Source organism: Aulonocara sp. 'chitande type north' Nkhata Bay, linkage group LG6 (genome assembly GCF_057382095.1).
Source record: "Aulonocara sp. 'chitande type north' Nkhata Bay isolate Kocher_YH1m ecotype deep benthic linkage group LG6, A_spYH_male_GT1.1, whole genome shotgun sequence".
NCBI classification, from domain to species: domain Eukaryota; kingdom Metazoa; phylum Chordata; class Actinopteri; order Cichliformes; family Cichlidae; genus Aulonocara; species Aulonocara sp. 'chitande type north' Nkhata Bay.
In genome coordinates, this window is record NC_141349.1 from 33,473,709 (window position 1) to 33,750,925 (window position 277,217).

Sequence of the window (277,217 nt, forward strand, 5' to 3'; positions counted from 1 at the left end):
CTCACAGTATACTGGATCCTTCTGCAATGCAGCTGGTGCTTAAATGTAATAATCCCAAAGCACCATTTGAATGCTAATCACTGAGCACCTCTGCTGATTAAAGCAAACATTAGTGAAAAGTGAAGGAATCTACTACATGCTGTGGAAATCGGCACGTTTGTCTTGAAATTAATCAGTAAAAGGACCTAAATCAAACAGACATCTGACAGCGTATTTGTGTATTGACATTTCTTTGTGCTTTTCAGTGTTTTGGATCAATTTCAATAACATTTTAGATTTTTCAGAAGCCAGGTGTTTACTGTAAAACCTTTATTTGATTTTTAAACACATTATCTTAAAATTTCCTTGATTAAAGCCTTTGCAATTTATAAGAAAAAAAACTTGAAAACTTGACTAGATACCACGCAGGGAAACCCCCGTGAGGTATCTTTTAACCCCTCATGATGTTTGGATGAAGGAGGAAGTGATGGGGGAGAGAGTGGTGCTAAGTGGACTGACCCCAGAGGTAATGATTAGGGTCATAAAGAGGGCTGTGCTCCATGGTTATTAAAGGATCATAAAGAGCTCTAAAGGGTTATAAAGAACAAGTCTGGAGAATATTAACAAACGCTGTAATTCAAATCAACACTGGCAAGCATTCCACCCTACCAGTTTAGCAGTGTCTTGTATAGAAAGACAAGCACAGAGAGCTTTAAACTCACCTAAATGGTACATTTGCCAAGATGATAGGGAAGAAATGTACCAGTTGAGATGCTAAATCACTGAGTAATTTGCTTGTTTAGTTGCTAACGCTGTTACTGTGCAAATCAGCTTTGCACAGAAAGCAGAGCCAGTGGTAGCTAGACTCGCACGCCAGTCTCCTATCAGTCTAGCTTCAAAGACTAAAGGATTATCCACAATGCCCACAATGAAGCTTAGTTTATGGTCATTATATCAGATGTTATGAGGACGGGGATTTGTTGTTTTCTTCTCCTGAACTTCTTTTCCCAACTCAGCAAAACCTCAGCACTGGAAGAAGTGGACACAGGAAGTAATGAGATTGCCAAGTTTGTTTGTTTTTTTTCACCAAATATTATCCAGACAGTCTATTTTTTTCAAGCATATCACACGTGTATAATCAAGGACATGCAGTGAACAATAACACAGTTGCATGGGTGTTACTGCACTCCGTTGTTTGAGCTGGTGTTTCTGAGATGGTGTTCTTCTTAAATATCTTCAGATGTTTCTGATGCTTAATGTTAATACTTCCTCTATGTATTTTCTATAGTGCATTTAGTGTCTAGTTCTTAGTTCCTTGTGTGTGTGTGTGTGTGTGTGTGTGTGTGTGTGTGTGTGTGTGTGTGTGTGTGTGTGTGTGTGTGTGTGTGTGTGTGTGTGTTCTTTGTTTAGTTATCACACCATTTCCTGGTTTATTTTGATAGTTATTTGTCTTTTTTTAGTTTTTTTTTAGCTTTTAGTTTTACTTCCTGTTGTTTCTTCATTTGAATAGTTTAGCTGTTGCTTGTTTTCCCAGCTATCTCCACCCCAGAAATTGTGTTTTGTATGTGTATATAAAGTGCTGTCTTACCCTTAGCCTTTGTCAGAGTGTCAGTGTATTCTCTAGTGTTTTTCTTGCAGCTTCTGGTTTATGTTACTGCATTCATTGGTTTTTATTAGAGTTGTATGCATTAATAAATCAGTCGCCTCAAACAGGCTACGAGGAGAGAGAGAGATACTTTTCACTTTGACGTCATTTTAAATGATGTATATTTTGAGATTTTACCAGGCAAGCACTGCCTGCCTTGCTTGCCCTGATTGAGGATCCATACCAAAAAGATATTGAGTCACATGCAAATTGCTGAAAATTTTTTAATTTTTACTTTAAAAAAATCTCTTGCAAAGAATAACATTTAATTTTGTGAATAAGAATGTGCATTCGTAATTTGAAAATACAGAAAAAAACTACTGTTCATATTGTTCATGATCATATTATTCACAATACCCACAATGCTGTTATTGTTTTTCACTGACATTTTTTTTCCACATTTTGTTTTTAAAAAAAAGGATTGTAGGTTTCTATTTGTTACTAATAGTTAACATGAATATAATAATAATTATGTTAATTATCTGAAATAAAAGAACTCTTGGAAATAAAAAATGTGATTATTATGATTATCATAGATAAACAAGTTGTTATTTACAAACTTTCTAATGCGGATATTTTACCTTATAAATGAATAAAAAGCCAAATTAATAAAAAAAATCAAGTGCCATTGTTGAAGGGCCCATGCTTGGTTCGCCTTGGGCCCCTAAATCCTTAAGTCCATCTCTGCCTACGTCATCATCCAGTGCACCAGGCTGGTCCAGAGGACTGTGATAATGGGAACCAGAGCTTCCTGAGCTACCTGAGCCACCACTAAAGACAGCAGCACCGCAGATCGCTCACTGCATCACTCCATCACTCCACCACACTCTCTTTCCTTACCTTGAAGGATGAGACCTGGATCTAGTCTCAGCTGGCCTCTGCTGCCCCCTCTATTTATCCTTATTATGCATTTACAGTGTTATTATTTTGTTCTACATTTTCTTTGTGAAAGTTATGTTTAAACCTCACGCCCTCACTTTTTTGTTCTCTTTTGTCACTTTACCACTCTTGCTCAAACACAGAACATACAGGTTTGTGTTTTAGTAATTAATCAGCCACAGATCTCTGTTGCTTTTAGATGTTTTGGAGCCACGTGCTCATAATGAGAAATGGCTCCTAGGCAGTGAATAACAGACCACTATGTCTCTGTGTGCCTGTCTGTCTGTCTGTCTGTCTGTCACCGTGTGTGTATGTTTGTAAGTTTCCTCACAAGTGACCAGAGGTCTAACTTACATAAATATTTGGTTCCATAAAGGCTGTTAGCGCTGGCTTATGAATCATAAAGCTCATTAAACGGGAGTGTAAATAAACAGTAAAGCGAGTCCTGGCGCCCTGCCGAGCTGCCTTTCCTTCCATAATTCAGTCTGGGCTCCGACTGTTGTGGATGGATTAATTCAGCTCTTTACCTGGACGACAGGTCCTGCTGTTTGGCTTTCTAACCTGCTCGGCTTTCCTGAATTGGACAAAAAACAGTAAATTAGCTGAAGGTTGTACCCGGGGCATAAACTTGTCTAACAGCCCATTGGAAGCTAATGCTCTGGATTTGTTTGGGAAAATCCTTCTGACATTTGGTTTTTTAAGAGGTGATTCTGGCTTTGGTCGTTAGGACGGAGTCAAAGTTTATGATGCATGGAGAGAGAGAGAGAGAGAGAGAGAGAGAGGGCGTGCATGGTGTGTGTGAGAGAGAGAGGAGGATTTTCATTTAGTAAAAAAAAAAAATTATCTTTTACTCCATGTCTATTTTAATAAATTCAATAATGTTCCTCAAATTTTTTATGTAAAATTATTTTAAAAGAAATTATCTTACAGACGAGAAATGTCTCAAGATCACATTTTCACTCAACTTTCATTTCATTTTCACAGCCAACATAATTCAAGATAACAAAATGCATGGGGTATTGTACAGAGGTTTGTCACATTAACCTGTCATCCAGCATTCATTATTTTCTCACGATGTTTCTTCACAAGACAAACAACCTCCTAAAGGGCAAAACAAGCTTTTCTCCCACTGGCTACAAATTGTTTTTAACTAGCTTTAGCAATAACAGAACAAGTTGCCTGCTAGCTACTCAGTTTTTTTCCTTTTTACTTCTTTTTTTTTAAATGAAGTTTTTTGACAACTTGTAAAAATGTTGAGTATAGAACTCCTATCCTTGACTTGCAATCACACTAGAAAAACTGCACCGATTGGTCTTGTTGGTAAGTTGCTTAAATTGACACAAGAAATAGGTTTTGATTAGATAATAATGTGTTAAATATCCAAAACTGTGACTGTCTTGGAGCTGCTCCCCAGAGCATGGACTACAATGACTGGAACTATCTGCTCAGTATTAGATGAACAATTATCCACTGCTAATTAAATCTCACCTCTTCTTTGAAAATGGAGAATTCGTGTTTTTCTCACCAAAAGACAGCATCATTGATCAATCCAAATCCACAACATGTCTAATGGTTTACATTTTCATCCTTATTTCCACAACAGAGGAAAATGTGATCTTCCTGCAGAGTCTGAAGAGCATCTGAAGGAAAAACATCTGTGTGGAGCTACATTTATCAAACTGAACATCTGCGCAGATACAGCACAAACTCTGACTATGATAAACTGAGGGTTGAAGTAGGGATCATGATATCACCACTGAGACCAACACTGGAACCCATATTCAGCCTGAACACAAGAAATACCTACAAAGATCTTCAACACTGTGATCTTAGCTATTTGTCATTCCTTCACTGAGAAGGTGTTCTGAAAAATAAATACTGAAGTGATTTATGTTTCAGTTAGACAGAAATTTTGGAGCTTCCTGAGTCGCACTCCACTCTCCCATATCTTTCTGTCTACATGTGCTTTGTCTTAACAAAACACAACTTTGCAGTCCTCTCATCAGATCTTCTTTCTCAGCTACCTTTTCAAAGCATTTACCTTCTTTAAGTGATCACGGAGAAAGTCACAGGAATATTTTGTTACAGTTGTTGTCTGGGCAAAGAGACTTTGGCCTCTTTTTGCTTTCCTGGCTATTTAGAATGGAAGGGAACAGATTTATTTACAGTAAGTCATCCCAGTTGAATTAATACAATTAAAGGAGGAAAAATAAGTGTAGTGAGATAAATCATGATTGTTCTGTTGTTCTCATTTGTCAGTGTCAGTCACTTTCCTACTATCAATAAAAAGATGTTGCTTTATAGATCCCTCATGGAAAATTCATTTTCCTTGCTCCCGCTGAGGGAGGTCAGTCCACAGGGTCAACAGTGGAGCGCCGACTGCGGAGGATATGGGGTCGTTTGTTGTTTGCTCATCATTCTGACAAATCCACTCTAGTAATTCAGTATCATTTTATAGTCACACCTGAACTAACACTTAATTTAGAACAGCCAGTTAATGAAACACATGCAGGCAGAGGGTGAAGATGCAACACTCACAAAGAAAGGGTCCAGTTAACCCAGAGGTTTGAACCAGCTCCTGAACAGCTCCTTGCAGTTCACTGGTTTAACACTATCAACTATCAACATAATGCATGCATATTGATTTAGTAGTGATAGTGACCCTTATGAAAAGGACACCGAGGGAACAGTTTACCCTGCCCAGGATAGGGTTACCGGGGCCCCGCCCTGGAGCCATGCCCGGGGAGGGTGCCCGAGGGCGAGCATCTGGTGGCCGGGCCTTAGTCCATGGGGCCCGGCCGGGCACAGCCCGAAGAGGAGACATGGGCCCATCCTCCCGCAGGCCCACCACCCGCAGGAGGCGCCATAGGGGTCGGGTGCATTGTATGCCGGGTGGCGGCCAGGAGCGGAGGCCCTGGAGGACTGACCCCCGGCTGCCAAGACTGGCAATAGGGACATGGAATGTCACCTCTCTGGTGGGGAAGGAGCCTGAGTTAGTGCGTGAGGTTGAGAGGTACCGGCTAGATATAGTCGGGCTCACCTCTACACATGGCTTGGGCTCTGGAACCAGTCTCCTGGAGAGGGGCTGGACTCTGTCTCAGTCTGGAGTTGCCCCTGGTGAGAGGCGGCGGGCTGGGGTGGGTATCCTAATATCCCCTCGGCTTGCTGCCGGTACGTTGGGGTTTTTCCCGGTGGACGAGAGGGACTCTGTTGTCCTGCTGGGAGACTTCAATGCTCACGTGGGTAACGACAGCGAGACCTGGAGGGGCGTGATTGGGAGGAACGGCCTCCCTGATCTGAACCCGAGTGGTGCTCTGTTATTGGACTTCTGTGCTAATCACAGTTTGGCCATAACGAACACCCTGTTCGAACATAAGAGTGTCCATAAGTGCACGTGGCACCAGGACGCTCTAGGCCGTAGGTCGATGATCGATTTTGTAATCGTATCAGCAGATCTGCGACCATATGTTCTGGACACTCGGGTAAAGAGAGGGGCTGAGCTGTCAACTGATCACCACCTGGTGGTGAGTTGGATCAGGTGGCGGGGGAAGACGCTGGACAGACCTGGTGCACCTAAACGCGTAGTGAGGGTGTGCTGGGAACGTCTAGCAGAGGCCCCAGTCCGCGAGATCTTCAACGCACACCTCCGGCAGAGCTTCAACAGCATTCCAAGAGAGACTGGGGACATTGAGTCCGAATGGACCATGTTCAGCGTCTCCATTGCCGAAGCTGCTGCATTGAGCTGCGGCCGCAAGGTGGTTGGTGCCTGCCGTGGTGGTAATCCCCGAACCAAATGGTGGACACCAGAGGTGAAGGGAGCCACCAGGCTGAAGAAGGAGTCCTATCGGGCTTGGTTAGCCTGTGGGACTCCGGAGGCAGCCGACAGGTATCGACAGGCCAAGCGGAATGCGGCTCGGGCAGTGGCTGAAGCAAAAACTCGGGTGTGGGAGGAGTTCGGAGAGGCCATGGAAAAAGACTTTCGGACTGCCTCGAAGAGATTCTGGCAAACCGTCAGACGTCTCAGGAGGGGAAAGCGGTGCTCTACCTGCACTGTGTATAGTGCTGGCTAGGGATGGGTATCGAAAACCGGTTCTTGTTGAGAACCGGTTCCCACTGTTTCAATTCCTTGGAATCGTTTGCCACTTTTAAAAACGATTCCCTTATCGATTCCAGTCGCCCCGAATGACGTCATCACGTTGAGTAGCGTCTTTTACCCAGTAGGAAACACGGCGCCTGAGCGGCACAAACGCTCAAAAGTTTGGTTACACTTTATGAGAAAGGATGACAACAGGGCAACGTGCAATACTTGCAAAGTAGAGATTTCATCAAAGGGAGGAAACACTACGAATACGCAAAAGCATTTGCTCAAAAAACACGCGATTGCTTTCAACGAATGTCGTGTTTTTGATCCGCTCCGGACTAGCGAAGCTCAACCCAGCAGCAGCGGTAGCGTTTCCACGTCCTCTCCCGTTAATACTGCAGGTAACTAATCAATTAGCATTGCATATTATGTTAGCGCGATTTACCTTATTACAAAACCTGCTATTACTGTGCATTTAGATAACCATGATGAGACAGACAGAGTCTGGCTGGCTCAGATGCTGGCAGTTCTCGCTGCAGTCTACCGGTAGCGTCTCCTTTCAGGCCAGGATAGACGAATGTCACCGAGCAGTGACTGAGTTTGTGGTCAAAGGCTTGAACCCATTTGCCACAGCAGATGATTTTCAGTAAGTGAATGTGTTTAATTGTAGGCAGGACATTACTGGATATTCTTGTGTAATTGCTACAGAATAATTTATGTTAAACTTTGTTATTGCTACAGGAGAATATTTATTTTATTATTTTACATATACATTTTTTTTCCTGGGGACCCTGTGACACACCATTGAAGAGCCGTAGGCTGTGGCTCTCTTAAGATCTCACTGTTGGGTTTGTAAGGCCATGTTACTCCTAAATTTCTATCTTGTTCAAAGAGAAGATATAAAACAAAGTTCTAAGCTAATCGACTTTAGTGTTCTCCTTTAAAAAAAAAAAAAAGAATCGATAAGAGAATCGATAAGGAATCGAATCGTTAAACAGAATCGAAAATGGAATCGGAATCGTTAAAATCTTATCAATACCCATCCCTAGTGCTGGCGGAGCGCTGCTGACGTCGACTGAGAAAATTGTCAGGCGGTGGAAGGAATACTTCGAGGACCTCCTTAATCCCACTGACACGTCTTCCGAGGAGGAAGCAGAGTCTGGGGATGAGGGGAATGACCCGCCAATTTCCGGGGGCGAGGTCACTGAGGCAGTTAAACAACTCCTTGGTGGCAGAGCCCCTGGTGTTGATGAGGTCCGCCCCGAGTTCCTGAAGGCTCTGGACGTTGTAGGGCTGTCCTGGTTGACACGCCTCTGCAATGTTGCGTGGAGATCAGGGGCAGTACCTGTGGACTGGCAGACCGGGGTGGTGGTCCCCATCTTTAAGAAAGGGGACCGGAGGGTGTGTTCCAACTACAGGGGGATCACACTCCTCAGCCTCCCTGGGAAAGTCTATGCCAGGGTGCTGGAAAGGAGAGTTCATCCGTTAGTCGAACCTCGGATACAGGAGGAACAATGCGGTTTTCGTCCTGGTCGCGGAACACTGGACCAGCTCTTTATCCTCTCCAGGATACTTGAGGGTTCATGGGAGTTTGCCCAACCAGTCTACATGTGTTTTGTGGACTTGGAGAAGGCATTCGACCGTGTCCCTCGGGGTGTCCTGTGGGAGGTGTTGCGGGAATATGGGGTGTCTGGCCCATTGCTACGGGCCATTCGATCCCTATACAACCGTTGCAAGAGCTTGGTTCGCATTGCCGGCAATAAGTCGGACTCGTTCCTGGTGGGTGATGGGCTCCGCCAGGGCTGCCCTTTGTCTCCGGTTCTGTTCATAATTTTTATGGACAGGATTTCTAGGCGCAGCCAAGTGGCGGAGGGCTTTCGCTTTGGTGGCCTCAGAATCTCATCTCTGATTTTTGCAGATGATGTGGTTCTGTTGGCTTCATCGGGTGAGGGCCTCCAGCTCGCACTGGAACGGTTTGCAGCCGAGTGTGAAGCAGCGGGAATGAGGATCAGCACCTCCAAATCTGAGGCCATGGTTCTCAGCCGGAAAAGGGTGGAGTGCCCACTCCGGGTCGGGGATGAGTTCCTGCCCCAAGTGGAGGAGTTCAAGTATCTCGGGGTCTTGTTCGCGAGTGATGGGAGAAGGGAGCCGGAGATCGACAGACGGATTGGGGCTGCAGCTGCAGTAATGCGGACGCTGCACCGGTCCGTCGTGGTGAAGAGGGAGCTGAGTGTAAAAGCGAAGCTCTCAATTTACCGGTCGATCTACGTCCCTACCCTCACCTATGGCCACGAGCTGTGGGTAGTGACCGAAAGAACGAGATCGCGGATACAAGCGGCAGAAATGAGCTTCCTCCGAAGGGTGGCTGGCCTCTCCCTTAGAGATAGGGTGAGAAGTTCGGCCATCCGGGAGGGGCTCAGAGTAGAGCAGCTGCTGCTCCACATCGAAAGGAGCCAGCTGAGGTAGTTCGGGCATCTGACAAGGATGCCCCCTGGGCGCCTCCTGGGTGAGGTGTTCCAGGCATGTCCCACCGGGAGGAGGCCCCGGGGCAGACCCAGGACACGCTGGAGAGATTATATCTCTCGGTTGGCCTGGGAACGCCTTGGTATTCCCCCGGATAAGCTGGAGGAGGTGGCTGGGGAGAGGGAGGTCTGGGCCTCTTTGCTTAGGCTGCTGCCCCCGCGACCCGGCCCCGGACAAAGCGGATGAAGATGGATGGATGGATGGATGGATGGATGGATGGATGGATGGATGGATGGATGGATGGATGGATGGATGGATAGTGACCATTGTGTAATTACTAAAAGACTTAATCTTTCGTGGTTATGCTTGGGAAACTCAAAGGACTCCGTTAAACTTATGGAAAGATTATGGACTTCTGCTTTTTCCCTGTTAACAAAAGGTCATTCTGGTCATAATCCTGATTGCAGTTTCCCCAAAATTTGAAAAATGAAAAGGAAGATAAATGTGGAAGACTCCAGCTGATTCCATTACATAGCTTTTCCTGATAAGTTATTGTCTAAATCAATGGATGGTGGCTTGGGCTGATGGTATTTGATAGCTAAATGCAGAAATTCTTAGCTGTCAGTTTTAACTCGTGTAAATAAAATGGCAAGCAAATAGTGTGCACTTAGGGATGCTAAAACAACAAGAAGGAGTTTGACGCCCACTGTTCAAACGCATTTTCCTCTGGACCGTGTAATCCAGGGAGCTATTTTCCTTTTCCATTAAGCCAGCATCTGTGTAAATGGTGTCTTCAAGGCTACTGGCTCCCGTGTTAACCTCCAACATGCTCTGCTTTTGTTTGCTTCTGCATGGTTGATGCGGTGACCCCGTGAACCCTGCAGTGATTGTCTCACACGGTTAAGTGCCTCCTGATTGTGGGCAGAGGTGAGTGTTGATAATGTCTGCCAGATTCACCTCCCGCGTAACAGGCTGCGCGTACACGCAGGCGCACGTGAGCACGCACTTTAACACAAACACACAAGCAAAGCCAACGCACAAACTACTCTGTGCTCTCTGTCCTAACAGTAAACAGTTTAGATTCGTCGATGCTTGAGAATGCTTCCTGATGGCGGAGGAAGCCATGGCAGTGATGTTGAAACACATCAAGTGTTTTCTGGTGTGTTTATTTTTCAGGCTGCACAAAGGAAACTCGTTCTTCAGTGTGCTTGAATTTTATTTAAATCTTAAGTTACTGACCTGAATCTTCGCTTTGCCTTACTCTCCCCGCCCCCACACACTAATTCCAAGTTCTAAATATTGCACACCTGCATTTATGTTTATTTTTTAGATTATTCGAGTATGAGTCTTTGTGTGGCAGCAAAATAAAACCTACAGACAGATGCCTTAACACACTCACATACATCAGCTCCTTCACCCTTCTCCCTTCTCTCACCCCTGTAACCTCAGTCTCCATAGTGACTTAAGCTGTCAACAGATGGCCGATCCCACATGGTGAGTGTTGATTTAGTCAAAGATGTGAAAACAAACCCAGTTTCCCCTCTCCTCTTCTATTCTCTCACGTCTAATATCTTTTGAAGTTTATCTAAAACTACTTATGAATCTAAAACAGGGGAGACAAGGTCATGAAAGCCTACTGTGGCGCATCTTAGTCATAAAGCTCATGTGTGCTCTCTCAAATAACCCATATTTAAAATGTATTTGATTCATTTCTAGCATGTTTATCTGTGATGCTAAATGATGTTTTGTTGCTGGATGTGACTGATGAATTGTGGTCAAAAATTGGGGTGTGCAGTTGACTGAGTTTCTTGCTTTGGTCTTCTGGACAGCTTGAAAGAAAGAGGGGAAGAGAAAACAGTCTGCAAAACACCAATACAGAAACACCAAATACAGAAAGAAGCTGTTGATGTGGAAAACACTGTCAGAAACAGATATGCTGCAAATAATGGTAATAATCTACGAGGGGAAATGTTTCCACAAAGCCTTAATAGCTGACAGAGATGGTTGGGGGCATACTTGGTGTTGTTTGTGACTTTTGAGGTGAATACTAACACAATCAAATAGAAAACGAACATGTTGTTCTTTTTCCATCATCCTCATGATGATCACTCTTGGTGCTTTTTTCCTTCTCTTTACTTTCCCCTCACAATAACTGATTTTTAGATTTTCTTGTGTTTTGTTTTTTATTGTCGTGACTCTCAGTAAAAAACAGATCTGGTCAGCTGAATCCTTTTTAATGCATTTTGTATATATGATCAATGTCACTAATGCACTGATGTTATTTGAAGAGACTTGAACTGGTCTTAGATTTTGTTGGTTTTTTTTCTTTAGCAAGTTTCACAAGCAAGTTTTCAATTTCTATCAAGGTCACTGCATGTTGGAGTAGATATCAGGTTGCAGAGAGCAGCAGAAGGGGAATTGTAATGAGACAAAAAAAAAATCATCATAAACTAGATCTCAGATACCTGGAAGTCGGCTACCTCAACTCCCACAGTTCCCCTTCTTTAGATCTCACATTCATAGCCTGGTTTGGTTTCAATCTGAATGTGAGTGTTGCTTTGGACATTTGTAATGGTACTGCTGTCTTTATATGACTAAAGAAACCAAACAACACATTATTCAAGTTTGCAGCCACCCTTTTTCAGTCTTCATGCCGCTGCTATTAAGCACGTGGCAAACAGTTATGATTTGTTTACACTGACCCGCTGCAGCCATGCATTTAACTTAATTAGCTGGGAACTCAGATTTCCTCTGGGGATTGCCAAAGCCATGGAAACTGCGTACCAATAGGAGGATTCAAGGTCAGTGCTGGCCACTATTTTAGGCACAATTTATCATCTGAGGCATTGCTATGCACTCTGGGGTTTAAGGGACCCAGATCTAATGGAAACTGGTTTGGTGGATCTGTTTATAGAAGATACTGAGTACAGGAACTAAGAAGGGGCAAGGGAATGGTCCATGTGTCCTTTTTGACATGAAACATTAGTGAGTGATTCAGTGGGTTTGAAAATGCATCTCCTTTGGCCTGCTTGGATCTTTCATACGATCTGCTAATATGTTATCTGCCTATTACTGCGGAGGTTCAACACTTTTTTATCAGGCATAACGCCACAGGCCTGTCAGAGTAACAAAAAACATTTTTCTACAACACCTTTTATATTCTTATGTGTTTATTTGAACTCGTTTAAAGATTGGCTCTAGACTGCATTCAGCTTACCACAGTCTCTATTTCAGCCATCCCAAAGTCTTTAGCTGTCACTTTCAGCTGTACTTTTAACAGCTATCCATCATGCTTGGCTTCCAACTCCATTTTATTGTTAACTAATGATTTCACTGTTAGTTCCTTATCTTAGTGTCAGGCAGAAAGAGAAGGCCCAAAATGCAGGACTCAAAGAGGCGGAAGAAATTCAAAATACACAGCTTTATTGCTGGGATGAAGCAGAACAGAAAAACACTAACTAAACTGGGAGTACCGAATAACTAGACAGGTTGGCAGGCTGGCAAACAAAATACACAGAGGGAGTGAGGGCAGAAGACATTAACGACACGCCGCTGAACATGGAGGACACGCACTATAAATACTGAGGCAGGAACAAGAGGGAACGAGGAACAGGTAGGAACACAGCCGGGAGAAATTACACTTAACGAGACAAGGGGAGCAAAGCTAGACACACAGACATAAGACAGGAACATGAACCTCCAAAGTAAAGCAGGAAACAAGACACGCTTTACAAGGACACGGACTCCACAGAGTGAGACAGACAAGACACTGAACTAAACCTGCAATAACAACGAAATACAACCCGAACATTAATCCTAATACAGAAACACACCAGAATAACAGAAACACAGATTCATAATAATAAAAATCAAAGCACCAGAGAGACATAAAGAACAATCCATCATTCAAAAATAAACCAGAACATAAGGAACTCAAAATGCTGGGTCGAACCGACCCAGAACCATGACACTTAGTCTAGATAAAGACAATAGCTATCTAAAATAAACATAGTGGATAAAGTATGTTTATCTGGTGTTTTTGTTTGTTTATCTACTCTTATCTCATAATTTCAACTGTTAGTCATATTTTTAGAAAACTTTTCAACTATTACTTTACTTTTTGCTTAATTGTTAAAGATGTGCTTCTCTTCCACATCCGCCTACTGGACAGGATACTGGCAGCTCAGTTTGAGAATGACTATATAACAGGGGAAACTGATTGTTGTTTCTGTCATGAAAGTGGATAACACATTTTTGTGGCATGCTGAAGATAATCAATAAGTAATCTAGCTTTAAGTGTGGTCTGTGGGTGGACAATCCATTAAGCCTGAATCTGACAAGAAATGTTGACCGTATGTGAATGTGGAAAACTTTCACAGTTGGGGGTTCACTGACTAATGCACAATCAGATTCAGCTCAGACGTGCGTGTGTGGCCAACAGTAGTTGCTGTGGGAGTTCATGCATTCTGCATTATAGCTGTAGTATTGGATTTCATTGCAACAATTTAATTGCCTGTTTCTGGATACAACAACTCAGAGAGATATTGAGTTATACCAGTACTACTGGGTAGCCTGAGGTCCAGAAACACATAAAAGCAGAAACAGCCAAGGTAGAAAAACTTGGAATGAGACACACACACACACTTATACACACAAAGGCACACAGAGTTTATCAGTTTCCCTTGAAGACCCCCCTGGACCATCTGCTCTTCTATTCAGTAGGGTGTTCAACCATGGGCTCGGCACCGAAGGTCACAGTGTGTGCATGTGTGTGGGTAGACAATGATCCAGCTGGATAACCCCCAAACACACTTCAAACCCAGTTTGTTGTGACCTTACACCTCAAACAGACCATCAGTATCTTTCAAGATGGGTGTTAAGTGCACATAAAGGTGAGAGAAGAGGTTGGGATTTGTGCGTATATGTGAGTTAGTATATATAAGTTTGTAGCTTTTGTGGGGCTATTCAAATATCTATTGATCACATTTTTTTTTACACAGGAGGATTAAGTACTTAAACGCAGGAGAGACGAGCACCAGATCAATATAAACAGTCCTACGCTAGGGCTGTTCACAGCTGCTCATCTCCCTCGAGTAATTGTAGTCTTTATTGGCATTGATTTGTAGAAGAAAAATCACTATGGGTGGCTCAGCTTAAAACACTTAAGATTTTCTGTGTGCATGTACGTGTGCATCCGTGCGTGCGTGCATGCGTGCATTCTTTCATGGCTCAGTAATGGACAATTGTACCGTTACCAGAGATAAAGGTCTTAAAGACTAAACACAACAAAATCTTTTGACATGCGTCATCTGCGACACATCAACCGAATTGTGTCTGTATTGTCAGTACAAAGGGAGAGGCAGGAAATTCTTTTCAAAACTCATATTCATTGCACATGAAATGCTGTCGGATGTATGTTGTCAAGTTTTCTTCAGAAGCCTGAATCAAATATTTTTTTTCTTATCTCATTTGGTATCGTGTAGCACACTTAGTATGCACATCTGTGTTTCCCCCAGCATCTAGATCCATTCTTTTCATTTGACCCGAAGACTTTGGAGTTGGGTGACGCCGCACAAATAAAACCCTCCTCTTTGTGTTCTCGCAATGTTTTACAAGTTTAACGTCTTTCATGATTATTGATGATTGAAATGATTGGGTTTGCATTTGGAGGTGTCAACAGTGTTTTTATGAATGTCTTGCTTGTTTTTGGCTCTACGGAGAGCTTTTTTGATGATACACTGAGTGACCATTGTGGACAAAACAGCAGGGAATTTCCAAGGGCATACAGTACATCTAGAGATTAGACACTGGATATGATGTAACTATGAAAGATTACTCAGCACTTACTTTGACATGAAATAACTGACGTCTTTTTACCACCATCTGATCATGACTGAAAAATTGTTTAAAAAATCATTTTGATATGAAGGTTTCAATTGCAATCACTGTCAGTATGTATTTAGACGCAACATTTACCTTAGCTCATGCTACTTACTTAATGTCACCTGGATGTGCTTGTCAGATGTGCTAGACTAAGAAAAGCACATGCACTGTCCCAGCACATGCACTCAAGCATTGTAGTGGTAGCATCATCCTCTGGGGCTGGTATGTTGTACAAAGTTGATGGACTATTAAAGATGTGAGAACTACCTCCAAATTCTTCATCTTCGCCTCAGATCAACAGCTAGATGGCTGAATTTTAGACACAACTGGGTCCTCAGGAAAGAGAGTGATCCCAAACACACATCAAAACAGGTTTTGGAATGGATAAATTCGATTTTATTTTAAAATGAATTAAAGATGTATGCTGTACACTCACTCCATATATGGCAAGGATGATTCAAACCTATGACCTGAAAGACAGATGCATTGAATTCCATCACTGCAATAATGTGATGAATATTTCTCACTTTGTAAGAGATGGTCTGACTAGACTTTTATATACGATGCAACAAAGTCAGCTCTGTTACAACTTGGAATGTCAGCCACAAGCTATCAACTACACAGTGAGCACATTATATGTGGCTGCCGTTTTAGTGTATACAAATTTAATGGGTTTTTTTTGTCTCAGACAAATGTTAGGATTCTCATTATCTCCCTTTCTTTTCATGCAGCCCTGAATATACTGACATGACGGCTGGATTTCTGAATTGATTACTTGTTAAAGTGCATGTATTCATTTGTCCTGTGATGCATTAGATAAATCATCCACATAGTTTACATTATACTATTCCTGCTGAAAGCATAACAAGATTTATAACAGACTTTTATTAAAATTATCTGGCACATTAGTGTGGGAACGCTTGAATGGAGCATCAGCTTAAAGATGGATATTAAATTTTAAACCTCCACAGGATGCTCTGTGAATTTTAGCGATTAATTTGATAAAATGGTAAACTCGCACATAAGTTGTCACTTTGTGTTAAATATGTGGACATCATTTCCCTTGAATATGTCCACATCTATATAATAAAAAATATTGTAATGTGCATCATATTATAGCTCCAGAGGTTAGGATGGAATTGCTTTTATGTAGCACAGGGATCAAGATGAAACCTTTTACCAACCTGTGCCATGGTTTTAGAGAAAAGCGACGTGGGGACTTTGATCTGTCACGTCACATTTAGTGTAAGGATTTATAGCTCTCTTCCATCTGGGAACCATCTTCTTTAGACTTCAACGGCCAAGTAAAGCACTCTTCTTGTTATCCTTTTGTCCAGAAAGAAGGAGGAGGAGGAGAGTCCTGTCATGTCTTCACAGACCGGTCATAAATTGGCAATACTGAGAGGAGGGAACTCATAATACTAGTTAATGGGTCTGCAGTAAAAAGCTGAGTGGCTGAAATGATCAGAGTGTTCTTTTGGTCTCAACTGAAATTCTTCAATACTTTGAAGTTAAATTTTAAAATCTGTTATTATGTAACCAGTTATGCCAAATTCAACACATGTGGCCTCTGGTCAAAACATCAGATGATTATTTTACTGAAAAGAAATTCCATCGTATCTGTATTTTATGGCAAAAAAAACAAAAAAGAAGAAACCCATCATTGTTATGGCCTTAGCAGGGCCTCCTCCTGAAGTTGCTGTTGTGTGGGTGTGGCCTGCCAGCTCTCCTGCCTTAGGTGCCATCTTTTTGTTACAGCTGACTACTTAAAGCCAGAGAAAGCTGAGCTCTAGTGTTAGAGAGCCTTGTTGGTGTGCAGCTAGTGAGCTGTGTGGTTGGTGATTGTTTACTCCTGGAGAGGAGTGTGTTTGGTGACTTATCCTTTTTTACTATTTTTCAGTTTACTGACCAATGCCTGAGTTTTGTTGTTTACTTTCTTTACATGGTGATAGCAGCTTGTCCGTCTCTTTTAGCTCACTTGTTAATAGAACGGAATAATGGAAATCAAATGGAACATCCATGACACGCAGCTCATAGAAGAAACCCACACAATTCCTAGACTGAGCAGTGAACTGGGAAATATTTGTTTGTTCCTCAGTTCTACAAAACTGTATTCAGTCTAATTTCACTCTTACACAGCTCACATGCATTTAAAAAAGCATGCATGTAAAATGGCTCAACACATACATTTATGCTTTATGAGGTAATAAAGCAGGAAATTGGTGATTTAGGTGTTGAGATTAGGTTGATGTCCAATTAGGAGTAGACACTTCTCAAGTGCATAAAATTTATTGCATGAAATTTAGTCCGCCCTTTAAACTTAAGTTGGGAATAAAGCTACTGGAGGGGTCCGAGTTCAAGATGCTAAGATTTGTGAGTGTCAAGGATTGACAGGACTAGCAATGAGCATTTCAGAGAGACCGCTTTAGTTGGACACTTTGGCAACTTATTAAGTGGGATGAAAATTAGTTGCTTCAGATATTTGTGGTGGAGCGGTATTATCTATTCTGAAAGAAAGATGCTGAAGATGCAGAAAGAAGAAAGGAAGGACAAACAAGAAGTTTGTGGATGTGGTGAGAAAAGACATGCAAAGGGTGATCGAGAACACAATGATGTGGAAAAAGATCTTCTGGTGTGGTGACAACTTAACAGTAGCAGCAAAAAGAAGCCAAAAAGTCAGCAATATTTTTATTTCAAATTTGAAACTAATGAAAAGGCTTCTGTTCTCCACACAGCCTACATGCAACTAAAAACATGATTTTTTTTTTTCCTTCTCTCTTCGTCTCCCTCTATGGATTTCCTTCTCAATTTCCATATCAAAACTTTTTGTAAAGGATTTTTGGCTAGTTTTGTGTTAGCATGCTGTCTGTAAAGATGCTTGCAAAGAGCCAGACTCGTGTTAGCAGTATAATCTGTCCTTGATGCAGTTTGCATTTCACCATCACGCTCTTCTCCTTTTCTACTGAAAAATCTAACACTCCACTGTTATACTCCACCAAGCATATGAACTGAAATTAGTTGACTGTAGTGCAAGTGTGCATGAAGACAAAAGCAGTAGTGACATAACGTGTTATTTTTGAAACACCCAATCAGTGTGAAAAATATATTTTTTATTTTAAAACAATGACTAGTTACACCCAACCCTGTTTTTTATACCCTTGGCAGAAGTTAAAGAATTTGTACTGATAAGAGCAAAATACAACAAAAAGCAATTAGTTAGGTACAAATCATGTTCAACATACAGCTACAGAAACACTCATTAAAGTAGTTCATGGAGTTGCTAATACAGCTAAAAGCCATATCTCCAATAATTAGTTCAATGCTCTGTCTGAAGCTATTATTACGGCTAAACTGTATCCAGATTATCTTCTTGACATTTGTTGTAAAATAATGAATTATTTTAAATGCTGATAAATGATCTTCCTATTTTTGGTCACATGAATATTTTTGGTTTAGTGCTGAACCCACTGTGGGTATTTCTCTGAATCCTTCAGTGTGTAAGTGTATGTGGATAACCAGTTTGGCAGACCTGACTGTGCTGACTTTAATCTTTCTCGCTCTTGAAAATGTTGAAGGGACAGCTGCTGAGTTCTCTTAGATCCTATCAGTGTCTGGCTTTTCAATGCTGGTGTGAAGGACCAGCTCTAATGCCTTGAAAACAAGCCTGTATGGTCTGAAGACAGACAGAAAAAATGACTAGTAACATTAGAAGAGGTAAAGAAGGTGACAAAAAACACTTGAAGCTATGGAGAGGTGGAGAGTGCGGACAAGGAAAATTGCCAAAATGGGGGAAAGAGGAAAACTGAGAAGTGAAACAGCTTTGGATCAAACAGGCAACAATAAGAACAAATGACTCGGTGCCCAGAATATTTCATGTCGTATTATCTGTTTCATCTGGAAGTGTGATGTTTGAAACAAATTACAGCTAAAAGTTTTTACACACCTTACGACAGCTGATACCCCTGGCATATTAAATCAGTCACTTAAATTGCCATTAAACCTGTTTGGTACAGGCTTGAATTAAAATATAAAAGTGTATGGGTGTGCCTATTCAATTTACATATACCTTTTATACCTCGTTTAACTTTTACATTTGTACAGCTTTTATACAAATGTGTAATTCCTCCTGCATCTAAACCTAAGATCCATTTAACACCAGCATGTGTTAAATGGAATCTAACACATGCCCCAAAACCCAAGTTTTTATAACAAGCTAATACTTAAAATTGTAAATTTTTTCAGTTCAAATAATTTTATTCAGTTAGTAATGTCCTGCTTAAAAGAAACAAAAAACTAAACTGCAACAACACAAATGTCACAATAGTTAAGTTCGTCTTCTGTATACAATCCAGGATTTACAGTCTTGTTACTGTAGATGGAATTATTTCTGAAAACATGCCAGTATTTGACTGGGTGGGGAAAATGTTTGTTTAGATGTGTTATTTATGTTTTGTGTACAAGAATACTGAACCAGACCTCATAGGCCTCAGTAACACAAGCCTGGAGATTGGTTGCCAGATGGTCTCTAACCAAACATGATGGAGAATTGAGCTTTTGAGTGGTTCCTGGAGGTTGCAGGTAGTTACTGTGAAACTGATTGCTAAAGCCCCCATTCACACAGCCACAGAGACCAGTCAGTGACCGCCGGCAATAACCAGTCTGCAGTGTGCATTCCATGACCGGTTGGTCATTGGTAGCTGGAGGTTGCTGGCACATGTGCCACAAAGTGGTATACAGTCCTGCACTAACAATCTTGAGATTACTTTGATCTCTAGCACGCTGGCGAGCTCACTGGTAGATGTTCAAACAAATTGATAGCAGCATTAAGGCACAACTTTTACTTTGAAGGCAGTAAATGGCATTTTTTTATACAAATAAGTGTTTTCCATGGAAAGTCCAGACAACCACAGCAATCAGCTAGTGACCAAAGTGATCACAACACTCTTTTTGCATCCAGTTTTATCTAATGAGAGTCATCCACATCTGGTCGGGATTAAACAGAGTGACCAGAGGGTCCCAAGGAGTCGCTGACTGGTCTCCAGACCTGTTTGTTTGAGACATTAATCTTGCAGTTTAGTTGTTTTTAGTCCCATTGCCACAGGTGTATATGATCAAGAACTGAGCCATGTGGACTGCCTTTACATATGTTTGTGAAAGAACACAAAGACCTCCCTGACTTCAGCCAGGACCTTCATGCCATGGGTTTCCATGGCAAACCAGTTCCCGCAGGTGTAACTTGTAGTTGGCCCAGTACTTTTGTCCATACAGTGCATCAGGCAGAATCAGAGGTCATCTTTTAAGTGCCAGTACAAGGAATAGTCTGATGTTACACAGATGAGTGAAATACAACCACATGGACCACAGGAAAGTCAATGGGATTTAGTGTGTACAGAAGTCATGTGGGGGTTTGTTAATATTCACCCATGGCAACAGTCTTAACCTAATTTTACCCAGTCAAACAAACATAGCAATGTAACCATATCAACCATTTGTTTGGCAAGCGGTTTGGAATAAAACACCTGTCCAGAAACAAGCTCCCTCTGTTAAACACAGGATTTGTTTGGCTGTGGTAGCACAAACACTGTCAGCTATTGTAGCTTTAATGATTGTAAAAGGAAAGAGTACTGCCTGTCTCCCACCTGTGAGAGCGCGAGGTCTTGCCAAACCAGGAGCTCTGACCAATCTGCTAAGGTCATGACCTCAGCCTTGTTCCAGTCCCAACGAAGATCTCATCCCTGCCTGGACTTGGCTCTGCCCTCGTTCCACATCATTGCTCTGCTCGTATGTGTGACGAATAAAGGATGCTGAGAAGCCAGCGCTAAAAAAAGTGTCTGTGCAGTGTCTGTGTGTGGGGTATTTAAATTCAAGTGTGTGTGTGTTTGTGTGTGTGTGTGTGTGCCAAAGCCAACACATTTGTTCCTGACGTGCCAGGCACACATCCCATTAAGCCTCCGCAGCCCATATGTAATTTACATCACAAAGACAGCATCCTTTCCAATTTGACGGTGCTGGATTTGAAATGTTTCAGAGAAGAACAAACTGCAGATTGAGCAGACTCAACAAAATGCTGCTGTGTGCTGAGTTGTTACTATCAAAGCTGGGGCTGGGAGACATGTGCAAGCCAATTCAGCTTTAATTTGCCAAGTCTAAAAAGCTCAGCAGAGGAAAATGCTCTTTAAGACTCTGCCATGTCTGATGTTTTCAATTTATCCCCCTTATTTTGCCCAAGTCCTTTTGGCCTCCTTCAGCATTAGCTTGAGACAAACTGAAGGAAAATAAACTTGTCATTCTGAAACTGTCCCCTCAATCAAAAAACATCAAGGGATTGTTGAGAAAGGACGGACAAACAGCTGCTCCTATTAGTCTTTTTCGAGCAAGACTCAGAGGGGATGTCATAAAAACACCATAACTACCAGTTAAAGGTCAGTAAAAAAAAAAGAGAGAGAATGGCCAAGTCTTTGTATTTCTTATGTCCGTTCTCCTTCATGCATCTGCTCTCAACTGTAATTTTTTTATTTCCGAAAAAATACAAATGCCAGCAGCTCCTAATTCAATTTGTATTATGTTTCTTTAACTTAAATTCATATTACCTTCTTTAGTATTCCTGGAAACTGATTTTTCTTTTTTTCAGAATTTTCTGTTTTCAATCAGCATTCAAATCTTCATTTGTTGACTTTCTGACTGTTTTTCTCGTGAAGAGCTGTTTGTCAGAGGTCAATGCCTTCTCATACTACTCGCCAAAAGTTTCTTAAACTGAAACTTTTTTCTTTCTCTGTTGTTTTGTCCAAAACCAAATTGTCCTAAATGACAAATATGATCGACAAATATAATAACTTTTGTTTCTTGGCTGCTCTGGATGCTTAGCCTGGCTGTGAAGTTACAGCACAACAAACCCTTCATCACATTGTCCCAGGAATGTGCATGTATTCATTTGATGAAGCAGAAAATGCATAAAAGTTTCTGCTGGAATTGCAGCTGCTAGAACTCACACCAAAGAAACATAGCCTGGCTATGTTGAACTTCCTTTTTAGTACACCCCTTATGTTGTACAAAGTCAGCCTACCCAGGATATCTTATCCACCTTCACTTACCCTAACATCGGCACTCACGCTGAGCAGTCACATGAAGACGGCTATCATCAAATGATGATTAAAACAAGCAAAAAACACTATACATAATTGGAGGATGTTGAATACATAATATGTTCTGAAAGCTAGTAAACTAATAATGGATCTGCAGCTGTTACAGACAGATTAAAGTAAAATTTTCAAAATACAGTATAAATGTGTGTGCACTTTATACAGTATGGGAAATATTGCTGAAAAAGTATTACTATATTAATAAAGCTTATTTCTAAGAGTTATTATTGGAGAATCTGACAGGTTACAATGAAGTAATAATGGATGTGCATGATATAGTTTTAGCATAGCAGAATTCAACCATAGGCTACAAGCCTGGAAAATTGATATTAGACTTAGAAGTACATATATAGCTTTCCTCTTTTAGGATCAAGCGTTAACGTGTATAGGACAAGCAGTTTTAAATTGTTTTAAAACTGCTTTCAGCCAACAGGAAAAACATTTAAAGGGATGATTTAAAGGATGCTATTAAAATGTGCGCACCACTGTCCAAAGGATCTTCCAGGAACACTGGTACTAGTTTACTGAGAACTTATAGGTCCATAGGTGATGATTTTGCACCTGTTGATCTCTAATTTCAAATGTAACCTGCCCTGGAACAATTTAGGTCTCCAGCATAAACCACCATGGTGTTGAACCTCAGTAAGATGTGAATCACCTTAGTAAAAGCCCAACGATAACGCTGAAGGTATGTGGATAAGCCCATATCCTGCTTCGAAGCACAGGCCTCTGCTTTCGCCTTAATCCTGATCGATGGCCAAGACTCTAGGTTTCATTATTTCTTTTGGTAGCCGTTTTCACACATGAACTCTGGACAAGCTCAGGAGAGTCAGATCAGGACCAGATCAGCACTTACGTATTGCACAAAATGTAACACAGTCAAGAAATAGCCTCTCTAGCTCACTATCTTGAGCTACAAAGCAGCATTATGTGAGGGTAACTTACATGACAACAGTAGCTGGTTTGCATGCTAACTTCTCCAAAGCATGTCTTTGACATAACATGATGTACTTTACATTCTCTTTTAAGTATTAAGTACCTTTTTAACACCATTTTTAAACAATCATTTTGTGTCTTTATGAATTCACTGATATTTATTCAAAATGTGTTTTGTTCTTTTTCTATCCTGTTCTACAAGGAGACGTCTGGCCATTCAAAAGGCATACTCACTCAGAACAGAACTCCACTTATGTGGTTTGACCACACGTCTGTGGTCACCAAGCGTTCACGGCACATCCCACCCAATTAGGGTACGAGTCGTGATGGCCGTCCCTTATATGGCCTCCTGCTCTTGGCATTTCTCTGAGAAAAGGAGCAGACAATTGCATAGTGTTAAAAAAACACACAGTCTCACACACTTGAATGTGGCACCAAAGGGCACAAGCACTCCAGCCCGCCCTCTCTTTTCTCTGCATCCCATAATATATACAGTAAACACATGTCCGGCCCCATACGGGAGCTGAAACTATAGCAACAGGGTCACATACAAACCATGCTCTTGACAAATATATGAAAGAGGAGATGGATTGAATGTGTTTGTCAAGCAGGAAACGGGGAGTGAGAAGGAGGAGGACACAGGAGGGGCAGCCATTTTTTGCCTTTGTTTGGGAAAGCATCTATTGAGTGGCATTTGGTGTCATGCCAGATTCTCTCCTCCACAGATGGGCACAAAGTAAACTGGATTAGTCATTGAGAGGGCTTTCTCCCATAAATGACAACCAAGGAGAGCTGAAAACTTCAAACGCATTCAGGACGTGTCTACCTAAAAACCAGTCGTTTATTCAAATGGAAATGCCTTTATCATCACTCTCTGCAGGCATCCATAGCTTTCTGACTGTATGTGCTGTATGTTGTACATCTGAATAGATGAAGGATTAAAATGGTCAAGAGGGGAAGTGAACAGGGAGATTTCTCGACCTTTTGTTCAGCCAAGTCCTTCTTGGTCCTTAATCATTGTTTTACTTGATCTTCTAGACTTGCGCTGTCTGAGAGCGCAGAAAGTGCTGCGCTACTTTAGCATGCTGCTTTAAACTGTTGTTCAGTCTTAGCTGCAACAATCTGTCTGATTTGTAAATAAGAGTAGTGACTATTACACAATGAGAAAATCATGTTATAACCTTGAAATGCTTAAAACTCAAACTTACATTTCAAATATCTAATTTTTCTTATGTATCCCTGAGAAAATACCGTTTCGTATGATCAAAAACTTAACTGTGCTTCGTTTTCAGAGTGATTTTAGTTCTAGTCTCTGCTTTTTGCAAGTACTTAATAATAAATCCAAAATTTAAATCTCTAAATCAAAATCTGTGCTTAAGTTTTATACATATACGTCAGCCCAGAAATGTTTTCATATATTCCCCAATGGCGTAGCATGTAACAATGCATTTAACCTGTACATTACACAGTTTTTTACCCTGCGACTTCCTTTGCACAAAGTCTGTGTGGTGTCTGATTGTGCACATGTGAGAATATGTCAAGTAACTGTCCAGTTAACTCAGCACCCGTTTTCTCTTCCCAGTCTCTGGCCCACTCTAACCATACAGCTCCTTCTCTGTAACCAAATGTGGAATTTCCAGAAATGAAATTCATCTGAAGCTGACCAGCTCCTGTTCTGCACTATGTGTGGGAAAGGTTAACTTTGGACGCTGTCCCATCCTGATTCATCTGACGATGCCCAGAGTATATGTATGTAAATGGTTTCTGAGTTTCTTAGCAATACCTTGCTATCTAGATAAATGAATTTCTCTCGTCAATATACAACACTAAACATGATCATTAATAAAATATTGTACATCTGAGGCTGACAGGGATGTTATTAGTCTTTATCTTGGTTTAAATTCAAAATCAATCCTATCTGAGCCATTTAAGTGCAATAAATTTCTATTTTTATGTCGTCTAAGTGAGGGGACAACTTTACAACAACAAGGTAAATGTCTCTGAACGTCCCCAAACATTTGTATGACAGAAATTATTACAACCACTCAGAGCAATTCTATTTTGCACCAGGTAGCTGTTATCTCAGGTACACTTGTGGCCTATTAAGATACCTTCCCGTGTGTTTTTGAGCCATCTCCCTTCAACTATATCAGCCAACCTCTTTACCTTCTACCTTTTAGCAACTTTTAGCTACACCTACAATAATCCCGCCACAGTTTCTTCAGAAATTGCATAGTCTAATTGCTTTTAATCTTTTTGCTTTATGGAAAGACAAGAGCTTTGTGATAAAATGCATAAACACAGTCAGCCAGGCTTGCTATCATTATCACTATCCCTAACACTATCATTTATGCTTTTATTTCCACGTGTTTAGATTATTTTAATACAAATTATTACAAATTTTACTTTTATCTAGCAAGTGACATGCTTTAGGTTTGAGTAGTTTCCCACCCATATACATAGTTCCACTTCATTTCTGTGCTGTCATAAGTCCCATAGTTCAGCTGTCTGCAATGTTGTGCGCTAATCCGCTGTTTTATTAAAGGATTATTTCAGCCGCTTGTAAGAATATTTGTATCACTGATTAATGAAAACGTCATCTTGTTTAATCAGTCCTCAGCAAGAGGTGTGTGTGTGCCTGTGTCTGTGTGTGTATGTGCGTGTTTGTTCCTCCTAAGGAGCCAGCTGCTGAAGCTCAAGGCAGAAATGTGCTAACTGATCCAAGAACCCCCTCCCCAAAAAAATCACACCCATCCCCCCCCCTTCCCGCCTCTAGCCCCCAAACACCTTAAACCTCCATTTTATCCTGTTTACAGAGCCCACAGTTTCACGCCACCACCATAAACACGCACACGGGACACACACGTACAAATCCAGTATACATAAAAGTTTTAAAAAAATACAAATCTGATCCAAAGTCACGATCCTGTAAATCAGAATATACTGTAAGCTAACTACAAATAGTCTTTACTCAACGCTCCCTTTTTATCCAGCAGCTGATATTATATTTATGCTCTTGAGAATCTTTCCCCATGTTGATGAATGTGTGTTTACGTGGCACATTTTGAGCGCTCATAGCGCCGCAGCTGTGATTGTGATCTACTGTTTATCTAAGTCTATTGGAGGAAAACCTTTCATCTGCGCTGCCACAATAAAATCAAACTCAGCACTAGACTCAAACTGCTGGACAAACACAATAAACTCTCGACCACAAAGGAATCTCCTAACATAGATCCTAACAGGAAAGTCGGGATCTGCCGTCACACTGGAGATTAGTGCAAAGATTAGTCTGTGTTTATTTAGCTTCATTTTTACATGGAAAGGCATGAAAGACATTAATAACATATTTGCATGAGTCTGCTTTAAGTGCTATGACACACCTGGTGATGATAGATGATTAATTTTTCCCTCTGAACCACTTTAAAGTCTGGTGCTAAAATAGGACGATATATGTATATTATTCTCTGTGGTTCTACTTTTATTCCTAATAAGATTTTAATTACTGTTTATTTTTTTCTTCTAAGACTGTGTTATCCTGCAAATCCACTACAAACCACAAATGGAAGTATGGCAGGAAACCAGTAAGCTTTGACAGAGAGCAAAAAGATATTTTGATGTTTTTCTGCTCTTGCTAAAAACCCCATTGGCTCTTAAATAACCACATCCTCCCATCCTGGCAGAGTTTTACAATCGCATTTACAGTGCAAAAGGAAAAGTTTATTGCACCTAATAATCTTTATTTGGACCTGTTCAAATAGGACGGGCTCGCATGTATGGCATGTGTGGGCCTGATGGAGACCATCCACCAAGACCAAATACTCATCTGCTCCCCGTCACATCCCTCATCGTGGCAGCCATTCAGGCAAGCTCGTCTATCAGAACAAAGACCTTGCAGCTCTACCTCTTGTAACCCTATACAGGGACATGAAACGTTGACCTTTGATCCCACGTGTGATACAAGTGACAGTGTTGTCCCACAGGTCAGCAGTAAACGTGCCAATCACATTCCCAGTCTCCTCTGCAGCAGCACTCCTGTGGCATGTTAGCACTCGAGCGGCTAAAACACTTCTGTCATTTGTTTTTGTGACTCACTAAATACAAGTCTCTGTGTTGTGATGAAAGTATTAACAGGATTTAGTTTGTGGGGGGGCGGGGTGTAACTAAGCTAACTTGTAAATGTTAATGATAGCCAGAAACATAATATATTTATTATTCTTAATACTATGCTACAAAAAAAAATGCTACTGCATCCTCAAATCGGCAGTTTTAGAAATTTAAGATAGTTAAAGAGGTGGAGCACATAACAACACTGAGCTTCAAAGATTGATCAAATCAAACGATTTGGGTTGAGACAGAACAAATAAATAAACAAATTCAGCAAATAATGTATTACTCATAAGTTTTTGTAAACATATAATTTTTTTTTCACACTGTGCAAGTTTTTACACATGTAATGTAAAAGTATTAGTGGCCACTAATTTCTTCTTTGTCTATATTTTCCTATATTTGTTCATGTTTTATTCTCACAAAAATCATACATTCTCTAAATGCATTAAAAAATCTATCAACATTGCTCTTGGTCAGTTGTTTTTCCCCAGACGTTACAACTTTGCAGCCTTTTTGCAAAATGTGATAATAAAAGCAAGTCTCATTTTTCTCCTTAATATATAACAGCCCACGTATCCACTGCTGCTTTATCCCTGAATAGAAACTATTTATTAGCAAGAAGGCACAAAAACCAAACAGACATAGTTAGAGCTAACTCTCCTATGTTAACTCCAACCAGGCAACTCAACGCTCTGTTTTGTTCCATATCAAGATTAACAGGTGGAAGATTCGTATGCATTATATTATACTTGTTAATATTATGTGGTTTGTAAATGAGTTAAAATAAGCGACCGTGTCACTGTTTCTGAAGGATTTTTGCTAATGATCAGGATGTTTTTAATGCTGTTGGAACAAAAATAAAAAACTATTCATCTTAGAAAAACTTTTATAGCCTAATTATAAAATAGCTTTAGTAATTGTGTGATTAAGGCAGAGCATCCATATAAATAATAAAACAGGCATCTCTCTCTCTATGACTGAAAGCTTGTAACTGAATTTTGTGTCACTTGGGTCATAAAACAATAAAAGAAATGTGTTGTTTGTGCTTTCAAAGATAAGTAAATTCCTCTGAGGTAATTATATGTTTGTCTCTTCACAGCTCGGTTTCATCTCCCTGCTGGTAACGGCAGTTGTATAGAGTGACTCTGTAAACACTCTCTCAGGTTTATAGCTTCCAGCAGGCCGCAGTCCTGCGAGCACTTTCTCAGCCGGCCGCAGTGGTAAAGGCCTGTAAACTGCGGGGGAGAGATTTCAGGGTATGAATTGACAGGCAGTCTGTAGCTGTGCATGGTTTTATTACCGCAAATGGTGGTCGAAGACTGCACATGAGGGCGGGTGGGAGTTTTTGAACCATGTCCAACTCGTCTGACAGAAAAGGTGTTACGTTCTGGCATGAAGGCCAGTTTCAGTTTACCTGCTCCTGGATTCAATACAGGAAAGGAGACAAAAACATGTATAATCACATGGATGTTTACCAACATAGAGACACACGTAACGCACAGACTAACTTCATAGCATCTTCACCCCTATTACATGCTACATACATGCTACACTCGTAGCCGATTTCCTCCAGATGAAGCTGGAAACCCTCCATCAGATCATCAAAGTTTTTCAGAAACATGTGTCTGAGCTTTATTTGCTCACTTTGTTGCAGGATTCCTGCCACTAGGGTTGTTAATGTGTTTCACCTATGAGTATGTAATTAAAAAAGTAAGCTATTCTGAAAAAAATGATATGGATTATATTTTTACCCCAAAAGTTTAAAAATAAATAAATGAAGAGGAGAAAAATTCACATGAAGAAAGAAACTGGCACGGTTAACTTTGATCATCAAAAAATGAAAAATATTCAAATCTACTGAAAGCTTCTTATCTATGATATTGATCTAGTGCTTTGTATTATTGTAAGATGAAACTCATTCCAGTTACTGATGACTGTGTTGGTTTAGCATTTCCATAAACAACATGCTGATTGCAGTTCGTTCCCAGAATCAAACCCAAATCTTTGATCAACATCTGTAAATTCTGAGAAAGCGTTCAAGAAACTCCTCGGTGAGAAGGAGCAGATCTTGACCCACTCGTGCACACTGCAGTCATAATTTATCACCCAATGATTTAGTGAATAAAACAACCAAAAGAACATTTGTTTCTTGGCGATATATGTGGTCGTTTTTTTGTAGTTGATGATGATAATCTACTTACAATAGAATTTCCTATCCTTGACTACATTTTAATTAAAAACAGCAAAAGACTCACAGAAGTTCATCACTTAATGGATCTACAATTTTTCTTAAACCAGGTTTTCCTCTGTCCTAACAACTGTACAAACATGAAGTCAGCTAATGGTTTCTTCATGGAGAAAACAATGAAAGTCCCAATAAAGACATGAAGCAGACGTCATGGACAGGAGCCCAGCCAGATGACAGGGAGTCAGCAAGAGGGAAAAGGAGAAAGAACGACAGCCAAAGTGATGCATGGAGAAAAAAAAGGCGGAGAGGGTGCAGCCTGTATACCAGCAAACAAATACACAACAGGCAGCTGACATATAAAACAATATTAGTCCAAATACAGAGAGAGCTGCTTCCAACAATAATATGCAGTGACTGGTGAGAAATGCTTGAACTCTGTATGCATGTGTGTGGCAGATGGCAAGTAAAGGTGAAGAGAATACACTGAAAAATGGAAGAGGGGGAAGGAAAAGTACAACAAAGAAGATTAAATAGACACAATGAAGCAATGAAAGCGAGAAAGGCGGAAAAAAATAGGCAAAATTAGTGAAGAGGCGAAGAGAATAGCCCTCAGACTTTCTCCTTGACTCGCAGCCAAACGCATTTACAATCGAGGAAGTTTCTACTGACTGGCTGCCTCTCCCTCCTTCTCCTGCCCTGGCTTCCCATCCCTCTCCTCTCACGCTGGGACCCCCCTCCCCCCTCCCTCTATAGAAAGTGGGACTCCGTCTCCCTGCTCACTTTCTCTCGCCCGTCTGAAGATTTAACACAGCGCAGAGCGAAGCTGGCGGCCACAGTCGTGCCCTGGATTGTAACAGAGAAAGAGCGCAAGCCCTCCTGCAGCCTGCAAGCCCACCACCATGGACGTCAAACTGATGGCACTGCTGGCTCTGCTGGCCGTGGCCACACATGTTCCGACCTCCAACGGTGAGTCCAGAGGGACAGCAGCCCCTTTAATTTAAACGCTTCAGGAACATTACTGACAACATCATTTAGACAGGTTTTGGCTAATTTAAACGTTTAAGATTCTGGAGCTTCCGACATTTATATTTTTCTTATTGGCTATTTAGAACAGCATTTTTCTGGATTAAGTTTATGTTTGTTAGGTTATGTCAGCATTAATTTTAATTGTTTATGATTGATCGGTTGCCGTCGTGGTAAATCCCTTATTACAAGACTGTGAAATTCCAGTTCTTCGATCACCTGCTTTCCTTCTACATCGATAAATTTCTAGACAGAAAATTGGGTAACAGATTGAAATGTTATTAGAATTTTTTTTTAATACATTAATTAAATAGCTACAGTATAACTTAAACTCATGGAGAGTAAATGAAGTACAAAATAGAAGCTTCTCGGTTATTGTTTTTTCGGACAGGTGCCGAATTATTGCGTTTTGCTTTGCTAGTTTTTTAAAATTATTATTATTTTGCAGTTTGTATTTGGGTTTGTGGAAACAAACATATATTTTTATACATAATTAGAAAATTAAACTTGAATGAAAATATTTCCCCACTGCAAGTTCTTATGTGGGGCGCTAGAAGAGAATAAGTAGAGAATATACTGATATTAATCAAAATCTAAAAAACAGAAAAAGCCTTTTTAAACAAAATGTTTATAAGCATTTGTTTCAGATTTTGGGCAAATATCTTATCTTATATAGGTGGATTCCTGCCACCGCATTGACCCCACATTTACCTCCCACGTTTAACCTTGGTAGGAACAAGACGGGGTGTTGAGTTTCCTAGCAGGATTTATCCTAAGCGTATTGTTTCTGCTCCACTAAGAGCTCAGATTGAATATTCAAGAGTTAGACCTAGACATGTGTATTTGCCTTTTCTCACTGCATCCTTATAATTAGTTTCTAATTAGGGATAAATCAGTGGTGGACACATGCTTCTGGCTCCAGTGCTGCATGCTGCATAATGATCCCTTAATTTGCATGAGAAAAGACCCTGAATGGGTGCGAATCATTAGAGCGATATTACTGAGGATTTGGGCATTTGTGACAGGACATTTGCTGTTTCTTTATGAAAAAAAAGAATACATTGAACCTTGTAAAAAAAAAAAGAGCTTTATTATTGATGCACCTGATTTTAAGATTTCAATTACATTTAATTATATGTTGCCAAATCACAACAGCATTTGCTTTATATTGTATGGTTTGAGTAATCTGGACATTTACATTTGTACAGGCAGGGCATGGCTGATGTACAGAATCAGCTCTGTGAAATTTTGTAATTTCTTAAAGCACACTTTAAGCTTCAGTTTTCAATGCATTTTATTCCCATTCAAAGCCCTCTATAATGATGCAATTAAAGGCTATTCGGCTGGTTTCTTTTTAACTTTTATTGCCAGCCAGGTTTTCCTTCATCCTTTCCCTCATTTTTTTAACAACCCTCATCGTTTCTTTCATTTGAAAACTTTTAAGGAAGCATTTAGTCTTATTACTGTGCATCTGTAGTCCTCGGGGGCACCGACAAGCCTACACAAACTCACATTGTAATCATTTTAAGAATGTACCTCATAGAGGCTGCTGAGGCCGTCTGAGCTGCAGAGTGCTTTCATAAAAGAGGTGAATATTGGAAATTGAATGTTGAGGACCCTTCTCCTTTAGAGTGGCTTGGCTGAATGCTCCAGGAGTGAAAAGCTAAACTTCTGCATGCGTGTGTGTGTGAGAGTGTGAACGAGCGGGTGGTCTGAAAGGGCTAATCTCTTTTTAATGAGGATGTTGTTCACAGACATAGCAGGTAAACTTATACATTCCCATGCTTTGTTAAGATTTGTTACAGTAGATTAAACATGCCTTTAATTTGTCCAACGAGGTGAAAGGTACGTTTAATCGCAATCCAAATGAATCAGAAACTGCTGTGCTTGGATTTGATTTGAGTTGATGTAGGTATTTAAATCCTCACTTGAACCAAAATGACCCTTTCTTTTGTTAACGGGCAATGAAACGAAATATTAGACACCGCTGCTCATTTCATCCACTGTGATCTGAATAAGTTTTCTTTGGCAAGTTAACGGAATCATTTATCTTAAAGTCCAACGTCTGCCACATTTTACTGCCCTGCAGAGCTCCACATAAGTAATGCTGAATGTGTCTCTGTGTTGGCTGATTTCTCCTTTGTTCACAAAAAGCTTGTTAGGCTTTTCTTGCTCTTACATATTGAAATAAGGCAGGTGCAGCTTTGTCTGTGGATTTATCTTTGGATCCCAAAGCAAATTTTTCAGTTTTCAAATTCCTCTTCCTAACTCCTTCCTAAATATATAGCTGTGTGAATGCCAGAGCTTAAGAGTGCAGTGTTGCAGAATTGGAACAGTCAGTACTTGTTAAGCTTTTTAACAGCCTGGTCTCTTGAGATTTTGTTGCATTTTCTAAGCTTCATGCTAATTTGTAATCTTCCTTGTCCACTGTTTGTAGCAAAGCCCATCAGTCTGGTTGAGCGCTGCTGGTGTCGATCCACTCTCAACACGGTTCCCCAGCGCTCCATCAAAGAGCTCAAGTTTCTCCACACGCCCAACTGCCCCTTCCAAGTCATGTAAGTAGATGAGTCTCATGTTGCAGGGGGTGATTAACTTCAAGAAATGTGTTTCCTGGTGTAATTATCTGATGACTGTTTGAATGAGTCTGTCACTCGTGTGGCCTGTTTAAGTGGATTCTTTTCAGTGTGTCAAGGTTCATTTTTTAGGTTTTAAAAAAGCAGAATCGTGTAAAGTAACCATTTTGTGATAGATTAGATTGTACTTGATATCTGTGCTGAGCTTTTGCAAGTGAACTGTTCTCCTCAAACTCCCAGACATACAGTCACAATAACCAGATGTGGGAAAACAAAAAAACAATATAGGAACACAATAAAAATGTAAAATGACACTGGCATGCATTACCTTCTCTGTTTAATGAACACTACAGATTCATTTATGACTGTATTAGTGTAATGCCAGTAATAACAGCGCACACATATCATTCAAGACCAGTTCATATCAGTGAGTACAAACTACAAAAGGGCTGTGTTTGAAGCGTAGGCTATTTTTGGGGGTCTATCTAAGCCAATAGTCTTCTTTAACAAGAGGAAACAGAAATAAATGTAATACACTGCTGATGTGTGAGGTATGTGTGAGGTATGGTGTTAATATCCTTCTAGGCTTTCCTGAGTGAGCGGGCTGACTTTAAAACAACACAATCCACTCAGAGAGAGGAAAGCGCTAACGCTCAGAGCTCGAGGGGGCCATTTGTGTTTGGCAAAGGAAGCAATAATTAAGGGTCAAAGTGATTACCTTTGTATTTCTGCTGACCCCTTGTGTCCCTCATCTACTTTTTCTTTTTTCATTTCCCGCCTGAATCTGGTCAGCAACGTTGAGAATAATTTCACTGGTCTGGAACACATTAACAAAAAAGAACCTTCCTTAATTTGTTAGCTATTGAAAATCTGGACGGCAGAAGCCTCAAGGCCACAAGGCTAAAGGACTGGAGGCTTCTTCCACAAAGAAAGGAGGGGGCTGGTGATGGTTGGAAGGGGTAACCGAATGGCAAAAGGTCAGGAAGGACTACCAGTCCTGTGGCTAGGCTACAAACTCCCTCTAACCTCCCTCCAGAAAACTGCCAGAGGAGTCAAGAAGTCATTCAGACAAGGAGCCCACAGAGCGGCGCTCCGATATCTCTATTGAGGAGCATGAAAGAAAGTCAGTAACATAACACCCTCTTTCACCCCACAAGAAACTCCCCCCCCCCCCCCCCTCTCCCACTGTGTGCCCTCATCCCTTCACCCTAGCTTGACGACAACCCCTCCAAACCAGGCCGCCACGCTGTTGGTATTAACTTGCTGTGAAGTAATTACTACCTGCTGCTTGTGGAACTCCGGCCCCCAAATTCCTGCCAAGTCAATTAGGGTTTAGGTTCTCAGTTGGTCATCCAGACAGGCAGACAGATAAACAGGATGAAGTGAGAAACATCAAAATAACAGAGAGCTTCCGAGCTGATGAGCTGGCAACCTCTAATAAAACAAAAAGTGTGTGTGTGTCTGTGTGTGTGCATAGGAAGGGGGGCGACCCCATGAGAAAAAGCAAACACAGATCCAGTTACGGAGCTGTTTGGCCTCCTGACATTTGAAGGATTCGGGATCAGGCTGGTGCTCCCGAATTGCTCTTTTAAGTTTGAGGGGCCATTTGCTCATCTGCCTCTAAATGCAGTGAGGAATAAGGGAGGTGGTATATCAGAGGGGCAAGCAAGAGAGGGGGCACGAATTGAATATGAAAGCAGTGTTTAACTTACAGAGATGTGTGACATGAGATGGAGGGAGGAGAACGGGGAGCAGCGAGACGCTACACCTCTGAGCTGTTAACTCTCATACATGACCTTTTGCCACTGAGGTGTGATATCCACATGTTTGGAGCAGGGTAAGACCCTGTTGCGTGCCCCTGCAATCACCCCATTGGGTCTGAAACTCACCCAGAGTCAGTGACTGACAACAGAACAAATCCTCTCCTAAATGTCTGGCTTAGCTCTCTAATAACAGACCAGACATCAGCACACTCTCTGTGACCGCCCTGCAGCACCCCTGAATCCTGAGGGGGAAGGAAAATTCAATATTTTGGAGTATGAAAGAAGAAAAATGTCTGTTTTTCTGAGTATTACAGTTGTATATTTTACCTAACATAAAGTGTTGAGGGTGAAGCAATGTTTCAGTTTCTGTTCAGGCTAATTTTTAGTGACTTCTAGTTTATTTAAATCTAAACTCATTTTAAAAATATGTTTAAAAACCCTCCAGACGTGTTAACATGTGCACCCAACAAAGTACCAGGAATAAAAATTTAAAGCAACATTTTTCTTTTTTAAGTTACACACATTGACATCTGCCTTGCCAAAAAAGACTAATATTTAAAAACTCTGTTTTCAAGAGGAGTGTAATCAGTGAATTACAGACAAAAAACAGAAACACAAATCAAATAAATAACCAAATCAGACTTAAACAGTAGTGGGATTTAAAAATATAGACTTATACTGTAAATTTCACCCTATACTACCAAAAAGGATTTAAGAGTGGTAGCGAACGTGACTGATTACTTAAACAAGCCTCTGATGTTGCACCTTTTAAAAGTTTTACATGAAACCAGCCTGATCAAAAGGACTTCCCACGTGTAAAGTTTGTGTCAGACTATGTGTGAAGATGTTTAGCATGCCGTGCAGAGACAGCTTTACAAGTCATACAGTGCGGTGTGATCTGCGATATCAGCCTCCCCCCTTCAGCCGTCCTTGAGCAGAAACAGCGAGCTGTGATTTTTCACCGCTGAGCAGACGCTGACAGCCTGTTATGCGTAGTAATCCTCCAGTTTGGAGCTTGGATGTGTTTTTAGATGTGCAGAGATTTTTAGAGCTTATCTGAGGTGTATCTGAGCTCAACCCCCGTAGACCTTTTAATCCTGGCATGTTTTGCTCATTTCACTTCTGATTTATTTAACAGCCGATAAACCATAAACAGCGAGGGGCTGTTTTTGTTCCCATTATGGTTAAAAAAGTGCTGTTTAGCTTTTAAAAATGCTTTAAGAGTTTTGTAGCTTTAGTAAAAAACTTACATTTACTGATTTATTTCCAAGAGACAAACTAAAGGTATATACATTGCTCTTAATCTATATTAGTCATAAATCACTAATATTAAGTAGTACAGCCAAGGAGCACCTATTTAAATGCTATGGTAAATGGTAAAAATGGCCTGTATTTATATAGCGCTTTACTAGTCCCTAAGGACCCCAAAGCGCTTTACACATCCAGTCATCCACCCATTCACACACTGGTGATGGCAAGCTACATTGTAGCCACAGCCACCCTGGGGCGCACTGACAGAGGCGAGGCTGCCGGACACTGGCGCCACCAGGCCCTCTGACCACCACCAGTAGGCAGCGGGTGAAGTGTCTTGCCCAAGGACACAACGACCGAGACTGTTGGAGCCGGGGCTTGAACCGGCAACCTTCCGATTACAAGGCGAACTCCCAACTCTTGAGCCACGATCAGAATAAATGCTATAAGCAAGGATGTTAGGTTGTGCATCCCACTGAATAATAATGCTTGATTTGTTGTCATTGCGCAAGGACCGTACCCTGAACACAAGAGAAGCAGAAAAGGAGGCTGGATGAGCTTCTTCAGGCATCCATTAAAATGCCGGTCACACTTTGTTGAGGTTACTGAGAGGTCTTGTTACAGTTTGGTTAACCGCACAGCCGAAGAAGAAGATAAAGCCTCTGTACTGTACAACACTGCAGGATGTCAAGCTACACAAGAGGGCCAAATTTAAAACTGCAACCCTTACATGTCCTTGAAAGTGATTTATTGCCTCTGAGTTTGCTTTGGGCTTAAACACTTTGATTCCTCATTATCTCTGTTACTCCTCTTTTATGTGGAAACCAGGATGAGTGTGGAAAAAAATGTACTGCAGAAGCAAATGTAAACATGCGGGAGAATGTGGCAATAAAAACCCATCGCACTCGTCTGCACCCCACTTTGAAAAACTAAAGTTGGGACAAGACAGTTTGGGGGATTTTGGGTTGTTTTTTTTTCATTTTAAATTCTGGCAATGAGTAGTTTTTTTTTACTTGCTAAAGTAGTAGAGTTAATGCCAAATTATTGTTGTTTTTAAGCTGTTCTTTAGCTTAAATAGTTTCTATGGCTCTCCTTTTTTTGCCTTTTTCACTTCCTCGGGCAGCTAGCTACCAGCATGTGCATAGGTAGACACATTAAGGGGTGTTTGGTTCCTCTCTCAGGAAATCTTGAGTATCAGAAACCTTATTTCCTGGATTCTGGTGAATTTTGTGGCACTAATTTGTACACATTTTTGCATCAGTTTCTGGTGGAGGTGTTTCTGGTAGTTGTTCAACATATAATGCAACAAAACGCAACAAGACTCAGATGCATTCTGTGCTGCTTTCAAATAACGTAACTTTTATCATTTAATATTATCCTTCCTGACATTACACACATCTATCCTCTGTCTTTAATCTGATTAAAGGTGGCACAAGTGATAAATTCCTTTGTTTTAGTTTATAAACCCCTGTTTATAATAGCTCACACAGATATCTTCCCCCCCATATTCCAACCTTTGTGCACATTCAAACAACGTCAGACATATCTGTGATGCTTTTAAGGAATCAGCAGTGTTATTGAGTTTGTCTGAAAACAAGAAGGTCACGCAACATTTCCTTAAGATTAGAATCAGATTTGGCTTTATTGGACGTGTACACATACAAAGAGCTGGGCTCAGTTCTTTCTTCGCTCTCAGTATATACAGAATAGACAAACAGACAGTACATACAACAGCAACATGACACAGACAATAACACCGTGTTGGTGATACAATGGTGCAGAGTGCAACACTGCTGGAATAAATTACAGAATAAATAAAGGATGGAGAACTGGTTATTAAATGTACAGTATAAACACAGGAACTTGACAGTATATAGTATTTAGATATATACAGCAAAGTGTATACAGAGTTTGCTTTATGTAGTTAGCAAACTAGCAGCAACAGTCTTAGTTATCAACATGCCTAAAGAGGCTGTGTTGCTGCTGAATGAGATCAGCACTGTTGCCTCACTGAGTAAAATTACTGTGTTTCTAGGTCATTCCTGTGCTTCCTTCCTTCTTGTTTTCATTGGTGGAAATCTTCCCACATCCCACCTAAAATCTACACATTGAGCTTCTTGGTGAACAAATCTGCTCTGCATTTTTCCAACTGGTGCAGTCAGAAAACGAGGCTTAAAGTCAGCTTGTCAAAACAGCTTTGTTTTCAAGATTGCTTCATTTTGGTAGAATGTGTCATGTAACCAAATCAATTCATGCTTTTTTTCTTCCACAGTGCAAAGCTGAAGAGCAACAGGGAAGTTTGCATCAACCCTGAGACCAAATGGCTGCAGCAGTACTTAAAGAATGCCATTAACAAGTAAGAAACCCCCTCTATCTATCTACGAATGGCACGAGCATCACTGACAAAGGCAGAAATGAAATATGGTTCCCTTCTCCTCTAAGTTTAGAGCTTGCAAATAAACCAATGTTAAAAAAAAAGTCAATTTCTCAGTTTCCTACTGACAATTAGTCTCTGAAATTGGTGACATGGTTGATGTAAGCCAGTGAGTTATTATCTGTGAAATAATGAGCTTCAAGTAAGACCAGAGATAAATCCACCACTGGTATGTCTGCTTCCTATTTTCTCATAAGCACATCTGAGATAGTCAGCCAAATCAGAGCACTTACATTAACATTAAAACTTTACACATTATCATCACAAATTGCACATCTGTAAAAAAACGCTCCAGTTGGGGAGTAAAAACTATTCATAAAAACTGCAGTAGCTGTTTCACTTTTTAATGGGCTATGCAGTAAATATGTGCCTTTCACATAAAAGGAAAAAAACTGTTCCCAACATGTCTGGTGGTGATTATTGCCAGGCTGCATGCCTGCGTCTTTAAACAGTATAAACACTTAAAGTGCACAATGTGAAAACAAACAATAAAGGAATATCTGAGGGGTTACAAGACATTGTTTATTATTGTAGCGAAGGACTTCTGTGACTGCAGATTTAGGCATTGTCGTAGTTCACTGAAGCTGGCATGTGGCGCAGCAGCAAATAATCTGTCATACACAACAAATATCACCAAATATCAGCCTTTCATATTTAGACTAGTGTCGCTCATGGGCTTCTGCATGTTAACCTCTTAACACGCACCAGATCTTCTCTTAGGCTTGGCGTTAATGCCAGCGACATCCTTATTTTTAATAACCTATAAAAACAAAATGTAGCTATGCTTCTTTAACATGTAGCTAAATGCATCCTAATCCAGCTGGTGGAAGTACGAGAGGTTAAGAGTTGAATATGCATCACACATCATAACTGTCAAACGAAACTTTCCACTTGTTGGCTTAAAAACCTATGATATTATAGCTTTTTTCCACCAGCTGACAATTGACATTTTACATCCACCACTGTTATGGGTTCTGTTTTACTTTTATAGGCATTTTTATACTATATTCAGGAACTTAAAGCACATCAGTAGCCAAGTATATTTCTTAATCAGAAGAACAGCGTTCAGCTCAGCTTACATAATTAAAACCACATATTTCTAATGATCAATTAGTCTTTTAACAAATTTTGCAGTGGGGAGCAAAATGTGCCATTAGATCACCGTGTTTGATGCTAAAAATGAGCCTCTGAACTCCAATCTAAGCATTTCATTAAACAAAAAAACATAAATGATTTATGAATGATTCATTTAATGATTAACCGGTCAATCCAGTAAAGCCAAAAGTTTTGTAAATGGTCTCCCATTGTTCCAACTTCACCTTTAGCCAATGCAAACTGCCTCTGGATTTGCAAGTGATGCTTCCCAGACACCGTAATTTAAGCATGGCAAACACAAGCTTATAAAAGACAAGTGAAAGATCTATGATTATAGTTAGGCATATATAATACTGCACCAGAAGGTTTTACAAACTTCCTGATCTGTCTTCTCTCATCGGACATAATTACATTTCCCTCATATGCACTTTTATATGAAAATGACCAGAAGTGCACACGAGGCATGAGAGTCGTGTTAAGTGTTATTTTATTCTAGAGGTTCTCAAAATAGGCAATAATGAATGGAAAAATCCTTTTTTATACTAATGTGTTCTTACAAACACCAGAAACAGCCAAAAGATTTAAGCTGAAAGAACATAAAGTGAGTTAGATATAAGAAATTCTGTGCTTATACGAATGTGCCTTGTATGAGCGCATTTGTTCATATATCCCCATAAAATGAAACCAAAAATTGATCTCCTTTCAAGAGCCTATATTAAACAAATTGAAGATATAATGTTTAGTTACAAAACTTACATTCATATATCATGCTCTCTGAAAAAGGTCAAAAACAACTCGCTCATCCTTTATACCAGTGATGCACAGCTCATTCCAAGAGAAGATGAATTTCAAATGACTAAAGTCACATAAAACTAGATAACATGTTTTTAACCTGTGGCTCAACAATAACCCGTTATTTGTTCTCATGGATTTTTAAATGTAAATATGTAAATATAACTGTGACAGCTAAAACGAAGTTGTTTTCAGTTACATAAACTCATCTTAATAACTTCTGAATCTTTCTCCAGGGTGAAGAAATCTAGAAGACGCGCTAATAAGATCAACTAAAACACAAAGGGAGTCCTGTATGTCATCCAGCCTGGTATTCCCAGGCTGAACCTCTGTACCTCCCTGTCACTGCTATGGATGTATGCACACACGCTGTATGTACCCGTCCAACTCTCTGGACAGCTTGCAGAAGCTGCACTCCATCCCCAGCACCATCCACCGATCCCTCGGGACGTCCAGTTGTTTCACATTCACCTTATCCGGCAACAAATCTTAGCACCAAGTGCAATCTCACCTTGACGGACACATGTTGATGTCAAAAATATGTGCTGAGTACTGAGTGAATGGCATGGGAGAGTGTGTGTGTGTTTGAATGTTGCATACATGAACTCTGATTGTGTGCCTGTATATAATATTTTCTTGCTTCACACAGCTATAGAGGAACAATTCTACCTTTCTGTCTCGTGCAAGGCTTTGTGAGTAATGCCACCATCATTTCAAGTCAGATTAATTTTTAATAAAAGCTGCTGACTGAGGAAAAAACATTCACATCAGCTTCCTTGGAAAAAATGCTGTTGGGACTTTGTTGCCAGTTCCTGCCCTTTTATATCAAAAAATGTGGTTTGGAAAAATGCAGACGTGTCAAATTTGAAAACATCAAAAGAAATGTTTCCACATCAAATTGATATCATATCCTTCTGCTCAGAATGATATGATTTATTATTCTAGTTTTAATATATACATTACTCAAAGAAGAATTTTGGATGTAGGCTTTCCACACATAAATGTAGAAGGCTTGTTGTGATTTGAAGTGAAAGTGGCATTACTCTGAGAGTGAAGGCTCATGGGATATATTCAGGGGCTGGCAATTGGGGGAAACCATCCACAAGCTTTTGTTAACTGTAACACGCAGAGCTCGCTAGCACAGGTCTAGTTGGTTTTGAGCTTGGTGCAGGAATAGAGAGGAAGCTCACAGAAACTACTAAAAAGCACGCACTGATCCAATGGTGCTATATGTTCAGTTTAAGGAGTCAGAGCCATTGACATAACTGTGTTTTTAGTGATGATTTTATGCAAGATGGGATGTCGAGACTCTCGGTGTCTTAAATGGAATGCAATATGTTTTGAAATAAAGGCTCAAAGGACTGTTGTTGGAAGTGAAAAATGAAAATGAAGTCGATTCTAAGCTGACGTTAAGGCCACACTGTACTGATAAAGACTGTAAAGAAATAAAACACTAATCAGTGCATCCCAAAAAGTTGGTCCTGTTCATCTGGACGTCTGAAGAAGTCACTTGGGTGAGTGACGAAACGTTTCCCCCACTGAAAACAGATGAACAGACTCAACTTTTTGGGATTTCCTTATCTGGATGACCGAGCATGGATGAAAACACCAATCAGTGCAGCTTTTTGTTTTTTAGCCAACTGATCTTATTGGTTAAGAGAGACCAAATATTTATGCACCACCAAGAAGCAGATGAATTCAATTTCATGGATTTTAGGTAAAATAGGTAGGACGTCGTTACAATTCAGGATAGTTTTACACTTTGTAAAAAGGACCAACAGAAGAAGTTAGATGCAGTGTTTTCATACCAGCACCTGTCCTTAGTAGGAATGAAAAGCTACTACATTGTCCAAATAGCTGAAAGATAAATGCCTGAAAAGGAATGCTCACGGTGGCAAAAGAACATTTTTAATTATCAGTTATTTTATATATATGTGAACCACTTTATGTTTTTTTTAATGTAATTGTTTTATTTTTATATTGAAGATAATCTTACAAAATGTTTTTTTAATGAAATGTACAACAGGCAGAAGCTACTAAATGAAGGCCGTTCATTAAAGTGCTAGAAACAGTATCTGACTTCATTTTTGAGGATTCATTCAATATTTCACATATATGTAAAAGTCTGTAAGTATGTTATGCACAGTATGCGACACATATATTAATATTGCTTGCATTTTTTTTAGAATACAGAAATGCTGAGCAACTTAAATGTTGCTGTCTTGAGTTTATTGATATTGTTTGCTTATCAGCTGCAGAGCGCGTGAGCGGAATAAAACCCAATCCAGCCTGCAGTGATAGAAAACAAAAGCCACAAGTCAGGAAACTATTCAGCTCAGCCCACCATTTGTCCCCATCAGCCTCATGATTTAGTTTTTTATAGTTTTACTTAAGTTGATATATGATGTGTCAAAAGAACTGCTGAGCCAAAACAGAATAAAGACTAAGAGTTTAGATCAGCCAGCATGTGCTTTCAATCTGGACACTCCCAGCACCCCACAGGCTTTCTTTTCAGGTTCACTCGACTGCTCCCATGCCGCAAAATTGCTTTGTTTTGTTTTGGGTCCCCCCCCCCACAAATTGCTATGGAAGTCCAAGTGCTTGTGGTCATTGTTATCGTCTATCATCTTTTGTGTTTTATGGTCTATTTACTGACTGACAGGTTACTGGTGGTAATCTTATCAATTTGGAGCTAATGGTGCAACAATCCTGTAAGTGTAATTCATTTCTCATTACTCTAATGGCCAAGAATCTTATATAATTATACTAATTTGCGTAAACACCATTGCTCAATAAAACTGTGCTGTTTTCCAAACACACTGATATGAAAAGATAAAGGTTAGTGTGTTAAACCACAACCCAGTCCATAATTAGTAGATTAAATATTTCTGTAAAAAAAAAAGTCCAGATTTTTCATTTATAATGTGATTATTATCTAAATAGCAGGACTAACTTTGTTAAACTAATAAGAAATATGTTAAACAAACTTTCAACAGCATATGCTCTACGTCACTCACGATTTACCTTATTAAGATTCATGTAATGTAATAAGTATTTAGTTATATTAAATAGACTTTAAGTGCTGTTAAGTTAGTCCCGTGGCCCCTGTGGAAACTTGACACCTGTGCAGTGTCAGAGCCACTCTCGCTAACCCATCAACAGAGCGTAATTTGTGGGATCAAATATATATCAGGCAAAGCTGTGTTCCAACACAGTCATCACTGTGCAATTATATTTTTCAAAGAAGGTTTTTGTTTCTTTGTATTTAGACCAAATATATATTCAGGGTCACATTTACTTGCCATTAGTGTGTTACTAAAATAACTGAAGTGTGTTTCAATTAGGTCCCCAAGACAATGTGAAATGACTTCATTTCTTTTGAGGCAGCTTCTGACACATGTTCTTCTATACACAAGACGTATTAGAGTATTACTCTGTATTTTCACTGATTGTAAACCAAGAGGCAGTATTTTAGCTTTTATATCAACCCTTTTTTTCAATAAACCTATATAAACTAAAGTGCTGTTATACGTGTATTTCTCATCAACAGTGATTCTTTGTATTTATTGTTCATTTAAAGCTGCATTATGTCATTTCTGAACAATGGTGAGGTGGAGCTGGAGCCATATTAGAGCTGAGATTGTGTCCCCACAGATAAAGCTTGGCATTCACTCGTCTTTTAGGCTGTTTCACCTCTATTAGGCAGCTTGTTCAATGCGGGACTGATGCACTGCTCTTCTGCCTCACCCAACAATCCACCTCTGTTAAAAGTACTGAGATGGATTGCGGGGCATTGTTGTTGCAGCTTTAAGCCTGCAGAGCTGAACTGATGTCTGTATGAAAGGGACAGCTGGTGTGACAGGTCTCACCACACTAGTCACCAGCAAGACCTCTGATGGATCTGAAAACAATTCAGCCAGAACCAGCGCTGTGATGTTTTTGTCTGGTGCAAAATGAACGAGCAAAGTGAAATATGAAAGTTATTTCAACAAAAAATATTATTACATGGTTGCTTCAGGATGGAGGTTTACAAAAGAACAAAGAGCTTGGAGTTGTAGAGTAAATAAATGAATGTCACTTCAATACAGTTAGGGTTTAAAAACCGAATGATAATCAGAAACTCCAGTGTAAAATGGGAAAACACAATGATGTGAAAAAACAGATATCATAACCAAAAAGATCAAATGTTTGCAGTTAAATTATGTATGATGATTATCCATGAGTCTACTGAAAAGTTGTTTAACCTCTGAACACATGACTAATTTTGTAGATGTTGCCTACAAACTATGAAGCATTTCTGTTTCTCTGTTTTAAATAGACAATATAAGTAATCATAGCAACATAAAACATTATGAAAACATATACTGTGCAAAAACCCCAACAACAGTGTGACATTATTGCAGTGCAAACAAATACAGTCTGAGTTTAGTCCTGTAAAATCTCATTTTAATCTAATGGTGTCAATTTCCAGCGGGCAGGAGATAAAGAAGTTGTTGGGTTAATTTTTAATTTTGCTGACTGGTTGAATGTGTGCATTAGATACATTAACTTAATCGGTAGAAGGTCAGAACCAGTTATACTCCACTTTTCTCTTATGCCCGATTTAGACTTCTGCAGGGAGCCTTTGAAGAGTTTGTGACATAACCCAGATAAGTAGCCAATGTCATTACCCAGAGTTATACTTCCATGTGGTTGTTAAATAGTGTGGTCATGTACCGAGGTTTCATAAGCAGATAAACTGAAATGCTGGGACATCTCTTTTTCCCTCCTGACGCCCTCACTCTTTGCTATGGTCAGTTTTTGTTTGTTTTTGTTGTTTTTTTGTAGGCAAACATATTTGTCCCTCAGGTTTTTCCACTTCTTCATACATTCCCTCACATCCAGTTTGGTAGTTGCTACAATGTGCCTCCGGGAAGCTGCTGACATTTGTGAATTCTTACATTTACGCAGTGATTATTAATCTTTATGATGAGGCGAGGATCGTTATTCTTTCACAGATAAATTAAAAAGTAAGTGAAAGTAAGTGAAAAAGTAGCTGCAAATGCACAGGAGTGATCGACAGCACTGAGCAGGCCAATCAAAATAGCTGGCTGCGGTAACCCAACGTGTAGTTACATTTCTTCTGAGGTGCATCTCAGGTTAAGTGGAAGTTTACGGCGTAAGGTCCAAATGGATTTCTAGTTACCCTGTTACTTAAGAGGTAGACTTCCTGCAGAAGTCTAAATCAGGCATTAGCGTGGCTGTCTGATGGCTGACGATGCTCCATTTTCAGTTGCTTTAAATGTCTAAAGTATCTGAAGTATGTCAGGAAAATAGGTTCTGACTGAGATGTAATTGCAGGCGTTCACATTTGCCCTTCTCCATATGTCTAAACCTAGTTGACTAACAAATTAAAAATACATATTACTTGTTGTTCTTAGAGTATTTAAAAGTAGAAAGGGAGGCAGAGACTTCGGCTTTTAGGACCCCTCTTGTGTTGTGTGTATTAACTGTATTGTTAACTGGTAATTATGAGACAGTGCATTTCAAGTCATTTTATGGAGTAATGGAACGAGTAGAGTAACAAATTGCTTTCTCCGGCGAGTATTTAAGTAATATACCACATTATTTTAAAGATTTTAAGTCCTGCCTTTCCCTCTTCATCCCAACAGGGCGTGGCAGATGGCCGCCCCTCTCTGAGTCTGGTTCGCCTGAGGTTTCATGCTGTTAAACAGGAGTTTTTCCTTCCCACTGTCACCAAGTGCTTTCTCACAGGGGGTTGTCTGATTGTTGGGGTTTGCTCTGTGCTATTGTAGGATCTTTACCTTTTAACATAAAGCACCTTAAGGTGGCTGTTGCTGTGATTAGGTATTATATAAATACAATAAATTGAACTGAATAAAATTTACCGAGTCCTGCATCTGGCAACCTGTCCTGCCTCTTCTCAACAACTGTCATAAGTAGTTACTTACCCTGTTTGATGCTAATATTAAACGGCAGCACCACACCTGAGACAGGTGGAATAAGATGAACCACAGACCACGTAAATCATCTCTCAGTGGAAAAAAATGAACTCTAGAGACCAGGCTTCCTGTTGCAGGTCCACAATTTAACCCGCTCAAATGGAAAAGCAAAACCAGAACGGCACACAAACAGCCTTGCATTGCCTAGAACAACCACTTTTAGTCTCAATGAATAATGCAAAGGGACTATCATTTAGCATTTTCCACCTTACAACTGAAAAATGCTCTGCAAATTTGGATAGCGATAAAGAGGAACACGGCGCATGTAATGCCCATTAGCATCCCGGTCTGATATTTTAATACCTGAGGTTTCAGAAGTATTCTTTTGTGCTGGTTCATAACTCGTTTGCAGCACCAGGGAGCCCATGTAACTTTAAAAAGCTGTCAGCTCTAATAAAGTGGAACCATGTAGAGCGGATTAATTTCACGGTGCAGCTCTCGCCTCTGACCTCTGCGTAGATACACATGAGGAACATGAGACATGGTTTGGACATGGACCAAGCAGTTTAGAGGGTCATAGTTACATGTTTGGGCCTTTTGGGCACATTCAGAAATGATTATGGGATTTTTATACTGTGCTTACTCAGCTGAGACCCTGGCACAATGGAGGTGGTTGACATATAAACAGAGTTTTTTATAAAGATGTATTGGTCTCATTCAACCCAGCTAAAGAATTTGACAGGGTTTTTACACCAAGAAAAAAAATCTAACTAAACGTTAAGCGGCCTCAGGTCAGCGTGTGAGATATTTTTAATAAAGTTAGATAAAACATTAGTAGCCAGTTGTGACTCATAAAATGTGTCCAGCGGGATAATTAAATTCTGAATCAGACATGCGTTGTCCAACCAAGAACAATAAAAGCACAGATTGATGGAGAGACATAGCAACAGATGAAGCAGTAGAGTAAATGTTGACTCAAATGGTTCAGGGAAAAGTGGACCTCACATACAGTTCAAGGAGGCACTGTAGGATTTTTTGACATAGTGAACAAGACACGACGAACCAATTAAACCAATTAAAACTGTATATAACATCTGTAGGAACTGTTTTGACTCGAGTTCATGAACATTTTGAAAGTGAGGACAAAAGATTTTTGCACTTATTTGTACCTGCTTCTCTACCATTCTCTTGTTTCACTGCACCTTGTGGAGGGATATTAATCCGACACTGCTGTTTGTTTTTGATAATGCTGACGTATGCTTGTATTCCTTTACTGCATTTGCAGTAAATATGATGTTCAGTGAAACACCTAAAATGTAAAATATTGTCTTCTGTAAATATCACGACCCTCGCACAGCAGCAAGCACATTAAAAACAGCACCCAGCATACAACAGCCTTCAACTCAAATCACCTCAGACAGAAAACATAACCAGGCTCGACAACAAATTGCTCGGCTGATTTGGTTTCGGAGGTTGCAGGTAATCCAGCGTGATTTGAGGTTCTCATCTATTCATCTTTGAACAACTTAATACCCAACCAGCCAAGCTGGAGTTAATAGGAAACACGTTGGCTATAAATCCACTAGAGTGTGTGTGTGTGTGTGTGTGTGTGTGTGTGTGTGTGTGTGTGTGTGTGTGTGTGTGCGTGCATGTGCTGCTGTATGAAAATGAGACGTCATGGACGTCGTGCTGAAAGATCCAGTAAACATGCAGCACTGACTAATTAGCACATTTAGAGGCTAAATGCAATATACATCCAAATAAACACAAACATGAATGTGTGCGCTTTGATGTGCAAATGTAACTAAATATAGTGACCATAGAAATACATAAATGTGCTTTTCACTTTCTTCTCAGTAGTTAAACTTAAAAGTATATAAATAAAAAATGCTTCTCTGGTATCTGTGTGATAAATGGAAAACTGAGGGGGACAGTTAGCGTAATTGGGCTTAGTGTGAAGTTAGCAATCGGAGGAAACTTGGCTGCATTCACATTCAAAAGTTTATTTTATTTTATTGGAAGCTATGTGCTGGACAGGTGCAGTGACTAATATTAGTCTTGTTATCATCTTTGACTTGAAAGGAAACCAGTGGAGCCCCGTTAGCGTCATAGATGTTTTTTATAGATGTTTTTTAGATGGTTCTTTCCTCCTTCCACCCTGTTACTATGCATCCCAACTGTCGTCTCGGAAAATCACATTAGCTGTAGCATTTTGCAAAACATCAACAGCTTTCAACCACAACTAATCAACATCAAAACCTGATGTTAAAGTGCTGAATGATGTGATTTGTAGATGCGACGGTTCCTTAGAGTGATGAGGAAGGCTTACAGTTAAGCAGTCAGGTTTTCTCATGACTGTATCTAAATCAGTCTTCATCAGAAAATGTTTTTTATTTAAAAAAAAAAAAGTTTAGCATTAAATATACATCATTCCATGCAAAGCAACAGTACACCGCACACTCCTGTGATTCCTTGGTAACCTGTGCTTGACTGCCTCGAGTAACTGATTGTGTCGCGACCCCCTCGACGTCGCGCAAGCCTTAGTTACCCCCTACAGACAATCAGCTCCAGGCCTAAAATGCACAAGAACCAACAAGCACTGCCTCCAAAAGACGGACGATGTTTGAGTGTTTGAGCAACTGACAGTGCCATTGTGTAGGGAGAGCAATAAGGATGAAAGAGTCCACCATTCCTCCTGCCACAGAAACCACATATCCCACAAGGCATTTCTTCACTATCAATTCGAAAGGCATTAGTGTAAACAGCTCGAGGGGATTCTGGAATGTCCTCAAATCCATCATGGCTGAGTTCTCAGTGTTTCTTTAACCTTACAGGGAAGAAAAAGGTCACCGGCATCACTTGCAGAAACAGGTTGATCACTCTTTCCATACAGGGACATCCCTTATGAGAGACAAAGGAAAGCAGAGGAAGAAGAGGAGAAACGAGAAGAATATAATCATTATTTGTCAGCAATGACTTCCAATTGTTCCACAGCAAAGAAAGGGATGTGATACATCTTTGTTTATTAGCATACTCTGGAAAAAAACAGCCCCAAAAGAGAAAAAAAGGATGTCATCATTCATGGCTCATTTTGGAAGACATCACGTACAAAAGGCTCACAATGACCCCTGTTAAATGAGTCGTTTCACTGTGATGCAGGACTATGCAGACTGTGTCTTTGTTGCCTGGTTATCAGACTCCTCTTCTGGCATTCAGCAGACAAGCATCATTAACGGAGTGAAGAGCTGACTTCTCAGCTATTTCCTTTTGGAAGGCAGAAATGCCCTGCAGGCAATTACTACTGAACCACCACTGATTTCACTGCAAAAGGATGCAAACAGTTCCACGATTTAGTCGACGTCTGAGACATAAACTTGCTTAGCGTTTACATGCATTTGAAAGTGTCATTCATAGTTTAAGAATATAAAGCGTTCTTTTTGGCCCATTTTTGAGCTCATTGTTTGTTCTAACCCTGCAAATAATGAGCAAACACATTCACATTTTCATCAGATGGCAACAGTAACAAATGTTATTTATAGTGTATGTTATAATAACAAGATATGTCAATACTTTACATTCCAATATGATTTAAGTGGAAGTAGTACACTGTTCATTTTACTTTACAGATCACCAAAATTGGACAATAGGAAATTGGAAAAACCTGGTCTGGTAAGTCTTGATTTCGTTATGTTTTTAGATTCAGATGTTAGAGAGCTGAATTTGGCATTAACAGCTGGAAACCTTGGCTCCGTCCTGCCTAGTATCAATGGATCAGGTACAAAAGCACAGATGTGTGTAGTGGTTTGTGGGGTATTTTTTGGCACGCTTTAGACTCCTCAGCACTAGTTGAGCATCATTTCAACACCACAGCTGACCTGAATTGTGTTGCTGGCCATAACCATCCTTTATGACCTTGTTCTGATGGCTACTTCCAGCAGAAATATGCAGTATGTCACAAAGCTTAGGTTATCGCAAACTGGTTTCTTGATCATGACAGTGACTCATGTAATTCTCAGTGTAAAAAGTGTAATTGATTGGCCTCCACAGTCATCAGATCCCAGTCCTTTGGATGTGGTGGAACGGGAATCATCATGGAATCTGACAAATCTGGTTTTAAATTGCTATTATTATTTTAAATGAAAACTCACCCGTGTGAATAAAATATGATTTCTTTGCTCATTATTTGTGTTTGCAGAAAAGAAAAGAAAAGAAAAGAAAAGAAAAGAAAAGAAAAGAAAAGAAAATGGTCACTTTATTTTCACTTTATTCGTAGTTGAAACTCTTAATCTTTTCCAATCCTAAATCCCGAGAATGTGATAAAAGATGAACATCACATTTTTTTGACTAAAAAAAGCAATTTCTTGCAGTGTAAATGCACAAGAACATTTCAGATCCAAGCTTTTGGGAGCAAACTTTCTCTGAAGTCTGATGAACCACTGAGAACAGAGTTCAAGCAAGACTGCCAACATTTCTCAGAAGCACATCATAATTTGCTCCAGGTCTTAAACAACACAGCCGCTGCTTTTTCTGAGACTCCTTGTTTATCATCACTCTTTTTGTATTATTTAACTCACAATCTGTTGTGCTATCGAGTTTCTAACAGGATTGCAACTTTCTGACAGCGTCAGATATGATGTCAATTTTGTCTGTGGTGCTTTAAGAAGCTCTGCAGCTCCTCATCAGATGCTGTGGACACTGCAGTTGGCTGAAAGACAGATTTTCTTTATTCTTTTTCCTTTTCTTGAGGCTGAAATGTTTAAAATGCATGGAAAGAAATGTTTTACAAGACTTAATGTAATTCCCCTTCTTAAGTAATCGGTAACTGCTATTTTGAAATGTGTTGTAAAGGTAAACCTTTAAGTGGCTTGGACTTGAGTTAGATCTGGTTTAAAGCCAAGTTAAATGAATGTTAATGTTACTGAATGTGCCAATTCCTGTAAAACCAGAAATCGGAGCAGTGTAACGACAAGCTTGATTTTTCCTGCAGTTTTCTAAGGCTTTGGAACATAAACAAGGCCCCAGCATCTTATTCTCAGTGTGGTTGTTGGAGTGCGACATCAGATTATATTGGACTGGACTTCTTTGGCTGACCCTTGAGAGGTTAGGCTTTTCTCATACCCGGTATGGAGCTCTGACTGTGAACTTGCTATACTTGGGAAAAGGGCAAAGTGAAATCCTGACATGTGTTCCATAAGTTTAGGTCTCACATGGCCTCATTTTGTAGGTGTGATGTTAAATACAGTGTATGGACTCCTGGGCAGGTCGCAGATACCAAAGGAAGTGACCAGATGTAAACACATATAACAAAGCTGCCACTGGAGACCTACCAGTTATTTAATCAAATCAAAGTTCAACACATGGAATTCCACACTGATTAAATTGTTATAATCGCTTTTTACATGACGACTTCGAATTGTATCATGTTGCAGAAACTGCAAAACAAAACCAGGCTCGCAAAGTGTTTTCTAAAAAACTTGAACCTTTAGTTTGCAAACGCACAAATACTTTGTCTTTTCATCTCATATTACTGCTCTGGTTTGAGCTGATCTAATCAGAGCTGTAGCAGGAGCATCATATTTAGAGATGCAGGTTTGTTAACTGGAAGGTCACCAGTTCAAATTCCCCAGAGAAATGTGGGTGGAAAACACACAGACACTTCTCCATTACCTCATCAACAATACTTTTAACCCCCATCTATTACAGCACAGCTGGTCGGGAGCCAGTGTGTGTGTCGTAAAGGAAGGCAGCCAGGTGTGCATGTGCTGAAAAAATAATGACGAAGGCATCAAAAACAATTTCCTAAAATGTAAGAAACCTTTACATTGTTGACTATTCATGATGGTGGTGTTGTGTTGCACTGAATAAAATATTTCCAAACTCAGAGAAACAGACCACAAATAACCAGGCAACGTATGCAAATAGTAAGGGTGGGTCTTCCTGTACTGTCTAAGCTTGTGATTTGCAAATGTCTTGAATGTACTGTTGGTGTTTCCAATAGAGACTGACTGAAGCTGTAGGGATCACACTGTAAAAAACACCCACGTCTGAGGCAAAAATCCAGCATGACAAAGACGCCATTATAACATATCTCATATGAAAGTACTATTGGGTATGTACACACAGGCACAGCTGTAGTGTGTTTTATATTACACCAAAAATATCACAAAAATTAGTAACCTGATTTTCAAAAAAGTTGGGACACTTTCTAAAAATACGATAAAAACACAAAACTGTCATTTTTAACAGTTGCTTAAAAGTGTTTTTAGTAAATACCCCTGATTTGGTAAATCACTTTGACTTTCATTTAACAGGCAAATGAACAAAGAATTATCAGTGTTTTCAATAAACTCTATTTATTAATTGTTTGTTCTATTTTATAAACAAACACATTTAGAAATTGATACTATATTTATATTGTCACTCGTTCCATCTCAGGTGAGCTTGGAACAAAAAAAAAAACCTCGCTGATTCTAACGTTTCTGCACAAAATTGATACATGGTTTCCTCTTTGCATGGTACAGCTTTAGGATGCATTTCTTGATATTTACGCACACTCAGCAGTGGTTTCCTTTAGGCACAGTGATTTCTTCTGTCTGTCTTCCCGAATCTCCTCACAATTTTATATATCGTAGATGACGATGATGATGGGCCTAAACTCTTTGTTGTCTCCAGTGTTGGTCAAGTTACTTGAAAAAAGTAATCAGTAACTAATTACTGATTACTCCCCAAAAAAGTAATCCCATTACTTTACTGATTACTTATTTTCAAAAGTAATTAATTACTTAGTTACTTAGTTACTTTTTAAAAACACGATTTACAACCTGAAGAGGTGATAAAGCGATAGATCTTTCAGCCCAATTCTACTTTTTCTACATAATCCATCATACAGAATGTAATCAAATGGAAAAGTCTCTTTTTTTAACTTGTTTTATCAGTTTTAATCTTTTAACTTTATGCATCAAGCAAAAATTTTTATTATATGCAACATTCTCTGACTTGAATAAATTAGTTTAACATTTAAACCTATTTTCTGCACATTCCAGCACATAAAATAAAATATTTTTTGTGTTTACACTCACTCTTTCAAATAGATGCAAGTAAAACACAGCAGAAAATAAATAAAGTCAAAGACTCAGCGGTCCTGTTGCTCTATTTTACCTGTAAAGCAGGACTGCGGTAGGCGGAGGTTTACCGTGGTGCAGGTGTGCCGCGGTCAGTTGAAGAATCCGCGAGTTTCTCTGCGTTTCCCATTACGTCGTTGCGCACTCGGTGCTTGCTTTGAAGTTTAGGGGTTTTTTTCGCTGTAAAAAGAAGTTTTCTTCCCACGCACAACGGACTCTAATGTTTTTGTCACTTTTTATGGAATCAAACTCAAAGTAAGGTCAGTACTTCCAGTACTTACAGTAACGCGTTACAAGTAACGCGTTACTGCCCATCTCTGGTTGTCTCACATTGAGAAAAACTGCTTTTTATACTGGTTGTTGATTTTGTCACATAGTTCAGCACACAGCTGAGCTATGAACCATCTTTGCTTCCAAAGACTGAACCCTTGATGGACGCTCCAACTTCTTTGGAGTGTGTTGCAGGAATCAATTTCTAAATGTGTTTATGTTTAACAAATAAAACAAACACTTAAAATCTTTAGTTTCTCCTTTTATCTGTTAAATAATTATTCAAGTTCATTTCTAAATTGCAGATTTTTGTTTTTATTGCAGTTTTGAACTTTTCTGGAAACAAAGTTTCAAAGATAAATAGGAACTTTTGATGAAATAAAGAAATAAAGATAAAAAGGGGCAAACTGAACTGAAAACCACTCAAAACACAGCTTATCAATACAAGAAGTTAGTCTAATGTAAACATCCGTTTTCTTCCACGTATCCGATTCCAGGTCACGGTAAGGCCGGAGACTATTCAAGCTGCCATAGGGTCAAAGGCGGCCTACACCCTGGACAGGTCATTAGTGTGTCATGGGGAAACATAGAGAGACAGACAGTCATTCACACTCATATCCACACCTGTGGGAAATTTTAGAATCATCATTAACCTAACCCCACTAACAGCATGTCCTTGGACCATGGGAGGAAGCTGGAGCGCTCTGAGAGAATATCCAACATGCAAATTCAAACCCTGGACCTTGCAGTGAGGAAACAGTACTAGACACCACGTCACCTGCTTTGCCACCATGCTGACCTAACCAAAAAGGAGAGAATGTAGCCTATATGTTAGCAAAGCAAACCATTATAAATGCAAAACAACAGGACAATTACTAAATGTATTACAAATAAACTTCTTCCCACCCTTCCTTTCCCTTCTCCCATAACTTGTTTTTTTTTTTTAGCTAGCTCCACCCTCAGCCTACACACTTAATAAACCAAGGACTTTAGCTGCAGGCAGGTAACTCAAAAGACATAGAAACAGTCATATGAGCAGCTCTTGTTTCACATGATATTTTTTGAAATGCTGCATTTGGGATTACCGCCCAGAGACGTCTTTTTCAGTTACTAAAGTCATCAAATCTAATCTTGGGAACTTGGATACTTCTACTTAACACCTGGAAACTGTCAGTACAATAACTTTTCAAACACATGTTTGTAAAGCCAATGCATGTCTAATTTCTCCTAGCTATTTGGAACTAATTGGATCTGATAATTAGAGAAAAGAAGCATCATCTTTGAACAGAAAATAATTTCCCTATGAGCAGGTTCTCCAGAGGTTATCGGACCATTTATTTTAACCAGAACATAAACTAAACCCTTAAACTTAACCATACCAGACCATAAACCTTCATTTTTTTTAAACCGTCATTTTAAACTCTCTAAAGTCAAACATCTCAACTTCAGTTCAGTATACATAAAAGATGATGATTCCCATTGTGTAGGGTCTATTTACAACCTACAGCTTCAGAGGGTTAAATCTCTTTCTAAATAATCTCAGGCAAAGATGTTGACTTTGGGCTTTGCAGCAACAATGGTGGGGCACCTCCTTACAAGGCATCCATGAAACGTTGACTATAAATACGAAGGGAGCTCTTCCCCCTCTTCAGCCATCAGTCATGAGAAAATTTCTCATGACTGATGGCTTGACAGTTTTACATTAGCGACATTAAGCTGACATGAAGTGAAATACAGACCTCTGGGTCTGATGGTCAAAGTTGATTCATAACATATAAATCCCTCTTCTCATGAGAAACACTGATTATAACACAGAGATGACCACACACTGTATATGCACGTGAAATGTATCAACATAAATACTGTGTTACTACTATTTTATGGTGCAGAGTTTAGCAACCTGCAGCCAGTAGGTAAATAACTTGATTTGCTCTATGAAAATAGGCTTAGATGTGACTACCTACTCTGGTTAGATTAGACACAGAATTTGACAAAAAGAGAGGGATGTCATATAGGTCAGGGGTTGTGGAACAGCCTTGGGTGGCATATTTTTTTTTTGCTTTTCTCTGCAAAATCATCCCGCGGGAAGCCATAAGGAGACCTAGAATAGATAGATAAACGCACACTGACCTCTCAGTACACCACTGCGACCTCAAATCTACACACTATTCCCCTGCTGAACATCAGTGTGCACTGGGAAAAAGCTGGTGAGAGATTTTTATGATGAATTTGTAGTTGCAGAGGTAGGGGCAGATGGTGGTTTAGGCAACCATAGCCATGGGAGAAATTCAAGGAATGTTCTTGCCGGTGTGAATCTAGTTAAAAACTCATTTTATATGTCTGACATTTTTATTACTCGTTTTCCACTTATTTTACTCACTATCCATCCCTACATCCATCCATCCATCCATTTCCTTGACCAAATATCCAAATTAGGGTTGTTGGGGAGCTGGAGGACGTGCCAGATACTACATGGGGGGGGGGGGGGGGGGGGGGGGGGGGGGGTAAAGTCTGGACATTAATAAGTATGTTTTTGGACTGTTGGAAGGAGCCCACACAGGCACATGGAAAACATAGAAACTTCAGTCCTAACCGCTGTTCATTTTACTCTGCTTTTGATTTGATTGATGTCTCCTGGTGAAGAAAAAAATAGTTCATTAGGATACTGAAGGTAAGCTAGATGGATGTTCAGCATTCATCTTCCTTTTTTCCAGTTCAGTACAATTTTATTTTATTCATATAGCTCCAAATCACAACAACAGGCACTTTATAAGGGAAGGACCCTACAATAATATACACATCTCATCCAAGGAAAAGCACAGAATTCCTTAGCGTGGATTCCTTAGGGTGCATGAGTGACAGGTTTCAACTCTCATCTCTCATTCACTTTGAATTGGATGGTTTGGAATGTGGATTTGACAAAAGTTCAACTTTCCAAATGCCAGTGCAGGCGACACCCAATCAAATCACACTGAAAATTGTCCAAAAGAGTTTTTTGTTTTGTTTTGTTTTTTTGTGCAGCCTTGTGGATGCTCATCAATAAGCATCCAAATAAAGCCAAAGTTGATCTGTGGAGGAAGCTGATGAACATTCCTGATTATTGAAGCTTTGTGTGTATTACTTATAAATCCTCCATTATATAAAAATCACATCTGTGGAAAAGGGTATTTGTGGAACCTGTCACTTGATTTTAGTCAACCAACATCCTAAATTTCTCCTAGAGGGCAGGAATAGCTCAGTATTTAGAGCGGGCACCCCATGATCAGAATGTCGGGGCTTCGAATCCACCGAAAGGCTTCCCTGAGGTACCCTACGTGTGGGGCTATATCTTTAAAAAAGACAAAGCTCATAATGACTATACACAGGCTTTGTAATGGTCCTGGGTCTGCAATGCAGCATTATTTTTACAGTTTTTGATTCCTTTTAGTTCTCGCTTGTGTTTTTAAAGTTGGAATCCAAGTGAATGCAGGTTGAAAAAGCTTCACAAATGCCTAATAATAAGGCCAATAGTAACTTTGGGTCCTTGACACAGAGACCCTCATTTTATAAGTAAAATACCACTGCAGTGTGCAATAATAACAACACCACTATCAATGCTTGACCTAGGTTGTTCTAACGTGGATTATTTGAAACATTTCTGGGTACATAAAGTTCCCAGTTAATGTATACATGAATGCATGCAATTAATTTGTAGTGTGTGTGTTGTGTATGGTTTGTATTTACAGCACGACTGTGTACGTGAGTAAACTGAGCGGTTGGATGTATTTATAAAGCACTTTTAACAATACAGCACAAAACAAAATACTTTTTAGAGAACACGGGACATAAACAGAACAATTATCAGACCATCTCTCAGATATTGAATAGACATGAAGGGGGGGGGGGGACTCTGCAAGCAGGGTAAGGTTGGCCTAAAGGGGATTTCAGAAGGCCACAGGAGGCCACTAAACCAAAATAAAGACTGCTGGTGTTTTCCCCAACCCTTCAGCCCTTGTGCAGTCCTCAATAGATGGTCACTTGTAAACAGCTGGTAGATACATAACTTTAATCACAAGCCGTCGCTGGGGCTAGACAGAGACGGCATTTCAGATGTTGCCTGCCGCTACCACAGGAAAAGCACTTCAATAAATTCAAGGGAGGACCAGAGCAGGTTGCGAGCAGCAAATAGAGATGGAAATCTGAATGAGAAATGTGAAAGGTCACAGCTGTGACAGTCATGAAAACAACGCATTCTTTGTTTTGAGAAAAAGTGTTTTGACATGTACAAAGTGCATCAGACTGAAAAGTGATTGTGTATGGTGAGCAAAGACAGGTCTGGGGGTCTTTTTCTAAAAGAAGACTTGTGGGGCAGTATGGTACTCATCTGATTGCAATCATAAATCCTTCACTTCCATGAGAATATTGAGATTATATTGCAAATATTTTTCTGATGATTCTATCAGCTTGTGTTGCCAGGCTACAGTCACAAACTGAATTATGGTATCTGGGAAGCATCAAATTGTAAATCCAGTGCTGGATGGAACGGGTCAAATATAAAGCTGAAGCACTGGGAATCTATACACAGGACATCCAAGTCTGGGACGTTGTTAAAACCTTTATTAGTATAATTAATTGTTACTAAACATGGCTAAAAAAAAAGGCAACATTTGAGATGACAATCTGTCTCTCTCTATAGGCAAAGTTCTTTTGTTGTGATAGTCTAACCTCAGACAGGTGTAAGAATGCAAATCTTATTTCAGTCCTTCCAAGCTGCAGATCGCTGAGCTGTCATACTTGTTTTGTCCATTGCTGATTCCCAGGCCAATTACACAGTTATGTCTTCATGTTGTGTCTGGTATAGTACATGTGTTAAGCATGTCACTGCTAGTTTGACAGGAAATTTAGCTAAATGTTGGGTGTCTGCCCAGGCTTCAGTCTGTCTGTCGACCCTTCTGTCACTGATGCCGCATTTTATCTGTTGACTGAGAAGGGGGTGGTCACCCCTAAAGAGAAGCCCCTGAGTTTTAAAAAGTCATTAGTCTTGATTTGATATATTTGTAATTTGCAGGTGTTGACCTCATAAATCAACAAAGCTAGAAGCCTCAGCAAAGTACACACAGGCTAGCTATCTAAAACCAGGCAAAATGAGAAGATGAGTTAGACTTTGAGGTATCTGTTTTGTTGAATCTAATTGGCTCTAAATATTAAAGTAAGGAATGAAAATAACTAAAAAGTGGATGAAGAGGAAAAACAGAGAGAAAACACAGAGTAAGGTTGGTGGTGACCATAATGGACATTATTAAGAAAGAAAAACAGCTGTGTGACTTAATTTTATGCACACAAAAAAAAAGCAATCAGATAGAGATAATAACTGTAGTTTTCTCATGCAAGTCTTTTCTCAGCACAATAATGTTTCCATGTGTGGGAGTGTTTGGCTGACAAATTAAAGCAACACTTTAGACGAAAGGCAAATCAAAGACCAACAATGTAAGCAAAGATTCAAATGAAATTGGACAATGAGGCCCCCAAAGTCCACAAAAAGACACAAGACAAGTTAATTGACTATTTGTTCAATTTTGTACCCACAGAGGTCATGCCATAGTGCCGTGCCAAAGTAAATGTGCGCTCTTGACACAGGCATTTCAAAGAAATAGTCCAGGAAGCCAATTCAAGCCAATTACAATGTTGACAAGGAAAGATAAATTATTTTTCTATTACTAAATACAGCAGTATGGATGTTTTAATATATTCCTTTGCTTTACATAGTATCAAATAGAAGTGCAAATAGAGTAAGAGCTATGGGATAATTGCTGAATACATTTTGACATAACCTGAGTTTTCTCAGAAAGAATCTGGTGCTTATAGCCCAAATATTCCCTGGCAACTATTTTGCAATTTCTCCCTTAATAGTAAACAACAGCTATAATAAGCAGTTACAGGTATTTCCTTTAAGCCCTTGTAACTTAAAAGTCATTTTTAGTCACTTTTGTCCTGATATTCTGACCTTCTCGAAGGAATTGTTTAGAAATGCAGCATCTTTGCATCTGACGCATTTCTGTCCTTTTCACAGCTTCAAATCTCACCGGGAGCATTTCAGAAACAGATCATTAATCTGCACAGGATCTTTTATTTTGAAATTTGAAGTTGCTGTGTCTGAATTCCTGCCCTCCTCACCTGTTGTGTACAGCCTATAATAAACAGTCATGGCAGTATTTTAAACATGGCTAAGCAAAGAGTTGATTCTGGGATGCCGCTGCGATGCCTCCTGTAGACATCCAAAGCACTGTCTTGAGCGGGCACAATCACACCCTCTGATTTTGTCAGACTTAGAAACCGACACAGACATATCTGGTGTATTTTTGATGGTAATACATTACTTAAAAGGGGATTTTTAATATCTGTATTAAATCTAAGCCATAGTTATTTCATACCAGCAAACCCTTCTGAGCTGTATGGCTTCACCCCCTAATGTGGAACTTCTCCAACACAACCCTGAGCCCCTGTGTTTGGCCCATTCAGTCTTTGACTTTTCCACCATTTTTTAAAAATATTTTGGTAGAGAGTCTGTCAACAGATTCCAATTTCCAGATTCTTAACAGATTCGATACAGGAGTATAAATTAAGCTTAACTGTATAATAGTTTGCATGTCCTTCTCATACTTGTGTGAGTCATCCAGTATCCTCCCACAGTCCAAAATAATGCATTGATTAGGTTAATTAGTGAGTCTAAACTTGCAGTAGGTGGGAATATAATGGTAAACGGTTGTGTGATGCTGCAGCAGACTGGTAAAAAGCCTAGAATCTACCCCAGTTCTCCCCTTTGACAACTGGGATAGGCTTCAACAAAAGACAAAACATGGACTGCGGTCAAATCTCTCTCAAAGCAACACAGCTGTATTTACAGTTTCTGGGTGAGTAATAGCTTTATACTACAGGGTTATTACATTTCAAAATTGATCCAAAATGATGGCAGAGCAATGTGATATCATGGGATTATATATAAATTTCACACCACATTTCACGTGTCGTACGTTTGCATTTTAAGCTTTTCACTTGTCCTTTTAAGCATTAAGTGAGACACTAAATGGGGTAGAATCAGTTTCAGGGTTACGGTGTTGTTCGTTTAGATTACGTGATGTGATATGACCCTGACAAAAGCAAACATTGCATAGTGACAACATACAAAATTACTACTAAGTATTTTGGAACAATGGTAAATGAGAAAATGCCCATTCACTTAGTGTCATGTTATTCAAAGCCTATAGAGTTACATTTACTGTACCAACACACAAGGATGACAAGCACAGTCTATTACAGTTAAATGATCCACTTCAAATAATGGTAAAATATCACAAGTACAACCTTGACTTTCTTTCCACGATCCTAAAACAGTCAGGTTTACAAAAACAGCCTCCCTACACAGCAGCCTTTGTTCCTATGTCCCATGGGAGTGCTGCACCCTGCTGATAATTCAAAACCTCTTTACTCAAACAAAGACTAAAATCTGCCAAAAGCAAAGAGTTCAGGTCCCTGTTAGGCCATTCTGGACCTCGAAGAAGCAATTTCAAGCTGTTAGAAATTAAATTCATAGGAGTTTTATGGGAATTATTCTCCTGAAAGTCTACAACACATGCACTACGGAAATGTGTATTTGTCTTCATTTATAATGAGAGCCTTTGTAAGTAATCCATCATTTGTTTGACATGCATTCATGTGAGCTGTATTTGTGATTTTTCTTGATTAAGGTGACTGATCCGAGGTCACTCGAGCCTCACTGCTGCAGGGTGTGAGACCTCAGGCAATAGTCCTGTTCACTGTCAGCCTCAAGACAGACAGCAGAGCGTTAACTAAGCTGAAGTCGCTGTTAATGAAGTTCAGGTCTGATGTCAGATATAGTGTTGGTCTGTGTTTTGTTTGTTTTTTTACAGAAAAGTATAACAGAATTAAATAGATGTCCTTATAATCATATGGTTATACATTTCAAAGGTATCAAAAAAGGTAACTGGTGTAACCGGTCACTTATTCAGTCTAATTTTTATTGGCACTTTGCATCTGGTACATTTTTGCACAGTCGAAAGCTGTAAAAAAATATCTTTGTATATTTTAAGATTAATAACACTCACAGCGCTGTTCACTGAAGAGCAAATCCCTCTCCCTAAAACTGAGATGAGTTGCTCATGTCTGCTTTGAGATCAGGAGATTTCTAATGTCTTAGTAAAAACAAGCCACCTTATCATGACTGGAATCTATCACTAACACTTTGGAGAAACTCAGAACCTGAGAATAGTGAAATAACCGGCTTTACGTAAGGCTTACGGTGTGTTTCTTTTCCTCATCAGGACCAGATGGCACCAGCCATTAGTTAAGAATTTGATCTCAGCTGGAAAATGTTGGATTTCGCGGTCAAAGCCAATGCTCTGTGTGACTCAGCTACCTGCAGTCGATGCCAATGTGACACAGATGCTTTTTACACCGTTAGGGAAAATAGAAAATAGCTAAATGCCCTAAAGTGTTTATAGTAGTGCTATTAATTATCTTTGTGACCATTTTCCCTGAAGCTTAGGCTGTTTATTTAGACACACCATATTTATACATTAAGAACACGGCACTGTGGAAGTAAACCTTTAGCATTATGTGATTTAACCTTAGTTTAACTGTGGGACAGGATGGATATATCTGTAGGTGGGTGAAAAATTAAAGGAAAAACGTGAACTCCTGACACACCACAGTAGTGGATATGATGCTGTGTAGTTAGTGCAAACTAATAAAAAGTGATAGAAACCTTTCCCTTCCAATAGAACTAGTCTCTTCCCCACTCACAGGACACAACGAGGGTCACTGAAGGATTTTAAATGTATGAAAATTTTAGTAATTTCATACATAATCCAGCTGAACACCTATGGAGGATTTTGGACCAGCTTGTTTGACAGCACAAATGTCTTTCTAATAATGTTTAGTCTGAGAACAAGAGCTCCAGACACTAGAAGCAATGCCAATGTGCTCTGAAGCTGTTCTGTGGTGCTCCAACACCTTACTGAGACACTTTATGGTGGATTTGCTTTCATTTGTTACTCTTCTGCATTTATTTGGCAAGTTAAAATGAGCCTATGCGTGTTAAGGGGCTGAAAGAAAATATAAAATTTGAAAAGTAGCAACAACAAAGCCGTTAACATGTCAATCAGGAGAACTTATTAATACACCAGGGACTTGGAAGTCAAGGCGTCGGCTACCAGCTGAGCAAATAACTCCGCAGGAGAAAAGCAGGGTCAGGACAGAAAACACAGAGGATGTGGAGGGAGATAAAGGACATTTATATTCATTGTTTGCTTTGGGAGAAACACATGGATAAAAGAGTGAGTGGTACACAATATAATTTGTGTACATTACACAGATGCAGGTCTGTGGACACCTGAACATCACGCCAGCTTAAAAGCATTGAACATTTCAGAGTCATGGCCATTCATCATCAAAGTCCTCTGGGATGGCTTTCCACAAGATTTTGTAACCTGGCTGAACTTCAACCCCAGCTGCAACACCATTAGTGAGATTAGCGAGGCGCTGATTTCGGGTGATAAGACCAAGCTGGCAGTCATTGTTCCAGTTCACCCCAGAGGTGTTTAATGGTTTAAAATCATAGGTTTTTACTGTTCGGTTAAGGTTTTCACACATAACTGCGTATTTCTTTACTGGCCTGACTTTGTGAACGCTGTCGTGTTTAAAGAGGCGAGAGCCTTTCATGAAAGCTGAGCACAATCTGTTATTATATGACTGCTTGCTGAGTGCACGTTCTTTTGCAGGAACAATTATTGAAGGTAAAATTGAGCAGATCAAATTTATGACCTCTGCACATGCAGCACCACAAGGTATATTATTGGTTATACAGTAAATCCCACAGTTGATCAATATCAATATTCTAAATGGGATATTTCTGCTGTGATTTTTCAGTGACACAAGGGTTCTGCGCTCATCACGCATGTAAATCCTTGAACTTTTGCAATCATGTAAGTGTTACACTGCAAGATTAAACAAGCAAAATATTATGCACTGAATACATTAATGTAATGTTCTACCATTTCTCCAATAAAAAGCCAGTAATCGCCTGCTTCATGGCCACACATGTAATGCCGTAGACTGCAGTTAAATTGGCAGCTCCCAGATGTGAGCATGTAAACTGAAACAATGTGGTCAGAGTAGCTTCCTTGCATAAACAAATGTTTAAAATGTAATTTATGACATACTTTATGTAAGTTGATCCCAGCTCAGAAGGCCTCAGTGATGCCGCTGTCATAATGACACACAGCAGAGATGAATTTTGCAATCATGACAGGCCCTTAACGCTCAATTAACAAACTTATCGGGATGATTTCTTAAAAAACAATATATCATGACCCATCGGACTACCACACTGAAAACATTGGATTTATGCGCCAGAACAAATACGGCGATTTGATGAGAAAATTCCCCCAATTTATGCTTTCTGTGAGGTGAGAGGACTGTATAAACATGCATTTTTGAGTCCTACAGATGTGCCAAGACACAGCCGCTCAGTCAGGTCCATATTTATTGAAAAATCAGTGCTGGATTTTGCCCAGATATAATTCTTGTCAGGCTTCATATATTTCTATTGTGTAATGATCTGCAGATTACAATGATAGTGCAGCTGACATTTCATAGATGATGAAAACAGCTGAATGCAGAGCAAAAAGATAATAAACTTTGGTCTGTCGAGCTCTGGTGTAATTTGGACTCGGCAGCTACATCATTGTAAAGAGGGACACGAGATGATTGTAACACTAGTGCAGCACAGTGCTGTTAATGCATGAGATCTGCTGTCATTTAAAGAATGCAGATGTTCCAGACATGTTCCAAAAGTCTGGGTATTAAATATGATACAGAGCAGTGTATAGAAAAAGAAGCCAGTCAGTGGTTAAGAAAAGTAGTAGAACGAATCGGAAAACAGAAAAGCAAAAAAGTGACCCGAGTGGTACGGAGTTCAATAAAATCAGGTGAAGTGCATTGTGAGTTCAGCCCAGAATAATACAGTAGAAAAAACCCCACCCACTTCTAATCTCAATGTGCCAGACAGGGAGTCTGTTTACCTGCGCAGTGTTTACAAGAAACCTGGAATCCCCCTGCTGCACAACAAAAGGTGGACGTGTAAATGTGTGAGTGAGCAGTGTTTGTTACTGTGTGTGTACTACATGCACGATTAGAAGCAACACTTGAGCTCAGCAGCCCATTCTCCAACTGTATCTCCAGTTCATTTAGGTGTGACCAGCTTTGTTTGGAGCCTGGCCTCCTGCTCTCTCCCGGCTCTCCGAGCCGGGCCGCAAGGTCGAGCGAGAAAGAGCCTGAGCGAGAGAGGGAGCAGCCCTGACCTCCGGCGCTCGCTGCGGAAACAATGGCGACGCGCCTCACAGTGACAGCGGGAGACAGGAACAGGCACAAACACAGGAACCGTCCATTCTGCCACTGAGACAGACCTGCCGAGGCCTGAGAATCTGGGGGAGGAACTGTCTCTGGCTCGCTTCGTCTCTCTCGGCTTTTCTTGATATGCCCTAATATGACAAAAAAGTGATGCACTTGTTGATTGTATGCTGTTATTAGCCAGTGGTCCCTAAGGGAGACGCTCCGAGCGCCACAGAGTCGTAGGGAATAGCACAGGGATATTTTAGGACACAATGATGGTCTTTTTTCTTTTGAGCTTATGTACCTTGCGGAAGAATTCAGAAGCTCAATTCACAAATGAGACAAACACATCCATCAGAGATGATTTGACCTAAATACTACTGGATTAGGCTGTTAACACACCAATGTTCTAATGTTTCCCCATATAAAGTAATAAGGAGTATTCATAACATCTTATTGGAATATGTCAAAGTTAAATACTGTTTATCAAGTATATGAATCATAATTAGGTCTGTAGAGTTACTGTGAGGACAAATATCCAAGCTGTGTTTATGCCCGCTTCTTACCTACAGATAACTACCTGACCATTAGAACACACCTAACGTGACTTCTAAGCTAACTTATTTGCAGCAAAGGACTTTCCTCCCAAAATCTTTATTACACACACAAACGTAGAACTAATTATTGAGGAAGTCGGACATAATATCAGCCATTTCCTCAATTTCCTCAATTTTGTCTTGTTTCCATTAGTCCATTCTTAGCTAAAAGTTGAGTGTCTGTGTGTGTGTGGGCCTCACACAGATGTGTGTGTTTATATGGTGGCACATGGAAATACCAGCCCATTCAATCAGTTCATAGTAGAAATAACGATAACAGCTGATAGTTAAATAAGGGCGTGGGCATTCTTGAAATGGCCCAAGAATTTGAACTAAAAGATTTTATCTGATCCCCTAAAAATAAATCCACTCCACACAACTTTTTTCTCAACTTAGACAAAGTAAAATATTCAGTTCATCATAAAACACTGCAGTTGAAGTTCGCTTATTAATAACTGTGAATTTTCCTCTGAACCATAATAATAAAAGGCATTATTGATTCTAAGGAAATAATAAAAATTTAAGTTTCCATTAGAATCTAATAATATCCTGTTATTACACTATACAGAAAATAGTAAACATTTTCTCAGCTATATATGAGGTGCATGTAGGCATTAGAATGATTTTATACCTATGAAATATGTTATGAAATTACACCTAAATGTGGATTCAAATCCTGACCATTGCATTAGCCTCACAGCACATGGGGAGCCTTCTTAACCCAGAGATCTAAATAGCACCCCACCCTGAGACTAATTAATCACACATGCAACATTATGAAGCCATGTTGGAGCCCTAAATTAATCATCTCTGTATCACCTTGATAGTCTTCGTTCCTGAAGCCATGGCTCATTTGTCAGCACCTTCTCTTGAGTTTAAGAGGAAAGGGACTAAAAGTTTAGTTGTTGTCTTAAACAAAATAATGAGAAGGATTAAATTTTTCCATTTGGTCCTTTCAGCTGTGCTGTGTCATTAAGAGTAGGTTCTGGGAAAGCTAACATGCTTTTGAGGAATGATTTTCTGGCAGAGATTTAGATTTCTCTCTGTGCGTGTCACATGACTAACAGTAAGTGCAGTGTACAAAAGTGCATGCACTGAAACTGAACTCAAGCTAAAGCTAAAAGACAGATTCATGCCGGACAATGAGACAGATCTTTATTTCAGTAGTGAAAAAAGAAAATGGAACATTTAAAAAATGTAAAATCATAGAGGTAGGAGGTAACTTGTCATGGTCCCCGTGCCTGCCCAGCCGGCCTCACAAGGCTACACTTGTGTTTTTGCTTTTTCTCTCTCTCTCCCCTACCTCTCTGCCTGGGCAGAGCTCACTGCTGGCTCCCGCCCTTGGCTCACACACCTGTTGGCGGTCAGCTGATTTCCCGACTACTATTTGAGGCTGGGCCACAGATCTTCTCATCGCTGGATGATTGTGCTACTAACGTTAGTCTCTCTTCCCAGCTCCCGTGGTCTTGTACCTTTACGCCCTACCTTCATGACTTGTGAGTGATTTTTCCCTTTCTTGTTCCAGTTTACCTTCCCGAACCTGTGACCTCCCAGCTGTACGAAAGTGTGTGAGTTGGATGTGAGGACGTGAGCGAGCGTGAGAGAGAGAGCCTTCCCCTAATCCCTTGGAACCCTGGATTTTTCCCCGTCACTGTATATATTATCACACTGGTGTGTAAATAAATGGTGCTCTGAGACGTCAACCTGTTCTGCGCTTGGGTCCCTGCTTTCAGATTGTGACATAACTGAGGGGACCTGCCTGGACAACCTGGATGTAGTAGAGGTGGAAAGGAGGAGAGTTGTACAACAGACAGCCTGAAAAGAAGGGTGACCCCCAGAAGTCAGACAGGTATTAGACCAGGAAAATGTGAATGAAGTGAATCTGACAGCACAGCAATACGTAAGACACGAATATATAGAAGAGATCGACGCTTAACACAAGAGGAAAGATCTTCCTCAGTGAGCTTGTGTACAAACTTCATTCGTAAACAGTGGCTCATCATCCATCATCTGACAGTGAACATTTGCATTCCGGTCAGAATCGGTTTCCTGGTCACTTAAAAACACAAAATTTTCTTCTTCTTCTTCTTTTTCTCAAAAGGTCAGCTCTAATAGACTTTTACAGAAAAAGGCATTGATATGATTCTGCTGCAGAAAAACGATGCCAATGTCTTGGACTCTCAAAGGGAGCAAGACAGAGTCTATGTGTGACTGAAAAGTTGAAGCTGCGAGAAGCACAGGCGGTGAAAAAAAAAAGAGTTTAAAAACTTAAGAGTCAACCATCCAAAGTAAAGGATAGTGCACAAGAGAGGTGAAGAAGAGAATGCAGGGTGATGAGTGACAGAAGGATAGCAGGACGAGTGAAAGGGGAGGTTTACAAGACCTGCTATGATGTGTGAATTTGAAACAGTGGAACGGACAAAAACATAGGAGGCTGTGGTGGAGGTGAAGATGTTAAGCTTTTCATTGGGAATGGCCATAATGGACAGGGTTAGAAATGAGTACAATGGAGGGACAACTCATGTTGAGCGGTTTGGGGACAAAGTTAGAGAAACAAGGCTGGGATGGTTTGGACATGTGCAGAGGACGTGCAGCGGACACGCTGGACAAATGATACTGAATATAGAGCAACCAGACAAAAGTGGAAGACCACAAAGGAGGTCAATGGATGCAGTAAATTTGGACATGCAGAGGGTTGGTGCGACAGAGGTGGGTGATCGAGATAAGCCGAGGTGTAGGTAGAGGACACTATGAGAGGATGTTGCATAAAAACAATCCACTGATTACAGGAAAGTGCACCAAATGTTTTAACATGAAAGCCACACACTACAGCAAGGCTGAGCAAATATTTTAATGCATTTTTTTTCAACAAATGAATTTAACACGATATTGCACCAGAATGAGTCATAAAAGTGTCAATTTGCCATAGAATGAATATTTTAAAAATGGATGAGCCAATTTAATGAGCTAGGTTCTGTTATGAATCTTCAGAATGAGTGAAGCCAAGAGAAAGTGCACAATAATATGGTATAAAAGTAAAGTTACGGGAGAAGTGCCATGAGGATTGCCAGGATTTATACATCGGGGAAACCAAACAACCTCTGGCTAAGCGGATGGCACAACACAGAAGAGCTACCTCGTCAGGCCAGGACTCTGCAGTCTATTTACACCTACAGGCCAGTGGACACTCTTTCAATGATGAGGATGTACACATCCTGGACAGGGAGGAACGCTGGTTTGAGCGCAGAGTCAAGGAGGCCATTTACGTGAAAAGGGAAAGACCATCCCTGAATCGAGGAGGGGACCAAGGGTGCATCTTTCACCATCTTACAATGTTGTGATTGCAGGCATTCCCCAACTCGCTGTGAATGGTACTCATGGCCTTTGATCAGTGGGCTTTGATCAATGATCATGAGAATTTGTGTATTAATGATCAAGGAACTGACCTCCCAGCCCATTGTTCCTTCAGTGGACTAGCTTCAGTCATTATACAAATGTACTGTTTATAAGATTGGGGAAACCTGCAGTCAGCTGAGACTGAAGAAGTCACTTTGATGAGTGACGAAACATTTCTCCCACTGAAAATGCTGCGTCCGGATGAACAGAATCAACTTTTGGAGATAAAGTTAATGCTGTTTGCCATCTGTTTACTTTTCTGAGGACTCTCATTTTTTTGCATGCCACGCAAGTGCAGTGCACTCAACAGAACTAAAATGAGCAATGCAACTGTACAACAACCTCATCTGAATGTTTACTCTTATGCACACGCATGTAAACCAAGGATCCAGGACTCTTGCCAGAACCCAATAAAAAGGTCAATGACACTGAGATTTAATACATTTTTTATTCTCTATATGCATTATGTTTGAATTCATTCAAACAAATTACTAATGCCACTAAAAGTTCTTCAAACTTATGAAAAGGGACAGCCACCCTTTATGCAGCGTGGACATTTTTGGGGTTACTTACAGCAGCCTTCTGCTTAAAATGCATGATACATGGTTTTTTTGCATCATTTGCATGCTAAGTTCTTTATTGCCTATATCTACATCTATAATAATTCCCATTCTATTCTTTCTGTGTATATATATCAATACTCTATGCTTCATCTCATAAACTACAGTCTACACAATGGAGCTGCTGATAACAGTACTTAAGCTATAAACCTGCCAACCATTGATATACACCAAAACCCGGACTTCCTCTCTTGCACATTGTGCTGTATTCAATGTAAGTAATTGAAGCCACGAGTGGCAACGCTACAATAAGTGACCAGATTACATCACTCAGCACCCAAAGGGCACTCGACACCCCACCTCACCCCACCCTCACACCCTCCTGCTACCTCCTTTCCTCATCCAGTAATGTGGCATTGTTCATTATTGATGAGATTGACCTTGAGGAAATCCCGCTTAGCTCTGAAGTGGAGACTGTCAGTCTGACATGTGCTGCCAAGGTAAACAGAGTTAATCAACCAAATCGGTCATCTTTATGCCCGTGTGACACCTTCCTAATGTGGATTTAGGCTCTTAGTCCCCATCAGAATTCAGGAATGCAAAACTAAGACTGGAACTGGCACTGGGAACACTGGGGACGTAATGTTGGGAGCAGAGTAGTCTTCCTCCCTCCATCCTGTATTAGTCTCTGAGGCCGAGCTTGAGTCGCTCTCCTCTTTTCAGCAGGAACCCCCCACTGGGTGAGGCATTGCTTTCAAAGAATTCAAATGTACAGCGTGACCCACAATTCTTTTCTCTGTAGGTCGGGTGTGAGAACGGGGCCTGCAAGTTGGCTTCAATGTGTTTTTTGAGGGAGGGAAAGTGTATAGAAAAGATTCAGCCCAAAGAAGGGAACCGCCGACCCAAGCGCCTAATGGCTGTTAACAGTTAATGATGTACATTAAACCCACAAACTCTGCTGGGCTTCCTGCAGGGTGGTGCAGTGTTTCGTGCAGGTCTTGTACCATATGCATTGTGAGTACCTAATTAACCTTATAAGGACAGCTGGAGCATATAGCCAATCCAATGCCATTTGGGAATACTACATGCAGAATAAAGAGTCTCCATCTCTGCACATTTTCAATTTATCCTTAAAAGAAATTCATTTTTACCTCTGGTACTGTCTGAAGATTCACACACAGAAATAGAACATTTTTGTTGTGAATTCCCTGGTGAAAGAATGCTGCCATGTTATCAGAAAAGAAAGAAAAACAATTTTGGGTCCAGCTCAAAGTGGGAAATATTTGGACTCCACGAATTAAACTAGGAGACATTTTACCCGAGTACACAATAGGTGTTGTGATGTGTATTACCCATTGTCTATTGTCATATTCCCCCAGCTTCACCCTGTGTTACCCAACAACACATCCATTTGACTATTACTGGAAAAAACATGGAGTGAACCAGAGAATCTGTAACTTTTTTGTTTTCATACACATCCCTCCAGCAAGTCCTTTGTCTGGCTTTGGTCTGCATTGGCAGGGTGGTGACACTCAAGGCTTCGTAAAAAGAACTGATAAAAGAGAAGATGGCACAAAGCCTGTCAGTTAGCTTGCCAGTACAACAGAGGCTGTGCAGAGAATGTCTCCTCTTACTTTGCCTTTTTTCCCTTTCTTTCCTGTTGATTCTTTTATTTGCCACTGGTTGAATATATATTTATATAATGTCATGTTTAGAAAATGTTAATGTTAAATAATATATACTGAATCCTAATATATCTGCGTTTACTTTTGATTTCCTAATAACATAGACAAATGTTTGCAAACTGAATACAAGCAGTAGATTCAGTTTGCACAGGGCTGATATGATATGATATCAGAAAGCCCTGGATGTACCTCTTGTTAGCAGGGATCAGTTGGATCTCCTGTTTTTTGTGGCTTTCAACCAAATGTAACTGTTTTCAATTACAAAATGGGATTTCCATCACTAATATATAATGTTTCTAATCAGACTTAAGGTCATCACCATATGCTTTAGATTTCCTTGGCGACATGGTGGACTAGGATGTACACAGGATCAGTAAATCTAGGAGGCTAAAAAAAGGCAAATATCCCAGATTTGCAGAGCAAGATTCTTTGTGGGTTATTAAAAAAATGCTTCTGTTGTGATTATAGAGGCACATCTAAACTCTCATTCAGTTCTTTTCTTTTTTCTTGGGGGGGTGGGGTATCATCTGTTCTTCTCCTGCACTAAACTCACAGATGTGCAACAGTGCAGCCTTTGTTTTATGACTACTACTATTATGTGAGTCAAGCTGCAGAGCTTTGTCTGTAGCATAACCTCACAGTTCATTGATGACTATTTGAAACATACAGTAGAAGAATGACTGTTTGCTTCCCTTGTCTCATAGGCTTTCTCCATCCTGCCCTCTCATCCACCTGCACATTCTAATGAGGTGATCACAGCACTTAAATACCAGACTGTGATCACATTGCATGCTTGCCCCATGTGTACACTTTCCTCTCTTTGTTAGCCCACAGCCTCACGCACATATGGAGGCCTGGGCTGTTTCCTGCAGCCAAACAGAGGGATGTATGTTTCTAATTATAAACTTGATCTCAGGTTAAACACACTCTCTGCTGGCCACCACAGTAACCAGGATTTATGGTGCCAACGTTTGGGCTCTCACCCCAGAAACCAAGCAGTGAAGCTGATCTGTTGCTGTGTCGTTCACACGGGGAGAAAATAAATCTAAGGCAACAAATCTAGTTAGACGTGTGCGTCACTTTCGTATTTGTGTTGGCTTCTCAAATATAAACTTAACCTGTCTAAGTGTGAGCGCAAAATGTTTCTTAATAGGCCATTGCAGGGAGGCCAGGAATGCACTTTGAATGGCAGTTACTGTTTGTTAGTTGGAAATGTGCTAAAAACAAGGTGGAGTGGTTTTATTTCCTTTCTAATGGTAAGATTAAGGTATTTGGTTAAGGCCATGCAAATGTTTCATTACTTGTAAATTAAATTTAATTATTTTACTAACTAGTTTTCTGGCCAAGGATGGTACATTCATGAAAAAATATTTCAACTCACACTAATGAAGAAACCCAAGAAAGTATTTGTTAAAAAAGGACTAAACAGACAAACCATACCATGTTTTTCTGAGCTAATCACTTTGAGCTCTCCATAATAAACAGACCTGAGACTTTATCCGACTGTTGGTCAGAAAGCAAATATGTGTATTTCCCAAAATGAGGAACTACATACTTAAAAGCATCTGGCAAAAATATCAGTGCAGTGCTTTTCAACATGAATGTTGTGCAAAATTTAAAAAGTACAGTACTGTGCAAAAGACTTGATTCCCTTTGTTTCTTTATATTTTCCTTCCAAGGAGCCAGATTTTGTTGTAATTTTAAAGTGATCTTGAGCAATAGTTATCGAGTGTTTCTGGACATTTTTCTTTGGCTGCTTTTTTACCGATTTTCAGTCCAGTGCTTGTACCTTCAAGGTTCAAGGTTCAAGGTTCTTCATTTGTCACATGCGTAGTTATACAAGTATAACACACAGTGAAATGTAACCTGACACGCTCCTTGACATGAGCAAAAATGGGGGGGGGGGGGGGGGGGGGGGGGTAGAGGAAGAACATTATATATATATATATATATAGTATATACATTGGGTGAATGTGCAGTAGTAGCACCTGTACCTGACCATTTTCAGAGTAATGCTTTTTAGGGAACAAACATAATTGGCTCCCATTTCTTTAGTCGAATTGATGAAAAAACAAAAATAACACAGTTTGATAGACATAAAACAGTATTTTTGCAGCAGCAAGAGTCCAAAAATACAAAGAGCAATTAGCCAAAGGTATCTACAGCAGATGAACAGTATCTGAAAGTCCTTACCTTAAGAAGTATGGGGGGGAAATCCAGAAAAGACCTGACACAGGACTTGAGAGATGCATCTCGTCCTTCAGTTGATTATTCTACTGTTCACTGAAGCTTCATCAGAAATATTCCCAGCGGTTTGCATCAAGAAGAAGGGAAACAAGGGGAAGGGGCTGAGGTATACCAATTTACATAAATCTAGCCTGAAAGTTGCAACAGGTCTGATGGAGAGATGAATGTAAAATCTTTGGTTCAAGTATAAATATGTACAGAGGAGACTGGATATATGCCTCTGTCATGGTTTGGGGCTGAATTTCAGCCAGTGGCTTTCAGGATCTTGTTAGAGTTGATGGAACTATGAACACAGAAAAGGACCGTCAGATTTTGATCCACCATATGTTACGGTTTGGAAAAAGTGAGGCTGGCAAAAGCTTCATTTTTCAGCCTGACAATAACCCCAAACACACTGCCAGTAAAAACATACCTGGATAGAAAAACAGACAATGAAACACCATCAGTCATGGATTGGCCAGTCATGAATCGTATTGACGTAGAAGGGTGCAATAGAAATATTCAAAGAAGAGCTAAAATGTCCTTCAAGAAACTTGGAGAACTATTTCTGAAGACTACTTCAAGAAATCACAAGAAAGCTACCTGATAGAGTTAAGACTTTAGTGAAGAATAGTTGGTCTAACCAAATACTGACTTTCTGGTTTTGCCTTATATACTGTGTTTCCATGCATGGTTAAATATATAATCCAATAAAGCATTGCACCTATTTCCAGTTTTCCTAGCGAAATATAAAGGTTGAGGGGTTACTCAAGACATTTGCACAGAATTGTATTTAGAGGAATGTCACAACAGCAGGAAGGAATGCCAGTTTGTGTTAGTCAGAAAATGTCAAGGGACTGTTGTTGTTGTTATCCCCAAACAGTATTTGAAATAAACAACATCTAAAATGTGATTCAAGCCAAAATGAATCCAGCTCTGGATTATTTTAGCTTGAGTCTTTTCATTATTCAAAATAAGAGGAAATCCTTCAGAGACAGGAAGGTTTCCCTTTTGTGTAATAAAGATCCAAAATGTTATGCCAAAAACAATCTGGAATGTGGTAAACAATATAGGGGCACGCACTACCCGCATGACACACGTGTGACTACGGGGTCTTGGCGTGGCTGGAAGTTCATCATAGTAGAGTCATGCAAACCCCAGGGAGCGATGGGCTTAGTTTAGCACCTACAGGGAGTTGTACAAACACGATAGTATCCAGGTTGCACTGTGGTAAATGCCTGCCTGGCACAACACAAGCCCCATTTGGCATACTCAGGCGTATTACACATCAGTTCAAAAAAGCTGTGCATGCCTTCCTATATATTGTTAATGACTAACGAATCAGAGAAAAGCAGCCAAAATATTCATAAACACAGGAAATTGTATTCAATCTAACAACAAAATCACTTGGGAGGCAATGGAGTCGAGGTCAGTGTAATATTGTTGATCATAGGAAGCTCGTCTCAGAGTGTTAACAATGACCAAACAAACAGAGGTGGGTCTGCAGTTGAACGCTTCGGATCAGGACAGCAACAAGTACAAGTGGGGCTTTCCTACAATCGAGTGGAGCTCCGGGGCCTGCTTCAAAACATGAAACAAGCGCTTCGAGCTGCCAGAATCCTTTTCAATACCCTGAGGTTTTTGCAAAGGAAAAAATTCCAATCGAGTATACCTTTGTTCCTTTGTTCATGTTCTCAAGTGTTCTTCTGGGAGCCCATAGGTGAACTGAGGGTGTTCTTTATCCAGGGTGTGACTGCAACCACAAAAGGTAGTTCCCATCTTAGACACATGTAGAGATTATCAAAACAGCAAATTAACCCAGCCAGAAGAGGAATATGACAAAAGCATGTTAACAATACATTTCCCATGGAATGTCGGGTGATGCAAGAGATGTGTTTATGACTTTGCATCTCTCAAATCCTGAAGAAGCAATAAAATAAGTAAATAGAATATTAAATAGTATAAAGCATAAAACTAACACTGGGGTTAGATATACTAAATTGAATTATAGTGTTTACATTCATAGTTTTTCACTGATGGATTTCGACATATTGTGCTGTTTTAGGAGCGTCTTTTGGCATTCTCTAGTTTTTTCTTGATTAGCCGCCCAGAGACAATAGGACATTTATTTTAAATCATGTTCTTCTAAAGTGAATCTTAATCTTAATTGATTCATTTCAAAAGAACACAACTTGATTAAAAGATCACACCGAGCTGTTCTATCAGTACAGAGCTGCTTAATTCATTTCCGGGAACACCAGAGAGGCGTCACATGGAGTCTAGTGACACCTGGCGGTGTAGACAATACACTACACTACACAAAAGGCTAGTGGTAAGTGGAGTTACATGTGCTCTTAGCAGAGGGGTTATGCTATGAAGGAACCTTTGCACAGCCAGGTTTTCTTTGCCTAAACTGGCTCGACAAAACTTCGAAGTCCAGTTGGAGATACGGTATCACCGTTATGAACTTTCTCTGTTAAGAAAGACTTTCTGTTGCATTTTTTTTTTCATTGGGGCAGAAAAAGATTAATGCTGCCTAAAATACTTAATCTTTGGATTTACCGAGGGGTAAAATAAACAGTTTAATTCAAATTATGTTATTCTCAATGCTGTTGTTTATTTTAAGGAGATTGCTGCACATTGCAGCTCTGAAACTTCAAATTTATACATTCAAACATCGCTGTTAATATAGTTTAATAAAGGAGATGTGGAAACTGCTTCAATTTGTCGCCATATGAAGATGAAATTGATTTTACTGATTGAACAGGTGTTCTTTGTGTGTTCTGTATTAACAAAGAAAAAGAAAGAGAGGAGGATGGATGGAGGACAGCTGGAGTCTGGAATCTGGAAGTACAGAGAATTACCACGGAGGAAATGAGGGCAGCTAAGAAGAGCTATGAGGATGAAGAGAGGAAAACTTGTTGGTACAGATGACAGAACTATAGAGGTATGGGAGATGTCTAGGAGAGAGGGCAGCTGGCTTTATAATGGAGTGAAGTGTGGTGCTGATTTTCAAGAACAAGGGTGATGTGCTGTAGGAATTACAAAGGGATAAAGTTGTTAAGGACTTTGCTGATAACAGAGGCTTGCAAAGAACACAACAGATGTGATGTTTGTTTAAGAGTGTTGATGGGGAAGTACAGGAGTTTGCTCCAAGTCAGGAGTTTCACTACAAATCTAGATATCAAAGATATTGTGACAAAGGAGGGATTGTGGTACTGTATGACAAAGTCAGGAGTGGCAGAGACATATTTGAGGGTGGTGCAGGCCATGTAAGAGAACAACAAGACACTAATGAGGTGTGTGGTAGGACTGAGAAATGGGTTCAAGGTGGGAGTGGGATTACTTGTCCACAAGTAAGGAGGAGAGTGCAACCACGGTGGTTTGGGTGGAAATAAATGTCAGGGCTGATATGTGACAAGGAAGATTTACAAGACGATGGATCATCTGCCTCGAGGCAGATGACGTTCTCCACAGCTTGTCCAGATGCTTTCACATCTTTCACAGGTGCTCAGGGTGTACCTGCTGTCATCTGTGAAAAGCACAGTGGTGCCAGTGGTGGATCTAACAATCCCACTATTCTATGGCAAATTCCAATCAGGCTCAGGCTCTTGAGACTGCACTGGAAGACACAGCGAACCTTCTGGAACGTGTCATATTAATGTGTCATCCTGGAGGAGTTGGACTACCTGTGCAACCTTTGCAATTCCAAGTATCGCCTTATGCTACTGTAACAGAGTCATAAATAACATTGTTATAATTACACAAAATGTGTTCTAAACCCCCAAACTTCTCCTTTTATACCTGACTTTTAGGACCTCCAAGCCTGTAGTTGTGTTCATTATCAGTTAGAGCCCCTCCTCATTCTTTTCTTCTTCTTTGGTGCAATACTATAAATACAGTGTACCCCTTTTGCCTCTCCCCTTTTTCTACAATTCCCCTGTGGGAGAGGTGGGTGTCATTTCTTTCCAGCACCTTAAAGCACACATAATTCATATTTAACCACCCTGATGTTTATGATTGCGATTTTAATTCAGTTATTGTCATTATTGAGCCTGTTTTTGTAAGATGTTATAAGTGTGTAGTATGTGTGTGTCATAAATGTGTTTTAGGCGCCATAAATGATAGCATGAATATGTATTCCTTGCTAGCTTGGGAGCTGTGGTGGGTTGAGCTAATCCTCTTCCCCACTGTCTGTATTTGGTCGTAGGAGCTGTAGTGGGCAAATTATTTACTTGGAGGTCTTTCTTTCTTTTACCTTTTTTATCAGGTATGTCAGATTTCATGTTGTTTTTGTTTTATCTTATGTCAAATATGTTACGTGTAAATGCATATTTTATGTTTAATGTAAAAATAAATGCCAGCCCTTTTTCTACAATGCCCCTGTGGGAGAGGAGCTGGAGTGGGCAAATTATTTACTTGGAGGTCTTTCTTTCTTTTACCTTTTTTATCAGACACAACGCAGAATCACACCGGTTACACTACCAGTAGTTACAGATGAAGACGGTAAAGAAAAAAAATGTCAGTGACCTCCACTTGTCAAACCATTCCTGTTTTGGGCATTGTCTGTTTGTTGCTGCTCTAATGCATCTGCTTTGAATTTCATTAACACCAAAGCAGCTGAAACTGCTAGTCTGCTATTTAGCTGACCAGATGAGTATCACAGAGGTTTAATTGACTGTATGCATTTTTGAACAGTGTATAAGTAGGCTAGAGTGTAAGTGCCATCATATAAACCTATCTTCAATTAAACCACAACCCACAGGAGCTAAACAAACAAATAACCGAAATACGTGACTAATACGTGACTAAATTTAAGCCGTTGTACATCAATAAGGATAAATACCAATCAAGAGTATCAAAACAACAAACGAACCTTTGATTGGTGTATAAGCTGAGGACTTAACCAATCAGAATGCACCTCAACTAAAGGGAACCCACCGATTGGTTTGTTGTCACGCGTGCCCCGTGAACGTTGAATCCTGCTGTTTGGGGACGAGCAGTGCAGGCGGTGTTGTGACAAGGTGAGTTAGCTTTTCATTGTCGTATCCCTAAAACATTGTAATAACACGCTGTTTGTGTTTGTGTTCACACACACAGAGCGGGTCTTTAACGTGTGAGCAGCACAGTGTAACTATAACGGTAGCTACTTACGAAACACACGTACGTGCAACGTCAGTTTTGTAACTGTTCCCTTCAGATGTCAGCTGTAGTGATGGGTCGTTCGCGAACGAAATGGCTCTTAGAGCCGGCTCTTTGACGTGAACGACGCGAGCCGGCTCCTTATCGCGAGCCGTCACGTGGTTTGTTTTTTTTTTTTTTTCTCTCAGCCTCTCTCTCGCACTTTTTTCCCGCTTCACTCTGCACGCGAGCCTTGTGCTTTACGCTGGGCAGAGGGGGGAGGGGCGGTAGTTACACTCAGTAGCACAGGAACAGAGCCAGAGAGAGAGAAAGAGAGGCAGGGACAACAACATTAGAAAGGTATAGTAATCATCCACAACTATTTTCGGTTGCAGATGATAAAGGATTGAGAAAGTTTATTCATGCAGGTCCATATGACAGAGAATGTGCATGTTCTTTTAGTTTTCATATTATAATTTATATTTAATTGTGTTGTGGTTTGCAGTGTTTTGTGTTCTTTTCACTTTAAATTTGTGAAAGGAAAAAGCTGAAAATTTAAATAGTTAAAACTTGAAATGTGAATAGTTGATTTTTATATTATATGATTTATTTATTACATTTTATGTGGAGTGAATAAATAAAAGTATATTTACGGTGGCCCCTAGAGACAAAGCACATACAAACTTCAAATCACGTACGAACTCTGAAGCATGTACAAACTCCAAAACATGTAAAAACACGTACAAACTCCAAAACACGTAAAAACACGTACAAACTCCGAAGCACGTAAAAACTCAGAAGCATATAAAAACTCAGAAGCACATAAAAACTCAAAACACGTACAAAAGACAACAGAAGTGCTCCAAGATGCTGGGCGCAGTGTTGAGCCTTTGTTATCTTGTGGCTACACAAGCCAGCAAGTACCAACGACCGGATTTGGTGTGTCGTAGTAACAGGTAAATGAACTTTTTTTTAAATTATTTGAATATATATATGAGTGCCTGTGTATAAATACACAAACAATACACACATGCTTTCAATTGTGTAATTTAAGTGATCTAGTAGCTCTGCTTTGGAATTTCAGTTCATGCTAGAAATGTGTTTTGGAGTTTGTACGTGTTTTGTCTCTAGGGGCCACCGCATATATTTATATATAAACATATATAAATAAAACCACTTGTTTTTATGTTAGTAATTCCTTTTGTGCATAATTTTATATTATTGTTAATAATAAATTAATTAAAGCAACAAAACAACCTGAAGAGCCGGTTCGGAGCCGAAAGAGCCGGCTCTTTTTAGTGAGCCGAACCGAAAGAGCCGGATCTCTAAAAAGAGCCGGAAATCCCATCACTAGTCAGCTGTGGCTATCGGCCTCTGTCTGTGAAATATTTCTCCCAAAACTAAGGTTTTTAAGAAGATGCGTTAAAGGGATAACACAGTAATTCCTTCACCTGGCGCTTGATCAGCTAACAGGGAAATGTGGTGCATTAAAGGACACAAACTGCTTTTGCTGTCACGTTAGAAAGTGATATTGTAACCTTGTAAACAGGCTGTTTAACCGTAACCGTATTAGGCTACACAAGCATATATATTTTTTACTTTAAATAAATAATTTTAACTGGTGACAAGTTGTTTATTTTGATGATTTAAATCTTTTCTTTTATTTCCTGCTCGTATTTGTTTGTCCTGTACATTTTTCTTTAAATATCTGCCTTTTCTTATTAAGGGCAAAATATAACGAGTATAATGGAAAACAAATTCCCACCAGAGCCCAACAGTGCCAAAAAAGGAAGGGCAATGATTGCTTTGGACGATGACAATGATGATGAAGTTCTCAGGTATGAAGAAAACAAAGTAAATAAGCAGCAATTTATCTTTGCTGCTATTTTGTCATTCAGATAAACGGCTAAGTGTTCTTTTGTGTTGCCCTTCCTGTCCGTTTCTGCTTCACCAAGTCCAACAGACCTGTCTGAGCTGTTGGCCGAGGGGACCAAGGAGGCCCACGACAGAGCAGAGAACTGCCAGTTTGTAAAAGATTTCCTCAGGGGACGCATTAAAAGAGAGCTGTTTAAGGTTTGATTTTTCACTATATAAAGGCAAGAATTAAGGCAGCTAAAGTTGTGAACCAGTGAAAGTAATGAACTACTGTACACAGGAGAGCGTCACACAAAGGTCTTCAGTTTGACCCTGTATATTGAAAGTGCTTAGAGACATAGGCCTACATTTGGTGTTGTCAGTGTGATAAAGTCTCGATCTATGCTTTGCCTTGGTTCTAAGGCATGATCAGAAAAATGCTGCCAAAGAAACTGGCAAAATGTGAGCTGTCTGGAACATCAGTTTATCAAATAAAATCATATTTCACCATTTAACTGTATATTATGTCTAACAGTTTCTGCTAGATGAAACACTTTATGTCTGACTCTGACCCACTTATTCTCCCCTCTTTCCTCCCTCTGCTGTCAGAGAGGCACAGCAGCTCTATATTTTGTCTACTCGGCTATGGAGGAGGAGATTGAGAAGAACAAAGACCATCATCATATCGCTCCAATCTATTTCCCCGTAGAGCTGCACCGGCGTGAGGCCCTGGCCCAGGACCTTGAGTATTTCTATGGAGAAGACTGGGAAAACCAGGTCAGTAGGAAGCATATGGAGGATAAATATGTCAGTCCCAGAGAATGCTGGTCTTTTCTGGCACTTAAGTTATGATTATACAGGTATCATCATCCCAAAAGCTGTATTTAATCAACTGGACTTTCACAGTTGTTCTCTCTCTTCAGATTAGCCTCTCTGCAGGCACCAAGCCTTATGTGGACCGCATCCATGAGGTGGGGGAGAAGGACCCAGTGTTGTTAGTGGCCCACTCCTACACCCGCTACATGGGTGATCTCTCAGGTGGACAGATCCTTAAGAAAGTGGCACAGAGGGCTTTAAAGCTCCCCTCAACAGGAGAAGGTCTCAATTTCTACCAGTTTGAGGGAATCCACAATCACAAAGGCTTCAAGCAGCTTTACCGAAGCAGGATGAATGAGCTGGAACTGGACGCTGAGACCAAAGACAGGATTGTGGAAGAATCTAATCAGGCTTTTGGCTTCAACATGATGGTGAGGAAACTGCTTATAGGAATTATACAATGTACAGCAATTTGCAAAAAGGTGCATTGTTTGAAAGATAAATTTAAAGTTAATAAATATTTAATTTTATTATTTACAAAAAGGTATTCACAGAACTTGAAGAGCTTGGAAAGACTATCAAAGAGGAGGTCCAAGATGCAGGGTTTGGACACAGTCATGCAGAGATGATGGAGGGTGGAGATATCAACAAGTGTCCATATTATGCAGCTAAAATGGGTAAGAAATGCATCCCCTTTACTGTATTTATGAAATTTTGTTTCTTGCATTTCATTCTGCAGATAGAAAGTTAAAAATTTGGTGCTCAGTTTGATAATAGTTTATAGACTTGCCTTTAAAAGATTGGACAGTGTCATCATGGACTTCAGTTAAAAGGGATCCTTTTAACTGTGGGATGTCTGAGTGCAAAGTGTCAGACCATTCATAGCTACAAAGTTACATGAAGTACCTAATTCAATTATCCTGTTTTTTTCCCTCCTTTTTTCTGTGTTCTCATCTTCATGTCTCCTCTGAACAGCTGTTAGTGGAAATCCTACGCATGCGTGCCAGTTAGCCATGACACTTCTCAGACATCCGCCCTGCCAGGTGGTTCTGGCTGCCTGGATGGCCGCCCTGGCTGGGTTTACTGCCTGGTACTTTATGTGACACAGCTTTCTACTTCAGAAACAGCTTATGTCGGTGAAAGAGCTTTTGCAGTGATGCAGTTGTTTGAAAAGCTATTTTATGATGCATGCACTTTGAGTTAAGCGACACTTTATGGATGTAGAAATATTAAATGCATACTCTTCTGTTATGTTATTAAAATGTTTTTGAACAGTTTTAGTGTTAAGGACTCTTATGAGAGTTGAACACTTGAGGCAAAGTAACCAACCAAGAGAGGACCTTGGTCAGGGAGGACTGTAAATATGCAATAGATTCTAAAAACATGTTTCCACTTTGTTATGGTGGAGTTTTTATTGTATACATTTAAAGATAAATACAGTAAGGTGTGCAAAGACAAAGGAAGAAAAATCTGTTTGAATTCCTTCTGAAGCAACTCAACATTAAAATATTTTGTGAACTAATTCTGTTCTTTGACTTTTTATTGGTCAATTGAAATGTTTAAAGATTTTTTTCTTTCTAATATAAATCGTTTCTTCAACATTTGCATCTGCTATGTTAAAATTCACCAATACTTTGTATGGATCAATTTCAAATCATGTTCTGTGACATGAAAAACATGAAGGAAGAGAAACAAACAAACAAACAAACAAATGTATAAAAGCAAGAGAAAGCCAACAATCCACCCCAAAGGCACATACTGATGAGTCAGATTAAACTGAGTGAGTGCTTATAAATCACGTATTGCGAGTGTTTCTATTGAGTTGATAGGATTGCTGCTGATGTGTAGAATTCACTGGAAACATCTCTGCAGAGTTTTAGGCTGAGAAAGTTCTTACAAATGAGTGTAACTGAAGACATTTGGATTTGAAGTGGACACAAATTTTAATGTTCATGTTTTTTTTACCTGAAACACCTGTTGTCAAAACGATCTCTACACACTTAACAGCTTTTGTGGAGCGTTCACTAACTGTGTATCAGGTGCACAAGAAGCCTTCATTAAGCAGGATGTAACTAAGCTTTGAGCTCAATCGTCATGGTCAAACTGACGGGAATGTTTTTGGAGTTTTGAAGGTTTTTGATGCAAAAAGATCCCTAAAGTTCAAACAATTCATTTTGCACACACCATGAATTTTTAAACCGTTTTTGGAAATTTGTTTCCCCCTTACACAATGAGAAATGAATTCAGCATATGCATTATTTCAGTTTTCATTAAAGATCTTGAGTTCTTGCAAGCACGAGACACACTTCTCCAAACTTTTCTGAAGTCAGCGATTTTAAAGGATTGCATTTTTGTCATTTCATTTCACCCTGAGACTGAAGCAGATTGGTCTGCTTTTCAGAATCAGAATCAGAATGGGGTTTATTGCCAAATGTTGAGCAGGTTTACAACATTAGGAAATTGCTGCGGTGCTTCAGTGCAAACATAGTGTCATAAATAGCACTTAAATAGACATGGAAAAAAATAAAAGTAGGGATAAGAATTAAAAGTGCTACGTGGAAAGATATGTGCATGAGATATACATGAGATATATACATGAGAATAAGAATTAAGAGTGCTACGTTGAAAGATATATACATGAGTGCAGGTGGTGATCAGTGCCAAACATGGAATGATGCAGTGACACAGCGTAGGGTCATGTGTTAGTGGTGGGAACAGTCATATGGTTATTGTTCATGTGTCCAACAGCAGAGGGGAAGAAACTGTTCTTATGGCGAGAGGTTCTGGTGCGAATGGACCGGAGCCTCCTGCCTGAGGGGAGCAGGTCAAACAGACTGTGTCCAGGGTGAGAAGGGTCAGCTGAGATCCGAGCTGCACGCCGCAATGTCCTGGAGGTGTACAGGTCCTGCAAAGATGGGAGTCTGCAGCCAATCACCTTCTCAGCAGAGCGCACAACACGCTGCAGTCTCTGTTTGTCCCTGATAGTGGCTCCAGCGTACCACACGGTGATGGAGGAGGTGAGGATGGACTCGATGATTGCAGTGTAGAACTGCATCATCGTCCGTGTTGGCAGGTTGAATTTCTTCAGCTGCCTCAGGAAGTACATCCTCTGCTGGGCTTTCTTGATGACGGAGGTGATGGTGGGCTCCCACTTCAGGTCCTGGGTGATGGTGGTACCCAGGAAGCGGAATGAGTCCACAGAGGTGATGGGGGTGTCAGTCAGGATGATGGGGGGGAGTGGAGCTGTGTGCTTCCTGAAGTCCACAATAATCTCCACTGTCTTCTGGGCATTCAGCACCAGGTTGTTGTGGCTGCACCAGGACACCAGACGTTTCACCAATATCCATTTACTTTGTCTACATTTAGTCCTTCTGAAACACAAAACATGTCGTGTTTTTCATCCACCATCACATTCACCAGACAAACCGTGCCTCTCTTCTGCTCTGTTCTAATATTATGAATACAATCGTTATCCAAATGATTTGCAAATTTCATGATTGTTTAATTTTTGTCACAGTACAAAAAATAATCCAATCAATCTGGAACTGTCAAGATATGTCAGTCTGGACCGAAGTGGTTAACCAACGTTACATTCACAGACCTCCACATGTGGCTAGCTCTGCTAACGCTGCAATTTTGAACTTCTAGACAAACTAAAATCGGTCCAGGTCCATAATAACAGCGTGAAAGCTGTTCTTTCATGAGACACGTAGAGTCACATGTTTTTTGTTTTGTCTTTTTCAAAGAGGAAATAAAAAGCTTTGTGAAGCTGTGGCCATATGTGGCAATATGTCCATGATACATGTTTGTGCAGTGCTTTTCTACTGTTTCTGAGAACTCGGAAAACATTTATAAAAGCTCTTTATCTATGATACACACGCCTTCATATTTGCAAATCACTTTGACATGAGCCAAGAAACCTGGATCAAATCACCAGCTGGTAGTTAACCCGCTCTACTTCTATTTCTGGATGTCAGAAAACATCTTAACCAAGATAGAACTGAAAACTCACAGGTTCTTAAAAACTCAGCAAGAGAAACTGGTCCCAAAGTGACATTTCTTTGAACCAAACCTGAGGCAAAATGTGTGAATAATTCCCTGTTTCTACAGCCAGGATGCCCCAACCCTAGCCCAGTCAAAAACAATGTTGAAGAATACTTTCTTTAATGCATTTTACACAATAACAGAGTTTTTAGGTTTACACTTTAACCTAACACACAAAAAAAATCAACATCAGGAGGGGACAAATTCTTTGGAGCTTGCAGCAAAAAGGACATGTGGAGCTATCCTATCATGGTCTGATGATGCAACATGACTATTCGGACAATGTTAGGCCAATCTCACCTGATCTTTTATTTCAGCTGCATACATAGTCACCATTTAGTAAACAACTGTTAACCTACCACAGTCCAGATTTTTTTTTTTTTTTTTTTTTAAATGCAATCTTAGTTCTCAACCTTAATTAAGATTAAAAAAATAATAATAATAATAATAAACCAGTAATTTATCAACTGTGGATGATTCAGATCTATGTCAGCTAAAATATCTTAGATATAAAATATAACAGCAAGCGTCCTCCACTGTATAATGTGTTTTCATTTAGAATATTGTTCATGGACAATAGATGCATCTCTTAATATGTTATGTTTTCATAATACTATTCAGAATACCTCACATTTTTTTTCTAAACAAATAATCATTTTAAACTTCCAAACACCTTTTTAAAAGCCTGTTCATCCACCACACGTCCAAAATGAGTAGAGAAATACAGAGTCTCCTGACTGCTGTATCTCTTAAATTTCAGTATGGTCTCATTTACGGAGTCCCCTGTGTCTCCAATGGTCATGACATCTGACACCGGCAGGTACATATCGTGGCGCTTTCCCCAGAAAGTGAGGTGGGACACTTTGAGGGTGGTCTGAGACGGATCCAGATACATCATTCCCACCACCCTTCTGAAGAAGTAACTGGCAGTATACAGCATAGCACCAGCAAACAGAGCTATCCCTGTCGTGTAGCTGACAAGAAAGGTGGAGGCAGCTCCCTGAAAGTAGAGGACGTACACCGGGGGCAAGATGACCACAGTTATTGCAGTTTGGAGGAGTTTGAGCCTGGACACAGCTCTAAGGAGCTTAATGTATGGCAGGGTGTAAATCATAGTGTACTTCTCTGTGGACACATCCGAGTATTTAACAAAGGCTGTGATTTTGGGGATAACAGGTCCATGTAGGTGTTGCTGAATTGGCCTGAGACTTGGTGAACAAGGCTGCAAACTGGAAGGTGTTCGAGCTGCGGGCAGACTTGATCCTCTGGTGAAGGACAGGACGTGGGGAGTTAATCTGCACCGGAGAAGTGACCTGATCTGTAGAAAGATAAATGACATCAAACAGATAAATTCAACATGACATGTTTGGAGACAAAACTGTTATTATGTTGATGATATAGAATATAGAATATTTGATTAGCTAACATCTATGAGAACAAACTGACTACACCACTTAATAAAATAACTCCTGGATCAGCCAACTGATGCATCAAAAATTAACTTTAACACAAACCAAGACAAAACGTACACAAACACCTTAGACTAGATCCCCGTTAACAAAATAACTTTAAAAAATAAGTTTAAAAAAACTGCAAATTCTCTGTCAGTATTTCCTAACATAGTTCATCAATACTGTACATATGGTCTTTAACAATAAAGCTGGCTTTGATCTTGCAAACCTTCCCCGTCACTCTTGCTGCTATCCTCCCGTCATATATCACCTCTGGCCTTCATCTCCACCCACTCCACCCTGTCTGTACTCTCTACTTCACTTATTTTGTGCACTGTACGTTGTTATTGCAGTAATATACAAAATATAATATTGTGCAGTTGCTTAAAAAAATACAAGTGGTATACCCAGACGAACACTTGCAGTATATGTACAGCAGCTGTTGTGTAGCCGCTGTGTGGAATAAAACAACCTGAAGGTGCACATGTCTTGACTGAGCTGTCACCAATGACTGTAGAAAACACACAGCCCTGGCACAGCACTAATGACCTTCTGTGGCTAAAAATTAATCTTACTGATAATAAAAGTCAATGCTGGATAAGAGTTTGGATATAAAACGAGGCTTACCATGATCAGAGACCGGCTAAATGAAAGAAAAATGCAAAAACAAGAAAGATGGATCACCAAATGATATGAATGGGCGCTAACAGGAAGCAGTTATGCGGTGCAACCCGGATGTGCTCACCTTTAACGTCTCGGGGGTTTTTTGTTAATGTTTATTTAACTTTTTTTTATGTTGTTCCGAGACATCCTGTGAGAAAGCTGTCAATCATCGCTCTGTGACAGCTCAGTAAGAATAATAATTACAATTTTATTATAATTTTGAATACATCAAATTCATTTTGAGGATGTTAGCTTAAATGCGGAAGCATCCACCGGGAAGCGTAAATCAGCAGTTCTCTTCGAGTCACGGGGACTGTCTCTCGGTAATGAGTGTTTTATCGCCGGGCAAAACATGTTCTTATCTCATTTAGGTCGTTTAAAGAAACTAAAATTAGGACAGTAAACGTCCCACACCTTAAATGCGGAACATTTCCTGCCAGGTGCTATCTTCTGCTGTGGGACAGGTGGAGAAGACAAAAAGAGGACAACGATGCTCCAGCTAGGAGATGAAGCCACGCTGTACTCCCTTATCTTCGTGGGGATCCTGCTGGGGACCCGAAGCCCGGTGTGGACAGTGATCATCACCGCCTCCCTCTATCTCTTTCTAGCAATGTTCCGCTTCCCACAGGTACCGTCCAGCCGAACCCAGAAGGTACTCCACCCAGTCAAGGGCACGGCGGGCACGGGCAAGGTGTCGGTGATCGCTCACCGGGGCGGCGGGCACGATGCACCGGAGAACACGATAGCATCTATCTTAGAGGTGAGAGAATGAGGTGGGGAGGGTTTTGGAGCGATTATCCTTCATTTGCCCTTTTTTGTTATGGCCGAGGTTGCAAGGGGAACTACTGCGACGTCTTTAACTTCTGGTATTCACGCCCAGTTTGTATCTGGACAACTTACCAGCACAGAGAACATGCATTTTAAGGCCACCACTCTTCCAGCAGCACCTTGTATCACAATGTTATCAGCCAGTTCCCAACTAGCCAGCCTCGTTTAACTAATCTGCATGTTGAGATAAAGTAAAGATGTGTGAGTAATAATTAATCTAATAGCATCTGGATATGAGTAGTCCCATGTATTGGTTTTAATTTATACAAATAAAGATACCGAATACAGACCACATGCTTATATCAGGTGTATATGAGGTGCGAGTGTTCTGAGCTAGAAATTTGCAAGTCAAAAATACACCTGCTAGTGCTTTTTAGTGTACAGACTTTGTTGCAATGGTGTACACTTTCGAAGAGTATTTCTTAACTGTGATATACCCCCATTTATAGGTCAACACATAGAGAACAGATATACTCAGTTTGCTAGTCAAGTAAAATTTTCTTCAGATGGATCATGGCTTTATGGCTAATTTTGTTGTATAGTAGTTGCAAATTAAGCTGCAAAGTTCATAAGGAAGGTAGGAATGACTTTTGGGTTTTAGGGCAGATTTGTGATCACCAACTCCATCTGAAAAAACATCAAGTGCAGACAAAAATTGTCTGTTCTGTTGTAGGCCAGTAAGAATGGGGCGACTGGTGTGGAATTGGACCTGGAGTTCTCAGCAGATGGCGTCCCAATACTGATGCATGATGAGACCGTGGACCGAACCACCAGTGGGTCAGGATTCCTCAGCAAGATGAAAATGTCAGAGCTGGCTAAACTGGATGCAGCTGCTAAACATCGACTCAGGTAAGAAAGAAGCGTATAGTCAGGAAGGCGCAAACAAAGCACACGGTAGTGAGGTGCTTTAATGTGATACAGGTTCTTCCACACTAATATACTAGCAGGTTTAAACATCCACTGAAATAAGGTAGTTTTCCCCTCGAAGGGAGGACGTATGTAATCCGCTCAGTTTGTCTGTTTGTTAGCGGTCTAGCGTACACAGAAGCCACAACACAAGATTTAATTTTTAATTTTATTTTGATCAATTTGAGGTTACACCAAATGTGAAATTCAGTAAAAACTTTGTTATCCACAATTTATAATCTGTCTTTAAACTTTAAAGCAATATACAAGGCATTGTTAGAAATGAGTACCTAGGTGGTCGAGCATTTCACCTTGGCCTTCACTGCGCATGGAGAGAGCTGTACAACACAGTTTTTTTTTTTTTCAATGTGACGCCATATGATGTCACAATGACGGCATAAAGTTTTGCAAAATCACACACTGGATGATTATATCTTATCTTAAAGTTGTTACAGCTTATCAATGCCAAAGCTTTCAGCCAGTTCTGCTCCAATCATATGGGTAAAGATAACAAAATACACAGATTCTAGTGTGTAATGTTTCAAGGTCAAAAGTCAGGGTCACACAAATAAGAAAATATTTCAGTTTCTACTGGATCATATCCAACGTTTAAAGTAATATATTAGTCACTGGGGGGCGTATGCATTTTTTAAACTTTAACTTAAATGACTTTACAATAACACAGAAATATAAAAATTATATACTACCATATTAACAATGCTCACTATTCCAACCAATTTGTGCACTGTACCACTGGCAGCAAAACACCCCCGGAGCATGATGCTACCTACCACCATGCTTGACAGATAGTACAGTGTTCTTAGGTTTGAAAGCTTCTCCGTCACTCCTACAAACACATCTCTTGGCATTGTAACCAAAGAGCTCAATCTTTGTCTAATCAGACCATAAAACTTTTGTTTTGAAGGCTTTTGGTTTATCCATGTGGACAGCTGCAAATTGCAGTTGAGCTTGAAGGTGTCAATTTTGGAGCAGTGTCTTCTTTCTTAGTCAGCTCCCTCTCAGTCTATGCTTCACTGTGACACTGGTATTCCAGCAGTTTCCAGTTCATGACAGGTTTGAGCCTCAGTGGTTCCTGGGTTATTTCCTCTCATCTAAGATGGACTGTGTGTGTCTTTGTCCAGACCTTGGCAAAGTGGTTACACATCTGAATAATTCATGCTTATGTATAAGCGTTTTAAACGAATAATTTCAGACTCTTAACAAGAAGTTCATAGGTTTTTGCTTACACAAACCCCAAATTAACCCATTTACACACATGTTCAAATAATACTTTCTCTATGACAGTTTGATTGTGCTGTGTTAGATAAACACTATTTTGCCCGAGGACGGCATGTAGATTGGATGTGCCAAGGATCAAATATCTAACTGAAAGATATAGCCCAGGGAAATATCGGAGCAGGTAAACGGCGGAGAACCGGAAACTTATGCTAGATAAGAGTGAACGAGTATATAAGTAACTTTGGCAAACTGTGTAGTGAGACGTATGAAAGATCACTGGCACAATATAAAAAGAAATCCAGTTAAAACGAGCCTTACTTGTTTTATTTCCACCAGGGACAAGTTTGCAGGAGAGAAGATCCCCACCCTGGAGGAGGCAGTGGAGGAATGCATCAAACTGCAGCTAACCATCTACTTTGATGTCAAAGGTCATCCAGATGAGGTAACGCCAACAAAACTGCCTGCATAACTGAGAGATTGCACATCATCATCGTCACAGTTTGCCCGTGTTGATTTTAGTGATGGCTTGATACAAACTGATCACAAGTCTGCCAGTTCTACTTTTTTATTCATTACCAATAGAATGGCACTATAATACATGTCACCACTCTATTAGTTACACAAAACTAATCATTAAAATTAGTTGTGGCAAGCCAGAGTCATACCGGGGAATATCCAGAGAAGAGAAACACTACTAACGCTGACGCACTTTAAGACGTCCAGAACACATGTTCCAGGTTTGTCTGTACTCAAACAAATAACAAACCCCTAAAACGCACACGGACACACACACACAGCTTCTCACAGATTGAGGACAGCACCACTGATAAGCAATGTTTTGTTTGTGTGGTAACATTGTGCATGCTGTTAGACGTTCCTTGTTTGTTTGCTCTTTAACAACCAAATGTAACTTTGTTTGTGTTGGCAACATAAAAACTGAGCCAGGGGCAGTAGTCTCTTAGCTTAAAGTTAGGGTATTCACTCAACTCCTTAAGTGCAGCATTTGCACGTTTTTAAGGAAGGGAAAGCTGCAGTTGTGGTTGGAGGCTCACGTACTGACATTTATGATTTGCGGGCCCGTATGCCTGTGCATACACAGCTGCTAGTTACCACCTAGTGGTCGGAGAGGAACACCCACAAGCAAAAACATTAAATCTGCAAACAGCTGAATGACCTACGATAACCATTTGTTTCTTCTTCCTACTCAGGCAGCCGCAGCTCTAAAGGAATTGTATAAGAAATATCCGGTCCTCTACAACAGCAGCATTGTCTGCTCCTTCGAGCCCAAAGTCATCTACAGGGTAAGACGGCTCATATCTGAAGAGTTTAAAGCTTAGTTCATGTCAGTAAACACACTATTTTTTCAGGGGGGATTTTTCTCTGTGGTTTTCTTCATACGATCTAGTCCAACTAGAGGAAAATTACAATTTAGAAGAAAATACACCGAGGTAAACTAATATGTAGTATAAAGAATCAAATTCCAGACATGAAGAGTTTCTGGTGACTGTCAGGTCACGTAGCACCGTTTGTTCCCAAAGGGGTAATTTCAACGCTGCAATTACACACCCTTAAAAAGTACAAAAGATAAAGATGCACAAAGTTCAGACAGTTTGGCTGCACACAGTGAAACAAAAAAAACACAAGAAGAAATGTAGAAACAAGTTTGTGTGGGTCAGCTTATCTTATTTATCCTACATTAATTAACTTCTGCTATAAACTAGAAGTTCAAAGTTCTCTATGCATGATTATGAACCCTGACCACTTTCAGAACTTTTTTTTTATTTTATTTTTTTAAAACTTGCAGCACATTGGCAACGTGGTTAACGCTGTTGCCTCATAGTATGAAGGTCCTGGGTCCAAATCAAGCATTTGGCCCGGGCCTTTCTGTGTGGAGTTGGCATTTTCTTCCCATGTCTCTGTGGGTTCTCTCTGAGTACTCTGGCTTCCTACCATAGTTTTTGGGGTAGGTTAATTGCTGATTCTAAATTGGCCGTAGGTGTGGATGTAAGTATTCCTCTGTGTTAGCAGTGCGACAGGCTGGAGACCTGTCCAGGGTGTGCAGGGTGGCAGCCGTTACAGGCTCCAGCCGCTCCGCAACCCTGAGTAGGATAAGCGGATATCTGTGTGTTACACTTTGCACCTCCTAGACACATTTAGGTGATGGATTGCAAGACTAATTAAATAGTATGAGCACACAGCTCTTGGTTCCTATTTTCATTCATTTGTTACCAATTAAAGTGAACGCTAAGATGACCTGACATCAGCTGACATGTGGCTCAAAGTAGTTTACAGTTTTAATTGTAGTTATTTTTGCACAGTCTAAGAGTTAAGTTAAAAACATATTGTAATAAATAGTGTTGACTCAGAAAGAGTGGGGAAACAAATACACAAATTGCTTTCTAACAAAACAGCATGCTAATGTTCACCAACACTTTGTGTCTAGATGAGACAGAGTGACCCAGATGTGGTCACGGCACTGACCCACCGGCCTTGGAGCCTGAGCCGGTTCGGGGACGGTGCCCCACGTTTTTCATCGCTGTGGAAACATCACTGGATGACTGTCATGGACATCTTGTTGGACTGGGCACACCATAATGTTTTGTGGAAGCTCTGTGGCGTTTCGGCGTTCCTGATACAGAAGAACTTTGTCTCACAGTGAGTTTTGTAGCTGGAACATACAGTGATATATTCTATATATGCGTTAGATTTCATTAGAATACAGATGTGTTAGAGGTACATTTCAATGGCACTGCTAACTGTCTTATTCCATGCTCGGGTTTATTGTTGTGGATCATCAATAGGAGGAAATCTAAACATTACATATATTTGTATATATTAAGTATCTCACTTTTACATTTATTTTTTTTAAGTTATACCAAAAAAGTTATCGTTGCTTTGTACTCATCCTTAAAAAGTTCTTTTTGGGTCATTCAGACCAGATGAACATCACTCACCGATTGTGTGTCCTGTCTGCAGGGACTATGTGCAGTACTGGGCCCAGAGGGGTGTCGAGGTTGTAGCCTGGACCGTCAACACACAAATAGAGAAGGAGTATTACCAGGAGGTGCTAAAAGTCAACTACATCACAGACAGCATGGTGGAAGACTGTGACCCTCATTACTGACGTACACATAAATCCACTCCACAAAATGTTGGCATTTATTAAAGATAAAAGAAACTGTCACCCATATGTAAGCTCAAGCAAGAGATCATATACTCCTTTTATTTCCAAGAAGACTGTTTTTCTATGGGTGTATGTTTCCTGAAGAATTTTAACTGGGCGCCATAACAAAATACAAAGTAACAGATTTTATTACGACTAAATCACTTTAATAATGAATAATGATGAACTCGCCTGTTATATTTACAGACTTGTTAATGCAAGGTGCTGGTAATATGTGTCTATAATAGACCTGCAGCAACATGATGTATTCATCCACTCAGGACTACATTGGGGGTTTTGGGGGGGGGGGTTTGTTTGTTTGTTTGTTTGTTTGTTTTTTGTATGTTTGTCATGTTAGTTGTGTTTATACAGTCTTTCAGATAATGCAGAGCACTGTGTGCACTTTTTACTCACTAAAATCTGAAGAAATCTACCTTGAGATGATTTTATTTTATTTTTTTTGTCATTTATGACATGTGAATACTACTTATTAAAGAAACATACATAAATGCTTTATAGAGCAGCATAGACAAACTAATAATAAGTAGGCTTGGTGATTACTTATGTTGTTAATGTATGGAGAAAACAAACTTTTGTACTGTACTGTATATGAAACCACAAGGACATTTATGAGGGATCAATTGTGGCACAAATACACGAATGGAGTTAATGCATGGCTTTGTGTAAGGCTCGAGTGTTACCAATAACACAGTGCCTGTTTTTAAAGAGTAAACCATTTTTTAGCAGTATGACAGTTTTGTAACTGCTTTACTTGAATGGGTAAAAACTAAAGTTAGACGTTGCTTGATGTTGCTGTTTGTCTGGAAAATCAACCTCGTGCTTTTGCATTTCATATATGCTGAATGTAAAGTAAGCTGGCTTTACTTTTTTTCATCCCTAAACTTGAGTGTAGAATTTCAAAATGTAAATTACACAATTTGGTGTTGCCGTAAGGCTTTAAATGACTTTAATAAGCCTGACTGATTCTAGATTTTTGGGGCTAATGACTGCCAGATTTTGGTGGTCACCACATTCTAGTATCTGATGATATCATTATATCTATACACTGTAGATATTACTGTACAACAGAGGTGGACAATTAATTTTCCTAGGTGGACATATTAGAAACTGGAACGGTTTTGGAGGTAAAATAGATATAAAATTTTTACTCAACCATAAAATCTATTTTTACTAATCAAATTGCTCCAAATAACAGGAAAATGCATCAACAGTTTAAAGTAAGGTGACACGGACTCTCTTGTGAATAACTACTTGATTTTTTATTTTTATTTCTTTGTAATAGTTGTGGGAATGTAGAGCTGCTTGGCAGACTGAAAATGTTGGTCTGTCATGTTCTGTGTCGTTATGTGACGGCTCTGGACACTAAAATGGATCAATAAAGGTGAACGGTTTGAGCTGATATCTTGCATCGCACCATTCAGTAAACACAACTGTTGATTATTAGCTTTTGGGCCTGCAGAGTCAGACGATTGACCCAGATAGCGCAGATGAATGGGGGTTGAGTGAGAAGTGTAGTGTTGGATATCACCCTGGTTAAGCCTGTCTGAGCCGCTTCTTGTCCCGGCTGATCTTCAGTTGCTAAATGCAGAATTTCAGCTCAGGCAGTTTGGAGGCACTCAGCTAATTTTTATCTGAGCAAAAGAATCAGTTTACCTGCGTGTTTAAAAAAAAAGAAAAAGAAAGAAATGTTAGATTTCAGGTAGAAATTATCAAAGGATAACAATGACGATAAGTCCCCAGAGAGATTATGGTGAGTGCCAAAAGCTGATTTAAAAACTAAAGCCCTATCCTTGTTAATAGAGGTTTTTTTTAATGCTCACAATTGGTCAAACATTCGTAATAATTGTCTAATAAATATTTTTGAAGTGTGTAACCAAACCTTCAAACTGCACCAAAATGTAAGTTTCCTGTCAGCTTTCTTTATTACTGTCAAAGCGCCTGGAGATCTGCGAATTTGGTTTAATAGGTGAAAGGTGAGCGCTTCGCGGCTCCTAAAACCCGGCCTGAGGGGCGTTTAGTGACGTCACGCACAGGCGGACTAACCAGAAGTAAATAGAAACAACGCGACCGGAAACACAGCAGCTCCGACTTCAAAATAAAAGGCTTTTCAAAGTGTGGAAAAATTTTAAGATCCCTAGAAATGAATGCAATTAATTAATCGCAAGGTTAGGAAACAGTATGTAAATATTAAGTTTAACACAACAAAAATATACTTAAAATAGCATGAAGCTCAGTGAACTAGAAAACAATGAAAAAAAAATCTTAAAAAGGTCAAACCTAATCTGAAATAACTATACAATAAAGTAAAAGTATACTAAAGAATAAAGTATAAGTATAATAAGTATAGTAAAAGTCTAATATACATGTACATTTAAACTCTAAATTCACCATTAAATAATAATGGACTATGTAATAAAAAAGTGAATAATAAAAATAATGGAAAGGTGTTGTTGTGTGTAAATCCTAACTATGTATAATTTATGTTGTTATTATAACTAATTCCAACTTAATTAAAACTATTAATTAATTTAAACTATGATACGTTTTATTCATTTTGTTAAAGTAATACAAAAGAGAATAATTAAATGGAAAATCTAAAATAAAATACAGTGCTGTGCAAAACTTTATTTTACTTCCAAGGACCCAGGTTTTCTTGTAATTATTATTTACAATTTGTGTCTTTTTTCTTTTTCTTTTGTGGTCCTGAGCAATACTTCTCGGGGCTTTTTTAGATCTTTTCTTTGGATAGTGGCACCTCCTTGACTCATTTTCAGTGAATAACCAATTCTAGAGGGATGTTTGATGAGAAGAAGACAAAACGCAAACAGAAACACTTGAAAACAACTGCTTATGGAACATGACAAGAAGCCCAATGACCACAAGAAGTCAGACACTAGAGGAGTATATCCCTAGAAGTCCATGCTCTGTTTGGTCCAGATCTTTACAACATTAGGCTGGGTTTTTAATGTTGTGGCTAATCAGTGTTTAAGTGCATAGTATTTGTAGCTGCATGATAATCAATAGTATATAACTGTGTAGTTTTTAATGTGATATAAAAGTACATATGGTGTCACCTCAAGATTGTGCTTATCATATTTTAAATGGTGCTTCAGTTTAAAGTAGCTGTAGGCTTGTATACTCCAAAATTAGTTTTATTTTGAAATGTTCAGGCGGAAGCCCTGTTCTGCATTTGGACTTGCTTGACGCTAGCCCAGCATGCTCGCTTTCAGTCCTGAAGAGAATAAAGTGTGCAGTGCCCTTGTAACCTGTCAGAAATCAGAGGTGGTACAGTCGGTTCCGGAGCACCAGCAGATGAGAGAGGGTAGGAGTGTCCGGCTTAGAGTGTCACAATTCAGGGACGTCAGGAAGCTTGCCCCCGGCTCCCATTAATGATCCCCGGCATGTGGAACTGCGTTCTCCTTGAATGACCTACACACAACCTATTGCACGAGTCCTGGACGTCGTTTCATCTCAGTTGAACCACCTGCCGGAGAGGAGCTGCAGCGGGCGGTCTACACAGCGGGCAACAAGTCGAAGCGAGTCTCTGGCAGGCCTCGAGCTGACTGTGGAGCAGCTGACCTGGACAACAATCATTTCGGGGGGCAGCCTCAGAAGGACCGGACAAGAGCTACAAGTTTCAGAGTCAGCGTTCAATGCTTGAGGCCGACAATTAAGGAGAAGGGGCAGTGCAGAATTTCTCGAGGGTATCGGCGTTCACATGATGTACACAATCACCAGAGGTCCCAGCAAACTCGTTACACAACGGAGGACAGGTGAGTGAATGTGGCCATTACCTAACGCGTGATGCAATGTAACGTCAGGCTGCTTTTGGCTCAAGAAAGCGAAAGTTTCGGGGTTGTTTCGTAAGGTGAAATGTTTGAGTGCTGGGTTACATCGAGTCTACAAACGCGTAATTTTTCCGTTTTTGCCCCAGGTAACACTCAGCAGGTCGAGAGCAAGTTCGGCGACTTGAAACTGAAGCCGACGTCCTGGATCACGTCAAAGTGAGTATGTTTACTTTGTGTTTTTATGTAATGTTTACCTTTTTTTTTTTTTTTTTTTTTGAGGGTTGCTTTGGGCGTGCTGCTGTTTGAGCAGCGCGAGCTCAAAATACTTTCCACGTGGACCGCGAGCGCGATCATATAACACGTAGGCGTGGCTTGGTTCCATTATCGGACACAACTTCTCTGGCGGCCCGTCAGTTTCTCGGGCCAATCAGAGGCGCCATTAGTTGAGGTGTGACACTGCATGGTGTAGCCGAGAGCTCTGCTACCTGAGGGGCCAACCCACCTCGCCTGCTGTGATTTATTAAGGTGTAGAAATATAAAGAAAAGCCTAAATCTAGCCTTGATTGAAACTTCATCTACAAATGGCAAAACTAACTTAATGTACTGAGATAGTTAAGGTGGACTAACCAATACAAAGCTGCAGTCTCCAAAATGTCCAGGAAAAAATTGACCACTCTAAGAAAACTTTCTTGTGTGAAAGTGTGCAAGACTTAGATTTACACTTAGATTTGCACTAATATATAACACCCCACCTTCAAGAAAACACCAAGTAGGTAATGGATGCCCTTTTCAGCTCATGTTCACCCTGCCCATGAAGAACCAAGTCAGTCTGTCCTGTCATAATCAAAGTGGCCACACCTTCACCAAGTAATCCAAGCTGCTAAATGAACATAAGACTTTTACTCTCACTTTGTAACGTGACTCCTGTGACTGTCTTCATCCAAAAAGCCGCTCCTCTGCAATTAGCTCTTGTGTTTTCTCCTTAGCTCTCCTCCTCCAAAGATCGTGTTCAATCGCCTCAACGGGAAACGGTACCACAGTGCGGCCGCACAGAAGTCTGAAAGCCCAGTGGAGGGATTCACTCCTGCACACGAGGAGAATGTCCGATTTGTATACGAAGGTGAGGATAAGGGGACCAATAGATGGGTGGTGATGTAAGTCAGAGTGCAAAGTGAGCCCTCCAAGACAAAAAGTCAGATCTTTATCTGAAAGGGGAGGTGGTATTAGTTACTAGAGTAGCTTTACATGATTCATAGTTTATAATGAGCCTTTTCAACCTGTTCTGGGTACTAGTGTAGCCCTTCAGTTCATCTCTTAAACCATTGTCGCTCCAGTTCCTCTTCTTTTTAAGACCTCTTAATACTTCCTATTGGCGGCCTCTCACAAAAGTTTGCACAGCAAGTGGTGGACCTGCGGTGCTCAGAGGCAGAGCTGTCTGCCTGAGGGGATCATACTGGGGCTTTCCACTCTGTCTGAAACCAAGCAGTTTAGAGCCCAAGCTTTTTGGTACTTGTACAATCAGTGATCTCACTTTTTTGACACTTTGGTCATCTTTAATAAGCGTCTTTAATAGGCTGATGATAATTTGGAAATCAGATGATCTTCTGCAATACACGTCCTCCTCTGCATAAGAAGCTTTGGATATACAGATGTGCAAAATTGTAATATTTACTGTTTGTATTTTTACCGTGTTGGTAAATTTCTCTTCATATGCTTAGGTTCAGAATTTATATCCTTTTATATCCTAAGGTAGTTTTCAGTAATGTTGGGTGTTGTTTTGCAAACTAATAACCCTTTTTTTTTTTTTTTTTTTTTTTTTTTTTTTTTAAATGACAAATACCTGGACTACTGCAAAAATTCAACTAGTTGTCAGTAGGTCTCAGACGAGTGCTGCTTCTAGTCAGTAAACCCTAACAATGAGTTAAGTCCAGGCCCTGCAACATTCACCCCCGTCTTGGAAGATTGTCCAGCATACCTCAGCGCCGGCCAGTATTTCATGCCGTGCTCGGATTGAATGATTTGTGGAGCTGAATCAGCATGAGCCAGCTATCTGTGTTACTCTTGGGCTGCTGCCAGTAAAGACTGCTCTGTGGCGTCCTTTTGTGACCACAAAGTTCAGCGCTTCACTTTTGTTCTCTGCTCAGACACAAGGAGGAACCGCTCTCACGCTCTGTCGAGTTGTTCGAAGAGAGAAAACCTCCTGCGGTTTATTCCAGTTGAACATGTTCACACAAAAAAGATAAAAATTGTAACAAATGTAACCTGCAGACATGATTAGAAAGCGTTTTATGCACCCGCATGCACACGTTCAACTGGTTTATTGTTTAACATCCTTAAAGCCGTTAGACATTAAATGTTTGGCTGACTATTGGAGCTCCAAGTAAGCAGAAGACATGTCCACAGAAACTAAACCTTGAGATTTATCTTGATTATTAAATGGAAAAACCTTCACCCTCAGCTGATAAACACAATCCGCCTACCAGACCAGTCCTCTCAAGGTTTGCAGCCTTCAAATGAATTTAGATAAATAGTGGTCAGAGCTGTGTAGATGTGCCCTTGAGCTCAGCTGCTGGTTGAAGATTTATTTTTATTTTTAGTGTCTTTTTGTATGAGTTCAAAGATTACAGGAAAAAATACACCAGTGTATCCATCCAACATCCAAATGGTAATTACAACTCCACGCGTGTGTGACTGTTTGCAGTGTGGCAGGAGGTGGAGCAGAAGCTGGAGGACGGCGGCAGAGGGGAGCTGGCTGGCAGCCAAGGGCCCGTTCAGTACTCCGAGAAGACCCCGAGTGCTGCGATGAAGAGTAAGTTCCCATGACTTTTAAAATGCCTCCAGTCATTTAGAAACTAACGTGACCACACTCATTTAATGTAATCTTACCGTATGTCTTTATGGCATCCTAACAGATAAACCTCTTCCTACTCATTAAGCTGCTCAGCTTTTGAACCTGTAATCTATGCATTTATTATGTCTGGGCCTTTAAACCCCTGAACCGATTGGCTATTTTCATCTCTCTGAATGAACAGCATGCAAGGCAGAGGGCAACTGTTGTAATAGTATTGCTTTAATTTTTAACCTCCTTTAATTTGAGAACCTGGCTATTCCAGATAAACCAGCCGTGACGACCAAATGTAGAGCACACACCTACCTGCCTCTTCCGCTTTCCATTGTGTATCGCTACCCCGAAAAGCTTAAACCAAACCGGTTTCTAAACCTGAATTCTTTAGAATGTGAAGAAAAAAATATTATTATATATTTTTTATTTTTAAGAAGACCGAAAGCTTTTCAAATCTGAGAAATTAACAACATGACAAAAGGAGCTCTCCATTCAAGTGAAGGACAATGAATCGATTAAAGACGCAGGCTGGAATTCTTCAGCTGTTAATGTAACATTTTGTTCACGTGTAGAAAACGTACTTGCTCATTTGATTCAATCTGAAGTTAAGCTTTCGTCTCTTGTCTCTCCTGCCGTCCTCCCCTCTGTGCAGACTTTGTGCCCATAGACCTGGAGGAGTGGTGGGCTCAGCGCTTCCTTGCCAACATTGCCAACCTCTCATGACTGTGATGAGGCATCGAGCCGGGACGAGGAGATGCACCGCGCTGATGCATCCGGAACTTGCCACACGGGTGGAAAGGAGGCGAGCCTGTCTTTGGGATCTGTAGCGTTGTGTCTAATTTGGAATGTGATTTGATGCCTCGTGCTTCACAACTGCTGTCGAGAAACCTGAGTGCACAACGATGCAAACACAGCGACCTGACTGGGAACTCTTGACAGCATTGACTTTATGTTGTGCTGCTCTAACGGATCTCTCTCTCTCTCCCCCTCTCTCTCTCTACTTGAATGATGTATCAGAAGCTATGAGATCTTCCCCTTGTTCAACAACCTGCTTCCTTTCTCAAGTGTGTTCAGCTCTGCGAGCATCTTGGTTAATCTTTGGATAAGGAAAAACAAAAAAAACCACACAAAATGCCTTTTCAACAACTTCTGTGAGATTGCATTTCTTTGCGCTTAACTGGCTCATATTTTGTTGTTGCAACACATAACACCTGACTGTTGTGCAATACAACACACTGAAGATTAACTTTGTATCACTGGGCGGACAAAGTGTAATATCAACTTTATTACATCAAGTGGTTTTGCTGTTTTGAAATTTTTAAATCAAAAGCCCTTTTCAGATATAACTTTACTGGCTGTTAAAGTGACAGTTTGGTCATTCAGACAGACATGTGACAGTATTGGAAAGACTGACTATAATCAGTATAAACTTAGTGGATGCCAACTTTTTAATGTTAGTGACAATGGAGAGGAGAACAAAGAGCAGGGTGTACGTGACATGTTGTGCTGTTCAGGCTGTTCTTCTTTGGGCTGATGTGTAAATGTTACTCTTTCTTAAAATTCCTGTCATGACTTTTATGGAAAAAGTGACCCAGGTGCTCATTTCGGACACCTTGTAAGGTGCAACAGGAGTGCATGTCTGAAGGGGGCTAAAGCAGCCATTTGTCAACCCCACACTACAGCCGTCATTAATCTGATTTATTTTCTTAATAAATGCAACATTGGGGGGGGGGGGGGGGAAACAAAAAAAAAAAAAACAGTTAAAATACACCCGGTCCTGGAAAAACGGTGTCAATAATTACATAGTTATAAACCTGTTTTTACTAAAGATTTTCTCACCTGGGAATAATCAGTCTTTGTCTTGATCACTTAGATTTTCTTGTGGCCTTTTCAGTTATCAGACAAACGTTCCAAGCACAGAAATAAAATCTGCTATCTTTAAGTTTCTACATAAAACCATTCTTGCAGTGAGTTTAAAAGTGCGACTGTAATGCCTCCTTCCTCGCTTGCCTCTCTTTCACCTACTTTTGCCCGCCTTGCCTGTCCTCTTGACCCGCCTGCGGCTCGGTGCGGCGCGGCCTGGCTTGGCTGTGGTGAAGGTGATGCACTGAGAGTCCAGGTAGTCCATGAGCTTGGCGGCCCCCAGGCGTATCCCCGCTGCTTTGAGTTGCTCCTGAAGCTGAGACAGAACCAGAGGCTTATACTGGAGGATCTGACTGTACAGCTTGGAGTCGGACAAGATGAAGGAGCGCACGGCTTTGAGTCGATCCTGGAGCCGGGACGCTGCTTGAGAGGCAGAAATCCCGCCATCGCTGTCGGAGTCGCCGTCGGACGAGATGCATAATTCTGGATTGGACCTGATGAGAAGGAAGCGGTTAATTTTATAGACTCTATTAAGTGTCTGATTTTTAAAATGAGTGTCAGGTATCTAACTTGTATATCTGAGGGTCAAACGTGCACACACTAAGCAACAGCTGGAACTGGAAAGCTACTTCAATGGTTCCAAAATGTCTCCAATCAGCCACATGTCAGTAGTTGTGTGGTCGTGTGACCCCAGCCAGGCGTGTAAGGGGTCATGTTGGCACCAAATGATCAATCACAAAACATGAATGAAATCAAGTTTTAACCTCCCAAATATGAGGAATTGTACCTGTAAAATGGGCTAAAAGCAACTCCTGATATTGGCTAAATTATCTGATCCAGAAACTCAGTTCATGGATGTGTGCAGATTGTTTTCTCTCTCTGTCCTGCATTACTGGAGCTGCTGCTGTTCTTTCTGTGCAACACTGTAATTGTGTTAAAAGAAGCCAAAGGTCCCTGAATACTATTGCCCTGCTAATCCAACCACCAAGCGTCACTACAGTAATCCCATTTTCCAGGAGAACTGAGCGGGTGAGTAGTGGTGCTTTTCTACACACCGATCTGTTACCTGTTACAAAAACAGCATTCAGGCAAGTTACCTTAAATTCTAGTTCATATCAGCGCCATCAGCTCATGATACAGAATATCTGTGTGTGAATTTGAATTAATGCTTCATAGTATATAAAAGCAATTTACAGTAGCGTTCAACACATTTGCTGATAAAGTTTATATCACATATAATCAGCATCATTTTGAACTTTTTCCCCATTCTGTGCATTTTAAGCTCTTTCTCTCAGGAGCACTAACATCACAAGTCTTTGACTCATCGTTATATGGCTGTTATCTCCACTCTGTTAATGTAATTTTAGATAGTGGACATAATTAGATGAAGTATTTTAAATCACAAAATGGCATTTTTATACATTTCAAATTTCCCCCAAAGAATCTCATTCATAAAGGTTGTTTATCTTGACTTTATAGCTGTGCAGTCACTACTGACTAAATTCATTGTTGTTTTCCCAGGTAGGAACAAAAAACAACATTCTAGAGCTCAATTAATAAAAACACTAAAAATGTAAGCACCCTCTGTATAGCTGTGGGTTGTGATGTACACAGGTGAACACTTTGGTGTCATTCTGAGGCAACAGCACAGCAAATTACACACAATGACCATAGCAGGTTACAAACTGGTGCTATTCAGCTGTGAAGGAGGGCAATGGTGTCTAACATCCTCCTCTTCACAATCCTCATGCATTGTGTCGACTCTTGATGGACTTCACATCTTTAAACTAAGACATTATCTTCTGAATGTTCACGACTGCCAAGAGATGACTTGGTGTGAACCTTTGATGTCATTTGATTTGTTACCAACACTAGTACAGGTGCACACAGGCGAGCAACTCTGAATCCATCAGAAACATGGCTCCTGGAGAACACAGGCCTCTGACTGAGTCTATAGTCAAGCGCTCTGTTATGTAACACCTAAGATGATCTACACGCTGCGGAGTACCTTTCCGATTCTTCACTGGCTCCAGCTGAGGAGGTGTTGGAGCCCTGTGAGTTGGACAGAGGCTCCGCCACCTCATCACCATTGTGCTTCACAGGGCACACATCAGCAGGTGCTCGGGGTTCTTTAAACTTCACAGTCTGGGCGCAGGACACTGGCCTGCTGGCAGGGGGCTTCATCTGAGCTGTGGCTCCTGAGACTGAGGCCTCATCCTCAGAGTCTGAGCTGACCAGCTGGTGTGTGTATTGGTGGATCTCCTTCAGTTTTAGGATCATCTGGCGCTTCGGTAAAGGCCGAACGCCAAACCTGCACAGAGGCGAAAGTTAAAGGCATTTGCGAGGCACAGACGGACTAACAGATGGACAGAAGGAAAACAGCCTGACAGCGAGCAGAGCCAGACAGACTGCGTTGACAGTGACACCAGGGGAGCTAATCGGATAGATACCTCACTTAATCGCTGTGATTAGTTAGAAAAAAAAAACTTGGCCTTGTATCTAATCTTTAACGAGAGGATGAGAGTGAACCAACTGACCTGTTGAGCTTGTTCTTGAGCTCCGGCGTGTCCATGTCAGAGTAGTGGGGCATGGGAGTGATGGGCACCAAGGTGCGCTGCCTTTTGCTGTGAGACGACACTGATGAAACACAAGAAGAAGACACTGTTTAGGCACAAAGTCTAATTTCTACACTAGAAGTTCATAAATAGAAGACAAGTGCGTGCAGTCCTTTAAAAAATCCCAACTAATTATTTATTCAACAGAAATTAAGCAATATATCTGTAATAGCCCGCAATCATATCTTAAGTTATACTAATTGTAAAGCATTTGAATGAATTGGTGATATTAAACAATATAGATAAAATGAACCTGATAAAGCAATAAGCCCCCAAACAACACATTATTCCTTGTTTTCCACTTGAATTTAATCAATACTTCAAACTTTTACCAGTCAATTTGGTTTTAACCTTGAAATGAGGCTCAGATATAACATTCTTTCACAATTAACAAGTTCGTGCTTATTAAAGTTAACGAGCACAACATTAATTAATGTTGCAGAGTCTCGACTTTAAAATATAAAGTGCCTTGAGATGCCTATTTTTTTTGTTTGGTGCTTTTTAAATAAAAACAAACTGAATTAATTGTGGAGGCTGTTTGAGAACTTGTGGTCGATAATAATAATTATCTGTCTTTTTGTGATTTTATTGCTCTGGAATGTGTCGGTTGCTTATGTATATAGCACTACTTTGTCTATATTTCTCTTGCTATAAGAGCTGTGTAACACTAAAATTTCTAATTTTGGGGATAATAAAGGTTTATTCTATTCTATTCTATTCTATTCTTTCTGTCTTGGTGGAGAAGAGCATGTTTTTAAGCCTGTCACTCGATTTTTATAGTATGTGTAGCCCTGTGCAGGCTTGTCGTCCCAACCACAAAGGTACAGCATGTACAACCCTGTGAATACAGACAATAACTTTCTACTTCAGGCACAGGTTGTCTGGTAGAGTGAAGAATCTGATTAGATTTTGAAGCAACTCTAGTATAAATTATGTATTAGAGGAAAAATACTTCTTGATATTTAATAAAAATTAAGACCTGTTGATACATATTGGGATGGTTTTTATAATTTAGGCTAAAACAAATATTATTTAGTAATATGCAGTTTATATTTATGCTGGCAAATTACACAATAGAAATACTTACCTGGGGTCTTATGATAGGTTGAGGGGTTCACCCTCTTAGAGAGAGGAAGGTGTTCCTCCTCCTCTTCTTCTTCTTCCCAGCTGTCCCATATTTTGGAGTCCAGGAGGCCGTTGTCAATCTCTGGTGTGGTCAGCAATTTGGCTTTAGGTGGGGACGTGGTGATGGAGGGACCTGCGTGCACCTGAGAGCTGTGACATTTAGGTGTGGAAGGGGTAGTCACGCCACCACAGCGGTTTAAAGACTCGCTGCTGTGTCTGGACGATTCAGGTCGACTGGTGGGAGAGGTTAACGACTGGGCTGTTTCTCGCTGCCCGCTGTCCTCCAGCCTCAGACTGAAGCATCCTGGATCAGCGTCTACACACACATCGAGTCCCCATGAATCATTGAACGCTATGGGAGGCTCATCCATGGCCATGAAACTCTGCTGAAAACTAGATTCTTCAACATCTGCCTCTATTTTTATTTCTCCCTCCTGTCCTTCATTGAACATTTCTTCAGTATGATCGGAATCTGCCTCTCTTCCTTCCTTCTCATTCCTTAACCTCTTTTCATAAATGCTGGAATTAAGAGAACATCGACTCTGACTAGAAGACACGGTGAGCCTCGGCGAACTTTCTAAACTATGAGAAGACGAAGCGCGTGGGCCTGAAGGGTCAGACAAAGGGGAGAGGTGAAAGCTCCCCAGGTCTGTTTTCTCTGGGCTATCTGATGGTGCTCTCTCCCTTTTCTGACCCATTGAGTTCTGCTTACTGGGATGAGTGTGAAGCAGGGAGGAAGCAAGACGCATAGGGGAATGGTGGAGCTCCGTTTGTAAGGGAGTACTGCTGTAAGGTTGGGGGTGGCGCTGAAGAGGAATATCACGCTTTGAAGAAGCTTGGAGAGAATCAAGGTGAGTCGAGCTTGAGAGATTTGACAGTTTAGGCTGAGGCAGGGGAACTTTGAATCGCTCTCCATCGTTCCTTGAATCATCACTATTCTCTCTTTTTGGAGAAAAGCTGAAGTTCCTTTCTATCTTCAACCTGGAGACACTGCCCTTCATTTGGTCGGTGTCGGCAGAATCCTTGGTTTCACTGTTGGAGGGGTGAAGGGTGCTCTTAAGAGTAGGAGAAGAAAAAACAGAGGGTGATGATGGGGATGTTTGACTTCTCCGAAACAGCTGCGTCCTGCACATGCTGCTTCTGGTCTGAGTGGAGCTGCTCCTGGTGCCGCTGCCAGGACGGACAGGTGTGGACGGGATCAGCCAGGAAACTTCTGGAGAACAGTCTAATTGATCACCAGCACTGTGCCCCAAACTACTGGCCTCTTTATTCAAAGCTGGTTCATTGGGTGCTGAGTTGTGCCTGGATTTGATTTCTGTATAACCGGGAGAACGTGGTAAGGGGCTACGGGAACTAAGAACAGCAACATCCCCCTCAAGCTCCTCACTGGAGTCTGACAAAACTATGAGCTCAGGTTCGTCTTTTTTCTGGGCTGAATCAGGAGAATGAGGGGTGCAAATACTATAAGGACCTTGGCTTTCTCGCTTCATGTCTTCCAATAGATCTTTCTTGGGCATTTTCAATTCAACTGGATTTTTTCCCTTGTCTCCACTGCCACCCATGTCACCTACTTGTCCAGGGGACACACCTGGAACTGGCAAGTTGGATGTCCCTGGTGGAGGACTGATGGAAGGATCACTAACTACACTTGCTGAAGACTGAAGCAAAGCTCTCCCTGAAAATTCATATGATGGTTTACAAGGGGACTGCTGAGAAAGGTGCACCTTTGGCAGACCAGAGGTAGAAGCTAAGGAGGAAGGCTCTGCTTCCTCGTACACCCCCCACGAATCTGAAAAGAGACGGCTGTAGCTGCGATCCAGGCTGGGGTCGGGCTCACGTTGAAAGTCAGGTTGCAGCTTTTTGTCACTTAAGCTTTTTTTAGTTTCTCCATCTTCTTCTTCATCTAGCGCCTCCTCCTCCTCCTCCCTCTTTCTCTGCGTGGACGCAAACTCATAGATCTCCTCCAACTCTTCCTCATTCACTTTCTCTTCGTGAATCTCTCTATCGCCTGACGTGACCTCATCAGCTTGATGATCCACTTCCAGGCCTTCATCTCTTCCTCTGTCTGAATCTTCCCCGTCGTCACCGTCAGCATCGTCTTCGTTCCACATGGAGCGGAGGAGCTCGATGAAGGCCTGGTCTGTTTCCTCCTCCTGGGTTAAGTAGTTGCCCTCGTCTCTCAGAGTCTCCTCTTGCCCAAGATGACAAAGCTGTTGTAGCTCCTGCAAGTCAAACCTGAAACAGGAAAGAGAAACGAAAGAAAGAAGCTTTCACAACAGCGTCAAATTTTAAGAGTTCTTACATGAAATTCAGAAAATATCAAAAAGAATAATACTTTTTTAAGTATTGTTTTTTATATGATTTTAATGTTTTATTTAAAAAAATGGAAACTCTTAACAGAAGTTCTTTTCACACATGCATTAGAGCCCTGAACCTTTCTCAGCTTATCTAAAGCAGCTGTATGAGAGAAGTCAATTATCTGACTCAGTCACATCACAGTCAAACCTGCCAGCTTCCAACACGCTCTCTCACATGTACGCCGTCTCCTCGTGTGTCCTACATGTGAGAAAGAATAACTGCGAACCACATCCTGACTGCATTCTCCAGATGTTTCCCATGTGTATATGTTTAAAAACATCTGGGCTTCTAATTTAAGTGCAATTACGAGAACCAGCTCTGTTTAATAAAGAACAAAGCTAGACAACAAACAAGATCCTGGTTTATAGGATGAAATATCGACTGTTTAAGGCATTTGAGCTTTTTGGTGGGAGCAGACATCCACTCTAGTTTTAGGTTTTGCCATTAAAACTTCCCTCTTTAATAAGACATACTGTAATTGCTGGTTCAGGTGACCCTGAACCGCCCCATCGTTGTGACACTATTGCCCCGGGCTACTAGGGGAACTCCGAGCGGCATTCTTTTTTTTGTTTTGTTTCTCTCTCATTTTCAGTCTGCATGTATTTATGCCACTGCTGCACGCATAAACTTTTGCTTTGTATTTTGTGCTTTGGACTTTACATCCTCCATCTCCTAGTACCTTTGTGCCAGCTCCAGCACATGAGGCTGCAGCGATGCCGGTAAGGAGAAGTGGGCTGTGTAGAGATACTGTAGAAGAGCAAACACTGCTTGGGCCGGGACGTCGCTGATCAACACCCTCTGAGCAGGAGGCACGCCTTCCTCCTGCACCCCAAAACCACTTTCATGCATCTGTGACGCGAGCAGAAGAGCAAATCGACTCTGAAAAAGCTGAATTAATTCATAAGAAACTAAAGAAACAACTTTAAACAAAACAAAATTCCCAATTTGTTTTTAAAGCATTGAAATAAAATCACATTCACACGGCTTATTCTTTCAAGCAAAATGAAATCTCAACCTGGAGCATCGCACACTACAGTATGCATCAGTGTAGACCTTTAATTACCTCTTACAATCATACTATTATTATTTATACTACTTGCGTCAATTTTTACACTAATTAGATTATATTTCATACTTGCAAAACATGACAGAACAATATGCATAATAATGCATCCCTGGTGTTGCACATCAGCAGAGCTTTGATGTGCAACACAGTAATAACTGATTTACCATTTCTGCCAGCAGGGGGCAGCGAGCATACACCATGAAGGAATGTGCAAAGAAGACTTCTCCACTGTCCACCTGGAGCTGGACATCACTGAGCTGAGGGTTGTTCACCATGCTGCTCAGGTCTGACGCCAATGTGGACAGCGCTAGCTACAGGGGGAAAACCATCACAATACAATGACGTATGTTAACATGTTATTTAGGTCCTGATATTTATTTTATTATAATTATTGCTTTAAAAGAACACAATGAATTAAGGTGATTTAGAAACTGTGTCATCACAAAGTTAGCCTGCAGCATGCAGAACGGTTTGCATCACAGCTGGGCAGATGGATGTTGAGCCAAACTGTGCATTGCTGGAAAGCTTATAAAAGATGACATCGTTTATAAACATGACATCATGAGTCATGTTATAGGACTCTGTGCAACCATATGAAAAAACGAATTACACCCCATGACTCAGTAGGCTGTAGAAGCATATCTACCAGTGATCAACTGAAATAATTCTTTTATATGTGTGACTGTATCAGTGTCTCTGTCTCGCATCACTGTGGAGGAATTTTGTCCCACTTTTCTTTACAACATTGCTTCTGTTCATTAAGGTTTGTGGGAATTAGTTGGCAAGTTCCCGCCACAGCACTTAAATCAGGTTGAGATTTGAATTTTGGGCCAACTGCAACACCTTGACTCTATTTTTTTTTTTTTTTTAGCAGATTTGCATCACTGTCCTGCTGCATGACCCAGTTTGAGCGAGAGAGGTGGGCTCAAATTTGACTCTACAAATACTTTGTTATTCAGATGAGTTTATGGTCAAATCAATGACTGCAAGGTGCCCAGGTTGTGTGGCTGCTCTTCACCAGCACAGCGGCTCGTACCAACGTATGAGGTATCTTTATTGGACAACTTACTGACAAGTAGCCGTATGACTGTTCACTCAAATAAAATATCTGGAGGCGACTCTTTATATTTGGCAGCTTTTTACAACAAACCCTTGTTTATACTCCAGAACAAGAGGGCCAGATTAAACTTGGCCTGAAAACATCTAGGGACCTTACTACAGATCTAACTGAAAGAAAATAAAGCGGTCCTACAAAAATAGTACTTAAAAGATTTGGATAGATGAAATTAATGAACATAATGGAAATGTTAAGAAACATCTTACTGATAGGTGGCTGTCTCCAACTTTTTCCCTTGGTTGCTCAGCTGCTGTCATCGCTTGGCTATGTCTTTCCTCAGCATGAGTGTGGGCCCTTTCTGGCAGGAAGCCACTGGCACAGAGGTCAGCCTGCTCCTCTGATTCCTCCTGGATGAAGCCGCTCTCGCTGGCGTTGTCTGCAAAAAAAGGTTAAATAGTTTAGCCTCATGTTTAGCACGATGTTAAAATGTTTATAAAACTTATATAACCAACACCCACAGTTTTAGTTTTTCTTCAACATACACAGCAAGAACAGAAGACAGTGAACAAAGGTGTGTATGTGATGTGTTCACCATATTTTAGGCGCTTTGCCTTTTATTTAAATGTTCAAATTAAACTCTACAGGTAATAACATCATAATTTTATATCATATAAAATATCAAACTGTCAGTTAACTTATTGGTACAATTTTCACATTAGGTAAGGCTTTAATGCTGCTCCACTTTAAATAAAAAAATGTTTTAGGACATAATTTCTGTCCGCGTGTTTTACCTTTGGCTGTGTATCCATACTGTGTGAGTGTCATGCCTTCGTCAGCCAGGTCCATCAGGTCTTGAAGAACCTGACTGCTCACTGAGAGCTGCCCTGTACCGGGCGTGGAGGGAGCCGGGGAGCAGGAAGCCGTCTTGGCAGAGGATGGTAGGATGGAGGTCCTGAACCCAGTGGTGGGAGTTCCTTTGGCCACAGGTTGAACACAAGACTCGGGCTTGTCGCTGGAGCCTTCTGAGGCTGCATCAGTCTAGAAGTGGAGGAGTTTTTGGTCAGATATTGTAAGACATGCAAGATCACACTCTTCTCAGTATGAAGATCCACTGGGACCCATTAGTGATTCCAAAACACAACATTTTTCTCTCAACAGTTTTATCTGTGCTTAAAGTTGCATCTGATTAAAACAAATGATCAAAAGAGGTGCTTCCATTCAATCGAATTGATTAAATCCTCCATTTAGTTGAAAACTGACGCAATAACACAATAAAAAATAAACATGTCTTAGGTCTCACTCACCATTGCTGATACCCAGGGTGAGAAGAACTCCCTGAGCTCCGGAACGTAGAAATCAGACAGACAGCTGGAGTCTCCGTCAAGCAGTCGGCTTTTCTCCCAGAGGGGGGCAGCACCGCTCCAGCTATGCAGAGTGCTGGGGCTGCGAGGCGGGGTTGGGGGACAGTCTGGAGGGCTGCGCAGGAGAAGAGCAGAAACACGTTCCTGCAACCTCCTCAGTGCCCCCTCAGCATCCTGAATGAGAAGTAATGGAGCAGGGCGAGGGGCGACTCCTTTTTTTCTCTTTCCACGCCCTTTACCTGCACGAGGGGAGCAGAGGATTTAGGTCCTGCCGATATTTGAAAACTTCCTCATTAAATTTGAGTAAAAAACAACTTAATGTAACCTTTTAGTTATTAAATATCTAATAGACAGTCACATATACACTGCTGCAGGGCTTTAAAACAGCAACAGGTATGCAAACCCACAATCTACCAACTGTACTGTTAAATATTTGTTACTCATTGACAAAAACAGGACGAAAACCTTCCTTGTTAAACCTTTTCTTTGCTCACGTTTGCTCTTGAGCTGTTACTGGTATTTATTCTGACTTGGTTTGATAACTGAGAAATGACCGGTCCTGATCAGCTATCATTATTAGAGACAAAGCTAAACCAAGATCAAAGGCAGGGTATCCTGGCTGCAGGGTGTGTTGATAATTAAATATTAAACTAAAGCTCAAATGTCAAATTAATAAACCACACCTAAGTTTCTGACTTTGAAAACTGAGTTGGGAATTCAGTAAATGTAAATGTGTTTTATCTCTTCTGTACTTTGGGCTTTTCCTCCTGTGACCTTGCTTAATGCAGGCATTTCTGTCTCTGGAGCTGCAGGTTTCTGAGGTGTGACAGAATAAGAAGCTGGAACAAGAAATTGTTGTAGGAGAAGATTTGAATTTGGTACTCGAGTTTTATCTATCTTTATTTATCTTCTCCCCTCTCCCTGCTTTTTGAAAAACACAGATACCTGCGTCTGGCCTCCACTTCAGATCTTGAGTCACTGACGTGTGAGAAGTGCCAGTCTTTGTGTGATACTGCCTCTCTTCCTCTTTCTTTTGTTCCAGCAGGGAGGAGGACAGAGCCAAAGCCACCATGGTCTCTTCATCCAGGGCTTCGGGCTTTTTCTTGGGCTTCTTCCGTGCCTGCAGGCCTGGCTTGGTTGGGCCTTTCCTTTTGGTGCCCACAGCTTGAATGCTGAAGAAGAAAATGGCTAGAGTTAGATGTCATCTATCTTTTAGTTATGCAACAAAGTTATCGTCTGACTTACAGTAAATTAGCAGTGGCAGCACTCTGGGTTTCCTCAGCTTGTCTCTGCAGAGCCTGTATCAGCACAGCCGGTGAGACGTCCATATCTGAAGAACAGCGCTTCAAGTGGACCGAGCGGCTCTTCTGGGACTTGAACTTCTTACCACAGATGGGACAATCAGGAACACCAGAAGGTGGTGGAGGAGGAGGTGCAGGAGCCGCAGGGCCACTCTTTTCACTCTCATCCAAACACCTGTACAGAGAGATTTTTGACAAAAATGAAAAAATATATATATTCTGATTATTCAGAGAGACACTTTAGGTAAGAGTTCATGTATCTGCAAAGAAATCAAACATTTTGTAAAACACAGAAACTGAGGATGATTTTTTTTTATTTGTGGAAAACTCTTATAACCCCAGGATTTCATTATTTTAATCAGATGTTTGTCATTATACTTTATGAAGTTATGACCTGAAAATTAGAAAAGGTATTGTTTTATTTTCCAACAAATCATTTAAATGCAACTTGGTGCACTCAATGAGTGGAATCCTTGAACTCCACATGGAGGCTACTTGTCCAATAAACACTCTCTTACAGTGCTGTAACAGTGAAGACAAACTTTTTAATGTCATTTAGCCTCCCTGTGTGTCCACTAGTATGTAAAGCTATCATCTAAAATGCAATCAAAATCCTCAGACCTGTTAAGATGCTGTGTGCGACCCTCTGCTGTCATGTGTGTTAAGTCTCTGTGGCAAATCTGACAGAAGAAAAGCCCTCCATCCTCCAAGTCCACAATCTGGGCCTGCGCTGCCTCTCTGTCCAGCTCCTGCTGCAGCTGCAGAGCAAGAGCCTCATCGTTGTCTTGAGGCTCTGGAGGAAGAGCAGAGCTGAAGGTATCTGGAGTATCTGCGAACAGCCCGGAGACAGAAATATACGGGTTAAAGTGAGGGATAGCAAGAATAACACAGCAACATTTCAGAAAACAGGATTTCAAAATAAGGAAAAGGTATGGGCCACATTTCCTATTTTTCAACGATAGAACTCAGTCCCTGGGTAACAGGTTGTTAGTAGTTTGTCAACAGTCAAGGTAAATTCTATATGGCATATACTGAAATATAATGATGCAAATTTAAAGTGTAAAATTTGGGAAAAAATATGTCTCGGATCAATACAGACACAGAAAACCCTACATAAAATATTACAGTGTTTATAAGGTCTACCTTTGTCTTCATAATGTTGCTGCTTTTGCCATGTTTAGACTGTCAGGCAGATTAATACTATCCTTGTGTCACAAATCACCCCTGACACTCACCATCAAACACTCCATCCTGTCAACACTGTCTTCTTCAGCTCTTTTGTGCACTGCTCATTGCTTTTAATGGTTGAACTCAGGTATTTAAACTCATTCACCATTACTACCTCTACTGTTCAAGGTGTAGCCCGTCTCTCACCCTATAACAGCTGGAAACAGCTTCAACCCTATAAACCTGAACTGGATAAGCATAAGAAAGAAGGTGTATGCTTATTATAGTTAAGTAAACTAAACTAAACTGAACTAAAAGCTAAAACTTGGTGTGCAAAAAAACTTTTAATTATGTAATATAAAAATAAAATCTAAACTAAGTAAAATAAAATAAGAATGTAAAGCAAATGTCTTTAGATTTTGTCAGTTTGATCAAATTTGTTATTGCAGTCAGTTTGATCAGACTCTTGTGCATCTGTTAATCCAGAGAGCAGAGATTCATATTTTTATATTGTTGTATTTCTCTACTGTGCAGTTCTGAGCCTGGCAATTCTTGCCCCTGACAAATACCACCCATTAGATAACAAAGGAAAACTGAATATAATAAAAACCAAAGCTAAACATTTTAACTATAAACACTAAACCACTCTAAACTGCCTGAACCTAAATTGAACACAAACACAACACAAACAAAACTAATGAAAAAACAAAAACTGAGCAGGAAAAGAGAGCACATCAAAGTAAGGGATGCAGTAGACTGGAGAGGATTCTGTCATCTCACCCTGATTTTTTTGCTGTGTAAAAGGAGTAGAGTTGTTCTCGTGGTTTGCTGGTTGGATGTGAGTTTTGTGCACCATCTTCTGTGGACTATCTCTCTTGAACTGCTTCATCCTCAGGAGCACTTTGTCTTTCGCTCTTAGGCCGCTTTGAGGACTTGGCCCTGCTTCCTTTAAAGGCTCAGCTGATGGCCAAGCATCCCCTGACTGATGTCCAGCCTCTCCATTGACCACACGCGTTTCTCCTCCACCATCATCGCCAGCACCAGCAGCAGAAGCAGGCTGCGTCCAAGATAGCCTTTTGATAGAGTTAAGAGCTTTTTTGTTATTTCTCCTTCTCTTATCCTCTTCGCTTGCTTGACTGGAGGTCTGCTTATCTGCTTTCCTCGCCTGTCTGGCTTCACCTGGTTTCTTGCGGACTCGTCTTAGATGCTTCGAGCTGAAATCTTCAAAATCCTGGTCCGAGTCATCCATTATACTGTATTTTTTTTCGCAATAAGAGGCTTTTACGATCACCCTGCAAAAAGACAACTAGTTTAAGCTGGATCCACTGATGTGAAACGATGGAGGGAAAAGGTTTAATTTGCATGTAAGTAAATTTTGCGCGGGTAATTCTGTATTCAAATAAAAACAGCGATGCTATAATTACATGCACACTGAGACAAATGGAAATAGTTATATGTGGCACAGATGTTTGACAAATCATGCCACAAAAGGTATGGAGTGAAAACAACAGCTAGCTACTTATGCTAGCACCTCTATACTTACCCATATTTGAAGAATTAACTGTTTAATTTTCTGCCTCATTGTTTACAGAGGCCGCCGAAGAGTTTATTTTCATTCATTTAAAACCATATGTAATTCTATAGAGTTTTTTATTAACTAAAAAGCGTAGAAGACAGCAAACAACACTTGTTTTCATTTCAAAGCTACGCCCCAAACCGCTTCATTTAAAACTTCCGGTCATGTGACGGTGAAAGCAACGAATAACTGGCTGCTGTCGAGGTCATGTGACTAAAGCGAGTGACTTTGGACGGAATCCGTAAATAACAGTTTAATATAATCATTTATAAACGCTTTATTAAAGATTTCCAACACTTTTTTAATTGTTTTAAACTAAATAATGATTTTTTAAAAACCAGTTTAAGACCCAGGCTTGATCAACATGTTCCTTAAAGCAATCACACTGCAGCAACTCAATGAATTTACACATGTCAACATGGTCAAGATGACCTGAAGCTCAAACCATACCACCACAATGGGAAAGAAAGGTGATTTTAAGTGACTTGGCATGCGACATGATTGCTAGCGCCAGACGGAATGGTCTGAGTATGTAGAAACTGCTGAGCTGCTGAGATTTTCCAAAACAACCATCTCTATGGTTTATAGAGAATGGGCCGAGAAAGAGAAAATATCCAGTTAGTGGTAGTTCTCTGGAACTTGTTGATGTCAGCGGAGGATGGCCAGACTGTTCCAGCTGATAGGAAGGCAACAATGACTCAAACAGCTGTTGCAACCGAGGGAAGTGGATCTCTGCACGCATGACACCTTGAAGCAGATTAGCTAATGGAGAAGTTCACAAAGCCTACCTGAGCACTGTTGCTGATCATGTCCATCACTTTATGACCACAGTGTAAAGATTTTATCCATATCGGATGGATAAGTTCTTTGTACTCAAATAGCCTCCACAGTCACCAGAGTTTGGGGATGTGGTGGAACAAGAAATTCACATCGTGGATGTGCAACCGATAAATCTGCGGCTACTGTGCGATGCTGTCATCAAAATATGGACCTAAATCTCGAAGGAATCTCTGCTGGGAAGAATTAAGGTAGTTCTGAAGGCATAGGGGTCAAAACAGGTACTAGCAAGGTATGACTTATAAAGCGACTGGTGAGTGGATAGGCTTTGATGAATACTGTTAGAATGTGAAGGCATGTAGGAAGCAAGCAAATTCAGATACATCTTATAAATCTGCAGAGGTAAATCTACAGTAAGATTTACTATACACAGAGGAGTTTATAGTTTACTTCTTTGTGTCTAAGTGTACTTCTGTGCCTGTAGTTTACACAGAGGGACAGACACCGACTCAGACATCATAGACTTTTTAAAGAAAAAGACTCCAGTAATACACACTTAAAAGATCTTTCCAAACCTCATGACTTGAATTTGAGACAGAGACTAAATGATGTTACCTGACTGAAAATTTCATTACACTTTCACTTCTTAATGCAATTTATATATTTTGTAAATGAACATTCAGATTCTAACTGGCTGCTATATGAGTGTGACTTCACCAACTGGGCATCACAGCATATTTCCCACAGCCATTCAAGTGGCAGAGACTCAGTGCAAGACTTTTGCAACCAGGATGATCTCCAGAAGATCAGAAACATTTGTATGGAGTGCCAAACAAGCTGTCTTTTAAGAGAAAGAACCAGAACTCATATTTGTGCAGCTGTGTGGATGTGATTATGCTGCACCGGCAGACACACAGACAACTGCTAAATCATTACCTGCTCTGATGAGTCTTGATGCTGCCACATTCAGATTGTAAGGTCACATCTGGGACTGAAAAATTAACCTAAACACGAAGTGCCAAAAATTGTAGTTCCTCCACCAGCCACAAGGCCATCTACACTGCAATCGTGAGTCAGTTCCCCTTATATCAAAATCGCACCCTACAGATTTCTACACTCTTTCATAAGGACTGTTTTTTTTTTATTAATAACTTACTTTTTTAAAAAGTTTAACATCTAAAATTATGGGTGTAGCCACATACAGCTATATCCATTAAGTCTGACTCCTCCACTAATGATTACTTTGAGCCACTAAGCGGCACTGGCCTTTTAGGGTATTAATTTGCACCCACCTGCAATCCATCATTCCACCACTTCTGTTTCCAAAGAACAAATAAGGTGGTAGCCAAAACACAAACAAATGGGTAAAATCAGTGTCTGGATTTCCCTTTTATGGGCATTGTAACAACTCTCGATGCTGATGGTGGTTGAATGGTGTGGTGGATGTCTTATTGGACTGCTAAGCACCAATCACCCATTATTTATATGGTACAGCCAACCTGAACTACTGTTGCTCGTTATGTCCATGTCTTTATGACCAGTGTTTCCGTCTTCTAATGGCTATTTTAGCAGGTTAATGCACATTATAAAGCTCTTATAATTTGAAACTATTTTCTTCTAAATGACAATTACTTTAGTGCACTAAAATGTACTTAACAGGTTTCACAGACCATTGTGAATGTGCTGCACAATGCCGTCATGTACCAAATGTCTCTGAGGAATGTTTCCAGCAACTTGTTCAATCTAAAACACTAAAAAAATTAGCAAATGTGTACCTGACATAGTGGTTAAAATGAGTATTTTCTGTAATCGCACAGGTTCTCACTAGACTTTTTGTAGAGCCTAGCAGGTTACTTATTAATGCTTTGCACTTCGACTGAAAGAAGGGGGTCTTACATTCCTGCTAATAATAAAACCAAGTGCCAATTTTTGCTGACAATAGTCTGGCTTTGGTGGAAATGCATGAATCCGGTTCTAGCTCAGGCACCAGATTCACATGGGTGGAAAAGAGGCATCGGTCACTATTTGTAAAGTGCTGCATCGATACATATCATTTTACTAAACACAACAATTCAACTCCATCTTTTTAAAAGTTCAGGATGAGGACTAAAGTTAAAATAAATGTTATTTTAGGTGACATGAAAACCGAACAGTCGTTGCTGGTAATGTAACACCGGAAACAAATGAATACACACCAACAGGAGGAAGTGATGCCTCATTATTTAGTCAACAGAGTACTGGAGTTCTTCTGTTGCACACAGTTTATTTAACAATATGGTATATAAGTAAGAAATGAGTCTTTTACCAGTTTATACAGTGATTTCATTTGCTCTTCCTTATATCTATAGTATTTTGCTTAACTTGATTTACAATAGGAGAAAAAGTAAATCCCCCTAATTCAAGTTTTTTTTTGTGAGAGGAATGAGGGTTGATGACATTTAGTTCTCCTCCAGGTGAATCTCAAATGTGCCCTTCATCCCCTGATAGCACACAACTTAGTGTAAAATTTGGAGAACTGGGCAGCATCAGAGACATTGCCTACAAACAACCACTGCTCATTCCACCTCAGCTTAGGGGGCTGGTCTCTTTCTCACAATCTCTTTACACTTTACAACATTTGTATGACAAAAAGTATGACAAATTCTTTTTAATGTCAAAGCAACAACTTTCTACACCTGCAAGACGTTTCCAAATTCCAGGCCACTGAGTTGTAGGCTGCAGTCCTTATTGGTGAACCAATCAGCTGTATATCTCTTAAGCCGCGTGTCCACCCAAAAGTACCCGGAAGTCGTAGTCACAGAAATTTTTGTTTCCAAGGAAATAAAAAATGTTTAAAAGGCCCGTGAAAATTAAGCAAAAGAAAAAAATTTAAAGAAAAATCCGCTGACATAATAAAAAGAGACGGCTGCTTTTACACCCTGGAGTTGGTGGTAAAGACGGGTACTCCAATCAGAAATGTTCAGCGCTTCAAAACCACCCAAAGCAGGGACCTTTTTGGTGGGGGGTTAAATAATTACCCCAAACGTAACTGAAAGTATGGTCCCTAGTCCCTGGTAAAAGTTCCTGTGGTGGAAACGCGGCTTTAGTGACGGTGAGGGTTTGTGTCAGTGTCTTCATGTGCTCCTGCATACATGCCTGTTTACACAAACTGCTGCAGGCCATTTCCTACTTTAATACAAATGAGTGCTCTTCATACACACAAAAAGAATGGGAGCGGTCATTGTCCCTGAACGCATCTTCTTGCAGTAATAGTACAACACTAGATTACAATTGCCAGGAATGACAGCTTGTGAAGATAACAAAAACCTGGCCCAATTCAGAGACAAAATATTTTACAGTTTCCAAAAAAAGAAAAAAAAAGAAAAAAAAGGAAAAAAAATTCTCAAAAAGGTACAAAATAAAGATATGAATAATATAATGCAACTTTACATTTTTGTAAAAAAAAAAAAAAAAAAAAAAGAAAAAAAGAAGAAGAAGAAAAAAGAAAGAAAGGCATGAACCCATAAACAAACAACCCCCCCCAAAAAACAAGAAATCAAACAAACAAAAAAAATTTTAAAAAATGAGTACTGAACACATTTGGTCTCAACCAAAAAAATATATTCTTTGTGACTTTAATTTCATTTTAAGAAGCAACTTGCAAATCCCTCAACATCCCAAGGAAGAAATACCTACCATTTAGGGTTAGGAAACAATTACATTCCCTAAAGGTTTTGAATTTTTTATTTTTTATTTTAAATGAACCAAATTTTCTTGTTTTGTTGCAACGTTTGAAACTTTTTACATGTCAGTACAAAAACCGTTGTCAGCCTTACAAAGAACAAACAAAGCCCTCTAACGGAATAAAGAGTTTGAGGGAAAACGAGGAAGAGGAGTGGGAGGACAGGTCCGTGGGAGTGACAATATGTTCTTTAGTTCCCAGCAGAAATGCTACAATCCCTCCACAAACTTCTCCAGAGTGTCCCCTGTAGCATCTCCTACCATCCCCAAGTCATTGCTCAGCCCTCCTCTGTTGGGCGTATTAAGCTGCGGTAGCATGGCGCTTTGTTCTGGTGTCCCCAAGTGTCCTTGCTCCATCGACTGCAGTGGGCCCCCAAGCCCTGTGTGGGGTGAACCCGAGTGGGGTGGGTGCTGAGGTGAGGGTTGGGGCTGGTTCTGGACCTGCGGCGAAGGACTGGAATGTGGGGGCTGCTGCGAGGGTGGACAAGGGGACTGGACTGGTGCTGGGGAGCGGACCTGGTTGCTGAGGGCGTTGGCTAAAGCAGGTTGGCTGGGGAGGTGGGCTCCGCCTTGAGTCTGCCCAGCCAGGAGGTGGGTTTGAGGGCTCATGGGGCTTGGTTGGCCAGGGGAGCCCATCTGCTGCTTTAGGACAGCCTGCTGCTGGGGAAGTTGCTGCTGCTGCTGAAGCAGTCGTTGATGCAGTAAATTTTGGGTCGAGTCCATCCCCATGCCAGACTGGGCCATCTGAGCCATTGGTGGGAGCTGACCCATGGGGCCCCCAGGTGCCCCTGCCTGCATTTGCATTTGCTGCTGTTGTTGCTGTTGCATTCGGAGCTGGGAGTAGGTGGGTGTTGTACCCTGCGACTGAGCAGCAAACTGACCCGGGTGGCTCTGTGGTAACACTCCCTGCTGTTGCTGCTGCTGCTGCTGTTGTTGCTGCTGCAATAAGAGTTGCCTGCGGAAAATCTCCTGGATCTGGGGGTTTGCATTGTGCGCGGTGTTCAGCTGCCCTTGAGTCCCTAATGCAGCCATGCCCTGCACTTGAGGCTGCTGTGGTTGCTGTGGTGGCATCCCCGTCCTTTGCACTGCCCCTCCAGACATAGCCATATTCTGCATTGCTGGCATGCCAGGCTGCTGTTGTTGGCCTGCTTGTTGCTGCTGTTGCGGTTGTTGCTGCTGCGGCTGGTTGGCATGGTACTTGGCTGTTCGCTGTTTAATGAACGCAGCCATTAGCTGAGGGTTTGATTTGAGGATGTTTAGAACTTGCTGCTGCTGCTGGGGTGAGCTGGGAGACTTTAGGGTGCGGAGGAGGTCCTGCAGAGCATTTGGAGGTATAGCTCCAGCTCTCTGGGGAGTCTGTGGCCGGGCACCGGGCTGCTGTGGTATCAGCATCCTCTGGCTTTGCTGGGGTTGCTGCCCTGGTGGCATCATGGCTCGCTGCATGGTCATGGGCTGCTGTGGGGACTGGCCTGGAACAAGACCTGGTTGTTGAGTTTGACCTGGCTGGATGGGGCCTGAAGCTCCACCCCACTGTCCAGTGGCCATACCAGGTTGCATGACTGGTGGTCCCCGGGGCCCAGGCACCATCTGCATTGCTGGCTGCATTGGTGCCGTCATGCGCTGTTGTGGCTGCTGGGGATTCATGGGCAAACCATTCACATTGACACGGTAGTTCCGCTGGTTCTGCTGGGCCTGCGCCATCATTTCGATGCGCTGTGCCATCTTGACTGCAGCGATGGGAGGTGGCTGCTGAGATAGCTGCTGTGATGGTTGGGGGGGCTGAGGGAGAGGGGACTGCTGCTGGTGTAGAGGGGAGGCCTGGGGCCCAGGTTTGCCCTGAGACACCGGTGCCTGAGCTTGGGCAGTGCGAGGTGCATTGGAGAAAGACGGCGACATGACGCCTGCTGAGTTGGGGGTCTGCGGCTGGTTGGAAAGAGGCTGCTGGGGTGTTTGGGGAGTGCTGGGCTGAGTGTGGGAAGTGGGAGTGCTAGGGGCAGCTGATGGCGGTGGGGATGGTAGCGGCATGGTTCTGCATTGCATGGTGGCCATTCTTCTCCTCATCAACTGGGCCTGCTGGAGCCTGTGCTGCAGCTGCTGCTGGCGAAGCTTGTGCTTGATGTTCAGGCAGAACGGGACAGGACACTTGTTCTCCTGGCAGTGCTTTGCGTGATAACAGCATAAAGCAATAAGCTGCTTACATACAGGACAGCCACCGTTGGTTTTGCGTTTGCAACCCTTGGTGTGCTGTACCACTCGCTTCATCTTCTGGCAGGACGGCAGAGAGCAGTTGGCATTGCGACACTGACAAGCATGGACCAGCGACTGAATGCACCGTTGAATACTTAAACGCCGGCTCTCCTGTGGGCTCTTGGAGGCCTCCCCACTCTGGCTGTTGTTATCATCATCCAGGCCAAGACCCCACTTGACCATCTGGTGCTCATGGCCCTTTGTGTTGTAGCAATTAATGCAAAGATCAAAGTCCTAAGAGGGAAAAAAGAAGAAAAGGGGACATAGTAATTAAAGTCCAACCAAAGATGGTAAACTAAAAAGTTTACTCAGTTCATGTACGTCATTCCACGTATCTGACAGATTTCCACTTCCAATCATCCTTTTTTTCTCTCTCCCTAGTTCCAAACTGACACAAAATAATCGAGTGTAAAAACAACAGTGCAGTGGAAACTAACCTCGCACACAGTGCAATGGTAGCGTGTCTCCACGTGGTGCTTGCACTCGTTACAAGTATAGACAAAACGATCCTGTCCCTGGTTGTGCAGTTCAACGAGCATGCACATGGTGCTCCACTTGCACCTCCTGAGGGAGCTGAACTCCCAGTGCTTGTCCCTTGCCAGAGTCAGGAAGGCATCACGGCCATCCATCAGGTCACAGGAGAGCAATGGGTCGGGGTCCACGATGGGCGGCAAAGTGTTGACCATGGGCCCAGAATGAAGGTGAATCACGAAGAACACCTTAAGCAAAGGAGAGGGGGGAAAAAATCAAAATAAAGTATGACTTACTTTCGTTATTCGGACTGTTTCCCACTAGTTAACCTTTTGATCACATCCATAAAATTATTGTTCATCACCTCCCAATTTTCACTACCACAAAAAAAAAAAAAACAAGAAACAAGTCTGACCTCTTTATGCTTCTCCATGGTGGCGTACAACTTCTGAGACAAATCATTAGCTACATTTGGCATCCCAGGCTTCTTCTTATTGGCTCGGCTCACGCTGCTCTTGTTTTTATTGGTCTTCTTGTTGTTCTTCTTCTTAGCGTTTTTACTGTCACTTGGTGTTCCCTAAAAAATATATTAAAGAAAACATGTTATGTATGAATTATTCCATCATTATATATTCTCACTGTTTCCAGTGCTAAAACTTAGCACAGAGTGCACAAATTTTCACAGTTCATTAGTTACTCTCTGCCTTGGTTTGATGTCACCTTAATCTCATTAAATTCCACTGAAATTATTTTGATTCAAATATTTTTAATGTTTAATGTTTTATATGTTTAAGGTAGTAGTACATAAAAATACATTTTTTAATTCTTTAAACTCCTTATATCGAATCATTCACCTGCAATGGAAAGACAAAGATAGTAACACAATACAAGATAGTGGAGTTTCTGGTGCTCTACTACATCAAACCTTCATATAATAATCATACCTCCGGAGTTTCAGAGGCAGCTGTGTTCTCCTCCTTCTTCCGCTCTTCTTCCTCCTGCTCCAGCTCCTTGATGCTCTCTTCAAGCACATTAGGCCAGAAGTCACCTTCAAAGTAAGGCAGCTCATTGGCGCTGGTCAGTCGGTCTTCAGTTGCCTGTTTGAAGATATCCTGAGAGACGGATGGAAAACACTGGGTTAATCCCAACAACAGCTAGTGAGACATCTGATTAATATAACAAAGACCTCAGTAGTCAATAACATTATCATCTGCCCTTTACAATTTGGTCACTTTAGCTTTTATGTGGTAATAATTAGAGATGGACCGATCCGATATTACGTATCGGTCCGACACTGACGTAAATTACTGGATCGGATATCGGAGAGAAATAAAAAATGTAACCCGATCCATTAAATATCAAAAAAGCACCTCACAAAACTTGCAACATGGCGTAACTCGGCTCATAACCGTAGCACGTCGCAGCAGTATGCATCACGTGATAGAGCGGCTGTGTGTATTTGTAGCCTCGCTACCAAGCCAGCATTTCATCTCAGAGGAAGTTATCCCCGGGAGAAGTAAAGCAAGTGTGTAAGTTCATCTCTGAATGTTTGTAAAGCATTCCCGCGTTAAGCTTAACAACCGATATATGGAGCGACTGCCTCTCTCCCTCTCCTGCTGCTACTTCAATCGTGAAACTGATCAATGATCAGCTGATCGGCTATTTTGTCGCGAGTCCGTCTCTCTTCTTTGTTTTTGGCCCACTTTGCACCAGAAAGAAGAAACCAGTGGCTGAACAACAGCAGCACGTTTAACCTTGATAAGCTGTTGTTAGAATTTATTTATTATTACTTTCTACACCAGGATCTTTTTCTACGTAGCTGACGCTGGTAACTGTGCAGGGGCAGATCTAGCAAAGTTTAGCCAGGGGGGGCCGATAGGGCATTAACAGGGAAAAGGGGGCACAAAGACATACTTTTCTTTCTTATTCTCATTTAAAATGTCTAGCTTTTAATCAATAATTATCTGAATCTTACACCCAAAGTTTTAATCTGATGTAAAATGTATAGAAGTCCATTACTGTATATAGTAACTATTAAGTCTAATATACCCTAGTAAGCTATAGTACTTTTTCCTTTGGGAAGATACCATCTGTGCAGTCTGCAATTCTGTAGAAGAAAGATGTTGAATCTAGTTAATTATTCTTGAAAAATAATTTCTGGGCATTTTTTTCACACTGCATCAAATTGAAGTTGATTACGTCAATTAAGCATCATGAGGTGGGGAGTGGTTCCTTATTATTATTATTATTTTTGCTGGGAGTTTTAGAACTCTATTACTTAGGTTGCTTACTCTTTAAAATACCAGAATAGGGAGGATGGAGTAGGTTTAAGTTTATTAGATTGATCAGTGTTGCTGAACTATGAAATATTTTGGGTGCAGTGTATTTTTTGCATACAGGTATAACAGAATAGCTTTAGTGTTTTCGTTTTTTTTTTTGTTTATTTTAAACTTGAGTATGAACTTATACAAAAAGCAGCTATATCTCTATATCTATCTCTATATATATCTATCTCTATATATCTATCTATCTATATATATATATATATATCTCTATCTATCTATCTATCTATCTATCTATATATATATATATATATATATATCTGACATCTCTAGTAATAATATGCAGTCCTTCATTCTGCCTTGTTACCTTGTAGTCATGCAGGATCCTCTCAGCAAAAGCCTTGTCCAACATCTTCCTGTACCACTCCTGCAGTCTTTTAGGCTTGGGGATCTTCTGGTCAGGAGGATGGCAGTGAAAGATATAGTCGTCACCTTCACTGGGAGGACATGCCCAGATGTGGGCCTGGGCATATCTGTGAACACACGTGAACAGTAAGTCAGGCCAAAGAGACAGTGATGACGTTACCCTGAGACCTGGATCTACTGAGGCTTTTGCCAGTTGTGCAAGTCGTCAGGAAGAACAGACAAAGAATAGAGTGAGCCTTACCCAAGTTTCTTGACATATTCTAGATAGCCAATAAGGATCTCATGGTAAACGGCTGTTCGTAGAATCCGAGGTCTGAAGAAGTGAATACTGTCAAGGTATGATATGTAGACCCGTCTGCAAAGGTTAAAAAGAAAGAAGACAAGTTAAATCTTACGTGAACCACAGAAAACCGCAAAGAAAAGTTAATATTATTTATTGCTGTGTGACATAATTGAATGCACAGACCTAGTGTTGGGGAATGGGCACTCAGAGCCATACTCCTGTACGTGCATGCCGAAGAAGCACACGTCTACACCATCAATTTCCTCAAATGCGAAAAGTGCTTTGGTTCTATAAGGAAAGGCCTCTGGCATTTCACCTGTATCTACAAACCTGTTGAAACCAACAAAAGGAAATATTAAAATGTATAGCCATGAAAATATGACTTGAATCGTCCCACTGTGTTCTTCACATCTGCTAAAATCAGTGACAGACGTGGAAAGCCAGTAGCTTTCAGCAGATGTGAAGAACACAATGGGACGATTCAAGTCAAGTTGCCTTTAGTCAATAAAAAGCTAAAAGCCTTAAATCATTTAACTTTAAGATAACAGGCTCTTGGAGTAGGGACTCCTCCCTGCAAAGATAGGACACGCATTGTTGACTTTGATCCCATGGTGAATCTAACAACACCGTAAGGCCTCCTAGGAGGGTGTGCACGACATCTCATCAAACAGGCATGTTTCACAATTACACTGAGTGGGTGTAAAATCTTTATAGAGGACATTGCATTCTTTATGGCAATTAAAATAAGCTAGGGAAAAACACAAGCCTTGCCAGCTTATCTACAAATTAAGGAGGTTTGGCTACCCTCACCCAAACTGTTGACTCTTTGGTTGTTCATTTATTTGACTAAGGCAACCCTAGTAGACAAGTACAAAATATGTTACTTTCAATGGAAAACATTGTTTTTAAAATTCTAATATCCAAACATCCTATCCCACTTTCTCCTCTGTTAATGATGGTCTTACCTAGCTTTCATGCCTGGTTTAATCTCCACCGTTTTATCAGAGCTTGCCACCACTCGTACAAACACTTCCCCAGCCTCTGGGTGGTTTTGTCGCTTCAAGTATTTATTCACACGGTCCTCTATGTACGTTCCCAGTCGTGTTGCTTGCAGCCCTACAACAGACAAGCACAAGGCAGAAGTTTGAAAAGGGTCAAATCTGTTTCCTGAAGCAGGAGCTTCATTTTTCCAGGAAAAAGTACACAACCTGCAGCATGGAGAGAACAACAACATTAGGACACTATCGATGGTCTATGTTAGACTATAAAACTTCAGATCACCAATATGTCACTAACATATTCCATCAAAGTCAGATATGGTCCTCCAGACCTAAACTGATAATTAAACTACAAGGCTAACACCACACTGAGATGTATGCAGACCATGGGCACATGGAGGAAGTCTTAGCTTGTTAAGACAAATCTTCAATAATCTGCTGACATTCTGAAAAATCCACAAATAAATAGCCGTGAAAGATGAACCAAAGACTTCACATCTGAAACAGGAAGGAGTACTAACTTCTTGCTGAGAACTTGTTTTCCTTTCGTGTTTTTCCACTTTTCTTCAAACAGTTGTCACAGATAAATCTGAGGAAAAAACAACATATACAGAGGGAGGTTAAACACACTGTTAGCGGAAATACAAATTTGCAAAAATGTACAAAAAGCAATGGCGGTCAAAATTCTCACCCAGATGGCCAAATGACCTCGTAGTGTAAGACGCATATTTGGTGCATCTTCCGTCCACAATCTTTACATTCAACAAACCTTAAAAAAAGAAAACATACAAAAAAATCGTTAATATTCATCATCATCAGTGGGGCTGTAGCTTATTCCAGCTGTCACGGGGCACAAGGTGGGCTTAACGCTGGACACATCACTAGTCTGTTGCAGGGAATCACAAAGAGATGGAAAACCGTTTGTGGATTCTCATCGACAGCTAATTCTGAATCACCACTTTCACATCCCCAACGAACCCAACACATATCTTTGGACTTTGGGAGGAAGCCAGAGTACAGAGAGAGAACCCTCTGTGTGGAGTTAGCATGGGATGCTTTCACTTTTCAAATTTAAAACCAAAGAAAATGCAAATACAAAAAAAGAAACGCACACAAAATTTAACAGAACTAAAATATCACTCAGTTCTCACACATCGTTACAAAATACACACTATTCCAGTCGTGTTTCCCCGTGGTTATCATTTGTATGAATGTTGATATCTTTACTGCTCGGGCAGCAAGCAACAGAGATCGTCATTCACGTCAATGTTCCTCCAGTCGTTACGCTCGTGCAAGCCAGCCAATACAAGAGCGCCTTTGTGGGAGGTTTAGCATAACATTTGTGCAACATATCTAAAAATCACAGTGACCAATCTAAAAGACAGCTACTTTATGACCTGTGCTCTCTAATCCAAGCCCTCACTAGAAAGAGAGAACTTCGACATCAAGTTACACTCAGCAGGTGGTGCTGCTGAGCTGCCCTTGGGCTTCACTGAAACCAAAGAGATTGATCAGAGAGAAAATATGCAGACTGTGCAGAAAAAAAACACACCAAAACAAAGCCAGATGTGGGTGGCAGGGGAAAAAACTGTTTAAAGATGTGATCAGCAACACATGAACAGAAAAAGGCATCAGAGATTAACTCTGGGAAAAGAAGCAAAGACCGACCATTCTGAGTTCCTTTCACTGAAGGGTGTGTGGTTTGTGTTGACTTACGGTTCAGGGTCGAGGACATCGTTCTTCTTCCGCTCAAACTGGTCTTTCGATATCCTCCTAAAGTGTGGGCAAAACGACCAGAAAAAGTTAACCAAGTAATACCGTGACTATAAAATAGTAGATAAATAACACAGATATTGAATAGTAAAATCTTTTTTCAAGCAATGTGTTCACGTTAAGATGGTTTTAAAGTTAGAGATGTCAATATTTCAGTGGATGTTCGCATCTTAACTATGAAGCAATTCTGCTGAAACAAATTGTTAACTTCACTTTTTTTAAATTTTGAGAACAAAAATATTATGATCTTGGATTGCAGTTGTTTTCTGTGGTTTGACCAAGGTGTGTGCAACAAACTGGATGTATCCAAACAGGAAATATTGGAGTCTGGAAACATCATGTGTGATTACACTGTGCCGATTCCCAAGTTGGAAACACTGAACATCAGACAAAATCTCCCTCTTATGCATGTCTGGTACAGATTTCAACCATGAAGCAAAATCTTGATGTTGATTTAGTTTCTGTATTTTAAGAGACATTTTAAGGGATTGTTTTTCTATTAGAATGAATTTAGTGTTGTAGGATTTTAAAGATCTGCAGAAGCCAGTGTTTTACTTACGTCTGTGGTTGTGCAGGATCATCTCCTAACGTCACATTATCCCCCTGGATCTCATTGAAACATTTTTCACAGAAATGATACCTGCAAGAAAAAAAACCAAACAAACACAAATTCAGCACGTTAAAAATGATAAAGATACCAGGATACAAGATTATCGTTGTATTCAAATGTGAGTCATATTGCAAAAGTTGATGTTACGCTATAGGATTGAGTGTGCCCAGGCAAATTGTACAAAATAACACTAGATTTTTATATAGAGCGGGGATTCCCTGAACTCCTATTGAGAGTGTAAATGGACTGCGCTGCAGGAGTCTCATGCCGTGCTGCTGCGCTGCTCAAAAACGCTGCAGTTCCACAGTTTATACAGGAGGGGGTGCAAGGTACACTGTGTAAAGCAATGTGCTGAATTCTACTGAGAAGAGAAGTCAATGATGGGGAAGGCAGCTTGTGGCCTAAACTAAAGCGTTATATTTTCAGTCATCACGCAACACAGGGGGCAGCGACAATGAATTCACATAGTCCCCTTGACAGATGCCGAGAGAAAAAAAACAATTAACACATGGCTTGTTTTTCTTTTTGTCTGATGGTCATTTGGGTGTTTCTTCTAATGTATGACGCTGGAACCTAACAGTTAATAAATGCGAGCAAAACCATTTTGAAGTCTCATACTGTGCCAGGACTTGAAGGCAGAGCCATTAAAACCGTAACTGGTATGACAGCGATCCCACTACAGCTACAGATGAGCAGAACCCGGGCTCACAGGGGATGCGCAACAGTTCAAATAGCTGCAATTTTGGTCCATCAAAACTGTGCATGCAAATGTGCAATGCAAATGAGATTCCTCGGTGAGATTAAGCATGTGCTCACCCAACATTTGTTTTTTGACCTAGTTGAACAAAACACACACTTTAAGTACATTTATTCATAAAAAGGTACCTGTTCTGGTAACTGTAGTATGTGCCTCCAGTAGGTATGGTGCAGAGCTGCTTGCCATAACAACAGAGGGTTTGAGGGGAGAACTCGTACTGTAAACACAAGTGAGACAACAAGAAAGGTCAAGAAGGTCCAAATAAAACTGTTCAAGAAAAAAGTGAGTCTGAAGATTAGAATTTAGAGTTTGGGCTTTGGTTTGGAAAATCTTTGCCAAATTTCAGTGAGAACTCAAAATGTGGGCAGGTAAAACTTGGGCTCATCCTAATGAAACATTAATTTAAACCGAGAGCAGAAGCAGAGTTTAACACTACATTTATAATATAAACAATATCCAAACAGTTATTTATAGAAGACAAAGAATATTATCCTGAAATAAAACTGCAGGCATTCAATAATCTATTGTCCACCCACTCGATCTCACCTTTCTCCCACAGCAGTAGCCCAGGCCCTGCATGACAGGGTCAATCTCGGACTCAAACACCTCAGCCAGCTTAGAGCAGTACTTGTAGACACGGGATGTTTTGCGGTTGTAGAGCCAGGCGTTGTTGAACATCAGCCAGACATCATCCACATATTGCCAGGGCTCCTGGTACTGGCCTGTGTCAAGCTTGCGCTTTATTGTGGACAAGTCTATTGGATTCTTCACAATGTCAAAGTAATCCTAAAGAGAGAAGAAAGAGGAAAGTTTTACACGATTAAGAGTTAAGATGGTGCATCTCAATTATCTGTTCACACCAGAAGTACAAGCAACACTTTGAAACACCTACAAGTGCTGCTGTGTTTAAGCAGCCAGCTGTTGTTTGCTACATACCGGGATACCCAAGAGCATAGGGTCTACTGGTTGTCTAAAGGGCAGGGACTCGGGGTCCTGCCTGTACAGACTCTCCAGAGTTGGCATCAGAGCCTGGCGCAACTCCTCGGGTTTAAAAACTGAAAAATATACAATGGAAAGCCAAGGTAAGGGGAAATTTTGGGTAAAGGTGAAGAGAAAAAAAAGGAAACAAAAATGTTTCTATATTGTACGTTTAGTTACTTGACACTACCCCAAATTATTTGCCTGTAAGGGAAAACTACTTCTTTCCAAATTATAACCAATAGCATAACAATTTTCCCCCCACTGTACCAGAGTTCTACAATTTCATTTACATTTCCCAGCACTTCTGCTCTTTGTAGGTTTCTATATTACAAAGTTTATTATTAAAGTTCAAAGTATCGCAAAAGTATCTGGACATAATTCTGTCAGCGCAACTAATGATGGTATTTTGACTTTATCATTGTATACATTAACAGCAATAACTAAAACCCTCCCTGATTACTGAGGAAACCTCAGTCAGAGTTTACGCAGAGTTTTTCATTCCCTGGCCCTAGACTCACTTTTCCGCCGTGACTGAGATGGGGATGAGGTGGTTGTGCTGTTAGCTCCACCCTCTTCCTCTTCTTTGGGTTCCATCTTAATTTCCAGCTTCTTCTCCTCCACCTCCATGGGCTCCGGCTTTTCCTCTGGCTCTTCCTTCTTGGCCAACATTGAAGCAGACTCATCTTCAGTCTATAAACATATAGGTAAAAGACATTTCATACCACAGTCATGTAAACAATAGAAATAGCCATCTACTCATGACAGTAATACTCTTTAGAATAATGATTTTCTTGTTTATAACCTCATGAGCTCAATTATTTGTGAATCCCTTGACTTTGTTATTCTAAGTTGACCAAATGCTTTATATGGCATTTTTTAATGCTGACAGCCAAGGACAGCTCACTAGCTTCAACCAGCCAATGGTGTAGGCGGCATGTTGTTTTCTTCACAAAAAAAAGTGAATCCAAATCAGGTCGTGATCTAATGAACAACTATCAGATAAGGTGTCTCTTAATTAAGATTAATTAAAATTATAAGCATAAATAAGTTATAGTTTAGGTTTTTACTCATTTTAAATTGCAGTCACAGCTCACCTCCATCTTGGGCTCAGTTTTTCCACCAGCAGCCTCAAATTCCTGTTGATCATGGTGCGTCTCCGTTTTGACCTCTTGGGTAGGCAGGTCTGCTCCAACATGCTGCGAGTGCAGGTCGGCGCTGGCGGCTGAGGCTGGTGTGGGCACCCGATTATCCAGACTGGCTCCTGGCTGAGACAGCTGAAACACAAAAGAGGGAAAAAAGGACAGGGAAGGACAGGGGCAAAGAGGGAGAAAAAATACAGTCATGTGTTTGCAACAACTTTTTTTTGTTTGTTTTGTTTTGCATGCAGGGCTCTGAGGCTATGACACGAATGCACACCTCCCCGTATACATATCATTGCTCCCTTACGATGAGAGGTGTAATATTCCCATTGTGATTGGGGGGGCTTACAAACAGTGGTGAAAATGAAGTTATTAGATAGAAAAGGTGGATGTGGATGGGATGGTTTGGTACATGGCAGGCAGAGGGATGGGAGTTTGCACGGGAGGGAGGAGGGAGTCAAAAGTGGAGGGCATGCGAAGAGACTCAGTCTCACCGGCGTGGTAGGGGGCTGAGGTGGGGGCTGCGTCTGTGCTGCTGCAGGGAGCTCCGTCTGGGGTTGGGACTGGGTGGGGCAGGGCGGGGTGGCACCCTGGGCTGGGGCTGGGGCAGGGAGGGTGGGGGTAGAGCTGCGGCTCGAGGGCTGGGGGAGCGGCAGGTTAGTGGCCCCCCCAGCCGTAGAGGCAGAGGAGGCAGCAGGCGGAGGCGTGGAGTGCAAGGGGGTTTGGGAAGAGGCTAGCTGTGGGCCCAGCGAGGGGCCAAGTGCATTCATGGGGATGTTAGCACTCTGCTGCTGTTGCTGCTGCTGGAGAGAAGGACACACAAAGAGCAGGCAGACACACACACAACAAGCAGAAAAACATACAGTCATAAGGTCAAACAGACAAACACAACATAGCACACAATTTGGGGTTTAGAAAGCACCTTGTGATTGGTAAAAACAATTTAAGAGTAATTAGTGTGTTGTATGAATGGTGAAGTAATTTGAGTTTAGTTCTTCAGCAACTAGTTGCAATTAGGCGAACTCTGAACAACTGTACCAAAATCAGCCAATCCAAAACCATTATGCGGCTCAGGTAACTACAGCGCCACCTCATTCGTGTCTCACCTGAGTGACAGCAGCCTGTGCCTGTGGCTGACCCATGCCTGGCACCACTGTGACATTCATCGCACCCGTTGCAGCAGCTGGAGCAGATCCTGGAGGAAACTGGTTCTGAGGCAAAAACTGACCCTGGTTGGCAGTCTGACCCACCATGTTTCCTCCACTGTGTCCAGTCATCATGCCCTGGGCCTGGGGCATCCTAGAGGGAGACATTCCCATCTACGAGGCAGGAAAGAAGATATTACTAGGTGCAGTAATCTTATTTGTACACCTAAGTTAGCTTATGCATTACTTGAGAGCGTGTAACTGGGTGCCAGCTCATGTTACACGCCTGCCCCATGTGTGGGTGTGATTTTTGTGGCCCGCGGTCTGCCCCCTTACCGCTGGGACTGAGTTTATGTTCATCTGTTGAGGGTGATTCATGGGTGAGGCAGCACGGGGTCCCATTGTTGCTTGAGACATCTGGGCATTGGGTAGAGTCATGTGGTTGAACTGGTTGATTCCTGTACAGAGGAGTAAATCAGACACTTTAGAAATTGGCACAACAAATAGGAATAAAGAAATATGCCCCAAAGCCAAGCTGGTAGAGAGAAATGTTTTCCTGATTAAGTTCAATTGTAACTTCCCCATTCTTCTTCTTGCCTCTCTTGTATGCAGCTCATTATTTCCTGTACCATACATTTTATGCAGTGTTAATAAGCATGTCTGGCTATCCTGTCTATTCTACCAGTTGTTTTATTTCACTTTTTGTGCACTCTGAAACTCCCATATGTATTATTAAAAATGTACCTTGTGAAGCCTGCATGCGACTCATGATCTGATTTGGCATGTTGGGAAGAGGAATAGGTCCATCTGCAAAAACAAAACAAACTTGTACAGTTAAAAGAAAACAACAATAACAATTAAAAATAAATACATTGCAACATCAGAGACAGATGCTGCTGTTGATAGGCTGCTCACTGAGCTCAGCTCATATATCCATTTTCAATTTTAGACTGGGAGGGAAACGACCTTTTGAAAGTGATTAGACCTGTTAAGGCACATATATAATAGGTAGGGCTGTGCGATATGACCAAAATCTCATATCCCGATATAAAACATCTATCGTCCGATAACGATATAAATCACAAAAATTAACATTTTCTGTAAATTCTGTGAATCTCGGGTAGCTGAAGTGTTTCCAGCTGAGCGTCGTGTAGCTGGAGTCGAGTGTTTTACCGATGCATGAAACTACACATTTTTAGACATAAGTTGTAACGGCCGCCGTTTTCTTTGGGAGTATTTATTACATGGCGTGCTGCGGGGAAAAGCCTGTTCTAACGTTTGAGTCTAAGGTTTTGGTTTTTTTTAAGCACCTGACGGCTCTTTTTTGCTTCTCATCCGTAAATACTCTGCATACTCTTTCACGCGATTCAGTTTATTTTGAAAAGTCTCAACAGGATCTTGAGCTTTATTGTGAAAGGTATGTGGAAAATAAACAAGCGGACACGTGATAGTTTTACCGTCGTTGTTGCTAACGACAACAACGCATAAAAACAGGTGCTTGTCCATCCGTAGTGTGGTTATATTAAATATAAGAGAAAAAGAGAACTTTAAGAAATGAATATAGCCACTACAGTGACCATCAAAAAGATGAAAAAATATTGCTGTAAACAGTTTATTTTGCAACACCACGAAACAAACGATAGCGTAAAATGAAACGATAGACGTTTTTATATCGTCATCCGATATATATCGTTATATCGAACAGCCCTAATAATAGGGCAATATGGATAAAGCCTCTGGGCATACAAACATGACTAAAAGTACAATTTATAATTCTGCCATAAGCCTTTCAAATTGAGAGGGCTGTACAGGTGAACCACTGGTATTTTTATATAACCATAACTGGGTAATTAAATCAATTTGAAAACAATGTGATTTTACCCAAAACACGTTCATATAATCTTACACTTACTCTGTGGTCGTGGGCCCAAGGCATTGGGCTGGGCTAGGACTGGTTGCTGGGTTCCCTGGGCAGCCATAGGTGCCTGGTTGATGATCTGTTTCTGAAGCCTTGAACGCCTCTTCTCCTCCAACTCTTTTTGGATTTTGTATATTTTCTCAGCCAAAAAGTGATAGTACTCGTCCTAAAAGGAAGAAGGTTGGAGGGATGAAGAAAGGCAATATGAAACACTGAGGGAAAAGGCATGTTCTGTGAAATTTTGAACTATGGTAAAAGCCTTTGAAAAGCGTTTGATGTTGAATGTGTCAAGTTGAGCAATTCAAGTCAGTCAATTCAACAACCTGATGCGGTTTTTCAGGATACTTACCCGGCTGTTAGCTGACTCATACATATCACCTTCCACCTTTCTGGCGTAGGCCACTAAGTTCTCCATTCGTCTGTCCTTCAAAGCTGCCGGATCAGGGGTAGGGAATATGGCTTGTACTCTGTTGCAGGAAAGCACAAGATAAGCAAATAGAACTTCTGATAACTTCTACTTAATTTCAAACCATTGCCTTAAATATCCAGCCTTTCAAACAAAATCAAAAGGTGCCTAACAGGTAAGATCTCTCCAGCTGAGGTATACACTTACAGTTTGTGTACGAGGTGATTGCGCAAGTCCTGAGTGACGTGCTCATGCCAGGCTTTCCTGGAGCCTGTGGCAGAGACAGGTGCTGCTGTGGGTAGGCTGCTCATTGAGCCCACAGCTGACCCATCTGACAGCAGCTGACTGCAGGTGCAAATGAAGAAAATTTAGAAATCCCACATCCATGGATATCTATTGCTGTGGTTACTCAATTTAAAAATATATAATTTAAAAAGAAACCTTAAAAAAAAAAAACCCCAAACAAACAGGCCAACAAGTATTTTTAATAAATGAATGTAATTATTCTTATTATACTTGACAGAGACTGACTTGTTAGTGTTGAGTGTGTTGGGAAGGGAGTCTGTGTGCAGGTTTGTCTGTTCTGAAGTGGGCACACCCATTGCTGCATTTCCAAGAGCCATCTGGTTACCTGTGAATACAGAATACAGTGAGCAAACGGCACTCCCTTGATTTAAAAATCAAACTCAGTGAATAAAATATGGGTATGAACTGTCATTTTTAAGCATAAAAAATTAATTTACCAAGTGCACTGATGGGTCTCATCTGCTGTGGAAGTTGTTGTTGAGCCTGGGTGTTCGGTGCACCTGCTGTCTGTCCTGCGCCTGGAGCCTGCTGGGTTGGAGCCTGTCCAGTGGCCTGACTGCTGTAGGGCAGCCCAAGTGCCGCATAAGCTCTCTGCATTGAGCTGGGGTCTATGGGGGCTGAGGTACTAATGGTGGGAGTACTAGGCTGGCCCACGCCTACAGAGGACATGGAGTTCTGGAGGCCTGTATTCGGGGAGCTTAGCATGGCTGGGGAGGGATATCAAAAAGTCAGCCCACAACATCCACATGACATCATATTGTTTTATATTGGTAACAACCTGCAAACTGTCTCTACACTAATACTGCAACAAGTTAAGTCTGTACACAAAATGCACATGTGAATACTACTAGCCATTTTTTTGAATATAGAAATAATTCAAATGCAGTCATCATTTTAAAAAGAATACTTCAACAGATAAAAACAAAAACACACATACATCTGCATGCTTTGACTTCAGGCAAGATTAAGTCACAACACGGCAGCATGATACAATCAGAACATTAGTGTAAGGCTAAATGCTTTATAAAGCCAGGGACTGAATAAATCTATAAATCCCTTTAAGGGGAAGAGTGTTCACATATTTTTCCGGGTTCAGGTGTTGGTTGGGCTAAAAGACCAAATCTCTTAGTATGCGCAAAGACTCAAATCAAATGAGGCAGAACAAAGAAAAACTACACCGTCTGCATTGGCAGGAGCACAAGCCCCAACATCATGTTTTTTAACATTTAAGCCAAACTGGGGAAGACTAAGACTAAAATGCTTTAAGTGTTGAAATATGAGGTGCCAAAATAAAATAAAATAAATCCAAGTAATCTAGGCAGAAGAATGAGATGATAGGACCTAAAATACAGCAAACCAGCCAGATGATAGCAGGTACATGAGAGAATCAACACTAAACAGGAACAACAGAAGCTTCCAGTATGTGTTGGAAAGAGCATCAAACTCAGCTCTGTTCTGGTAGAGAGAAGAAGTAAATAACCCAACAGCCAATTGCTCCGTCGGACTCCATGAGCACACGCTCTCTGCATCCTCTCTCACCCTCGATCACACTGCTATACCTCCTGTGTGTCAGATTACAAGCCCAGCAGGACCACACTCTTATTCGCCGAGTGCTTTTAGTCATCACAGAGAAGCAAAGGCCTAGAAATAAATAGCCTGACTGACTCTGAATGCCAAGATATACATAATTCCAACACACACATTCCTGACTTTCGAAAGCGAGCCTTTCTAAAAACTACTACTGTGACCATTACAGCTCAATATACCAATCCTGTAATGACTGAGATACAAATTGAGGCCGTTGACAGAAAGCTCACCAGGTTTCAATATCTTGCTTACCAAAAACAATCTCTGAAAACAATTTCAGCCTAGTTTTTGATTTCTGCAGATATAAGTGTCCTGACAATGCTTAGGTGATGGTGGGCCAGAGATCGCTACTTAGCTACTTACGCTGTTGGGTGCGCTTGTCGCTGGCATTCTTCAGCGGCAGGCAGACGGGACAGTCGTGTCGAGTGCAATTTTTCCAGTGGGAGATGATCTGTCTGGACGACGCACAGTGAGCCACTGCAAGAAGAGAAGACGAGAGAGGAACAAGGTTGAAAACTGTGATACCATCTGTCATATTTGGTCACATCCAACCTGACTAACTTGAACTCATTATGGTTGTTGCATTTATTCCAGTAAGACGACATTAAATTAAATTTCATTTTATTCCACACTAGTCAACCTGTAACCAACATCGCTTCTTTCCTCCTCCTTTTTTATGTTTACCAAGAATCCCCAGCTGCAGTTTTTACTTCATCTGAATAACATCTATCACAGACAAGGCACTTGTGGTAGATTACATCACTTCAAAAGACCCAGGTTGAACAATTCAGACTGGACGTTCTTGATGGATCATTCATTTAACATATGATTCACAGTTGTTACTGGGTTCTGTAATGTACTGGCTAATTGCACATCTAACCTCAAGCTTGCCTCTTTTGGGAAAGTTTTTTTTTCTTCCTCAAACTGCATAACAACTGGTCATAAGAAAATTCTACACAGAACACTAACACACAAAAACTTGTTTACACTCTTGTTTACTTGTCCTCTGAGAAAAAAAAAGAAAATCACAACATACTGACACAGTAAATGAGAGACACTCGAGAACAGTCCAAGAAGTTAGCTCACCATTTCAGCCCACTGCAGTAATTTTCCCTCTTGAAAGGCTGCTGGTTGAGCCTAGTGGAGAGGGGACCTACACTGCATTTGCTAATGGGAAACTGAACAAACCGGGGTACTTCATTTCATCTCTGGCCAGGCTAATGTAGTAGGAGCTAATCTGACAAGAAATCACAACCTGGCGCTTGCTTGCTCCTTGGCACTAAGTAAATGCTGGTCCACATTAAACTGCTACATGGATTCAAGGGCTAGGCAGAAATTAACATAATTATGTTTTATTATTTTTGTAAGAAAGCCAAAAGAGCTGGCGAAGACTCAAAGTACTGCTATCATACTGGTATCTTTTTATAAATTCAGTATGCAAAGAAAGGCTCTCATATTTAAGTCCACTGCCAATCCAAGCACGACTCGAACTGCTCACACTATAGACTCTGGGGTTTCTCACTCGAGAATAAATGGAGCCAACAGACTTCAGATAAATCTATAACGTTAGTGATAACTGTGTGTCGGGGAACAAAATCTCACTACACAGTTATTTCAGTGGTGCTGAGAGGCAAGGATCCAAACCAAAAGGAAATGAGCTGGTATGGAGAGAGCAGACACAGACTCCTTTACACTTAACACACCTTGGCCCCTTGAGTGTTTGGCTTGCAACTGAACTTGAGCATTCAAGCCCAAAAGCTGTGCAAAGGGCACAGAGCCAAATTTAAATGAGAGTAGCTTTGGGGGAATTTTTCATGGTAGGAATGCTGGGGCCGACACAGAAAGGAGCAGACAGAAACAAACAAGGAAAAATTCACCAACAGAGTGAAATCAACTTTTGGAAGGAGCAGGAGCAGACTTGGTCACAAACAACGATACGTGTGGGAGTTCCCCTTGTGCAAAGTCTGGTTAAGATAAATAGACCTGCAGCAACAATCAAACTTGCATATGATAAAAATGGACATAAATTGGACTTAAATATATCATAACTAATATATCATCTATGAATAACAAAAAACAAACAAACAAACAAACCACACAATAGAGATGTATGAAAATACTTATGAAGATATATTGAGTTAGGAGATGTTGTTACTGTTTGTTCCCCTGTGTTGCAAACTTGCAAAATTGATAAAGCTGACACGTCCATTAGTTTACCTCAAATAACCTAATCACAAAATATACATTTCAAACATATACAGAACAAAGAGGAAGAAAACCTAACCTGTAGGCGATTGTAGAATTTTTAAAATTCTAAAGTACCTGAGGCAAAGGGGGACAGGGTTGAGAAGCTCAATTTTATGTTCATGATCCAACAAATAACCCCACAAGCTGCATGTCTTTGGACAGTGGGAGGAAGCCGGAGTACCTGGAGGGAACCCACGCAAACACGGGGAGAACATGCAAATTCCACACAGAAAGACCCCGGCCTGATGTTGGAATTGAACTCAGGACCTTCTTGCTGTGCGGCAACAGTGCTAACCACCATGCCACTGTGCTGCCTTGTGGGGATAGGTTAATTGGATAATCCAAATTGTCACTAGGTGTGAATGTGCGAGTGAATGAGAGCGCGAATGGTTGTCTGTCCCTGTGTGTTGGCCCTGCGACAGACTGGCGACCTGTCCAGGGTGTACCCCGCCTCTCGCTCTATGACAGCTGGGATAGGCTCCAGCACCCCCCGCGACCCTGAAAAGGATAAGCGGAAGCGAATGGATGGATGGATGGATCCAACAAATAGAGAGGACAAAAATCAAAACATCAAGTTCAGTGTCTCTCTTTAAAAATGATGGAGAGGCATGAACCATAAAACCTTTGGGTGTCTCTAGAAGCACACTAGCTTCAGAAACCATGAGATGCATGAAGGCAGGAATTTCTGAATTTCTAAATTTGGACAAAACAAGAACGGCTTTGGTAACCAAAAACCCACTTCTACTGTTCCATTCACCTTTCAGCACAACAATAACCCAAAGCATACTGCCAAGATGCAACTGGAGTAGCTTTGGGACAATTCTGTGAGTGTTCTTAGTTTAACTGCCAAGATCAAGGTGCACAGAGCTTGTGGAAACTTGGCCAAGAAGGATGTTCAAAGAAGCAGTTCCTACCAAAGGGGCTCCTACATGGAGATTTATACATCTGAAAATGTTTGTGAATGAAATCCGATTTTAAATTTATTCCATGAATCTAATCGCTGTTTCAGGATGATGACAGAAAGGCATACTTCTACCAAAAATAGCAACACAGATGGCCACAATACGAGAATAAATGAAAAGAAAGCTGCTGCTAAAAAAAACGTTATCATGCTCAAATGTCAGCAGTTTTCTTCTTGAGGCAGTTACTGATCAGGTTTGTGTGTAAAATAAGTAGAATTATCACTGTGTTTGTGTGTTCTCCCCGGGTACTCTGGCTTCCTCCCACAGTCCAAAGACATGCAATTTGTGAGGTTAGGTTAATTAATGATTCTAAATTGCCCATATGTGTGAATGTGAGTGTGAATCATCTGTCTCTATGCGTTAGCCCTGTGACAAATTGGCGACCCGCCCAGGCTGTACCCTGTCTCTCGCCCTATGACAGCTGGAATAGGCTCCAGCCCTCCCTGCGACCCTGATAAGGATAAGAGAAAGCACGGTGATCTGTCCAATCTATTCAAGAAACTATTTTTCCTTCAGAAATGGTAACACAGCAACTGAATCTGCAAATTCAGCTGTCAACACAGCGCAACCTGAATTAAATAAACCTTAGATTCAGTTACCAATATTGGATCTTAGCAAAGAAATCTCACCCAGTGCAGATTCTTTCCCTGGGGAAAGTCCAGTCTATGTAGCTCAAATTCCTGTGGCTTAAAAAAGTGATGTTATGATGTTTTAATTTCTAGCTTGTATGTTGTTTTGTCATTTGTTTTACTACTCTTATGGGTAGGAGGGGTAAAAACAAGTTAATACTAAATAGACACAGTTATAGATAAAATAGACCATGTTTTTTGTTGTTAAGGGCAGTAGAGGCCTTAAAAAATGCAAAATAAACAAATAAAATAAAAAAAATTTTGTTAAAAGCAGCTTGAATAAAAAGCTGCGGGTGTTTACTAAGAGCTAAGCTATTTGTGTTCTGACCCTTTAATGTCTCAATCAGTGTAAAAAGGGGTCGACTTCCATGAACTGTCCATCTGGAAATTATCGTTCATTTCCTTCACTTCATTTCAAATGCTTCTACTCACCCTGGCAGGATTTGCCAGCCTGGCAGTGCGTCATGTGATTAAGGACGTTCTTCATAGTGCGGCAGTGAGGCAGGGCGCAGGCCCTCACTTCCCCATTAGCCTGTTCTCGTCGCTGGCATTTATGTGCGTGGAGCAGCAGGACCAGCTGCTGCTGGATCAGCTTGCGCTTCTCAGGGTCGGCTGTGGGGCCTGCCGAAGGCACTGCCACACCTCCGCCGCCAGCCAGCGGGAGCATCGCTGCCTGCTGCTGAGGCGGCTGCTGCTGGAGCTGCTGCACGGACAAAACAGGCAGATAAATGTCAAAGTTGTGATAAGTTATCAGCAATTCAACAGTGTGACTCAGAAATGGTGCCAAAAAGGAGATAATTTATTTGTAAATGGTATTTATAAAGAAAAACAAGAAAAATAAATGTTTTGTGTACAGTAATATCTGAATATGTCTAAAAAGTACTGACCATGTTTGGCACGCTAGTAACAGCAGCTCCTTTGAGCTCATTAGGGAAGGGTGGCAGGCTGTTGGCAAGGGCAGACTTGTTCTGGAGCTGCTGCTGAGGGTTTAGCTGCTGGCCAGGTCCTGTAGCTCCCTGACCATAGGACTGCGCCCCGAACGGACCATTACTACCCAGGCCCATCTGAAAATACGGACAAATGACCAATAAGTCAGCACAGTAATTGAGCAGTGTTGTTAGCTGCGGGGGGGGGGGGGGGGGGACGACCCCAAAACAAAACTGCTTATAGTCCAGAATCCTGAAGGAACAAACTCAGATTGATTAAAGCATTCACAAGTTTAAAACATTTGATATAATGTGGTTAAATGTTTACCTGAGGGATTATGTTAGTTCCTCATTTACAGCCTTAACATGTCAAAAAGAGGTTCTGCCTCAATTTCAATGCCAATTTGTCATTACAAGACCCCCTCTGCCAAGACAAGCACTTGCGTAGCTGTGCCAGGATAATTGTGCCTGGTCCTGTTCTAAGCAGCACAGTGATGCTCTGGCATCCTGTCAACTCAGCATGACACAAGCTATTGCCAGGAAAGACTTCTTGACTACTGAGTCATTTTTCCTCCTGCTCCCTTCTTTACTTAAGCTAGTTAGTAGACATGGCACAACTGAAAACTTTACTAACAATGCAGCAATTAACATGAGTCACCAGAAAAATGCTCTTCTACTCTGGCTTTTTTCTTTAATTAGCCATTTCAACAGGTAGTTAATCATAAATTGTGTTCTCAAGATCCTTTTGGGTTGTAGGAGAAATTGTTACTAAGTTTTATTAAGAAAAGCTTGTATAATAACAAATCTGCACAAATCGTCAGGAACACAATTTATCTTAAGAGATTATGACCCAGTTTCGCAGTCTTACATATGCGACTCTTATCACATATGTGGGTGGAGGTTGTACACCTGTTATTTAAACTGGAGGTGTTCCTGTCAACTAATTTCCCTCAACAACTAAAACAAAACAATGCCACAGTCTAAAGGGCATGGTTAAGCACCATTTGAAATTGGAAATGTGTGGCATCAAACACAATTTCACATCAGTGTGCCCAATGGCAGCTTGTGTTAATGCCAACATATTTCACCTGCAGGTTAACATCCACACACCCTTGAAGAAGGTGGTTACGTGCCACTTTAACTCCGCAAACAGTCATTCCTCTTCCAAGTTTGCACAGGTTTTTAAGCACAGACAGTATAAAAGATGGACACTGCCGCTCTGACGCCACCTATTGGTTTTGGACTCTACAGTCTCAACTTTTGATGTGATACGGCATATTTGTTTTTCAAGCCTAAATGTACCATATATCATACAACAAGCCATAACTTTAATCAGATGAACCATTAAAAATTCTCCAAGCGCTAGTGATAGCACCAGCTTCCTATTTGGGACAACCATCCAACAATGCAGCCAACTCCACTATCTAAGCATTTGAATTGTACAAAAAGTTCAGCTGACTCAGAGCCGTTAAGAGGAAGAAAATCCTTCATAGATGCCAAAACTTAGCTTGTACCAGACTGTAAATACACTTTTTTAATGCTGTAATATTGTGCATTTTAACATAGGAGTCTAAGGGGGATACCTTGCTTTTGGAGCCAGTCGCAAATGGTTACAAGAGAAACTGCAGTTTTTGACACTTCCATACTGCCATTATTTTACGCTCCAGAGATTGCTCTGTGGTTTTTAAGATTGTCTCACATTCCTTGTTTACAACTTCCCATCACAGAGACAGAGTTGCTGCCATTTACTGTCTGTGTAACATCTTAAAAGACATCCAAACAGGAAAACATTCTGGTTACAGCAACCGAAATGTTAATGACATTAAGCAACTTCAATGGGCACAAAAGTTTGGAATCAAATCAACTGCAACCATCATTGTATAGTTATAAAATACAAATAAGGGATTTAGTAAACATGTTCTTCTGGTGCACAATGAAGCAGGCAGCAAAGTTCAAACAACTACTGGTCTAATTGTGGGCTGCAGCTATCAATTATTTTAGTAATCGAATAATCTATTGATTAGTCGTCCGATTAATCGAGTAATTGGATAAGAGATAAAGTGGTTTCCATATTAGAAATTGCAATGTTGTAAGTTTAACTGCATATAACATCTGTCAAAAAAAACTAAAAAAAAAAACCAACAAAAAACCCTTTGATTGTATTTACATGCCATATTAAATTTTATTTTTTAAAGAAAACATTGTCTTGAATGCAAAAATATATAAACACTCAAGTTCTCTCTGGCAGAGTTTTATATCCTGGATGAGGCAGATTTGTTGTGTGTCCATGTTTATGGGTTGTTGTGCATGTGTGTCCAAGTGTGAAGAAGTCAAGCGAAAAGTGAGTTTGCGTCTATAAGCCTTCAAAGGAGAATGTGGTGGCTGCAATGAAGAAAAGCGAGCACATCAGCATTCTGAAGTTTGTCCAGCGCTCTGACGCAAAGTTTCTGTGCAGCTGAAAACAGATGCATAATGGTTTAGATGTTAATTAATATTAATAATAATTCAGCGTCCAGAGCTTTACTGGTCCATGTCCATTTTTATTGGCTTGTGAAAAATACTTTTATTTTTATGTTTTTACATATTATTACAATTTAATGAACACAATATCTTTGATTACTTCACTTTTAATCTGAAAAATGTTCCCAAAGCTTTTAAATTAATCTGGTCTAGTACACCACATGCCCCCCCTCACATTAAATGTTTTAATGGTGAGTACATCTTCGCGGTGTGTAAACAGTTCCACATTAAACTGTGCCAGTGTCATCATCACTGTTGTTGTTGTGTTATTGGTTTTTGTTTAAAATTGGGGGCTGCGTGGACTTAATGTTGTCATAAATACATTTCTATTGCAGGTCTGTTTTCAGTCGCAAATGTGTGTGAAATAACACAGAGCCACGTGTTAAACGAAGCATCGAAGCAAAGAATGTTTGTCGAGAATTTTTTATTTTTGGATTACTCGAATCGTTGGAGCTCTAGTGCATTCACAACTTAATCTACTTGAATGGGCTAGATAAACCAAACAGCTGTCAGCAGAGCCTAAAACAGAGAGCACAACAAACCAAATCAGCACAGCAGCCATGACTGTCGTAAGTTTCAAAGTTTGACTGAAGGGTTTATCCAACTACATCCAAACCAAAATAGCGCTCACGCTCAAGAAGTCTGAGTGCATACATTAAGATGTGTGCTGCTGGAGGGAATAAAATCCTTGTTAGTGCCTTGCATTATACACTGATTAACTTGCTGCTGCTCTCTCATCCAGAGAGCTGCTGGGAGACCAGACCAGACTCTGCCATGCCAGGCCAGGCTGTATCCCCCTCAGGCTGTTGACACCGCTCCAATAGACCAGATAAAAAAGACCCAGCTGAGACGACCAGACACTGGCAGGCTTTCAACACAGCTGAGCAGACGGACACACACCCACACCCACACCCACCCCCTTCGTTTCACTCTCTCCATTCAGTCCCCCGCTCTCTGACACACTCCACACATCGACAGGCAGGACAGTTGCCAACTATCATCTCACCACGTTGCTGCCAGGCGAGACTGTTCAGCTGAGCTAGCCTCCCTCCTTCATCCCAAGTGTACTCCGCCTCTGTCATTTCAACTTATTAAGTGGTTTACAATACCTGTCTTTCTTTGCATCACTGAAATGGTAAGCAGCCACCCAATAAGCTGGAGAAGGCTGGGCGAGTGCTCATGCGTATACAGTAACAAAAGGAGCATGTGGCGGTAAGGAGCTTCTCACCAACACAAATGCCCAGAAAGAGATTTACAACCTGCGATTAAAGGACAATAGAGGAAGCTGCATACAAAGAATGGGTCTGGTGGTTTTCTCCTTCAGAGCAGTTGGTGACATGATAATCACAGAGGACCAGCTGAGCCTAAAACATGCACACGGACAAGGTTTCTCCTGGCTCAGAACGGGCCTCGAGTGGGTGACTACGCATGGCCATAAATGCAATCAGCCCACCATGAGTCTGTGTTGTGTTGTGTTATTTGAATGAAAGCTATACATTTAGTTGTTAATAAGCAAATACTATAAGTAAATAGATTAACCCTTTAAGACCTACCATAGAACCAAGTCCGCCAGAGATTATCTTTATATTTTTACATGCTGTAGTGCCATTTGTGGGAGCATTTCAAATTGCTATACATCAATACAACAGGTATATCCCAAATTTTAATAATATGTATGCATTAAGTCCATAGTAACTACATAAATTGCAAAAAAAAAAAGTGCAATAAACTACAAAAAACAAATTGAAAATCGTTTGGGTTTTTTTTAAAACATATATTTCTAGTTAGAGTAATGTAAGAGGCTTATCCCTCAAAATTGTAAATACAAAAAAGTTGCACAAAATAGTTTCCAATCATGCGGAATTTATTTTGAGTGTCTTCCTAGTTTTATTTTTGAGATACGCCAATTTTTATATACTGCAGGAAAAACAAATATAAATATTATAATGTAAATTTGCAAAAAAAAAAAAAACAAAAAAAAACATGTGCATCAAAATAAATTATTTCCAGCAGTGCAATTTGAGTTCTAAGCATCCCAGAAACAATACAGAAAAGCATAAAAGTCAAATATAACTTTTAAAAACACCAGTACAGGCTTATAAGGCCCTGAAGGCAAAAAAAAAAAAAAAAAACCTACATTTTCCACGAAAATGACATCACTTCCGGTTTCGGGCAGGTAATGGCGGACACGCGATAGTTCGCGCTGACATCTATTCCAATGTAGGAAGTGTTACGAACAGCTGATCGGATCAGCAAAGCATTTTTCTGGAATATTATATTTTTGTTCCTGCAAGTGCTTTTTATGCAATTTTTGGGAAGCTATATGTGGAAGGAAACTGTGACCTAGGACAAGCTAATGGCACAAGTTGTAAGTATAACTCCTCCGGTTTCATATGCGAAAATTTTTTTTTATTGCGCTAGCTTACATGGTTCCAGTTCTACAGAGATTTAAAAATAGTTATGCAAAACGGAGTGTGCCCTCTCCAACCGGTTTTAAAGGGTTAAACACAAACCCTATATGATTAGACACGCTGAGCTATGATTCATATTTGCCCGTAAGTCATGGGGTAAAAATAAGGTTTTCCTTCTTTCTTTCTTTTTTAAATTAAAAGTCTTTATTTTCAACAAAAATTTTCAATTTTCACCAAGTAGGGGTCTGTAGTTTGACTTAAAGTGAATTGGCCCATAATTTAATTATGACGGGCAGATAGAGCAAAAAAAACAAAACAAAAAAAAACCCACCACCTTTTTGGGTTATATTTAAACCTGCAGAATATCCGTGGACTCTCCGTGTACACCACTCCACTTTAGCTCCTGTTTTCCCCTTCCAGAAAGTTGGCATTTGACAAATGAAGCAGTTAACTGTGTAACCTCAGCTCTTGACCTGAGGGCTACAAACTGTCAGTGTAGCTGCTAACGGGAAGCTTCAGCAACATGTAGCTTTATCTGTATTCTCATGCAAAATAATGATTCAGAACAAAATTATGAAATCAAAGATCATTCTAGGCTTTTTTTAACATGTGAATAGTGACTCTGTCAGATGACTTTAGTTATAAAACTGGGATACGCTAAACAGTTTCGAAAACAGCTTGGAAGCAACGCCCGGCTTACATTAGTCTCAATTGCTATCATTTAGACGCTTTTGGTTTTTCTTGGCATTAACTGGCTGTGGGAGGCACCAAAATCTGTGCAGGAAAAATCCCTGACAGAGGCATACACACAAAAAACAGGCCCGTTTCTGTAAATGCTGACAGCCCCGTCGCTGTTACTTCGACATCAGCTTTTAATTGTTTCTGTGGTTAAATCGTGTCTACAGACGCTGGGAATGACTCGACACACATTCACTATCTCAGTAAGTCTCTTCTCAGAAGACTGGAGCTTCTGTGTATGTGTGCTGTGGTTAAGAACAAATTTGGTGTCTTGGCTTTGACACAGCCAGTTAAATAGATGGCTTCCTAGTGATTTCCTGCAAAACCACATTGGTGACAAGTGTACGTGTAAGCCGCAAATGACACTCTCCCATAGACACACACATAATTATGCATCCCTAGACTAATCTTAACAACAACTGAACAGTTGACAGCAGTGTACCAGTTCCCTGCCAACAGTGGAGTATGCATTTTTGAGTGCTATAAACAAGTGGACTGGAAGAAAGAACTGTTTAGATGAACCATAAACGTGACTTGCGAAGTGTATAGATACAGATGCACTCGTGCCTACCTTCATCACACAGAGTGTGTGTTGAGGAGGGGCTTCAATTAAGCTCCTAATCAATGATAACAAAAGCTTTGGTGTGTTGCTATAGTGAATGTAAAAAGTCATTTGAGATGAATCTCCATCTCATTACACAGCCAATTAAAAGCTATATATAAAGCTAAGCTCTAGTAATTTTTTCAGATGCACAAAAAGCATTTCAAAATAACTGTCTATGCAAATCAAACTGTGTCCTATATCATTTGAGAATAACTGCGAGCTAGGGCTGGGCCATATCATCCTGTTCACGGTAATACTGGTATAATGTTAGGCAATGATAAGAAAATGAAATATCACGATAGAATATGGGTAAAACGTGCATGCGCAGTGCCTTTGTTTTCATACACACATGGTGGAAAAAGCATGGCGGCGACGGAGAATAAGGGCGAAAGCGGATCGTTGAATGAAACAGATGAATCAGAATTGGTTTGTAAACATGATGTAACTTCAGTGGTGTGGAACTGGTTTGGCTTTTCTCCGGCAGATGCAGACCAAAGCACTTCTTTTGTTAGAGCATGCAAGCGGGCCGCCGTTATTACCGAACCGATTTTATGTGGTACACGACGCTCAAAAATCTTTTATAAAAAAAAAAAATTAAAAAAAGTTTTAGTACGACTTTGGTAAGCTACGAAGGCGCACCACTTGATGGATTGCTGGGGCATTACGGCTACCGTAGTCAGGAGCCTCGCGGAGTGATACGTACTGTGCTTCAACATAATATTACCGCATTGTGTGTGTTTATAAGGTTGATCTGATATCCTCGTGTTGGTGTTGTTCCCAGATCATCATACTAAATGTTGTTCCAGGATCAACATTGCAAGTGACCAATCAGATGTTGTGACGTCATACTTTTGCGACTTCGGGAAAAACCGGCGAATGGCTTGGCGCGCAAAGGAATAACGTCACAACAATGTGATTGGTCACTTGCAATGTTGAACCTGGAACAACATTTTCATGATGGTCTGGGAACAACACCAACACGAGGATATCAGATCATCCGTGTTTATAAGCTCTTTTGAAGTTTTGTGGATATTATACATGGTTATGCTGAGGGTATGTCGGCCTTTTGGTTAAACTGTCAGCAAGGAATTTGCATTTGCACTGTTAAATTTTTACATAACTTTAATGCACATAAAAAAACAGCTGCTTGTTTAAGTGAAAATACATTGATGGGGGGGTGTTGCACTAATAAAGTTGTGGAGTTGTTAAGTATTTTGTCTCGAGTCAATTATATCGTTATCGCAAATTTTCAAATATATATCGTTATGAATATTTTTGGCCATATTGCCCTGTCCTACTGCGAGCTGTTAATTCCACGAGTCTAGATTTGTAACTTTGCCATTTATGAAAGGTTGCTACACAAAGCAAAGTAAAACAACATTTATAATGGGATTGGGCAATAAGGAAAATGTAAGATGTCTTATATTAAAAATGAACTGAAATATAATGCAATAAAAACATGATTTCATAGACCTCGTTTAATGCTAGTTCCTTTTCAGTTAGGATCTGCCACAAATTTTAGGAAAGTTGAACAATTCTCCATATTTCACAAGATAAATTGTGAATGAGATTCTAAAAATAAAAATCACCCTAATTAGCACTGACAGGTCAAACTGATAACTAGCAAAAACATATAAAAAAGGAATTAAAGAAAAAAAAACCCCCAGCAATTTCAATTCAATTTAATTAAAGCTGTTTCAGGAGTTTTTAAATGTGATTTCTATCCAAAAGGTTATTAATGAAAATTAACAGTATAGATCTTAAGTATGTGCCAAAAAAATTGAAGAGAAAGGCACAAACATGTAAAATGCTTTAAAACAGATGTTTTCTGAGGTAGCAGAACATTTAACATAGTTTTGTGGTGGATCTTTACATGTCATATTTAGGGAGAAACAAAACCTTTGTTTGTTTACAATATAAACTTCAAACAGCAGTTTTAATTTCTGCTGTGTCACTGTAGTGCTAAAAAAAATAAAAAATTAAAAATTAAAAATTAAAAAAAAAAAAAAAAAATTTTTTACTCCATGAGCACAGTTTTAAAGCTGTGCCAGGTGATCACATAAAAGGACGTTGCTTTTAGGGCTGGGCCATATTATACCGTTCACGGTAATACCGGTATAATGTTAGGCAACGATAGGAAAATGAAATATCGCGATAGAATATGAGTAAAACGCGCATGCGCAGTGCCTTTGTTTTCATACGCACATGGCCGATTGTTGAGTGAAACAGATGAACCAGAATTGGTTTGTAAAAATGGTGCAACTTCAGTGATGTGGAACTGGTTTGGTGTTTGTCCGTCAGATACACGACAAAGCACATTTTTTTGCAGAACATGCAAGCGGCCGTCGTTATTGTCGTATTTGTCGGACTAAGATGCTCTTAAATCTGGGAGTAATCTGGGTCCTAAACTCCGTATGCTTCAGTTCAAACGAACACTGCAGCATCACTGAGCGTTAAAAACTGTCTAAATTCTTTCATCTTTAATAAAACGATCAGCATTGCTGCTTTACCAGGTGTAACTATGAAGTTTAACTTTCAGGCATCCATTAAAACAAAATTTATTACATTTAACAGAGTTAGAAGTTAGCAGGAAGCTAGCGGAAGTTAGCTCGCTAGTTACCTAAGCATGATATAGCATGTTCTGACTGAGAGATTTCTGAAAAAAATCAAACGTACAGCTCTGCTATCACTTCCAACATAAATGAAGACAGAAAACTAAACAGCAGTGACGTTTGTAGGGTTACTGAAGTTGGGCTAGCTGGTATATAATGATGTGCTACGTAATCGCTAGCGACACAGCTATGTTAGCATAACATAAACAGGGAAGCTGGAGGACGAACACTAACGCTTTTCCACTTATAAAAGTTAACGTTAAAGTTCCTGATAATTAGAGACAAATGCAATCGCATGGCAGGGTGCTGTAAACGGACCAAACTTCAGTCAGGAGAACAACTGAGATAATCCATCCACAATACGAGGTTAGTCATTAATATACTGCAACAACATGGGAATAGAGCAGCTGCCAGAGAATTCAACATTAATGAATCAATGGTACAGAAGTGGAGGAAGCAAGAAGAATGAGTTTAATAAAGTTTGATTTATCTGACTGCTTTGTTTCGCTTAATGTGCCTTATAATCCCGTGCACCTTATGGTCCGAAAAATACGTACTGCACACTGCAGTTTAATGTTGCAAAGCACCTCTTTTTAACTTCAGTGGATATTATACATGGTTATGCTCAGGATATGTCAGCCCATTTCTACTGGAAATGCCTTTTGGTTAAACTTTCAGCAAGGAATTTGCATTTGCACTGTTACATTTTTATAAAGCTTTAATGTACATAAAAACCAGCTTCTTATTTAAGTGAAAATAAATGGAAGGTTGTCTTTTTGCGCTAGTAATGTTGTGGAGTTGTATTTTGTCTCGCATCAATTATATCGTCAGTTATATCGTTATCGCAAATTTTCAAATATATATCGTTATGAATATTTTTGGCCATATTGCCCTGTCCTACTGCGAGCTGTTAATTCCACGAGTCTAGATTTGTAACTTTGCCATTTATGAAAGGTTGCTACACAAAGCAAAGTAAAACAACATTTATAATGGGATTGGGCAATAAGGAAAATGTAAGATGTCTTATATTAAAAATGAACTGAAATATAATGCAATAAAAACATGATTTCATAGACCTCGTTTAATGCTAGTTCCTTTTCAGTTAGGATCTGCCACAAATTTTAGGAAAGTTGAACAATTCTCCATATTTCACAAGATAAATTGTGAATGAGATTCTAAAAATAAAAATCACCCTAATTAGCACTGACAGGTCAAACTGATAACTAGCAAAAACATATAAAAAAGGAATTAAAGAAAAAAAAAACCCCAGCAATTTCAATTCAATTTAATTAAAGCTGTTTCAGGAGTTTTTAAATGTGATTTCTATCCAAAAGGTTATTAATGAAAATTAACAGTATAGATCTTAAGTATGTGCCAAAAAAATTGAAGAGAAAGGCACAAACATGTAAAATGCTTTAAAACAGATGTTTTCTGAGGTAGCAGAACATTTAACATAGTTTTGTGGTGGATCTTTACATGTCATATTTAGGGAGAAACAAAACCTTTGTTTGTTTACAATATAAACTTCAAACAGCAGTTTTAATTTCTGCTGTGTCACTGTAGTGCTAAAAAAAATAAAAAATTAAAAATTAAAAATTAAAAAAAAAAAAAAAAAATTTTTTACTCCATGAGCACAGTTTTAAAGCTGTGCCAGGTGATCACATAAAAGGACGTTGCTTTTAGGGCTGGGCCATATTATACCGTTCACGGTAATACCGGTATAATGTTAGGCAACGATAGGAAAATGAAATATCGCGATAGAATATGAGTAAAACGCGCATGCGCAGTGCCTTTGTTTTCATACGCACATGGCCGATTGTTGAGTGAAACAGATGAACCAGAATTGGTTTGTAAAAATGGTGCAACTTCAGTGATGTGGAACTGGTTTGGTGTTTGTCCGTCAGATACACGACAAAGCACATTTTTTTGCAGAACATGCAAGCGGCCGTCGTTATTGTCGTATTTGTCGGACTAAGATGCTCTTAAATCTGGGAGTAATCTGGGTCCTAAACTCCGTATGCTTCAGTTCAAACGAACACTGCAGCATCACTGAGCGTTAAAAACTGTCTAAATTCTTTCATCTTTAATAAAACGATCAGCATTGCTGCTTTACCAGGTGTAACTATGAAGTTTAACTTTCAGGCATCCATTAAAACAAAATTTATTACATTTAACAGAGTTAGAAGTTAGCAGGAAGCTAGCGGAAGTTAGCTCGCTAGTTACCTAAGCATGATATAGCATGTTCTGACTGAGAGATTTCTGAAAAAAATCAAACGTACAGCTCTGCTATCACTTCCAACATAAATGAAGACAGAAAACTAAACAGCAGTGACGTTTGTAGGGTTACTGAAGTTGGGCTAGCTGGTATATAATGATGTGCTACGTAATCGCTAGCGACACAGCTATGTTAGCATAACATAAACAGGGAAGCTGGAGGACGAACACTAACGCTTTTCCACTTATAAAAGTTAACGTTAAAGTTCCTGATAATTAGAGACAAATGCAATCGCATGGCAGGGTGCTGTAAACGGACCAAACTTCAGTCAGGAGAACAACTGAGATAATCCATCCACAATACGAGGTTAGTCATTAATATACTGCAACAACATGGGAATAGAGCAGCTGCCAGAGAATTCAACATTAATGAATCAATGGTACAGAAGTGGAGGAAGCAAGAAGAATGAGTTTAATAAAGTTTGATTTATCTGACTGCTTTGTTTCGCTTAATGTGCCTTATAATCCCGTGCACCTTATGGTCCGAAAAATACGTACTGCACACTGCAGTTTAATGTTGCAAAGCACCTCTTTTTAACTTCAGTGGATATTATACATGGTTATGCTCAGGATATGTCAGCCCATTTCTACTGGAAATGCCTTTTGGTTAAACTTTCAGCAAGGAATTTGCATTTGCACTGTTACATTTTTATAAAGCTTTAATGTACATAAAAACCAGCTTCTTATTTAAGTGAAAATAAATGGAAGGTTGTCTTTTTGCGCTAGTAATGTTGTGGAGTTGTATTTTGTCTCGCATCAATTATATCGTCAGTTATATCGTTATCGCAAATTTTCAAATATATATCGTGATAAATATTTTTGGCCATAATCGCCCTGCTCTAGTTGCTTTCCAATAATGTTGCTTTCACTCCCAAATAAGTGCGAACATTTGTGCATGGCTCAACAAATCCGGCATCCGCATAGTTTAAAATTTTTACAAAATAATTTACTGGCTTAAATGTTAGCGTCAATTAATAGAGGATCACAGCATAAACTGGGCCCAGAATGACAAGATGCAAAAATGCCACATTAACAAGCTTTTCGACTTCGCCTATACAATGAGTGACCACCTAGTTTGTGTCCAGTGTTAAAGTTGTTCCAACACACCTTTTCTTTAATCAAAAATGAATACTTCAATGCAATTTAAAACAAAACAAACAAACAAAAAAATCAGTGCCAGAGAAATATCCCGTGTGTGCCAAAAAATACTTGGGGCTCACAATTTGCATGTGCCAACACTTGATATAAAACAAACAAAAATAATAAAATAAGTGTCACTCACCTTGTTCATGTTGCCTGCTTGCTGAGCAGTACTGAGGGTAGTGTGAGCTCCCATCTGTTGCCCTCCCTGTGTGAGCGTCTCTGCCAATGCACTACCTGATCCTCCTTGTCCTGTTGCAGTTCCCTGCATTGTCTGTCCCTGGTACTGCATGCCTGTTACCCCTGCCCCACGTCCTCTCCCAGCTCCAGGTACAAGGCCACCATTCATCACTTGCCCAGGCTGCGGCTGCCCTCCCTGGTTCAGGAGTCCAGTATGGCCCTGGTTGTTGTTAATCATGGCCTGACTGAACCCAGTTGTGTTTAAGCCCATAGTTGCAGTATTGTTGTTGTTGTTCTGTCCTGCTACTCCAGTTGGGGTTCCTGCTTTTTGGGCCTGAGGGGACGGGTGGTTGTTGGGGGAGCCCTGGCCAAGAGGGCTCTTACCCAGTGGTGCTCCTAACTGTGGCCCCATGCTGCCTGGCTGAGAGCTAACTGTGCCTATATTAGAAGTAGTACCAGCCCGAAGCAGCTCTGAGAGCTGCTTGTGCTTGGCCGCTGCATCTGGGACGGCAGAGGCACTGCCACCGCCAAGTCCTGACTGAGTGCCTCCTGGTCCGCCAGCTCCAGGTGCTGCTCCACCATTTGAAGGGATCCCGCCCATCAGGCTAATATCACCTCCATTGGGGATCAACTCATCTGGAAGGTCATTCTCCAAATCGTCCCAGGAGAGTGACCCAAGATCTATGAGAAGGGATAGAGAAGCAAAATGTCACAAAATGTTTTATACAACCATGTGACTCAGTGCCAAGCATTCATTCTCCTCTGCTTCAAATAAGCCTGTACTCAAATCACTGAGTACCAGAGCATCTAGATCTTATCTACTGCTAGCAACTTATTCTACAATGCAACACATGACAGTGGGAAGATTTTTTTTCTACCTTTTAACAGTTTTGAGTCCCCACCATAAACATTCCAACCACAGCAGAAAAACAGCCAGCATGTAGGGCTGCTCGATTATGGCAAAAATGATAATCACGATTATTTTCACTGAAATTGAGATCTCGATTATTTGACGACATTTATTTAACAATAACAATGTATTGAATAATGACTTTAAAGATTATCAAAAAATAATATAAAATAGTGTGCAAATACTGCTAAAAGTGCAAATGTTTGCAATATAAAAAATTAATGAAAAATGTAAACATCTATGTTTAGTGAACTTTGCAGTGTTGCTCTGTGGTACAGCTACGACACTGTAGCAAAGTTTACACACTATGTCTACTTGATCCACGTCCGACTCCGCGAACCCATAAAGTCACTCTCCTCTCCAGATAATTTCTAGGGCTGAACGATATATCGCATTTGCGATAATATCGCGACATGATCAAGTGCAATTTTCTAACCGCAAAGGCTGCGATTATACTCTGGACATGTCCAAATTCATGGGCTGCATCCTCCTGAGGCCGCATTTGTAGACCGATTACGTCACAGCGACACGCCGAAGGCTGTCCAAATTCATAGACTCCTCCGAATGTAGTCGACAAATGCGTCCTCCTTTTCCCCGAATTTGAAGGATGGGTCGGGTGTGTCCTTCGTGGCCTACCATATCCCAGAATTCATAGCGCGGCCCAGCCAAACTCCAGTTTCCAGCAATGGCGGCCGCTACTAAGTTTTAAAATTACTCATACTAATCTTTCTGGGTCACAAAATAAACTTTTAACATATTTTCAGGCGAGAAAGTAGTTGTGTAAACATCAAATATCTGCTCGGTTTATCAAGATATCCCATATTTGCAAAAGTGCTTCGACGTTTTCAGAGGCGTCTGCTACCCACCAGCTCGACAGCTAGCCGGGAGCTCGAGGGTTACTGATGCGGCCGAGAACGGCACAACTCCCGGGACATCATTTTCAGATCACCGCGGAGTTTCGCTGCTCGGGTTAAACGTAATATATAAGTCACTTAGACAACCTAAAAATGTTATTGTTGGGCTTTTTTCAGTGTTTTGTTTGTTCGTGAGTAAATCGGTTTGGCTGAGATTAAAGTTATTAGATTAGATAAAATAAAACTTTATTAATCCCCCGGGTGGGTTCCTCCTTGGTTTTCACACAGCTGACTAAACGTCAAACAGAAAACTTATTAAACAGAAGTATGAGACAGTCAAGAATTTACACCAGTGTCTGGTTATATTTTAGATAGCAAGAAGCAGACGGTCGAGTTTATTAAACTCCACCGAGACAGCGGTGACGCTAATCAGAACTAGACCGTCCAATTTCACGCCTTTAAATTTTAAAGGCGTGTTTGTGTGTGTGTTTATACAATTGCTATTATGTTTGCACTTTATGTGTAATGTTACTGACTGCAGAGATCAGTAAGATGTGTGTATTTTTTATTTATTAGTTTTATTTATTTAATATTATTTTTTAATTTAATGACTGTCTAGTAGTTCACAGATGTCGAAAAACTGAGTGTGGTAAAGCCACTGATTTTTTTATGTATATTTCTGCAATCTGCACATTGTACTGACTTTCATTTTAATGTTTACACCAGGGTTCCTTGTCAGCACTTTATGCTCAGATGTTTGTAAGCTAAAAATAAACTATTGTGTATGTTCAAATATACTGTTGTGATTGAAGAAGTTAAATAAAAATGTCAGTCATCAATTCATGCATCACCTCATGTCATCATAACAGAGGTCTGTCTTCCAGGAAAGAACAGTTTAAAATTAATGTAATATAGTATTGGCCATACTATATGATGTATTGCTTGTCTTTGTTTAATAATACAGAAGACAAAGACCTTAAAAAAATAATCGCATATCGCATCGCAATCGCAATATTGGGGCAAAAAAAAAAAAAAAAAAAAAAATCGCAATTAGATTATTTTCCATAATCGTTCAGCCCTAATAACTTCTGCTTAGCTTTCCGAGCTTCCCTCGGGTCCTCTTAATCAGTAGGCCCCCCAACCCCCGGGCCTCGGACCGGTACGTGAGTCGTTTGGTACCGGGCCGCGAGAGTTGAGGCTCAGGTGTGAAATGTAGTTTTCAGGGTTTTTATCGGTTTTCAGCGTTATTTTGTTATCGTTTTTATCGTTAACTCCATTTTCTTTGGTCTTTTCACGTGTGTTATGAATAAAAAAAAATTTCCGGTACCGGTACTAGTTTTATTTTGTTGTATTTATCCGCGACACCTTAAAGGCCGGTCCATGAAAATATTGTCGGGCATAAACCGGTCCGTGGCGCAAAAAAGGTTGGGGACCGCTGCTCTTAATTGTTGTGACACGTGTTCGAAATGCAGAGAGGTGCGCTCGATTTGCCACATGGAGCAGCGCGAGAGTAAAGCACGAGGGAGGGGCTAATAATCGGCTCAGTCATTTTTAATGATCGCTGAAAGCCCAGATCGTAATCGAGATTAAAATTCGATTGAGCAGCCCTACCAGCATGGTAATAAAACTTTGTAACCATTTTTGTCAGTTATAGTTTTCATTTTTATGAGAATTAGAGGCATTTGCTCATCAAATGATCAGAAGGGGGGGGGGGGGGGGGGGGGGGGAGGAACGTGATTTTTATCAAATAACAGATTCAATACATTTAGTTAATGGACTGTAGTCACCACCCAAAGGCTGAGCCATGAAAAATCCTGCTGTGTTTGAAAAAAGAAAAAAGGGCTCTTACTCCTCAGTTGACCCTTGGACTCAGTCCAAGTGTTCACAAACATTCTAATTATGAAATATTAATGAGCCAACATGCTAAATGCTGCTGCCTTGGCCTTGTCCCACTGTGGCCTTGTCCCTTGCAGTGCAAGACAAAATAAGCATAAAGCGTGATAAAGCATCGCTACTGGCTGACAAACACAGTGTGACAAGAGAATCCAGCAGCACTCGGGGTTCCTGCTGGGTGGCGTAGGAATATTTGTGTCACACCATCCAGAGCTGTGAGCATAATGGTGAGAGCCTAGGGAGCCACGATTTGTTTGAGAATTAGTGATTAAGATGGTGACAAAAGCACAGGAGCTGTGCATGCCTTACAGCTTTGAATCACCAAGAAGAATCAACTCTCTGGACAAACTGAAACAAGATCACTTTCCACAGCCTTGATCACGAGTTCACCTAACGGCACAAAATCACCAAAGAAACAAGCTTTGAACACTGCAGCTCTCCCGTTTTCATTTCCCCTCTGTAAGTGACATTAACTTGCCTATTCAGTACAACGTGCCTGACGAGAGTAGAAATATTACCTGAAATCTTATTTGGCTAACTTGTTTCTTCAAAAGCATGTTGTGGAGCGGTTTGTTGGTCTTCTGTAAAGAGTGGAGGACATAACTGGAATGTATGCAACTGACAATTTCTTCCACAAAAGCGCAAATTTACTGAATTTGTGCAACTGAAAGTAATGAAGCCAAGAAATGTCACTGTATGAAAGGCGCTGTTAAGCAAATCACTTTTCAGTATAAGACGAACAAGACCTTAATGCTACAGGACTGAGCACTGCTGCTGGACGTCTTCATTGAGATTCAGTCAGGATCCCGACTTTAATGAGGGCACTTGGCCTACACACTTCCCTGAGTAAACACAGGCTTGCAGATCTCCCTTGCTAGCTCGCTGTCTGTCCCTAGCATCAGGCACGCAGGTGCTCCATGTGGAGGAAGCTTGTTTGAGGCTGAAGGGACAATCCATCTTTTCCTCTCTCACTCCTCTCAGCCCATGCCATCTATCAGGCAGGCACATGGATGCTCTTCAAGCAGCTGTATTCACTTCAACTACATACGCTAAGGCCTGGCATTGCATTTTTCATTTCAAAATGGAAATCTAAACACACCGTAACCTTGCCCTTAAGCGTGTTGGCTGGATACCAAAAATGCAAAGCAATGTTTTGGTTGGGTATGGCCACATGCAGTCTGGGGAACCCCAACCGTAAGGAGGGGGGAAGGTGGGCATTAACCGTTTTAACATATGCACTGCAGCCCTGAAGTTTTCTTCAGACATAATCCATGGAGCTGTATGTAGGAATGTGAAAGTTTAAATCGGACCTTACAATAAAAGCTCCCTTGGACAGAGTCTGCATAAAGTTGAACCAGTGTGCGAATTGATGTGATAACCATCCGGAGAATTCTCATCGAAAAATTCACATGGGAACGTCGATTACATTTCACTTTCCATACCATTTCACTGTCTCAAAGGCAGAAGAAAAACATCCACAGGTAAAGAAGGGTCACTTACATGAGTGCAAATATGAACACAAAAACACGTAACTCGGGAAACAATGTGTGATTTACTCAAAAGTGGATACACACAAATCAGTGTGTCAACTTTTCACATAGTCGTTCATAAAGCTCCTTTACACCCTCCCATAGCTGACTTTATCACTCTCTCCCCCGCCCCCCTTTGGCCACTGTCTTGAGGTGATGGCTATAAATATCTACAAAAGCAGCCCCAGCAGTGATCCCGCCTGGAGATTTCTGTCATCTTGCCCTAAAGCCATGTGCGTCTGCTCTCAGAGGGACAGGTGCAACATTGCTACTGGCATTCTTTTAATTGTTGCTCAATATAATATGGTGGATAGCAAAACAAATCCACTTAATAGTGGAAAGGGACTCTTATTTTAGGTTTCCTTTCTGCAGTAATAAATCCTCCAAGAAAGTATGCCATTGCAACAGTTGGAAAGAACAGCAGAGAAATTACTTCACTGAGTAAATAAATACTGATTGTGGCCAGAGACACTCAAAAAAAAATAGTCAAGAAAAGTTACAGACCTTCAGTTTAAAACATTTTTAAATCCAACAAGACTACTTCTATTACAGACAATAGTTAAACTGCAATAGCTTTGTTTACAGTCCACCTTGAGAGCCTGTGCCAAATCAAAAACAGAAAATATGAAAATAACTGTTTGCTGAATTTAGTACTCAGTAGTGGTGCAACAGATCACGGTTGATCCGTAATCTGAACCAATCCCACTCCACGGTTCGGCACGCACGTGATCCAAAGATTTGAAAAAGAAGGGGAAAAAAAGTATATGTATGGTGCGCATGGTCAGTTATGGCCAGCGATAGTTATGGCCAGCGATAGTTATGGCCAGCGATAGTTATGGCCAGCGATAGTTATGGCCAGCGATAGTTATGGCCAGCGATAGTTATGGCCAGCGATAGTTATGGCCAGCGCTAGCGGTCCAAGTGGAGGAGCAGAGGAGTTTGCGTCATTTAAGCAGCCCTTTGTTCCCCAATCCGACCGGGCTAAAGCTATTTCAAAAGCTACTGGGGTGTTTAGCTGCAGACGGGAGGCCGTATTCCGTTGTGCAAAACAAGGGGTTTAAACTATGATGAACGTGCTTGAGCCACGCTATGATATCCCGTTGCGCGTCCACTTCAGTGACGAGATCGTACCCAGGCATGCATGAGCAGGAAAAGTTTAAAGTTATGGCTGAACTGTCCTACGCATCTTTTGTTGCTCAACTAAAAACGGGTGGACCTCCAGGTCAACGGAAAGCTACGTGACCGTGACCGCTCATTATATCACAGCGGAGTGGTAGATATAAAGCCCTGTACTGCCCTATATTGCACCTTAATTTGTTTTTATATAATTGCGTGGAATGAGTCTTGAGTTGAATGTTTTTAATAGGTAAAAAATACTTAAGTTAATAAGTAAATGTTAAAATTTTGTCTTTTTTGCTGATCCGAAAATTGGTCCGATCCGTGAGTTAAAACTGTGATCCGATCCGAACCGTGAGATTTTTGATCCGTTGCACCACTAGTACTCAGCCATATCAGAATTGTCATTTAAAGCAAAATCTGATGTGTCTTTCCTCCTTTGTATGAAAATGTGCTGGTAGCTGAAATCACCAGTTCTACATTGAAGGCAAGCACAAACATACTGAGAAAAGTAAAAAACAGCAGAGTACAGCCAAGACGATTTTAAGAGTAATAATGACACTTCATTTTATTAAATCAAATGCATTAACTAGCTAGCAAGTTATCCCAAGAGGCAGTAGCAATAAGTGTGCATGCAACTAGTCAACCAGACTTTTAATGTTGCTTCCCTTGCCAAATGGTGCCAGAAAAACTCTGAAATATATCATTTTATTTTTTGGCTTTTTAATATAGAGAGGCAGGTGATGATTGGTCAATGCTGAACTTCTATCTAAAGCACACTCAGCTTTGTCTCTGGTAGGGAGTGAATGTGGATCTGTAACAGGAAGACTTCTCTTCCCTCCCCATTTTAACAAATACCATCATCTCATCTATGGTGAACAGACCTTTTTATTTTTTTTTTTTATTTTTTTATTTTTTTAAAAACAGACTAATTTAGCAACAGCAGTTAAGATCCATTTACACCTGCATGGAATCTGCAACTGGATACATGACATCTGACCCACAGGTTTGTTTCCTCTAGGCGGGTTGCTTTGGGGGAGATTTGATGACAACAGGGGAAACCAAGTTTTTGAAGTCTGCACCCAGTTTAGAAATGCATTCTCATTATTTCGTTTGTGGTTGCAACATGATCCAGTGATCTGTACTGTTTGTGTTCCTCATCGCATTAACACAGCTACATTCTTTAGTTTGGCTTGCTTGAATCAGCAGGAAGAGATGGTATTGTTCACCTTTAAACTTTGTGGATTTTGTTTTTCTTAAGAAAATACAACCAGAAACATCATCCATTGGTAAAATTATAGTCATGTGGAGCTCCTCAAGTACTCCTACTTCCTCTTGGGGATTTAGTTTAGTTTTCTAGGTTTTCTGCAAACACAAAACACATACTGAGCTTCAGTCTAACTCTTCTCTACCTCATGAAGCTAAAGTTGTTCCAAGTATAATGAGCAAAAATAGAACAGTCAAATGGTCTGTTTAAGCTTAAATACAAGCACAGACATGAGAAATGAGTGGCGTTTAAAATACCATGTCGCCCATTTTTTTGATGCTTATTAAGTCAGCTAAAAGCAGTAGGTTGGTGGTAATAAGTCCCTTCATCTGCCTTTAACCATTTTGCTGATCCTCGCCATCTTTCTCTCATGATTTCTCTGGTTGCCAAGGCACAGGCATAAATGCCTCAATCAGTGGCTGCATTGCAAGCTTACCGCCTGTCCTTTTAGATATTAGAAGTGCCATTTGTGCAGGAGTGAGCAAGAAACTGGACGTCTGGGGGTTGGGAGGTCCCTGACAAATCTTTGACTGACAACTGAAACAGAACTAAGACGCAAACGAGTACCAAATACTAATTTTTCTTAGGTTTCAGCGCAAATTTCAGGTTTTCTAACCTAAGACAGACACAGATATCCTGAGGCCCAACCTACCTACATATTTATAGAGAGAATGTGAGAGAATCCACAGGGCACAGTTAAAAAATTCAAACATGGTGACTGAATCTTAAACAATGAAATTTAAAAAAACAAAACAAAAAAAACCCTGCTCTTTCATTAAAAATAGTCAAAAGATTAGATCACATAAAGTGCATGCAAAACCACATTTTTTTGTGAATAAAAGGGGTAGAAGAGGAGGATAACAGATGGCCTTAATAGAAAGACAGGGGCTCATGTTTGTTCTGCCCCACCAATTTGAGAAAAAAAAACAAAAACAAAAAAAAAAAAAACTCCCCAAGTGCACAAAAAACTTGACTACTCGTAATGTTCTACCTCTCACTGAACTGCAAAAATGTTTTTCTTTATTAAAACCATTTTTAACTCATTTGTCTTTCTGACCTGTTATCTGCTGTGAAACAAAACTAAATCATACCATGCGATACTCTGGTCTTGTTTCCTTACCAGCTGCCGTTATTGAGGGTGTGGATAATGCCAATACAAATACCATTACTAATTCTGCTTATAGGCTGGACTTTTCATCTTAGCCAGTTTTTTGCATGAGAGAGAGAGAAAGAAAAAAAAAAAAAAAAAGACTACTACCATTCATCTTAGGTGTGGAAAAGCCTCATCACCATAACTGTGACATAATTTTACACTGTATGACAGAAAACATGCCAGCGGTGATTAAACACACACACACACACACACACACACACACACACACACACACACACACACACACACACTTGGCGTCATATAATTGCAATTAAGTGAACAATTTGGAATCTGATCTCAGCTGGAACTGGTTCTCAATTCCCATTGCTACAAAGGTTTAAATAGGACTGCTCACGCATACAGACATCACAAAGAGAACAACAACGTATGTTAATGCTTTCATTTCGTTTTAAAATTTGGCTATTTTTCTCATACAAAAAGCCAGGCTATATGTTAGGAAAAGGGAAAGAGGAAAGGCCAAATGTTAGGGCAGATGGGTGCTGCATATAAAGCTCCAGGCATGACTGTCATCAAAGAGGGAAAGCCAGCTCTTTATCTGCAGTAATTTACAGCTGATGTTACTGCTGCCCTGCGCTGTCCCATGGGGGTCCATTGAGTCCCAACTGCAACTGGCAAAAAGTATAAAGAGGGGGTGTGGCAGGTTTATTGATGGATTACAGACATGTGGTGGCTCTGTCATGTGTGATAGCTCTTGTAATTTATAATCACTGATGTTGTGACTGCCATTGTTCCTGAAAGGTCTTCTTGAAGACTTGACAAAATCAAACACAATGAGGCACATGTGCAAATGACAGACACAGGAAAACTATTTTTTCTGGCTACATGCAGACTGTGAGGCTGGGCTTAAAGTCAGCAAATAATAAATACCACAAATTTAGTAAGCCATACACCTTTTTTGGCAGTTTATATATGTAATGCCTTTAATGACAGTGTAAACAAATGTAGAATCAAAAGTAAACATACTTTTGTTGCTCAATGAGTATTTCCGAAAAATCCCTATCATAGGAAATTTAAAATATCTTTTGCACTAGGGCTGTGCGATATGACCAAAATCTCATATGTCGATATAAAACATTTATCATCCCAACAACGATACATATCACAAAAATTTTACATTTTCTGTAAATTCTGTGAATTTCGGGCAACTCGACTTGCATGAAGTGCATGAAGTTGAACCAGCCGCAATTTTTTTTGGGAGTATTTATTACACAGTGTGCTGCGGGGAAAAGCCTGTTCTAAGGTTTATTTTTTTTAAGCACCTGACGGCTCTTTTTAGCTTCTCGTCCGTAAACACTCTGCATACTATTTCACGTGATTCAGTTTATTTTGAAAAATCTCAACAGGATCTTCAGCTTTATTGTGAAAGGTTTATGTGGAAAATAAACAAGCGGACGGTGGAGACACGCGATGGTTTTACCGTCGTTGTTGCTAACGGCAATGCATAAAAACAGTCGCTTGTCCGTCCGTAGTGTGGTTATATTAAATAGAAGAAAAAAGAGAGAACTTTAAGAATTTCTACAGTGACCATCAAAACGATGAAAACAATATTGCCGAAAACAGTTTATTTTGCAACACCACGAAACAAACGATAGCGTAATATGAAATGATAGGCGTTTTCATATTGTCATCCGATATATATCGTTATATTGAACCTATTCTGCACTGTATATGGTTCTAAACTACTGTGATTATTGTTACTTGTGTTAGCAGCAGAAATGTGCAGCACTACTCAATGGCTAGACGGCATTTAACCCAGCTAATATTTCTGGAGCCAACTAGCAGTAGTAACCACATTTCAACATCTGTAGTCACACATGTCCCAACTTTAAACATTGCTGTCCTAGGTCTCGTTTCCCTAATCCACAGCCGGAAAAAAGAGCAACCGTGAGAGTAAAGCCAACACAAAAGTGCCTTGATTCTTTTTAATGGTTAGCAGGGACACCCCAAACTTGCAAAAGACGTCCACTTATATATGGCAGAAGAGAAAAAGGAAATCCCATGGCTTTCTTTCCCAGTGAACATACATTAGTGATCATTTTAAGGGCTCAGTCACTTCATTGTGTAAATTATGGTCACTCTAAGAGTCAGAAAGAAGGATTATCCAGGACATGCCCATTAGTTAGCAACTTATCAATCACATAGATTGACAGTTAAACTCGCTCCTTGCAAGTCAAGTCTGGTCTCGAAAACGCTAAAGGTGGTCAAAACAAAAATGCTCCGCTCAAGGCTTAACAGCAGCACTTCACTAACAGAGGGCCAACAGCTACCCTTAATAGCATCTACACTAAAAACAGCTTTCTTTTGTTTTCAAGACGTTAATGTGCCACACGCTGTAAACGATACAGTTGAAAAACACATTAGTTTAATGTTTCTTTTCTGGGCTCTAAAGTTTCAGTTCTTGGTTAAAAAGCAAACATACAAGACACCAGCTAAACAAATAGGACTTTTTACATCGGAACCTAATGTGCCTCGATTACAGCAAAAATCATAATAAAGATGACTTTGATTAATACAGTAAGCCAGAGTTTCTACCCACATCAAAAAGATTTTGGATGCAGTGTATTTTCACAGAAGCCTTTCATATGTTTAAAATTAAAAAAATAAATAAAATCAAAACAATGGGTAAAGGGAGCAGAAAGGACACATGGGAGTCTGATAATACATTTTAGGTCCAGACTAATGGGTATTTTTGACTGTAAAGCCTGTAAATTTGTGGAAAATCCCCAGGGGATGTTTGGAAGTGCAATTGTTGCACAGAAAACAGACCAGATGAAGGACCTTGAGTGATACAGTGACAAAAGTAACTGCTAATGATCATTCAACAAGTTCACCAATGGAAACAATGAGATTTTTAACTACTCTAGAGAGATCTGGTTAACGCTGGACTCCAGCTAAAATGTCACTGTGGCGTGAAGTGAACCAAACAGCAAAAATATGCACTATAAATGAAAGGTCTGTGCTTGATGTACAGCACACAGGAGAAAGATAAGAGAGAGAGCTTTGCAGTCAAAATTAGTTTTATCCCTAACACTTTGTTTTCACTGAAATACAAAAACTGGAATTGAAATTATACTTGGTTAATTGCTGAGCCGTAGCTTAACTCTAATTGGGGGTGCTTCTGCAGGTAAAGCATACATTACTTTCCAATTATGGTGAAAATATGAAATCAACTCATTTTTGTATCTTCATACCAGGAGCAGCATTTTCCCATCACAGAAACAGCGAGCGCTGCAGAAATGCAGTTCAGCTACTCCACTTTTGCCACACAGTACAGCAGATGAGTTAAGAGTGCTGCAATAACTCAGGTTTTCACTGAGGGCTCACAAACCACCTCAACAAAAACAAGCAGGGACAATCTACCAGGTGAAAGAAAAAAGACATGTTACTCAAGGGATTTTTTTAAGTCTCCAGATGACTTTATAATTTCAGCTATAAAGTTTGGAAGAACAAGTCAAAAAGTTGATTTAAAATAAGCACTAGTCTTGTTTTATAATACAAATGAACTTTTTAAGGGCCAAGTGGGAACTTGCATCCCCAATCTTTGCTTTCCAATTACAAGAAATATGACAGACATTTCCTAATCACTCAGATTCCAATACTCAGAGCACACATACAGATTTCTATCTTGCATTTCTACACGTTTATTTTCAGCAGGGCACACGTCTGCTGAGATGTGTGACGTTATAACCCTATCTGCACTCTCTGCAAGAATTCAGTGAGTTAAAGGAAAATAGCACCATCGAGACTGAGTGTGGCTATGTAGGCTTGCTCAGGGATAGATGGAGTGGCCATTGAGACTAGGTTTTTGGGTTGTTGTTTTTTTGCCTATTAACACTTCGTTTTATAGCCACAAGCTGAACCAAGTGGGCACTACTAAATGTTAACATTTACCGTTTTCTCTGACTGGTGATTACACACACCAAAAATCGTACCTGAAATAAATGGAAATGGATGCAAACATTGTCAGACTTAGAATTTACAGGTGTACAAACATTGGCATTAAGTCGTATGTGATTTGTGATTTTGAAGACAATATTAATTAAGCTAATTAGGGCCTAGGTTACCTCTGTGAGTCTATCACGCCATGTGTACCTGCTGTTAATGCAGTATCAGGCTACCACAAAAGATACCACTTTGCACCTGATTCGAGAAATAATTATTATTTTAGTCTTTTGATTTTTAAACTATGACCCATCAAATTCTCTTTACTAACGAAAGCGTTACAGTAGACCAATGCAAAGCTAATGCAACACCTCTGAAGATAACAAAAGTTACAGTTATTGTAGCCATGACCATTTTAGACGCTCAAGTTAGTTATTCTGCTGATCGTATTGTGTTAAGGTTTGCTGCAGAAGTTAAGGAGAGTGTACCAAAAGACTGGCATTAGCGTATTAAGGGTAGGTGCAGTAAATGCTCACCTCAGAATGAAACCACAACACTGCGGTAAAACCACATTAACTGCTACCGAAAGAACAATCAACCGACTGGATAACGTGTAACGTTGCTACACGGGCATTGGTTGATTTAATGCCAAGTAGTAAAAGAGAAGTTTCAGTGCAAATGTTCATTACATTTGGGTTTGTGTGTGCCGACAGTGTCGAGGCCTTTACCTTGTCCATCAGACGTTGACAGTGCAGGTGAATTCAGCTTCGGCCGCTTAGAGAGTGGAGGTCCGGCGTCCAGCAGGTTTTCAGCCATAGTTGAAATCTTGCCTGGCCGGTCGCTTAAGTTGATGATTCTGATTAGCTTATTAGTAGAAAGTTGTTCAATCACCAAAAACCTTCCCGGTTAGCACGTTAGCAAGCTGACAGCCTGCTAACATTGGCTAACTGGCTAATAGCTAGCTAATTGCCTGCTACCAGCTAAAGTAACTGTTAGCGTTTAGCTACTCCTCGCCGTGAGAGTCAGTGTCTTTTAAAAGAGATGCAATAGCGCCCCGCTTCGCCACCGCCATTCACCCCATGATAATCCAACACCCAACACCCACATTATTATCGTTAAATACCCCAAAATAAAATATTCCCCATGTAAAAATCGAGCCTCACACTGACGATCCAGTTAAATCAGGTGGATTGCTGCATTCCGGGAGAAAAGTCGTAATTTCTAGATGTTCAAAGTACCCATTTTGCGTGACGTCAAATTTCTTCATGCAAAAATCGCGCGAAGCTCCACAAAAATGCACAATTGCATAAAAATGCCGTATTTTTGCAAATCTCTTCGAAAGTCACGATCTGCTCACCGCTTGCCCACGGTAAACAATACTGCTCCCGAACGGCGACAGGGGCTGAATCACCGCACTCTGAAGGGGAAATCAGATATACGGAGCTTTTCTGCCCGACGACCACCAATCCAATTCCCGTTTTTTCGCACAAAATGTCTCCGAAGCGATATTACGATTTCGTTTTCGGCAGAAGGCCGCTGTCATATCACGGGAAGGATGCTCGATTTCTACGTAAAACCCAGTGTTGGACCGAAATCCTAATTCCGAGCCACGACAAGATGGCGGCTGTTGATTCCTTCGGTACAAAAAAGTTTTTTTTTTCTTTTCCAGATCGGCTGTAGAGGGGGAGGGGCCGCGCATTCACGCCCTACGTGAAAACACCGTCACCGCTGACCGCTGGGGGCGCTACAGCACAACCAGTGATTCACACATGCACTTTACAACCCATTTGATCCCATCTTTTTTTTGTAAACTCGGGGCAAAATATATACATTAATGAATAAAAAATATCTTTTTTTAAGATGTTAACTTAAATATTTTACCTTATTTTTACAAACTCACGTAATTTTTTCTGGAAAAAAGAAATTAGATATGAAATGTACATTTCAAGGATCTGAATTTCCTTTAATAACTGGAAAAATATGAATCTCTGCATCATATAGGAGTTTTTCCGTCTACAATAAAAAAATACTTAAAAGTTGTCAGTTTCTAGCCACTTATTTGTCATTTTTGAAATCGTGTTTTACTAACCTTCTTTTAAATTTGTTAACAGTTTGCAACAAATTATTAAAACATACCTTCTTGCAGTTAAAATGCACTTGGTTAATATAAACTGCGCCCCAACTTCAGTCATCAGCTGGCTGCTGATGAAGATCACAACCCTGTCTCCAATTTTGAGACCTTTTAGGTTAGGCCTAATCCTCCCTAAAACCTGGCTAATTTGCATGTTGCCTTTTTGAGAATCTCTAAATTGCTTCCCTCACCTCTTATTTAGTTTTAATAATACAAAACTAAATGACAGTACAGTCTGTCATCACTCATTATATGCACAGAAATTCAACTCCACGTGACTTTACACGTTACAGTATGCTAGACAGTCCAAGCTTTCTGCTTGGAGATTTATTTCTCTCATACTGAAAAAAAAGAGGAATAAAGTCATATAACTCACACATAAGCAAACACACACACAAAAATCAATCTGATAATACGTGTCTCTTATTCATTGTTTTTGGACAGAATCTGACACATGCACATGTATAAAAAAAAATCATATGTGACAAAATAACTGCATATGTACAAACACTGAGTGCTTTGTGCAAATGTGTACAGATTACTATCACGTGTTGATAAATGATACATGGGTAATGTGCACAAAACGTACATTATACATCTCATTCATGAACATAAAACAAATACATTTCAAATCAAACAACACTGTTTAAAATCTGTCCCAGTGTAACTTAGAACACATACGGGTAGAATTTACTTGCAAATTATAATGAAAAGACGTGCAGCTGACATAATTTAAAATGAGTGACAATGTGATGCTTAAGTGCTGACACTCTATGCCTTTATGTATTTCCCTTATTTCTGTCATAAAGCAGAATCACACTTCTCCAAAAGGAAAAGAAAAAAAAAGAGATGACTGAATGCCATGAACTTATCCTTTTTTAAAACGGGAGAACTAGCTTCTGCCAAAACTGAAACAAATCATTTATAAATACACTGTCAAAGAAGGACAGTATTCAGGTAATGAGCAAAGCTTAGTGATTTGAATTTCCTGAATACTGGAAATATATGCATAATAATTAACATATATGTAGAATGACATTGAAATGAAATAGGATGACAGTATAGTACAGAATCAAACAAAAAATAGGGAGACTAGCAAAGAAGGAAACTACTCACATGCAAACAAGTCTCACTCACACACATCTCCCCCTACTGCACCCCAGATCACATAAGTCAGCAGCGTGTAATATTTTATTCATATGTGTGTGTACAGATTAGTGCTACTGGAGAGGATGTGTACCCACAAACCTGTGGAGTTCTTCCTACGCCACCTCAGATCTATGGCTAGTTAGTGTCACTGCTGTGCATGGTAGGGCTGCAGGCACATGGCCTGAAAATCCCATAGATCATCTAACAACGCAAGGCAACAAGACGGTGAACTTTCCTTCACAGCTGATACTCGATATTCTCCTTTATTTGTGTTACATTGTGTGCTATGCTTCATTAGATTTGGCAAACAAGAGCAAGTGGAGAAAATGTACAAGTAGTGTAAATCTTTCAAAAAGTAATGATTCTGGGCAACAAAAGCAGGACTCGTTTAACTATTTCAGCGTCTGCAGTGACGGCTTCTGGAGAAACCTCTTTGGATTTTCAGGGTATTAATGCTGCAACGATTATGAAAGTTGATGCTATGATTAAACATAGTCCACATTCAAAAGGCACAGGCTGTGTACGTCCAGAGAGCTTAGTGAAAGAGGTAAATAAACATGTTTTGCTACAGGTCCCGACAGCTACATAACTCATCCTTCTTGTCATTTTGGCATTTTTGCATGTGAACAGAGAAAGTCCATCTAACCCAACTGCTGACTAATTTTTTAAACATGTGGTGGTGAAAGCTGAAAATGAATAATCTATGGATAAGGCAATAGCAAACTGTCCCCATTTCGATCTTTTTTATATGACTGAGTTGACGTAAAACCTTATATTTCTCACACACTTAGGAAATATAAGAGAGAAACACGTACTTTCAGGAGAAAAGACAAAGCACGAAGTGAGGAAAGAGAAAAACGAGCAAGCGATTTAATGGGAGCACCACCACACTTTTCCAGATGGCTGGTCTGTGTCAGGAGGAAAGAACTGGAAAGAAGCACAAAAAAAGTATCTGGAATTTATCAAAAAAGAAACAAAACCTGCACACAATGACCATTGATTTTCTCAAATATACAATCACAATCTATCCTCTGCGTAATGACAGCTTGGTAAAAAAAAAATGAAAGAAAAAAAACTTTCTGGAAACCAAAAACTAAAAAAAAGAAAAAAATACAGTCATACTTTCAGGCACCACAAACAATCAGCTAGATTAGGCTGCACTGCACCTATAATCACTCAATTAAAGTGGCACAATTTTATTGATTCAGTAGAGGCCCTGATTGGTGAAAAGACTGACAGGATCAAGGTAATACGTCCCAATCTTTCAACAGCAAATCACAAAGATAAAGGCAGACGACAATGATCTGTTGGGTAATTTGCACGGATGGGCTGACCATTGTTTATATATATTTTTTCTTTTAGCAATGAAGGCAACGGAAATTCAAGAAAAGTCACAAGATTTGAGTCTGAGGTTTTACACACAGTACTGTGGAAACTGTCACTCATCTCTAAATTTAAACCCACGCCAACAGCCTGTGGACCACCCCATCACTGACCAAGAACTACGCAGTGACTGTCCCTCACAGTCCCATTTAAAGTTATACTTCACCTGAAATCCTTCGAGTATCAAGCGCTCACCTCATCAGAAGACAGGAATGGTGATATTCTGCATTTGACTTATTGACTCCAATGAAAACAACATTAAAGCTGCCAATACTTGCAAGTATCATACTACCTCCCAGCAATATTAGGACTCTCTTATAATTAATAATGAGTGAAATCTGTGTTGTTGGTGTGGATGTTAGTACGGTAAATGGGAGTACTCAATTTATGGTAGTTTGAATGAGTGATTCTTGTATTTTGGCTATTTATCAGGATTCCAGTAGGAGCAAATGGGAGAGTGGCTGTATTCGGAGACAGGCCAACACGCTGCTGACTTCCTCTTCACTCTTTTCATTTGGTCAAAACAAAAATACAAAATATCACCAGACAGATATTTGGTCTTCCAAGCAGGAGTGGTTCTGATCAAAGAAAAAGCTGAAATATCAGCTAGCTCGCATCGAGACAATTTTACACTACCTGTAAAATTGGACATGTGTGCGAGAGGTGAGCGTTTAATACCTGAAAGACAGATCCCACTATATTTAAAGTGCCTTCCTGCATTTGTGATGGTCTCACTTTTTCAAACCACCTTTCTTCCAGATCTATAGTCCCTTATCTGATTATTGTCTTTTTGATTCTCTCAGCTCTGTTTAAAGTTTCTTAAAAGCTATTTATTGGTAATAACTACTGAATACAAGTGGTCGAAAAAAAGAAAAACACTGTGCAAGACCTGTGCTTAAAATGTGCATTGAGCTGCTACACAAACTAAAATCTCTGCAGCCTGCATGTCCCTTGAAAGTGAGACTCTGGCACAAATGAATACTGTATTAAGCCCTGATGTCAAAGCACAATACATAAATTAACACTGCTTCATGTGATTCCCTCATTCTTCCCAAAGTTTCCTGCTCCGCCTGTCATTCTGCATTGGCACTTATATAAAATCTAAAATAATTTTCCCTTAAGTAAGGTCGGGACTTTGATCAAGTTAAAACAGTTGATATGGCACGACAATAATGATTTCTGTAAGAAATACTTGCATTCAAAATAAAAGCATGAAAAAAGAAACCACAGCATATTCTGTAGTCTAACATTGTTAAAACTTGTTCAGTATTCATATTTTTGTTCACTGTTCTAATCCTGAAGGCACTTAATGACAAAAGCATCAACAACAACAACATCAACAGATCCCTCTTTCCCTTTTCAGCTTGTTCGCCATCATAAACTGCTGTGCTCAACACAGGTAAAACCCGCCCCAGGACTCAGGCAACACTCCCATGAAAGACATCAAGTACAATCTTATAGCCACTGCATCTACTGGTTTTGTTTTTGACGTGACCAGTCTGTCTTCCATGCCAAAGACACTTGCTTAAAGGAAAAGACATCCCGCCAACATCGGTAATCAGTCCTGGGGAGGCAGCAGCTGGGGGCAGTAAGAGGAATAGAAGACAGCGGGAGGAGACAGAAGGGATCAGAGGCGAGCATAAAACTCCTCATTGAGTTTAGTTAGCTCATTCGCTTCCTCATCTTCATCCTCCTCTTCTTGAAGCGCGAGAGGAGCTGGCTGCACCTGGGAGGGGCCTTGTGTACAACTGGGCTCTGGGCCTAGTTCAGAATGAGGAGGGGTGTGAACGTCTGTGGCAGGGGGCTGTCCAGCGTCCCTATATCCTTCCTCCCTCACTTCTGTGGGCTTAACTGAGACAGGCTCAGGGCCTACTTCTGGAGGCCTTACAGCATATTGGGGTTGAGTAGAGAGTGTGGAAAGAGAGGAGGAGGGAGGAGTGGAAGAGGTGGAAGGGGCAGCCACAGGCTGGGCAACTGAAGTCTCACTGGCAGGTAATACCACGGACGAGGGTCCAATTCTGACAGCCTGCTCCGCTTGATCCTGGTATATACTTTCCCCACTTTTTGGGTAAAGGAAAGTCCTCATTTGACCTTTGCCCTTAACATTCACAGTACCTCTATAGTCAAACTCTAAACCCATGGCACTGAGCACAGCATGGCTTTCCTCGCTCACTTGCACCCGACACTCCACGCCGGTGGAGTCCATGCGACTGGCAATGTTTACTGTGTCTCCCCAGATGTCATAGAGCAGCTTTGTGGTGCCGATGACCCCTGCCGTCAGGGGACCATGGTTAAATCCAATGCGGAGCTTGAACCCGAAGCCTAGCATGTTCTTGTTGAAATCATCCAGGACTCCCATCATCTCAAGGGCAAAGTTGAAAAGGGCCATGAGGTGAGCATGCGGAGAATCCGATTCATTCTCAGCCATCTGCTCGACGTTCAGTCCCGACGCAGCCATGTAGGTGGCCCCGATTGTCTTGATTTTTTCCACGCTTGAGAATTCAGGTTTGCGAAGGAGTTCGTCAAAGTCTCCAATCAGCTCATTCAGGACACGGTAGCACTCTTTTCCACCTTCGTAGCTCTCTTCATAAAACTCACTGAAGTTCACAATACTGGCAAAGATCACACCCACACTGTCGTGGTTCTTGGAGTAGCTCTGGGTCACCTGAAATATATGGAGAGAAGAGGCTCACATTATAATGAACTCACAAGAGAGAACTATCTTCAACTGTAGTCAATAGTTTGAACGTGTGTATACATGAGATTCAGGGTGAATTTAGATTTCATTGTAAATGAACACAACTGCCATTTTTTGCTCATTAACTGATAAAACTACTACTGCTGTATTTAGCCAGAATTTGCTTAATAATGGTTGATTACAAAGAATAAAAAACAAGAAAATGTTTATTTATTGATCAGTATTTAGAGGATTAAGTTCAAGTTTAATAGTTCATTTAAATGGCAACAAAACCTTGAGCTGGTCAGCGACATGGATGGGGATGATGTTGCCAAGTAACCACTCAGCCTGATCTCGCATCATCTGGATCTTGGTGCGGTGCTTGTCAGCCTCGACGTTGCCATGGTAATGGAGACGGTAGCTGATCTCAAACTCGCGGTTGAGGAACCACACCAGGAGAAGAAGCAAGAAGAAGGCCAGGATGGCCTCTGAGATCAAAAGGTCAGAAAACATCTTAGGACCATTTTCTGAACTGCCGTCAATCAATGTTGAGGTGTTTGGTCTGTGGAAGAAAATGATGGGAGAATCAGAAAAGAATGAGGGACATATGGGAGAAATGATCAGATGAGAATTGAAAGACAAAAGATGGTAAGGCGATTTCTGCAGCCATTTCTTGGAGAATCTACGACATAGCATCTTAATAAAGTTTTAACATATATCTTGCAGTTCTTAGCCCAGTTTTTAAGTTACATGTGCTTAATCCAGATAATGTGCAGTAATGCTGGGAAATTTTGGTTTAGCCTTAATCAAATTTGATTTAAGAATCTAAGAGTCCAAACGTTGCCAAAGAGCAAGAGTATAATTTTGGACTTGCACTAAAATTCTGATTTATTGCAGAGCAGCCAGTTATAACTTCCCAACCACTGTTTATCTGCAGTTTAATTAATTCTGGAAGATTTAGAAACTAGACTTGAGTTAAAGAAGATGAAGGCTGATTGAAAGTGATTTTCATCCAATCACTTTATGGATTTATGTGACAGATAAGAAAATTCAAGGAGTTATGCCTGGTAAATTTTATCTGATAATGCACTTTAGCTAAAAACTGTAATTAGCACTAGAATAAGAAAAGTTATCCTCAATGTAATATTATTTGAGGGGTTATTTATCATCATCACCTCAATGCAGAACATGTGAACTGATGATGTCGAGATGTTCTGATGTACAATTGAAATTCAGTTATTTTATCAAGACGAAAGAATGAGGGAAAAAATTTCTTGTGTGTGATCTGTGTCATATCTTACACAAACTCTGTGAATACATTGAATGTATAACGCATGGGAACAGTTTGTAAAGCAGGTGTGCAGCACAGTATTTGTTTTAAGTAACCACACCTGCAGAGATTGTTTTGCATAGGGCTATGTGAGTAACAGGCAAAACAAGAGGTGCTTTGTTTTCAGCTTTGCCTTCCTATGAGTCTCAATTTCTGCTGCAACATTCAGATTGTTGGTGTAATGGTGTGGGGAGCTCTTCTTCACACGGTACAAGTTTAGCACTGTTTAAATGCCACAGCCTACCTATTATTTTTGCTGACTGTGCCCATCCCTTTATCCAAGCTAGTACTATCAAAGTATACCCAATAAAGTGGCCACTTCCATTGATTATAATAGAAGTAAAATGCATACTTTAGGCATTCAGTGTAACCACAGTAAAAGGCTGTGGCCCACACTTATCCATCACTGAAGGAGAGAGAAAAAATTACGGAGAATTTCTCTGTTTCAGTTTGTTTTTGTAATTCCCCTGATAAAACTAAAATAAAAAATGCAATGTTGAAGTTTACATATCCAACTGTAATATAAACAGGTGTATCGTGAATGCCCAGAAAAGGAGCCAACAAAGACCAAAGAATACAAAGAAACAGTTCTCTACTTTCATTTTTTTCTACTGCGGCCTTGATTAAGGCTTAGTTGTAGCCCTCATACAAGATTTAAGCCAGCATGAGCTGCATGAGTCATTTCCACCACTATTGGCATTTGCAGGCATTATTACTGCAGCACACAAAGAGGAAAACAGAGGAAGAGAGAGAGATGGATAGGAGAATAAAAAGCATGACCGTGTGAGCATAGGTTAAAGCTAGAGAGAGCTGTAGTTATGAGTAGAGAAAAAAAAGCAGTCACTCCTGTTAACCCTTCAAATGTCAGTCATCAATCAAACCCCTCTGTTTCCACGGAGACACTCACCCTTGAACTGGTAAGCTGTTATTACTCGAGCTGAAAGACACAAGAGTGGTGTCAGTCAGAAGACCAGTCAGGAGCAGTCACACACATGCACACAAACACAAACAATACGCATGCATGACAGCATATAATCAGGGGTTAAAGTGGGCAGAACAAGCCAAAATGGTGTTTCGATATCTTCAATTACAGAGTAATTAAATACGATAGGTGGCTTAATGCACCACAATATCAAGCAGGATCATGTTTCATTTGCTATAGTATGGGGTTCCTTCTAGCTGATGCCAGGAAGATACTCAAGAAATCAAAAAGTAACATCACCCCATCATTATTTGGCGAACTAGCGATATGCTAACTTATTTTCAAAATAGTAGATGGGTGGTTAAAAATCCCAAACTCTATAGCATCATCACAGGTCAGCTGATCACAGCCTTTCCAGAAAGAAAGCAAATGTACTTGAGCTCACAAAACAAATGAATTATAAATTATTCTGAGGAAAGACATTTTTCCTGATGAACTGCTTCACTGGATCTTGAGTGATATTTGAATTCCTGCATATGATGTAGATATTCTTATTTCTGTTGCAGAATCTGCTACAGGTAGCGTGCTTAAAAACTACCAATTGAAATCTGAGCCACAAACAAACCGGGCAGACTCTAGTGCACCAATGCAAACCTCTTTCTTTAGCATTAAAAAAAGGAATTATTATTATGTACTAAAGAAGTTCAGTGTTAATTTTGAGACTAAAAAGCAATAATTGCAATAATTTTTGTAGTTCTATTGGTTACATGATGGTTTGTTTGTTTGTTTTTTTTCCCAAAGTGCAAATTTTGCAGGTGAGTGCATTTAAAATTAACAATACAAATGCTATTTAAAAAGGTCAGCAGGAGGCAATTAACTGCAATAAAGTGCTAAAAAAAAAAACAAAGAAAGGAAAAAGCCTGCCTTCTTTTGTGCCTGGTGTGGAGGTGATAGTTGCAGCTCAAGGTGTTAATTTGGAATGCCAGGGGGAGATATTATCGGAGTGATAATTGGCACGAGAGAATGGTTGGCATGGAAGCGCCATGTAAAACTTTGGCTCGCTCCTGTAGCTCTTTACTGAGCGTTTGTCCTGAATGTTTAGATCTGAGTCCCACATCTTTCTGGTCCTCTGTAATAGTGGCATTTTATTGAAACTGAGAAGAAGTCATCTCACTGCAAATACAAAATGCATGCATGCTATGGATGTTTTAAAGGCAGCAAAGTTACGTTTTTACAGCGAGCAGAGCAGTTTGCGCCGTAGATTTTTAATCCTGTACACTGAGATCAGTTCATAATGGAGCACAAAAGCCTCTGCGGTGTCTCTCTGCATACACAGATGCCCACAATGTCACAAACTCCCTCATGTATTTTGCTTTTTTCCCTCCTCTCCATCAGATCAATCACATAATATAATGAAATGTGCAGCTATTAATGCGACTCGGATTGGAAGCATGCAGAAAAAAGCAAGAGCAATGTGTGCATTTACAGATGAGGCACAGCTGCAGTAGCTTCATTAAGGGTGGATTGCAAATAACCTTTTATGCTCTTCTCTACATCCTGCAGGTCAGCTGTTATTAGTGCTGGGCGATATGACAATATATATCGTGTCGATGATAGAAAAGTGTCTATTGTGCCATTTGTCTTCTATCATTTCTATCATTTCTAACCTAATTTTATAAATTATTACATGAAATATACCATTAAAAAGCCTGTGGCAAATATATTAGTGTTGTCTTCTCACTATACATACTCTTAACTTTATGCAAGAGAAAATAAAGTATGAAAAAATGATATTTTTCGCAAAGAAACTCCGTCTTGTGGTTTTGCGACATGGTGCTGCTTTACGTGCACCCGGATTTGCGACATGCTTTACGGTAACTCAAAACGATGGACGTGCGACAGGTTGCAGTTTCATGCCCGGACATGCAACAGGCAGAGACAGCTACACAGGCAGCCCAAGAGGAAGCACTTTTACCGAAAAGAGGGGGTACATCTGTGATTTGGTTACATTTTGGGTTCAACAGCACCAACACGGAGCAGAAGACGCCCATTTGCAAGCTATACTATAAAACTATTCCTGCACCCGATGGCAACACAACAAATCTCTCCTATCACCTACAGAAGGTCCACGAAAAAGAATGCTCAAGAATCCAGAAAATCCGAGCTAAACCAAGTTGTGGAACGACAGGAGCAAGTTGGGAAAAGAAAAACTATAGCTAGCCAAAGATACAGCAGTCTTTCACACAAGGCCCTTATAAGAAAACGTCCCAGCGCCATAAACAAATCACAGGAGCCGTCTCGTGTTACATTTGTAAAGGCATGGCCCCTGTTTATGTAGTTGAGAAGGACAGCTTTCGTGACCTCATCAAAGTCCTTATAAGTCGAGTTGCCTCGCTTATATGACGCATGCCGGGCCAAAGTAGAGACGGATGTTTGCAGTGTCGTGCATTATGCCTTGACGACTGACCTATGGACGAGCAGAGATACGCAGCCCTACATGAGCGTAACCATCCATGTCATTAACAAAGACTGCACCCTCTGCGCTCGCTGTTTACAGACTGCGTACTTTCCAGATGACCACGGGTCAGGTGGTATATCGTGATATATATCGTCATCGTGATATAAAATAATTCATATCGTGATAAATATTTTTTCCATATCGCCCAGCACTAGCTGTTATACACAGGTGCCGTGTTTGAAATAAAGCTGAATAATGCTTGAATAATCTCTGGATGACTCCTACACTTCACCCGAGCTCTCCGCTCTCCCCTCCGCAAAAGTCTCCATCGGTTTCTAACAGAAGACTTCTCCCTTTTCTATCAAAACACATTGATTATTCTCCCGCTGACTCTCACCGATCTGAACTGCTGTTTCTGGAGAGAAAATGTGGAATACCTCCACTTACACTGTGCCATTTCAGTCAGTACATTGTACATTGAGGATTATATGTAGTGAATATATGCAGAGATCTACAGACTAAACACAAAAGGTGCAAATTTGTTTTACAATAAGGGCTGGCTAGAAATCACTGCTCTACCCTACTCTAACCTTGACTACTTAAGTCTTTTATAGGGATTCATGATAGCATCCCACAGAGTACCCTGCACTTAGTGTTTGTGTGTATGTGCAGTTAGCGTCTCACCTTTCCCCAGCCAGAGGACTGCACAACAGCAGCAGCAGCAAAGCAACCCCTGTAGCAGTGGCTAGGATTGAGCGCATCCAGAAACTCAGCTGACAGAAGTTACAAAACTGGATGATGGCCAGGATGGTGGCACAGCACAGGAACGCGGTCACCTGAGGAAAAACAAAAGCTAGTTATTCGAATGTCTTAGCAAATACAACAGCAACAAAGAATTCTTGCACATTCAACTGAAGCGTGTGCTATAAAAACACCTACTAAGCACGTAGTGATGTAATGATGTAATACTGGCTACTCCTCAGCTGTAAAATCCAGGTTTTCTGTTTAAGCACTTAGTGGTTATGTTGTGTAACACAAGTGCATCATACTACATCTTTCACCACCAGAGCCAAAGCCAGCATGTTGTAGCCCAAAGACAATCCATAGGCTTATTGAATAAAATATGATAAAAGCTTGAAGGTTTTTGGATCAAAGTACTACAGTTCAGTTCAGATAACTGCAACCAGAAAGTGCCTTAAGATGATTACCCTTGTGAATTATTGCTACATAAATAAAATTGAATTAATTAGCTTCCCATTTCCCCCACGGCAAACGTTTTTCTCTACAGTTCTTGTTGCCATTTCCTTGGTATTTCCCTGGATTGTGTCAGCAAAACTGCAATATTATATCCTAAAATGTCAAGAGCAATTCAGGGAATAAGTGCACACACACTTTCAGTTTTCAGGACTAGCTCTATAATTTCATGGAACATTTTTTTTAAATTAATGAATCATTTTATTTGTTTATTGTCACAAATAGACCTTTACGACAATCAAAGGGATTCTATTTTGCTCATTTCCAATTTTCTCCGTACTTTGTTCTTGGACCTTACTATAGTATCTTTGCATGATTCTGATTTCAAAATGATCCTTATTCATCTTAACCTGGGCTGTGGTGCGACACCTCACTTCATGCACATTGTGAAGCAAGGTTTTTTTAGCACCTCTTCCTTTAAACTAGCTTTGTTCTCATTGGCTGGTCCTTGCAAACGATTAGAACAGCAGGCGGGTGGAGCTGTGGTGCTGCTGCATTCCCAGCCTAAGGTGGCATTATTAGGAATATCCTCTGTCACTGACTTCTTATAGAGCCAAGAGCAGGAAAAATTTTAAAATAAAATTTAAAAAAGCTTCCTGGTAGATGCACCTTAATTTGAAAATCCCAGGCGATTTTGAGAAAAGTTGACTCTGGTCTTGAACTCTAGGTCAGGGTCCTTGAGATTCAAACTTGTTTGAGATTTTTAGTAGGTCCACCCAAGGGATGAATTTAAAAATCCTACATCACCTCAACCTTGAGTTGTCATATTCACAAACTTGGGTATCAACAGTAACAATACCCCATGAACCTTTTAAGATTGAGGGGTAAAAACTGTCTACAACAGTGTTTAGTGCAGTCTGAAACCTGCACTTTGGCTTGAAGGGATTACTTCTATATATAGCATGAAAATAACTGGATGGATTTCAAAACAATGCTGTCAAAATGAGTTTTTCACCAATGTTGAAGATTTAGCACTGAACAAACTGTAGTGTATTCAATCTCAAATTGAAATCCACCACGTGAGCAAGTGTTGGGCCATCTACACTAAAGCAGAGTCATGCTGGAAGAGAAAACCTAAGCACAGTCCAAAATGTGTTGGTAAGCTGAGGCATTAAGAGTCCCCTTCGCTGGAACGTATCATAAGTTTACCAGTCTCACAAATCGTCTTCATAAATACACATTCCTTAACCGTTTATTAATAGGACCTTTGAGCTCAACGGTAATTAATTAGCAGTGGAAATAATTTCTGGTACCATCACAGAAATGTAGCAGTGACAATAATATTGTATGCTGTAATCGTACTGGGCAATTAGTGATACAAAAAACCTGTTTTATCCTGTGAATAAAAGTACATGTTTTTGTCAATGTACCATAATAACAGAAGCGAAACGCAATATTGTGTCAGGACAATTCACTATTTATGCACAATAAATAAAGGAGCATAGCGCGACAATTTCTGTTCAGCGCCAGACTTGCTTGTAACCTATATCACTAATTATGTTATGAAAATGACGTATTAACTACTAAAAAACACTGACCTTCGTGTAAATGCTTGGAGCAGACTAACCTGTGAGCTGGAGTGTTCTGGGACGTTATATTTGGTCTTTGAATGGCTGCAATCCAGGCCATCCGACTGGTGTCAAGCCAGCCTCCAATTCGAGACTTGCAGTCAAGCCAGCCTCCAGTTTGTTTTACATTCCCTGTGTATTCAAAGTATTACGGGAATGGATGTGGAAACCGGATTTCAAAATAAAAGCCAACTTCGAGTGAATTAACAGATATGTTAAGAACATAATAACATATAATTTAGGCTTTTTTTTTTTTTTTTACAAACTCTAATGTTAGATCTATATGACACAGCCTTGTACCCTAATTGTGCCCTGTCACTATCAAGGCCATCTTATTTTGGATTTCAAAGTAAAAGCCCTGTGAATCTTCATTTTTGAACTACTCTTTCAATGACTTAATAATGCTCTTAAAAGCAAAAGTCGTATTTCCAAATACTATTTGAACTTTATATCAACACTTTCCAACCACAGTCTTTTTACAGTGATACCATATCAATATCAAGTCAGTCTGATTTTGATTTTCATAGTAATGGCCCTTTGAAATTGTCCATAATTGACTTAATCTTCTAACGATTCAAAATGCTCTAAAATGAAAAATTCTTGTTTCCACAGGGTAATTCCACCTTAGATCAACAGTATACAACCTCACGATGTTACCATATCAATATCAAGTCATTCTGATTTTGCTTTAAAAAATAAAAGCATTTTCAAACTGCCCATATCTGACTTGATCCTGGAACAATTTCAAAATGCTCTAAAATGGAAAATTCCTGTTTCCACAGGGTAATTCCACCTTAGATCAACAGTATACAGCCCCACAGTGATACCATATCAATATCAAGTCATTCTGATTATGCCTTCCAAAATAAATGCCCTTTCAAATTGAGCATATACGGCCTACTTTTTTAACGATTTCAAAATGTTCTTAAAAAGAATTTTGCTGTTTCCACAGGATAATTTCACTTTAGGTCAACAGTATACAACCTCACGATGTTACCATATCAATATCAAGTCATTCTGATTATGCCTTCCAAAATAAAAGACTTTTCAAATTGCCAAGATACGACCTACTCTTTTAAAGATTTCAAAATGCTCTAAAAGTGAAAATTGCTGTTTCCACAGGATAATTTCACTTTAGGTCAACAGTATACAACCTGACGATGTTACCACATCAATATCAAGTCATTCTGATTTTGCTTTCAAAAATAAAAGCATTTTCAAAATGCCCATATCTGAGTTGCTCCTGGAACAATTTCAAAATGCTCTAAAATGGAAAATTCCTGTTTCCACAGGGTAATTCCACTTTAGATCAACAGTATACAGCCCCACAGTGATACCATATCAATATCAAGTCATTCTGATTATGCCTTCCAAAATAAAAGACTTTTTAAATTGTCCATAATTGACCTAACTTTCAGTGATTTCAAAATGCTCTAAAATGGAAATTTCCTGTTTCCACAGGGTAATTCCACTTTAGATCAACAGTATACAGCCCCACAGTGATACCATATTAATATCAAGTCATTCTGATTTTGCCTTCCAAAGTAAAAGCCTTTTCAAATTGTCCACAATTGACCTAACTTTCAGTGATTTCAAAATGCTCTAAAATGGAAATTTCCTGTTTCCACAGGATAATTCCACTCCAGATCAACAGTATACAGCCCCACAGTGATACCATATTAATATCAAGTCATTCTGATTATGCCTTCCAAAATAAAAGACTTTTCAAATTGCCAAGATACGACCTACTCTTTTAAAGATTTCAAAATGCTCTAAAAGTGAAAATTGCTGTTTCCACAGGATAATTCCACTTTAGGTCAACAGTATACAACCTGACGATGTTACCACATCAATATCAAGTCATTCTGATTTTGCTTTCAAAAATAAAAGCATTTTCAAACTGCCCATATCTGACTTGATCCTGGAACAATTTCAAAATGTTCTAAAATGGAAAATTCCTGTTTCCACAGGGTAATTCCACCTTAGATCAACAGTATACAGCCCCACAGTGATACCATATCAATATCAAGTCATTCTGATTATGCCTTCCAAAATAAATGCCCTTTCAAATTGAGCATATATACGACCTACTTTTTTAACGATTTCAAAATGTTCTTAAAAAGAATTTTGCTGTTTCCACAGGATAATTTCACTTTAGGTCAACAGTATACAACCTCACGATGTTACCATATCAATTTCAAGTAATTCTGATTATGCCTTCCAAAATAATGGCCTGTTGAAAATGCCCATAATTTACCTAACTTTCAGTGATTTCAGAATGCTCTAAAAAGGAAGATTTCAGTTTCCACAGGGTAATTCCACTTTAGATCAACAGTATACAACCTCACGATGTTACCATGTCAATTTCAAGTCAGTCTGATTTTGCTTTTCAAAATAAAAGCTTTTTCAATTTGCCCATATATCACTTACTCTTGGAGCGAATTCAAAATGCTCTAAGATGGAAAATTGCTGTTTCCACAGCATAATTCCACTTTAGATCAATAGTATCCAACCCCACAGTGATACCATATCAATATCAAATCAGTCTGATGTTGCCTTCCAAAATAAATGCCACTAGGTTGTAATTGATAGTACGTTTATATTTTAAGTCTGTGGAAAGATGTCATGGTTGGTTTGCAAGCTGTTTTGTAATTTCTTTATTTAGAATGACATCTTTCCACAGACTTAAAATATAAACGTACTATCAATTACAACCTAGTGGCAATTTCAGCTTCCTTTTACATCATCTTTATGATTCAATTCTGTCATAATCAATTGAGTCTGATTTTGCTTTTCATAATGAAAACCCAATATGTGTTGAAACAGCAATTTTCATTTTTAAAACATTCTGAAATAATTGAAAGAGTATATCACATATGGACAAATTCGACGGGCCATTAATTTGAAAGGCGAAATCAGACCAACATGAAATTTACATGGTTTTACTGTCGGGTTGGATACTGTTGATCTAAAGTGGAATTACCCTGTGGAAACAGGAATGTGCCATTTTAGAGCATTTTGAAATTGTTCCAGGAGCAACTCAGATATGGGCAGTTTGAAAATGCTTTTATTTTTTAAAGCAATATCAGAATGTTTTGATATTGATATGGTAACATCGTGAGGTTGTATACTGTTGATCTGGAGTGGAATTATCCTGTGGAAACAGGAAATTTCCATTTTAGAGCATTTTGAAATCACTGAAAGTTAGGTCAATTGTGGACAATTTGAAAAGGCTTTTACTTTGGAAGGCAAAATCAGAATGACTTGATATTGATATGGTATCACTGTGGGGCTGTATACTGTTGATCTAAAGTGGAATTACCCTGTGGAAACAGGAAATTTCCATTTTAGAGCATTTTGAAATCACTGAAAGTTAGGTCAATTGTGGACAATTTGAAAAGGCTTTTACTTTGGAAGGCAAAATCAGAATGACTTGACATTGATATGGTATCACTGTGGGGCTGTATACTGTTGATCTAAAGTGGAATTACCCTGTGGAAACAGGAAATTTCCATTTTAGAGCATTTTGAAATCACTGAAAGTTAGGTCAATTATGGACAATTTAAAAAGGCTTTTATTTTGGAAGGCATAATCAGAATGACTTGATATTGATATGGTATCACTGTGGGGCTGTATACTGTTGATCTAAGGTGGAATTACCCTGTGGAAACAAGAATTTTTCATTTTAGAGCATTTTGAATCGTTAGAAGATTAAGTCAATTATGGACAATTTCAAAGGGCCATTACTATGAAAGGCAAAATCAGACTGACTTGATATTGATATGGTATCACTGTAAAAAGACTGTGGTTGGAAAGTGTTGATATAAAGTTCAAATAGTATTTGGAAATACGACTTTTGCTTTTAAGAGCATTATTAAGTCATTGAAAGAGTAGTTCAAAAATGAAGATTCACAGGGCTTTTACTTTGAAATCCAAAATAAGATGGCCTTGATAGTGACAGGGCACAATTAGGGTACAAGGCTGTGTCATATAGATCTAACATTAGAGTTTGTAAAAAAAAAAGCCTAAATTATATGTTATTATGTTCTTAACATATCTGTTAATTCACTCGAAGTTGGCTTTTATTTTGAAATCCGGTTTCCACATCCATTCCCGTAATACTTTGAATACACAGGGAACGTAAAACAAACTGGAGGCTGGCTTGACTGCAAGTCTCGAATTGGAGGCTGGCTTGACACAAGTGCCATCCATCGGCTCTTTGTTACTTCGGAAACATGGCTCGAACAATTTCTCTTCAACGACATAATCCGATAACAACCGATCTCTTTACCCGTCGGCTTCCCGTGGCTGTCATGCGACCGGCTATTGCAGTTAATAATACAACAGCTTCTTGACATTTTTGTGTTTCTTTTTATTGCTGTATAACTGATTTTAATTGAAAGCCTGCGTGAGCTAGTACCGCTTGCCACGAGTTCCCAGAATCCTTTGCGGTTCTACCCGTGAATGACGTCACATTTTCAATCTCTATATAATATGCATGTTAAATTTTATATTTGGGGTAAAATATCAAGTCTTTTCAAGTAAACCGGTTCAAGTCCAATTCAAGTCCCAGGTCATTGGTGTAAAAGTCCAAGTCAAGCCACAAGTCTTAGAACATTTTTTCAAGTCAAGTCTAAAGTCATAAAATTAATGACTCGAGTCTGACTCGAGTCCAAGTCATGTGACTCGAGTCCACACCTCTGCTGTTAACGATTACATTGACAAGATAAGATCTTTTCCCAGCTCATCACTACACATGTCCTCCCCTCTCCCTGTCATGCCCTTCCACCCCACCCTAACACCCCACAACCCTCACTCAGCACTGTTATTGGGCCTTAACATCTTCAAAGGCATTAAAGTCCAGAAAACTGCATGTCTAATTAGCAACTCTCCCTGAGACTGTCGCTTTGATCTGCGAGCCCTGAAGCGATGGCGAGAGCTGAGGCGAGAGAGTGAGCAGGGTGGGAGAGAAATGGATAAAGACATCAGGTGTTGGAAAAACAAGATATGAAACCAATGCACATCTTGCAAGCAGCCGTTGGCTCCAACATGAAATACGAGACTCGTACGTATACAGAGCTGGAAATGCACTTGACTTAAAACACCGCAAAACAAGCGCAACTCAATCTTCACACATGCAGGACTCAAAGAAGAAAAGTCGACATTTCTGGTGCCAAAATCCATGCGTGTTCATTCTAGTGGTCCTATAACGGGTTAACACCAGCTAATGAGCTGTTTTAGACCATGATGAGTTTCAAATCAGCTTAGAGATAACAGTCAGAGTAAACCATTACAGCTACAAAGGATACTTCCAAAAGCAGGGACAACAGAGGCACAGTAGTTGCAGTTAAATCAGCAGCAATACAAGTACTATTAGTCCCAGCATGGCATCTTTAGTAGTAGTCCTGGCAGCAGCGTCAACTGCAATCTCTCTGAATGATACCAAGAAGCAGCAACTATGACGGTGCAAGTTTAGTAGGGTTACATTTTTACTTTAAACTTCTCCTTGAGATACTTTCAGATGAGAAATGTGTGAAATATTTTGAGGCTGTGAACCAAAAGATATTTGGGATGTTTAAGAAGTTTTGTTCAAGAGTTTAATTTTAGTGTTTACCTGAGGTTCCGGCTGGACGCCTGAAGTGAGGTGGGACAAGACAGAGATGGCAGGGAGAGAGACCAACACGGCGCCGATCACGTGACGAGAGACCCAGCCAGAAACTACCAGGAGGAGGGAGTGAGTACAGCTCATCACCTCCTCCAAGTAGAAGGCCATGCTGCACGAGAGGAGTGGAGAAGAGAAGGGGGAATCATTTATTGTCTTAATGAAAATCAGAATGAACAAAAACTTTAACCCATAACTGAAAAATATCAAAGTTAGACAGAAAATAAAGTAGAGAAAAACACGCCGCCTCTTCTCCTCTAACTTCCTCAATCCTTGCTCAGTCTGGGAAAAAACTGCAGCAGATTCTCATTACCCTTAATTATGATACATTATTAAAACAATAACACTGTCCAAGTCACAGCAAGAAGATGAAGATTTATTGCCCATTTAGGCAAGACAATAAGTGAAAATTAATTAATCTTTAAATACTCTCCATGCACAGTCATTAAAGTAAGTACCACAAGAAAACACATCCCGAGCACTACTCAGAGTATTGGAAAATCCAAGGATAAGTTTTTTTTTTTTTCTCTTTTAGCCTGGTATGAGTTTGTCATTGTGCCGGTTTCTAAGCCAGTAATTGACTGGGGAAATTTATCCGTGGTGTGGAAGCCAAATAAAACATAAAACAGTGTAAAACAATTCATGCTATTCTCAGTGGAAAGTCACAGTCCTGCATGTTGGTCTATCAGTAGTTTCAGTTCCGTGGCACTGAAGCCCAAGAGATACAGATTTTTATTCGACTGTGACAGCACTCGACTTGAAAACAAACAATTGCGTATTCTTACGCCCAGCTGGAACCGCACCGAGAGCAACGGTATAAATAACACTTGAGCGATTTCGCTATCCCGCCAGGAAAAATATAATCTGGGGAAAACACTGAGGCCTTGTCATTGTTTTGTAAAAAGGTCAAATGTTGAGACAATGAATGTGTTACGTTATAAAATATGTTATACAAATGTTTTTATTGGCATATCGGTCAAAACATTTTTGATATACAACATGTGTGCACACTCACTAACACCCACAAACACTCTCCATCTGCATCAGCTGCCTAAACATCCTCACCGTATGGAGAGCACCAAGGAGGCCAGCTCAAACAGACCAGCCAGGGGAGCCAAGGCCAGGGCAGCGGTAGCCAGAGTGGATGAGCTCATGAGAGGTGGAAGAAAGCAGGCCAGGGTGAGGGCCAGGAAGACAAAACAGCTGAGGAGGACATCCAATAAGGAGCTGAAGGTAGTGCTTGCAAACGTCTGCACCGGAACCATGTTTCTGACCTAAATGGGAAGAGTAATTGCAATTGCTCATGTTTACAGAAACTACACCCACACCTTGCAATGCACACATAAATGTATGGATGTTTTACAATCAGGTCTAAAATGTGTAAATCTAAATGCAAAACAAAGTACAGACACAATGAAACCTCCAAAATATTTATTTTACCTTTTTTTAGCAGTCGTATCCAGATCTGCGTTGTTTTTACGTGGTTTCCTAATCTGATTTAACTTAAAAAAATGTTACTGCCTTCTGTAAACTGCCAGATTATTTTTAAATTAATCACACTTCTTCAGTGGGTGTTAAAACCCCCCAACTAAATCCTATTTTCATCCTTAAAGGGGGGGTGCAAAACGACAGTAAAAGCGACAAATAGAAGCTTTTTTACAAATGCAAAAATCCCCTGAATTCTTCCAATCGTTTAACAATTCTTTCTAGACACGAATGCACAAACTAAAACTTGTGCTGCTTTAGCAAATAATAAATATTATATAAATGTTTACATACTGAATATATTTTCACAGCTAAACCCAAAAGTCATAGTCATGTGCAAACTCTTATGATCACATACTGTAGACATTTTGCGTGAAGTGATCCTAGTGTTGTGGGGTTTTTGTTTTTTTGTAGTAACACTGGTTTAACACCAGGTGGCTACAAGACTTTGAGGTCAATGCAGGCCAACTGGAACTGGTCCTGTGTGTGTGTGCCTGTGTGAGAGAGCATGTGGTATAAAATTTCGGAAACAAGAGGGGTACAAGGAAAAACTTACAACAACTCCACCCCATCGGTCAAAGAGACAAGCACGCAGTGACACAGAGAGAATCAAACGCTCTGCCTCAGATTCAAAAGATGCATTAGGACACTACTGTTTGTCATTCGTCTCCTTATTGCCTTCTGCTTTTTAACAGTTCAGGTTTTTGGGTGGTTCTTTTTTTCTTATCCACGTAGGAAGCCCTCTCTTCTGCTGAGTGCTATTTTTAGTTAAGCCTCAAGTTAATCAGCGAAGAGCGTTAAAATCACAATCGCTGGTAGGATCATCAAACAGTTGAGTAGAAAAATGTGTTTGTGTACTTGTGTGTACCTCTTCCTTGTAGCTGCTCCGATAGGCTTTTTCCAGAGGGCTCTTTAGAAAGTTAAGACTGATCTTATTGATGGGTGGTTTGAAAAAGTAATCCTTCATTAGACTGGAGATCAGAGTAAGGAAAAAAAATACGACAAAAGGTCAGAAAAAGTCAAATGGTTCACTTATTATTTTATTGTGCGAAAAAAATGCAACAACTGTAACAACTCATCTGGTGATTCAGGACAAAACAAACAAACTGTAAGTCTGAAACAACTGCTCCGACATTAGCATTAAACCCTTGAGTCCTCAAGTAATCATACGATGTTTGCATTTCATCTTTAAGAGCATCCTGAGAACTCTGTGTGTGGAGTTTATGCGTTTATCTCTGTGATCTGGCGAGGCGAGCCCTCAGTACAAAGGTTTATTTTTAATAAACCTTTAGAAAATTATGAAAACATGGCATCATATTCAATGCCAAAGTGATAAGGGTGCATAATTAGTCACCCTTATCAGATCATAAATTCCACCTTTAACCACTTTGCTCACCTGTCCTCCCCTATAACATCCACGAAATGGGCGTCGCTCTTCTGTCTGTAGTTCTTGGCACGCAACTGTATCAAGGCAGAGTGATCCATGCCTGTACCTGCTGCCCCCGTGCCCCCAGCCATGCCGAGACTGGTGCCAGTTCCCGTGTCACATAGAGAACTCTGACTGGCCCGCACTGGTTCCTCCAGCGGTGGACTCAGCAGGCCGTTGACTGCCCTGGGGCTGTGACCTGGGATAAACTGTGATGAGTAGATGAGATAAAGGCGATGACAAAGACAGAGGGACCAGAGTCAGAGGAGAGACGACGGAGGTGAAAAAGAAGAAAGGACACAAAAAGCGATAAGCACGGGGCATGACTGTCAAGTAGCTTTAGAGACAAATGCTTAATCGAGTGCTTGACAAGTGCACCGATGCTGTCGTTGCTCGTGTGTGCGTGTTGTACCTTGGCACTGCTAGTCTTGTGCTCTTCCTGGCAGCCATTCAGCACAGCCACATCATCACCCTGCTCTGCCACTGAAGACAGGACCGTGTTATGAAACACACAGGGAGGCTGGAGAGAGAAAAAGACAGCAGGGGGAGATTTTGACAAATTAAACATATCATACAGAAGCGGCTTGTGCAATAACAGCATCAGATTATATATGATGGAGCTGTGCGCACTGGTATGTTTTAAGTTTAAGTAAAAGTGAAATGATGAGCTGGAGTGTTTCAGTTTTATAATAAATCCCCCTAATAATTAAGACTTAGCAATGAATACGAGACAAAATAACTCTGTGTGAGTCACACAATGGTAAATGGCCTGTATTTGTATAGCGCTTTACTAGTCCCTAAGGACCCCAAAGCGCTTTACACATCCAGTCATCCACCCATTCACACACTGGTGATGGCAAGCTACATTGTAGCCACAGCCACCCTGGGGCGCACTGACAGAGGCGAGGCTGCTGGACGCTGGCACCACCGGGCCCTCTGACCACCACCAGTAGGCAACGGGTGAAGTGTCTTGCCCAAGGACACAACGACCGAGACTGTCCAAGCCGGGGCTCGAACCAGCAACCTTCCGATTACAAGGCAAACTCCCAACTCTTGAGCCACGATCGCCCCTGTTCAAAATGAGCTTCCCTTCATCACTGACTGGTTCAATAATGCACCAAAAGTACAGGGTCGGCCATTTATATGGATACATCGTAATAACATGGGAATGGTTGGTGATATTAAAGTCCTGTTTGTGGCACATTAGTATATGTGAGGGGGAAACTCCTCGAGATGGGTGGTGACCATGGTGGCCATTTAGAAGTCGGCCATCTTAGATACAACTTTTATTTTTTCAATAGGAAGAGGTCATGTGACACATCACACTTACTGGTAATGTCACAAGAAAAACAATGGTGTGCTTGGTTTCAACGTAACTTTATTCTTTCCTGAGTTATTTACAAGTTTCTCTTTGTTCACAGCCATTGACATGTCGAAGAGGTTAACACGTGAGGAGCGGACCGAAATTGTGTTGATATCTGGTGAACGCAGTAACCGGGTCATTGCAGCAGATTTCAATGCAAGACACCCTACGAGACCATCCATCTCCCATGCTACAGTTAGCAAACTGCTTGCTAAGTTTCGTGAAACTGGTTCAGTGTTGGATTTGCCAAAATGTGGATGCAAGAAAACTGTCACTAATGAAGAAACATCAGTGGCTGTCCTAGCTTCATTCAGCAAGAGCCCACAGCATAGCACTCGCCGCATCCCATATGGAAAAGAAATAGTAAAAACTTACATGATTTACTCATGAAAGTGGCCACTTTCTCATTACTTTCATATATTGTTTTAGTAAGTATCCAAACCATACAAGTTTCATTTATATAATTTTTCAAGGGATCTTATATCTGTTTTCACTCTTGTATGCTTTCCATACAAGTTTCACACAAGACAGATGCAAACTTTATAAGATTTATATATATCTTTTCCATATGGGATGTCACTGGAGAGTGGCATTAGTCGAACATCCCTTCTGCCAATATTAGCTACTCACAAATGGCACCCTTACAAACTCCAGCTACTGCAGCATCTCAACGAGGATGACCCAGATCGGCGCACAGAATTTGCAGAATGGGCAAAACAAAAATTGGAGCAGGACCCTCAGTTCATGCAGAAGATTTTGTTCAGTGATGAGGCAAACTTTTATGTGAATGGTGAAGTTAACAAAGAAAACCACCACTATTGGTCTGACACTAACCCACATTGGATGGATCCCTCCAAGACTGTTGGAGCAACAAAAGTGATGGTTTGGTGTGGTATATGGGGTACAACGATAGTGGGTCCATTCTTCATCAATGGAAACTTCAAGGCCACTGGATATTTGAAATTGCTACATGATGATGTGTTTCCCTCTTTATGTACTGAAGCTGGCACGTTCCCTGAGCTTTTCCAGCAAGATGGTGCACCACCACATTATGGGTGCCAGGTCCGAACATTCCTAGATGAACAGTTTCCTGGAAAGTGGATTGGTCGTCGTGGGCCAGTTGAAAAGCCCCCAAGGTCTCCCGATCTGACCCCCTTAGACTTTTATCTTTGGGGTCATCTGAAGGCCATTGTCTATGGTGTGAAGATACGAGATGTGCAGCACCTGAAACTACGGATACTGGATGCCTGTGCTGGCATTTCTCCTGCGGTGTTGCTATCAGTGTGTGAAGAGTGGGAGAAGAGGGTTGCATTGACAATCCAACACAATGGGCAGCACGCTGAACACATTTTATGAGTGGTCAGAAACTTGTAAATAACTCATGAAAGAATAAAGTTACGTTGAAACCAAGCACACCATTGTTTTTCTTGTGACATTACCAATAAGTTTGATGTGTCACATGACCCTCTTCCTATTGAAAAAACAAAAGTTGTATCCAAGATGGCCGACTTCTAAATGGCCACCATGGTCACCACCCATCTTGAGGAGTTTGCCCCTCACATATACTAATGTGCCACAAACAGGACTTTAATATCACCAACCATGCCCATATTATTACGGTGTATCCATATAAATGGCCCAGCCTGTACTTCAATTTTGTATGTTACTATAGACAAGTGATTCTGACTGCTGGGGCACAGAGCTGGAAAAAAAAGGATTTGACCAAGGGAATCCTTTTTATTGTTAATGCCTGATTAAAACAATGCAGAGTGAGAAGTATTCTCCATTTCTTGATATGACAAGTATAAGAGCCACTGCTTTAAGTGAGGCATTCATCAGAAGGACAACAAGCATCAATGCCAGTTTGAGTTCCTCATATGTGGTTGTCCTCTTACCCCAATCCGGTCAGGTGGTTGGTGTGGCAGCAGAGGCTCAGCGGCTTTCGCCCCTCCAGGGATGAGGTCTGGTGTGTGGGTCGGAGGACAGGAGGAGCGGCTGACTCCTTCAAAATCCTCGCCTGGCAGTGCCATCTGAGAACAGCCACACTGCACATCATGATCCGGCTTCCTCCCTGATATCAGGTAGGTTTTCAGTTCTAACAAGAGAACAAAAAGCAATGCAGTTTAGAGGAGAGTAGCATAACTTTCACTTTACTGGTTGAGTGAGATTAAAAAGAAGTGAATTGCAGAGCACAACCGATGATAATTTCTTCAAAGCGGTGTCACTTAACACAATCCTAACAGCAGTGGCTTGCAATTGCTAAATTATTACTCGAGAATTTGTAAAGACCAGTCATCATGTGCCTCTGAATTCCCAAAGAAAGCAAATTTTCTTACTTACATATAAAAAATCAACTAAAATGGTGTAGTAACTTTTAAATTAGGGTCTATTTCCCTGAGAGGCACCACTGCACATGTTGCTGATAAAAAAGGACTGGATTATGTTGAAAATATGGACTCTGGGCAAATTTCTTTCGCCATTATGAACAAACAGATGGTCATGTTCAGGAATATGAATATGAACTGCTGACATAAGTCATTTTTATGGTGGTATGTACTGAGATGATCCACCTGGGTTTTAAATGTTAACCACTGTTAGATGTAACCAAAAATCTGATGATTCAGGCAGGTCTGTAACTGATTTGTCAATAAACTAATTTAATAATGAAAGGGCAGAAAAAAAGTCATTTGTAGCTGTTTTAGGTGTGTGGGTACAACAAGGAAGCGCTAAAGACACACCCTCCCTTCCCCGATCAGCACAACGCTGACCGTTAGCCATTAATGGCATTTGAGGAGGAAATTTTATACTTGTAAAAATCATGGCTAGGTGTAGACACACACTCTTCAAGCACACATGATCCATGCTTAGTGGATTTACACAAATGCTGACAAGCCAACGGTAATGCAATATTGGGTGTTTCACAAACTGTGTTTGCATATCAGCCCACGGCTCAGGCCTATTCACCTCGCTGAAGAGCCAACAAGGAAATATACAAACAGTGGATTAGAGAGATGGCCCATAGCCAGCTACTATCAGCATGTCCAAACATACAGTAACCTGGCTAACTGGCCTCATTGTTCAAACAGCTAAAGACGCTAACCATATTAGCAAGGGGGGGTGACTGGAAGAGCATCTAAAGGGTTACAGTGACATGGTCTATAACAGGTCGTGTGCTCTCTACTGTAAACTGACTGATGAAGTTACTATCATTAAAATGTGAACTATTTACTAGTAAAATTGAACTTGATGGCCTGCAAAAAGATATGTTTTCAATAAACTATCATTTATTCTACATAAGTGCTATTCCAGGTATGCAAGATAAGAGCTCTTAGGACAAATACACATTATTATCAGCGCATGCCTAGCTCAGCTATGTATGAGACCTTTTCAGGGGTTCTGTGGTCCCTGCAGCTTCATGCATGTGCTATGTGCAAACACTTGCTTGCATGCTTCATACACATGTAGTAAAGATTTAATGTTTCCAAAAATCATTTCAGGTGAAGACTGAACTGGATACATCACAGTAATGAAGTAATGAATCCCTGTCATAAAAATAGATGTTAGATTTTTTTCTGTTTTGTTCTTGAAAAAACAAAACAAACAAAACTGAGGTATGAACTGTAATTCTGGCCTAAGAATTGAGCTACGAACCAAGCTGTGGATCTGGAGAATCTGTACAGCCCTAAGAAATCACATTTCTGACAGATACTCTATTGTACAGTCAATTACTCTACTTGGGAGGAACGAAAGCATAATTCAAGAGTTCTGAAATAAAGATCTGAGTGCTCGTTCTATGAAATTCCTCGTGATCTGTCTGCATGCCAATGTACTGTTTTCATTTAACTGAAAAAAGAGGAAGATATGTAACCATGTGTCAGTCTGATATGTGTGACTGATGAGCATCCAGTTTATATGTGAAAGCTCGTGCGTCAGTCTGATGCTGAGTGGGAGTGTTTGTAAGTTGGTCTGTGTGCTACAGGAGATTATCAAACACACACACACACACACACACACACACACACACACACACACACACACACACACACACACACACACACACACACACACACACACACATATATCCATCCCTTTCAGTCCTCCTGCAGGGAGTTAACTCAACTCTCTCCAGTTTTTGTACTTTTATTAAATTAGTCTAATGGAGCGAAATGTGGATACGAAATTTTTACGTTCCTCTAAAAAGTCCAAGGGATGGTGTAAAGTAAAGCTAAATTATTCAAGTTTTTTATTTATAAATAATTAAAATGAAAGAGACGGACAAGCTGATAGCCAGTACTCTTAAAAAAACGAAACCCAGAAGTTGGCCAGCAAACAAAAGCCGCACACACACAGTTCACAAGCTGCACAAACTCTCTGGTACTAGAGCTCGCCTTTCTCTGGCCTTAAGTACTCTGGCCTAATTTCTGAGTAGAGTCAGCTGCACAAAAGCGTGGCACCTAAGGTGGGAGAGACGGTGGACACACCCACGCAGAGTCAAAATCACAGCAGGCCCAGCTGGGGCCGTAACAGATACTGTATTGGTACAACTGACACTAATACCTAGGTATCAATTTCTTTTTCTAACCTGTTGCTTTCGATAAAAGTCTAAGAAAACTTCCAACTGATAACGGTATTGGCTGAACTAATTTTATTATTAGATGTATAATAGCTTTATAGGGTTTTAATCCACTGTAAGATGCAAAAATTCTCTATTTAGAGATTCGAACCAACAGATGTGAGTTGCAGTTTCACCAAAACTTGTTATTAAGCTTCTTATCACCATAAAAATCATTCTGTTAAACTAATTTAATCATTCGAGTGTCCTGTGCTTTATTTTGGGCCCTTGAACCAGTCAGTGTCCTCACCCTGTGCTACTCAACTACAAGAATCGGTGTTACTTTATGTATGAATAATTTGTACAACAGTGACGTGGGACTTCAGCTACAGCAGATTATCAGGAAATATATCCAAGTAATTGTTTTAAATGGATCATTTAGACAACGAGCCTAAATCGGAACCAAATAATGGAAAAAATATTAAGAAACACAATGACTGATGGTTTCGTGGATTAAAATTATGTGAATTAAATGCTTTGCACTGCGCAATCAACATTTCGTAACCTGACCTCAACTAAAGAAGATTTCTGACTGCAATACTAGAAAGCACTCTTTGCATCAGAACACCAAATGAGGGAATGCCTTTTGGAAACATATCATTCATCACCCTAGTGAGGTTTTAAAAGCCTGTTCCCAGAATCTATGTCAATGAGGCTAAAAGCTCTTCTGGAGGCAGTTGGCCCACAAGCTTAGTAGCACACTTTCATTTTTCATAGATGAGAAGCCAAGAAATTCCTTAAGATGCATCAGTCTGACACCAAGAAAACTCCAACTGTACTGAATTGGCAGAGAAACCAGTCAGTAAATCTGATTACATAACCGGTAAACAAGAGTGGTCTCGGTGGAAACTTTGAAAATTTGTGTTCCGTCTGCATCTATAAGTAGGAGACATTTTCACTTGTATTAATAGGAACTGCACCAGTGTTAATAACTGGTTAAGTTAAAGAGTTTAGATAGACAAACATCTATTTTGTGAATTTCCCTCTTACTCCAACATGCCTTCTTCATAACAAAAATGCTGACATGCTACAGACAAAGATACGGACAACTCAAAAACAGGCACTAGCAAGCGGCACACAGATTGTAAAGATGGTGAAATCGACCTAGAGTATTTTGAAGGCCATTGAGCCTCACAATGCCTGGCATAATCCACATTCCTTTTCTTCTTCCATTTCAGATTTCAAACGTTGTCAACAGCGTGCTTGAAAGTCTAAAACAAACCTTGAGGGAGTTAAACGCTTGATATAACAGACAGTGAAAAGATGAAGTTTTCCAGCAGTAAAGTGCACAGCAGGTTGATAGTTGTGCACATGGATTCAAAGGTATGAGTATCTACTGCTTTCTAAGGGCAGCACACTACTACGTGTCTGTCTATTGATCTTCTACAGGCTCTGTAAAGGCAGCACTCTGGGAGAAACTGACACCAGTACTCTAAGCCTCAATGCAGCTCAACGGGCTTTATTGATTTATTCAGACCAGCTGCCTGGAGCAGAAAGGGTTCAGCTGGGGACAGCTACACATACTACAACCACACATACAAAAACACCACAATGCTCATGCTGTAAACACTTAGCCATATACCTAGACATCTAACAGAGTTAAGAACCTGACCAACCTAAATTACGTGGCAGGATATCTTAAAGTTTCTTCCTCTTTAGTCTCCTTTCGCATATCATTTTTCCAGACTAAGCCATTGTCAATGATTTTCATAACAAACATTTCAAACTCTGTGCGTGCATTGCTGCAACAGAAAATTACATCTGTCCAGCAACCACCCCCGCCCCCCAACTCCCAAGAATGTTGTCTGTTCTTTGTCAATTAACATCAAACAACATTTGATGTATGTTACAAGACTCAAAAAATTTTTTTTTAAATTATAGAGCCAGATAAGATAAGACGTGCTGGCACTGCATGTAGGATAAAACCCAGTTGTTGTTGTTTTCTGCACAAACTTCCAATTTATCGAAGCACGAACAAACGCACAGAGAAACGCGTGCACACATCAGAGATGCAACAACTCAGAGCTCGTCGTGATTACATCTTCCGTGATAGCCATGTGAAGCTGTGTTGCAATGTTTTCAGATCATTCAGGTAACAGAACTGGTAAATATATTGGGAATACATCAGAATATTCTAGTTTGTTTTCGCTTCATGTTCTAATTGCGATCAAATGTTCAGGCCTGTGGTTAAAAAAAGGACACAAACCGAACTGTGGGTTTCAATAATTATTACTTTATTATTATTCATCCTTTCGCAATCTGTCCATGCATCGTTTCATAATGTTTGTTTTTTTTATTTAATAGATCTGCATTAGATGACCTTAACACACGTTGAACCCACTTATTGAGGTTAAAGCCTGCTAAAGACTGCTAAATCATAAACTAACACACAAATAAATAAATCACAACACAGCAAATGAGATTTTACATTAGCAGCTCCGATGTTATCTCCTCCTGTATTAGCTGGACTAGCTTCTTTATGAATTCAATTATGTTTTGTAACAGTATAACGTGTCTCTTAAGCTCCTTGTGGCTTTTGTTTGGACCCTAAAATTATTTAAGAATGAATGGACATCCTAATGAGAAGGCCGAAATGTACCAGTGTGGTCATGGAAAATATTTGCAACACGCAATGTCAAAACTAACCACATATGACAGTAGTGTTGACACATAAAGCAACAGCTACTTTCAGTTTGCTATCTGCTATGCCTTGTTTATGACAAGTTTCTTAGTTTTACAGCTGTATTAACACGCAACTTTAACTTAAAAATGACACAACTGACCAGATGACATAACATTTATAATAACCAAAAACAAAAACAACTTTATTTTTTTTGCATATCTTACCTCCTTAGCGTATACCGTATTCAGGAAATATGCAGCATCTCCATGTGGGAGACACATAAAGTGGATGAATCAAACTAACATGCACACACAAAAGTACCATTTTCTAAGCGTATGACTCATCGAAGGTAATGCAATGCGGTACGATTGCTCTTTTCCCTTATAGTCTCATACATTAGAAACCATCTCCCAACTTCTTAACACACGTGCACGGCTGGTTTTACCAGACCAGATCCACACAGGCATGAATCAATTAATCAATCAGTGAGACACGAAGATGAATGGAGAGGAAGTAAAGCTGAGTCGTCACATTCCACATGCACACTTGAAGCCCATACACATCATGGCTACACATACTCACCTACACAAACACACACATGCTACACAAACACACACGTGCTACACAAACACACACGTGCTACACAAACACACACGTGCTACACAAACACACACATGCACACACAGAAAATTACTCTCCAGAAAACAGACTCCCAACTCCCTGACACTGACACACATATAAACGCGCTACTCTATCAACATTAAAGAGCACCTACTGCACTCTTTCATTATTTACACTATATATACTGTTACAATGGCGGATGCTCAATAGTTTGAATTTTGTGTTTATAAAGTCCTGTAGTATACCTTTGAAGAGAAGAGATTTCTATGACGTACTCCAGAAGTACTCCTGTGCAGTTAGTAGTACTTGGGAAAATGGCAAATTCCCCAGGAATTTAGTCCTTCTTTGAAAACACCTGGACCAGGAACCAATGCTTATCCCAGGGGAATTCTCCTATGATGTGACGCACAGTGTATTTAATTTAACAATTTAAATGACAAATAATTATATGGAATATAAATACAAATATTTTAGAGCCTAATTTTAAAGATACAGTGTGTAAAATACCACTGCTAGATGTCAGATTGCAGTCAAATGACTACTGTCTTCTTACCCCAACCAATTCAAGTGCACAATCCTACTAAGGTGATTTGTTGAAGATCTCCTGAACCTTTGTGTCGGTAAAAGTTGCTGCTTTGGCCTAACAGTACCTGACAAGCTGGTGACAGGAGGGTCAGATGTATAATCTTCTGACACTAAGTGATTGGGCCGATAAATAAGCATATTTGTGCAAATTTTTGCTTGTTAGAGCCTTGACTTCAGTTCAGGAGATGAGTGTTGAGGTGAGGAGGAAGAGGATGATGTGGAAGGAAGGAGAGGGGGACAGGAATGGAAGAGGAAGATGAGAAAGACGTAATTCAAAAGAGATAATACACATGTACAAATGTGAAATGGTTAGCTAGAGATATCTGTGATCTTTAAATTATTTTACGTGGCTGGTCTCGAGTCGCATACATAGAATGCAATCAGGCAGGATGGTGAAATAAACTGTTCAGACTACTTCCCTCAGGAAGGAGGTTCTGCAGCATCCGGTCCCATAACAGCAGACTGAGAGACAGCTTCTCCCATCAGGCTATCAGACTGCTGAACACGTCATAGACACCTCACCTCCACTACTGGAACTTCAACATTATGCACTCCATACTGTACAGTAATGCCACTGTTTTGCACATGTCTCAACTCTGTATATTTTTATATATTTTATCTATTGTTTACTCTATTTAATTTGTAAAATATGTGTACACACACACACACACACACACGTAGAAAAATATTTAGTATACACATCCAGAAATGCATATACTATTATATATTGTACATATATTTATTAGTTTCAGATGTAGCCATTCTTGTATTTTGCTTGTTTACATTATTGTATTTTGCACAACTCTGTTGCTTGTGAAGCTCGCACACAAGAATTTCACTCACATGTGCTGTACCAATGTACCTGCACATGTGATGTGACAATAAAAGTGATTTGATTTGATTTGAAATCAGTTTCGGCCACTATTTTCAAAGTGGAGACCAACATGGCGACTTCCAAAAAACCAGCAGCTGCTCCTTTGCATATTTAATAGATTAAATCAAACTTTATAATGATGCATTCATCAATTTGTTGCAAGATTTAATAATCAATAGATATTTATGAGTGTAACATTCTTTTTTTTAATTAAATAATATTAAAAATGACTTACTTTATCTTTAATATAAATGAATTTCAGATAATTTCGAAAGCTTTGATCAATTGTGATGGCCTTTTTCACTTTCCGATGTCATACAGCACAATGATTTGCTCGTACATACAGGCTGAATGATTTTGCAGCTTTGCATTGATACACACCCTTAGTACATATAAAGATAAACTCCTGAAAGGTAGTTCTACAATTCGTAAGCACAAACGTAAACATGAATCGAGACAGACTTGATCCAAAAAATGTGTACAAGTGTGCAACAAGCATACCGAGACAAATGTCTGGGCAAATGTTTTAAAACTACATCTGACATTTCAGACCATCCCCAGAGAGATGGCTCATTCCCAACTCACTACTTCCTGACAAATGACCTTTGACTTTATGGCAACTTCCAACCACATGATCAAAACAGTGACCCAAAGGTCGTTGACTCCCCTCTGGTCCCACACACAGAGAAGTGAACGTATGTGAATACAAAAGATGGATGGAGACACTTCAGCAGACTAATTAAAGAACTTCCATCGTTCTTTGTTTTCTCATTCTTTCATTTTGCTGCTTGAACAATCAGAAATAAATAAATCCAGAGCTAAAAATAGATTTAAACTTGCTTCCCCCTTTCATAGATTTATCCTCCAACTGTCCAATTTTATTCACGTTCACCTTCAACTTCTTCTCCTTTGTCTCGCCAGACCTTACATCTCGCAGCACCTCTCGCTACCTATTTTTATAGTTGATCTGCCTCGTCTCTGCTGTCTTGTTCTTTCCCTTTTTTTTCAGCTGTCTGCCTTCAACTTTCTCCCACCGCTCACTCTTCCCCTCTCCAGCCCTTCCCTTTCCTATCCTCCAGTTTTCTCCCTGGTCCGTGGCGGGTCTTGAGAACAGGGCTCGACAATAGCAGAAGCCTCCATATTTGGACACGCTGATGGAACCGAGGGATGAGGCTCTCACACGATCCTCCTTCAAATACCCTCCCATTCCTCCCTCTCATCCATCCCTCTATCCCTCCTCCCTTCCCTCTTTTGAGCCATCATTTTAGTCCAGGGAGTTCCTCACTCTCTCCCTCTGCTTCATCCATTTCTTTTCCTTTGCACCACCTCCTTGATCTTTTAAATGTCATTGCTGGGATTTAATAAAGCGTCTATAGGGACCCTGGTGGGTTTCTTCTCTGGTTTTGGTCAAACACGAGACCTTGGTCCCGTCGCCCAAGGGTTTGTTCGCATATTTCTAAATTGGTCTAATCAGGAAAAGTTGTAAAAGTCTGACAAACAACACAAAATGTTGACTTTGTTTTTTCATATACATATTTTGGAGTTGGCATTAACGGATTAAGGTTGGGGTCATGGGGATTTCCTATTAACATCGTGTTTTAAGAAAACATATTAGCATTTTCATCACCCGCAGTTTGTTTGCGCCACAATCAGGAGGTCCTACAAGTGTGTGAGTGCGCGGCATGCAGTACAGCGGGTTGACAGGAAAAGTGACGCACTCCAACTGCCACTGCGTCACTCTGATAAACATACAATCACGCACACACAGCTGTTAAAAGGCATTTAAGTGTCTCACTTCGCAGAGTCTCTTGAGTTTCGCCCGGGGAGGTTGCTGTTCAGCGGCAGAGGAAAGTCCTTGAGGAAGAAATGACCAACCTTGGTCTTGCTCGGGAGAGCTGATGACGACTGATGCATCACTTTTTTGTGTGTGTTTTTTTAATGCATGCGCACACGGATGGGCACATACTAATCTTGACTCCATAGTGTGGTGGTTAAACCTAATGCAAAACACATGCAGTGCGGTGACAGATATTTATTGTCTCCGTGAGATCTTATCTGCTTCTGGTGCAAATGAACTTGATTTGCAACACTACAGAGAACAACTGTTGCACAGAGTGAATCATTCTGCTATCTGCCATAGATTCACAATGTCCAGTCACACAGTCACAAAGACACATACACACCTCCTTGCTGCCCAAAGCTAGTTTGTGGGAAATCCTTGGGAAAAGGTCATAACCACAGAATATGCTCCCTCTCTTCTTTTTCCCCTCCCTCTTTTTCTCTTTCCACTGATGTCACACAACTCTCTCTTTCCACAGACCACCAAGGGATGCCACTTTGCATTCCTATTATAGTATGATTTTACTGATACAGGTTTTTTGAAGGCTATTAAAAAGATATTTGGAAAAAGAACTTCTGCCATGTTATTGTTCAGTGGCAAACCTCCACTAAAACAGCTCACTGTCTGGGCAGTATTTACTTCTAAGGAAAAAGAATTGTTTTTTGTCTTCTTTGTTCTTTTTAAACATATTTGTAGGCTTTTGTTATTGGCTCAATAAAAACAATAGATAATTGTTTTTTTCATGATTTATGTGCATTTAATACATCTGTGGCATTCATTTCATTGTTCCTTATATAACATTATTATCACTTTGACATTCAGATATATCTATTGACACTAAAGGAAAGGTCAGAGGTCAAATGTGACATGATATTTTACATCTTTATATGGTACTTTCTATATAGTTGACAACACACACCACACTTGTAAAATTCATAGTTTCTAAGTTATAATGATTTTTAATCCATTTTCTACCAATAGATCATTAGGTTTACCCTAAAGGCCTTGGTGGATATAAGCAGAAATGAAGGGGTTGTTAACATGACTCCACTCTATATTCATACAAAGTTTCATCAGATTTCATTCAAAGCTTTTCGAGATCTCTTGTTTACAGACAGAAAGACATGCATGCAAAAACAGAACCTCCTTTGTGAAGGTAACCAGAAAGTGAAACTCTGAAAACTGAGAATCTCCTTTGTGGGAGTGTCCGGCACCGTTATACGTGGCATGAACGTGTTTTTAAATGGCAGGAGAAACCTGAGCAAAGCTGTAAACAAGGATGACATGTGAACGCCATACAGAAAGACCATGGCTGGGTTAGAAGCTAGGCCCATCTTTCTATGAACCACTGGCTATTTTGGGTACAACAAACAAGTGTTTTAAGAAAACACTCAGTAACTCATAACTTATGTAACTTATGTGTATGTATGCACTTCTCGGATATGCTAATTCTCAAGGTCTCACACCTGCAGTCACGTCTTCTATGTGACCAAAGGGCATGTTGGGAAACAAAGGAAATTATTGACTGAACTTGGCAGGTTAGCGAAAAGTCGCCACACCCAGCAAATCAGATCCTTTGTTGAACAGATGGAAATCTTCTACAGATTGCCATTTTTTTTACTTAACTGTAACTACTAATGCGAGTTTTCCTTCTTTTACTCAGTGAAATTATTCTGACTGTGGATACTGTGTTGTGGAGTGCTTGCACCGTGTCTCTATAATTATGCTTGCAGGTCATTTTGACCCACGTGCCATCAGAAACATATAAAACCCAGGCACGAAAAATCTGTTTTTGTTGTTAAAAATTACTTTATTTTCACTAATTACAACATTGAAAACATTGAAAACATTGAGTAACAGCGACTTATCCCAGTGGCTTTATAGCGCGGCAATGTCAGAGGCAGAATAAACTGAGACTCAAGCTTATAGATGCTTTTGTTTGTAGCCTAACCTTAAACAACTCATTTGCTATTTTTAACTGAGTTAGTGGCTCTGCATCCAGGGGTGTTTGCTATTTTTGTTTTTTAAACGAATGAATGATGTGTCTGTGACAACATCTCATAATATGTGATCGTTCAAATGACTCATTGCATACATAGGGAACACTATGTATGTAGCATACAGTGTAAAGTAAAACACAGCGGTCCTAATATGTCAAATCCAAAACTTCTTTGAATTCATTCAATTAAAACAGAAAACTGTAAAAGCCAGAATGTAATGCCTCCCTGTCTTTTTCCATTGCAGCTGTGATATTTAAAAAGAAAATTTTACACACTTAAAAAGGAAAAAAATACACATCTACACAAAACCTTGCCTGCAGTACAATGTGCCAGTCAAACATTTGAGCAAAGTGTTTGTCTTCCATTCTTTGCTCATGCCTTGACATATCTGGGATGTGACTGCCCAAATCTTATTCTGCCTGTTCCCCTCACAGGCTATAAACTCTTTTTCTCCAAGCACTTCGGCTTTTATAAACCAGTGCAACGGAAGCTCATGGATTTTTTAACAGGCTAGGGGCTGCGCTCCGTATCTATTATTCAGAACAGCCGTTTAACACAGCACCACCCCAGCAAACCATAGCCGGCACACACACACACAGACACACACACACACTCACAGGGCAGTAGAGGCAAACCACGATGCTGCCAAACTGACACGCGCAGCTGCTACGAATGTGGAATTTTAAACAGCTGTCAGATTACACAAACAGACATAAAGAGCAGAATAACTAGCAGGCAAATTAGACATATTATTGTGTCGTGTGCAAACCCTAAATGAAAGTCCGCAGATGTCCATGGCACAACCTTGAGCCACGCGCCAACGTGAACACGTTCAATTTTTGCGATTCTACCAGTCATAAAATCTCTGAGCTGGTCAATTAGTAACAGCGAGGCAGGAGTGTCAGGTAGGCCTTTGCCCCCAGAAAGTGAATTATTATGGCAATCTACCATTCAATGGTGAAAGGGATGACCATGACAAGGCAAAAACTCTCAGGGTCTGATGGCACGAACTGCATCTTACCACATAACCATGATATCAATGGCTTAAACCCGGTCACAGAACATAATAAATGTTATCATCTACTCTCCGAGTCCTCCCACATTTCTTGTGTGCCTCTGAACGAATTCATCGGAATTTCGTCCCCAAACACCCGGACTGATAAAGAGCGGGATTTTTATTGTGTTTTCACACGATTCTTGTGTTTACACAAGCCAGCTTTATCAATCTCTACCTAATGTTGACATTTTTAGTCTCCACTTTAAGCTGTGCTAGCTATTTCACTATATGCCACCCTTTGTACTTCACACAAAGGGTGGCACCTTTGCATGAAGTAAAAAACCAACAAAAACAATCAACAAGTCATATTCTAGCACCGTCACATGGCTTCATGTGATCATGCTGAAGACTTCTGGATATGAGCTAAACGCAGGCAAACATACACCAAATGTAAAGACAGCGCAACGTGTGCCAACGCTGTTAGGTAAAGCTCCACTGAAGCTCAAATATGAACACGAGCATGTGCAAACACACAAATACATGATGGACTCACGATGGACAGAGCTATGCAGGTGACTCCTGAGTAAGGTGTAGGTCGTAGAAAAGACTAGTTATAGATTAAATGTAGTTGTGTGTGTCTGTGTGTGTAGTCTTCTTGAGGACCAGTTTGATTTTTAAAACACAGAGTGGAGGCAGTTTTGGCTACTTTCAAACATCTCGCTGTTGGGTTATAATGGTTCGAGTTAGAGTTAGATTTATTTACTTCTAATACAGGTTGACTTCATAATTTAATTTAAGTACATGTACATGTACAAATGCATGTTTGTGTTTGCTATACATCTGCAATCAGACTAGGACAGGGCCGGGCACGCTTATCAACACTGAACACACACACATACACATTTGAGTCATGTCATTCTTGGGCAATGGAAATGACAAACTTCTAGTGAAATAAGCCGGTTGTTTGAATAACAGCAAGGTGATTAGACAGCTGCCTGGGTGAGGGAAAACTAACTGTTACTACAGATCTATTTAAAGAAACAGATGCAGAGGATAACAGAGCGTTATTACAGGTCATTCAGACGTTAGAAGGAAGGGAAACTGTGTTTCTGTTAGAATCGAGACAAAGAAGACCATCTGTAGAAAGGTCCTGTTCCTATTATATTCTGCTGGTTCATTGGCTCCTGACAGTCAGAGTTACATTATGATTTACTATCAGATCTACAACATCATTTCTCTCTCTGGGACACACAGAGCATTAATGGTAATGGAATTAGGATGTACTTAATATAATACTGCAGGAGACCATTTTGCAAGTCATTTCTGAGCAATTTGTGCATGTACAAGACTGGAGAGCAGAGCAGCGTCACGGTGGTTATGCTTTTCGGCTTTGAACGTCTTCACATTATGCTAAACTTCATCAGGTGTCAACTGAAAATCATTTTAAATTTAAAAAAGTAGTAATATGAACTAAAACACGCACACACAGCTTTATCAGGACAAACTGATTTGCTACGCCTACAAAAATCTCACTCGTTCAGCTTAGTTTCACTTGGATCATATTTTTCCCCATCCATGCCTGCAGTGTTGCTTCCATACTATATTTCAAGGATGTACATATTTGACTCCAGGTGTGAAAAATGAAGCCGATGGAGAAGATCAAATTCTTTTTAAAGGCCACCACAGGCTGCAAAAAGAACCCTGACTATACGGAAGTCTATGAGAAAATTGCTTTATTATTTCAGTAAACATCTTTAAAATGAATTTTAGAAGTTTAGTCTTCCTCAGTACAGTATGATCTCATTTTGCAGTTTATGATTCTAGTTACAGTAAAACAGGAGGGCTTCACTACTTTGTGACTGACTGTTGCTACCATATGAATTGAAGATATTTTCTTTAGGTTCTCAGTCAGATACACATCTCACAGTCATGTCCAGCTTCATGCGTCCATCCATTCATTTTCTTCTGCTTATACAATTAAAGCTACCATGGGGCAAGAGGCAGGGTGCACCCTGGACCGGTCGACAGCCTGTTGCATGGCCAATACAAAGAGACAGACAACCACTCATACTCGCATTCACACTTACAGCCAATTTAAAGTCACCGATTAACCTGACCCACTCACGGCATGGCTTTAGACTTTGGGAACAAGGTGTACTACCTGGAGAGAAGTCACGCAGCCACTGGGAGAACATCCAAACTGCACACAGAAAGGCCCCGGCCTGATGGTGGATTTGAACCACCAAAGTGCGGTCCAACGTGACGTAAAACATGACTATTTTGAGGTTAGATTATCCAGGAGGGACCGACCTCCTGCATGAGAGCCAATCAGCAAACAAAAGAGTTGATGAAATAGTTGGAAAATTATTTTTTTAAGCAGTTTAGAACACGTGTCAGAAATCAATGTAAACTTCCTAAAATGAAAACATAACAAATAATCTGTAAAGTTTTTCAAAGGAAAAAAACATATCATAAGTGAAATGTTTGATATTTCCAATTAAAAGACTGATTTTGGAGCCTGTGTCTGAAAAAAAAAGGAGCTCTACATACAGAAACTACAAGTTTTTCACTGCTTACATCCCGCTGTGGTCAAACACTACACCACACCTAACAAACAGTCCCAAATAACAAGAAGAAGCTACCTTTAGCTGCTTCATAAATGTGGTTGCCACTGCAGGTAACTGATTTGATTTGGCAGACTTTTATGCCACATGTTCTTCCTCACATAACTCCAAAGGGATTTGTGGCTCCTCTCAGGATCAAACAGAGCATCTTTTCTCTTGTTAGGCGAATGTGCAAATCCTATAAGTAATAATATAAGTATCAAAATAGTGCTGCTGCCAAGGATTTCAGTAGATTAGCATTTAAAGAAGCTAGAGGAATTAAATCAGAACTGTTTACTAGTATGTTACCACCATCAAGTCCCATAAAGCGTTTCATACTGCGCTTTATGGGACTTACAGGATTAGTGAGTGATAAGCATAAGCCCTGGTCCTCTTTAATTGCCTGCAATGTCTGTCACACCTCGAGTAAAAACATTAAGTAGTAAAAGTGGTTATATGCCCATACGTTTATTAAAATATATATAGACCTAGTTTTTCCTTTGTTTTCAGCTCTAACGTTACTGTACTTTTGTACTTATCACTTTTATCATACGCAGTGGATACCGAAAGACACGGAGCCGCTTGGAAGACCACCTAGAGAAGTGATTTCAAGTGACCTTTGAACCTTACAGTGAACGCATTCCTCCAAACAAACAGATCGAGGTGATGCACGTGACAATACCATGAGAGAGCCTTGCAAAAGCAGATGAAATGAGACAAAAAAAGATTTTCTAAGAGAAAGAGATGAACAAACACACAGCGTTTTAAAGCCACCCCGGCAACCTGAGTTCACCTGTGAGTGATCAACTGATGTGTACAGTAAAAGCACCTCTGTGTACATAAGACACAAAGACTTTGATCAGCCATTTCTTATCTTTACTGTAAAACACACACAGGCGGAAGCACAAGCCCACGTTTTGTTTGGCTAGCTAGCGCGGTGATGTAGCTCCCAATGAAGGGTGAAGATCTGAAGAGCAGAGCAAATTATAACGTGGCAGCGAGAGCACTGCTGTGTGTTTCTGTCTCTGTGTTACTGATCATCTCCTCCTGACAGGTTTTGTTAAAAATCAAAAAATCAGGATTAACAGCTGAGAAACTGCAGCTACTGAGCGAAAGCATGAAATACTCTTTGGCCTGTGCAGCTGTCGTGGTTCTTTTGTGCAAAGACTGGTTTCAATAATGATCCTTTTATCATACTGTCAATTTATAAAGCAGTTTTTAATGGTTAATTATCTACCACACCAGACATTTCATCAATACATGTGCGTGCCTGATAAATGTTCAGTGATGTTGTTTAGGGGGGTTTTAGTGTTGGTTGTTGTTGGGGTTTTTTGTGTGTTATTTTACTGATCAGCTAAATGATCAGCAAATCCAGAATATACTTCTTTATACTGGCAAAACTCTAACTAATTAAATCACTGTTCAAGTGTTCCAGTAAGGCTTGAAAACACCATGGTTTTAAACTGAAACAGCTCAAATGGAGTCCATATACATTACATGTAATTAATGAGCCAAGGAAAGCTTGTTTTGACATAGTGTGAAAGTCACTGTCTGGGCAGCTTTTGAATGTATTTGCATGAGATTTGGAACTTCTTTTGTCACTTGACCCATGAATACCCCGATCGTGTTGAGACAGATAGGAGGAACGTGCACGGTGGCTTTCACAGTAAATGATTTTGCTAGCATGTAAGATCTGAGATTAATAGAAATGCTGAAAATGAGCCAGTCACCTTTACCTCCAGAAAACAGTGGTTGACGCCAAATATAGTGAAAAGAATACAAACGGACAGCCCCGTGACACACTAGGGCTGGCCTGGTACGGCTAAGGATCTGCTGTTTGCAACTGCATATTTAGGTGACATGTTTGATTTAGCAAAGACTAATCAGCCTGAGGGCATGGACTTTCCACTGAAACTCCATGCAAGAGTAGGATGGACCATTTTGTAAATATGTGTGCGAGCGTGTGTGGAAAAAAGCCAAATGCATGCAGCTTGCATGTATACACGTGCAAGCACACAAATATGTATACACACGGGCACCAAGTTTAGACGCAAATCGAAACTGAAAAGGCGCTAGTGCTACGCCATGATACCATGAGAACAGTTCAAGGCTGATACCTTGAGTCTAGCAGACGTATAACAGGCTGCTATATTGTACTGTAAAGGAAAAACATTGCGCATTAGCGCAAGAGGTAAAGCAGGGATAAAGAAACTGGCTAAACACGAATACGCGACAGAAATGTGCTTCCCTCACCACCTGCAGTGAAATCTGAGTGTGTTTGTGTGCTTGAAGCTAAAAGAGATATGGCAGGCCTGGATTAGAGAGGACGGAGGCGGCACGAGCATTTGAGCAGAGCAATCAGTGACACAAGCAGGATTTAAATACGAGGCGAAGCAGGAAAATTGAGAATGCAAAAATCATCTCGCTGGAAATAAACTGTGTGTAAAATCTGACAGCACGAACAATAACATCAAAAAGGTCAAGCAGAAAAAAACCACACATGCACAGGAAAGAAATACAGCAGCACACACAGGCCTAATGGGCTTTAATAAAAAGTTGCTGTAGATTTGGAGCTTTTCAGTTGTGGGTGTGAATAGATATGCATCAAATGAGCAAAGGTAAATGGAAATTGTCATGTACCACTGAGCTGGAGGGAGGATTTGGACCCAAAGTGCAGGATGCAGGACGCAGGACGCAGGACGTGAAAGCGCTTCAACTTTATTACTGGTAACTTAAGAAGCGCTGCTATAACTACCACATAGTTAAAAAATTATGACTTCTTCTTCTTCTTTCAAGTAAGGCAAGTTGTAAAGAAAACAGATTCCTCATGGTGCACTGAGATGTGATTTGCAGCTGCGTCATCCATTGCACAAACTGCATTTCTGATACAGGCTGAGTATTTGTAAAGGAGAGAATGGCAAGTGGTGTTTCAGTGAGAGAGAATGAATGGAAGCATGACACCGGAGCCGGCTCATTCAGCCTAGCGAAGGATCTATAGCAAAGCTGTGACTAAAGACAGACAGCAGACAGCACTAAAGCACTGTTACACAACAGGACCACATGTACAGGCCTGGGTGACAGGTGGGAGACTGAGGCAATGAATGTGTTACACAGTGAGGATGAGGCAAAGCAGAGGGAGAGATGCGGTACATGAAAGGGAAGAAGACCCCGACATGGGGTGAAGAGGAGGGGGAAACGCAGCTTACAGACGGAGAACACCGAAGAAACGCACAGAATTAATCACTCGTGTCAGACAAGGAGAACGGACACCGTGAATCATAAAATCTCAGTTTCGCAACTGTCTGAGATTAAAGGTACCGGGGATTAATAACTACTCTGTAACCTATTTTCAAACCCAATAACTGACTAGGGTTGTGTGTTTGAAATTGAGGCGTATGGATAACAAAGGGAACGCTGAGAAATGGGACAGCTCAGTTAGCATTTCACAGTAAGTCAATAAGCAGTATATCAGAAAAAGCTAGCTTGGAGACAGTGACCGAATGAAGATGAGAGAGGCCATAACTACACAATAAATTGAGAAAAATGTCCAAATGGGAACATTTGGCTACAGCAGTTGCAACAGTTTATCTTCAGAGTCAAAGATGTCTTAAAGAGCACAATATTCTGGCAGCTTTACAAATCTCTGGTTTAAGGTGAGAAAACTAACACTGGGAAAAGCTACAAAAGTTGGTTAGCTTGCCGATTCTTACCTTTCTCATTACCTGCCTTTTTCTCCAATCTAATATTCACACAATATTTCTCAATAAAAGTTTCTACATTGAGATTCTCTGAAACACAAACACGTCGATGTGCACCACTGCACAGAACAAAATGCATAAAAAGATGCTGGTGGGTAATTTACAAATAGTATCACTGCTCTGCAATCACACATGCACTGCAGCTCCAAACATGCAGATGAGAACAGAAATGTCAAATGTTGCCTGATTAGCTGGTCTTCATCTTGCCAGCTCTCAAGTCTAAGTGATTTAAAAGTGCAGAAGATGTGCAAAGGTGTGAATTTTGTTACATTTGCTGCTAGCGTGTGGGCGTTTCCTGCACGCTTTATCCAGGCAGCTCCCTTCCCTCCCTCCCTAAACCACATGGATTGTTTGCATTAATGTGACTGCATCTTAAGCAGACTACTTCCTGCTCTGTGCTACTCATGAGAAAGGATAACTGTGGAAATGATCCTGAACCGGACGTACTGGAAAACCGTGAAAATTGCTGTAATCTGAGTAGTTCCAAATGCATTTCACCTGGCACTGTCGGCAGCAGAGTATGCATCACAGCTGAGCAGATGATTCATTAAGCTGTTTGTAAAATACATAGCTGGGACGTTAATTAACGCATTTCCCTTTTTAAAATTACATATTGATTATGTACAAATGCAATTTCTGTCAGTTTATCCATATCAGCACAATCTCTAAAAATCCAGTCTGGATCTAGGCTCTCGTTTTTTGCTCTTTTAAAAACCAAAAACAAACAAAAAAACCCATCTCTTTCTCTATGCAACAGAAGCAAACTGTTATTCTCATCTCTCTCCCTGAAGGAAGGAAACGGTTTCTGTTTCAGAAGGAAACTAGATGTCATTCTCCACTTTTCTCTCCCTCAACAAAAGCTGCTTGTCAATATCTCATGTTGTCACTGTTCGCCAGTCTAGAAATAGAAAGTGATGGCACCATTTAGAGCCAAGTGTGAATACGCTCTGACATAAGGCCTGACAATAGAACAGACAGTCTCTTTTCACAAGCAACCCAAGATTAGACGGCCCACGAGGAATTCCCTGCTGGATAGATTAGTTCCACTGATGCCGCTTTCGGCAGACTATTGAGACACACTCTGTGTGTCTATAGGAAAAGATATGTCCGGTGGTTATGTGTCATATTATCACAATTTATCATTTTTTAATTATCAAAAATTATGAAAGAAGTCTGTCATGTTTTGTCTTAAGAGTCCTAACTTAATCAAACCACCACCAGCAGAGAAAAGGCTCGAGCATTGGTATTTGGGAGGCTGTGACAATCACTGTTTATTTTTCACATGATGAATGACTAAGCAATCTATTGCAACTAACTGGACTTAATAAAATATCCTGCTCTTTAATCCCGGTAACCCCACTGTATGAATTGCTGAGATTCCTAAACCACCAAGAACAAAAAAATTCCTATACATTTTTTTCCTCAGCAAACTTTATGAATCATTTACTCATGGACTCCAAACCCTGTAAATGCTGAACAGGTTGCATAAAGCTTCAATTTCGTCCCATACTTTTAACCCTTTCTCTGCTGTCTGTCTAGTCTTTCCAACCTATCGCCTCCTTTTCCTACAAATGGTGGTCACACGACGATGAACACCTGCTTAATCCAGAGGATTCCAACAGAATACCTGCCTCAGAACAGTAAAGCCAGCCAGTCCTGCTATTATCAACCGCTATCTCCAGCTCCTGCTGCCCGACCGTGACGACAAATCCCAAACACAGTCAGAAATATGCAGCAAACACAGCACTGACTGAGAGCGCTGAGAAAACAAAAGTCACGTATGGAGGTTCTTTACTTTGAGAAGCACAAAACAGATGGTTAGAAACTGGGTTTAAATAAAGAGTGCCTGATTTGTGCAGCCACGTTGACCTTGTTTGACTTCATGGGAACTGCTTGATCAAACATAAACTTTGTGTATCAGTCACGCTCACAAATCTAAGCCATCTCTGCTGTATATGCCAATACCTATCCTGTTACCCTTGTGCCACAAGCATCCATTTATGTCAATATTATGCAAGTTTCCTGCCTGTAGTGAGGACTTCAAATCCATTTGTTGTTTTGGGAAATTAAAAGGTTCTAATCACAATAACACAAGACTCTGTCTGCAGACTTGTGCTCCCAAATAGCACTTTTATCCCCACAAAACCATTACTGTCATAGGGTATTGATGGAGAGGGTGATATATGTCCTTGAGCAACAACGTGACATTATAAATATGCATTGAATGCTGTATAAGAGTTTAAATGTATTGCAGTGGTTTAGTCAAAAATCCCCCGTGCAGAGACAACATATTAACTGACTACTACTTGAATGACATCCAACTGATAGAAACCAAAACTTGTGTCTCTTCCTGGTGCTCTAATCTCTTAGTCTTTAAGGTTGATCTCCCACTTCTGCTGGTAGATTGTTTCAGCAGGAATAACTGGTCAGATAACATATTTTAGTGCTGTCTAGACATGCACTGACCCTACTCATTCGCAATGACCAAGTGCTAAGATTAGTTAGCTCTCAAGCTTCCACCTGTATGAATTTATTGAAATGTGATAGCCCGCTCTTCCTGCTGTTTAGCAGCTAATTAGCTCTTTATCCCAGTCCAGTGTTCAGTGCAAATGTTACAAACTCAAAGAACTTTGAAGATAAACCAACTGGTAATCTTTAATTTGTTAATATATCTTTTAAAATAATAATCCATGTCTAAGCAGAATTCAAAGGCAGCAACCCTCTCTGTGTGACTGTCATGCAAAGAAAGTTGAACAACCACTTACCCTTCAGTTTCTCCATCACGCTCGGCCCGGCTCTCTCTGCCACACGTCCATCTTCTCTCAGGTAACGGTCATCCAGGAATCCCACAGTGGCTCCTGATAGGTGAACCTTTCCTGCCACACCCAGTTGCTCCATCAAGTTAGCCAAATTGACATCATTTGACCATACGTCAAATTTAAAGCGTTTTATTCCAAGAATCCCACACAGGACGGTGCCTGTATGGACTCCAACGCGCATGCTGACCGTCTCACGTGTCTCCTGGCAGAACTGCTCGATGGCCTGGATCATGCCTAAGCCCATCTCTACACAGCAGTAGGCATGGTCCGGTCTGGGCTCAGGGCAGCCTGCTACGCAGTAATAGCAATCACCCAGAGTGCTGATCTTTTCACAACAGGTTAGCTCACAGAGCCTGTCGAAACGTCCAAAAAGGTCATTGAGAAGGCCCACCAAGGCCGGTGCCGACTTGTTGGCAGACATTTTGGTAAAACCCACAATGTCTGCGAAAAGGATGCTGACAGGGTCCATGCGTTTCATGTTGAAAGGCCTAAATATTATCTGCCCACTAGGGATTGAGGTCTTTTTGCGTTTGTGATTGTTGTGGGGGTTATTCTTGGAGTTTGTGACACTTTGGGATTGTGAAGCTCCACTGCCCCCTCCGCCACTCACTGAAACTGCTGAGGCTGAGCAGGCACCAGAGGAATATCTCTTTCCAGAGTTCTCACCACCGCCCTCGTCGTCCCCCTGCTTCATCAGCTCGTCTGCGACCGGTCGCGGCATGACTGAGTGGATCATGCGCTCCTTCAAGGCCTTCTCCACCTCTAAGTCCTTGCCATGCATGATAGCCTGGCCCACTTTGAGAAACGTGCTGCGAGAACGCACGTCTGACATAATGAACAAATGGATGCCAATCACATGGGCACACAAATGGAGCAGAGCTTTGGCGGGTCCCAGCCAACGGAGAGTGTCAGAAGTCTTTTGAAGGAACGGCAGCCATCCTAATGCCTCAAATAATATAGAATACAGCAGCCCCAACATCACAGAGGCATATAGGCGGACATGGAGGACACTATATAAAATCAACAGCACCTCCATGCACAAAGAAAAGGTTCCCACAGAGGAAATACAAGGGGATGAACATACTGGTGTGCTGTCCTGTGAGGGATGTGAGGCATTCCCACCACCGGCCCTCTCCAGCCCAGTGTAGCCATCGGTTTGTATCTGTGGAGCTAATGTGATGGCGAAGGTAAACGCTATCAGGAGCAAGGAGGTTTGGTTGTACAGCAACGTGTATGACTTTGTGAAAGTAAACAAAAAAAGGAGCACTAGTAAGACTAAAAAGAAGGCTGTAGGGGTTAGGAAGGTGACGGGGTTGCAGCAGTCACTTCTGACCCCAAAGTACACCCCCCAGACCACAGATGCTACTGCCAGGTAGAACAGCACATAACGGAACTGCCGCTGGGTCTGAGGAAAGCACCTCTCTTGGCACGCCTCCTCCAGGATGGGAGAGTCGAACTTGGGGTCCCAGCACTGAGCAGCAGAGCGTTCAAACAGTTGCGGTACCTTCCTGTGAACCCTGGATGTGGAGGTCACAGCCGGTCTGGAGTCTGCCGAGCTGCAGCTGGAGGAGATGCTGCATTTGTGGGTGTTAGGGTTCGTTTTATTCACAGCCCCACGGGCAGCAGCCCCTCCTCCCCCACTGTTGGCAGCCCTCAGGGGCTCATGTTGATGCACACGTGGCGCGCTGTTGGTAATCCGCACTGTCACGGCGCCGTCCCCGCTGGAGTCGCATGCCACCTCCGTGTCACGCATAAGAAGCTGCCGATGATGCTGTAGAGTGGCCATATTGACTGGTGTGACGCGGAGACGAGGTGTCAGATATTAATATTTTATGTTGATATCTCCCGATGATTGCTCAGGCAATTAGACGCGGTGCGTGGGCGCCGTGTGTGCACAAGTGGCACGCGGAGAAGGGAGGAGGCGGCGGTGATGGAGTGACAAACAGGCAGACAGAGGGGAAGCGAGAGCAAAGGTGTTTGTTGGAATAATCACACTGCATGAATGGTGAGCACGGGACAGACGTATTTGCTACGCACGCAGCAGCCCGCACACTCACTCACATAAGACGCGCCGTTCCAGTTTCTTGAGCAGTCCATTATCCGACCCCGGGTTTGCGTCAGTACTCACATTACATGTATCCTTCTCCAAAGAGGCTCTGGGTATGAGCCCGGCTTTCTCTCCAGCTGCGGTAAAAACACCGTCATCACTCTTTCTGCCTCCTGAATAGAACATCCTTCTCGGAAAGGAGCCTTTAGTGATGCATCTGTTTTTGTGCCTTTATCAAGTCGGCCCTGTCGTTACATGACTGGAAATGACCTCCTCTGAGTGTGCGCAATATTTCGGTACTACTGACATTACAGTTAGATGCCGTTAGGGAAAAAAAACCCTTACGAGTTCCCTCATTCCACAATAGCACTGTTTGTTTGGTAGGGGGGAAAGCATTCAAGGCGAATGTTTCATTGTGTGAGCAGATGCTAGATTTAGACTGTCAACAGGCGTCTGGCTACAAAAGTTACTCTGTCCCTTCTTATCTCCACAACATGCGGATAAATGATCCCTTTACACTCCTTGTTTAAAAACAACAACAAAAAACCCTAAAATCTGTGTTATGAACAAGTAGTGCTGACACAAAAACGCGTGGACACTTTAAATTCCCTCATTATAAAGGATCAAAAGAAGTAAACTGTTTTCAAAAAAGTAATGTATGAGCTTTATTCTCCCTTTACACAGAATGTATGTTTTTAAGTACTAAATATTTAAATTCTCGTTTGCCTAAAATAAGGGCAAACGTTTAATTCCCTTATTTCCTTTTTAAAGTTTGAGCTCTGTAATGAATGCGGCTTTACCTTCCACTACATCCACTGTCATTGCATGGCTCAGGCTGCTGAGGATTTGCATTTCTTATTCCCATATATTCCCCTTTTATCTTTACAGCGGGCCCTTGCAAATATTCCACACCGAGTTATTTCGCAGTCCTGTCCAGTCCAAACCCCAGATCATAAGAGGCCTGACAGGCAGGCCTATTCCCACGGATCCAGCCCCGTCCTTTCCTGAACTCCCTCTCCGGATCTCCACCGTTTGTTTCCCCTCTGCCTTCCAAAGAGGGGCTCGGGGAGGGGGTATGCGCTATTCAAAGACGCATGATCAGAACAGAGAAGAGCAGAAAATAGGCTACCATCCGCTGGCCCAAATTAGCGTACGGTAGGTTTGCCTCTGCTGGGAGTGTCTGCAACTTGTTGCGCGCAGTTGGCAAAACATACAGCTATGAGGAACACCCTCGGTCGGAACAGGCTGGTCTATAAATAGTGATGATCAAAACTGTTGCAAATAACAACACCGACAGCGTGTAACATCTTAATGCTTTTCTTCTACCTCCTCTGTAGAAAACCAGAAGCTCCAAAAGCAGAAAACGTTCCCGGTTTTAAAAAGTCGCAAAACGTGTGCAAGTCGTCAGCCACAAACCTCCTCCACTTTCCAAAAAGCTCCCAAACTTTTATCCCAGGCCGTATTTCCTGCGTTTGGAGAGGAGACCCAGTTAAGAGTCTCTAGATATTTGGAGCTGAGGCTGGATTTCCTCCCCTCGCGTTCCCTTAGAGCAAAGAAGGCGAAAATCCCCAGAGCAATACAGAAAACCCTTGGATCTCCTCGGTGGGATTAAAAAAAACCCACCCACCAAACAGCGGTGACTTCTAATCTCAAGCAATTCCTTAGGTCTGGATAGTGCTAGTTTTCGCTGGCATGTGTGTGTCCAACAAACACAACACTGTGCGCTCTGGCTGTGGTGCGTCCTCTTCCGTCCGTCGTTGGTGCCACCCTTTCTCTCCCCCCTCCTGATAAAGCTCTCTGCTGGAGTTGGTGTGGTGGATATAAACACATACAGGTTTGTGGCTGCTTTCGCGGTCTTATCCAGGCGAACGTGGTATCTCCTCTCCTGCAGCTTCCAGGGGTCTTCGCTGTGACTGAAATCCTCGCCCCAGCTGGTGTGCTGGTTGTGACCGAGGAGCCTGTAAAGCAAACCACAGTTTAAAAAACATAGTTTCCGGTCTTGCTTTTCAAGAAACGCAAAGACAGTAAAACATTTTTCACCCCCCCCCTCCAAAAAAAACTTCACCTCGCTGCTCTGTAAAGGATAGTGACTCCGAAAAAAACACGGGATAGAAACAGGATCACTTAAAAACGCACGAACAACATTTTGTAAGTTAAAGTAAAAAAAAAAAGAAGAAACGTTTAAAGCTGGGGAGGCGTGGGGGGGCAGCAGGTTTTCACAATAAAAGCAGCGCACCACTTACACCTAAATAAATATAGTATCTTAACGGTATTTTGTCCATGGCAGTGTTTGTGGCGGTTTCAGTTAAAAAACAAAACAAAAAACAATTTGCTTCTTCACAAACAGAAATATCATTTATCAAAAAAAAAAAAAAACCCAGAAAGGTATGCTGTTGTTGCCTGGCCTAGTTTGCAAGTTAAGCCAGTTTTAATGTTCTTCATTAAAAGGAACCATACAAAAATGTTATAAATGTAATAGATATATAGCTACAGTAACACTTTATTACAAGTACTTGGTTTTTATGTATTTAACTGGAAAATAAGTAACTCAAATAACTAATCAAATAACATAAGTTTTCCAATATTAGTCAGCACTCACCTTAAGCTAAAAGCTAAAGTATAATTAACCTCATATCAAGGTTACAGGCAGCAACAAACCTTTTAAAAGTGATCTTAATTTACCATAATAATACGACACAATTGCCAAACCAGATTGATCACTTTAAGCTAGACTCTACCTTCCTCGATCAGTGTTTGTTGATTGGTGGTTTCCATAAATAAGTACGAAGCTTCGCTGCGTCTGGTCAGAGGGAATAACTGAATGTTTTCTGAGTGATTATCTTCACGCCTCTTCACGCGCTTAACAAGCGCTGTTAAATTAACAGTTTGTGCTTATAAAGCATTAATTACAGTAACACCCACAGAAGAACAAGATATTAATCGGCGTGGTTCCTTTTTTGTTTTGCTTGAAATATCATTTCCTGACTGTGGATATCCTGCACCACACTCCGTCATATCTGATGTGTCTGTTGACTGGAACTTCAGATGAGTCAAGTTTTCAGGTTAGAAGATCAAATATGGCAGTCTTTCCTATAATTACCATTGATTAAACCGACAGTTAATTACTTCAATGCTGGCCTTAAATAGGGGGGAATGGGTTTGACATGACGGTATGCATGTGGGACACTAAAACCCGTATTCAGTATTGGGTTATACTATAAAATACAACATTTTTTGTTCTGGTTAGACCTTGTACATCCTGTCTGATAGTAGCAGAACGTCTTACTTTGTCTTTGAAACAAATGAACTGTTCTCAGTGCTTAACTTGTGCATCCTGATCCACATCTATATTTGTAGAGTCCAGCAACCAAACTCTTCAGATTAGTCTGATGTGTAGGAAAATATGAAATCTAGCACTTTTTCCAGTTGTAAATTACTAATGTTTGCAGTGCAATCAGATCAGATCAGAATCACATTACATTCGTCTTAAGTTAAGAAGTACAGTAATGCTAAATTTGAAACCATGCTGGGCAACTGTGTAACCACAGTAGCAGGGCTTAAATTCACACCAATCAAATTGACTACAATATGTATGAATTAGGGAATTAAGGACTTTTGCAAAAGTCATTGAAAAGTGGTTCCACAACTTTGACATTTGACACAATAGCAATTATCCACGGCAAGTTTGTGGATTAATATCAAATGTATTTTTCTTATGTCTAAGGTGTGTTGACTGTCAAGGATCGGTAACGTGTGCTTTGCTATTGTGCACCACACTGTGTTCACTGCAGCTGAATCAAATAAGTGTTGAGCCACACGTGAATAAGAATATGATAAACAAGGTAATAAATGTTTATTATGCTTATTTAATGTATTTGTGAATCTTTAAAGAAGCAATAACGTTTTAACTTTGAATTGAAGCAAGTTGCCCTCTGAAGTGTGTGCGTATGGCATGTGGGTGGCGTGTGCATGCTTGTGTTCAAGAGCTTACAAGAGAGGCCTGTTTGAAGAGCTGATAAAGCTACGCTGATAAGTGTGCGCTGACACTGTGCACGGTCCCGTCTGTCAACTCAGCAAACACAGATTATGCTCAAACACAGATGAGGATGTGGAGCACATGCATAGGTGAGTTTGCACTGTACCGTAAACATGGCTGCTTTTGCATATTGACCACAGCAGGGAAATTAAGCTCTTCTAAATAGAGCTCAGTGTGAGCAGTAGGCCTGGAAGGGTGAAAATACTTTTTTGTTGTTGTGACTTTTCACAGCAAGGTGCTAAAACTGCGGTGACAATCAGCATGATGTAAACGTTTACCTTTAAATATATCCCACTTTTGAAAAGCCTAAAATAAAGACATTCTTAGCCTCGCTATTGTCATATGGCAAAGTCAGTCCATTAATCTGCGTCACCCCACCACACTGCTCGACTCGAAATATCTCAGCAACTGCTGGATAGATTATCCTGATATTTTATAAGGAAATGTGTGGTGCTGTTGCAGTGAAGTGCACACGCAGTGATCCCCTGATTTTTCACTTCATCATCATCAAACTGTGGTCTGTCTATGCTCCACTTTTCTGTCTTTTTTCCCCCTTACCCCAAAGAGCAGATGCCTGTCCCTCTCTGACTACAGTTCCACTGAGTTCAACTTCAAGTTCACTTTATTTGTCATTCCAGCTGTATTAAAACACACTGGGATAAATTTGTGTTTCTCCCAGTCTGAGTGCAAAATTGCTAAACTGAAAACCACTCCAAACAAGATAGACTTCTACAATAAAGAGACAGTACAAGGTCATACAGTGCAACCAATGCTGGAGGTCTTCCTGTTAAAATGGACATTTTGCTCCCCACTGTTGCCAAGTATTTGCTCATATACGATTGCCTGAGTGTTGGAGTTCTTCCTCTAATATTCTATGATCTATGAACTGGAACTATACAGATAAAAATGAAGTTAAATTGATAGATAACCGTAATTTGTGTGATTCTTTGGGCTAGTATCAAATATTCCATATGACTTACCATTTAGAGTGAATGAGCCAACTTAAACTAACATATTAAACATGACAAGCATGCTTTCTTTGCATTAGTATGGTAGCAATTCCATGTTGGAACAATCACACTCAGGCGCCTAGCACGAAAAATCATTTATTTGATCTAATTCAAACAAATAGTGGTAAAAATACACTGAATCACAAGTAAACATGTACAGTGACTTATTTCCCAGTGTCCAAACAGTCTGGAATAAAAGAAAGGCAAAAAAAAAAATAAGTGAATGAACGACAAGTAACTTGAAATGTTGCTTGTATGCCACCATCTACACTAAAGATGAGTTTGTTTGGAGTGTGTTGTCGAGTCACTTTTTAAAGTAGTGTCTAAGTGGTCTAGAGCATTGCTTATTCAGCTCAGTTTCAAGGTTTCATTGTGTGCTTTTGAAGCAGCGAGACACTGTCGCTTGAATTGCCTGAATTGCCTCTTTGTTTAATTTCATTCATCGCTGAACAGATCTGCGATGTGGGCGGTGATTTAGAAAAGCCGCGCTAATTGTGTAGGCCACCATATGCCGTATTTACAGAGTGTGATCTTTTATCATTGACTCTCTACATTGTCAGACTTTTGTCCTACAACTATGAACGCATCTCATGTTGCTTGCCTGCACACTTCTGTGCTGACTGTGTAGCATTGTCTGGCACACGATTGTAGTGGGATCCATCTAAATCACTTCACATAGATATATAATCATACTCACGCACACACAAACTTTTGATTGATGAAAAATGCACTGCTTTAAAGAAATTTGAGCCTATATAAAACGATAAGCTGCTGACAAACCGCGAGAAAGCATAAAAACTGTGTCTATACCAAGTTTGTGCAGCTGTTAAACAAACTGGAAAAAACGGGCAGCTTATAAAAATACATCCAACCTATTGCTTTCTTTTCACCATCAATTAACACATTGAATGGAAGCGCCACCTGGTGTCTGTCTTCCCTCACTGCAAAGGAGGGAAGCCAGCAGCTTATAAAAAAGCTTAGCGTTTCTATTTTGCTGTGATTTGGGCTGCTGTGAGCTCACTCAGCTGCTACACGCTCAGCTATGCCTCGGATCCATAAAGCATGTATCTGGATGGATATATGTGAATAAATCTGATTGCAGTTTCTTCCTCTCGACTGACAGTCCAAAACAGCATGTTGCGAGAACTGATGCTTTTACCTTGTGTATTCCCAAAGCCTTCTAAATTTTGCAGCCGAACAACCAAATGATATGAATTATAAATCGTTTCAGTGGGAGAGATTTCGTCGGTAATGTCTTTGAAGGCTCACAAAGGAAACAGGCACGATTCCTGATTTTTGGTGTTTACTCAAAAGAAATCACACAAAACAATGACAATGAGAAACAGGCCTAAAAGAATGAGAAGAAGATTACACTTTAAAGGAAATGCCCATGTGGTCTGCAGCCGTGGTTGAGGTAACACTAGTATCAGTTTGGATGGCTGAAAAGGCCACGTGTTATTATGGGTTTTTGCATTGGATAAACAGAAAATCACCAGAGATGTTCAAATAAAAATAGTTTGTATAATGAACATTGTATAGTAAAATACAGAGTCCAGTACAGTTTACAGTAGGGTAGTGGAATTACAACTAAATGTGGTACAGGGACATTTGAAAACACAACAGGAGCACCATTCCCTCTTCCATTGTACTAATATAAACGTATTCTGATTTTAGGACATTTAACCTGGTGGATAGGTGAGTAGAGGCCATAAGAACACAGCACTGCAGATCGCACTGAATTTTCAGACATTGCACACAAAAGACGCAGCGTTTAATATCGTTGGAAGAGTAGAGTCACTGCCAGCAAATTTTCTCTGATGAAAAGCAGAGCCAATAAATAATATACAAACTTGAAAGATGTGAGATAGAATGTCTCTCAGTTTTCATTCAGATATCTTGTGAGATTATACGAGCCTAAATATTCTGTCTGCTTGGTACATCATAAAGACACAAACAAGCACTAATAAATAAACTTAAGTACTTCTGATTCGGGTCTTCCAGTTTCTCTAGTTCGTGGTACATTTCTCTGTCTTCCCAGCCACCATCTGCCTCCTCCTGCACCCTTCTCCTCCATCTCACTGTCTCCTCCAGCGGTTTTTGGGCTTCTCCTCACATGCAGGGCCGTCACAGGTACCAGGGAGGGGAGGCGGCGGTGTTGTTGCAGCTTTCGCAGGGGCGGGTGCATCTGTCCTCTTGCTAACGCTGCCGAGCAGAGCCGGGAGCTCGTGTGAAATGGCTTTCTCGAGCTTCTCCAGCAGGCAGCCTCCAGTCCAGCTGCAGTGATAGGAGAGCTGCTTGAAGTTGGAAATCGGGTTGACCCCGAAGAAGTCCTGGTAGGCCTCCTTGTCTGGCAGGTCGAATTTGCTGACATTGGTCTTAGCCAGAATGGACTTGAAGATGTAATACTTGTCGGGGTCATTGACAATGTCTTGGAACACCTCATGGGGGTCACCAAACCAGCCCAGCTTATCGTAGTAGGTCTGGAGGTAGCGATCCACCAGCAGAGTGTGGATGCGCACACGGATGGCGTGCTGCCGAATGAATGCGATCTTGTTCTCCATCTGATTTTCAATCACCTGCAAGGGAGGAGGAAGAGAAACGAGAGAGAGCGGGTGATACAAAACAGATAAAAGGACCAAACCGAAACAATGAATTATAGATTACTAGCACGAACGTGTGCTTTGATTGCAATGATACCATCATGAAGTCCAGTAGTACTGAACCAACAAGTAGACTTCTGAAAAAGTCTGAAAGCTCATACCCAACATCAGTCCACTTAATATGACATATGTACTGCTCTCAGTAAAACACAACCTCCTCTCTGTAATCACACTGGTTTAAGCTGTATTTTGGTAATTCTTTTGCATCTGTGCTGCCACACTTCTCACTTAAAAGATTTGCTGCTACTTTTTGCTTCCAGTGTTTCAAAAGCCCCCACTTCTACTCCAGCATCCACCTGAAAGCTAATTCCAGTTTAATCCTGCTTATTAAACTAATGAGTCAACAAAAACTGCTGTAGAAGTTGCACCTGGTTGAGGTCCTCCAGCAGTGAGATCTCCTCCTTCATAAACAGCTCCCGGCTGGTGTCTGGAGCATAGGCGTAAGGCCAGAAGGAGCTGACGTACACTCGAGGAGGTTCGGTGACATTGATGAGCGGTGCCATGCTCCAGAAAAGGGCTCCGTAGACCCTCATCAGGTTCTGGGTCGAGAGGCTGTCTGCCTTGTTGAGGATGAGGCGGATCTGTGATTCACGGCCCTTCATCTGCCGAAAGAGCATCTCCAGCTCACCTCCCACATCCAGTTTAGTAGGATCAAAGACCAGGAAGATGAGATCAGCCCGATCAATGAACCACTGGCACACCTCATTGTATGGGTATCCTGAAGGAAAAAGAGGACAATTTATGTGTGTTTTAGAGTCAGAAAGCTTCAAGGAAACCTCTCATTGCACCCAGAAGATAAACCAATCAGCATGCTTTTTATTAACAGCTATTCTTTGTTTTCTGTGAAAGGCTTACTTAAAAAAAATCATAAAAAACAAATAACTAGCAGAAAATATAGGTTTAATAAAGAGTGTAGATATCCGATAGTGCTGTATACTGATTTAATCCAACTCTCTCTATAAACCAGTGTGGAAATGTCATTGTAGTGGATCACCCCAGTAATACCAGCCTGCAGTTAAATTTTACATGTCTAATTAGAGAATTAGAACAAAAACATTAAATATTTCATCAACTGCTGCACTAATAGAAGAAATGTGACCATCACCTCTTTCCTGCTGCTTTCGGTTTTCAATGATGCCCGGTGTGTCGACTATGGTGACCCTCTCCAGCAGCTTGTGTGGCATCTCAATGCCGACCAGTCGCTCCAGAAAGTTCTGGCCGAACTTCTCTAGAGGCGAGAAAGGCCTCGAGCTATCTGCCGCCATGACGATGCCCTCTACACTCCGAAACTTCTCGCCGTGCATTATGACAGTGTACTCGGAGGTAGTGGGTTCAGCACCTGTTGAAATGATGGAAAAGGAAATGCTTTATTAATTTGATTAATTAATTTGTAATAATAACTTGTTAATGCAAAATAACTCCAACATATAATTTTAGTACTAAAACAAAATGCTTGTCTAATGTTTAATGACTGTAAAAATAAACTATTGTTTAAATGTTTAACTAAACTTTGAGCCTTATTTGTAAAATGTTTCTAGACAAATGTGTTCTTAACATGTTTAAAAGAAGGGATAAAACTTTTGGTAGATATTCAGGGTTGTTTTATTTGTGTCATACGGGCCAAAGTGGCAATGAACCTTCCTTAATAATGAAATAATATATAATATGTTATATAGTCTGAGGACGTGTTGAAACTGAAAACATCGCATCCAGGACAACATAATCCACTTTCTGGGATTTCCTCACCTGGATTATTGAGCATGCATCAAGCTATTATTATTACTATTAATACTATTCTGTTTATTTACACTGTTACGTTATAGCTTCAAGTCAAGATGAAGCTGTCACTGACAAACTAACAATCATGCTGTATCTGTATGAACCTGTGTAGAGTTGCTGGGGGGTGCCATGAAGACCCAGCAGATAGTTGATCATAGAGGACTTGCCAACGCTCCAGGGTCCCAGAAACAAAACCATGGGCTTGGATGTGACCTCGCCCTCTGAGTATGTGAGAGCCAGACATAAAAAAGAAGGATGAAGAAAAAAGGAACAAAGACATAGACAAAGAAGTCATTAAACACATCAAACCCTCCTCTTTCTTGTTTTTGAAAAACTTAAACTATGCTACTGTTTAACTACTGTTTTTTTTTAAAAACATCTTTCCCTCCTCGGGTGCTTACTAGAGCTAATCCTGGTTTCTGTCATTTTTCAGGCTTGCTTCCAGAACAAAATGACTGGCTGTGCTTCAGAAGCTAGTGAGGGTGACCTCTGCCTTTACAGCTTGCTAGCATCACCCTTTGAAAAAACCACTTCAACATATTGATATATTGATATATGTTGAAGTGTCAAAACTCATCACTAAGGGTACAGGAAAGGTCACCATATGTTCTCTTTTTTGGGGAAAGAGTTAACAGTAAATCCACAGCTGCAGCCATCCTGCTCATGTCACCACACCACACACTGGTTGTTTGGTTTGCCAGTATACAGTGGGTATGCACCCCTGACACTTTAATTCAGAGCAACCCAGGTCAGCAAAGACTTTCAAGAATGCTAGAAAGTTTTGAAGGTGACCACTTAAAGTTTTGGTAAATCCCTCTGATTATTCTTTTGTGGCGTCCTTGTCTTTAAATTAAAACCTCCCGTTGGACAAAGGAAATACCAAAATGAATGGGGACATTTAATTCAAAGCACATTTATTCTCCCCTCAGAAAATAAACTTAGAAAACAAAGCATAGAATCTCTTAATATAAAAGACCTTAATGGTACACTTTGTGATATATACTCACCAATGTAAAAAATAATAATAACAATAATAAATGAAACTACCTTTGAATTGATTGTAATTGTGTACTTCCATTCTGGAACACAAGGTGTCCCAGAATCACATGGTACAGTGTGAAGTCTTGATCCTGCTCCTTAGCATAAATACTCCATGCCCTGAAGTGCTATGGAACAAAGTTGCAGTGCTCCTGGCCCACACAATGTTCCCTTTAAATTTCAGCAGACAGAGTCCTTATTGTGCTTCTCTGTGTGCCTGGTTTGATTAATGTCACATCTTGGCTTCATATTCATTTATAATTATGACTTTATTTGTACTTCAGTGTTGCTGTGCTGTTCCATTTCGTTAAACCAGGCACTGTGTACATGTGAACTGATAAAGGAATGTGGGTAGGGTGTGCTGCTTTGGTTTTACACACCACAGTAAACGGCTGGAAAAGCAATGTGTTGAAGTCGTGTCGTACGCTTTCTGTTTCTTTTGACAAGTTACCAGAACTGTGGCTTCTGACTGACATTCACAGCAACAGTATTTCTGTGACAGGGAAGCATGTGAAATTCTGATTTCTAACGGCCTGAAATTAAGAGTGAACTTTATAACACAAGAGGCCGCTGCTGAAGTTAAAAATAGACGTGAAGAGATCATGACCAACAGTTTCTTCCCATGTTGCTAATGTGGACCTGTAAAACCTGTTTGTGACTGTACAGACAAACTGTTAGTGCTTTGGTAAGGGCAGTTAAACTCCGCAGGAAGCTAAATCACCTGTGACTTCATGCTGCCTGAGCTCATTGTACTTGAAGGCTTGCTCTACTGGCTTGACGGCCTTGTGGTAGATGTTCAGCAGCGTCTTCACGGCACCTGGAGGGGAGTAAAGGAAAGACAACCTGGACAGTTGGGATGGTTATGTAAAAGAGCATTACGAATGCTCTTACTACCCTTACTGACGACACCAATTGCTCCTGCTGTATGTGATGAATCGGCTTCTTAAAGTTTACTGAATGGATCTGAGGTGATTAGGGGCTGGCTTTGCTCAGCTCTTTGGCCTCACCGCAACAAAACAATCTAGCTCAACAGAACAGAGGGGCTTTTTGTGCCGGGGACAGAGTTAGGCATTTTCACTGATTAATCACCTTCCCTTAAGACACGTCTGCGCACACACGCGAACACACGCGCGCACACACACACACACACACACACACACACACACACACACACACACACACACACACACACACACACACACACACACACTCTTTCATACTGTACACACATGCTCACATAAAGGCCTCAGGACCCAGACATCGGGAAGCAATTTTCAGAATAGTTTCTGCAGAAAAAAAACTCCAAAATTGTTTCAAACTTCCTTTCATATGCATGCAGAAAAGCATCTGTTTTTCTTTTCCACTGACAAAGTAGCTGTAAACATTCTCCTGCATTTTTTCAGTACATGACTCCAGGTGTTATTTCTGCAGCAAAAGTCTGAAAGATGTTTGAAACAGTGTGCAGCGTAGCAAATGCGCTCACTGAAGAACCAGCTTTTTATTGAGAGGATGTGTTTTATGGGAGTTTTAAAGAGGGGGCTTCTTAACCGCCGCTGTTCCTTCCTTACCTGAGAACTCTGCTGACGGTTCAGCAGACGCCAGTTGCAGCGTATCCTCAATGTGGGAACGGTTCCTCAGTGCCACGCTTAATGTCTCTCCTTCTGTGCATTTAAATTGGAAGAACCAACTGTTTCGGTTAACACGTGACAATTAACATGGAAAAACAGGCACACGGTGACAGCAAGTAATCGAATTTTATCTGTGAAAAATATACACAACTGCTGACATGGTGGGAAAACAAACGTGGACTCAATGTAAAATGTCCTAAATTGTTATGTCATGCTGTTATATATCTATCTGTCTATTCCTTTCCACAGCTACTCCCGGCTGTTTATTTCTGTACCAGAGATTGTTTCTGATTCCTCTTTAACTACACACAGTGTCATATTCTGGGGATTTGGCATGTGAACAAAAGAAAGAGAGAAGCCGGATACCATAGACCTTTGCTGTCATTTCATGACCTGTCTCAGTTAAATGCCCAGTGACACAAATATCTCATTACCAAACAGAATTTATGTCATAAGGCACATTTTATATACACAAAACACAAAACACAATGTCTTTATTAAAGTTGCGACAGACCAATAAGCTGCCAAATAAGCAAATTGCACATTACAGCGTTTGTAAAAAAATAAAAATAAAAATCTTTTCATCTCCTCAAAGCTTGGGTTGTTTTCATTTATCAATAGATTCTTTTCTGGGTGCTCCACCGAACATTTCCAAAGGGTAAGCATGAAATGTTCCAGTGAGGCGTTCTTTGTATGAAGACTTAAAGTTTAGTAACCGGAAGCTTTGATTGACAGGTGGTTGTTACCAGAAACTTTTAAAGCAGTTTTAATGTAATTATCCGACTGGCTTGCTGTGTGGCCAGCAACCCACAGAGTCTGTGGAATATTTCGGTTTTGCAGTCATGTGACTGCTAACCATGTGAGAGTAACTTGTTTGCCATTTTAGATGTGTGACCCTGTAAGGTTAAGTGAATAAGGTCCCAGTCAGACCATCTGGCAACCATCGGTCATGTGGGGATAATTTATATTCCCTGACCTGCAAAAACTCTCACCAACTACTATCTGACTTTCAACAACAAAACGGAAACAGAAAATGTGCCTTCAGCAACTCCCAACTATTGTGTGCATGATTTCACTTGAGAAACTGGTGCCAAAGAAGACAAAAAAAGTCACATGGATGCCATAAAACTTCAAAATACTGCTCCTCAAACCAATGGATGGTACCACAATGCCTATAGTCACCATCTACATACGATTTTAGGTCTGAAAGCTAAAAAGCTACAGCTATGAAATGACTAGAAGATCAGCTTAGCACAAAGACTGAAAACAGATATAGCTACACTGGTTATATAAAAAATTATCTCCCTAATATCACCCATAAGGTCCACTGACTAAAACCATAAATAATGTTTGTTTTATGCTTGCAAGCGAACAAAGTCTAAAAACCACATGTCGTTGCTTGCATTGGGTTCAGTTTCTCTCCCAGCTGGCTGCACTTTCATATTTAGTCTGAAAATATGAGATTTTTGTCAGGGTTCTCATCTAATATTTACAAGCAGGCAAAGATACAGGTCTTTTTCATTTAGGATTAAAAAAAGACAGCATGCACCCCACCAAACATGATGAATGAACAAATTAATGAAGTGGGATCAGAGTAAGAGATTGGAATCCCTTTAGGACTTTGCCTTCCTCTTTTATAGTAGGTGTCAACACCCGGATACCAGATAATGACGTGCTTCCTTAATCACAGAAGCACCAGCTGGATGGGGACAGATTTTCTGTAACACGATCCCTCCAAGTCTACTTGCAGGTCAGAATGAAGACAAGACATTTAGCTCTGGTTTCAGCAAAAACATACAAGTCACCTTGCTCTTCTTCAAAAAACTCCCTCAAACAAATAGATTTTCTATAAAAGCTGAGCTTAAACATCTGATATACAAATCGTAGGGACATCATGTTTTTGTACCTTTGGATTTAGACTGTGAAGGCTCCTCTGGAGTCACCTCCTCCACTGCCTCTACTGTAATTTCCTCAGTTACATCCTGCACTCCTGCTTCCTCAACCGACTGTGGTGTTATCTCCTCTGTAACAGCTTCTGGGTGAACCTGTGGAGTGACTCCTGGCTCTTGTTGCTTTTCTAAAATCACTCCAGCCGGAGACTCTGCAGTGACTTCTGGTTCAGGTTCAGTCTCTAAACTATCTGCTGATACTGTTTTTGGTTCTTCTATCAGTTCTGGCTCCGTTTCCTCAGACTCAGGGTTGGTTTCAGGAACCACCTCTGGTTCCTCTTGTGATTCTGATTCGGTCAATTCGACCGCCTCCCTCTCAGCTGCATCCTCCACATCTGTATCGTCTTGCAGGACTGTTTTCACAGTTTTCATTTCTACAGAAGCTTCCTCTGTTTCTTCCTGTACGTCTTCATCTTCTGATTCCTCAGTCTCTTTAACCGCATCTTCTCCATCAGTATCCTTAGGTTCAATCCCTTCTTCCTCCTGGGATATTCCATTTTTGGCTTCTTCCTCGTCTTCCTCAGCCACAGCCAAAGTCTCCTCCTCATCTTCAGAAATAGGTGGATCATCTACTGTCTCCTCAGCTTCTTCATCTGATGTCACTTCTTCTTCATCTTCTTCTTCACTTGCTGCCACCTCGGTGGAAGAATCCTCTTGTGGTGCTTCCTCTTCCTCCTTATCCTCTGAGGAGGATGGGTCTTTTTCAGCATCTGCAGTCGATGGGGCTTTGCAGGGATGGCACACGGCCCTCTCTGGGGCTGGGGTGTCGTTGGAGGAGCTCTGGCTGGAATGCTCCTCTGATGTGTCACAGCCACAGGAAAAGAGGTCTCCCTCTGGCCGCTGGAGCTTCAGACGCATCCGAGGATCCTCATCTTGGACAGAGGAGTCTGTCAGGAGATCTGAAACGAGAGGGAAATATGATTTTACAAAAGTTTACCTTTCAGCATGACAGAAACCTTTGAAATATCTCTGACAGCAAAATTTTGTAAAGAAAGAGAAGTGATTGTTCTTGAAGTCATTGTCATCTCAGACTTTAAAAAGATGCAATGAAATGCCTCACATTTCATAGTCAAAAATCACTGTTATGCAATTCACTTCAAGTAGAGATGTACAGACAAGTCACCCTTGTTTGCTACGTCAGCGTTCGACCTGCATTCAATCAGGATGCTTGAACAGAGCAGATCACAGGTTTATCACCTCTTGGATTTCTGACTCAGATTTCAGTTCCTTGACTGGTGGAATGAAGGAATGGACTATTTAAGGCTACAAACACTGGACAGTGGCAGAGGACGCCAAACAGAAATGAATTCATGTAAGGGTACACATTTTTGCTCATGTGGTGTTTTTAATTAACATGAAATTTCTGGCCAAAAGTGTGAATGAATAAATAATTTCCTTTATTTCCTGATTTTCAAATAAATTCTATTATATTATCATTAATAAGGACAAATAGAAGCATCACTTGATTAGTACTGAATCAAAAACTGTGATGTATGCCATTCAAATCTTCTGTTTGGATGATTAGGCAGCGGAAGAAAACTGATAACCTGACAGGCTGCAGCAAGACCAGGTATATAAAAAAACAAGGACTATTTGCAACTGTAGAAGAGACCAAGAAACATGCTGTTTAACCCACACATTGCCTTTTCCCACTAAATGTTTTCTTAACTTTAAAGCCAAAGATTTGTTCAGTGATTGATGATAAAATGGTTTAAATGTTTCTCACAGGTCAATATGACATTATTAGCAGAGACTACACCAAGTTGCTCGCACCCGTTCAGGTAAACAGACATCAGCATTGTTCTACAGTTACCGTGGCGTCGAAACAATCATACCTATAAACAAGCTTCTCCCTCTACATTACACTACATACATGTGCGTGAGATACGCTTCACTACCACAGTGACCAGAGAGCACAAGGCCACGACCTCTGTTTAATTATAACTGCGTGTGAGGAGGAACGCACACTGATACAACGTGTGATGTGAGGGAGTTAAATACATGTCTACGGGTCATGTTACACGATGGGGTCAGTGTAATGGATGAAGACTAATAGCCTCAGGCAGCTGTCATGGTTATTAGATTGTCCTACGCTGATAAGTAATTTGTGATAATTTCATTTACATTTTTGCACAAAATACTTCCAACATAAATGTATTTAAATTCTACTAATTTAATCCAGTGCATGAATTATTTTGCTCGATAAACTTTCTTTGGTTAGACTCACAATCTAAAGCTTTATATTTCAGTTTCACTGTCACGGCTTACTGGGACACTTGATGAAATGAAATCATTATTACCCAAACTTGTTTCACTTGCGCTGTTCCTGTTTTGACAAGTTAAAAGGCTGCTGGGGGAAAAACTGTAACAACAGCATAAAATCCACAACACAGGAAACTTTCTCTGTTTTGCTGTATCAGGATTGGCTAGTTCCAAACCTCTGAATCAGTGTGCACATCCAAGATTAGTTCATGAAAGAAAATCCAGATGCTGAGTGAGCCAAACTATCAGGTTAGTATCAATGCAGATGCCTTTCCATTTCGTCTCTGTGGGCAAAGAGTAGTGCAGCTATCGGCTACTTTCTGTCTAAAAGGTGGATGTGAAAGTAACCAGTAGCTCCCTCCTAGTCAGGTATACTTGGACTTTAAGCTTTGATTTATGTTTTCTTTACCCTATTTTAAGACCTTGAATCAAACACCACACATGAACTTTATTCTCATGATGCTGCTTATCACCTCTTGGAAGCTTCATTAGCTTATCACCTACTGAGCTGCTGTCAGCATCTGTGACCAGAGAAGGTTTCTAATCCCACAGGATCCTCAGTGTTCACGAACTATAAAGGTTATAATTTAAAATGTTTTGGACACTATGTGCTGGAACTCAGTCCATTCATACAAGTGAAAACAACAAGATTTGTTTCACTGGTCCATCGCTAAACATGGCTTTAATGGACAACCTGTCCAATCCTCAGCTCTAACACACAAAAAGACAGAAAATCCCACAAACAATTCCTTTCTAAGCAGAAGAGTCTTTTGACTTTATCACACTTTCTGAGCGCGATTAGCATCAGAGAGACAGCATTTGGATGCGAAGATGCTTCCTCGCTGTTACTGAAGGCGGCTAAGTCATGCTTGTCCAGACTCTGTCATTTTGGGTGGAACAAGACTAATAAAACACATCTTGGCCAGACTTAAGTGCACGATGGGTGTCAGCAAATGAGTGACTCAAAGAGCTGCAATCCTGAGTTTAGTTAGTGAATGAAGGTTTCCAGAGTTAAATGACATTTCACACCAAGGTCATTGTTTAAAGATCATTCACTAATTATGTAATACAAAACAGATTAAATATCCGCTGTTTTTGTCATCTGATCAATTATCAAAGCGTATGTACCAAACATTTATTTGAAATCCTTGATATGCTAATTTAGTGGAAGGCTCTTTATCACACTAACTGCTGAAAGTGCATGTTTAAAGAACCTGGTATTTACATGTAGTTTTTAAACTTGCAAACATTGCAGCGACGCTGTCTGAACTTCATGCACACGCTATTCTCGAAACTGCTGGTCTCAAGATCACATCAAGCAGGGAGATCATTTTCTGCTGTGCTAGTTGCCAGCAGTGGCCAAATTAAATTAAAGTTAACATAATTAAAAATGGGAATGACGTGCCAGTGTGAAAGAAAAAAAAAAATGAGACATAGTATGTGTGAAAATAATCCCCTGTGCTTTCAGAGACACAGCTTTCCAATATAAAAAAACATTTAGAAGAAACCCAAATAAGTGTTTTTCTCATTTTTATAGCATTTTTTACAGCATAGCTGTGAGAACGGTAAAAAGGGTCTGCTGCTGGTCTGCTGTACATATTAGATGGATGTAGCCACTTTTATGATACCCATGGGTTTGTGAAGTCCTCTGCTGAAACCTCAAACTCATCATTTTGATTCAGTTTCTGAAACCAGGCTTGACGAGCAAGGGTTGCATCACCTACTCATATACACTTGATGTACAGCAGGGGTGGGCAACTCCAGGCCTCGAGGGCTGGTGTCCTGCAGGTTTTAGATGTGTCCTTGATTCAACACAGCTGATTTAGTGACCTCCTCAACACGTCTTGAAGTTCTCCAGAGGCCTGGTAATGAACTAATCATGTGATTCAGGTGTGTTGATCCAGGGTGAGATCTAAAACCTGCAGGACACCGGCCCTCGAGGCCTGGAGTTGCCCACCCCTGATGTACAGGGTAGCTATGAGCTAAAAGTTACTGTTGTTGTATTTATTTTACTTTAGATAAAAAGTGAGCATCATGAAAAAAATTTAAAAGATTTCCGACCATAAACTCATCAGCAAAGGTGGCCTCAGTCTCACAGACCAGCTGGCGACCATCTGATAGAGAAAAATGTACAGAAACCAGTCACAAACAAAGTGGAAAAAAAAAACTTTCCTTGTGATTGCTTTGGCTGCTAGCAGATTGCCTGTAGGCGATGCTGGCTGGTCTGCAAACACCTACTAACTACTAGCTGCGTGGTAGCAAAACTTCAATAAGCGTGATGCAAACTTGAAATAGAGCATATTCACCTTCAAGTAAAAGTTGTGCCTTAGTACTATAGGCTAGACGTTTTAAAAGGTTCAACTTTTACTTTGAAAGCAAATGGTCTCCATTTCCAGTTCATATTGTGCTTTTCACAGTTTCACTACCACTTGCTTGCAAGACAAACCAGCGTCTTTCATGGAAGCTCACTGCGGAAACCTGCTACAGACAAGAGCAATCGCAAGGAGGTTTTGCAATTTTCACCATGTGATTGCCAGGAACCTCTGTCAACCACTCCCCAAATGGTCTTTTCTTTGGATACTGATGGTTAGCCACACAAATATAAAGAATGGTCTTTGTGACTGGAGCCTTACTAAGGTCATGAATACAGTGATCAGTGGTCCAGAACAAAATATATGGGATTTAGAAATAAAGCTTCTTTTGTGTTAATCTTAGCAAGCTAATGTGCTATTGTGATATTAGTATATTAAAAACAATAATTTAATAGATAATGATTCAGTTTGTAAAGCTATCAAAATCAAGGAGCAATGTGCTCCTGATCCCTGCACCGCCGGCTGCTGCAGTGGAGCCTGGGCAGACCGTGGTGTTGTGGGGATAGAGTGGGACAGGTGCCTGGGTGCTGGATGGTACAACTTTGAGACAGAAATAGTGACACAATGAGTCAGAGGGTGAAAAGAAGGAGGGATAATTCCACTCCTATTTTCAGGAAGTGTGACGCTCTTCTTCTCCATGTGATTCTCATGAGGCAGGCCTGCATCTGTGCTGCACTATTACACGCAGCCCCTGCAACAGTGTGCAGCGGCACAAAGCTCTTTTTAAAGACCAAGAACAATAAAAGCATCAGTGGTGAGATCAATGACATGCAGCTATGTATTGCACTTTGAGCATAACAACCACAGTTATTCGCATACAGGATGGAAGGACTGTTAAATTTTGGGTCGATATGTGTGTTTTTCTTTTGTTCTTCTTCATTCGAGTCCTGACATTGGCAAATGCCATCTTATATGCTAGAAGGCCACCAGCAGTTAACAAGTACTTAAATACATCATTTAGCATCATCTTTAAACAGTTAATTAAATACAGTCATTTAACCCTCCAAAGACAGCGTGCTTTCTGTTAGCAACTCTATCACCACAGTTTATTTTCATTCACCTCGACTTTTAATGCCCCATTATGTAATTTTAAACAGCCCAACTGTTGGGCTTCTCGGCTCAGGTCTTATATTCCCTGTGCCGAGCTTCTCGTGCCTGTTTTAGAAGGAACATCCTGACTGGACAGCGCTGACTGGAATGACAGATTAGCGGCTCTGCAGAGTGGGAGTGGTGAAGCTTTATCGAGACATTAAATCAAGTACTGACTGTCTGTGCTCATGTATGACTTTATGATGAGTGAGTCACTGTATGTGACTATTTACACAGCGCAAATATGTGAGCATTTCTGAAAGAGAGATATACTGATCCCCGGCTTTGGTGACTACAGTATCTGATGACGACTTTGTGACACCTGACTACAGCAGCTTGTAGGGGCCAAAATGAAGCAATGCAAGGGCAGACAAGGGTGTTCCTGGCTTCAACTTTAGTAAAGAAATCAATTAAAAACAACTATAACGTTCTGAAACAACTTTCGCAACAAGTTTGATTAAGTGTCATGCCTATATCTGTAAATCCTTACTCGGGCACCGCACGGTGCTGTTAATGCAGATGATTTGTATTTGTATTTTCAATCACTGCGTTTACTTTGGATGCAGAAGAGAACGTGATTCTTTGGAGAATGTCCAAGTTACTCTGTCAGTGCTGTCACTGTGTTACTCTGGAGGGCACAGAGAATAAGCAGCAGGCAGGACAGTTTCCATCAGCTGGAGTCACACCTCAGCCCTGACATTTCCACTTACACAACCAAAAATTCTGCACTGCACCACAGAAGCATATAGTACACACCTAAGAGTCAAACCTGAGAATGCATTCAGTTAGCAGTGACCCCATTATAGTTTCATGGCTCAAATCATGATAATAATAAATAAAGACTATTAAAAAATATTTAAAATTTCCATTTGTTGTTTGTTATCATTTCAGTTTCCAGCAAGATGTGCAAAAACCCACATGCTTAAAGACACAGGCAAAATACACCTATAGCCATCTAAATGTATTGGATCAGCTGGTCCATTTCAAACATGCCTGCTTGAATTACACACCCATCAAGCGGTTTTACAAAACTTAGACATTTTGACAAAATCCCAGCTTCAACCCTCCACCGTACCTGCAGCAGACAAGGCCAGAAGAGACAGCAAGCAGCACACAGACACCACAGACTTCATTTTGGCTGCCAGGGACCTGCCGCTCATCTCCCTCAGCTATATATACTGCTCTAGCTGAAGGTCAGAGGGCATGCCAGTGAAGGGGGGGGGGGGGCAGCAGCTGCACCCGTGTCAGCCATTGTGTGTCAGAGCAGCTGCCAGTTCTAATCGGGAATGTTGAGAGAAGAGGGAGACTAAGTGATCATGTTGTGCTTTGGTTTGCAGGCTGTATAAAAAGCACCTCGGAAAACTGAAAAAGAAAAATTCAGAAGCTTTACATTTTAATGAGACAAGTTTTTTTTGAGTCACATTTATAGTGCAGCAGTAATGCCTTTCATTTGCTTCATTGCTTTAGCTCAGATTAAAAAACACTGAATGGATTACCATGGGTTTGGGGGCAAAAAGTAAGTGGCCACTTTATTAGGTACAGTCATGGAGGTCCTAGAAACATTCCTCTGGGATTTTGGAAACTTTTGTTTCCGAACATCGCTCTACTGGATTGATTTCTGGAGACTGTGGTGCACATTTGACTGCAGTGAACTCATTATGATGCCCAAGAAACCAGTTTGACATCATTTGAGCTCTGTGTATGGTGTTTTTCCTGTTGGTAGCAGTCATCAGATGACTGGTACACTGTGGTTAGAAAGGGATGGACACGGTTGGCATCAACAATGATTTAAACAGCACTCATTTGGTATTAAGGCGTCCAAAGTGTGCCAAGCAAATATCCCCACACCGTTTTACACCCCCACCAGATTGAGCTGCTGATAGAAGGCAAGGTGAATCCAGGGTTTCATGTTGTTTACACACAAATCCTGACTGTCATCCAGCTGACATAGACCTTGAGACTCAGACCAGGAAACATTGTTCCAATTTTCGTGAAGCTGTAACTGTAGCCTTGGTTTTCTGTTCTTACATGACAAGAGTGGGATCCAGTGTGGTCTTCTGCTACTGTAGCCCATCTGCTTCTAGGTTCAATGTGTTGTATGATCAGAGATGCTCTTCTGCATACCCTGCTTCTAACAAGTGGCTTTTCAAGTTACTGCTCTTCAAAGCAGTCTGGCCATCTTCTGACATCAATGGGGCATTTCTGCACAGAGAACTGACACTCACTGGATTTTATCCTCTGTCAAACTATCCCCTGTAAACCCTGCAGATGGTTGTGTGGCAAAATCTCAGAAATACTGAAATACTCAGACGAGCCAATCTGCCACTAATAACCAACCCCTAAAAGTTGTGTCAAAATTAATATAATTCATTTTAACTTAAACATTCAGAAAAGCCACTCAGATTCACTGACTTCCTTCAAATAGACTACAAAGCTCTTGTACACTATGCATCTTTTAATGGTGCTATAAAGTTACTTTAATAGAATGACAAATACTACTGTCCTACTACAAATACGTAGCGGACTGCATTTAAATCTGTCAAAACAAATAGTACACTACAATATTTTATCATTTTTGCACGTTGTTGCAGTGCACATGTGTATGTGCCACATCTTCTATCACCAATTTGAACTCTGCGCAGCAGTAATAGTCACTCATTATCACCACCTGGTGGGCAGAAATGGTCGTATGTATGAATAAAAGCAACCAAACAGAGGGAGTGTAATAAAAAAGTACAAATTTTTATTTTTTCGTCTTTACAAAGGCCTGTTTACCCAAGGTTTTTCTTTTTTTTTTTATAAACAAAATATAACAGCTTCTCATCGACCTGGACTGATGCAGAACAAAAAACAAAACTTAAAATCACAATATAAAAGGCTTGTCACTTAAAAAATGAAAAGCAAGACAAATTAAAAGATTTTGAACTGCGTCACAGCAAAGAGCGTATGGGGAGAAAAACAAAACAAAACAACCCTTCCTGAAAGCTGATTCAGGCATTAAAGAACAGCAAGTGCTTCATATCAAATATGTCAAATTCCACCAAAAAACAGCAGTGCTGCAACACAATGTACAGAAACATTTGGGCGTAAGAGTTTCTCTGACCAACAACAGCCCAGATTAAAATCAGGCTGTTGTCATATGTCAGAGCAACACCAAACCCTTTAACAAAGTTTCACAAACAAAATATGAAAAATACCCCACGTTTGGCATGAAAATGCTAGTCTAGTCTAACCTGATGCCTGGGAGTGACTAGTGTCCACACATCCTACACAAGACAGTGTCACTGAACGCATCAGTCATGTGTTCATGAAAAAAAAAATAAAAAAAAATAAAAAAATAAAGACCCCGCAAGAAATAAACAAAATGTCATAACAAAAGATTACTTCAGACGAGAGAAAATGCCGATTAGTAATATGCATTCCGTTGGCAACAGAACATACAAGAGATCAAAAGACAGATACAAATCCAAGAAAAGGGAATGTTTACAGCATCAAGTCAGCGTATCAAATTGAGTATGACAGGAGAGAGGCTTGTAGCAGGGGTTTCCAGTCAAATTCCCAAGAAATATGAACAAAGTAACATGAGGTGGACAGACTTGGTGCTTTTTTGAGACAGACAAATGGAGGGATTGTAGCTGGGTGTTGTATCAATTTTACATTTTACCAAACAGTGTTTTTGCCCTTTTTGTAGCCAATGTTGATGCCCTGAAAACTGACAATGATCTGATTTGTTTGCTCAGTTTTCCCCACCTAAAGCTGCTCATTTCTGCGTGTGAGCAACCCTGAAAACCCATCCCTGCTCTACACTCTGAGCATGTTCAAAGTGTGTAAATGACAAATATTTAACAAAAAAAAAACAAACAAAAAACAGGATCTGTAGGAAATGTGATTAACGGTTACATGAAGGGTTTTGGCCTCAGCTCACTGCTCATCAGCAGAGCACCAGGGTTATCAAAAGAGCACCTTGCAAGTAGAGACTACATTCTTTGACACAAGCTCATCAAGTTTCATACATATACTGTAGGCGCGTGACCACCTATTGACGGTGCATAGAGATCTTCACCTCATGTAGAAATGACACCAACAAATGTAATGAAGATGGAATTGCATAAATACCAAAAAACGTTAGTGCATAGTCACTGAAATTAATAAACCAGGACTAAAAGAGACTTAGATAGTCTTTGGAGGAACACCAGAAGCCTGCATGCAGTGCAAGCATATGAATCATCCAAATCGCATCAGCTAAACTTCACATATTTTCATTTACAATTAAAAAAAAGAAGAAAAAAAAATCTGATTCAGTCAAATTGTCTGGGAGCGATCATAAATTAACACCAGACGTGAACGTTGGTTAATATTTTCGAGCGATAAACCAACATTTGATGGCGGCTGGTTCAAAACTGAAATCAGAATCTGTTTAAAAAAAAAAAAAAAAAAAAAATTTTTAAAAAATCCCCTCAGGGACCCCGGTTCCCTGTAAAAACCTGATAAACCTCCAATTTGATAAATTCAATTTAAGAAATTGTTCACCTTCCGTATTCAGTAACGCTGACATAAAGTTAACAAAAACATAACCAAAAAGACGACCAAAGTAAATTGATCAAGAGCTTATTTTAAGGGCTTATTTAGACATTAAAAGCATTTTTTCTTTCAAGTAAAATCAGACAATTTCTTTAAGCGAGTATCCTCAAATTAAACTTGTAATTAGGTGAATTTCATTCCAAATTCTGGCATTTCGAAACTGCTTCAGCTGTAGTTTGAGTTTCAGAATTGAGAGCTGCTCGGTTATTGCGATCATACATTCAGCTCTCTGTTACACTGACTCCCATCAGTTTGAAGCACAAGTAATACTGCCGGTGTGCCAGTGACGATGGATTACTGCGACGCGTAAACACAAAATGAAGGGCGGACTGATGCTGATAGCTTTTTACACTAGAAGACCCTCAAGTTTCATAATAGTCACAGACCGGCTCTGCCATTGAAAGACAGCCTCGAGAGATCCCACAGTGTCTCCTCTGCACGCTGACCATCCTATGTTTTCAATATTAAGAGATTTTACAGTACAAGACTGACACAGAGCTTAACCATTGGATTTTAGGAGTTTGGATAATGCCAAAGACGACGTTTTTTTTTTCTCCTTTTTTTTTTCTGTCAAAAAGCAGTCAACCTCCTGGAGGGAATCTTACAGTGAAAAGGTATTTATGTGTGTGTGTGTGTGTGTGTGTGTGTGTGTGTGTGTGTGAGTGAGGGAGAGTAAAAGAGAGAGAGAGTTCATGGGATGGATCAATTCATTGAACTGTCCTCCCCCTCTGTGTCAGTGTCTGTGTCAGAGCAGGCGGTGTCCATGGCGATGTGGGCGGGGCTTACAATGACAGCTCTTCTCTGCTCCTCCTCAGCGCTGGCTCTCCTCTCCTGAGTGCGTTCGATATGCTGGATGGCCTGGGAAGGTAAGAAAGTATACTTTAAATATGAGGCAATAAACAGACTAACAAGCAAAAGCAGCTTTCCATACAAAGTACTCTCCAACTCTCCATTGCAGTAAAGACCCATGAAGATCAGGCTAGTTAGTCTGCTTGAACCTTTTGTTTTAACATGCAGACAAGCATAGAGACCTGGGTCGTGCACTATGAATCAAGCTCAACAAACCCAGGCTCTCTTTCTATTATCTGGCTTCACTTAACCCAACATTGGCAATCAGGCTAATGCTTGTTTTATGGTAACACGCGTGTTTATTTTTGTAGGTTTTTGACTTTGCAGAGGGGTATGCAACCAGCACAAATGTGGTTGCATGCAGTCCTCCAATGACGCAACAGCATGTAGCTCGACAAGCATGACAGTATGTGTATGCTGACTGGTTGAGAAGTGGGCTGGAACAAGGAATGGAGCGATGGCCAAGTTCCTTCCAAACAGGATGTCAGAAGATGATAAAATGGAGCATGAGAAGCACAGATGGTGACCGCAGCGGACACTTTTCATTGTTTTCAAACAGTCGGTTTCACTTCAGCTCTTTGTATGTTCTCTGCTGCAGCTGGCAAGGACCAAGAACAAGCAAAAGCAGCCCACAGACTAAGGACTGACACCACTGTAACAGCATTACTACTCTTAGTGGTAATGCTATTGAACTGGTACTTTAACATAACTCCTATCAGATCATATATGATTTTGTCATTTATCATCTGTCTAGAACCCTCAAAATATAAACATAAAATATAATGAATTTATAATAATTAAACATGAGAAGGGAGCCAGAGATCAACAGACGGATTGGTGTACCGGTCCGTTGTGGTGAAGAGAGAGCTCAGAGTAAAAGCGAAGCTCTCAATTTACCGGTCGATCTACGTCCCTACCCTCACCTGTGGCCACGAGCTGTGGGTAGTGACCGAAAGAACGAGATCGCGGATACAAGTGGCGGAAATGAGCTTCCTCCGAAGGGTGGCTGGCCTCTCCCTTAGAGATAGGGTGAGAAGTTCAGCCATCTGGGAGGGGCTCAGAGTAGAGCCGCTGCTCCTCCACATTGAAAGGAGCCAGCTGAGGTGGTTTGGGCATCTGACAAGGATGCCCCCTGGGCGCCTCCTGGGCACGGTGTTCCGGGCATGTCCCACCGGGAGGAGGCCCCGGGGCAGACCCAGGACACGCTGGAGAGATTATATCTCTCGGCTGGCCTGGGAACGCCTTTGTGTTCCCCCGGACAAGCTGGAGGAGGTGGCTGGGGAGAGGGAGGTCTGGGCTTCTCTGCTTAGGCTGCTGCCCCCACGACCCGGCCTCGGATATAGTGGAAAAAGATGGATGGATGGATAAACAATACACTGTAAATTAAGTCCATGTACACTGCATCCAATATTTTAAAAATTTCAAACCTCTGCACTGAACAGATGTTGCGGGCTTTTTAAGACAAGTTATTGTGCAGTGACATTAGTTTGAGTTCAGCCTCCAAATCACTGAGTGATCTGAAACTGAATTTGAGGATTTGGGATTAGGAATCGAAAGTAATGGCTCAGAGGATTTTTTGACAACCTGGGACTGAATGCATAACAATCAGCTTGTTAGTAATTACTTTGATCATTTAATCATTAAACCACTTTCATGTTTTAGATAAGATAACTGATAACTTACGACAATTGTGTGCATGTTTCAGGGTGCTAGTCTTACATAACTTGACAGCAGCAGATGAACTATGAGCTAAAAAGGAGAAAACTTTGCTTTCCTTTGTCTGAATGTGACACAAATTAGTTTAGTGTTTTCATGTTTTTTCCTTTCCAGGGCAACAATCGCTGTCAGCATGGACTCTAGTGAAGTGAGTTCTGCCTCACACATGCACACGCACGTGTGACGCAGAGCTACACCACCGTTCACATCTAAGCTCAGAGGCAGAGAATTCTCTTCTGGACAGGAAATAGCCAAAATGCATGTCAGATTAATGTCTCAATTAGTAATGATGGTGTCAGATAAAATGTAAAATAACAATAACGTCAGATTTTACTGACACACCGGTCTTTAATAGTTTTGCCTCAGGGTCAGTAATACTTGGTGTTTCGGCACCCATCCCTACCGCAGACCAGTTGTTTGTAACACTGCCCCCTGGTGACAGTAAACTATAATATGTAGACACAGGTCTTCAAACCTGTCTGTAGGACCACTGCAGAAACATTATTTGAGCCGAGGAAAATGCTTGTTTCGGTTGCCTTGGAGTCTACTCAAATAACATCGAGCACCACACAGACGTTTTTCAGGGCTGCTGAACACACATTGAACGTGTCAGACACCCAAAACCTGCCTAGTAAATACTGCAGTGTGAAAATGTAAAGTAATGCAATGTCAATGCCTAATCAGCAAGGATCCTCTAAAGTGAAAAAAGTTCAAACCTGCACAATGGTGTCCAGGTTCTGTCTAGAGGTGGACACCGTGCTGGTGTGGGCTGATGGGCTCATGGTGACCACTGTGACGTGATGGTGGGGGTGCTGGGTTAGTGTTGGAGCTGGGACTATCACCGTGGGGTGGTGGGTGGGGGCAGGGGGAGAAGCCAACACCTAGAGGAACACACAAAATATTTATAAAACAGACATCAAAGTGTGTTTTCCATTCCATAAATACATATGCCCACATCACAGCTGAGCTCCATACAATATTGGCCACTTCAGAGGCTGTTGGAGCAATCTGCCGCCTCTTCCAGTTCAGAAACAGTAGCACAGGTACACATTAAGTTTTGAGCATGTTTGTTTCTAACCTGTGGACTGTGTGTCTGTCTGTCCACAGCGTGGATCTGGTGTAGCCGTAGCAGGGTCTGGCTCTGGATGAGTGCATGCTCCTCTTCCACCTGCTGGGTGATCACCTTCAGACGCTCTGGGTGCAGCTGAGTGTCCAGAGAGCGCACCTACACAATGCACACAATTACATCAACCAAAGATAGACTGACAATTTTAAGAGCAACAGAAAATATATCCCAGCATTCTTGTCAAATAAATACTCTAATGGGAAACTTCATCTTAACACTGTAATATCAGCACAGTGTTTCCACTGGAAACATAATGACTGTCTGAAAAAGAAAAAAGTGTCCAAGACACATAACTGCCATGTATTCCTCTGATGTTTACCTTCCACTTAAACAACGTAATTAAAGTCTTGTTTGTCTTCTGCACCTGTCCCACCTCCTTTGTCTCAACCTGCTCTTCAGGTCGATCCAGGATGTGAGCTTATGAGGAACCGGCTCGAGTACCGGAAAATCTGTCAGCCCCACAAGCTGAAGATTTTATAATATGATATCACGACCAGTAGTTGAGACTATTTTGTAGCCTGAAGGTGTAAACGAACTTATTTGTATAGCCTGGGTAAATTAACAGTCCTATTTTTGTACCTTTTCTTTCGAATCAAACGTTCTCTCTTATTTGTAATGACAGCAAGAAAGTGAAATGTCTTTTAAATACACATAATAACACGGAAGGAAAAGGATATTTCTTTTCCACCTTCACTTCCAACTCCCTGCTTTAACCTCACCTGATCCTCCAGCTGCATGCGAGCCGAGCGCTCCTTGTCCAGTTGCTGCCGCAGCTCTAACATCTCCCTCCTCAGCTCTTCAACCTTCTCCTCCTCCAACATGTCTGGAGACCCAATCCCTTCATCCTTCTCCTCTGCTCGCCTCCTTTTAGGCGATGAGCCACTTAACTCCTGTAACGACAAGGAAACCACATTCGGTTAAATGTGAAACAACACGATTGGTGTAATTTTCTTCTCCATTTAAAACAACACATGGTGCCTATGCTGACCTGAACAAAGAGGCAGTGTGAACCAATGGGAAGGTAAAAAAATGACTTCAGTAAACATACATTTAAATGTGCAAAAAACTAATTCAAGCTAAGTTTGGCTACAACTGTAACTCCATGAAGCTAAACAGGAAGTTACAATTTGTCTGTAATGACAAAGGTGTAAGATGAAAAACTTAACAACTGACTATAGGTAAGAATCACAGACCAACTCGGTATTGGTGTAATCTGCTGCTCACAATAATTGAAGTGATTCTGCAACACTCAAAAAGCTGAATTTCTGTGTTGTCAGTGTGCATCTGTATTTATAAAATGAAATGTTTTGTTTTTATTTATTAGCTCTCAGGTTAGCTTCCTCTCACTGAGCGTTTTCAAGTCGGTTAACTTTTTCCACCCGCTTTATTTGCCAATCTTCACTTCAGGAGTCATCAAATAGTGACTCGAGTAACTGAAATTGGTGGAGGGACTCAATTAAGACTGCCTCCCATCTCTATTACTAACACTATATCTAATACACTGTCTGCTTACACTACTGTCTAATACCTTTGAAGAAAATGACCAGTCTGTGTTGTGCAATCAATGATGGTCAAAGTTATTGTCAATAGCTCTCCAGTCAAAGCAACATTTAGCTCATTTCCCCTTTCATGCATTAAATTAATATCTCTAATCAGAATCAAAATGACCCGATTCTGCCTCACTATAGTTTAATGTTGCATCTCTTCACGTTTGCAACCGACGCAACTGGATGTGCACGAGCAACTACAACCAACTGGTTGTGTGAGTTAAATCTACTGATCCATCAAACAAAGGGAGGAGATTTCCGACCACTGGGCTAATCTTTAAATTACAACATAATGTGACTGCACTTGCAGAGACACTCGTTTTCCCCTTAACTTAGCTGTTTCTGTTGGGTGAAAAATTTGACTGTGTGTGGAGGGTACAATAAAATATTGAACCATCAAATATTGAGATTTAACATAGCTGTCAGCCTACTTCCGTTAACAAGTTAACCCTTTAAGACCTACCATAGAACCAAGTCCGCCAGAGCGTATAGTATATTTTTACATCCTGTGGAGCCATTTTTTGAGCATTTCAAGTTGCTATACATCAATACAACCATTTTGGCCCAAATTTTAATAATTTGTCTGCATTAAGTGCATAGTAATTACATAAATTGCAAAAAAGTGCAATAAACTACAAAAAAATTTAAAATCGTTTTTGATTTTTTAACATATATTTCTAGTTAGAGAAATTTAAGAGGCTTATCCCTCAAAACTGTAAATACAAAAAAGTTGCACAAACTAGTTTCCCACCAAAGGAAATTTATTTTAAGTGTCTTCATAGTTTTATTTTTGAGATACACCAATTGTCATATACTGCAGGAAAAATGAAAAAATATATTATAGTGCAAATTTGCAAAATAACAGCATATGCATCAAAATAAAATATTTCCAGCAGTGCAATATGAGTCCTCAGCATCCCAGAAACGACACAGAAAGTCATAAAGTCAAACATAACTTTTAAAAACACAAGTATAGGCTCATAAGGCCACGATGGTAAAAAACTACATTTCCGCAAAATGACGTCACTTCCGGTTTCGGGCAGGACATGGAAGACAAGTGACAGTTCGCGCTGATGGACGTAGGAAGTGTTACAAACAGCTGATTGGATCGGCAAAGCCTGTTTCTGGAATATTGTGTTTTTGTTGCTGCAAGTGCTTTTTATGCAGTTTTTGCAAAGCTATATGTGGAAGGAAACTGTGACCTAGGACAAGCTGATGGCATAAGATGTAAGTACAACTCCTCCGGTTTCATATGCAAAAAAAAAGTATTGCGCTAGCTTACGTGGTTGCAGTGCTACCGGGATTTAAAAATAGTTACGCAAAATGGAGCGTGTCCACTCCGACCGGCTTTAAAGGGTTAAAGCAAAGCTAGATCATTCATTTGCTGTATGTCAGTATTGTAAAGATTCCCAGTGTGTGTGTGTGTGTGAGCCCGCCAGTGCTACCCCTCAGCCTCGTAATAATTACACCTATAGTATCATTTTCAAAATTCTACATTTCCTTGTTCTCAAGTTATGGCATTCACCAGACTTATGTGTCCATGCTGCCCGGCAGGAGGACAATTCCCCATCAGCCTTTTACGTCTGAGGGGTAAAAACGGTATCTGCTCTTGTGGACACACAATTTTGCCATTGTTGAATAAACAACTATTATTTTTTAATCAGGCCAATGGTCACACAGAGCTCACACACTATCAGAGCTCCTCCTTAACAGAAAAACAATGCATGTTTTTGACTGAAGGTCTACTGAAAAAAATATGTCTTATATATTCTCTAAATTCTGTTGTACATGTCAGTGATCTGGATCAATTCTACATTCAAGTCTCCTCCTGGGGAGGAACCTGAGCTGAAGACAAAACCATAAGGATTGTTTTGGCCCCAAAAACACACCATTAGTACTCATGTAAGATAATATATATTCTGTATAACAGATCAGTATCTCATCTGTGTGACACTGACATGAATTCAACCCCATTTTATACTTAAGAACATTTTATGTAAAAAAAAAAAAGAAAAAAAGAAAAGAAAAACAGGGAGACATGCTGTTACCTGGATGAAGCGCTTGAGCTGATTGTTCTGTGCCAGAAGCTGCGTCTTTTCCTGCTCCAAGGTGAAGATATAGTCTGCTGTCTGCTGCAGGATGGCCGCCTGAAAGTGGGGAAAAAAACAAAAGCTGAACTCTAGAGCAGATGTGATATTAGTGCAAAAACAGGCACAAATTAACTTTATTCCCTCCTTTGCGCATTTGTGCCGAGTCACTTTGTATTCTTGCTGTGCCAACATTTGGTTAATTGAACAACACTGTGCACGCGCACGTGTGTGTGTGTCAATGTGTGCACGTTTGGAGCACCTTGCTGAGTTTCTCCCCGTCGGTGTGCGGCAGGAGTGTCTTCAGGGACTGGAATCCTGCGTTGATGCTCTGCATACGCCGGCGCTCGTTGCTATTAGCGATTTCCCTGCGAATTCGCCTCTCTTGGTCCTGAGCAGTCTCTGGACTGAGGGGGATGTTGGCCAGGCTGAAGGAGAGAGGTCAAATGAAGAAGATGATCATGACTGTGTCGTGAAGTCACCAAGAAAGCATAAGTTCCCCTTTCAAACATAATTAAGGTTAGCATTAGATCTGAGCAAATATGTATTCTGGGTTAAAATGACACACTGGGACAATAAAGTCTGTAACTAGCTGCAATCTGAAACCTTTTACCTGGAACTTTACAGGGCATTCATCTGAACTCGTTGCCCCTTAAAGCACTTGTAGAGCATGAGTATGAATATCATGGTAACAAAACCTTCTGACATATTTACTCAGAGGGAAAAATAAGTGAAACATTCAAGTCAGACTTCCGCAGCAAACCTGAAGAACCAGATCTGTGATGTTTTACTAGGCCTAAAGGTCAGACCGAACACACGGCTCACATAGTTGTAAACATGTCTGTCCTACAAAAAATGAAAGAGTAGGCAGGCATGTGCCAATCAAATTGTAAAGCTTGCAACTTAACAACATTTAGTGAACATTAACTGTGATATTAACATATAATCAGTAATCTTTCTCTATTACTTAGATTTATACATATTTAAAATATCGTATTAGATCCGGAGGGTCTAGTTTTAGAGTGAAATATGCAAATTATGCATTATTTACTTTCACTTTTATAAATTTAGACACGAGGAAGACATCTTTGGTTAGGTAAATATCCTAAAACGTTAATTTTTAGATAAAAACTGTCTTTTTGCCTGCCATTTCTTTCCTTGGTGTTAGGAAAAACTATTCGCGGAAATTCTGTACCATATCTAGACCAATGTTTAAGCACACAAAGACTTTTCTTTGGCTACAAAAAAAGTGAACGATTGACTAAAGAATAACAGATTAACAACCAAAACTGTGAATATCAAAGGCAAAAAAATAATTATCTAAACAAAAAGATCTGTTTCTACACATTCAGTTTCATATTAACGTTTGACACAAATTATAGGGGTGTTTACGTCGACTCGGGAAGAAACACCGCATTTCTCCCACAGACTTGAACGCGCCGGGGTTTGTAGCTCAGACATAAAACCAGCTGTTGTCTGCTGACGCTGCCGGGAGCTGCGGGCCTGCGGCACGGCCGCCGGGGGGCGCGTCTGCACGGTAGCAGCCCTGAAACGTGACTCCACTCCGCCACAGGCCCCCCTGGCGTCATAGAGAACAATGCTTTCCCCATTTAGCATGAAGCTAGAACTTAAGTTATCGGTCCAACATTAACCGATAAACACTCATAACTGTCGCACCACACAACAAACGACGTATTTTAGCTAAACGACTCGGGAAATACGAGTTATGAGACGCCTGTGTGTATTTCATACGGCTGGAAGATGTGCGCAGTAAGAGCTAACTAGTTAGCCACGCTAAGCTAATTTTAGCACAAGACGCAACGACGACTACGCCGCGGATCAGTATTTAAACACGCATTTTTTATCCCCGGACACGATTTTACACCACATACTTCATCATAGCTACACATAGATGACACACACGAGCGATTTAGTTAATATAGCCAGTTTTTTTGGGCAACGGTGACGTTACAAACGTGATTTGTTGTGTAGCAGCAAAGCGGCGGGTTAACTACCACGTGCTCTAGACGGCAATGTATCGATTTCACCTCACTGATTTACATATTCCTGAGCCAGGCGGTTACAAACATGCTTTATTATAAGTTATTACAAACAATTCAGCCAGCGTATTTAAAAGCAAGGGGGTGAAATGTTACATATATCCTCGTCTCTAACAACATCAACTGGCACAAGCACTGGCTGCTAATTTCCACAACCACGCTCCTGCTGCCAAGACATGGCAGCGAAGCTAACAGCATGCTACATGAAGGCTGACTGCAGCGCACACACATACACGCGCTACACGAAAGGTTATTTATTCACGCAGTTCGGTAACAACACCGATGGTTTGCATTTTTGCGCACCTGCAGAGACCTCCAATAACATCCTTCTCCGATTTCTTGAACTGTTGTAAGGACTGTATCTTCTCTGTCGGCATCATGAAATATTCCATGCTTTCAAAGCCACCTTCAGTCCGTGTTTGCTGTTTTCTTCTCCCTCCCCTGCGCTCCTTGTTAAAATAAATAGATGTTCGGTTGGTTTTTGTTTCTCCCTCGCAGAACTCCCACTGTACTTGCCAATAGCTTACATCTAAAAAGCCGCTTTCAATTCGGTTTGACTGAAGAAAAGCGTTAGAAAAATAACAATTCAAGCTGTGTTGCTTTCCCCAGCTGATGGGGCTACCTCCAGTGTGTGTGTGTGTGGCTTCTTGCCTCCGCCTACTACGAGTGTGTGTGTGTGTGCAGCTGATCTATGTGAGGCGGGAAACAGCTGGTTGGAATCAGAGCTCGTTTTCCGGAAAGCAGAACAAACAGACCAGCAAGAATCTGACTGCAGTGCTGCAAATCTACGAGCAGTGAGCAAAATACCGACTATATAATTTGAACTACGCCAAACTATAACCTGGGAATCAGCAGGGTTAAAGGTAAATTTAAACTGCAGCGGTTTGCGTCTTGCTTTTCCAAGTGCAGCGACTGACTGTCCAGTGTTGGTATACTGCCAATATCACATAAAAATCAACTACTGACATCTTGATTGTGATAAAAGTTTAAGTAATATTGTAAATAAATGGCATCACCAAGCTTATGGACAAACCGTCCTACAGTTCATTTCATTTTTGTCATAGTTAACAAAGGACCAACATGAAAATGTGTTGGACAAAAAAAGTCAGTCACCATCGTAAAATTTAACAAAAGAAAAGAAAAAACCCCCAAAGCAACACAAGTTTAAAAAAAAAAAAAACTACTGGAGACAGAAATAAAACAAAAAAGTAATACAGAGATGAACAGGATTACAATTTAAATGACCATAATGACCATTACAAGACTAAATCCAGAGAAATGCTCACGTGTAGCTCAATTACAGACATATTACACAAACAGAGGTACACTTAAACACTTAAGTAGCTTATTTGTGCAGTGGTATTGTGTAGTAATTGTGTAGTTTTTGTCTACAAGGGCATCCAAAAATCTGCCAAATAAAATATTCAGAATTACCTGCTGTAGAAACTGCTTATGAACAAGGGAACAGTTGGAAGTAGCTTTCAATGTAAAAATGTTCATTATGAAAAGTGTCCATCTAATCATATTATATTACATTCATTGCTGCTGTTCAGGATACTTATAACCTTTTCTTTCACCTGCACCCTATAATGATCACTTCAGAGGATCATCTGTCCCCATAATGCAATTTGTCTGTGAAATAATAAATAACCAAAGTTTTAAAACCAATATTACTATTGGTAATATCTACTAAAAATGTTTGCAGCAGAGTAGGAAGCTTAGCAGCAGAAAAAACTAATTTCTTCAGTCCCATTGCCACAAGTGTATAAAATCAAGCACCTTCTATACAGTCTGCCTATACTAGGGCTGCTCGATTATGGCAAAAATGATAATCACGATTATTTTCACTGAAATTGAGATCACGATTATTTGACGATATTTATTTAACCCTTTAAGACCTACTATAGAACCAAGTCCACCAGAGCTTATATTATTTTTTTTACATGCTGTAGTGCCATTTGTGGGAGCATTTCAAGTTGCTATACATCAATACAACTGTTATAGCCCATATTTTAATAATATGTATGCATTAAGTGCATAGTAATTACATAAATTGCAAAAAAGTGCAATAAACTACAAAAAAAATTTGAAAATCGCTTTTGTTTTGTTTACATATATTTCTACTTGGAGAAATTTAAGAGGCTTATCCCTCAAAACTTTAAATACCACAAAGTTGCAAAAAATAGTTTCCCACCACAGGAAATTTATTTTGAGTGTCTTCATAGTTTTATTTTGGAGATACAGCAATTTTTATATACTGCAGGAAAAACAAAAAACAATCCTATGATGCAAATTTGCAAAGAAAACAGCATGTGCATCATTTCACTGTGGGAAGTGTTACGAACAGCTGATCGGATCGGCAAAGCGTGTTTCTGGAATATTATGTTTTTGTTCCTGCAAGCGCTTTTTATGCAATTTTTGCAAAGCTATATGTGGAACGAAACCGTGACCGAGGACAAGCTGATGGCATCAGATGTAAGTACAACTCCTCCGGTTTCATATGCAAAACAAATTATTGCGCTAGCTTACACGGTTCAGGTTCTACAGGGATTTAAAAATAGTTACGCAAAACGGAGCGTGCTGCTCTGACCGGCTTTAAAGGGTTAACAATGACTTTAAAAAAATAATATAAAATAGTGTGCAACACCACTGAAGTTTGTTTTTTTTTAAAACTCTCTTTTCAACCAACGGCAGTCACTCTCCAAATAACTTCTGCTTAGCTTTCCGAGCTTCCCTCGGGTCCTCTTAATCAGCGGTCTCCAACCTTTTTTGCGCCACGGACCAGTTTATGCCCGACAATATTTTCACGGACCGGCCTTTAAGGTGTCGCGGATAAATGAGGGAGGGGCTAATAATCGGCTCAGTCATTTTTAATGATCGTTGAAAGCCCAGATCGTAATCGTGATTAAAATTCGATTAATTGAGCAGCCCTAGCCTATACAAATATTTGTGAAACAATGGGTGGTTCTAGAGCACTCAGTGCATTCAGGTTTACTACAGTAACTGTTGTAACAAGCCAGTGTGTGACATTTCTTCCGTCCTAGATATTCCACAGTGAGCTGTATGTGGTATTAATGCAAAGTGGAAGCGTTGAGGAACCACAGCAACTCAGCCATGAAGTGGTAGACCACGTAACCTTAAAGAACAGAGTGACTGAATGTCGGGGTGCATAGTGCATTAAAATGACCAACACTGCTGACTTAATAAAGCCAAACTTTCAAACTGCCTCTGGCATTAACTTCAGCACAAAAACTGTATGCCAGGAGCTTCATGGCATGACTGAGCAGCTCGTATGTGCATATATATATATATATATATATATATATATATATATTTCCTTGTGCATTTGTTTTTAAAAAAATATTTTAAATGGCTCCCAAATAGGAAGTATTTTCACTTAACAGCTAAGAAATAAATTTTTCAATTTGTCACCTTGAATACAAAGGACACAAAGGGAAAAGTAAAAGGAAACATTACAGCTTAATAAAATCCTTTTATGCAGACTGATAATAATTTATTATAAAAGGAAGCTCCTCAGCATAAAAAACTCCGGTTTAGGACAGCAGGTGGCAGTATTAAGCTGGAAAGTCACCCAACCAGAAAATCTGGTTCTTTGTTTTCTTTACATGAAAAGTGGAAAATAACCATTCATTCATTCTCTTCAGCTGGTGCCTATCACAGCTGTTATAGGGTAAGAGGTGGAGTGGACGGGCTGCCAGTCTATCGCAGGGCTAACACATAGAGAAAGACAACCATCCACACTCACACCTAAGGGAAATGTATTACCATCAATTAACCTAACGCCACTAATTGTCTTTGGATTGTGGGAGGAAGCCAGAGGACTTGGAGAGAACCCACACAAAGATGGGGAGAACATGCAAACGCCACACAGAAAGGCACCGACCAGATGGTGGAGACTTCTTGCTGTGAGGTAACACTGCTAACCACCACAACACCGTCAACATAATAAATTCCTAATAGCTTCACTGCTGCTGTAATGAAACCATAGTATGTCATCTAGAACAACACGATATCAGCAGGCCTTTTCACAAGCCTTGAAGCTTAACCGGTCACATGTGCCTCTGGACAGTTTTTTGTTTTTGTAAGTTATAGTATTTAAAGCAACACACATGCTTTATTGTTCTCAGGTTTTTATTTTCCCCATGTAGCACATGTTAAAGAGATAGTAAAACGACATTATACACTGATGAAATATTTGGTCTTAAAAAAACAAACAAAAAAAGTGATGAGCTCTCCTTATTACCACAAATCTTTAAGTAACTAATATACAGAGAAAGTGTTTCAAAAATGATCCAATTTACTATATTCACCTTTAAATAACATATTTATATTTATGTACACATTTTTTTTGAAATAATAAAAAAAATGATAGTATTCTTCATATAAGAAATGCACCATAGTCTATATTGAGATATATTAGTGTATCTAATGAGTCATCATTTGTAGGAAAATGTATTCACTAAGGCCACTTAGTACAATTCTTCAAAAATATCTAACGGTAAACTGTATTGGACACCACACAACAGAGCAAATGAAGGTGCACCTTCGTATGTCGGCACAGACGTTTTCTAAATTTGGGAATTAAGCGTGTTAAAGAAAAGAATGAACTTAAGCCATATGTTCACAACATCTTTAACCAGAAAGGAGCCGTTATACTTTTAAAGGCACTTACATTTAGGACCTTGCTAAAATAGGCCTTGTCTTTGGCAGATAGAAACTTTAAACGCTTGAAAATGGAAATCTGGATCAAGACTTAAATAGGGGTCTCCGGAGTAGACCTTTTAAAGCCTGAAAATATAAACCTAACTGTAGGGATGATTATCCTTTACTTGTAGCATGATTGGCAAATGCCCTCTGGAGAGAACAGAATAACAGAACATTTTATTTTGTAACTTTGACAAAGTGTAAGCATCACTGAGTTGACGGGATCCCTGCCATCTGTACTGATGGTCTGATCCTCTTGGCAGCATTTTCCTCCACGGAGAAAGTGTAGTTATACTGGGGAAAAAAAATAATCAAAAAACAATGTGGCAATATTCTCAATTTATATACCCAATAAAAAGTATCAGATGAGAACTTACCTCATTTTCAATGTCTTGGAGAGATTTTATGGGAATATTCAAATCCGAGTTCTAAGACAAAAATAGTCAAAGAGAATTGGGATGACAAAGGAAAGTCAGCGGTATTTGGCATTGGAATCCATCCCTTGAATACTGAAAACTTGTAACATACCGTCTCATTTGCCTGGGTTTCAAATTTTGGGTGGAGGCTGAAAGGAACTCCATCTAGAGCTGCAGAGAATAAGAGTATGCCTAGGTGAGTGGGTCTCTGCGGTGAGAAGCGTAAATAAGAAGCCCTTTGTGTGACGAGAGACCCGTGGTACCTGTAATTCCATGGATGCTTCCATCAGCAGGTTTGTCTAACTCATCCTTTGTTTGAAGAGTGTGGCGTCTGTGACTAAGTCTGCTGGGTGGCAATTGAGGAGGAGGAGGGTTGCTGCAGAAATAAATAAGATAAACAAATAAGATGTCGACCACAAGAGTAAAACGCCTCCAAGATAATACACTTTGCTGTAATAATGTCACATCGCTATAATTTTTAACTATATACACTTCTAATAAGAGACATGTGACATTTTGATAATAACATCTCCATTTTAAATATACATAGGCATTGTACCTAGGTCTGAGGGGTAGAGGAGGAGACTGCTGCTCTAAGGAAAGTTGGCGGATGTCCAGGCTGACACTGCGGGGCTTGGCTTGAGGCGTGGGTTTAGAAAAGTAACCTTTTCTGTACCACAGCACATAGCCGTGGATGTCTCTGAAGAAAAAGTGCATGTAATGACAAATTATATGCAACATAATATTCATAAAAGTTCATGAAAATGCTTTGATAAAACAGGCCCAAGACAAAAGTCCATGTATCTGAATGTACCCCACAAATGTGTAATGCTGCAACATCATTTTGCTTTTGGCTGTCAGCTTGATATCCAACACAGCTGTTTCCACACTGCCCACTGGGACGATGCGTACGCACACACGTTTTTTCTTGGAAACTGTGGCCTCTGGACAAACAATCACACGGTAGGTCAGAAGTGAATGAATATGATGCATTCTGCTAAATAAGTATGAATGTGTGTGTGTGCTCACTTGGCTCAAGATGTTCAGCTATAAAGCAGTAACCATGAGGAAGTGAGTCCTTATCAGAAATAATCCGGATGTCAGACACTACCATACCACCTGCTGAGTCCTGCATTTATGGAAAATTTAGAAAAATAAATGATGTATTGTGGTAATATAAAGGTAATACATGTATAAGTTCGCATTTTTTGTTCACCTTGCTATAACAGAGGTAATATCCAGACTTCATCCCAAAGGTGCGTGTAAAATTTGCTGATGCTCCATCTTCTGTGAGGCTGATCTGCAGAAAAAGGGAGATGCAGTGAGACAGCTGTGGCATCACAAACACATTTGATTTATTCCAAAATAAGCAAGTAGCATGAAAATTTGAGTCAGCTTGAGTCAGTCAGTTTAAAAGTTGGGATTTTGGATTCAACAGAAAAGAATCATTGCACATTTGTTTAACTGTTCTCCTTCAGAGTTGATATTTGGCATGCGGACTGAAGCAGATGAGGATCGAACTACCACCTTCCGATTAGTCGGTGACCTGCTCTGTCTCCTAAACTACAGCCACCCCAGATAGGATGTGTCACCAAAAAGCTTGTGGTTGTCACAGTGACTTGTAATTTATACTTAACACTCTGACTTGTTTTGTTGCAGCGACCGTCTGGTTACCCAGAAGTTGAGTGTGCAACACCTTTGCACAGGTCACCTGGTGGAGGCAACCTGTTTCAGTACAATTGTGATCAGACTGGGACTAAATGCAATCAGACAGATTAGCGAAGGTTTGGAAGTAAATCCCATCTAATTTGTAACAATCAATCTGAGTCAAGTCTGTGCAACTCAGCACAACTGCAATGTGTCTCTTTAGAACAGGGGACTCAACTCAACTGGCTTGTATTTTGGTTATATTCCTATAGAAAAACAAGGGCAGTGAGCATCTGCAGCAACCACATCACTATTTCAGGAGGAATTTCTGTTTAAAATCAAAAAGATTCTGGCTGGACTCTAAACGCAAGTAGTTCAAGTGAATTTCTGTGTATATCAACAGCAACGGATTTGTAATCCTAGCTGATTCACCACGAATAATTGTTGAATGCAATCAATGGATTGCATGTATTGCAGGAGCTTATCAATTTCCCACCAACTGCTAGCAATTTCCAGCAACTACTTGCACCCAATAAGGGGATGCAAATTTTTCCCAAGAGACTGGAGGTCACCAAGCAGTTGCTAACTAGTCTCTAGGTGATTGCGACCCTAGAACAAGGACAAGAGATTTTATTGTAATTCTCCTGCAAACTTTGTGGTTGGAGTTAAGTAAAATGAAATATCTATAATCTATCTCTGTTCTTACAAGGGTGAAATCTTTGGGGCAAGTGCCAGAGTTGGAGGCCCAGGCCACAGCGGTCACTGGCCGGACATTCCCACGTTCCATCAAAGACATCTGAGGAAGACCCAAACAAAAGTTTTAATAAATATGGAAGGTAAACAAGGTACAAATGCTTTACTGGTTGGTCTTAACATAAATTATGTCTTCTTATTGCCCAAGGATGTTTTTGGATTGTCATTCTAATACAAACTTTCTCAAAGCTTATCTGTTTTTTTCAATTTCAATGCGTGTACAATAACATGTTCCCTCGGAGACTGAGGCATTGTCACACCCAAATCGTTTAGTTCATGTGACTCCTAAATGGGAACTCAATTAGGTCGAAATTACCTTTAGATGAACTCTTACACTGAATAGTGTCATTCTCTGCCCTAATATATATGGATGACAGCCTGAATAGGATCGTTCCCTATTCAGGCTGTCGTCCATATATATTAGGGCAGAGAATGACACTATTCAGTGTAAGAGTTCATCTTAAACAGCAGCAGAAGTATTTAATCCACTTGCATCACTTTTAATATAGATTTTAATTTCTTTGTTTTTTTTAAGCATTTACTCGACTTTTGGCTACATGAAAAGCATAAGCACATTTCTACTGGTAAAGACTTTTTACTGCGTGGCAAATTGTTCAAACAAGCATATTTGACTAAACAAAACCGACTAGCACATTGGAACAACAACAAAGTCACAATGTAACAGAAAGACAAACAAGCATATAAAGCTCAGATTTTAAATGAAGATGAAAAAAAATCTCAGCAATTCATGATTTCACCATTGATTTTTTTTGTAATAACTTCTATTTACTCGATCAAACTTCCTGACATAGTGCTTGCTATTGTTATAACTTGAGCTCTATTATGGTAAGCGGCTGAGGAAATCGACACCAGCCAGATGAAGGTATCTTAAAACAGCTGCTAAACTTCCCTATCCACAATTTTAAACACACGTCATCACACTTCTGCCTTTCGTAACACGTGTTTATTGTTACATTTATTAATAACAACACCTGAAATTATTAAATTAAAGACAAGTACCGTGTAACATCCCTGTCAAGACTAGCTTATGTGGCATTAGCGATTGTTCCGATGACAAAACTTCACCGCTTCTTTGTTAAATAAGCCAAATATTCACCGCTTCGTGAGCTCATTCGTGTAATTATAAAAATACACACTTACTCTGTATATGTATTAACTTTTGGCTCTCCGAGGTGAAAGAAAAACTTCTTAGTATCAACGGAAATTTTCCTGGACGTCCTCGTAGGAGCAGGAAGTACTCTGACTCCGTCCCGACTCCAACTCCCGTCATCCTCCGAGGCATGACGTCAGCTTTATAAAACAAACTCCCTTCTGAACGCTAGATGGCAGCAGTTACGTGAGAATACGGCTCAGATTTTCAAAGCTTCCATTGAACTTGCTGCTTCAAAAAAGTGTTAGAATTAACAATAGAAAAAACACATTGCCTCATTTATTAATCTCTCTGCCTAACAGAACATAGATGTTTATTTTTTGTGCTACAATCCACTATCTCTGCACAAGCAAGAATTAATAAATCAATGAATGAAGGAAAACACTGCATGCGGGTGACATTTTCCTTCACATACAGTCTACAGAATACTTCCTAACGTTGCACTATTCTATCCTTTCTTATTTGTTGTAAATGAAATTATTCAACAATTTAATGAAAGGAAAACACATGTCTGCCCTTTTTAGATGCTTTTAGTAGCGAGTAAGAAGCTAAAACTGTGAATAATAATGAAATGAAAATATAAATATAATGAAACTACCAGACAGTCCTCGTAATCCTAATGTGTGTGTTTGTGTCGGTTTGTGTGTGTGTATGAAAACCAGAAAAAAGACCCTTGATTGCAAGCATCAACCAGAGGGGCTTAGGTCCCTGTTGGCATGGCAACATGCAGAATGGATGGCAGTATGCGTGTGTGTTTGTGTGCGTGCATGCAAGAGCGGGGGTGGGTTGAGCAGGTGGACTGTGGACGAGGAAGGAAGTCAGTGCTTATCCAGTGCACTTAGCTTTATTGGTTGATTGGCCAGTTAATTAGTAGGTAATTAATGAGAAGGAGCCAGCTGTAATCTGCTGAGAGTAAAACAAGGGGTAGATGAGGTAAACTGCATGTCTGTGTGTGTCCCATGGACACATTTGCATATCCGCTTGCAGGGGGTGCATGCAGTCACCTGCGTGAGAGTTCATAAATAAATATGAAAATGATGGACTGAGTATGAGCGTCACTCTGTCGCTTACTCTCGAGGGATTCAATCGTCTTTTCAGCAGTTCAGCCTGAAATGCATGAAGTCTCTGTCACATTTATTTCAGTGTTAAACACACACTCACAACCAAAACACTGGAAGGTGTGTGAGAGCCCACTGTGGCCCCTGATGTAAAGAGTAATGTTGTAGACTATATATATGTATATATATATAAAGACAAAGACATGCGGTTTCAATAATACATAATACATCTCCGTTTTGAGATGTTGTGAGAATACAACAATAATTTAGTGTTAGTGCCACCTGTGTTACAGTAAAACTATGATCCCACAATAAAAACCCTACAAAACCAGCTGATACTAGCCATGGGGGTATCATCGTCTTAACCACCACCAGCCAACATGGTCTCCACAGCGAAATGACGACTTCTTCGTGGTTTCAAATCAAAGAGCAGCACTCCCCGGAGCCCGCCGACATACTTACTGATGCAGAGCTGCGTAAAGGCAGCCACAGAGAACAAGCAGAGTCCGGAAGATGGTCAGTGTCACAGTGTCAGAGTTCAAATTAAAAGACTTGAAGTTTTGCAGGACTAACTTCTTGTACACCCCCCTTCTGTGTGGGTTTACTGCATTTACACTTTTTAAATTTATTTTAATTGTAATTTAATGTAAATGAGTTTATTACTACTACTGCAACTACTACTACTACTACTACTACTACTGCTACTACTACTAATAATAATGTGATCCCCATGGGGAAAATACATTTCTCTCTGCATTTGACCCATTCACTCAGTAAAGCAATGGGCAGCACTAAGCAGGCACACCGGGGAGCAGTGTGTAGGGACGGTACCTTGCTCAGGGGTACCTCGTAGCCGTTCAGTGGATTCGAACCTTCCGATCGTGGGGCCACCACTCTACCTACTGAGCTATCCCTGTCCCCTTTTGCCTAGTGCTTCGCCTGAGCCTCTCGGTTCTTCACAAAGAACACTGCAGCATTTTCCAACAGCGACATATACAAATGAAAAATGTCTCTATGAGTGCTATGGATGGTAACTTAAGACAGCGACGACCTGCCCCGGGGTACAGACTCCAAACATCTGCAAACGCTGTTTGTGGTGAAATTATGATTCTAATGCTTCCAGTTAAGCCGATAAACAGAAGTAATAAAAGCCAGCAGTCCATGCCAAGACGACCAAATTCACTGTGATTAAAAACAGTTACAAGCGGAAATCATCTTTTCTGAATGAGCATGTTTACTGACCCTGTCGGTTTGCGCTTTTAATGAACGAGTAGGCATTTGGGGATAAAAGGAGAGCAGGCGAAGACGACGGCATGAGAAAGGCTCTCAGGTTAAGAGATAGCCAGCTTTAACGTAATACACACAACTGTTTCACACAGTGGGAAAGTCATTTGGCGTATCTGTTTTGTTTACTGTAGTATATCATTGGCGTTTGAAAAAGAGACTGAGTATTCCAAAGCAGCAACGAGTTGGCGAGTTTGGCAGTTGTTGTCATTTTGTTGCCAAGACCGCTCTCCATGTAAACAGCCTGCTTTCTTTCTCTTTGAGATTTTTCACCCTCCAGAATCTGTGCTGCTCATTAAAATAACAGAAAAAAAAAATATTTAGTGAGCTGTGCCCTCTCTTGCCAAAGAAAAAGAGCTTTTGGTCCCCAGCTATTATTTTCTCATATTAGTAAATAGCGAGTATCCTTGCTGCTGAGGCCACACCGCTCTTACCTTTCCGTTTTTGTGGGAAATCTTTCAGTTTGCTGTGAGCGTGGAAAGTTGAAGAAAGAACTTTGTTTGTAGTTACCCTGCTCCCATCTTTCCCTCCACACTGGTGCCACATTGGAGGTATGGAGAACAGAGCCCACCAGATATTGTGTCATATTGGTTTAACTGGAGAGGAAGTGGATAAGCCACACAATAATAGGAAATGCCATAACAATTGCCAACCGCTGCAGGACATCGGCGACATCCTCCAGCAGATCATCACAGATGAGATGATGAGGCCCAGGCCAGGTAATAACAGAGGTACAACGTGAGAATTAGATTTGAGACACTGGATTGGAGGGATTCGGTATCCCTCCGAGTTGAATGGTGGTTCCACTTCTCACTCATCACACACTGAAACTACCAATCCCCAATACTGCTGAATCCGTTTGCACCTCAGAATATCTCCATCTTTATCCCATAGCCCAGACCAACAGGATCCATCATCTCACTATAAATACAAAGCTGAGTTTGTAAGTCACCTGTGATTCATTGACCAACATGGCAGTAATGCTAAATAATGACTAAATAAACCAGAGAAAAAATGAGAAAGGATTTGATCTGAGTAAGGAGTTCTTGATCTGAATTTTTTTATTTATTATATGAGTGTATTCACAGTGTATCTGCTGTAATTTACTTATAAGACTGCCGGAACCCCTTCAACACACAGTGCCATTCATGAATCTTTAGAATACTGGACTTCGGCAGCAATCCATTCGTTCTTCCACCATCTGAAACAAGACATTTTAGCTCCTCTCCTTTTATTGGCTTCCAAAGACTTAGCATTTTCTAGCAAAAAAATAAATGGTAAATGGTAAATGGCCTGCATTTGTATAGCGCTTTTCTAGTCCATAGGACCCCAAAGCGCTTTACACTACATTCAGTCATTCACCCATTCACACACACATTCACACACTGGCGATGGCAAGCTACGTTGTAGCCACAGCTGCCCTGGGGCGCACTGACAGAGGCGAGGCTGCCGAAATAAAAACCAGAAATACTCTGGTTTTGTCTTCTGGGTGCTTGTTTTACTGTAAATTTACTGAAAAATGATCAGTATTGTTACTGTTTCTGTCACACGGCTGCAATTAGTCATAGCAAAAACTTTGCATCGGGCAGGTGACCGTGCAAAGTATGTCTGCACAGCAAAATCTCCAGTGTTAAATTAACACTAGAGAGTGTCTATATGGGTCCACACCTCTGAATGTTAAATACAACACTGTTGAGTGTTAAATTAACACTTTTGACAGTGTTATATGTTTAAAAGTAACCTAGTCAGTTTTGAAGATTAACAAAGACTAACACTGAGCAGTGCTGATTTTCTAACACTGGAATACTTCTAACATTTTGAGTTATTTTGTACAATAGTACAAAAACACAGGATACTTCTTTTTACTATAGTTTTCCTGAGAGGTGCTAAGCTCACAACCTTCTGTATGACCAAGTCAGTATAAACTGCACTAAGTTGTTTGAGATTTTGGAAAATACTGGCTTTTTGTTAAATACAAATAACGATGCACTCTTATGCCTCACCAGTAAATTTTAGGGATACACCTTTCAATGTGGTAAAACAATACTAACAATAATGACGTTTAAGTGTTGCGATGAATAACTGTCCTTTTGGACCTTGTTAATCAAATGAACCAGCATGAATTCTTCTGTTAATCTTCTGTTATTTATCTGTTATTTTATGCTCTTTTTTACAGAGGTAGTTTAAATGAATGTGAACAACACAAACTGAAAGTGAGACTTATAAAATATGAGAGGAAAATAGCGGGGCTGAGTTCAGAACTAGCAGCAGGATTGTTGGAATAAATGCACTTTGAAATGTGCTGTTAAATATTCATACTCCAGCTAGGATGCTTGCCTGTGTGCAGCTGTGGCTGTTAATGATATCCAACCAATTATATTGTATGAATTCTTAATCTTATTTCTTTGGATCATATTATTAATATGTGCCAGAATCCACAACTACACACAGCAAATTATGTAAAGTATCATCAGGGAGCATCACAGAGGGCGATAAATGAGCAGTGCAGGCACAGAGAAAAACTGGGGGTTTGGGATACTCTGATCTTTACTGTTTGTGATCTACTGGCTTTGGAGAAGCTCACACACACACATACATGGAAACACTTCGGGTGGGCTACATTAGAAATGTGTTAAATATCGCGTTTCTGGATTACATGTGATGTAGTTGTCAGTGTGGCACATCGGTCTGCTAATTGCTATCTACTTATACTTTAATTATGCAATACTGAACATCTTAAAAATACTGTTGTATGAGACCAGTGTAGTACTAGTGCTCTACAGTAATACGGTTCACTGGTGTGCCTTATAAAGTGATCACAGCGTTGGTGTACTGCGGTGCGTTTCTCTAATTCCTGCAGAGGTTAAGCTGGATGTGAAGATACGAAGGCTGTCATAGCACTTGTTAGACACTATGAATGGGAGATGCTACCTGAAACTGCCTTGTAATTGCCGTCTGATTTGCATAACTGTGCACATTAACAACCTCTCAAATGAGCTTTAATTTTTTTCACTGAGTGTTTTGATGCTCCTTAAGAGTTGGTGTTAATTAATTAACAGCATGTGGGTGAAGATGAGTGTGTGTGTGTGTCTCTTGCATTTTCTTTTCCTTGGACTTGATAAGGAAAGATGCCATTGCTACCATAGCAACAGACACTAAGGTCTTTACCTTACAATACTAAGTGCCTTGAGGCAACTATTGTTGTGATTTGGCACTATATAAATCAAACTGAATTGAAACTATGCTTGCTCATAGGCGATTGATCGTTGGGGTCATCAGTTTAAAACTGTAGGGTCTTTGTACAAAGTAAAGACTGCTGAGAACTGGTGTTGCATTAATGGAATTAAATTGAACCATTAAAGTGTTCTGCTGATGCAGCGTTGCTGGTTTGTGCTGGTTAAATTTTTTTTCTGCAACATTTAAATGCATTGCTTCACTATCATTACCACCTTAAAGCCATGCGGCTTAGAGGAGACTGACTAGTCAAATCAGAATATTAAGATTAATCTTAAAAAGTTTGAATGTCTTTGGGGTTGATTGTACTGTTCATGCTGTTTTCTAAATCTACACAGCGGAGGTTGAAATTCTGATGGCAGTATCACACAAGCAGGATAGGGAGTGATTCTCCCATTTTTTTTTTGTCAGCTCCTTTTGAGCTTTTGTATCTACCTTCTATTTGCCACTGATTAAAAGATGCTCCACATTTTGAACATATTAAGATCTTATCAGTTCAAATGAAAAAATGAAGTATATGTGAAGAGTGGAGATGCTTGACATGCTGCATGTCTTGAACTTGATTGATTTATTTCGAATCTATTGTGGCCATCGCAGTTTATATTCTGCTCTATAGCCCTGAGTATCCAAGGTGTCCAACAAGAAGACCCTCCAAATGCTCAGATAATGTGACTGGACAATATGCTGTTAGCAGAGGGGGTTGCTGGTCCAGAGAAGGGTGGAGCCTCTGCAGCAGTGGTGGCCGCAGCAGCCGGAGGAACGCCTGATGATGGGAGCTTAGAACATGTGGACTACAAAGAGAAACTCTCTCAAATTCGAGAGATTTATCATGCGGAACTGGAAAAATATGAACAGGTGTGTTGTTAAGAGACTTTAGGGTGAACAGACAAGGGTGTCGACTACATCACTGAGGTGTGTTAGAATTCTTGTCTTTGGCCCTCTTGGTCACATTCACGCCTGAACTCTTTGCCTTCATCCCAATCAGGCTTGCAATGAATTCACCAGCCATGTGATCAACTTGCTGAGGGAGCAGTCCCGCACGCGACCCATCTCATCCAAAGAGATTGAGCGAATGGTTTCAATCATCCACCGTAAGTTCAGGGCTATCCAGACGCAGTTAAAGCAGAGCACGTGTGAAGCTGTCATGATCCTACGTTCCAGGTTCCTGGATGCAAGGTTGGTTTTCATATTTATTTCCTTGCCTCATCTTTAAGTTTAGTCTTCAAGTGTCTGCCGGCATTTTTTTAAATTAAATAGTGTTTTATATATGTATTGCCATCAGATGGAAACGCAGGAATTTCAGCAAACAGGCAACAGAGATTTTGAATGAATGTTTTTATTCCCATCTGGCCAACCCTTACCCTAATGAGGAAGTCAAGGAGGAGCTGGCCAAGAAGTGCAGCATCACTGTTGCCCCAGATTTCACTTTAACATGCCTGAAAATAACTGCAGTAGCCTAAAATGAACAATAATCGTGTATTTTAATTTTGTTTGTCATTTTATTTTAATGTTATATTCTAGAGTCTTTTGGAGACAGTACAGGTTAGAACAAAAACAGGTTTAAATGTCTTGTGATCGTAACATACTAATTTTATGTGGCACACACACACATAAGCACTGGATTCTTCAATAGTGAAGCTTGTCATGAATAAATAAGACTTGTGCTGCTCACATAGACACTGGAAAAATCAGGGTGGCAATCAGTCTGATTTTTCCAGTGTAAATAATGCCACATGACTGAATGTCATTCGTTGTTATTAATCTTAGACAATGCAATCAGCCATCCAACTAATTAGGCTGCTTTTGAAAGAAACATTGTGACAGATACAGTTAAATTGACTTCTCCAGAGTTATAGAGGGCTGAAGACTTTGGCCAGAAGCATTATTCACTTCCTTAACAAGTATTTTGTGACATAAAAGTCAAGTAATTTATTAACTATTCTTCTTTTATTAATGCATAACCTGGGAGCTGAGCCCCCCCCCCCAAAAGGTTTGATGTTAAAATCGTTCTTGCCGTGTCAGCTCCTGAATATTAACATTAGATTACAGATCAAGACTAAAAAGTCGTCATCATTGTAAAAATCGTAGCTCAAACTGAAATATCATTTTGTTACAAATGAATTCCGTATTTACTTTGTATAAAAATGGCTGTAATTTCCAAACAGTCAATGCAGTATATTTGTGAAACCCTGCAAAAAAAGCTGAAGTCTGCACTTCTCTGGCATCTTGTGTGTCATCGACCAAAAACGTACTTATAAATTTCACTAAAAGTGAAGCGTCAGCTGTAAACTAATAGTGGTTAAAGTCATGGCTATGGCTTTTTGTTGTATCAGAATCAGATTTATTGACCGAACACTTAAACACACATAAGCAGGATTTTTAGATCATCTGTTTGAATGAATGATAGGCTTACGTCACTTATTTCGCAGAGTGGCGTCTGCTGTCTGTCCCTTTGTTGTTTACAAGAATCTTTACTCCTTCTACAGTATCGATTAGAATTTCATCATAGGTATTTTAGCTTGATGGTGTGTGATGGACTGTGAACCTGACCAGGTACTACGTACTACTACTACTATCCCTTCCCCACTAGGCCAGCGTCAAGTGGCGTCACAAACGAACACGGACAGATCTTCCCCCAAACTTTTCTTTTATTTGGATTTGTGGTGCTTTTGTACACCTCTTTCTGGGATTCTCTTTTAACCTCTCACATTTTAATTGTGCTGACACTACTATCTTTTTAATCATAAAAATGAAAATAACTTAAAAAAAGGACTAGAGCCTGCATGTGGTGTTAAACCAGATGTGGACCTTTCATCTTAACGCTGTAGCCTATTAATAAAGCAAAAGATGCATGCTGTTCTTTTTAGGTTTTGAAGCTATGATTGTATCTTTCTTTCTTTTTATAAAAGCACATAACAAGACAAACATCACTTAACAAATAAAGCCGTTGTCATTCAACAAGTTTCTGTAGAGTCGCTTTGGACACAAACTTGGTATAATATGATTTTAATAAATTCAAATTCTCTCATCTTTAAACAGGTAAGTATTTTTACTTAACCATTATGAGGAAAGGGGGTTGTGGTCTCATTCTAGAACATTCAGTGCTGCTTCTGTGCGCAATCCACTCTCCACACCACTAGAGGGCATTCACATGTCACTGCATCTAAATTGGCATCTGGGGACTTTGTAACCAGGTCATGTATACTCACAAAATTTTATTGTCTCTTGGCGTCTCTTTTCTTTATTTATTCAGACTTAAAAAAAAAAAGTCACTGTGGTGAATGTCAGCAAATCAAATTCTTATTATTTATTCTTGGAGATTCTTTGTATATAGATTTTGGACTAGTGATCTTGTCCAAAACGTGATCTTTGTTTATCCTGATCCAGTAAAATAACCATGGTAATATGTTTTACAATCATGAAATATATCTCTTATACACTACCAGTCAAAAGTTTGGACACACCTTCTCATTTGATGTTTTTTTATTTTTTTATTTTTACTACTTTGTACAATGTAGATACTGAAGACTTCAAATATATGAAGCAAGATATATGGAATTATGTAGCAAAGAAAAAACTGATAAATAACTCAAAACTTGTGTTTTATATTTTAGATTCTTCAAAATAGCAGATGAGCACAATCAGTTGTGCTGTGCAGAAGTCAGGTTGGTGCACAGCTGACAGCCCTCTTTGACAGCTGTTATAATTCATATTATGGCAAGAACCAGTCAGCTAAGTAAAGACAAATGACAGTCCATCATTACTTTAAGAACTAAAGGTCAGTCAGTCTGGAAAATTGCTAAAACTTTGAGTGTGTCCCAAAGCGCAGTCGCAAAATCCATCAAGCGCTACGACAAAACTGGCTCACGTGAGCACCGCCCCAGGAAAGATCAAGAATCACCACCGCTGCTGTGGATAATTCATCTGAGTAACCAGTTTCAGAAATTGCAGCAACTCAGATTAGAGCCCAGATCAATGCCACTCAGAGTTCCAGTAGCACACACATCTCTGCATCAGCTGTTCAGAGGAGACTGCGTGAATCAGGCCTTTATGGTCTAATAGCCGCTAAGAAAACACTACTAAGGAAAAGCAACAAGCAGAAGAGAATTGTTTGGGCCAAGAAACACATAGACGAGTAGAAATCTGTGTTTTGGTCTGATGAGCCCTAGTTTGAGATCTTCGGTTCCACCTGCCGTGTCTTTGTGCGACACAGAAAAGGAAGGTGAACAGATGGTCTCTACATGCATGGTTCCCACCATAAAGAATGGAGGAGGTGTGATGGTGTGCGGGTGCTTTGCTGGTGACACTGTTGGGGATTTATTCAAAATTGAAGACAGATTGAACCAGCATGGCTACCAAAGCATCCTACAGCAACATGCCATCCCATCAGGTTTGCATTCAGTTGGACCGTCATGTATTATTCAACAGGACAACCTCCAGGCTGTGTAAGGGCTATTTGACCAAGAGGGAGAGTGATGGTCTGGCCTCCACAGTAACCTGACCTAAACCCGATCAGGATGGTTTGGGATGAGATGGACCGCAGAGTGAAGGCAGAAGGGCCAACAAATGCTCAGCATCTCTGGGAACTCCTAGAGGACTGTTGGAAAACCATGTCAGGTGACTACCTCATGAAGCTCATCGAGGGAATGGCAAGAGTGTGCAAAGCAGTAATCGAAGCAAAGGGTGGCTATTTTTAAGAATCCAAAAATATAAAATATGCTTAAGTTATTTCACACTTTTTTGTTCACTACATTCTTCCATATGTGTTCATTCGTAGTTTTGATGCCTTCAGTGAGGATTTACAATGTAAATAGTCATAAAAATAAAGAAAAACCATTAAATGAGAAAGTGTGTCCAAACTTTTGACTGGTAGTGTGTTTGTCTGACAAGGATTTCAGCTGAACACATACAGGTTAGTATAAAAAGAAGTTGTGACTTCTTTGTGCCAAACTAAAGCATAGGGATTGATTAACTGCAGAACTGAATTCACTGAAAAAGTGAATCAGACGTTCCCATATAACTGCAATCACATCATCCAGATCAGAACTGTATACTGATCCCGGTTTTAATGTTTTGGCTAATTTAATGTTCATTTTAAAACAGGAGAATGTTGTGAAAATCTCTTCTTCCAGGATTAGAAAATCAGTCCTCAAAAGACATTTGAGTAAGAGGACAAACTGATTAAGTTAGAGAGTGAGAGCTGCCAGGATGGACTGTTTCTGTGAAATATCTGATAATGAAGTGAGTGCTACATCAATAATTTGTATGATAAATGACCATGCTGATACCGTGGAATGTTAGTTTTTTAGTATTTAAGTAATTTAAAACAGTTTTTATTATTCTTTAGTTACAGTAATTTGTTGATCTGTAAATATGTTACTCATTATTTGCTACATGGCATTTTATATTTTATCCAATAAAAACCACCAGCTTATTATTCCAACAGTAGTTCTATTAGAGTTACATGTTAAAATGTTGATATGAGCTTATCTAATATGACAAACAATAATGTTCTTATGAGTGATATCTGGTGACATTCCATATAAATGACTGTCATTATCTGCACACAGTACAAAAACAAGGGCAGCTCTGTTTTCACAGTCCTGAAAAATCAGTTTCATCAGCCACTATCACCAAGCTCACCAATCAATACAGACACACGGAGGCTTTTCACTGCAGGAATGTTATTTTCTTGGAAAGCAGAATAATCCTCTAAAGCATAGCAGTAAAATCACAGTCCTCCTGTAGTTCGACAGACTTATAAATAATTAATAAAACACTCACTAAATCTAATTCCGGTGCTTTTCCCCATATATCTCCTGCAAGTTCAGTGCTTGTCAACTGTGTGAAATTAGTTGTTTTAGTTGGCGTGGTCTTGGCTCAAAAGATATATCATTCAGGTCACCAGAATCAGAAAATAATTAACTGAAAAAGATTGTAAAAATATAACCGTTTAATAGCTAACTGGCATTTGTAGAGGATATTTGAATAGGGTAAGGGGTTGGTAAGGGGTTAAAGGTTGAAAGTGATAAGAGGCACAGACAGAAAGACAGACAGCGAGGTTGCACAGCAGAGAAAGTTAGTCTGCTCTGTGTTCATCATGGATTTATCACGTGGGGCTCTGATCCTGTTCTCTCTAATATACTCAGGTGAGTCATTTCATTTGATTTAATGAAAGAGGAGAAAGGCATTTGTTGGAAGATGGCAACACAATGTCTGTTTAAGTACTTTAAAGGCCTAACTGAAACAAGATTGAACCCACTGGAATAAAAATACCTGCAAGATTCACTGGGGATTATTCACAGACTGCAGTAGTTCCCATTGGAATAAAAGTACTTTCTAAGCAAAATACTGATAGGCATTAACTGTTGAAACAAACATGTTGAAATCATCATGGGGTCCTTTTGTCCCTCTGTGGGGGGGTCACTCCCACTAGGTTTATATCTGGGACTCTCCACCATTTGACCTTAGAACTGAAGAAGCTTCTCGGATGAGAGGTGAAACGTCTTCAAGTAACTTAAAGAAGTCCAGACGCTTTTCTTTACAAGCTCCTTTGACTACGATGACCTGGATGACTGAGAACCTTCACAGACATGTTGAAACAGACTTTTTTCTCCCCAGACTTAAATATAAGGGACAGCTATCTCAAACTCCACGTGTGATTTAGATAAATTAAACACATCTAACAATGTTCTGATGTTATTCAGCAAAGTCTTCATTGAGAAAAATACCTCATCTTTTGTACATTGTTGTTTCGTCATCGACTGCCCGTTCAGTCTGAGTATTTGTTCGGGTTGTTTGCTTTGGGCTCGCGTTTGTGTACTCTGTGTTTTACCCAGATGTGTCAAAAGGTTCACAAAGACGTACGTGTATTCTTACACGCAGTATAAGTATTCAAACTCAGTTCCTAGAAAAATGCAAGAATGAAGAATTGAAATAAGCCATTACCTAAATTGAGCAGTAAAATGAACATGACAGATAATCTGCACTTTATAAATGTACTTTATATTAGTTTGGATGACTTAATAATAATAACAACTAATCATTCACACAAAGTGACTATAAATAACCTGGTTTATTTTTTGAATTTTGTAATAAAATCTAGAGCTCTTTGCAATATGCTGACACTACATCAAAAGCTAGTATAGCTACAGGAACAGCAATTTAATTAACACTGAATGTGAACTGTGTTCTGAACTGTGAACATGAACACTGGCCAGGAGTCATTAAACTCTACAGTAACCTCAGTGACCTGTTGCTAATATGACCGTAAAGCAGCACAAACACTGCAACCTACATTTAATGTCCAAGCCAAGTATTTCCTAAATAGAATATAACTGAATTAACAATGAAAGCACTATTATGTTTATATTCTGAGAAAAAAGACTGCCTGAACTATAAGTCATTGCAGATTCATTACTTAAAATACTTAAAATAATAAAGTGTGTGGCCACAAAGTTTATTTAATTAAAGTATGTATTTACTGTGTGCTGATAGTTGTGTTTCTCTGTGCAGTGGCTGGTCAGGCTCCCGTCATCTCAGTGGAGCCACAAGCTGCTACTGTGCGCAAAGGAGAGTCTGTCAGTTTTAGGTGCAATGTAAAACTGACAGACTCTAACCCACGGCCACTCGAGGTACAGTGGAAAAAGGCCAACAACCAAGCATTACCAGGTCAGGACAGACAACATGTTAAAACAATCACTATTGTACAGCATTTGTAAGGTCTAACTTAAGTCTCCCTGTTTCCCTGTAGACAACATAAAAGTCGGTCCTGATGGGTCTGTGCTCACGGTTACTAGCGCTGTACCTGGAAACCACGGGCAGTACCGCTGTATGGTGTCCTCCGCTGCCGGCCGCAGCACCGCCAGCGTTATGCTGACCGTCAAATGTGAGCTTGTATTCAAAGTCCAGTTTTTCCCAACTGTGCAAAACCAGAAAGCGTGGGTTCCCTGGAAACACATTTTATATACAGATGTTTTCAATGACACATAACCCTGTAAAAATTTACTATAACTTTTGTTAATGAAGGGTAAATTAGTATTTAATGAAACTTTAGGAAAAAATTGATGTTAAAAATAAAATGTTTAGGGTTTCACTGAGTAAAAAGACCGGTGCTAGTGGTGAGATCAGACAGCGTTGGGACCCGACGCTGGAAACAGTAGCTATGGTAACCGCTATCTCCACAAATTCTCTCAAAGATACGCCATGATTTTCTTCCCAAATTAGTTTAAGCTCTGCTATTGAATTCTATGTAACATTATATTGAAATGTGGGCTGGTTCTTTTAAAGGAACCAAAGCAGAACTGGTTCTGCACTGACACCAACATCATATAGGAGCAAACTACGTATTACAGTGCTGTAGGCATACATAACCAACTGTTTGCTGTCAGTCTTTTGTAAAAAAGAAAAAAAGGGGAAAAAAGGCATATTTAGAGTTTTCAGTATGTGTAGTGTATCCCTTTCTTGCTTTTAGACGCACCTAAAGTACGACTAACGCCTTCGGGGCCGCTGAGAGTCAGGAAAGGTGAGGCCGTGTCGGTGGAATGCCGTGCCCAAGGCAGGCCAAATCCCACGCTGTCCTGGAAACGCCAAGGCTCCACCCTGAAGCTGGTTACCGCTGAAGAAAATGATGTCAACACCATCAAGGTGAAATACTAACTTGTGCTCAAGTTTTGGTTAAACTGATTTTCACATTTAGGATAGAAAAATAGTTCAAATGAATGAAAAAGAAAATGATATTCTGTTTTCTCAGTTTCCTGTGATACATCCAGATGACTCGGGAGTTTATATTTGCCTCGCTGAAAACACTGAGGGGATGACTGAGGCCAAAATTGAAATCATTGTCGAGAGGGAGCCCGGGTCGCCGGTAGCTTCAGTGACCCCTACTGAAATTACGGCAGTGGAGGGACATACAGTCACAATAGAGTGTCAGGCCAGTGGTAAGATGCCTATAATGCTCATATTTTAGATGACTCATAGTTCTGCTTCTCAGTTTTCATTCTGCCCTTCAAATCTGGTCTTCCCTTTTAGGTTCCCCTCCTCCTCTTATCACCTGGTCCAAGCTACGAGCTCCACTGCCATGGAAACACACAGTTAATGGTGGAGTTCTAACACTAACCAGCGTGGGGCGCCAAGACTCGGGACAATACATCTGTAACGCGACTAACATACATGGCTACAGTGAAGCTTACTCAGATATGGAGGTGGAGAGTGAGTGGACATAAGGATATTTAAACACAGATCCCACACATCCAGAGTCCTTGCCACTGCTCATGGTAAGCAAAATTGTATCTTTCTCCTCTCCACACAGCACCCCCATACACCACCATCCTACCCGATCAGGTGAGGCTCCAACCCGGAGATGCACTGCAGTTGCAATGCCTTGCCCACGGCACTCATCCCATTCAGTTCACATGGAGTCGGGTGGGCCGGCCCAGCCTGTCCCCCACAGCAGAGCTCACAAATGACGGAAAGCTCCTGATAGCCAAAGTTAAACAAAGCGACAGTGGAACATACAAATGTGTGGCCACAAACCACATTGGCTCCACTGAGGCTACAACCAGAGTGATCATAAGAGGTGAGCTGAGTTAAAGTGAGCGGTTTCATGATTACAAATGATCTCTTTCTTTTAGATTCTAATGCTATCTTGCTTTTTTTGTTTTGTTTGCAGCTTAAGAAAACCCAGCGTGTCTCGTTGGTAAACATCTATGCAGTGCTTACACCTTGTGCAAGAATGGATCGTAATGCTGTCGACGCTCTGGCGTTTCATTGAAAGAAACCAGAGAAAATAATTAATAGGTTCATCTACATTGATGTTTGATTAAGCAAATTACGCTGAGATTTAAACATTTGGCATTACTAGGCATGTTGGGTTAATTTTCATATTTTGCAGAAAATTTTTACTCCTACTATTGTTGTTGTCTCGTATCAGCTTTCAGGAAGCTTTTACTGGAACTCTGCATCGACTGACAGCTAACAGCATGTATGTGTGGGAGTTTTTTCTTCCACTGGAATGCATCTGCACACTGTCCTCCTCCCTTCTTGTCCTCTCCTTAGCTTACACTGTCAAAATGCAACGATACAAGATAGAAACGTTCCTGATCTAATGTACAAAACATTATAAAAGCCTTTGTTAAGAATCAAATCACTGTATACCATATTAAACAAAATTGTCTAATCTGTATTAGAAGAAATATTTTTTTTCTGAAGTGTACTTATATTAGGACTGTGCACGTTTTGAGCTATAATAATGCAATCATAAACAGTTAAACCACTCATTTGATATCCATGAGTTTAAAAATTGCTTGTAAAAATGACCGTGTAGACATTAGGGTGCCTTCTGAAGGGGAAAAACATACAAGACAACCACATGGGAGGAAATATATTTCAGATTCAGATCCACAAATGACAAAAAATACCAAAATGCACAGAAAAAATAGCTGAAAAACCCCCCAAAGTAAAATTACAACCTAGCAGCTGTGCAGCAGCCTGTTCACATCTGTGTGTTCCCAGACTCATACTATATGTAGTGTGGAAGAAATTTCATAAGTACCAAAGATGTCACCAATTCATAACCGACCAAATATGAAAAAACATCTTCCATTACAGAGTTTAAACATTTAATAATGTTCAGTAACGTGTTTTTATTCCTTCATAGTATTACGAAGTCTGTCATGCGGTGTAGTAGGACTCAGGCGCAGAGCAGAGTTCAGGGGAAAACAACGTTTATTTACACAATCACCAGGTGCAGATATATACAGTGAGGGGAACGGGGGTCCTAGGTCCGAAAGGGAAGTCCGGGATTGGAGTCACACACATACTAGCTCTTCTTCTTTACAGTGGTTGAAACAACAGGTTAGTCACGGGTCCGGGGAAAACTGTGCACAGGAGAAAATAAGATTACACAGAGATCGCAGCAAGTTTACAAAGCTTAAGGATTCAAGGCAGAGGTTCACTAATGTGTCTAGCATAATCATCCAGCGGTGAGGCTGTCTGCGTCCCGGCCTTAAGAGTCCAACCCGTAATCAGAGCCTGACGAGATGCAGGTGTGTGCCAAGGGCGGGAGCCTGCAGTGAGCTCCGCCCTGGCGGGGAGGAGAGAGGAGAATGTACACCAAACACATGTGGCCTTTTGGAGCTGGCCGAGCAGACACGGGGACCATGACAAAGTCGGAGAGAGACGGACTTTTAACATTTTAAAACATGAAATGTCTTCACGTCATTATTTGTTCTTTGAGCCACTTGACCAGTGGCACAGATTTGTCATAGTTAGCATATGAATTCTCACGAGTCTGGGCCAAGAATGTGTTTTTGTAATGTCACACGGTCGTGACCTTTGCTTGGTGAATTCCCATCAGTTTAGTTTTGTGTCCAGATCTAAAGAGCTTCCCACAGTTGTTTCAGTGATGGCATGGTCATAAGTTTAAAAAGAATGAGCATGCAACTATATAAAAAAAATGCTCTCAGCAATGACAGCATGACTATTGCATCTCCTTTTTCTGGGACCTAAGAGGAAGTGACAATGTGCTTAATTTGGACATCACATGAACAGTGTTTTTTTTTTTTAAATTCTAAAATTGCTCTTTTGTTACTTTAATTTTTGATATTAATATACAAAAAA

General features: G+C 40.5%; 12 protein-coding genes and 1 long non-coding RNA gene across 24 annotated transcripts; 5 read left to right on the forward strand and 8 right to left on the reverse strand.

The window, feature by feature from the left end:
* The first annotated feature begins 30,099 nt into the window (after positions 1-30,099).
* Positions 30,100-43,744, forward strand: cxcl12b (chemokine (C-X-C motif) ligand 12b (stromal cell-derived factor 1)). Its single transcript, XM_086296423.1, has 4 exons — positions 30,100-30,266; positions 32,761-32,878; positions 38,183-38,266; positions 40,468-43,744. Exons 1-4 carry the CDS (start codon positions 30,200-30,202, stop codon positions 40,505-40,507), a joined length of 309 nt encoding a protein of 102 aa, XP_086152549.1. The 5' UTR covers positions 30,100-30,199; the 3' UTR covers positions 40,508-43,744.
* A 10,273-nt stretch (positions 43,745-54,017) lies between these two features.
* Positions 54,018-78,635, reverse strand: LOC147328204 (uncharacterized). Of its 2 annotated transcripts, XR_015129925.1 has the most exons (5): positions 78,570-78,635; positions 78,357-78,466; positions 75,088-75,168; positions 54,232-54,363; positions 54,018-54,118 (listed from the first exon to the last, which is right to left on the reverse strand). It is a non-coding gene; the product is annotated as an uncharacterized LOC147328204 (long non-coding RNA). The 2 variants fall into 2 exon arrangements; XR_015129926.1 differs by lacking the exons at positions 54,018-54,118; positions 54,232-54,363 and adding an exon at positions 74,849-74,993.
* On the forward strand, positions 78,289-82,728 carry hmox2a (heme oxygenase 2a). 2 transcript variants are annotated; one of them, XM_086296427.1, is made up of 7 exons: positions 78,289-78,439; positions 80,263-80,374; positions 80,492-80,609; positions 81,000-81,167; positions 81,314-81,637; positions 81,751-81,883; positions 82,182-82,728. In XM_086296427.1, exons 2-7 carry the CDS (start codon positions 80,283-80,285, stop codon positions 82,307-82,309), a joined length of 963 nt encoding a protein of 320 aa, XP_086152553.1. In that variant the 5' UTR covers positions 78,289-78,439; positions 80,263-80,282; the 3' UTR covers positions 82,310-82,728. The 2 variants fall into 2 exon arrangements, with proteins under 2 accessions (XP_086152553.1, XP_086152554.1); XM_086296428.1 differs by lacking the exon at positions 78,289-78,439 and adding an exon at positions 78,836-78,896.
* Positions 82,729-85,353: 2,625 nt separating this feature from the next.
* Positions 85,354-87,405, reverse strand: tmem186 (transmembrane protein 186). Of its 2 annotated transcripts, XM_086296430.1 has the most exons (2): positions 87,329-87,405; positions 85,354-86,568 (listed from the first exon to the last, which is right to left on the reverse strand). In XM_086296430.1, the coding sequence occupies exons 1-2, from the start codon at positions 87,329-87,331 to the stop codon at positions 85,903-85,905; spliced, it is 669 nt and encodes a 222-aa protein (XP_086152556.1). In that variant the 5' UTR covers positions 87,332-87,405; the 3' UTR covers positions 85,354-85,902. The 2 variants fall into 2 exon arrangements, with proteins under 2 accessions (XP_086152556.1, XP_086152555.1); XM_086296429.1 differs by lacking the exon at positions 87,329-87,405 and having other exon boundaries at positions 85,354-86,589.
* A 129-nt stretch (positions 87,406-87,534) lies between these two features.
* On the forward strand, positions 87,535-93,819 carry gde1 (glycerophosphodiester phosphodiesterase 1). 2 transcript variants are annotated; one of them, XM_086296426.1, is made up of 7 exons: positions 87,535-87,551; positions 87,805-88,124; positions 88,866-89,041; positions 90,674-90,779; positions 91,546-91,638; positions 92,781-92,992; positions 93,314-93,819. In XM_086296426.1, the coding sequence occupies exons 2-7, from the start codon at positions 87,855-87,857 to the stop codon at positions 93,459-93,461; spliced, it is 1,005 nt and encodes a 334-aa protein (XP_086152552.1). In that variant the 5' UTR covers positions 87,535-87,551; positions 87,805-87,854; the 3' UTR covers positions 93,462-93,819. The 2 variants fall into 2 exon arrangements, with proteins under 2 accessions (XP_086152552.1, XP_086152551.1); XM_086296425.1 differs by lacking the exon at positions 87,535-87,551 and adding an exon at positions 87,560-87,687.
* A 125-nt stretch (positions 93,820-93,944) lies between these two features.
* slx4 (SLX4 structure-specific endonuclease subunit homolog (S. cerevisiae)) lies at positions 93,945-115,790 on the reverse strand. The gene is made up of 15 exons (XM_086296424.1): positions 115,608-115,790; positions 114,845-115,356; positions 113,519-113,726; positions 112,842-113,072; positions 112,542-112,768; positions 111,540-111,835; positions 111,027-111,273; positions 110,502-110,671; positions 109,343-109,489; positions 108,792-108,961; positions 105,717-107,989; positions 104,552-104,651; positions 104,023-104,325; positions 100,733-102,508; positions 93,945-95,174 (listed from the first exon to the last, which is right to left on the reverse strand). The coding sequence occupies exons 2-14, from the start codon at positions 115,311-115,313 to the stop codon at positions 102,169-102,171; spliced, it is 5,181 nt and encodes a 1,726-aa protein (XP_086152550.1). The 5' UTR covers positions 115,314-115,356; positions 115,608-115,790; the 3' UTR covers positions 93,945-95,174; positions 100,733-102,168.
* mcrip2 (MAPK regulated corepressor interacting protein 2) lies at positions 96,735-101,880 on the forward strand. The gene is made up of 5 exons (XM_086296431.1): positions 96,735-97,294; positions 97,456-97,525; positions 98,296-98,429; positions 100,011-100,118; positions 100,804-101,880. Exons 1-5 carry the CDS (start codon positions 97,240-97,242, stop codon positions 100,872-100,874), a joined length of 438 nt encoding a protein of 145 aa, XP_086152557.1. The 5' UTR covers positions 96,735-97,239; the 3' UTR covers positions 100,875-101,880.
* Positions 115,791-118,660: 2,870 nt separating the features above from the next.
* Positions 118,661-168,988, reverse strand: crebbpa (CREB binding lysine acetyltransferase a). 4 transcript variants are annotated; one of them, XM_086296435.1, is made up of 31 exons: positions 168,063-168,988; positions 154,672-155,390; positions 142,192-142,368; positions 141,737-142,004; positions 137,830-137,943; positions 136,317-136,586; positions 136,105-136,204; positions 135,781-135,918; positions 135,517-135,634; positions 135,162-135,333; positions 133,994-134,056; positions 133,586-133,707; positions 133,211-133,423; positions 132,599-132,907; positions 132,060-132,239; positions 131,484-131,655; positions 130,921-131,039; positions 130,531-130,770; positions 130,113-130,201; positions 129,177-129,257; positions 128,561-128,617; positions 127,536-127,613; positions 127,366-127,433; positions 126,812-126,962; positions 126,030-126,176; positions 125,805-125,918; positions 125,505-125,670; positions 123,800-123,967; positions 123,271-123,432; positions 122,822-123,103; positions 118,661-122,618 (listed from the first exon to the last, which is right to left on the reverse strand). In XM_086296435.1, the coding sequence occupies exons 1-31, from the start codon at positions 168,148-168,150 to the stop codon at positions 120,348-120,350; spliced, it is 7,416 nt and encodes a 2,471-aa protein (XP_086152561.1). In that variant the 5' UTR covers positions 168,151-168,988; the 3' UTR covers positions 118,661-120,347. The 4 variants fall into 4 exon arrangements, with proteins under 4 accessions (XP_086152561.1, XP_086152560.1, XP_086152559.1 ...); XM_086296434.1 differs by having other exon boundaries at positions 132,599-132,904; positions 141,737-142,007; XM_086296433.1 differs by having other exon boundaries at positions 141,737-142,007.
* Positions 168,989-169,803: 815 nt separating this feature from the next.
* adcy9a (adenylate cyclase 9a) lies at positions 169,804-219,455 on the reverse strand. Of its 2 annotated transcripts, XM_086296437.1 has the most exons (11): positions 215,421-219,455; positions 194,038-194,237; positions 191,192-191,299; positions 190,750-190,988; positions 190,222-190,324; positions 188,934-189,142; positions 187,821-187,980; positions 180,069-180,220; positions 176,912-176,941; positions 174,969-175,236; positions 169,804-174,662 (listed from the first exon to the last, which is right to left on the reverse strand). In XM_086296437.1, the coding sequence occupies exons 1-11, from the start codon at positions 217,258-217,260 to the stop codon at positions 173,625-173,627; spliced, it is 4,347 nt and encodes a 1,448-aa protein (XP_086152563.1). In that variant the 5' UTR covers positions 217,261-219,455; the 3' UTR covers positions 169,804-173,624. The 2 variants fall into 2 exon arrangements, with proteins under 2 accessions (XP_086152563.1, XP_086152564.1); XM_086296438.1 differs by lacking the exon at positions 176,912-176,941.
* A 3,239-nt stretch (positions 219,456-222,694) lies between these two features.
* On the reverse strand, positions 222,695-238,504 carry srla (sarcalumenin a). Its single transcript, XM_086296439.1, has 8 exons — positions 238,420-238,504; positions 231,579-232,520; positions 229,613-229,705; positions 228,766-228,861; positions 227,111-227,227; positions 226,333-226,566; positions 225,596-225,945; positions 222,695-225,143 (listed from the first exon to the last, which is right to left on the reverse strand). The coding sequence occupies exons 1-8, from the start codon at positions 238,502-238,504 to the stop codon at positions 224,643-224,645; spliced, it is 2,418 nt and encodes an 805-aa protein (XP_086152565.1). The 3' UTR covers positions 222,695-224,642.
* A 1,561-nt stretch (positions 238,505-240,065) lies between these two features.
* On the reverse strand, positions 240,066-251,985 carry LOC147328213 (transcription factor AP-4-like). 3 transcript variants are annotated; one of them, XM_086296441.1, is made up of 7 exons: positions 251,614-251,985; positions 249,513-249,678; positions 249,212-249,310; positions 246,336-246,506; positions 245,569-245,715; positions 245,207-245,371; positions 240,066-242,783 (listed from the first exon to the last, which is right to left on the reverse strand). In XM_086296441.1, the coding sequence occupies exons 1-7, from the start codon at positions 251,700-251,702 to the stop codon at positions 242,628-242,630; spliced, it is 993 nt and encodes a 330-aa protein (XP_086152567.1). In that variant the 5' UTR covers positions 251,703-251,985; the 3' UTR covers positions 240,066-242,627. The 3 variants fall into 3 exon arrangements, with proteins under 3 accessions (XP_086152567.1, XP_086152566.1, XP_086152568.1); XM_086296440.1 differs by lacking the exon at positions 251,614-251,985 and adding an exon at positions 250,643-251,490; XM_086296442.1 differs by lacking the exon at positions 251,614-251,985 and adding an exon at positions 249,864-250,626.
* Positions 251,986-256,192: 4,207 nt separating this feature from the next.
* mvb12a (multivesicular body subunit 12A) lies at positions 256,193-260,139 on the reverse strand. Of its 2 annotated transcripts, XM_086297650.1 has the most exons (10): positions 260,013-260,139; positions 258,805-258,894; positions 257,668-257,751; positions 257,481-257,580; positions 257,266-257,395; positions 257,011-257,151; positions 256,715-256,827; positions 256,564-256,622; positions 256,413-256,463; positions 256,193-256,329 (listed from the first exon to the last, which is right to left on the reverse strand). In XM_086297650.1, exons 2-10 carry the CDS (start codon positions 258,892-258,894, stop codon positions 256,243-256,245), a joined length of 855 nt encoding a protein of 284 aa, XP_086153776.1. In that variant the 5' UTR covers positions 260,013-260,139; the 3' UTR covers positions 256,193-256,242. The 2 variants fall into 2 exon arrangements, with proteins under 2 accessions (XP_086153776.1, XP_086153777.1); XM_086297651.1 differs by lacking the exon at positions 258,805-258,894 and having other exon boundaries at positions 260,013-260,130.
* Positions 260,140-271,598: 11,459 nt separating this feature from the next.
* sid4 (secreted immunoglobulin domain 4) lies at positions 271,599-275,873 on the forward strand. Its single transcript, XM_086296443.1, has 8 exons — positions 271,599-271,747; positions 273,114-273,269; positions 273,352-273,486; positions 274,072-274,244; positions 274,351-274,537; positions 274,629-274,808; positions 274,909-275,175; positions 275,269-275,873. Exons 1-8 carry the CDS (start codon positions 271,699-271,701, stop codon positions 275,271-275,273), a joined length of 1,152 nt encoding a protein of 383 aa, XP_086152569.1. The 5' UTR covers positions 271,599-271,698; the 3' UTR covers positions 275,274-275,873.
* Positions 275,874-277,217: the final 1,344 nt, after the last annotated feature.

What these genes read in the sequence shown, in the direction of transcription:
- slx4 (XM_086296424.1), bottom strand. Translation starts at nt 115,313, where the DNA reads ATGGATGACTCGGACCAGGATTTTGAAGATTTCAGCTCGAAGCATCTA. An exon ending in CGCACACAGCATCTTAACAG is followed by an intron (nt 113,073 to 113,518) that starts GTCTGAGGATTT and finishes CTCTCTGTACAG; the next exon opens with GTGTTTGGATGAGAGTGAAA. An exon ending in GTATGGATACACAGCCAAAG is followed by an intron (nt 110,672 to 111,026) that starts GTAAAACACGCG and finishes CTTTTTTTGCAG; the next exon opens with ACAACGCCAGCGAGAGCGGC.
- sid4 (XM_086296443.1), top strand. Translation starts at nt 271,699, where the DNA reads ATGGATTTATCACGTGGGGCTCTGATCCTGTTCTCTCTAATATACTCA. An exon ending in ATGATGTCAACACCATCAAG is followed by an intron (nt 274,245 to 274,350) that starts GTGAAATACTAA and finishes CTGTTTTCTCAG; the next exon opens with TTTCCTGTGATACATCCAGA. An exon ending in AATAGAGTGTCAGGCCAGTG is followed by an intron (nt 274,538 to 274,628) that starts GTAAGATGCCTA and finishes CTTCCCTTTTAG; the next exon opens with GTTCCCCTCCTCCTCTTATC.
- tmem186 (XM_086296429.1), bottom strand. Translation starts at nt 86,589, where the DNA reads ATGTCATTTATCTTTCTACAGATCAGGTCACTTCTCCGGTGCAGATTA.
- LOC147328213 (XM_086296440.1), bottom strand. Translation starts at nt 250,860, where the DNA reads ATGGGGAAAGCATTGTTCTCTATGACGCCAGGGGGGCCTGTGGCGGAG. An exon ending in GTGTTTCTTCCCGAGTCGAC is followed by an intron (nt 249,679 to 250,642) that starts GTAAACACCCCT and finishes TCTCTCCTTCAG; the next exon opens with CCTGGCCAACATCCCCCTCA. An exon ending in ACGGGGAGAAACTCAGCAAG is followed by an intron (nt 249,311 to 249,512) that starts GTGCTCCAAACG and finishes CCCCACTTTCAG; the next exon opens with GCGGCCATCCTGCAGCAGAC.
- gde1 (XM_086296426.1), top strand. Translation starts at nt 87,855, where the DNA reads ATGCTCCAGCTAGGAGATGAAGCCACGCTGTACTCCCTTATCTTCGTG. An exon ending in TCAAAGGTCATCCAGATGAG is followed by an intron (nt 90,780 to 91,545) that starts GTAACGCCAACA and finishes CTTCCTACTCAG; the next exon opens with GCAGCCGCAGCTCTAAAGGA. An exon ending in CAGAAGAACTTTGTCTCACA is followed by an intron (nt 92,993 to 93,313) that starts GTGAGTTTTGTA and finishes TCCTGTCTGCAG; the next exon opens with GGACTATGTGCAGTACTGGG.
- mvb12a (XM_086297650.1), bottom strand. Translation starts at nt 258,894, where the DNA reads ATGTCTTTGATGGAACGTGGGAATGTCCGGCCAGTGACCGCTGTGGCC. An exon ending in AGCTGAACATCTTGAGCCAA is followed by an intron (nt 257,396 to 257,480) that starts GTGAGCACACAC and finishes TTGTTTGTCCAG; the next exon opens with AGGCCACAGTTTCCAAGAAA. An exon ending in CCTCTACCCCTCAGACCTAG is followed by an intron (nt 256,828 to 257,010) that starts GTACAATGCCTA and finishes TTATTTCTGCAG; the next exon opens with CAACCCTCCTCCTCCTCAAT.
- hmox2a (XM_086296427.1), top strand. Translation starts at nt 80,283, where the DNA reads ATGGAAAACAAATTCCCACCAGAGCCCAACAGTGCCAAAAAAGGAAGG. An exon ending in AATGATGATGAAGTTCTCAG is followed by an intron (nt 80,375 to 80,491) that starts GTATGAAGAAAA and finishes TGCTTCACCAAG; the next exon opens with TCCAACAGACCTGTCTGAGC. An exon ending in ATATTATGCAGCTAAAATGG is followed by an intron (nt 81,884 to 82,181) that starts GTAAGAAATGCA and finishes TCCTCTGAACAG; the next exon opens with CTGTTAGTGGAAATCCTACG.
- mcrip2 (XM_086296431.1), top strand. Translation starts at nt 97,240, where the DNA reads ATGATGTACACAATCACCAGAGGTCCCAGCAAACTCGTTACACAACGG. An exon ending in CGTTACACAACGGAGGACAG is followed by an intron (nt 97,295 to 97,455) that starts GTGAGTGAATGT and finishes TTTTTGCCCCAG; the next exon opens with GTAACACTCAGCAGGTCGAG. An exon ending in ACGTCCTGGATCACGTCAAA is followed by an intron (nt 97,526 to 98,295) that starts GTGAGTATGTTT and finishes TTTTCTCCTTAG; the next exon opens with CTCTCCTCCTCCAAAGATCG.
- srla (XM_086296439.1), bottom strand. Translation starts at nt 238,504, where the DNA reads ATGAGCGGCAGGTCCCTGGCAGCCAAAATGAAGTCTGTGGTGTCTGTG. An exon ending in CCGAAAGCAGCAGGAAAGAG is followed by an intron (nt 225,946 to 226,332) that starts GTGATGGTCACA and finishes TTTTTCCTTCAG; the next exon opens with GATACCCATACAATGAGGTG. An exon ending in TGCTGGAGGACCTCAACCAG is followed by an intron (nt 225,144 to 225,595) that starts GTGCAACTTCTA and finishes CCTCCCTTGCAG; the next exon opens with GTGATTGAAAATCAGATGGA.
- cxcl12b (XM_086296423.1), top strand. Translation starts at nt 30,200, where the DNA reads ATGGACGTCAAACTGATGGCACTGCTGGCTCTGCTGGCCGTGGCCACA. An exon ending in ACATGTTCCGACCTCCAACG is followed by an intron (nt 30,267 to 32,760) that starts GTGAGTCCAGAG and finishes CACTGTTTGTAG; the next exon opens with CAAAGCCCATCAGTCTGGTT. An exon ending in AACTGCCCCTTCCAAGTCAT is followed by an intron (nt 32,879 to 38,182) that starts GTAAGTAGATGA and finishes TTTCTTCCACAG; the next exon opens with TGCAAAGCTGAAGAGCAACA.
- crebbpa (XM_086296433.1), bottom strand. Translation starts at nt 168,150, where the DNA reads ATGGCTGAAAACCTGCTGGACGCCGGACCTCCACTCTCTAAGCGGCCG. An exon ending in ATGAGTCAGCTAACAGCCGG is followed by an intron (nt 135,334 to 135,516) that starts GTAAGTATCCTG and finishes TCTTCCTTTTAG; the next exon opens with GACGAGTACTATCACTTTTT. An exon ending in GCTACTGCTGTGGGAGAAAG is followed by an intron (nt 130,202 to 130,530) that starts GTGAGATCGAGT and finishes TTGTGTTTACAG; the next exon opens with TACGAGTTCTCCCCTCAAAC.
- adcy9a (XM_086296437.1), bottom strand. Translation starts at nt 217,260, where the DNA reads ATGGCCACTCTACAGCATCATCGGCAGCTTCTTATGCGTGACACGGAG. An exon ending in ACAAGACTAGCAGTGCCAAG is followed by an intron (nt 190,989 to 191,191) that starts GTACAACACGCA and finishes TACTCATCACAG; the next exon opens with TTTATCCCAGGTCACAGCCC. An exon ending in GCGTCCAGCCGGAACCTCAG is followed by an intron (nt 180,221 to 187,820) that starts GTAAACACTAAA and finishes GTTTTTCCTCAG; the next exon opens with GTGACCGCGTTCCTGTGCTG.